The sequence below is a fragment of the Tenrec ecaudatus genome, chromosome 12 (assembly GCF_050624435.1).
Source record: "Tenrec ecaudatus isolate mTenEca1 chromosome 12, mTenEca1.hap1, whole genome shotgun sequence".
NCBI classification, from domain to species: Eukaryota; Metazoa; Chordata; class Mammalia; order Afrosoricida; family Tenrecidae; genus Tenrec; species Tenrec ecaudatus.
In genome coordinates, this window is record NC_134541.1 from 24,636,357 (window position 1) to 24,924,714 (window position 288,358).

The 288,358-nt window shown below is 50.3% G+C and overlaps 2 protein-coding genes across 2 annotated transcripts; both read right to left on the reverse strand.

The window, feature by feature from the left end:
* Window positions 1–336: 336 nt before the first annotated feature.
* VSTM2L (V-set and transmembrane domain containing 2 like) lies at window positions 337–29,116 on the reverse strand. The gene is made up of 4 exons (XM_075563990.1): window positions 28,996–29,116; window positions 12,590–12,759; window positions 10,471–10,521; window positions 337–609 (listed from the first exon to the last, which is right to left on the reverse strand). Exons 1-4 carry the CDS (start codon window positions 29,114–29,116, stop codon window positions 337–339), a joined length of 615 nt encoding a protein of 204 aa, XP_075420105.1.
* A 26,081-nt stretch (window positions 29,117–55,197) lies between these two features.
* CTNNBL1 (catenin beta like 1) lies at window positions 55,198–215,474 on the reverse strand. The gene is made up of 16 exons (XM_075528770.1): window positions 215,319–215,474; window positions 180,388–180,576; window positions 175,172–175,278; window positions 168,191–168,332; window positions 159,637–159,732; window positions 151,425–151,518; window positions 148,935–149,026; window positions 140,642–140,714; window positions 140,339–140,397; window positions 138,791–138,939; window positions 120,227–120,408; window positions 85,365–85,462; window positions 82,945–83,025; window positions 64,033–64,170; window positions 63,808–63,880; window positions 55,198–55,352 (listed from the first exon to the last, which is right to left on the reverse strand). The coding sequence occupies exons 1-16, from the start codon at window positions 215,346–215,348 to the stop codon at window positions 55,264–55,266; spliced, it is 1,692 nt and encodes a 563-aa protein (XP_075384885.1). The 5' UTR covers window positions 215,349–215,474; the 3' UTR covers window positions 55,198–55,263.
* Between the last annotated feature and the right edge of the window lie 72,884 nt (window positions 215,475–288,358).

Sequence of the window (288,358 nt, forward strand, 5' to 3'; positions counted from 1 at the left end):
GAGACAAACAAGCAAATTGAGAAACACTGAACTTCACTGAAGCTGGCGAGGGGCAGAATGGGCGGCCAGGGCTGTTGTGGTCCCCGCCCCAGCTCTCTGGGAGGTCACCCCCTTCGTGCCCAGGGCCATTTTCTTTGAGCCAGGTCACCGCAGGGGTCTGGAAAGGAAGGGTTGGGAGGCTTACATGCTGAGCCAGGGGACGGTGGGCAGAGGGCCGACGACATGGTGGCCTCGGGGATGGGGAGGCAGCGGGGCAGGCAGTCCCATCCCGGCGGGCGGTGCCGGCTCCTCATGCACTCTGTACAGCGGGGGTGGGGGTGGGGGCAGGGCATCAGTCTAGAGGCTGCAGGCCTCCTCGCCCACCGAGCGCTTCCGCAGCTCCTTGCCCGGCTTTGGGGGCGGCGGGGCGGGCGCTGCGGGCGGGGCTTCGGGCAGGTGCAGGACGGAGTTCTCGCCCGGCTGCACCCGCAGGTAGGCCTTGACCTTGTGGTGCCGGGCCTTGCCGTCGCTGAAGTCGATGACCCGGCACTCATAGGTGCCCTCGTCCGTGGGTTTCACCCGGGACAGGCGCAGTTTGTGGGAGATGTTGCTGCCCACCACCTTCACCACCTGCGGGGGACAGAGAGACTGTGACCTGTCCACCAGGTAACAACAGGAGAAAGAGGGGAGCCCTTGGGAAGGGCCCTTGGGCTGGGGTTCCCCTGGTACTCCTTCCCCCAGGGGCATGTGACAGTTCTGCCCCACAGCGAGGTGGAAGCAACACTGACATCCCCCAAGAGGATGGTCTATTCTTCCACCGGAGTACCACACGGCAGCTAAAAAGGATGCACTAGATCGACGCTCGCTAGACCGTCAGGCGCCAGGTTGCCGATCAAAAGGCTGGCGGTGCTAACCCACTCAGACCTCTTTGGGGGCATTTCTACCCTTCACGTGGGGGCACGATGAGACAAAATGACTCAGGGGCGCCCACACCAGGCAGAAAACATATCCATGGCGAAACCGTTCCGCTCCGCCGCGTGATGCCGTTTCTATAAGTCAGCACATGCGCACACGAACTTACATCCATCAGACTGGGAGCTTCCAGGTGTCTCACTGCCACTGAGTTGGTTCCAATTCATAAGGACCTCCCCACCCCCACCCCTGTGGGTTTCCAAGGTTGTAACTCTCTTTCTCTTCTTCCTCCTTTTCTTTTTGAGACTAAGTCTTTCCCGGAGTAGAAACCCTCATTGTTCTCCACTGAGTGGCTGGTGGTTTCAAACTGTTGGCCTTGAGATTAGCAGCCTAACTAGAAACCACTATGCCATCCGGGCTCCTGTGTGTGGACATTTTAAAAAAAGGCAGAAGGGGAGCACTGGCCTCATAGTTATCCCTGGGGAGTGGACCCCAGCTAGTCCACAAAGAAAGCTTTCCGCTAGGGCTGAAACGTCCATTCCAAACATGAAGGCTGTTCAGAAAGCCCGGTGAACCTGACATCACCTTAGCAGAATCCTGATTCTGCTTTAGCAGAATCCTGCCAGAGAAGGCAAACTCAGCGATGGCTTCCCTAGGAACCAGCGACAGGGAAGGTTTCCACGCTGTCTGCGGCAGAGCCTCCGGCTCCCCCAGGTCTCGCTGTAGCTCAGGATGCTGTCTTCCACCATCCCATCCAGCTGGAGAAGGCAGGGGCGTCGCTGCGTTGGTAGATGGAGCCACCCTAACCGATGTGTCAGTTGTTTTACGTCTTTGTGCTCCGTGAGGACTGCTTGGTTGTTTCATCTGATGATAATATGCACACCATGGGGCCCCCAGCCCCAGCCCGGCCTGAGCCTTGGCCATGCTCGGGAGGGTCGCCTCTGGTGGACCACCACCACCGGGTCCCACGCTAGTAGGGACCACTTCTAGCAGCACAGACAAGGAGCCCAGGGGGCTCAGTGGGGAACGCTCAGCTGGCAGGTCTCCAGCCAGGTGTGGCACCCTCTGACCTTGGAAACCCAGCCGCCTCTGCTTCCTCTGGGAGAGTCACTGCAAAGCAGAATAACTGCACAGCAGGGGGCAGGGTTTTGTTTGTTTGTTTGTTTGTTTGGGGGAGGGGTCTTTGCTTTGGGTACCACAGGTTAGGAGCCCTCCTGGCACAGAGGGGAAGCATTCTGCTGCTAACCTGGAGGTTTGCAATTCAATCCCAGCAGCTGCTCCACAGGAGATCTGCTCCTGTGGAGATGCCAGCCCGTGGGGGCAGCCCGACACTGTCATAGCGGGCCACTGAGTTAGAATTCAGTGGTTGGCACCTAATAGCGACAGCCGCTCCGATTGGTTCTGCCTAGGCTTGAGTTCTTTGTGCCTGACTGTTCTCACTCAGCAGAATGCCAATGAGACATCCACCCCCAACCTCGTGCCCACCCTGCGTTGGTACCCAGTGGCTTGGTGGGTTCCTATTGCTGTATGGTGCCCCATCGGGTGAAGATGCCATGCCTTGTCTATCTCAACCACCCGGAGACGAACATGTGAGCAGTTTCACAGATACACACGGTTATGCTCTTGGAAATAAATATGCTATGCACAAAAAGCTGGGTTTTTTCTTGCATCGGTTGAAAAAGGCTGTGGTTAAAACCCCAAACCAAAACCAAACCCAAATCCTTGCTGGACAGTTATAGAGATTATTGAGGGAAGTTGGGGAGAGGGTGAGAGGCGGCTATGGAAGTTCATGGAAATCCTGTGATTTTTCCATTCCGTTTCCTTCCTGTGAGTCAGTCTGGTCTGTAATTCCTCCCACATTGAAAGGGTTTTTGGTTTGTTTTTTTTAAGATGTTGGATATATGGAGAGCATGCCTGACTGGGGTTGCCTATCGCCCCGCAAACCCTGCACCCCATGCCACCGGTAAAATAGTGGAGATGAGAGATGGGTGCCCAGCTACCTTCCCAAACAGACTCGGCACCTGACCTGACAGGTCCTGGAGCAGGGAACCAGCCTTGGATGTTGAGGGGTCAGGAGAAGAGGGCAGGGTACCCCCTGGGGTTACACTCGCTCTGCAGACATCATCCTGGACACGTGACTATAACCACTGGCCAGAGGTCTCTGGCGTCTCCTGCTTCACACACACACACACCACGCCCCCCCCCCCCCCCGTGCCCAGCTCCTTCAGACTGCATGGCTCTGCAGTGGGGAACTCTGCCCCAACCTCCCTTTCCCTGACTGATTAGTCCTTCCCAAGCACCCCCTTCCATGTCTGCCAGGGTCCCCTGTCACAAGTCCCCGTATTCTCCTCCAAGAAGTTGTCTCAGTTTGACTCTTCAATGCATTTGCCTCCTGACTTGGTTTTTCATTTCTCTCCCTGGCTAAATGGCCCCTCCCTCCATAGGCACTGGGCCTGGCACTCAGCAAATAACAATCCTATTAATAAAATATTCACCAATGGATTCACTCTACTGCCTTCCTTATACCCCAATGTCACATTTCTAAACTTTAGGGCACACGCATAGGACAAGTACGCCCGCTCTACAAGGGGCAAACTGATGCTCCAGAAAAAGTGGCTTGTCTAGGGACACAGAGTCAGTGGGTGGCAGAGCTGGGGGCCTGGCCCCATGCACTCTAACCCGCCAGATGATGATGACAGGCCCACAGAGGGTCACCCAGAGCTTACAGACCCCACTGGCCCTGAAGACCTCAAGATGCTTACCCAGGCTTTAGATGGGAAGAAGCCATTCTAGGCTGGTCAACATCCCCCATGAAGTAGGCAGACACGGGCTTACAATACAGCAACAGAGACTGAGGCAAGACATAAGCAGAACTTCCCAGAAGCGGCGGAAGGAAGCTCTCCCAGGTGTCCTTCTTGGTGTGGGGTGAGAAGTAGGTGCCCCCTACTGCCAGGTGCTGGCCCAATGGGAGGCCCTTGTGCCCTTCCGACCGCCTCACCTCGGACCAAGGGCACAGTGAGGTCCCGCAGTCCTGTCGGGCTCCGGGGGCAGAGCGAGGAGATGCTCTTGCAAATGCACAGCAGGGAGCGAATTACCTCAACATCTGTTTCCCTCACGGATATTAATTATCCTTCATTTGTCAACCCTACAAGGCGCTAATGGAGTAATAATGCGAAGCGCTGGGAGCAGAGAGGCTCCCAGGGAGGGAGCACCAGGCTCAGCCCCCCTCCACCCACCCACCCCAGCCTGCTGGGGGAGGGGCAGAAGCAACATCCCCAGGGACAGCCGGCTCCATGCCCCAGCCTTGTCTCCACCCCTACCAGCAAGCCAGATGCCTCCGGAGAGGCACACGGAGAGCACATGGGGATGGGGTGTGCTTTGGGAGTCTGCGTTCTGACCTTGCAGAGCCCTGCCTTGGGTGTTTGGGGCTGGACCCTGCCATTACTGGACAGACACTTAATGTGCCACCCCCTGAGCTGGGTGCGGGGGTGCAGCTGTGAAGAGGGGACCCCAGGAATGCCCACAGGACACATGACCTCAGGGGAACCCAGACCCCAAGCCAGAAATTGGGTAACTCACTGTAAAGAGCATCTGGAGAAAGCAGGTGACAAGACAGCAGTCACAGCCGCACTGAGGGGGAGGGAGGTGTTTGCCAGCCTGGGCCCCTGCCATCCTGTGTACGGCCTCGCCCACCCCATCTACCCCTCACCCCACCCCAGAGCAGGGCCGGCAGACAGGCTCAGAGTGCTGTCAGAGACCAGGCTTCATCTTTGGGGAGCACCCCCCCATACAGGGTTAGTAAACTACAGCGCTACCTTCCCGCCCCTCCCCAGCCCCTTTCCTAGACCTCCAAACACCTATGTCTTAGGGGGTCTACACCTCCCCCTCAGCAGCCAGCTGGATTTCATCATTCACCCCTGAGGCCCGACCGCCTGCCCCCACCCATCTCTCAACTGCATAGGCCTGAGGAGAAGGGACCCTGGGCCTGAGGCACACTGTAAATCATAATCACCCTCGCAGCCATCGACAGGGCTGAGCAGTGCCATTAAGCACCTAATTATGCTGAAAGAGACAAGACCGGTCCATGCCAGACCAGGCTTGGCCCTCCCTGCTGGGCCCAGGGCCCAGGCCTTCCTGCTAAGGTGCACACCTCCGGCAGCTCAGGGTGGGTCTGCAGGGGTCCTCTCCTCCTGGCTGTGCCGGAAGAATACGGGCGCCCACTAGAGCCCAGAATGCCAGCCCTTTCCAGCATGCGGCCTCCGGGATGGGACCTGAGGGTCGGGCAGGGAGAGGGGTCACTCTGAGCCCCACCACACCCAAGCCTCCATCATCCCATCAGCTGCTTCCCCAACCCCTCAGTAGGTTCAAAAGCCACCGCAGGGTCCTCCCCTTCCAGCAAGAGGCCGTCAAGCCATCGGCCACCCTGCCTCTTCCTCACTCAGGCACAAGACATTCTCAACCCCACTGATTTCCCTTCCAAACATTGCTGCCCCGCGCCCCCAGCCCTTCTCCCCGGAGTCCAGACCCCCAGCACTGATGGAGAGCAGCCCCCATTTCTCATCTGCATTATTACTCTGTCTCCTTAGGGGTCTTCCCCAATCCCTCTGGCCCCTTCCAGTTTCTTCTCCCATCTACCAGACAGATCTTTAAAAATGTACCCCCTTTAAAGTCCTGCAGGGGCTCCCCAGTCCCAATGGCGGCAAGGTGGGAGGGGCCTACACCTTCAGGGGTCCAGCTGCCCCTCAGCCACACCAGTCTGCAGCAGTTTCTCCAAACGCATCTCAGTGACCTCCAGTGCTCGTTTCAATAGCACCTCCCGCTGAGATGCACAGGCAGGGGCCTCGGGTGCGCCCAGCCGCTTCTGCTGTACCCGACTTTGGGGGCTTGGCTGGAGGGAGGAGGGAGGAGGAGGCACACAAAGGTTAAGTGGGTTCAGTGGGACCAAGGCTGCCTCGGACTATTTGCTACTGAAAGAGGCGACAGGAATGGAACCTCCAACACAAAGAACTTCTTTCTGTTAGACAGCGGAGAGGGCTGGAACACTGAGTCCCCCAGGCAGAAGAGTCTTAACATTAGGTTGCTGGGGACTATCTCTACTTGCAAAACTGGTTGAGGGGCACGAAACCCAAACCAAACCAATGTGGACTCATAGCAACCTCCCTGTGGGTTTCTGAGACAGTAACTGCTTGTGGGAGTAGAACACCCCGACCTTCTCCCTCGGAGCCGTAGGTGGTTTTGAACTGCCGACCTTGTGGATTGCCATCCAATGCGTAACCACGACACCATTAGGGTTAAGGGGAAGTGAACCTAAATCCTAGCACCAAGGACTTCAGCTGCTGGAGCAAAAGAAAAACTTTCAGAACTTGAAGTGGTCGATCCCTGAGTCAGGGGACCTTAATGGCGGGCTTCTTGGCAGGTGCAGCAATCAGGAGTGGCTTGAGGCCAGGCAGTGGTCCTTTTCCAGGCCCCCAAACTCACTGCCATTGAGGCAATTTTGACTCATAACGACCTACAGGGTAGGGTAGAACTGTCCCCCATGGGTTTCCGAGACTGCAGCCCTTTATGGGAGTAGAAAGCCTCATCTTTCCCTCTTGAAGTGACTGGTGGTTTTGAACTACTAACCTCCTCGTTAGCAGCCCCACTCATAACCACTACATCACCAGGGCTGCTCCTCCAGGTCCCCAGCGGAGCTAATTCCTGTAAAGTACCCACCGTGGTTCTTGACATATGGTCGACGCTCCATAAATGTCAGCTGTTCTTATTACTATCATCACCATCATCATCATCATCTCTCCCACGCAGCGGCCTGCATATCCACTGCCCCTGTGAGATGCTGGCTCCCCTCCCCTGCCCTGCCCCAGCCCTGCCTCCTGGAAGGAGGATGGCCGTCAGCTCCCACGTTCCCACTAACCACCGTCCTTCACTCTCCAGGTCCACAGCCTATGTGTTTTGATACATGACGGTGGCCATGGCCACTGGTGGGATGGGAGGCCCAAGGAGGTGGCAAAGCTGATTCCAACCTCAGGCTCTTGGGACCTAATTGCTTACCCCACTGTGTCTTTATAGTCATTGGTGGTGAATCCCCATCCCCACTCCCATGAAGGCCCTCCAAGCTGCCAGCTGCCAGCTGCACTTCCTCTTCTGGAACCCGAGAGCCCATAGGCCCTGCCATTGCCCAGCCTAGGGACATGTGCCCTTTGGCTCACCTGGTGTCTTTTGAAAAGTCAAATTAGTCCCCACCAGTTAATAACCAGGAGATGCTCCATCAAAATTGGAATTTTTCAGAAGACATGAGAATCTAGATTCTGAATGCCTGCCTGGGTCAGTTGCCTCTGTGGATACAGACAGGGCTTGGCCTCCCCAGGTACCATGTGAGTGCCTCCCCCATTCACATCATCTGCACACACACATACACACACACGCATATCCAGTTGGCATGTGCACTGATTAAAATCTGCATGGGGGTGGATGCATGATGCAGCAGCCAGGACATATGTGTATGTGTGTGATATTCATGCAATCTGTATTTATTGGGCATCTACTATGGGCCAGGCTCTGTGCTGGGCCCTGAAGATATGATAATGACTGAGCCAGACATCGTTCTGGCCGGCCGCGGTTCCTTGGGGACACAGGCATGCAGCAAACACACGAATGCACAGTTACAGGCTGGAGCATGGCGTGGCTGCGGCAGGTGTCCCTGAGCCGAAGTCCCAAGGACGAGCGGGCAAGAGCGGGCAGCTGTCTGGTCCTGGAAAGTCAGAGTGCAGTGGAGTCGATGTCAGGTGGGGCAAGGGTGACACTGGCAGAGGGGTGGCATCCACTTCGATCATTTTGTGTGTGTGCAGTGTTTCAGCTGAAATTCACCATTTTAAAAATAAAAAACGTCCTGGAGTTAGTTATAGCTACACACACAATTTTCGCAAGCCCAGTGTACATGTGTCCATACACCTGCCAGACTACAGAGCTGCGTTCATCTATGTCTTGAAACTTCATCACTCACTCGCTTGCTCACTCGCTCGCTCGCACCGGCCAGGGCAGTCATCGTTGCCCCACGACAAGGACGCTCTGAATCACGTGAGTCCACCTGTGTGCACTGCCAGCGTGCAGCCTTGCTTTTGCTGCTGCTGGACTTTTCTGTAGAGGCCGATGGTGTCACACTTTCTGGGTGTGTGAATTATAATCATGCATTGAGTGGTATCGGCTACCTCACACCAGTAGTAGAATTAAGTTGGAATTAAAGAAAAAGGAGAAAGAAAAAAAAAAAAGCCCTCGGCTGAGTAATCAATAATGTAAGTCACATTGTAATTCAACGTCAAGTGATTCCACAACATGACTTTGCTTTTAGTATTCATATCATCTAAGAGATATTTTGTGTAAGAAATTGATGACAATCTTATCCCATATGAGTCTATGCCGAAATATCATGTTGTCACATGTATGGTGGACATGTCGTCAGGGGATACCAGTCCCTGTTGAAGGACATCATGCTTGGTAAAATGGAATGGGATGCAAAGAGGGAGACCCTTGACATGGTAGATTGATACAGTGGCTGCAACAACAGGCTCAAGCATAATGCATGTGAGGATGGGGCAGGACCAGGCAGTACTTTGTTCTGTTATACATCAGGTCACTGTGAGTCAGCACTGGCTCAATGGCACTTAACAACAACCATAAACATTGCTAAGGAGTCTGTGCTCTGGTATTGGAAGAGGTCCAAAGGTTGTGTGTGTGTGTGTCTGTGTGTGTGTGTCTGTGTGTACGTGTGTGTCTCTGTGTGTGTGCGCGTGCGTGTGTCTGTGCGTGTCTGTGTGTGCATGTGTGTGCGTGTGTGTGCGTGTGTGAGACACCGTGAGTGACAGAGCCGGCTGCCACCCACCATAGTCATGACACTGGGTGGATGCAGCCAAGCATGAGGGAAGCATAACCTGGCTGGGCCTCAGAAAGAAGTTTTCGCCTTCTAGCATGGGGGGAAATCAGGCCTGCCTGTGTTTACAGAAGCTGCATACTACGTGCCCGTGAGCTGATTCTGTGCACTGAGAGGGAGACCCTGTCTGCACGGGGGGGGGGGAGTGGGGGGCTGTGTGTGGGCTTCCTAAGAAGACCCCCGTTGTGGATTGAATTGTGCCCCACCCTCCACAGGACCATGTTATAAATCCTTAAGCCTTGGGATGCTCACCACGGGTCAGGTGTTCGAAACCACCAGGGGCTCCGTGGGTGAAAGATGAGGTTCCCTGCACCTGCAAAGTGTTCGTCTCGGAAATCCTCCTTGGCAGTTCCACCCTGTCCTAGAGGGTCATTGAGTCTGAACCCACCGGATTGGTAGCAAGTTTAAGGTGGTAGTGACAATCCCGCCTGGGCATGGGCCCTCTAATGAGCCAGCCTTACATAGGAGTATCTTGAGTCAATTGCTTCTGAGATATAAAAGAGATTACACATGCAAGCGGGGAGAGATGGGGGAAGAGAGAGGCTATGCCCCTTAGAGACTGACAAGAGACCAAGAAGCAGAAGTTAAAGAGACCCAGCCCTGCCTTCCCCAGGAGCCTGCAGAGAGGAAAGCCTCCCATAGAGCCAGCCCTCTGGATTCAGACTTCTAGCCCCCCAAACTGTGAGAAAGACATTTCCCTTTGTTAAAGCCGCCCGCCTGCATGTGGGACTTCCGGGATAGCAGCCCTAGAAAACTTAGTGGCCCCAGGGCCCAGCTGGTGCATGGACGGCAGAGGCCCAGCTGGGGCAGACCTGAGATCTTGCTGCCCACCATTAGTTTATTTAACTAATTAGCACCTCACATTTCCCTCACGTGGGATCCAGCAGCCTCAATTCTAATCCTCTAAGTCAATTAGCTTATTCTCTCCTTGCCTGACGTGCTCCTTAAACCCCAGAGGAATCATGGGAGACAGAGGCCTACAGAGCTCTCCACCTGGCCCGCTGCACTGTTGGGCAGCTGTGGATTTGGCAGAGGATGGGCTGGGGAGGGGGAGGGGGTGTGGGGGAGAAGGGGGTGGGCCAGCTGCCCACTCAGAGGAAGCGGCTGTATCCCCTTTACACACAAGCCCACATTACCCGGACCCCTGGGTCTCCTGCCTCACTGGCTCCAGTTCAGCCCAGGCTTAGCCCATCAGTCACTCTGAGTGACCCCCTCCAGCAGCACCCTCCCTGCTGGGCCTCAGCTGCTCATCGGGGAGACAATGACTTGATGCCCCTGAGTGACCAGGAGATGTGATACCAGACCAGTCAGGATGGGCCGGCTCAGCCTCCGTAGACCTGTTGGTTCCCCAATTAAAACACACACGCTGCTGAGACGGGCTCGGAGTACCAGGGGCTCTCCACGACCTTGGCCCCGACAGGAGAGAATGCATCTTCCCTCTTACTGTCATTTTTTTGTGTCTGCCATTCAGTGAACTTGAAAAATCCCTGGCTTTTACAAAACAGAGCAGAGCCATTTTTAACCCCCTTCTCTTTCCTCCTCCTCCATCTTCCTTCCCGAGCTCCCTGCTGAACCGGACCCAAAAAGAAAAAAAAAAAAAGTTACAGCTGTGTCCTCCATTAGAGGCCTTTCGAGAAGTCATTATCGAAACTCACACTTATTTTGGTCGCCTCCTTCCCCGCGTCTTCCTGCTGAGATGCTTTTAGCTGTTGGGAGCAGGAGGGGCGTGGGGAGAGAGCAGAGAAGGCATTAGTGGGGGTGGGGGATGCAGACAACAGATGCTATTCCAGCCACAGCAGATGGTGCTCTGGGGGCCACGGGGTGGGGTCCCTGGGCTCTCTGCGCACCCCCCGGGGATGGGGTCAGGGATGAAAAGCACCTGAGCAGGTGCTGTGCAAAACAACAAACCTGTTCCCATCAAGTTGCTTCCAGTAGAGACCCTGCAGGGCAGTCTAGCCCAGCGGTTCTCAACCTTCCTAATGCAGCCACCCTTTCACACAGGTCCTCAGGTGGTGGTGACTCCCCAACCATAAAATGATTTTCGTTACTACTTTAAAACTGTCATTTTGCGACTGTTATGAATCGGGTGACCCCTTTGAAAGGGTCTTAAGACCCCCCAAAGGGGTGGCCACCCACAGGTTGAGAACTGCTGGTCTAGAACAACCTAGCCGGCTTGTCGGACTGGGATCTGAAGCAGCCTGCCACATGGCTCTCCCTTGGCTGGCTGGTGGGTTCAAACTGTCAATCCTTTCATCAGCAGAGAAGCCCTCAGGACTCCTTGTTGTCTGCTGTTGAAGCGATTCCAGCTCACAGCGACCCCGTGTGGCAGAGTAAACACTGCCCCAGAGAAAAAGTACCTGTTCTTAAAAGAGCAGACTGCCAGGCCTTTCTCCCGCAGGGCTGCTGGGGTGGGGTTGAACCGCCAGCCTTGCAGTTAGCAGACGAGTGCTTAACTGTTGTGCCACCAGTGCTTCTGGGAGCTGTTAAAACTCCAACTCAGTGTCATCCAGTGGATCGATTCCGACCCAGAGTTTTCATACAGGACAGAGCAGAGCCACTCCTGTGGATGTCTGAGGTTGTAAATGTTAACAGGAACATAAAGCCTTGTCTTTCTCCGAAGTGTGCGCGCGCACGTGTGTGTGTGTGGGGGGGGTGGTCTGAACTGCTGACCCGGCAATTAGAGACAACTGAATGCACATGCAGGAATATGTGAGCATATACCTGTGTGTCTGTGGAGGTGCTTGTATGTATGTGTGAATGGGTGTGCAAATATGTGTATGCCTGGGTATAACACATGTGAGCAGTCAAGTCCTCAAATGACAGATTGCACTGGACAGATGTGCTGCACACAGCCTCTGTAAAGTGTTCAAAAGCAATGCTACCACTTAGAGGCCTTAGGTGCACCGACGCAAACCATGGTCAAACACCATGGCCTCGTAGGCATGGGAAAGCTGGCCCATGGGTAAGGAAGGACGACCGAAGACGGGCGTGTTGATGAGCTGGTGCAAATGACGGTGCTGGCAAGGAATATGGACTCGACTGTGGCCTACCAGAAGGAGTTTGTCCTGGACCACAGCCAGAACGTTCCTTCGACATGAGGATAGGGAGCCGTCATCACATGTACTTTGGATACCTCATCAGGAGGGACAAGAATGGTGGGAGACTGGGGGGGCATGTTCTGTTTTTGTGCAGAGGGGCGCTATGTGTCAGAATCAGCTTGATGGCATCTAACAAGGACCCACGGATAAGAACACATGGGTCTTAGCTTGGTTTTACCCAGAAGCGGACCGTGGGGCAAAGATCTCTGTGCAAGTCATTTATTTGGGAGGTGACCTCTGGGCACTTCGGAAGAGGAGGGGGTGAGCGGACACCAACAAGGAGAGGCACCAGGAAGGGGCCGGTAAACCATTACCACTGTGCGCATTCTGGGGGCCAGCACAGAGCGCCTGTGAGTGATCTCAGCTGAGGGGAGGAGAGCCGTGCTCTTAGACACCAAATGGCTTTCATAGACCTGGAGTCAGCACTCCCACTGTTCTTCCGGGGCCATTCTGGGTCTGGCAATGTTGGGTGCTCAGCCTCACTCCGCATGTGTGGCCCCCAAGGAAGCCTTTATTTAGGGGAAGGTGGTCTCAGTCACCCTATCCCTTAAATCCCCGACTCCTGGAGGTGGGTGGGAGGGCGGCATCAGCTAGGTGATGCAGAACAGAGTTGGAGCCTGGGTCCCTCCGAAGAGCTGAGGGAAATCCCACTTGCAGTCACATGTCCCGGCGTTACCTGGTTCGAGGCCCAAGCCTGCTTGTCGGTCCAGTCCCTGTGGCTGCGCACGTACCACCACTGGATCTCCAGCGAGTAGGAGGGGGAGCCACTGCCCCGGAAGGAGCAAGCCATCTCCACGTCCTCGCCCATCCTCGCCGTCATGTCGTGCGGCGACTCTGTGAACAGAGCTGGGCGAAGAGATGGGGGGTGTCCCAGGCTCAGGAGACAGCAGGGGACACACACACCCCCAATTTGAAAAGGACAGGGAGGTTGAGGAGAGTGGGAGGCAGCAGCGGTGGGGCTGCACGGTGAAAGTAGAAAGGGTAGTTCTGGCGGAGTGGTAAAGGCGGATGGCCTGGCTTGGGGGGTGGGAGGGGGCCCCTGGAGAAGCCCTGCCAGGCGGAAACAGAGGGCACAGGAGGTGTAGGTGCCGGCTTGGGTCCCAACGAGCTGGGCCTCTATTGTGGATCCCATGGGAGCTGAGGAGTGCGGGACAGAATGAGAGCCCAGGACCCCAGAGAGGAGGCTGGCCGCTCATCAATTGCCTGGCACCCTGGACAGTCGCTCTCCGGGATTAGCCCAACCCCAGTGTCCGGCGGCCAATGAGAGCTTTAGGAAAGCAAACCACGCCCCTGCTTGGACACACCCACTCCAGCCCCACTCGCAGGGGCTGGGACTATGGATAAAATCCAGAACCAGCCGCCCCATCCCCAGGCCCCTGGGCCTCCCCTGTTGTGTGGCTGGGGGGGGTGGCATTTCCCCCCGACCCCCAACCTCCTCGGATTTGGGGAACTGGACTCTCCCCTTTTGTCTTGGCCGTGCTCTCCTCTGGTCAGGTCTTCCCTTTGGCCCCTAGCTGCCCGCCCACTCCTTCACACACCGAGAGCAAGTCCACTCTGACTCACGGCACCCGCGCGCGCGTGTGACACCGTACAACGACTCAACGGGGCTCTCTTGGCTATAAGGTCTCCAGGCCTTTCTTCCACGGAGCCTCTGGGTGCCTTTGAACTTCCAATAAGAGTCAAGGGTAACCCTTTTAGGCCACCCAGGAATCTCAGCGCTCAGCTTCAACAAATCCCAACAGGGAGGGGCCCTCCTTGACCACCTGTACTCCCTGCCCTCCAGTACTCTACAATCATTTGCCCCCGTGCCAACGGTCTCCGCTCCGTCGTGTGTGTATATGTGCATGTGTATGTGCGTGTGTGCTGTGGGTGAGGCCCAGAGCTCCAGGCATACAGCAGGTGCTCCCTGTATGTGGAATGGCTGGAGGTCGGGGTGTGCAGGGACCCACACTTGCTTCCTGCTCCCAAACCCTGGGGAAGTTGAGAACGGCTGGGGGGCGGGGTGGCACTCCAGGAGGGATTCCCCTCTCCCTCCAGGGTCCCTGCTCCCGCCGGGCCACCTTCCACCACGCCTGCCAGGTAAAAGAAAGGACAAATCCACACTGAATAGGGAGGGCTCCAACGCCCCTCCCCACCAAACAAATATTATCCTGAGATGTAATTAGAATTCTTTCCTCTTCTTGGGAGAGATTATCTCGCCCTGCGAAGGCGCCAGCACAGCACCATGCAGGTCCTCAAGGAACGTTTCCGGGCTCTCAGCCCTGCCCGCAGCCCCCTGCCCTCTTGCTGAAGTTGGCCCAGGCACCCCAACCCGCCCAAAGATGCCTCTTCCAGCTCCGACCTCAGGGAGCTTCCGGGAGGAGGAGCGCTGGACTGGAGGAGGGATCCTGGATTAGACTCCTGCCCCTGCAGCGCTAACCCCCACCGCTATGATTCTGAGGACTTTGGGAGGATCAGAGATTGACCAGCTCCCCATCGTGCCTCCCACCCCGAGTCGAGTCGGGAAGCCTCTGCCCTTTCTGCGCCTGCACCAACTCTCAGTAAGGACCCCTGCAGAGCAGCAGCCTTCTGGACTAAGAGGAACCTGGGACAACCCTGAAGGCGGGGGGTGGGGGGTTGGGGGGGTTGGGGGGGTGGGGAGGGGGGCAAAAGCTGACCTCAGGTTGTCTGGGGGCTGGAAGGGACTGCAACACAACTGGGGAATCAGAATGAAGGTAGAGGGGGTGGGGAGCGCAGAGGAGTGGTCACCCAGCCTGAGTCAATCAGGGGAGGCTGCACAGAAGAGGTGTTCCTCCTGCCCCAGCTGCTGCCGGTCAAGTAGCCTTGTAGTGTAGCCTGCACATCCTTCTACCTGTGTATGGGTGGGACAGGGCTGGGAGAGAATCTGGCTTCCAAGGCTTCCTGGGAGTCAGGTGCGATTGTTGCAAGTGCAACTCCCAGTTCTCCCTGGGGTGAATGGGACAGCCGGTCCACAAGCAAGAAAGGCCTGGAGACCTGGTCTCCAGGCTTAGGCAGTTCACAGTGGGTCTGAGTCTCCTGGTCTACCTACAGAGACTCAGAGACCAGCTGGCCCTGTCTCAAGGAGCCTCAAGAGGGAGTAGTCAAGAGTATGCAGGCAAGCAGGCTGGTAGGCGGCGGGGTCGGGGTAGGGATGGTGGTACTGGCCTGGGCACCAGGGGACTTACTGAGCCTCTTTCTGCCCGCTTACATGCTATGAGACTATGGGAGACGCTTGTCCCCTCTCTGAACCTCAGTGTGCTCTTCTCCACTAAATCAGATAGCCTGACGGAGAACTGGATGGTCGTCATAAAGGCAGTGCCCCCAGAGGCTGAGAAGGGGAGGGGTTGTCTCTACTTGGGGGAGGAAGGGAATCCTGGAAGGCTTCAGGGACAGGGTGGGTGGGGGGGGGTGGGGTACATCAGCCTAGCCTTGAAGGATGGGGTGGATGTTGTAGGGAGAGGACAGGAGTGAGGCATGTATCGAGCAGACGGGTATTAGCACAGGCAGGAGGGAGAAATCTGGAAAGCTTATTAAAACACACAAACCCAGTTGGTTTATTGAGCATCTGTTCATACCTGGTACTTCACAGACACTATTGCTAATACACTCTAACCCATTAGACAGATGAGGGGCTGGAGATACAGAAAGCAACATGGTTGGCCCAGGATTTATACAGACCAGATCTGGAGCCCCGAGCTGACAACTGTGGTGGAGACAGCCCTGCTGAGGAGACACACTTCTGCATCCTTCCAGAAACAATCCTGGTCTCATTCCTCCCATTCCACTAAAGAAGAAAACCAAGCAAACAAACACTGCCATCAAGCTGATTCCAACTCATATGGACCCTACAAGGGTTTCTGAGATGATAAATTTTTAAGGAGTCAGACAGCCTCATTTTCCTCTTTTGGAGAAAGAAAGAAAGGCATACACACACCTGATTTGACCTGCTGACCTGGTGGTTGGTTAGCAGTCTAACAAGGTACCCACTATCCCTCCAGTGCTCCTCTGAAGACCAGACTCAAACTCCGCTGCCACTGGGTTGATTCTGACTGCTAGTGACCCTAGATATGACTCTCTACACTAAAGATAAAACCAAATTCACTGCCATCAAGTTGATTCTGACTCACAGTGACCCTGAAGGACAGAGTAGAACTGCCACTTGTGGGTTCCAAGGCAGCAAATCTTTAAGGGAGTACAAAGCCTCATCTGTTTCTCACGGCACTGCTGATGGCTTTGAACTGCTGACTGTGGCTGTACTTGGCAAGAACTTCTTCCTCTCTCTCTCCTGACCATGAGGGCCCTGACTGAGTACCAGAAATTGGAAAGTGAGTCCCATATTTGAAATCAAATTATGATAAAAATATAACAAAGAGAAACAGAGTGCCTGCTGTGAGTGAGTCCTTTACATACATTTTCTTATTCCCAAAGCACAGCTCTACAGGGAAGGTATAATCATTATTGGTCCCCCATTCTTTTCAGATCAGGAAGTTGAGGCTCAGAGAGGCTAAGTGAAGTGCTCAGTGCCATACAGCAAGTAAGTCGTTAAAATTGAAACCAGCTCTAGAGGCCATCTGTACATTCCTCCTGCAGCCCTTCTTCCTGCCTCCCTCGTCTTCCCTCCAGCCAACCAGACCCCCAATCTCTACATTCACCTCAAAAGCCATCTCTCCTCTCTGCCTTCCTCCCACCCCCAAGTCATCCCACTCCACTCAGGTAACATCTCACAGCAGTCCAGGGAGAGGCTGGTGCCATTATGGATTTCTGGGGAAGATGCAATTCTGTTCTCCAGCCCCAGGGGCCAAGCAGGGCTGGGCTTTCTGGGAAGACAATTAAAAGTGGTGTCCACAAATTAGGATTCTGCGGGAGAACGAGAAAGGACCTTGATTGAATACTGCATCTTCTTCCTTTCTGCTTTTAATTGGGGGAGCGTGCACTAATGAACCCCAGACTCAGGATCAGTGCGGCATTGCCGGAAGCAGCTCTGTGGTCCTGGCCCCGAGCCCTGGGGTTTGGCTTCTGGGAAAGGCAGGGGCTGACCTGAAAGACCTTGAAACTCCCCTCTACCCCGAGACACACACACACACACACACACACACACACACACACCCTTCAAGACCAGGGGCCTGGCTTCCTGTGCCTGCTACACACACACACACACCCTTCAAGACCAGGGGCCTGGCTTCCTGTGCCTGCTACACACACACACACACACACACACACACATCCTTCAAGACCAGGGGCCTGGCTTCCTGTGCCTGCTACACACACACACACACACACACACACACACACACACACACACACACACACACACACCCTTCAAGACCAGGGGCCTGGCTTCCTGTGCCTGCTCTAGCACTAACAGACTTTAGACTGGAGTTTGAATTCTGGCTCCCCTCCTCTCTAGCTGTGTGACCTGGGAAAGACCTTTACCTCTCTGAGCCTCAGTTTCTTTATCTGAGAAAGGGGGAGAATGAGAGAACCGAGGAGAGGATGAAACAAGGCAATATAGTAGATGCCCGATAGATGCCACCAACTTTTCTCATTGCCTAGCTCAGGGGTCGGCAAACTTTGGAGACAGAAGAGCTCATCCTGTCCTTCACAACAATTTAAAACTTATTCGAGAGCCGTAGACATGTTTTTACAAACAAATGAAATCACCATGATCTGAATAGTACCCTTGGAAATGTTTCTGTTTGACTTCACAGCCGCATAACTGCGCCAGAAGAGCTGCTTAGGGCTCAAGAGCCACAGTTTTCTGACCCCTGGTCTAGCTCCAGCATATTTCATCTCAGAAGGATGGTTGGAGACCCTGCCTTCTCGAGGCCCCAGATGGTTGTGTGGGCCCAGTATTGGACTTGTCTCAAGTCTGGGCCCTGTGGTCATCTCTGGTCCATCCGTCCTGTACTGTGACCTGGACAGCATGGGCTCAGGCAACCAGGAAGGTCCTGGGTCAGGAGGCAGCTGGCCAGCTGCCTCCCACTCCCCCACTTCCTTCTGGCCGTTCCATCCCCAGGCTAGCCACCGGTCTTCAGCCTGCTCAGGATGGGAAGCACCCCACCAGACCAGTGGGAAGGTTGAAGGCTCCCCTAAGATGGCCCACAAAGCCTTTTGGTGAATTCAGCCCGTAGTGAGACAGGAAGGGGGGCTCCTTCTGCAGCAGTGCTCCCCGCTCCCACCTGATGGTCAGGGACCAGTTCCAGCAGTCTGTGGGTGACCCTTCTGACTGGACCCCCATAGCACGATGGGAACTTGATGGCCCTGATCCCACAGACTCCTCAGGGTGGTTGAGACTTTGGTACAGATGGGGAAATTGAGGCTGGGAGCTGTGTGGCACAAGGCCAAAAGACAAGTCAGGGGCAGGAGCAGGGATTCGAACTCAGGCTTTTGGACTCTGTGGTCCAGCTCACCCCCATTCTCTACTGCCACCAAGCTGCCATAATGAAGACAGGGCATCGGGTGTCCAAGGGCCAGCAGCCCTGCTCCTGTGCCGTCCACATGGGAGGAACCAGAGCTCAGAGAACCTGGGGGCCCTCGGGGCCAGTCTCGTGCCAAAGGAAGGCATGATACACAGGGCCTCACTCCCTCCTCTCAAAGACTGCCTGACTGAGGGCCAGGTCCGGGCCTCACCTCCACTCACTGAGGGGGAGTGCCTGAGGTCACACAGTGGGAGGACCCAAGTCAGAATTCAGCCCCAGGCTTGCGTACAAAATTCCCAGGGCAAAGCCAAAGGCCTCTCTAAAAGCCCCTCCCCTTTCAGTTCTGAAATGAGTGATTCTGTGGGGACTCCGGGTGTGGCCCAGGAGGAGGCCTGCAGTTTGTTCTGCACCTCCTGGGCAAAGAAGCCTCCCCCACCTGCCAGTCGGCCTCACCTGCATTCTGGTAACTAGGTGTAAGACCTCTGCAAGGGGATGTCAGACAAAGGGTGTGGAAGAGGCCTGAGAAGGCAGACTGCATGGAGAAGGAAGCAGGCGGGAGCCGGAGGCTTCTAGTCCTGGGGTGGGCACTGCCCAGGGGAGGCACTGGGTGCTCTGCTTCCTCTGGGGCAGCCCGGGGACCCAGCTAAGCCGCCCTCGGCCAGAGGCGTAGAGGCGTGAGTCTGTGCAGAGTGTTACTTCCCAGAATGAGGTAGCAGGAGTCCAAAGCTCCCCCACTCACAGGAAGGAGCAGTCTGTAGAAAACTGGTCGGTGACTTCCAGGGGAGACCACAGGCCGGGCCTGCAGGGGGAGCTCTCTCCTGCCCTCACTGCCAACCGAATGAAAGAGAACAGGCTTCCCAAGATGCTTTGGATCAGCTCCAACCCCTAAGCCCGCAGGAGGGATAGCCACAAAGAGTTGTTGAAGATGTGCACTATTCACATGGCCAGACTGACCCCAGAGGTGGACAAGGCGCAGCCACATGCAGCGGCTCTGGACAGAAGAATGAGTGCCGGCAGACCCAGAGGAAAGGCAGGCCCAGCCTCCCCGGAGAGCCAGGGAGGGCTGCTCGAAGGAGCGGACAAATTTGGGCTTGAAGGCCCAGCAGGAGTTTGCCCTGTTGGCAGAGAATCAGAACAGGCTGGGGCATCCATTCAGGGACCACCTTCCCCATTTCTGCAGAGTCTCCATACCACCTGCACTATTATTTACTTAATATTTATTTCCAAAGCATCTTTCCCTTTTCACTTAAATAAATTCAGCTTTAAAAAGGAGACTTTTATTGCTGCCATAAACAGAAAACCGGCATTGCTCACCATAAATAGAGGGTAACTGAAAATAAACACCGAGGACGGAGCAGCCTGCATTAAACCCCAGCCAGGAGGGTCACCTGCTGAAGGGTCTGCTAGCATCTGGGCCTCCATGGTCTCTCGTCACCCAGGGAGACGGGAGCGCGCCTTGGGCGTCACAGCTGCAGCAGTACCCAGCTGACCCTGCCTTCTTGATCAGAAGGGGCTGGAGGTGCGGCTCCTCCCCCGGGAACTCTTCTGGGGGCCGTCTACCCGCCCTCCCCTACCGCCCACATTGGTTGGCTTCTGGTAGCCTTGCACACGATCCCACAATCCATCCTGGTGGGCCTTGGACCTTCTACTTGGAAATCTGCACTGGTCAGAACCCAGCCCTTGGACACCATCCTGTCTTTGTCTCCTTAGCACGCACAGGGGGGAGACCAGCTAGCCACCGTCAAGCCATTTCTAGCTCATGGCCACCCTCACGGGTGTCTGAGCACTTGCTCGGCTCCAGGGGATTTCCAAGGGCCAAGTTTCCAGAAAGAAACCTCCAGGCTTTTCTTCCGAATCGCCTCTAGGTGGGTTTGAAACTGTCCCCTCCAGGCCAGCAGCTCGGTGCTCACCACGCAGGGGCTAGTCCACTGAAGGGCTGGGAGCAGGACAGATGGGAGGGCCTGTATGCAGCCCCTGAGCCCGTGCCACTGGCGCCTCAAACCCGGGAGACAACTTCCCGGGGGGCAGGTTTGGCACCCCAAACAAGGAACATGATTTTTGTCTGAAAGCAAACATGCAGATACTGTGGTGTACGGCAGAGGCTTCATGAATTGTGAATAAATAGGAGACGTCAAAGAAATGTGGCCCTGACCCGGTAGCTCCCAGGCCCACTCTTCTCTGAGCGGTGCTGCCAGCAGCTGGGAGAGGGGCTGGAGCCGGGGAGCAGAGGGTGAAGGGGAGCCATAAATAAACACTTGCTGCTAATCACACCCCCGCCGGTGAGAAAGGAGGCTGTGGGCTTCTGTCAGGATGACAACCTTAGAAACCAGAGGGGCAGTTCCACTCTGTCCAATGGGTCTGAATCCATACAAAGGCCCTGGGCAATGGGTGTCATGGGTACAAGGCTCATGAGGGCTTGCTGTGTGGCTTTACGTGAGCGGCTGAAATGGTCTGATCTTTTGTCCAAATGTCCCTGCTTAAAGGCTTGTCTTCAAACAATAATAATTTATAATTTATCAAGGGGTCATGGGGTGGGCAGAGGGAGGGGAGAAAAGAGGAACCGATACCAAGGGCTCAAGGAGAAAGACAAGGTTTTGAAAAGGATGATGGCAACCTATGTACAAATGTGCTTGATACAATTGATGTATGGATTGTTATCAGAGCTGTAAGAGCCCCCAATAAAATGAGTTATTTTTTAAAGGCTTGCTTTGAGCATTAAACACATGAATATGCACACGGAGAGCCTGCTTCACCCCCAGTTCACCCAGGAAGGGACCCCAGTGAAATAGCTGACTCCATGGGAACTTTCTACGTGTCAAATGGCTGGGGACTGTACCGCAGAAACAGGAGAACCAGTAGCAGCTACCCCTAAGAGCTATTGTGAGGACTGAGGTGTGAGGGGATGGCCTGGCCCAGAGCACAGGGTAGACATTCTCACCAAATCCTCCAGAACCACCTGGGAAGTGGCCATGGTCAGGTTCCTCTCAGCTTGGGGATGAGGAAACTGGGACACTGAGAGAGTGGGTGTCGCAGGGCCCCTGACGCATAAAGGATACCAGAGATTTGTGGGGTGGGGGAGGAAGAGGGTAGGGTGGATCCAGGGAGGACCAGTGTCCTGAGGAGGGCATGCAGAGTGAGAGAGGGGTGGGAGGCATAGGACATAGGCTAAGATGTACAGGAGGGCAGGGATTAAGGCAGGCACCTGGGTGCTGCTGGGTGGGGGGAGGCGGGAGAGCCTGTGCAGGACAATTCAAGCTTGGGAAGTAGGTGAGTTCGGGAGCCAGGTGGACCTGAACCCTCACTGTTCTTACTCAGGTAGAACTTGGGGCAAATCTCGGCGCCTCGGTTTCTTCCTCTGTAGAGTGGGTATTGGGAGGATTCGGTGGGGTCCTGTGAACCTGTCCATGCCGGGCACATAGTGGGCTGCAGGGGGCAGTATTGAGACAAGGATGATGAGGCTGGGATTCAGGCAACCAGTCTCTCCCCCAGAGGAGCCCTGCTGGTGTAGTGGGTGACACGCTGGTGGGCTACAAATCCACCAGCTACTCTGTAGAAGCAAGATGAGACTTTCTACTCCCGCAAAGAGTTATGGTCCGGGAAACCCCCAGAGTGACTGAGTCAGAACGGACTGGGTGGCAGTAAGATCATGATTCTTAGCCTCTTACTGGGTGGTCTTGCTCCAGCCTCTCTCCAAGGATGCCATTCCACCCCTACCCCCCAGCACCCCCCACTCCCTAAAACCCCCCCACCCCGCTGTGAAGACTGGCCTTCAAAGTCAGAGGACTATCCTGGAACCAGTGAACCCCCTAAACTGCAGAGGTTTGGAGCCACCTCAGGGCTTTGGGGCCCGCAAGCTGCCCCCACTGTCTGGGACAGGGTTTCATCTCTAGAAGCCAGAGCAACAGACACAGGATAGGAGGGTGGGGTGGGAGAGCTCAGCAGGAGTTTGGGGGTTCGGTAAGGAAGCTCCAGCAGCTCACCCCCGCTGTCGGGAGACCATTAGTACGGCTTTGTTTGGAGCGCTATTTCCACTACCTTGCACTTCGACCACTGGGCCTCCATTAGGGACCCTTTCCCTGGCCGATGACAGGCGGCAAACAGCTCCCCAGTGAGCCCACTGTAATTGCTGCCGTCTCCAAGGCCGGAAATGATTTTTTTAAAACCTCACAAAGCGAAACAGACCCTGCTGCCTGCTCTTTATTTTCTCCAGCCCAGCCCTCAGTCCCAGTTCCAGCCTCAGCCCCAGCCCCAGCCCCAGCCCCAACCTCAGTCCCAGCCTCAGCCCCAGCCCCAGCCCCAGCCCCAACCCCAGCCCCAGCCCCAGCCCCAGCCCCAGCCCCAGCCCTAATCTTAGCCCTCAGCCCCAGCCCCAGCCTCAGCCCCAGTCCCAGCCTCAGTCTCAACCTCAGCCAGGAATCAGGCCTGAAGGTTCTGGGAAAGGGGGTTCAACTAAGACCAACCCCAGGCCCCAGCTGATATCCTAAAATGCCAGGATCAGGGGTAAACAAAGTTCAGATTCTGGCCCCTTGCTCTGGGCTGGGGCCGGGGCTGGGGAAGATGGAACCCTAAGCTGTGGGGCCCTAGGCTGTCAATGGCATTCAGTAAGCCTCAGTTTCCTGCTGTGCAAGATGGGCACATGGGTTGGCGTCCATGATGCCCTTGGGGTGACTGCCAGAGGCTGTGGCTGGCGATCAGGGGCCCGATTAGAGCATGAGGGAGCCCGGAACCAGGAGGGGTGTGCCTGGCAGGGGAGTCTTGCAGGAAAGGCCCGGAACAGGGCTGACATTTGGTGTGTTAAAGGTCAGAAGGGAGGCCAGCGGAGCAGGACAGGGGTCAGACAAGAGACAAGACCAGGGAGGCCAACTCTGTCCTCTGGTGCTGGGCCACAAGGTCCTCCTATGCTCATGTATGCACGCATGCCCAGTTCCCATCTTTCCGAGCCCACCTTCCCACCATCCTGAGACACTGGCCAGCCCTAGCATGCCCTGACTCACAAATTCGGCAAGGTCCAAACCGCACATGCAGTCAAAAAAACTCACTGCCATCAAGTTGGTTCTGATTCAGAGCGACCCTACATGACAGGGTAGAGCTGGCCCTGTGGGTTCTGGAGACTGTGATGCTTTCTGGGAGCAGAAAGCTTCATTCTTCCCACTGAGCAGCTGGTGGGTTTGAACTGTGAACCTTGGAGTCATGAGCCTGATGCAAAACTACTATCCCTTCAGAGCACCTCCTTGCAATGCAGCCTGCCCTATCCCCCTAGCAGCCCCTCCAGGCTTCAAGTCCTGCTGTGTCCCCGTTTCCCCCACTTCGCCAGCCAAGGCAACCACCTTGTGGGGCCCCTCACCTGTCTGTGCTGTTTCCAATGGCTCGGGTCTCAGTTTTACTGCCCTCTAATACCTCCCACCCACCCCACCCCGCTCCACTACATGCACAAGCCTGCCCTGCCCCCCACCCAGAGATGCTCATGAGGACCAGGTGGGTAAAGTAAACAGATGCGCCCCCAAGACCATTCAGCTCATGTGAAAGGATGGTGGGGGAGGGGAGCAACTTGGGGATCCTCGCCCTGGAGACCTGCTCGGGCCCCAGACCTACCCTTTTGGGGCTCCTTTCTGGGTCTAGATTTCCTCAGAGAGATAAAACCAGCATCCCTGGAAGGTGCAGCCAGCTATGAGCATGCTCGGCTGCTAATCGAAAGGCTGGTAGGGTGAGTCTACTCAGAGGCACCATCTACTGGCGTCCTGCTGGCTGGAGCATCGGCCCACAGATCCCTGCAGGCCACTGGGAGTTACTGGCCAAATGCTGGATAGGGCTTGAGGGCAGGTGGAGAAACTCTCAGGGCGAGCCCATCAGGGTTCAGAGAGGGAAACTGCACCCCAAGAGGAGGGCAAGGGGCCTGCTAGGCATAAGGCCAAGTCCACTGTCATCAAAGGATTCCCACTCACAGCAAGCCTGAGGGCAAAGCAGACTGCCCCTGTCAATCTTTACAGGAGCAGAAAGCCGCATCTTTCTCCTTCGGAGAGCTGGGTAGGTTTGAGCTGCTGACGGACACCAAGACTCCGTAAGGCAGTGTGAAGGTGGACAAAACTCCATGTGTGAGGCTGTTGTTGCAGCCTATGTACCAACCCATCTCGTGGCAGGCTTTCCGCTTTGCCGCTGCCCCTCTACTTTCCCAACCATGGCGTCCTTCTCCAGGGACTCGTCTCTCCTGACAACATCACCAAAGTACCCCAAAGCCAGGCACTCAGCCCCACAGGTAATTTTGGCCAAATGCTCCTTTTTCCATGGCCTTGGCCTTCCCAGAAGCTGCGAGTGGGGGCCTGAGGAAGCGGTCTAACCCACCTGTTTGCCACAGGCGACTCCACCACCACGCCTGCAGTGATGAGCTGAATTCCCCTACGTGCGCTGGCCGCCTGCAACTGCCCTTGTTTGGGGAAAAGGCCGAGGGAGCCGCTGACGGGCAAGGTGTCAAAAGCAATTGGTGTGAAGGACTTGGGGAAACTGGCTGGTGAGGGCCAATTCCCCACAGGGGGCCAGGAAACCCTCAGCCCAGGGCGGAGTGCTTATGGGCGTAATTGATAGAATAATCACCAAGGCCTGAGACAAAGGCAAACACATTCTTAACATCATAACCTTCGGAAGACAGGACTCAATTTTCTCCGTTTCCCGGCCATCACCCCAGCCGGCTTATTGATGGGAGCTACCTACAGCCTGGCAAGGGATGGGAGAAAGCCAGGGCAATTTTCCCATGCACAGACAGCTGGTCAAATGGCTGAGGTGGAGTGGGTGCTCCGCTTTCCCTGCCCCGCTGCTCCGTCTTGGTAACAGAGACCCTCGGGCGGGTGAACCACCCTGTGGATGAAGGCCAGCCCCATCTTTGTCTGCATTGGAATGTATTAATAATTGAAGGTGCTGGTGTAGGTGTGTGTGTGTGTGTGTGTGTGTGTGTGTGTGTGTGTGTGTGTGTGTGTGAATGAGAGAGAGAGAGCGAGAGAGAGAGAGAGTTGGGGTACGAGGATGGATGTTGGCTGCAGTGAGAGGCTTCCTCGTGTCCCTCTAAGGGTCTACATGCCTGGACACCACCCTGTCCCCAGTGCTCTGCAAAACCAAACTGAACTGGAGTTGAGCACCAGACACTCACTCATCTCCGCAGCTCCTGTCAGCATGGTCAGAGGCTCCACTGGAGCACCCGGCTGCATGAGGATCACTGGGGAGCTTATTACAATACAGGTCCCAGGGCCCCATCAACCAATATTCTGACTCAGTGGGCTTGGGTGGGGGCCTTGGCACCTGCATTTTAACTAACCTTCTGGGAGGTTCCAAGGCAGGGGCTCTGCAGCCCTCATCAGCTCAGACCCTGCAGACCTGGCTCTGGACAAGCTCGAGAATGAGCACTGGGTAAGGAGTCCAGTCCAGTTGCCTGTTTCTAACTGAGATGTGGCCTCGGGAAGATACTACCACATTTCTGAGTCGACTGAAGGAAGCTCGCTTGGAGCAGGGCTGAGCCGAAGAAGAGGTCTTGTCACAGGACTGGGCCCAGCCTGATCCAAAGCTGTTCCGGAGGCAGCAGGCCTGCACTGGTAGGCACACCTCCATTCTGACACAGCTCCCCAGCCCTCTTCCTCAGTGACCTTGGGCAAGTCATTGACCGGCCTTCTCTGAACCTCAATTTTCGCCTCTGTTTAACAAGAGCCTGGCATGAGTGTGCCAGCCTTTGTGGTTAACACTGGCAAAGGGGATGGCAACACCTAGTGCAGAGTAAGGGCTCATCAATGCCAGCTCCATTCTGCCCACTCTGCTGCCCAGGTGCTAATGGACTGGCCCTTTCTAGAAAGAAAATAAACAAAAACAGCGGCCATTCACTGAGATACCTCCTTGAAAGGCACGCCCCACTCTCTCCCCATTCACCCCTAGGGGCTTAAAAAAACCCTCTGAAAAGTGGGCTGAGTGGGGGTTGGAGGGAGATGAGCAGCAAGATGGACGGCCTTGCTGACCCAGCTGACCACAGGCTCTCCCTGTGACAAGCCCCAGGGCAGGCAGGTGGAAGGCACTGGTCCCACAGCCGCGCCAGGCTCAGGTAGAGCCGGAGAGGTAAGAGCCGCCAAGAGGTTGAGTCCAGTGGGGCCGTGCCCGCTCCTGCCCCCACCCGGGCACCTCAGACCCGGCCACATTCCCTGAATCAGCTGAGGACACGAGGAGCCCAGGAATAATGAAACGATCAGGCTCCAATCTGCTAAACAGCAATTTCTGGGCTTTTTCAGCGCACACAGCTTTTATCAAATTGGTATTCTCCTCCTGAACACAAATGGCTTATTAGACATGACCCACTTATTCGCCGCGTCTCACTATCATTAATAACAGTTTCTTTTTGTGATTAAGTGAGTGGCTCTGAACCCTTCCTGTGGTGGCGGGTGCTGGCCCGGCAGAGGGGCAGCTTGATGGGGTGGCGGGGGGTGGGGGTGGGGAGCCTCAGCAGCCGAGGCTTGGAGACTTTGAACCTGGCAGGGTTAAGGGAGGGAGACCTGGCCCCCACAGACCTAACCAACCTCCTCACTTCTTGAAAGACAGCGGGAGTCCCAGAGAGACACACTCCTTGCCCAGAGCCACTCAGAAGGATGGTGAGAGACGGCAGCGTCTCCAGCCCCTCCACTGGGCCTTAGGTGGACCTCTCTGGGGTATGTGTGTGTAGGGGGGATGCAACAGCTGGCAGGGCAGAGTGGTGCCCCTCAGCTCACCTGGCAGGAATGGGAGCCAGTGTGAACCCTGCTTCTAAAGGGGGGTCCCACTTGGGGCCCTGGCAATGAGAGATTGGCACTCAAGTTCCTGGGTCAGGTGCTCCAAAGATTGGTGGGGGGAGGGGCTGTCCACTGCACAGCCCTCTCAGGACCACAAACTCAGGGAAGCCCTTCTTTGGAAAACCCCACTGGTGAAAGTTCCAGCTTTGCCAAGGCACCGAGCTCAGCAGGGAGGGGCGGGGAGGGAGAGATTCCCAGTTTCCCTGGAATGGGAGGGAATCTGTCAGGAAGATGAATGTCCTGGAAAAAAGGAAGGCTCTGTCTTTGCCTGACAGCCTGGAGCCAGTCCTGGCGTGGCTACCCACTCCTTGTGTGACCTTGGGTAAGTCCCACCGCCTCGCCGAGCTTTGGTTTCCCGTCTCAGTGCGGACAATCAGATAACACATGCCCGTTCCCAGCCTGGATGGTAGCAATTAGACAAGGGATATGAAGGGGGTGTAAATGAACAGAGTGGTCACCAGCGAACGCACTGGAGGCTGGAGGGTGTTGGGAGTCATGCTCCCCCCAAATCAGACTCCCCAAGAATGGCTTTAGAGTCATTCCATCCATGCAGCATATGCCAGTGGCACCTTCCTGGACTGTCTGTGCCCACCCCCCACCTTCCCATCAGAACACATCCCGCCTTGTGCAAACCTCCCTCAGCACCCAGCCCCGGCACAGGGTGCCCAGTATTGGAGCCGAAGCCTCCTCCACCGGACCTGGGAGCCCCTGCAAGGAGAGGCGGGAGAGAAGAAGGGTCCTCCTTTATTTGTGACTTTGCCTGCCTTCCCCCCCCCCACCCCCAACACACACACTGAAGCCTAGCTCCTAGCATGCAGGGCTGCCCCCGAAGATGCCAGCCTCAGACAATCCAACTCTGGTGCCAATTCAGGTTCCTCCGAAGCTGGAAGGAGCGCCTGACACTCAGGCAGCCAGGGCCAGGGATGCTCCTTGCCCCAGCTCCCAGGGCCACTGGAGTTTGTATGGAGAATTCTCACATTCTGGCCCCCTAGCACCAAGGCTGGTGATGGAAGGGAGGGTACCTGTGGAAGGATGGCAAGGGTTTCCTGCCCAACCCAGAGGCAGACAAAAACACCTGGTGCCCCCGCTCTCTGAAGCCTGACATGCCTGGAAGCAGCAACCCCAACTCTCTGTGTCTTCCGGGGCTCCCACAGCCTGAGATGGCACCCTCCCTCCCTTCCACCAAGGAAGGCAGTGGTCAGAGCCTACAGGTGCCTCTGCCCCCAGGACCTTTCCCAGGGTCCTAAGGGACAGGCATGGAGTGAGTGGACAAGGGAAGCTGTGGGGGAACCCCACCAAAGGGAAGGCGAATGGGTAGTGAGGAGTGGGCCAGCAAAGGGTGCGTGTGTGTGTGTGTGTGTACACGCAACAGTGTATCTGCGGCCGGGTGGGCAAGAGTTGTGTGCGCCCTGGCGCCGGCAGGCAGGGTGGGAGCGCGTGTGCAGCGGGCTCTCCTGTGAGTGTGAGTGCGGAGTGTGTCTGGGAAGGAGTCTGGAGATGCGGGAGGCAGGAGTTCGCAGCGTGGAGCTGCTGGGTCCCTGCTGTGACCAGCCGTGTGGTTGCGGAGGTGTGGGTATCAGCTCGTGTGTGTGTGTGTGTGTGTGTGAGTGTGCGGGGGGGTGGGGGGTGCTCAGCGAGAGGGGCACGCGGGTGCTACTGGGCGTCCCGCTTTCCCACAGGGGGGGCCCAGGAAGCTGGGGCAGGTACTCGGCCTCGGCAGCCCGCCCCCCCCTGCCCCCGGGACGCCAGCCAAGGCCAGCGGGGGTTCGGCCCCTGAGGTGGCCAAGTTGGAGCGGCGCGGCCCCCGGGTGGGGTTCGCTAGGCAAGTCCGCGGGGGGTGGGGGGCGGCGGGGGACGGGAACGGGACTCACCGTGGCCGGAGACGTGGTTGTCCCAGGGCGCGTGGCCCGCGGGCCGCGTGGCGCCGCCGAGTTGCAGGAAAAGTGCCAGGTAGTGGAGGGCGCCTAGCGCCACGGCGAGCTGGGCCCCCATGGTGCGCGCTCGGGCCGGGGGCGCCGCCGCCTCACATCGGGGCTCGGAGCCCGCAGAGCCCGCGCCCGCCGCCCCCTGCCCCGGGCCGCCCGGCCGCCCGGCCCCGCCGCTGCCCACTCGCCCGCTGGCGCCCGCGCGGCCCCGGTCTAGCCCTCGGCGGCCCCGGCCCAGCCCCGGCTGCGGGCAGCGAGCGCACGCCCAGCCGGCCGCCTCCGACTGCGGGACTCTTCCCTTCCGCGGAAGGCCACTCCGCGCGCCGCCGCCGCCGCCGCACCCCCGCCCGCTCCCCCCGCCCGCCCGAGGAGGCGGCGGCGGAGGGATCTGCCACTTGATTTATCATCAAAGTTTTGCCCAGGCTGAGATTTTTAAAGCGGTACCCGCAACTTTCCCCGCCCGGGGCGGAGGAGGCCGCACTGGGGATCCGATCCGCTACAGACCCAGATACTCGGCCTCAGAGGCAGACATCATTTTCAGCGGGATAATGGGGGACAGCCACTTGGCCTGCAACCAGATCCGTGCCCCAGGGACTCTGGAACTTCTCTAGTGGAGGGTGGGGTGGGGGTGGGAGAGGCGCCAGGGCCCGGGGTGGGGGTGGGGGTCCTGGGGTCAGGGGCCCTGAAGAAGGAGTGGCAAAAGGGGCCTGGGCTGAGACCTAGGGGACCTAGTGCGGCTGCCGCCTTCCGTTCTTTGGGCGACTCTGTCTGGCGTCTCTCCCAGTCCGCGCCTCCACATCCTCCTCTGGGAAATGGGGAGAATAGCGCCGTCGCTGCCTCCAGGGTGTGTGGCGAGGCTTGGTGACATGGTGCGTGTGGAAGCTTAGCACAGTGCTGCCCACAGGGCAAGGACCTAATGGTGACCGTGTTTGGGGCCCTCTCACTGGGCTTCCGTTTTCGAGCCTGTATACATGGGAGTGATGCAGGCCCATTGTGGGGCTTCCTTTCAATTTAGAGATGGGGGTGATGGTGTCTTAGGTAGCTTAGTGGCGCAGCGTTAAACGAGTATCCGCTAACCCAAAGGTCTCCAGTTCGAACTCACCAGCTGCCTGGTTGGAGAAAGATGTGATCGTCTGATTCTCAAAACCCGTTGGAGGGCAATTCTGCTCTGCCTTGTAGGGTGACCAAGAGTGGGGAATCGTCCGGATGGTAATGAATGGATAGGGTCTCGAGGAGTCAGAATCGATTAGTTTGTCTCCTTCTGGACTGTCAGGCTCCCCTCCTTGGACCAATGGGTCCGGACGGAGTGTGCATGCGTCTGCGTGCGTGTGTGTGTGTGTGTGTGTGTGTGTGTGTGTGTGTCAGAGAGAGAGAGAGAGAGAGAGAGAGAGAGAGAGTCATGAAGTCGCTCCCATTCTCAAGAGCAGAAGTCCCACAGGATTTTCAGGTTCCTTCGCTGGCATTTTCTTGGCCTGTCGGGTCAGACCCTCAGCGCAGCCTGGAGTGCTGACCTATGACCCCATTAAAACATGAGCAAGCACAGCGAATTAGAAAGGTAGCTTCCCTGCTGCCCCACAGCGCGCCTAGAAGGGAAGGCCGCTGACTTCCGGAGACAGCCCTAGTCACTTCAATTCCCAGCCCTTCCCGGAGGCCTCCATGCCCAGTCTCTGCTGCTTCAGCACCATGTAGCAGGACAGCGCCGACACAGAGCACTCCGGCGCCGCCGCCCCGGCTTTTTGGCTGCCTCTGAGAGACGGGAAGGGTCAGCACCGCGGACAGCTCCATTGCTTTCCTGCAGGGCTGCCCCAGCTGAGGGTCGGCACCGCAAATGACCCGTTACCCACCCCAGGACCCAGGTGCATGCGGTCTGACCGAGAGCGCAAGTTTGAGGACGTGACCAGAGCCCAGGGGGCTGTCTCCCCTGGTGCCTTTGCTCCGTCCTCGCACCCTCCCTCCTTCCACTCGTATGGCGGACACACCATCTGGAACCCGCGGTCGTCAGCAATGCTCGCGCTGGGTTTCAGCACCACAGACAGCGTCCCGCTTTAGCACCACGGACAGACGCCCGCTTTCTTCCCGCTGTCCTGGACCACTCTGGAAGGAAAGGGGGCTTCCTGGTTAACTGCCCACTTCCACTGGCTTCCTCCCTGCCAAGAGGTGGAGTTTAGGCTAGCCGGGGAATGCCAGACGCCTTGGGCTTTACAAGCGCCTCATTCACGAATTTACCTGAGTGTCCGTGCCAACAAGGTGTGTATGATTGTTTCCATTATAAAGACAAGGACATAGAGTCTGGGGATCACATAGCAGCGCCAGGTCTGAAAGCCAGCCTGAGGCCCCGCCAGGAGAATGTGGTGGCAAAAGTGAGACTCAAACCCCAGGGCTTGCCTGTGTCATCCCACAGACTTGAGGGAAGGGGCACACACCAAGGGACACACGGAGAGAGGAGATTAGAAGAGAGAAGTAAATGAGGTGGCTGGGGGTTGCAGAGGGAGGAGGCCACGGAAGGTCATAAGCACAGAGGTTTTGTGCCCTGCTCGGCCACTGGCCCACTATCTGACCTTCAGGGATCCTTCCTCCTCAGCTACTTCCGTCTCGAACAGGGTTAAACCCAATAACCTCTAAGGTTTCACCAAGGACACACCTTCAGGGATTTGATGGCTTTGAGAAGGCTCGTGATGTAAAGCCTCTGTTCAAAACTCTCCAGTGGCCATGTAGATGAGGGGGGCCCTGATCGCTCCAGTTTTGCATTCAAGCTCGCAGCCTTATTCCTGCAACATCCTGTCCTCCAGCCCTCATGACCTGTCAGAGCATGCCCTCCCTTCATGCTTCTTTCACATCCTTCCCTCTGCTTCGTTCTTCCCAGGAATGTCTTCCCCTCTACCTGGTGGTGTCTCCCATTAGCCAAGGTCCGAGCTGGGTCCTCCTACAGGAAGAGATGCCTTCTCTTTCCCCCTTGGTTGGCTTCATACTGTGCTAGCAGTTTTACACGATCCCAGTTAATCCTTGGAACAACCAGGTCACAGAGGGGAGGGGAATTTAAAGTGTGGGCTCTGGAGCCATACCCTCTGAGTTTTCTTGTTGCGTGACCTTGGAAAAGTGATCTAACCTGTCTGTGTCTCGACTTTACTTATTTGTCCAATAACAACATAAGGGGACTCCAAACACGTCCTGGGAAATGTCCATGATCTTTCTGGACCATTTTCCCATGAACTTGTTGAACCCTCCTGGTACAGCCCTCGGGGGATTGTTGTGAGTTATTACATGGCAGGCACACGCTTCATAAACACATGATCCCTGTTGACTGTTCCTTATTACAGAAGGAAGCAGAGGCTCAGAGAGGTCGACTGCCTTGCTGGAAGTCACAGAGCAAATGCAGTGGTAGAGTCATGCTGCGGTTGGTCTCACACCTTGCTCTCAGGCATCATGCCGGGCCCTCCTCTTTGCAGCATAGAAAACTGAGGCCAGCAAGGGTATGAGACTTCTGGGTCACACAAGACAATGGCAGCAGGACTCGTCTCCCCAAACAGGCACAATGACTGCACCACAGCCCCCGCTGCTTTTCCACGCAGCACCTCACTGCACCTTTCCGTCTACCGATTACCCTCGTGTCCATGACGCTCCTCTCATTTTGCCCACCAACCTTTGAGGCCACTGTCATCACCGTCTTCTTTTTACAGCCACAGAAGCTGCAACTCAGAGAGTGCAGGAACGTGCACCAGAGGGCACAGTGAGTCAAGGAAGAGGGAGAATGGAATGGGCACTCCCACCCCCGCACCCCCACCCTACGCTTGATCCCTGTGTAAGTCGGCCTTTGGTCTGCTTCACTGGCCCAAGGGAAAATACAGGCTCTGCGGGAGTCAAGGACCACGCAGAGGTCAAAGGCAGCCGGTGACCAGTCTGGGCGATGCTCTAGGGATTCACTAGGGTGGGTGACTCTGTTTGTTCATTTCACTCTGGGAATGCCTCAGAAGAGAATGAGCCTCCCAACTTTGGAAGGCAATTAAACAAGCCCCTGGTGGTCACCTGGAGGGGATGCCCTGCAGCAACTCTCGCTGCTCATATGCAAATAGCACAGCGCATTATACAAATGAGGCGCAGAAGGTGAACATCATGTCAAGCCTGCCAGTTGGGTTAGAGACCCGTTTTGAAGTTCTGCCCAGGCAGGAGGTCCTGTACTACCTCTGACCTGGATTCCCTGAAAGACGTCCCCCTTCCCCTTAAGTAGGGAAGCCACCCTCCCTCCTTGCCTTCAGAGGTGTCACTTGAGCACCATGGCTCTGTCAGTGGTAACAGCCGTAAGATTTGTCCTTTTAATCCAGAATCAATAACAAATTTCATTTAAAAATAAATTAAACCAGGCATTGGAAATCATTCACCGTGTGGGCCAGGGCCCTATATAGCGCCGTCTAAATGGCTTCCTCTCGCTCATCTATCAATGCCAAGAGGGGGAAATACCTCGGCTGCCTGATTCATGGGGAAACTACTTAAATGTATCAGTCCTAACAATGAGCAATGCAAGCCGGGGGATGTACCTTTGAGCCACCAGGAGCACGTGGAGCGGGGCTCCACGGGAGCTTATCAGAGACCCCCACGGTCGCTGGCTTCGAGGGAACCCATTTGTAAGGGGGAACAATGGCTTTGGTTTGTAGTCGCCTAATTTCCAGAATGCATTACCGAGCTCGGAGGAGCAATGGAATTCTCTTACAGCCTTATCTGCCACGGGAGAGTGTGAAGCCGGCCGGGAGACCCAGACTTGACGCAGAGATGTCCTCAGAGCGCCAGGGCTGACCCTAGGAAGTGGCTGAGCACGTCCAGTGGAGGGGGCGGTGGGGGGGTGGTGGCTCTGGATATGTGAAAATATGTGTGTTCCTAGAGCTCCAGTTTCCAGCGATTACGTTTACATCAGCGAATAAAACTTGGCGATAAAACATCGGCGCTGCGTCTCCGACAGCCTTGCCTTTTACAACCTGGTGTATTTCACTCATTATAACAGGAGGCAGAGAGCTTGAGATGTCCCCGTGTCTCCCCCTTTAATTAAATTTCTTAAATTATGGCCCAAGATTTGGATAAAGAGGACAACTTAGGGCTTGGCTAATTGCCAGCTCGGCTCCTGCCCCATCACTGTAGTGGCCCTGGCAGTGCTGGGTCCTGGCGTTGTTAAAGTGAGAGACTGGGCTGCTGGCTCAGGCATGCAGAAGGAGTCACAGCCTCAGGAGAGAAACTGGGCCCAGGGTCACAAGTGAAGCCTGGGTTTCAGGACCAGTTTTGCCATCGCCTGCCTGTGCGAACTTGGGAAAATTGCTTACCTTTTCTGAACCTCAGAACTGTCCCTCTCCCTCCAGATGGTCATCTTCAGGCTCTTAGAGTTGATCCGGAATAGGGGCAGCTGTTGGATGTACACTGGGATCGCTTGGCGAAGCTTAAAAATATATGAATGTCCAGGCCACACCCCAGAGGTTCTTCATGGTTGGTGGGGACTGAGGACTGGGTGGCTGCCGTGTTAAGTCTCTAGCTGTCTTCGGGCACAGCCAAGATTGAACACCAGTAACTCTGCCTAGATAGACAGTTCTGCCTTGTCAGTGTGCCCTAGAGTCTCTGAGGAGGCTGGCTGTGCCCCCAGATGCCTGGACCCCACCTCTGGGGGTTTTCATCCAGGTAGGGACATCTGGGAGACTAGCCACTCACTATGACCCTCAGTGCATCAGAGGCAAAGGTCTAGTGACCACCAAGATTCTAACAGGGCTGGGGGCAGCAGACCCACCAACCAGCCTTCCAGGATGAAAGTGCTACCCCACCTTGGTTCTCATTAGGAAGGAAGGCCGGGGGGCAAGAAGTGATACCACACACACACTGCACCTAGGTCTGGGACCTTCCTCTCCTCTAATAACTGCTTTCCTTCGTTGTGTCCCTGCCAAGCTGGGCAGGCAGCTGGAGTGGCCATTGTGGTCAGACCACACACCCACCACAGGAGCCTCCCAGTTCTGGCCCTTCTGCCTATTGCCCTACCCTGGGAAGCCTCCGTCCAGGCACAGAGCCATGGCTGTCCATGAAAGGCTCCTTCTGCCTGGCAGTTGTCCATGGCAGGCCGAGCCACGTTCAGGAGACTGTCTCCCAAGGCTGTTCATTTTAATCTCCGCCTCAAATGAAAATGAAATGGCTACAGAGAGCGAAGACATCATCTGATGGGGCCCCAGCTTTTCACTGGGAAGGGTCATTTGCAGCAGACAGAGAAACCGAGGCCCGGTGAGGAGTGACGATAGGCCTAGTATCCCAACAGAGGCTGCGAGGTGGGGCAGCATCCGGTTGAGGAGCCAGGTTCCTGACTCTGGCCGAGGTCTTTCCTCACAGGCACTGCCTGCGGAGGGCAGCCAGGGTCCACGGTCAACAGGGCCTCTTTGAGCCACAGCGTCTGGTGAGGCGGGCCGGGCTGGGCTGCTGGTTTCCCTGTGTTACATCTTCAGGAGATGTTCTGGTGAAAAGCGAAGAGGGCCAAGGGCAGGGGGCTTGCCCGGCCTCTTGCTGGTCTTCCAAGAGGGAGCAGAGCCCCAGGGTGGAGGTGACAGCAGCACAGCGGTGGTGGACACAGGCACACACCCTTGTCCCACCAGCAGCAGCTGCACTGGCCTCTTCCGGAACTCTCTCAACCACGGGGAGTCTGTCCTCCTGGAGGCCCTTCCATTGCTGAAGGATCCAGCAGGCAGGGTGGCTCCAGACTCGGCCTCCAGACCCAGCTGGGCTGCTTACTCACCGTGTGGCTGACCTTAGGCAAGTCCCTGCTTCGCATGGCTTCCAAGTCACCCCCCAACCAACCCTTCTGAAGCTCTAACATGGGGATCAAAGAGCCAGTCTCAGGGGGCTGTGTGGGGCTCACTCAGACCTCGGCTGCGGATGTGTTGCTACTGTCTTGTGCCACTGTGGAGTCAAGTTCAACTTATGGCTACCCCAAAGAGAACCATGCTCCTATTGAAGCAGGTCTCCCGGCCCACTCTTCCACAGAGCTGCTAGGCTCAAACTGCTAACCATTTGCTTCCTGGCTGAGCACCCAGGGAGCTTTATGTGGCAGTGACTACCAATGCCATTATTCCTGTTACTGAACTGGAGTCCCTCCCGTTCAAGGTCATATCCCCATGTTGACCCTTGCTAGAACCTGGGGGCCCCAGGGCCGAGTCAGCTCCCATGTGCGTGGTCCTCCCCAGGACTGTCTCCAAGGCCTTGGCGGGTTTTTTTCTCCCTAGCTTCTTCTCAAGCAGGTCACGAGTGCCTACTGTGTGCTGTGTGCCTGAGCAGGAGCCCAGGAACCCTGAGGCAGAGGGAGGAAGCCCCAAGCTGGCTCCTGCCCCATTGATCTCCTTCAGAGGGCCCATCTCCAGCTCAGTCAAGGTGAGACTCAAGTGTTCACTGCACCTCATAGGACCAGCGCTCCTCACGCCTTTGGCCCCCATCACCCGGGCTCCTCCCTTGTACCCCTTCTCTGGCCTCTGCGGCCTCTGTGCTACCCTTCAGGTCCCAAAAGGCTCTGCCTTCAGACGTTTGCTGCTCACATCTTTCTACAACACGGTCCTGAGCAATGGCTCCCTTCTCCCCCTAAGAGGGCAGCCCCTCACCTTCTTCTGTGTCTCTGCTAAGTGTTATTCCACCCGCATGGGATGCACCGATTTCCTTACTTTTGGGCTCTCTCACTATGGTGAAAAGCCCGGATTCTGTCTGTCTGGTTGTTGGCTGTCTGCCTGGTTCCTTGTATGGGTCCTGGTGCATAGTGGGTGCTCAGTAACGATTGACTGAATACAGGAACGTGACTCTCAAGCTTGTTAGTGGTGCCCCCCTCAATGATGTGACAGTCCATGAGGGAGGGGCTGAGTCAGTTTTGCTCACCACTATAAGGTCTGGCCTATCGTAGGTTCCCCTACTCCTCGCCTCAGTCTTGGGAAGGACCATCATCCCGGCAGCAACATGACCAGCAGGCGTCATTTGCTGAGGGCGAGAACACAGCAGGCCAAGTGCCAAGGGCATCACATGCTGCCTTGCTCCAATCCTCACCATGTCAGAAGGTGGGCATTTTCAGTCCCTTTTACAGATGAGTAAACTAAGGCTCAGAGAGGTGTCCAAGGTCATCCAGATAGCCGGCAAGTGGCAGGCCCAGGATCCAGTACAGACTTTCCTGACTTCAGCATTACTAACTTAACCCCGGGGCCCTCAGGCTAGCCACGGAGCAGAGCCCTTTATAATCATTTCTCTTCCTGGTGCCTCAACGTGACCCAGCGAGGCTGTCCCACTGACAGCCTGATCACGAATGTGATCACAGTCCAGGGCTCCGAGGGGCGCAGAAGGTGACCCAGCCTGAGCTCTTAACCCCCACAAGCAGGCCCTTCGGTTACAGAGTGTCATCCGGAGCCAATCCTGGCTGTGTGGAGAGGACAGGACTCTTTCTGATGTTGGGATCCAGCCCCCTGCCTTGGATAGACCCCGGGAGTCAGGCACCTTGAGCCCTTTGGCCTTCTCCTCTGCGCTCCAGTCCCTCTGTCCAGCACCCCACTTTCAGATCTCAGTTGTCCTCATTCTACAATGGGAAGGAGTAACTTGAGTATCCCCCAAGGGTCCTTCAAACCAGTTCCATAGTGTGAAGGGCAAGAGGAGGTAGGGTGGGCCTGTGGCTTGGCCACGCCCAAGGTTTCCAATGCAGTTGTAAACAAAGGCTCCTCTGAAACCAGGGCTGGAGCCTTATGCCAAAGGAGTGATTTTTCTCATAGTGAAATTCAGGCAAGGTTGGAGAGACAAGGCTTGACCTATCTCATATGGTCCTCTGAGGGCATCTCTGCTGGTGTGGGGCATCAGCAGTACCCTGGGCCCCTGTGTTAATGTCTATTATCTATTGGCAGAATCTGGATGGAGGAGCCTGGTAATTATATTTAAATGACTGGAACCTGCTCCAGTCTCCCGTGCACTGGCCAAGGCCTGTAAATCATTCCCTGGCAGCTCAAGGAGAGATGAGTATCCCCTCCAGCTGTGCTCCTGAACGAAGGGCAACACCAGAGGCTTTCAGAGCCTGCCCATCCCGGAGAAGGCAGAGCAGGGCATGGAGACAGCAGCTGAGAAGCAGCCTGGGGCTCTCTAGAGGTGAAGTCCTGCTGCCCTGATGGAAAGCCAGGCTGAGAACTTCAGAGCTGCTTTGGAGAGGGGAGAATCCCTGCAACTGTTTTCATTTTGTCCATCTACTCATCTACCCATCCATTCATCTATCCATCCGTGGACTTACCCACGCACCCACCCATTCATCCACCCAGAGATCTATCCATTTCCCTATCCATCCATCCACCTACTTATCCATTCACCTATCTATCCATCTACCCATTCATCCATTGACCCATCCATCCATTCACACATCTACCTACCCACCCATACATTCATCCACTTACCCCTCCACTGATCCATCTATCTACTGATCCATCCATCCATCCATCCCCCATAAACCTATCTACTTATCTATTCATCCATCTACCCATCCATCCACCCACCCACCCACCTACCTATCTACTTACCTATCCATCCATGCACCTACCTACCCATCCACTGACCCATCCATCATCCATCCATCCATCATCATCATCATCATCATCATCCACCTATCCATTCATTTATCTATCTATCCACCCACCCACCCATCCATTGGCCCATCCATCCACTCACTTATCCACCTACCCACCCACCTATACATTCATCTACTCACTCATCCACTGATCCATCTATCTACTGTCTCATCCATCCATCTACCTATAAACCTGTCTACTTACCTATTCATCTATTTACCAACTCATCCATCCACCCACCCACCTATCTATTTACCTATCCATGCACCCACCCACCCATTCATCCATCTACCCACCCACCCACCCACCCATTCACCTACCCATCTCCTATGGGCATATTCACCTACCCATCCATCCAATAGTAATCATTCTCTGCCCTCTGCTGGGCTGGTGTGGTGTTGAGATCTCTCACTCGCCAGGCTTAGGTGCAAACATGGTGTGACCTTGGGCAAGCGTCTTCACCCTTGGAACCTCAGCTTCTTTGACTGAGAGATGTGTGCTTTGCTTCATCCTCAAGGAGCAGGTGAGCATCTCGGCACTCACTTAAAAAACAGGCACTGGGACGGATTCAAATCCACCACCTCACTCAGCCTGCTCTGGGAGGACTGCTCTCACCCGCCAAGAAGCCGGCCCTCGAGGGCCAGGGCCACACATCCACTAATTCTCACTCACTTCCACCTGACCCACGTTCCTCTATCCTTTAGACTCCCATCTGCTCACACCTCCTGGCAGGATGAGCTCTGATAGGGCACTAGTGAACATACCCACATGCACACACACGTATTCCAGGAAGCATCTCCATGGTGTGTGTGTGTGTGTGTGTGTGTGATGCACAGTCACAGACAACTTTGCAGTGGGCGTGGCTGGAAGAGCATGGGCCTCACTGGAAGCAGAAACTATGTGGACCTGAGCCCAGTCTCACCAGATCCCAGCTGTGTGATCCTGAGAAAGCCACTCAGCTGTTCCGCATCTTTCTGTCTCTGAAGTGGAGAGCAGGCTGCCTGCCCCGCTGGGCTCGGTGAGCATCTGATGAGATGGGAAGGCCTCTCAGCGCTTGGCACATGGTAGGAGCACCATAAATGTTGGCTGGTCGTTAGTGGGCCTAGAGTTGTGAAGGACTCCGATGTCATCTTTTGCACTGCCTCATTGACCACGTGGGACAAGGGAGGCCCGGGAGATGGCAGAACTGCAGAGGCCACAAAAGGACAGGCAGGGACAGGTTGAGACCCCAGGGCTCCACCCCTACCACAGTCCTCCACCTCACGCCCTCCCTAGTGGTCACTCAGAGGCTGAGGAGCTGGGTGTCCCAGGTCTGAGCAGGGAAGAGGTCAGAGGACCTATGTCCCCAAGGAATTCAAGTCTGGTCGAAAGTGTCCATATGGTTCCTGCCAGCTCAGCTCAGCCTCAATTTCAGAGACCCAGACGCCAATACCCTGTCCCCATCCCTGTGCTCCCTGGTCCCTGGGGCCAGAAGGCAGAACCAGCTGGGCCATTTCTGAGCGTTGCCCTTGCCTCCTGCTGTGCACCTGTCCCCTCAAATGGCCTGGCTATGCACCTGTCCCCTCAAATGGCCTGGCTGTGCTAAGGCCCACTGTCCTAGAGCCGAGGGTCCAAGTGATGCTCAAGGGACAGCAGGCAGACTGTCTGGAGCCCATGCTGTGCCTGGGTCTGAGTCCTGAGACTGCCTCTTGCCGTATATGTGGCTGTGGGACCTTTTCCCTCTCATGTGTCAAATGGGGATCATATCCGTGCGGATTGCAGAGGGGCAGTGTGGGAATTCACTAGCTACTTACTCTGGAGCCAGTGAGGCCAGGACCCAACTTCCTGCGCTAGGAGTGGGAGGCAGCAGACTTTCTCCAGGTGGGCTCCAGTCCTGGGCTTGCAAGGGTGTGAGGAGCAAGGGAAGCTGCCAGCCAGGCTGAGCCTCAAGGAAGGAGGTTTGGGCTCCACAGAAGGCGCCAGTGAGGAGACCACTGACCAAGGACAAGTGGGCACTGATAGTATCCATAGGAGCAGGTAGCCTGGAATGAAGGAGGGGGTTGTCTGCTCCCCGCCCCCCCCCCCAGCTTAGGTTTGCCTCTCCCCTCACAACAAGCGTTCCAGGGACACACAGACCACATGGCAGCTTCATGCCCATGGTCCAGCAAGGCACTAACTGCAACTCCAGGCCCTCACGAAGTGCTCCCCCAGGGTCTCAAGCCTACCCTTGACCTTGGAGACAAGGAGAAAGGGCAGCCATACTGGCCCTCGAACCCCCACCCACTCACCCTTGAGAATTCTGCCTCGGATCTCCCTCCTCCTTCCCCTCGGGCAGAAAGCCCCATCCTTTCCACGCCTCCCAATCACCACAGACTGCCTCATCAATCATGTTCTCTCTAATTAACTTCTAATTTACCTCTTTAGTCAAATCTGTTTACAATCAGAGACAAGAAAACACGCAGCTGAGCGAGGTGCAGACTCGGGGACCAGCTCTGAGGACCGTGGCGGATCAATGAGGTCCTGGGCACTGGCTGGGGCCCTGGGGCTCCGCTCCCTGCCCCCTGAGCCCCGGCCTGTGAAGGGCTGGGCAGGGACACCTTCCAAAGCTTGCACCCTGGTCCCCAGAGCCCTGGTCCCCAGCATCCTCGCATGCCCCCTGAGCCTGTTCCTGCCTCCACAATCCCTGGTTACTCCCCACTCCCCATCTGAGTGTTCTCACCTCAGTGGGTGGGAACCTCCTGAAGATTGCTGTCTGCCCCTGATCTGCTGGGCGCCCCTGAGGACAACTGGACAACTCCAAGCCCTGCTCTCCTAGTTGGCAAAGCAAAGAGCAGCCCTGTCCTCGGCCAAGCAGGGCACCTACCCTGCTCCCTCCACCCTCTGGCCAAACCCCACTGTCATCAAGGTCATTCTGACTCAGAGTGACCCTGTAGGGTCTGTGGGGGTTCTGAGACCATCTCTTGCCTGGGGGCAGCTGGTGGGTTTGAACTACCGGCCTTGTGATTGGCACCCCAGAGGGTAACCCTCTGAGCCATAAAACCCTGGCCCTGGCTTGTGGCTCACTGTGGGAGGGGCACATGGAGCCCTGGTGGTGCAGTGGGTCATGCTTGGGGCACTAACCACAAGGCTAGCAGTTCAAAACCACCAGCCTCTCTGCACGAGACAGATGCGGCTTTCTGCTTCCCATTAGGAGTCACAGTATTGAACACTCACAGGGGCAGTTCCACCCTGTCCTGCAGGGTCACTGTGAGTCAGCATCGACTCGATGGCAGCAGGGAGGAGCACCGGCGGCCCGAGGACCTGAGTTTTGCTTGATTTTGCACATAAATTCAGACATAAACTCAAACGTGCAGAAGCGGCGCGAGTACAGTATGGGATGGCCCCTGCATGTTCTCAGCCTGCAGAGCCGGGCGGGAGCGAAAGGAACTCCGTATTGAAAGCAACCAGAAGATAAATCCTCAGTCATGTGATTTGTACAAGGAAGCAAACTCCAGATGCCCCCTGAAAAAACTGGCCAAAACGACCAGAAGAGGCAAAGTCGTTGACCTTAATGTACAAGAACCCTGCTGGTGGCAGACGAGCTCTCGAGCTTCTTTGACGCAGAGGCCCCCCACTCCCCACACCACTCTGAGCTCTCCACCGGTAAGGTCAGCCGCCTATGACGTATTGCCTGTGACTGTGTATACCTTCAATTATATTCGAGTCCATTAGTGACAAGATTTGTTACCTCTTTGATGAATAAATGTGTCAATTCAGCATCATGAAATGTCTCTGGGCTTGGTCCCTTTGCGTGCACCAGACAGGGCCTGCCAGCCTCACGGCCTCATGCCAGCCCAGGCCTTGCTCCGAGCGCCACACCCCTTTCCCAGACCTGGCCTCCACCTCTGTACAGCGCCTGGACCAGGTGACCGTGCCTGGCGGGGGAGTGATACCACTGTCTGGATGCTAGACCATCCGGGCGATGGAGTCACTTGCCCCGGGAGAGACTGTGCGGAGATTCTGGAGAGGCAGGTTCTGACTCCACCCACAGGTAAGTAATGGCGCACCAATAATACTAACGATACAGAGAGAATAGTCACCTTAGAGGAGGCCCGCCAAGGGGGGATGGGTGGGGGAGGAGCCTGCAGGGCTGAGGCAGACAGGTTGATGAACATGACTGTCAGAGAGGGCTGGGACCTGTCAGGGAGAAGGTCCCTGCGGAGCAGAATAAGAGGACCATCCTGCTGTGCCTTGTTCCTGGACCTCACTGATCCTTTAGTTTTGCACCGTTAACCCCTCTGCCCGGATCGCTCACTCTTCCCGGCTCCTCTCTCAGATCAAACCGCACCTCCTCAGAGAACTGTCTAGACCATCTTTGCCCTGGGTCTCAGTCTCTGGGTCTGTGTCCTTTGCGTCATTCACTTCTCCTTGGAAAGCGCAGTTTCAGTTGTTGGTGTGTCCCCTTGCCCCGCCCCAGTGCCCCCACTAGGCTGTGCCTTGGCTGGACCTGCTCAGCTTTGTTCAGGGCTGTCTCCAAGCACCAGGCACCGTGCCTGACGCACACATGTAGCTCTTGCTGCTGTGAGTTGCTGCTGAGTCATGGCCATCTTCTGCTGCCCAGCCTCCCCACCACCTTCGTGATCGCTGGTGAATCTGCGTGATTGCAATGGCTCTTGTGCCAGCCCATCTCTCTGGGGGCTCCCTTGTCTCGGCTGATCCTCTAGTTTACCAAACACAGTGTTCGTTTCTAGCGATGGCTCTTTTCTAATGACATGTAGAGTAGGGTAGAGTAGAGTGAAATAGGGTAAAATAGGGTAGAGTAGAGTACAATAGGGTAGAGTCCGGTAGGGTAGAGTAGGGTAAAGTAGAGTTGAGTGGAATAGAGTAGGGTAGGGTAGAGTAGAGTAGGGTATTTAGGGTAGGGTAGATTAGAGTAGAATGTAGAGTAGAGTAGGGTAGGATAGGGTAGAGTAGAGTATTTAGGGTAGGGTAGGGTAGAGTAGATAGAGTAAGGTAAAATAGAGTAGAATGTAGAGTAGGGTAGAGTACAGTAAGGTAGGGTAGAGTAAGGTAGTATACGGTAGAGTAGGGCAGGGTAAGATAGGGTAGAGTAGGGTAGGATACAGTAGGGTAGAGTTTGGCAGGGTAGGGTAGAGTAGGGTAAAGTAGAGTAGGGTAGGATATGGTAGGGTAGAGTAGAGAGTAGGGTAGGATACACTAGGGTAGAGTAAGGTAGGGTAGGGTAGAGTAGGGTAAAGTAGAGTAGGGTAGGGTAGGGTAGAGTAGAATGCAGAGTAAGGTAGGGTAGAGTAGGGTATGATAGAGTAGGGTAGGGTAGAGTAGAATGTAGAATAGGGTAGGGTAAAGTAGGGTAGGGTAAAGTAGGGTAGGGTATGATAGAGTAGGGTAGGGTAGGGTAGAGTAGAATGTAGAATAGGGTAGGGTAAAGTAGGGTAGGGTAGAGTAGGGTAGGGTACAATAGAGTAGAGGGAAGTGGAAAAGAGGAAGGCTCTCAGTGAGATGGATCGACACGGTGGCTGCACAATGGACCCAGGCATCGGAACAGTGTAAGGATGGCATTGTTTTGTTCTGTTGTGTATCGATAGGGTCGCTGTGTGTCATAACTGACTCGGTGGCACCTAACAATAACAGCAACAATGACGCCACGCCTGAAGTAAGCAAGATGAAGTTTACCCTCCTTGCTCCTAAGGCACCCAGCAGATGGTCAGTAAATGCAGTGGCATAACTGAGTTCCCCATTCATCAGTGTCTGTCAGCATGGGGACCACTCCGCCTCACTTGCTCCTAGTTTTCCCCAAGCTGCTGTGAGATGCTCTTCACGGGCACAGGCAGTCATGCCCAGCTTGCCGCACAAAAGCCACCTACTGGACACGAGCCTGCTGGGACTGGCCAACTGTGGGCTGAGGAGTCAGGCAGTGTGGGCACATCCCGTTCTATTGCCCAAATGTGCCAAGAGGCGAATCTCACTGGGCTGCCACCTCTCTGTAAATTAACATGACGCTTGCTTTGCCCAGGGTTCTCTAGAAGGTTCTGGGCGGCAACATGCTGCTCCTGGGAATACCCAGGGGTTGGCGTGCACCTCTTGTTTTGGTCTCTCGGTGCCCTGGCTGGCTGCTGCCAGCTGGCGAGCCTGTCCCTGGGCAGTGGGGCATCTTATTCAAGGACAGGTAACACATCCTGTCTGGGAGGCCGCAGGGAGATGCCAGCTTCTGGCTGTGGGAGGCTCCTTCACGATCTCGTCCCCACTGGTGTTTGCTGATAATCCTCGCCCCAGGCTGTGTAATTAGGTGTCCAGGGGTGTCTCCGGTTCTGTTCTGATAGAATTTGCCTTGTTTAATTGCTAACAGGATGGCTGCCTCTGACAGATGTTCTTCCTGGGGACAAAATAAGACTGTTTGTGCAAAGGGCTTTTTCGGGAAGTTGATTAGCATGGTGAGGAGAGGGGTGGGTGAGTCCATAGGCAGGGCACCGAGGAAACAACTGCTTAGTGTTGACTGAGTGGTGACACCCTCTGTCTCCTCAAGTGCCCGTGCTGAGGCGATTGCGACCACACATTCTGCAGACGACAATACTGAGGCCCAGAGAGAAATTGGATCCAGGCCACCCCATGAGGGTCCCCTCCGACCATAGCAGTCCTTTCCTGGAGGTGCAAGCTTGTGGGGCTTGGGGTGTGCTTCCACAGGCAACCAGAGGGGAGTCCTTAGCAGGACTGGTGTTTGCTGGAGGCTCGCCTCGGGCCAGGAAGCCCCTATACCTCACTCATCCCCATAGGGACCACCAAGGTGGCATGGCAACCTCTGTTTCACAAGTCAGGCAACAGTGGCACAGAGGGCTCACAGGAGTTGCTCTGTCATGGTGACTGCCAACACCAGTCACTGGGGTCCTCCGTCCCCTGCCTGGGGCCCCTGCCACCCTCCCCCAACTGCGAGGGGGAAGACCAGGGAGCCTGGCCAAGAGGACAGTCCAGGCTGGCAGCCCGCCTAGGCCCTTGGTGATCAGTTCAGCTCATTAAGTGGCCATGGCAGAACATAGCCTGGGCCAGCTGCCTGCCTGCCCTGCCTCACGCTGTCCCTCCTGGGAGCCAGGTGCAGGACAGGCCTCTGCTTTTCGCAGCTGTGTGTGGAAGTCATGCAGTAATGGGGGAGATTAAAAGGTGCCTGGCTGAACGTGTCGGGCAGTGCTCAGTGGACCTGTCCACAGCTTGGCCTGCACCATTGTGGTCCCAGAGCACAGGACACAGGTGACCTGGGCCCCAAACCCAGCCTGCTGCTCCCCAGCTGAGTGACCTTGATTGGTTGAGGCTCTTCACCTCCCTGAGCCTCAGTGTACTCATCTACATAATGGGGACGCAGACCTGGAGGGCCGGCCTGCAAACAGCTGACACTCCTAAGGGCCTGGCCCATGGTGAAAGGATGAGTGAGGGTTGAGGCTGAGACCCATCTGGAAGAAACACCAGGGTTGGGGCCGGGGTTCCCCCATCCTTTCCATCCCTTCAAGTCCCCTCTCTGAAGGGCCCAGTCTCAGCCCGGCTCACAGTGGTCACAGCTGGACACAAAAGCAGCTGAGTGAGGTGGGAAGCACAGGTTGTGGGGACACCAGGACCTGGGAGGGCCCCTGACAGCATCATAGAGATGATTCTCAAGGCCCAGAGGAGCCCTGGAAGCTTCTGAACCGGAGCAGGGCAGGCAGATGTGCGAGTCTGAGCTCTCCTGATGGCTTCATGAATAATGGATGACAGATGGGAATGTAGGAAGGCTGGAAGAGCAAGCCGATGTCTTCCCAGGCAAGCCATGTTATCATGCTATTCCAGTGTTATCATAGACCAGGCTTGAGTTGAGAGCAGAAGTCAAATCCACTGCATTAGTTTTTGGTCAGCTTCCCCTTGCTGGGGACTAAAACCACTCATGAACTCATTTATTCATCTATCCATCCGTCTGTCCACCCATCCATCCACATCCATCCATCCCCATCCATCCGTCCGTCTGTCCATCTGTTCATCCGTCCGTCCATCCGTCCATCGGTTCTTCTACCTCTCTAACATTCATCAAACCACTTACCCATTCGTCCACCCACCCATCCCTTTCTTCTCTTTGCATCCAGCATTTACTATTCCCCTCTTTGGGCCAACCGCTCACTGATTTGGGGGTCAGAGACATGATCGGCCTGGTCCTTGGCCCCTGCTTGGTTCATGGTCCAGTGGGGAGACTATGGTGAAAAGAGGGCGTGTGTCAAGGGTAGGCTGGCAGTGGGGAGAGCAGGGGAGGGAGGGGGCTGAGCACAGCCCAGCTTCACTGGGGGAGGGTGAGTCTGCAATGTCACCGTCCCAGACAAAGGACAGTCCATTATTAGTGTTATTAATTATCATTAATCTAATTAAATGGCAATTACAATTAAGAACACAGCAATAAAAATGCCACCTTGGATCTAAATGCCTCTCTTCTCAGACCATCCGAGTCAGAGAGGTTCCACGCACTCAGCCCCATGTCGCCACTGCGGCGCTGGGCACACAGTCTGCGGCTGTTTCTTTTTCTTTCTTTCAATAATTTTATTGGGAGCTCATACAGCTCTTATCACAATCCATACATACTACATCCATCCATGTGTTGAGCACATTTGTCCGTATGTTGCAATCATCATTTTCAAAACATTTTTTTCTACTTGAGCCCTTGGTGTTAGCTCATCTTTCCCCCTTCCTCCCCCACGAATCCTTGATAATTTATAAATTATGATGATTTTTTTCATGTCTTACACTGATTGATGTCTCCCTTCACCCACTTTTCTGTTGCCCAGCCCTCTGGGAGGGGGTGTTATATGTAGATCATTGTGATTGGTTCCCCCTTTCTCCCCCCACCTTCCCCTTCCCCTCCTGGTATGGCTACTCTCAATATTGGTCCTGAATGGTTTATCTGTCCTGGATTCCCTGTATTTCCAGTTCTTATCTGTACCAATGTACATCCTCTGGTCTAGCCAGATTTGTAAGGTAGAACTGGGATCATGATAGTGTGTGTGGGGGGGAAGCATTAAAGAACTAGAGGAAAGTTGTATGTTTCATCGCTGCTATACTGCACCCTGACTGGCTTGTCATATCCTGGTGACCCTTGTGTAAGGGGATGTCCAACCGTCTACAGATGGGCTTTGGGTCCCCACTCTGCAGTACTCCTCATTCACAATGATATAATTTTTTGTTCTGGGTCTTAGATGTCTGATACCTGATCCCATCGACACCTCGTGATCACACAGGCTGGTGCGCTTCTTCCATGTGGGCTTTGTTGCTTCTCAACTAGATGGCCGCTTGTTTATCTTCAAGTCTTTAAGACCCCAGATGGCATATCTTTTGATAGCCGGGCACCATCAGATTTCTTCCCCACATTTGCTTATGCACCCATTTTGTCTTCAGCGATCGTGTCAGGAAGGTGAGCATCATGGAATGCCAGGTTAAGAGAACAAATTGTTCTTGTGTTGAGGGAGGACTTGAGTGGAGGCCCAATGCCCTGGACCAATCTTTTAAGTGCTTCTGTTTGACATCATGTATGTGTCTCGATCATGGTCCTGTTCCTGCTTCCATAGTCAGCTCCACCTGTCATTGCGATGCACAGATCTGCCACTAAGCATGCATTTATGAGTTTCCTTTGTTTCACATGCTTTATTTAAAAAACTAGGGTCCCCACTGCGGATCGTTGGATGCCATCATGAGTTTGTGCTAATGCCCCCCCCCCCACCAAGTCCCAATGATGTGTGCATGTCATGTCTGTCTTTTGAAGACTTACTAAATGTTTCTGTAAGTGATATTTGATATTGGGGTCTCTTTTGTACGCTAAAACAGCACCCTCGTATTTAGCTGGGAAGAATTGAAGGGTAGCGTCCTCGGTGGGCTATGAGTGGTTTGAACCCACCCAGAAGCAGCTGGGAAGGAAGGCATGGTCTTCCCTAGGTCACAGCCGTGAGGACCTGAGGGACACAGTTCCGCTCTCCTGACACCCGTGGGGTCAGCAGGGGTTGGAATCAACTTTACGGCAACTGGGTATGTTGTTGCTTAACTGTAGTGGTTATCACCATGGCAAGTTTTGTTTTTTGAAACAGCTTTATTGGCATATGCCTGACCTATCTTACAATTTAATTGTTCAATCATCTTAAGATGATTCGTGCAATCATCGCCACCATCAATTTCAGAACATTTTCTTCTTGGGCTTATTGTTAACGGCCCATTTCCTCCATCCTCCCCTGGCGTGCCCCGAGGCAATTATCAGTCCAGTTACTGTCCCGATGGAGCTACGTATCCTGGCTTTCCCATACAGAAAATCCTAGGAAACAAAACCAAGAAGCAAATGGACAAGCAAAACCCCGCTAACAACGATGACTGAGCAAAACAGAAAAACCTCAATCAAAAAAGAAAACGGGAAATGTTAAAAACGGAAGCAACTTTAAAATGGGCCCAAAGGATATGACAAAATAACGAGGTATAAATTACCAAGGGCATATGAGGGAGGGGGGAAAGGGGAGGGGGGGGGAAAGGGAGAGGACCTGATGCAAGGGGCTTAGGTGGAGAGCAAATGCCTTGAGAATGATTGGGGCAGGGAATGTATGGATGTGCTTTATACAATTGATGTATGTATATGTATGGATTGTGGTAGGAGTTGTTGGAGTCCCTATTAAAATGTAAAAGAAGAAAAGAGAAAAAAATGATTAGGGCAAAGACTGTACAGATGTGCTTTATACAATTGATGTATGTATATGTATGAACTGTGAAAAGAATTGTATCAGCCCCAATAAATTGTTAAAATAAAATAAAATAAAATAAAATGGGCCCAAAGGAAGATCAAATGATAAGGTGCTCCATTTTAACCTAACGACCTGGCAGTTTCTAAGGCTGGATCTGCTCCTGCTTCAGTATGACTTTGGGACCATCACCTGCCCCCTCGGGTTCCGGGCATGCTGTCCGCAGTGGCCCTAGAGACGTCCCTGAAACACCTCCATGATGCCTGCAGCCTGGCGAGCACGGGAGAGACCCACGCCCTGGCTCTCAGTGGCAAGCCATGCCTTCCTGCCCCTGCCCCTGCCCCTGGTGGGGCTGGGGTGTGGAAGGCCCTGACTCTCCTGGGCCAGGGGAGAGGGGCCTGGCCTGGTTCCCTAGGGGGAGGCGGGCAGCACAGGCCAGGCCTGAAGGTGGGAGGGTGGATTTATTGCTTCGGCTCCTCTCCCCCCTGCAGCGCCTGCTTCTAATGAAATTTTATGGTAGGTGGAAATGATCCGACTCCGCTGGTCCTAAAAGTACTTCTATTTATTCATTAAAGATATTTATATACTGACTTGTGCTCCCTGCCCGGCCCACCGCACTCCAGGTGCTCCTGGCCCTGCGGAAGGGGGAAGGCTGCCGGGCAGGTGACCGGCCTGCTCTCCCTCAGCACCGCCTATTTGTCTGCCACCCACGGCCTCCTCCTGGCCCCAAGCCCCAGGGTCTCTTGCTGCACAGGGGCACCTGCCTCTTTTAGGTCTCCTCCACAGAGAAGTGGAAGGAACCTTCCAGATGTTCGCTGGACCACACCCCTTCCCTGTTTACAAGGCCTCCAAGGCTTGCAGGCGCCTGCCAGCATCCCTCTGAAGCAGCCTACAGGAGCAGAGATGACTGGGGCCTGGGAGTAAGTCTGGGCAAACATCACCACCCAGCTCCAGCAGGTCTTGGCAGATCAGAGAGTTCTCTTTGCTTCTGCCATAGCCTACTGGCCGCGGTTCTCAACCTGTGGGTCGTGACCCCTTTGGGGGTGGGTGTGTCGCCTAATTCATAACAGAAGCAAAATGACAGTGATGAAGTAGCAACGACAATAATTTTATGGTTGGGGGGGTCACTGCAACATGAGGAACTGTATGAAAGGGTCACGGCCTTAGGAAGGTTAAGTACTGGCCTAGGGTCATGCGTCTCTGCCTGGCCTTCTTCAGGGGGTTGTGAAGGTCCCCATGTGGTCCCAGGTGCTGTGGTCTCTTTGCCCCCTGCAGGTCCCTCTGCCTGCAGTAGCTTTTCCCTCTTGTCTGTCAACAGTCAGGCCATCATCAAACCCCTGTGAAAAGTCACCCAAGATGTACCTCCAGTGCTGGCCTGTCCCTGCTGACCCCTCTGTCCCCAGCCTTTTTGCTAACCTCCATGGAAGTCCGTTACTTACTGAGACTCCCTATTGGACTACTAAAGAAGGTTCCCGTGGCGTCTTCAAGCCCTCGTGCCCCGCCTGACCCAGCCCAGGGGGTGCTCAGCACTACCTTCTGAAGGGGACAGTGGAGGCAGGGCAGCGCAGAGAGCCCAGAACTCCTGACTGGGCGCCAGCCTGGTGGGGGCACACCTTGTGACACACTTCCAGAACCCTTCCCATGGGAGAGTGGCCAGGGCCAGTCCCATCCAGGCAGAAGGTCCGGTCTCCAGTGACCCATGCAAGCGAGTCCTATGGCTGGCCAACCAGATGTGGTGTGAGGCCAGGATTGGGGCTGGGTCCCTCAGAGCCTGCAAGCTGGGTCCCCAAGGGTCCTCCCTTGGGTGCTTGGGAGAGGCTACTTCTCAGGGACTTCCTGCACAAGTCCTCAGGGGCGGGTGGGGGGCGGGGGCACAGGGGCGGCTTCTTCTTCAGTGCACTCTGCACTGACTGGTACTGACCAGTCTCACCCAAGCCCCCTCTGACCAGTTGAAAAGTGTGGCCTCGAGGTTAGGCTCTGGAGCCAGGTGACTTGTTCCATCCCCAGTTGTCACATTGGAAGGCCGCCTCCATCTGCTCTCCTCATCTTTGAAATGGGCTTGATGACCAGTCGCCACGCCTCACCGAGGAAAGGCCCGAGCTCACAGGAAGAGCTCAAGGTCAAGCTCCGTGACCCCAACCGAGAGAGAGATGGACAGCAGACAGAATGCTCTGCCCACGGGTCCGAGAGGCCAGGATCTCGGCCCAGCTGACAACGCCAGACTCTCGGGGGAGGAAGTCAATGAGACCATCTTGAACTGGGGCATGCCAGCTTCTCTCTGACTTAGCAATCCCACTTGGAACTTAAATTCACACAAGTGTGAAATGACGCTCTAGATAAGGCACCAGCCCAAGATTGGAAACACCCTAAACGCCTGTAGCGCCATTAACTAAATTAGGGTAGAGCCTTGAACGGAGCGCCCGCTATTAAGAGGGGTGGGAGCAACCCCGTGTGTTTGCCAGATGCACCGAGTGAAAGCTGGGGCAGGACAGAGACCAGGGATTGTCACCGTTTGGGCTAAAACACTATTTTCTGCCCCTGACAATACTGGAAAGGCTAAGTCGCAGCGGGTACTCGCAGGGGGACCGGGGGTGGTGGATGCCACGAGATGCCTGTGGCGGGGAGGTTTGGGCACGGTGTCCTTCTGCACCTTCTGCAGTGACATCAAGGGCATGTGCTACCTAATCAAGACAGGTGACTGCAAGGCGCTGTTTCCCCGCACTGCACCGAGAGGAGCCCCACCGCGGTGCCACCAGCCGCCGCGTGTGCACCCGAGAGCGAGCGCGACAGATTGAGAAATGGAGCTCTGCTCTTACCTCTACTGGTGGGTAAGGAAATCTAATCAAGAAGTTTCTGCCTTTAGGAAATCGAGTCTCGTCTCCCCGTTGACACTAAATTGAAGCTCTCGGTAATGGCAGAAGATGCCACCTGGGCACTGGTGTGACTGTGGGGGTGACGGAAGGAGGCCTTCAAGCTTTCTGGCACTGTGTTTCCCCCCAGGGAGGAGGGAACGCAGCCTGCATGCAAATCTCCCGAAATGAGCCACAGCCCAGCTTGCTGCTGCTTCGCTGGAGACCATCATGGGCTCAGGGGCGGCGGCAGCAGAGCTGAGCCAGGCCAGCGAGTCAGCGTGGCCGTATTCTGCCAGGCCCTCTCTCTCATCCCCCATGTTTGGATGTGGAGGGATGGGGTCACTCGGCTGTGGCCACCAGGAGACCACTCGGGGCTTTGTTGGACGGGGAGGGCTTGTGAGCAGGGGGACACAGAGGTGTCAGAAGCGTAGGTCAAGGGGGGTATTTATTGGGGGTTCGGTGCGTCTACGTTGAGGGCAGCTCCCTTAGCCCTGATGGAGCCGGGAGCAGACTAGGGAGTTGGGCTGAGGGTCTTAGCCTTGCTAGTTCAACACATTCTCCTTCACGGGTCTCCTCAGTCTCCCGATTCTGGAACGACCCACCCCTCTATCCTAACAGATCATACCTCATGTTCCCTCAACCCCCACCAGCTACAACTCCGATGGGAAAGGGGCACATTTCCTTGCTGGCAAGATGAAGGGGTGAGGTCAACCTGCTTTCAGTGGAGGAACTTTGAGGGCAATCCTTGTAGGCCCTCCATATGTGAACAGAGCCCAGAGGACTAGCAATGGTTGAAGGGGCGTTTGATGTGCTGGGGGGACCTCCGGGGCTTCTGTAGAATGCAGCTGGAAACCTGCTGATGGGTGGCAGAGGTGGCCACCGGGAGTGGAAGCTCGTCTGGGAGGGTGACTCCTGGTATATACCTTTACGACAAATTCAGAAACGCGACCCAGTGGGCGCAGTGGTTAAGCATTGGGCTGCTAGGTGGGCAGATCAAAATCACCAGTAGCCCTATGGGGGAAAGGCGAGGCTTCCTATTCCCATAAAGGGGTTACAGTCTCGAAAACCCACAGGGGCAGTGCTACCCTGTCCTACAAGGCTGCTGAGTCAGAATTGACTCGTTGGCCTTGAGTTTGAGTACCATGTCCAAGTATTACCTGGTTAAAAATATATTATTTTTTCATTTCTCAAAGAAAATAAAACTGGAGGGCTCAAGATCTTGAATGTCCCCACCTCAGCTCAGAATGCCTCCAATTCTGCAGGTTACCTGAGAGTGGGCCTCCTCTTTGTGAAGTCATTAGTCCCTGTATGGGTGGTGAGATGGGTCGAAAGTGAGGTCAGGGGGTGATATAAAGTTTATTGTGCCAACCTGGCTGTAAACACATATGGGGTTAATTGAAGGGCAGAGAGAAATGGCGTGATGAGCCTCGCCTTTCAGGTTCTCAGGTCTCTTGCTTTCTGATGGTCAGACCAGGGTGCAGCTGCCTTAGCCAGTTCCCTACTTCAGCTGGCAAGGCTCACTTTCTGCAAGACATCCCGAGAAGAAGCCACATGGACCTACCCCGATGTAGTACCCGTGTGGAGACCCCTGCCAGCGCTGAGATGCTTACACATTCACTGATTCGTCTTTCCTCCTGCAGTCGGTGTCAGTGTTTTGTGAGATGGAGGTTTGTGGATTGGTGTCAGACATATGGGCTAATGTTGGACTTGTGGGCTTGGGCAACACTGGGTTGGAATGTTTTCTTGATGTGCACTTACCCTTTATATAAAACTCTCTCTTATACATATAAGCTTCTGTGGATTTGTTTCTCTAATGTACCGACTAACACAGCAGATGAGCTGTGACTTAGAGGTGGCTCTTACGGGGGCAATGGGCTGCCCTGTGCAGACAGACCGACTGACTGGAACACAGGCTCGGCCCCTCATTGGCTATAGGGCCTTGTCCAAGCCCCTAGTCCTCTCCGGGACCTTGGTCTTGGCTGCAGACAGTCGGGGCTTTGTGCAGGTGAGACAGAATGGGTGTAAACCAAATAGCACATGGCAGGTGACTAACCTGCAGTGGCGGTGGCAGGTACAGGGAAGCAAAACTCAAATCCCGGGGTCCAACGGGTGAAGGCATAGCAAGTGGCCCTCCACTGGGAGCACTGCTATGCTGGAACCCTGAGGTGCTGCCTGTGCCCCCAGCCGGCGGGCAGGGTACCCTTACTGCCCTATGCTACCCTGGGGTCAGGCACCAAGTGGCCATCCTACACATACAGTGACACGGGTGACAGTCTGAGGTCATTCTCACCCACCTTTGCCAAGGTGAACACAAATGAGCTGCCCCAAGGGGCCCCACCCAACCCTAGGGGCTGCTCCCCTCAATGTGACTCCGTGAACCCCGTGCTTTCTCCTCTTTGATCTGGTTTCTTCTGTGGAGTCCTTGATCAAATGTTCGCAATCTTAACAGCTCCCCCGGATTCAGGGCCGCCTTGGTGGGTTGCCCGCTGCCCTGGGGAGCAGCAAGAGGCCGAGGAGCTGCTGCCTTCGCCGGGTGGGCCTTGCCCCGGCAGCTCACTTGCCGAAGGGGATGACACCCTGTGTTTTCAAGGCCCAGGACTGTGACTCGGGGCTGCAGTGAAGCCTTCCTCACGGCCCACACCAGAGCCACCCGAGTGTGTGGGGCAGGTACACTGCAGACGGTGAGCTGACAGCGTGTGTGACTGCGTGTGTGTGCGCGCGCGCGCGTGCGCACCACCTGGCAAAGGCCTGTTGATTCTAAAAGCAGCGGCTCTTGCCTCGTGCACGCATCACGATGCCAGGTGCCCCAGCCACCCTAGGCCCACCCCGTGCTTCTGGCTGGGACCCCAGAGCCCCTACCAGGGTAATCCACCCCCCCCCCACCACATACACAGCACCAGCTCCAGGGGCTGTGCCAGCCAGGTCGAGCTCGCAGAGCCTCTGTCTCCTCACGGACCCTCCACGATGGGCCCTGAGGCAGCCACAAAGCATGCTAACCCGGGAATAGGAAAACTAGCTTTAATTTGTCCAAGCGCCACACAGGTGGGGGGAGGGGAGGGGGGAGGGGAGATAAGGAGGGGGCGATCAGAAGTTCTCCAGCAGGCCCAGGATGCGCTTCTGCTCGTTCTCCTGGAACTCCGGGCTGCGGCTGTCCCCGATGTTCTCAGCGTACTCTGGGGAGACATGGGGTGGGGTGGGGGGTGGCATCGTTACTTGACACGGTTCTCTGTGTCCTGGGCCCTGGAGGTCAGGCTGCCTGCAGTCCCGAGCCAGCCAGCCTTGCTTTCCCATGCTCACAGGCTGTGCTGGCCACACCCCACACCCTCCGCCTGACTCCCACACGGGGCCCTGCTAGGGAGAAGAGCTGTCCTAGGGCCAGGTGCCCCCAGAGGGCGACTCCCTGGCCCAGAGCCGCACTGCAGGGAAGAGCCTGAAGGCAGGCCCAGTCACCCGTTTAAACAGTCCCTGTGAGATGATTCAGACGCCTGCAAGGGTCTGAGAACCAGAACTGAGGCCGGAGGGTCAGCGGTGAGCAGAACAGATGGAGTCGCTGGCTGAGAGGGGGCAGAGGCCACACAGGACAGAAGACACCTAGGGTGCCCTGGAAGGCCTCACCCGGAAGCAGGCACTTGCTTAAAACCCGGGAAAAATGAGCAGGTGAGAAGTGGTGTGAGCACGGAGGGGCAGTGGTGAGGGGCTGGGGGGGCAGTCTAAGGGTCAGCACCCAGAGCTGGGTGAGGATGCTGCGATGGACCACTTGGGCGGGCTGAGGGGTTGGAGTTTCTAGGTGGAGAGGGCAGCACGCCGTGCGGGAAGTGCCTGGAAGGAGGCCATGGCCCAGGCAAGCAGCTCCGATGTGGGGTACTGAAGAGTCCGTGGTTCCCAGTGCGGCCAGGGGGTTACCTGAGACTGCATACAGGGTGCAAGAGACACGTGAGCACCAGATGCCCAAGGAGCCCCACGGGGCAGGGTTGGACAGGGCTTGGATGGCGCACCAGCACTGACCAAAAGTCTACTCGCAGGTTCCTGGCCAGCAGCCACCCTGTGTAGCAGTCTACCAGGACACAGCGGTGGGGGGTTGTCACCGCACGTCTAGTCAGACCCCTCGAGGTGGTCTGGGTACCTCCCTCGGGGGCTGAGGTTGGGGCGTCTGCCGAGGAGAGATTCAAACAGGTGGGTGCTCTCAGGGAGGACGGAGGGGAGAGGGCAGTTGACCAGTGTCCCTGAGGGGCGCAGGAGACGTCTCCCGTCTCCTGTGGGCCGAGGGCTGCAGGGGACAGCAGGGTCCAATCAGCACAGAGAAACAGGCCACATGCAAAAGGAGGGCGAGGACATGGCAGGGGCCCTGAGGACACAGTATGTCAGGGAGCAGAGAGGGCTGCACAGCGGGCTCGCCTGCGAAAGTGATTCATGGCGCTCAATCCACCCAAGATCTGTGGCCGTCCCTGCGCTAGGAGAGGGTGGCAAAAAACGATGTTGAGAATGTAATGGGCGAGTCCAGGGTCCCAGGGATGAGGAGGGCTCCTGGGTGGTCCCACTGCCCACTGGCCTGACCGGCGCCAGCTCTTGTCCATACCAAACAGTGGCACAGCCTGGTGACTATTGGAGCCCTGTCTTCTACTCACACCAGTAAGTGACCAGGAGCTCTTCGTCTAAAAACATGTAAATGCCCAGCAGAGAGCAGCTGCCCAAGAAACCTTAGTCCCCACCCCGAGTACTGCTCGCCCTGGGCAGCAAGGCCATCCTAGATATCCTTTAGGGGCCACTGCAGGGCATGTGCTCCCACCCGACGGTGCCGTGCTCTCCTGCCTCTTCTCAGGCCTAACCTGTAGGCCATCCTCTCTCTGTCCGATTCCTCCAGCCACGGGAAGCGCCAGGACGGCGGGCTGGCTCTTACTCTGGCCTGGATTCCCGGCAGAGCTGGGCTCAGGGCCAACCCTGGGTGGATGCCCCAGGGAAGGTGCTCTCAGCAGGGGAGGACAACGGTCACTGGCATTTTTGCCCCCTGGGGGAGGGGGGCTGGAGACAGAAACACACACACACACACACACACACACACACGAGGGGGGGCTGGAGACAGAAACACACACACGAGGGGGGCTGGAGACAGAAACACACACAAACACACACACGGACAGGAGGAGTCTTTGCATTTGCATAATGAAACATTTGCTGATCTGCCAAAGACTAGGGAGAGGGGAGAAAGTGGAGGACACTGTGCGCCCCCCCCCCCACCACGCTGGTGAAGGGCTTTGCTTCTGCCTGCCACTTCTTCACTCCCCCCACAGCCCCCCAAGCCGTGGCTGAGAGTCTGTGTGGAAAGCGGGCTGCGGGGTTCAGACTGGCTCAGCTGTGTGGGCTTCCCCGGGACATCGCAAATGGCGTGATGCCCCAGGCCCCTTAAAGAGGGGCTGGGGTGGTGGCTGCAGACCACGGGCCATGTTGAAGTGGTATCTCGAATGCACATGTGACTGATGGAATCGCTGCCCTGGGAGAGAAATGACCACGGTGGCTTCTGGGGAAGCTGGTCTGAGGCGGCATGGAGGCCCTGTGCTCGGCACAGGCGCCCGGGGAGGGCAGTGTGTCTGCTGAGACAATGACTCTCCAGCAGTGGAGCCCCCTTCCCTGAGGGACCGGACTGCTCCCCAGGCTGGCCGAGTCTCCAAGGGAGTCAGGGGCTGGCCTAATCCCTTCATGGGGCTAGCTTGGCCTTTGAGAAAGCACACCCCGCCCAGGGACACAGAGCTGCCAGCCTATGGCCTCCGCCAGGAGGTGGGGGAGGGAGGGAAGAGAGGGAGGCAGCTGGCCCTCTGGGGTGGGAGTCAAAGCCCGTGCTCAGGGGGGCCCTCCGTGGAGCACTCCTGTGAGCTACAGGAGCAGGTCTGTCTACAGAGGAGGAAATTGAGGCTTCCTGGCTTGTCAGTGTCTACAATAACAGAGGAGCTGGTACCCACACCCTGAACCCGAGTGAGTCACGCAAAACGGCTGGAACTTGTCGCCAGGGTGGGCTGCTCCCGGGGGCATTCTCCGCCCCCAGGCCCACTCAAGTCTTCCTGGAAGGTAAGTGTGCAGAGAATGACCTTGGGACAGGGGCCTCAGAGGCTCCCCTGGGCCACCTTCTGCACACTAGGCCCCAAACCAGAGCTACAGGTTTTCCTGTAGCCCGAGGGGCAGGTGGGTAGCCTGGGGCCCATGGAGAACCAGGCCTGCAGCCACCTGATGGCCTCACGTCCATGCCCTGCAGCTGGCACCAGCTCAACACCTCCCCCTCGCCCTCCAATGGCGCCCCCAACTCAGCCTTTGTTTCCAGGATGGAATCCTATTTGGAGCGAAGAATGTCGGTGATGCCAGCTTCCTCTGGTTATTACAGCTGCTGCAGCAGTTGATAAATATGGAACAGATTCCTCCCAGAGGTCCTGGGAGAGTTCTCTTTGGGGGGGGGGGGTAGTAGTGGGGTGTGTGTGTGTGTCTGTAAGGGAGGACGGAGAGAATACAGGAAAGAGAAGGAAGAGCTGAGAGGTGGGGGGACAGGGGAAGGAAGGAGGGGGAGAGAGGAAGAGGGTGAGCTGGGCAGGGTCCCCCCCGAAAGATGGTGTACACGTCGACTCCCTTCCCGACTTCCCAGTGTTTTCAAATGCTCTTATAACAAAGGCTTAGATGAAGCTCCAAACCAGGCAGCAGTGCTGAACGCATAAATATTAAAGCAAACTTTAGACAGCAGGTTTCCTATGCAGACACGGAATACAAGCTGTTCTGTTGATGTCGAGGGAGGAGGACGGCTCGAGGCCCTGCTCGCTCACACTCTGGCCCCAGGCCCTGGCCCCTCCGGCCTGGACGCTCACCCTCCCCGGACTGCAGGAGAGCAGAGAGGGATGCCTGACTCTTTCCACTGAAAGCCCTGGGAGACAGACAACCACAAAACAGAAACCGAGAGAGGGAAGAAGTTTTGGGGTCTAAGCAGACTTCTTAGCACTGTATGAGGGGGTTCTGTGGGGGTCATTTTACCAGGGCGTTCAGAAGGACACCTCGCACCCCGAGGGCATTTTAGTTGTGTGGGAAAAGGCCCTGGCCTGGGTCCCTGCAGTTTCCCAGGAGGGCTGGTGCTGACTGCGGGTTGGTGTTTATAGTGGATGCCCCACAGCTGCCCCAGACACCCAGGTCTGCTCCCTGCTAAGTGGGCCCACTTGCACAGCAACCCCCACAGAACGGCGGCTACCATGAGTGACATGGGGGGTACTAGGGCCACGTGGCTGGACGTGAAGTTTGGCCGCCTCCTGGCTGACTCCACAGACCAATCCTTCCTCATCTAGAAGGTGGAGACACGGAGCACAGCTGGGGTGGGGGTAGGGGTGGGCGCTGACACCGGAAAAGCATCTCGGTGGCTGCTGGAGGGGCAGTGCTGGCCCTTGCTCCTCTGAGAGCCTCAGTGGACAACTGAGGCAAGGCTCAGGGCGGCCTGCTGACGCCCAGCGGGGCAGTTCACCAGACTGTCTGCTCCGCGAGGCAGCTGGCTGTTGGGGTCACACTTCCACATCACGCAGGGGGTGGGTCCCAGCAGCCACACGTACTGACAAGCCCTCAGAAGACAGGCCCTATCAGCTTCGAAAAGGCAGAGGGCAATGCTCAGGCCACTAAGAACTCCAAATCAATATGGGGTCACAGGTTCATGGGCTTCAAGCCATAAAGAACACAAGCAAACTGAAGGGCCAGGGCCCACTATCTGAACGGATTTTGATTTCTACGGTGCAGTCTCTTTGCCCACCAGTCGGTGATCCTCGGTGCTTCCCTCTGGACAACGGCCCTGACTCCCTCCCCAGCAGGCTTTGCAGCCACGTGTCCAGCAGAAGCCTGGCACAAGGATCACTACCAATGACTAGTCGCAGCTCACACTTCCTGAGGCACAGCCATGGCAGGAGGTGACTCCAGCATGTCCACCTCCACCGGTGGACAGAAGCCTTTCTGCCCCAGGGGCCTTGCCTCTGAGCTGCCTTCCTGGATGGTCACAGCCCACTGAGTCCCGGCAACTTCATTCCCACCTCTCTGCTCTGCAACCGTTAGTGACTTCATTTGAGGTGGAAGGGGGTGTCTCTTGGGGATAGGGCCTCCAGAGTGCCAGACAACTTGCAGAGAAGGCGATGGGTACCCCGCCCCACCAGCTTCCAACATGACTAATGGCTGGGATCATGCCACTTCACCTCAGCCAGACTCAGCCTCCTGAGCAGCAAATTGGAGATGGTTGGCACCCTGCTTTCCGGGGGTGGCTGTTGTGAGGCCCGAGAGCACACACAGGACAGGCTGGAGCAGGCGACCCCTTTGCCTCTCACATGAGCTTCACAAGGGCACCTTAGCGCCACACTGGCCCCACCCACTAGGCTTTACACCAGTCCCCAATGCCAGTCAAGGGTACCAGGCCACGGAGGGCAAAAGCCGTCCTGGGGAGCACCCAGCCTGATCCCCTGGGGCCTGTGGGTTCCCTTGCCCCTCGCCTGGGCTTGGGTGCTGCAGCTGGGGTAGAGGGGGGGGAGGGGAGGCTGGACTCTGGGAGTGCCGAGTAAGCAGTCTGCAGAAAGGAAGGCTATAATGAGCCATCAATTATTCCCCATGGCTCTCAACCCGACAGGAAAGGAGGGAGGCGGACCAGGGGAAGGGGACAGAAAAATAAAGGGGAAGCCCCTGCTGGGCCTGCCTCATCAGCGTTTCCCTGAGACCTCAGGGGACACATCAGCTGTCACCCTGCCAGCAAAACTTAGGAAATATGTAGGCCATAAAAATCAAAGAAAGAAGCCTGCATCTAATTAGTACGTTACAAAAAAAAAAAAAAGAAGAGGCAACTCAGACTGAAAAATAAAATTAAAATCAAGCGGACAGACTGATGAGTTTGCTTTCTTTATGAGGGTCTGTTTTTCACGGTATGTGATGGAAGGGGGGATGTATGGGGAGAAGCGGGGAAACCCAGATAGGCCTTAGAGGGAGCCTGCAAAGAGCCCCAGCTTGGCCCCTCCACTGCCACCACCAGAGAGTGTGTGTGTGTGTGTGGGGGGGACGGACCTGCAGGCTCTGCTGCACTGGGGCAGGCCACCTGCCAAGGGCAGATTCCCACTTCTACCCAGAGAGAAAGCTTGAAAATCCTCCTCAGTCATGTTGGGGACCTCCTCAGGCTAGGCAAGGTGGCTCAGCCTTAAATGTCGGCTCCCCACGAATGACCTCAGGTCCCACACTAGCTTCTCTCCAGATCTCTAACGAGAACGTCAGCTGTCGGCCTGCTGGATAGCCCCACAGAACTCAATGCCAACCACCCAGCATCCCATAGCCCTCTGAGGGGCTGAGCCATTACAAAGGCCCCTAGGCTCTGACCTGCCTCTGGGTCTCTGCTCCCTAGAGCTCTCCTGAGGACGCCGTTCCTTCTTCGCCGTTCCTTCTTTGGGAGGAAGAAGCCCCTCCCTCCCGAGACTCCCTGTGTGGTCTACTCTCCACTCCTGACCTCTCACCACACCTGCTCAGCAGGCTGTTCACGACTCTAATGTAACACGTTGCATGTTTTAACTGGTTGAGAGTCTCTCCCCCACTGCACAGCCAGCGAACACCTAAGGACAGGGCTCTCGCTGCTGCTGCGTCCAGTCCCGACTCCAAGCTGGGCACCATGCTGCACTGAGCGCACTCTCCTTTAGCTTCAAGTGTCGCTGGTCATGCAGGCACCTGCCCCAGTGGACTACAAACTCCATGAGGGTAGGTGCCAGGTGACACCTTTGGGGCACAGCACCTAGCGCCATGGCTAGCCCCGAGGAGTCTGGGTAGAAGGCTCCCAAATGAAGCTGTCACGAACGTGGGCTTCAATGCAGACTGGTTAGAATACTGATCTGGGCACCTGCTGCTGCCGCGTGCAGGGGAAACACGGGCACAAGGCAGACAACACTACACCACGGAGCTACGCCTTAATGCAGGAGGCCCACAGGAGTAACCCGACGCACAAACAGGACGGCCACGGGCTGCGAGGAGGGCTTGGAAGGCAAGCGGGGGCTCCGGGGGAGAAGATCGGCTGGGAATAAGTGGACGGCTTCAGCTCGAGTTCAAAGCTGAGCTGCAGGGTTGACCAGTGGCTGGCTGGGAAGCTGATGGGTGGAGTTGAAGGGCTGGACCCAGCTGGACAGATGGGCAGACAGGTAGAAGGGACTGGATGGATGGCCCCGAAGGAAAGACAGAAAGGTAGGCAGAAGAAGGGCAGCCCCTCTGCAGGGCATCTGCTTGCTCCTCACTGGCCTGCCTGCTCATTCAACACATCGTGTGTTTAGTTTAGCCGCTAGTGTCCACGTACGTGCTCAGCACCCTGACAGGCATGAAGGGATGGAACCAGGATCTGAGGAAGACCTCTGGAAACGACGGGGAATTTGGGGTAACCCAAAGGTGTGAGTGTTAAGAGTTTTTGCAAGAAAACCATCCACCTACTGCGTGTCAGTACCTGCTACGCACACTGGCTTTCTCACAGGATCACCGGGTCCATTTCAGGGACAGAAATCGCAGGGAAAAGCCTAAAAGTGCGAGCTCGGAGCCGCGAGGAGTAAGACGTGGGTGGTGACATCGGTGCCACTTAGAAGCTACAGTCTGGGGAGGAGGCGGGGTGACACTCGGAGCTCCAAGTCCCACCGTCTGAAGCTGAGAACGAGAGGGGAGCACCCAGGGAGGCGAGATGCCAGACCAGGTTCAAACTAGGCATCCCCTTCTCTGTGGGAGAAGCTGACAAAACCTCGCCCTCTGCGGACGGGCACGACGGCATGGCACCCTCTCCACCGCCGGGGAGCCTCTCGGCCTCCCTCCCTCACAGGGCTCCTTCTTCAGGTATGCCAGGACCCCGTCCATGCCAACGCCACCTTTCCCAGCCATCAGGAGCGCAGCAGTGACGGGGATGACGGCATTCTGGGACACCCCTCCCAATGAGCCCTGATTGAGGGCTGACTAAGGCTCAGCCATGCACACCCGCCACCTCCCTTGGTCCTCGTAAAAGACCTGCGCAGCCTGGCTGGGCGCTCTATCTTTGCACCTTCTCTCCCCAGGCCCAAGGCACCGACCTCTGACTGGACCCAGTTGAGAAGTGGGCATTTGAAGGTGGGAGTGGGAGAATGGTGTGTTGAAAGTTATGGGTCCAGCTTGACCAGACACAAAGCCAGCCCTGGCACTGCACCGCGCAGCACCAGGTGTGTGGGCCAGGGCTGCCCAGCCAGTTGGGTCCACGAGGCTCTAGGCCCGTTGGGACCCACTTTAGCTGGGCTGAGGTGGGGTGGGGGGTTGTGCCCGGGGTCGGAGAGAACTTCCCATTCCTGGGGGGGGGGGGGTCATGCCCTGAGCAGGACGCTGCTCGCAGAGGGAGGGAGGCAGGCAGGCAGGCAGGTGCATGCTCAGCTCCAGCCCACGGCCTCAGACTCGCTTTCCTCTGCCTGGCAGATGGGACACTAGTCTCCACCCCCTTCCCCCCAGCTTGAAATTAGAGTTCCCATTTGTTTTGCATCTCTTATCCTACCCATATTGTTTTTTAGCACTTCTTTGTTACATTAAAAAAAAATTGATCCTAGGTATTCTGAAGATAATGAGTGACATGCAGGGAAGACCCTGTGCCAGGGACCAGCCCCTGCTCACCTTTGATGATGTGCCGGATGATCTTGCCAGAGCTGCCGCGCATGTTCAGGATCTGGTGTACCCGCTGGCGGATCTGACAGGGTGGGGAGAGCAAAGCGATAGTGTCAGTCTGCGGGGAGGTCTTACCGGGAGCATTCAGCCCCCGTGCCGGGGGACGGCCCTGGCCCTCGTGGAGGGTGAGAGGGATTCTGGGAGCCGTGCACTGCCTGGGCAGAGCCCTCCTACCTGGGGGACGTTGGCATTGCAGATCTCCGCCATGATGTAGCAGATGTGCTGGAGGACGAAGAGGCCCGAGTCCAGGCGCCGCAGGTAGAACTCATTATCTGCGCTTTTGTCTAGGATCTCGCCACGCCGGACCGCGTCCTGGAAGTGAGCGGACATTCGGGAGTTAGTTACAGCTGGACATCGAGCGGAGGCGAGACCAGGCGACTGTCTGTCCGTACTGTACGGAGAACAACTACAACAACAGCCCACCGTGGCCTGTCTACTGTTTCCCACTACTCTACACTCGCGATCTCACGCTCCCAGAGACCCCAGGAGTCGAGCTCACACTCTCCCCACCCCATTCCTCCATGCACCACAGGGTGAGTCAGGGCCACAATGATTTCCGCCAGTCAGCCTGAAACATGAGCTCATGGGGGTACAAGCTAAGCAATCCACTTGCACTAATTCTTTCCTTTGGGACTCAGGCCTCTCTGCATGGCATACTTCACTGTACTCCTCACTTTCCAGCCGAGGAGGAGGGGCCCCTTCCCCGCAGGCGTCTGGGTACACAGGCGCCCAGCGGGTCCGCACTCCCCGGTGTGGCCTCAGCCTCTCCATTTCATTCTCAAGCCCCACCGTCCCCCAAGGCAAAGAAATGCCACCATCTCCTCGTCCCGGTTTGCCCATGACCTTTTTGAAGTCCCCTCATAGGCAGCGGGGCCCTTTGCAGATTGCTCAGTCATGGCACTCCAAGCTGCTCTTCTCTGGAGATTGCTCGGACACAGTCTTCATGGAGCCATCCTTCACACCCGCTAAGCACGCACCGGGCACTCGCCACCACAGCCAACTGCAGACCGCCTTCCTCACCCCACCAGGGAACCTCAGCCAGTGGAGTCTTCAGGCGGGTCTGCCAAGCTAGCTTTCCTCTCTCCCGCAGGGACCCGCCTGCCGCCCCTCCCAGGGAAGGGGCCTTCAGTCCCACTTTTTAAAAAACTACTTCTACCACAGAGGAGCCGTGGAGGTGGAGTGGTTATGTGCTGGGCTGTTAACTGCAAGGTCAGCAGTTCGAAACCATGGGAGACAGCTGTTCAGTGGGGAAAAGACGAGGCTTTCAACTCTCCTGCCGAGCTGCAGTCTCGGAAACCCAATTGACTAGGTCTACCATGTCCTGAAGGGTTTCTATGGCTTGGCATCGACCAGCCCAATCCATTGCCATCAATTGGATTTCAACTCACTGACCCGAGGCGGTGAGCTTGGGGCTCTTCCACCAAGCCTCTCCTTGTGATCTTAAGACGGCTCATTGGAGGGGGTAAGCCTGAGGGAAAGCGACTGTACTGCACAGCACGGCGCGACCCACTGTCCCAGCCACCAGCGATTCCCTCCGTCTCCCCAGGCTGGGTTTATGAAGGTGGACGGGAGCTGGCTGAAGGCAGGGACTGAATGCTGGGCCTGCACTCCCAGCTCAGCAAGCACTCCCACAGTGACCGAGGGACGCAAGACAGCTGGCTTGGGGCACTCTCAGGAGTGAGGTCTGGCAGGGGACTCGCTCTGAGAAGACAAGTGGCTTCTGCATGGCGCTTTTTAGAAAAGCTACTGTTTCTTCCTTCCATCAATCGTTGTGTGGCCATGGCTCTCTGACGACGCGGGCACCTGTCACTGACAAAGGCCCTTGGGACTGTGCCTTCCGCTCTCCCCAAACTCGGAGGACTTGCTGTTATGGTCATTTATCTCCCACGAGAGGCCTTCAGAGACTATTTAGACGGCGATAACGTGCTGCATTATTTGCCCCGGGGGCCAGCCTGTAGCAGAACAAGGCTCCTCTCTGCCTCCCTCCTGAGGGCTTCGGCCTAAGCAAGGCGGGGCTGCCTTCCGCCAGGCCCTGCGGGGCCAGGCCAGCTGCCGCCACGAGTCCCGAGCTTCATGGAGAAGCCATGGTGACTGGGTCACAGTGCCAGTATGCTCATGAGAGCCTGATGCCCAAGGTGTTTAAGAGCAGAGGGCCCTTCTGGCCTCTCATTCCATCCTCTTCACAATGTTCTGCTGCAGGATTCAGGCGAGTTCAGCAGCTGGGGAGAGAAGGGGGGCAGCGTGGAGCCTCACTCCGGGGGAGTCACGTCTGCCAAAAGCACTCAGGGTGCTGCGCTGTTGACAGAGGTTTCTCCCACCCCCAACAGGGGCCAGTACCTCCCTGGTCGAAGGGAGACTCCCCCGGGACAGGGATCTGCCCTGAATCACCTCTGACCTGGAAGACGGGCGGGGGGAGGGGGGGAAGAGAAAGAGAGAGACAGAGAGAGAGAGAGAGAGAGAGAGAGAGAGAGAGAGAGAGAGAGAGAGAGAGAGAGTGTGTCCATGCAAAGTGCTGAGCTCAGGGGAAAAAGAAGGACCGTGGAGCAGAGGGCCAGCCCTGGTAGTGGGCCGCCGTCTGAGGAAGAGTCCCAGACAGGGAAGGATATACCGGCACATCTTGCCCTTGAGAAAGATGTCGGGACACCTGAGCCGAGTAAGCAGGTGGGTGCGTGCTCACCGGTGTCCCCGCGGCACACTTTGGTAATGTGCACACGAGTGCACACCTTCTCGTCATGCTGTGGTGCCTTCCAGACCGCGGTGCAGTACACACCGATGAGCTCTACTGTGCACGTGGCAGCAGGGGCTTAAGGTGCCGGGCATCCTGGATGGACGGGGCTTTTGGTTTCAAGGCTCATGACGGGCAGAGGCAGCAGAGAGAACGCCTTAGAAGAGCGGCCAGTCCTTGTCCACAGCATGGTACTAACGCCGCTGCTGCGCCCTCGCTGCTAGCAGCCTGCACTCCTGCACACAGCGCAGCCTGCCCTCCCATCCCCACTCCTGCTCACAAGGTGGGTGCTCTCCCAGCCTCTGCCGTAAAGTCTAAAATGGGCTGCCGCATCTTACAAAACTTGGGGGGCTTATTTCAATCCTTAAAACCCCTAAGTCCTGGATTCGGACCATTTTTTTTTTATGGCAACACCATGTCCTGCCTTGGCATCGTTGAAAGCAGGAGCTGCATTTGACTGGTCTGGGCGCCCTCAGAAGCACCCTGCCGGGGCTGTTCACCCTGCAGATGCTCAGAGAGCACTTCTCAACCAGGCTGGGTGCAGACAGGAGTGGCTCGGAGCTGTGCGCGCTCGGACCTGGGTGGCTAAGGTTGCCGGGGAAACTCCAGGAGGTGGGCTGCAGCCTGTTGCTACCTGTGAGGGCGTGCCACCGGCAGTGTGAGGGACACACTAGCTGAAAAGATCAAGGCTCAGGTGTGGGGCCTGGTTGGGAGGCCACCGCAGCAGCCTGAGAAAAGTGACGAGAATGCTACAGACCAGGACTCTCAGTCCTGCCAGTCACCAGCTTTGGCCCGAGTCTCTTCTCCGCTGAAATGGCATGAACAATCCTGCCTCCCCATATTGTTCTACGAAGGAGAGGAATGAATGTAAGGCTGGAGGCTTGAGAGGCTGCATGCATGGGGACCTGGAGTGTAACATATGCATCCATCCAGCCACTAAGGCGCTCCTGGGCTCTGAGCCAGACACGGGGTGATGTGGGGTTGGGGTGGGGCAGAGATGAGTAAAATAGTCCGTATGACAGCAGTGCTCACATCTAATGAGGTGGACAAACATGAGCAAGTGATTTATTCTTAAATGTAATAATGGGTTTTATAATGGACTTCTCCAACTGTACAGAGGGTCGTGGGAGCCCAGAACTGTAAACCAAGTCTGTGCAAGACAATGAAGATTGTTCAGAGGAAATGGAGGATCGGAGGTGTGCCATTATGTGCTCATGCTAATGGCCTCCCTTCCCGGATGATGTGTCATGGCTTTGTCTCCTTTAAGACTTGATACACATTCTCCTGAAATTATACATCTATAGATTATGTAAAAGACATACACATACATGTGTGATTATATGAAGGGGTACCCCCCAAGACCGATGTGATGTGAGGAGATAGTGCATTTGGAATTTGTTCCACCAGGTCCGACTGTTATTTGAGCTTTCTATTTACAGGTTCTGAAAAGATTGCATAACAGTGTGCAATAAAAGGGCTTGATTTGTGGCAGGTGGGAGACTGGTTTTGCCACCATGACAACGCACCTGCTCATGCAGCCATCTCAGTATGCAGAATTTTGGCAAAAAACCAGCATGCTTCTCTTGCCCCGTGCACCTTACCTATCTGATCTTGCTCTGTGCTACTTCTTGCTACTGCTTCTTGTCTCCTCAAATGAAGAGGGGCATGAGAGGGCAGCGATTTGATGACGTAGAAGAGGTGAAGATAAAAATGAGGGAAGTGCTATCAGCCAGCCAAACATATGAGTTTGAAAAATGTCTCCATATATGGAATCACACCAAACCCAGGGACAAGGGAACAAAAAGAGATGCGAGGAGGGTGGAGAACGCCTGGTGGGGTTTGACCAAGTGCAATGTAGCTGAGGAATTACTGAGAGCCGAATGAAGGTCGAACATGATAGTGGGACAGGAGGAAAGTAAAAGGAAATAGAGGAAAGAACTAGGAGGCAAAAGACATTTAAAGAGGTATAAATATAGGCATGTACATATAAATATATTTATATATAACGATAGGGACATAAGTCTATGTATATTTATATTTTAAGTACCAAGGTAGCAGAGGGACATTGGGCCTCTACTCAAGGCCTCCCTCAATGCAAGAACACTTTGTTCTAGTAACCTGGCATTATGTGATGCTCACCTTCCTGACACGATCGCTGAAGACAAACTGGGTGCATAAGCAAATGTGGTGAAGAAAGCTGATGGTGCCCAGCTATTAGAAGCTATAGCATCTGGGGTCTTAAAGTTAAAGAAGTGGTCATCTAGCAGGGAAGCAACAAAGCCCACATGGAAGAAGCATACCAGCCTGTGTGATCACGAAATGTTTAAAGGATCAGGTATCAGAAGACCCAAAACAAAGAATCATATATATTTGAACAAGGGGGATGGGGGACCAGAGTAGAGCCCCATCTGTAGACAATTGGACATTCCCTCACAGAAGGGTCACAAGGAAGGGATGAGGCAGCCAGGATTCAGCACAGCATCGACAAAACACACAGGATTCCAACATTCCTCTAGTTCTTTAATACCTCCCCCACCCCTGCTCACCTATCATGAGCCCAGTTCTACCTTACAAATATGGGCAGACGGAACATGTACACTGGTACAGGTAAGAGCTCTGACACACAGAATCCAGGACAGATAAACCTCCTCAGGAACATGAATGGGAGTAGTGATACCATGAGGAGAGGGGGAAGGTGGGGGGAAAGGGGAACCGTTAGTAATGACTGCGATATAAACCTCCCCCCTCCACAGGGATGAACAACAGAAACATGGGTGAAGGGAGACAGCACATGGTGCAATAGATGAAAGTAATGATTTATCAAGGGCTCACCAGGGCGTGTGGGTGGGGAGAGAGGAGCTGACATCAAGGGCTTAAGTAGAAAGAAAAGATTTTTTAAATGATGGCAACATATATACAAATAAACTTGATACAATTGATGTATGGATTGTTATAAGAGCTGTAGGAAGTTGAACGCAAATATTTTGAGAATGATGATGGCAACAAATGTACACACGTACTTGACACAATGGATGGATGTATGGATTGTGAAATATCGTATGATCTCACTTAGACAACAAGTGGCAAACGTATAGAAATCAAAGTTCATTAGTGGTTACAGGGGCAGGAGTAAAGAGAGAAAAGGAGTGTTAACAAACTAAATAAACGTGATGGAAACAGAACCCAAAAACCACATTTCTCACGGGTAGGTGCTTATTTACTAAGGCCAGAGAAATAAGCGCGATGATGTGAACGGATAAAAGTACACTCACTGCGGCACGGAACCACCCGAACGCTCCCCACTGGGAGACTGGCCCAGACGCGCTGTGGGGTGCTGTAGAAAGTTTAAGAGTAACAGGAGTCTGGGAAACACTTCACCCCGCGGAGGAGCCTGGGGACATCATGCTGACTGGAACTGGCCTATTGCTCAAGGGCAAATACTGGGACTTTTGAGACCACTATTGTCAAGAGCCCTGAAAGGGTTTCCACAGGGAAGAAACATTCTTGGATGGCTAAGGGATGGAGGGGTAATTACTAGGCGGCAAGAGCGCAAATCCGGGTTAAGGTGGGAGAAGGGGCGGGTGATGTACGATGTACGAGAAGAGGGAGGTCAGGGACAAATGACAGAGGCAAGGGAGACGCTGAGAGGAATGCAAGGTACACGTGGTTACATCCACTCCTGCCATCCTGGTGACCTGGGAGCAGATGTGTGGACAGACGCGCAGGCGGAAGGGGTGTGGGAGAGAGAGCGGTAGTGCACCTGTGACGGGACCTCGGTGCCTCTGCTGCAAATGCATTCCGGAAACACAGAGCAGGCAGAGCGATAGAGACTTCTCAGACATAACGGAGCACCTTGAGGGAATGGGTCGCTGGGCCTGGGGGCTCAGGACTGTGGTCTCGAGGGGCACTAAGGTCAGTTGGCATAATGACATACAAGGGGGCTTCAAGAAGGGGACACTAAGGTCAGTTGGCATGATGACATACAAGGGGAGAAAGTAAATGAGAAGATAATAGAATTTGTCCACAAACTTCCCGACAGCCCTTCCTATAGGGTCAACAACAGGAAAACAAAGAAGGAGCCGAGTGAAATGAACTTCCTCTAACTAAATGATAACAAGGGTCCCTGGTGGTCTTTCCTTTTTGAGACTCTTCTCTACCATCTGATTTCCTCTCATCGGGCAGGGTGCGCTGCCCTACCCGCCTCCCACCCCCACGCCCGGTCCTCAGAACGTCAAGACTCTGACAACATTCAATTCACCATTTCATTGCTCGACATCCCGCCTCATGATCTGAAAGTGAAATTTCCAAATGCAGATCTGAGATACGATGTTAGCTCCTCTCCAAGACAGGCGCACACGATGAGGCGGAGATTGGTTTCTGAAGACCAAGTTTCTGCCGTGACAGTTCCAGACGCAGCACAGAAAGAAGCTAGCTCGCCGAGAAGCTGACTGCTGTCAGGATAGCACCTATCTGGTCCGGATGTCACTGCTGACTGGCTGTGGGACCGCCAAGCACAAATGTGAACTCCAAGTTGAAAGGCAAATGAAAGAAGCAGGAAGCTTAGGGACCATGCTGATGGAAAACGAGGAAGAGGGATGGTCTAGACACAGACCGTCTTCTAGGTACATTGTCTTTAAGCCTACAGAGGGAGGAAGGCAGGTGTCACCTTCATCCCTCACCCCCTGCCTGTCTTACTATGTATGTGGGGGGTCCACTGACTGGGAATGAGTGACTTTCTGGTTCCAAGATACCATATACAAAACTGCTCGAGGTCAAGGTTCCTTGGATGTCTGTGTCCGAAGAACTAGAGCTAGACATCTAAGGGACTTCAGGGGAATCAGAAATTCTAAAGTGACGTCAGTGCAATTCACTTATGATCCTCTGGCTGGGATGTGGCCTTGAAAGAAATACTGCATATACTCGAGTGTAAACCCAGGCACCTAATTTTACCACAAAAAACTGGGGGGCTTTTTCAGCATTAAAAAAATGTGCTGACACACCAGCCTGTGTGATCACGAGGTGTCGAAGGGATCAGGTAGCAGACAGCAATGAACAAAAAAATCCTATCATTGTGAAGGAGGGGGAGTGCAGAGTGGGGACCCAAAGCCCAGCTGCAGGCAGCTGAACATCTCCTTACGGAAGGGTCGCGGGGAGGAGACGAGCCAGTCAGGGTGCAGTATAGTACCGAAGAAACATACAACTTTTCTCGAGTTCTTTAATGCTTGCTTCTTCCCATCCCACTATCATGATTCCAATTCTACCTTACAAATCTGGCTAGACCAGAGGATGTACACTGGTACGGACAGGAACTGGAAAAACGGGGAATCCAGGACAGATGAACCCTTCAGGACCAGTGGTGAGAGTGGTGATACTGGCAGGGTGGAGGGAAGGTGGGGTAGAGAGGTGAAACCAATTACAAGGATCTACATGTGACCTCCTCCCTGGGGGATGGACAACAGAAAAGTGGGTGAAGGGAGACGTCAGACAGTGTAAGCCATGACAAAATAATAATAATTTATAAATTATCAAGGGTTCTTGGGGCGGGGGAGGGAGGGGGAAAATGAGGAGCTGATACCGAGGGCTCAAGTAGAAAGCAGATGTTTTGAGAATGATGATGGTAACAAATGTACAAATGTGCTTGACACAATGGATGGATGTATGGTGATAAAAGCTGTACGAGCCCCCATTGAAATGATTTTTAAAAAGGGGGAAAATGTGCTGAAAAAACTTGGCTTATACTCGAGTATATACAGTAATAGAAAATTAATATAAAAGTTCTAGGAAGTGAAGACAAACAAACAAAAAAACAAATATCAAGAATCTCCCCTTGTCCCCAAACCCACTCTTTCTGACCTAAAAAGGATCCAAAAGAAGACAAGACATCTGATCTAGATCATCCCTGAATACTGGGCACGAGTAATCCATCTGCCAGTGGATCTGCAATCTGCCGTGGTAGGATGAACTGGATTATACCCCACTGACCAGCGAGCTCCATTGCAAAATGACTACACAAGAGAGGAGAATGGAGTTACCCAGTCCACACTGAGGTGCACCCTGCAGCCCCATCTCCTCAGGACACAGAGACCCGATCTAGAGAAGACACTCAGCTCCCGTTAACCAGATAACGGGGACACTCTCAGACAGGAAGTTTAAGTTCTACAAACACGTTCGTCTGCCAAGGTTGGATCAGAACACTTAGCCAATGAAGTCAGATCCAAGCTCTAATACCAACTTATGAGTGCCTTCAGGCAAGCCGTCTGACTTCTTGATTCTCTCCTTGTGTGAGAATGTAAGCGCGAGTGAGACCAGGGAAGGCACGCAGGGCTCATCTTGAGTGCCCGCTCTAGCCGCTGCAGCGGCTGCAGAGCACTTGGTGGGAAACGGTGGGAGAGCCCTGAAGTCAGTCAGCAGTGACAGGGTGCCCCACATTCGTCTTCCCCGCTCTGGGGCTCACGGAGGTTCCTTCCAGCAGGTCCGCTCTGGCAAATGACCTCTGCAGCCAGAGGCAATGGAGTTCTGCAATGGACGGATACAGGCTGGATCCAGAGAACCACAAGAGCCACCGGGAGAGAAGCCCGTGCTGAAGACAGGGCTCCATCTCAAGGTGGCCAGTGATGGCAATTAGCTCAGCCTCCCCGTGACAAAGAGACCACCCCAAAAATGGCTGCTAAACGAGAAAGTCCGTTTTAAAATAACGTGGGCATGTAAGTGAGGGTTCATGCCAATCAGATAGTGAAGAGAAACCCCAAGAATCCCATCACTTCCTCAACGTGGCGGTGTACGCACCACACAACGGGAGCCTCTAGACACACCCAACTGTGTTTGCAACAAGACAGGGTGTAAAGATCTAGCACAAGTCTCCCACCGATTAATTCACTCTCCTCGCGCCACGGAGAAGAGCGAAGGAAGGCAGTGACAACTCTAACCCACACTCGGCACTTCCCCTCCCTCTCCTGAGCCGGGCGCCCGCCCTCCTGTGTGCCCTCAGTGTCCGTCTGCCCAGTGCCTACCACCGGACACGTCTACGCCTTTCCTGCCTGCTCCTTTGCCTGGCAAGAGATGGCCGGAACAACGGACAAACGACACAAGCAACATTGGCCAGTCCTCACCGCGAGGGGGCTTCACAACGCTTGGGGAGAATCCTGTTCTCTGAGTCCCCTTCCTTCCTCCACACACCTTCTGCAGCCCCCGGGACCCTGTGCTCAGCGCTTGCTCCCTCAACAAGGTCCCTCTGGAGGTCAGGGGGGTTATCGTTCTCACTCTCAGGTGGGGAAACTGAGGCTTGACTCTTTCTAAGGCCAGAGATCATGTGGTGGAGTAAGAGTGGGGACAGGCTAAGACACCTACACAAGTTCGGATCCATGGCTGTGCCTGTTTTGCTAGTTCGCAGAAGGGGCAAGTCTCTGCTTTACAGACCCCTCCTGCTACCTGCCGAGGAGCACAGAGATGGGCAGTCCTTTCTGCCAGAGCTGGGGCCCAGGCCAAGCAGTCACACTTGGCTATGGCCACCTTCCTCCCTGGCCCGTCTCTTGCTTGCAAACAAAAGAAACTTACAAAGGAAGGGAACCACAAAACCCAAACCAATACCAATACCACCACCAAAAGCCCCATCATTGCACCAAGAAATTCCACACACAATTTGGGGGAGTTAAACAAAAAAGAAAAGATTAAAAGGAGAGAGACTCCCGGGCTATGTTTTGTCCATTCCATAAGAGGAGGCTAGAAGAACTTGGTGGTAATTCTGTGAATGGTACATTAAGTCGAGCAGATTGCAATTCACAGCAGCGGCCGCCGCCTGTTTGGGCGCTGCTAAAACAAACAGATTCATCTCCAAGCAGAGGACCGACCGGGAGGGCCAAGGTGCCATTCCTGCAGGCTGGGGTGTGGGGGTGGGGTGCGTGTCTGCCCTCCCGCAGTCACATCGCGCTTTCAATGGTAATCTGTCTCGGCGGCAGCCTGGCAGCAGCAGCACCAACCACCTCTCCGGGGTGGCAAGGCCCCAGGAGGCATTTCTCACCTGCCCTGCCAGTAGGGAGCTGCCCTCGCTGAAGGAAGGAGCCTTTCCTAGAGAGGCTGCAGTGAAGCGAAGGGAATCCTTCTTGGGGCCCAGACATGAAGTCCCACCCACCCTCCTGCTCCGACAGGGGACTGTCTGGAGTCCCCCACCAGGCAGAAAATACCAGCCTTGAAATCAAGTCTGCCTCCAAAAGGTGTCCACAAGGCAGGCTGGTAGCTTCCCTTGATTAGAGGCTTCTGTGTTCAATTGCAGCTGGGGACAGTTGAGGCTGGAGAAGTAGCAATAGGGACTTTTTTTTGGGGGGGGGGACGGGACACGGCACTAAGGGAACCTGGGGATCTCAGGCCAAGCCTTTGTTTGCAAGGGAGCCGAGACTCATTTCCACTGTCCGGGTACAGGAGCCCAAAATGGAGGGCTCAAGGGGCCAAGCCTTCCTTGGGGAACACTGTGCTCGTGGCAGAGTGGTACTCTAACCCACGCTCATTCTCTGTCACCGTGACATTTCCATTACAGGTGTGCAAGTGGCTCAACTTACTTAAAAAAGTCCATAATTAGGATCTGAACTTGGCCAACAGAGAAGCCAGCCTTGAGAGAACCAGGACCTCTATGACAGCAGCCAGCGGAACACAAGGCCAGCAAACCGCGGTCCCTGTGGGGACACAGCGGACCGTGAAGAGCTGGATCCCTTTGGAGGGGCAAACAGAGAACATGTGCAGGCGGGGCGACTCACGGGAGCCGCCACAGATGGCGGTCTTCCTTGTGACAGGAACTGTTCTTAGCAATTCGTCTGTATTAATTATTTTAACCATCTCTGAAACGCTACCTGCTAGGTACAATTCTCCACCTTTTCCTAACAAGGAGACAGAAGCACAGTGAGTTAAGTACCCTGCTAACGACCACCCTGTTAGTAAGAGACAGACATAGGGCTTGACCCGATGCAGGCTGGCTCTGGGGCCCATGGTCTTAAAAAAGGCTGTGTCATATAGGGCACAATGGGGGTGTGTGGGGGGGTGGGGGGTGTCCCTGAGAGGGGCCATGGGCACACGCTCCTGCAGGAGCTGCTGTGTCACACAAAGAGCCTGCCCACTGGCTGGCTGGTGGGCTTAGCCCGTGGGAGGAGAGGAAGGCACGAGGCAGGGAGCTGCAGCCCACAGGCCTTAGGGAAGCACAATGGGGGCATCACACCCCCAGGACCAGGGGTGGTGAGGGAGGCAGTGAGTGGCAGGCGGGAGTCTGGGCATCTGCTGGGAAGGCACAGGCACGCGCATTGTGTTTAAGAGGGGTGCGGCATTATTGAAGGGGACAAACCCAGAAACAGGGAGACTGCTCAGAGGAGGGAGAGAGAGAGAGATGGGAACAGCCGAGTGTAAGTGAGGCCGATAACAACAGGGGAGAGAGCCACCATACCTGCCGGGAGGATGTGTGGTAGCAGGGGGAGCGAGGGGCCAAAAGGTGATGGCCAGGTTTATGGTCTGGTCAGAGGAGACTGGGGGGTGGGGTGGAGAGAGGGGGAAGAGATGACAGAGGCCTGGTTTGGGACCAGCTAAGCCAGCAACCCCTGCGGGGCCACATCCAATAGCTCTATGGGAGTCAGATTTGGGAGGACCCATCTTACCAGGCCTGTGAGGGCAGCAGGGTGGAGCCATGCAGGCCACTGAAAGCGGATCAGAAACGGAGTTCAGGGACCAGACTCAGGTCCTCTGGCATCTCACTCACTGGGGGAAGGGATGTGTAGGGCGGGGGGAGTGGGTAGCAAGGAGGGCTGAAGAGAAAGCCCCAGGAGGCCCCGGCACGGCCCATCACTAGCTTCCACGGGCTGTCAGCTGCAGCCTGGCGCATCCCCAGGCTGGGGGAGCTCGGGAAGCACTGCTTTAGAGGAGAGCTGAGAGGAGCTCTCAGCAGGATTCCCTTTCCCAAGCTTGCTTCAGAGGCTGCTTGCACCTTGAGCAGAAAAATCAATGGCAGCCCCACCCTTTCACTGTCCACTGCCTCCCTTGGGGCTCCAGGACCATGCAGCCCACCCATGCCCGCCTGCACACCACCCCCTCTCATTTCCATCAAGCCTGGGGAAGGCGTCTCCAATGCTAAGAGTGCACCTTTGCTTAAGACGGCAAGTCCTGTGGATACTGGTTCATTACAAGGAGTCCATCTTTCTCTCTCCAGGAATAAGGCCTGGGATGATTTAGCTGTGGCAAAATTAGCATGCAATTTGTAAGTCATTATAGTGCAAAGTACGTGGTGAGAACACATTTTATTGAATCAACCTGCTGAGTATAATTTCCTCAGGAACTAAGAAAGGGAAAGCCGGGCTCCCAGAAATCCCTGTGCGCGAGGAGTGCCTGGGGCCTTAAACGTGCACGCGCTCAAGAGGCCATCGGAGCCAGGAGCTCAGGGCAGACACAAGTCTACTAGAGCCACGATCTCATCTACGAGGAGACTGGGAGAACTGGCTGATGCCTGTTCTGACCAGCCACCCAATAAGAGGAGCCTGGCAGAATGGGAGGAAAACAGGGAGCAGAATTCCAATTCTTATTTTAAAAAGTAAGAAATCCAGACAAAGTGGTACAGTAGAGAAGAGAGGACTCCCTGAGCCTCTCATCCTGAGAGCCTCTTTCACCCCAGAACTGAGCCTGCCCCCCGAGACCACCTTCTAGCAACACAGCGAATGGCACACAATGAAGGATGCCGCCTGTGAGGTCAGCATTTTTACTTACTTAAAAGTCCTGAGGATCAGACCAAAAAGGACAAAGTCAACAATGACTCAAAAGTCACCAAGAAGGTGGTGAGAAGACAGGAGTAAGGAACTGTAGGAGTAGGAAGGGTGTGACCTGGACACATGAAGGAGAATGCTGAGACCCAGTGACCAGATCAACCCCACTCACTGCCACTAAGCGGGCTCAGCGCCACCCTAGAGGCAGATCGGAACAGCCCCTGTGCGGTTTTTGCGATGAACTCTTTCGAAAGTAGAAAGCCCCATGTTTCTCTCTTGGAGTGGCTGGTTTCAAACTGCTGACCTTGTGGTTAGCAGTCTAACTTGTAGCCACTATGTAGCCATCAGGGCTCTGAGACATTGTGGCACATGCAACTTACGTCACTGAACCATTTGTGTGTAGAAATCGTCCAACGAGAACCTAATTTTCTGTGCAAATTTTCACCCAAATCTCAATGAGATTTTATTTAAAAGGAAAAAGAGAAGATTCCCTGCCAGCGCCTATATAATTAACGTCTAGCTGACAGTCAGAGGCCAGGCATGCTCTGTACACTTGACCTGCACACACTCTACACAGAAGCCAGGAAGAGCCCATGAGAGGCCAGGATGTCTCCCAACAACCGGCTGTGCTGTTTGGGAGTTGGGCGAAATTTGCTGAGACAAGCATCCTGGGTATTTACCGATCGCGGAGAACGGCTGCTTACCAGAAGAGTCTTCAGATTACATGCCCTTTAAAAGATCAGGTCAAAGCTTGTTAACTGGCAGCCCTTAGGGTATGTCCAAGCACTTTGTCCTTGAAACCTCACAGATATTGAATATCACATGAAAGCAGGGAGCTGCTGCCCAGACTTGGAGGGCTCTGCTAGTCACAGATTCCCGCCCGACGTGTGTCAAATCATCATCAGTTTGTCCCCAGATGTTGCCAGGGAGGAGTATTCTGCCTTACTGAACACTGCCGCAGTTAGGCCACAGAACTGGTATCACTGAACTTAGAGACAACAAAGAGCGAGGGATGCTCACGGCCACTAGCTTTCAGAGAGATGCAAATCAAAAATAGAAGCAGTATCCCTCCATCAGGATGGCAACCGACCAACCCAGGACATGTCAAATACTGATGAGCGTATGGGGAAATTCGGACCCTTAGCCTCTGCTGCTGAGGATCACATGGTCCAGCCGCCGTGGAAAAGCGTGGCGGCTCCTTGACGAACAGAACACACTCTCGCCCAGCCCAGCCACCCCACTGCTATGTAGAAATACCCCGCACCCCCAGATCTCAAAGTGGAGGCTCAAAACAAGGCCCGCAGACCAATGTTCACTGCAGCTATTCACAATGAGGTGAAAGCCGCGTCAACCCATCACCAATCAAGCTACCGTGCAGCCCAGTACCATGATGGCGGTGAACCAAGCGGTACACCTCTGGAAAGTCGAGTGAGCAAAGGCGGGTCAGTCAGTGTGACAGACGACAACCATAACACCAACGGAAGAGCAGCTGTTGAGGCTGCTTCTGCACAACCAAAGATCTTTTAGGGTTTGATTCCTTGGTTCGGAGGCTGCGCGCCACGGATTCACGTCTCAGTTCACGGGCTGAATAATGTGTCTAGTGCTACTTCCTAGTCTGCTGCAAAGGGTCTGGGGTCTTGAAGGCTGACGTGCAGCCACCCACGGCACAATCGTCTCTATTGGCATGGGTGAGGGAGGAAGGAGAATCAGGAAGAGGAGGCTACAGGATGCACCACTAATTGCCTCTATGAACAGCTGCCAGATCTGCCCGGGACATGTGCTTGAGTAACTAGTGGGGACAGGCTAAAAACTTAAAACTCAACAAGAGCTTCACCTCACTACTAAAATACGGCTTCCCTGAGCGCGATGGCACTCTCTAGCAGGAAACTAACACAGGAGGGGTTGTACAGTTTGCAAAAACAGCAGCACGGAACACGGAATGCTCTTTTAAGAATGAGCTATGTGGGATCACGTGGACAAGAGCAATGCCCAGGCTGCTGGAAACGGTGGTGGGAATGGGGGCACCACCGGAGGAACAGAATCAAGGTCACGGCTGTACATGCAGACACGGCTGAAGTGGTGCATGCTGTGCGGTGTGTCCTCTCAATAACAACAAGATACATACAATTCTTTTAAAGAGAGAGCGTGAAGGAATAATGCGGAAAGCCCAGGGTGACTCTATCTTCCTTAGCCTGGACAAATGTTCCTTTCATGTACCAAGCACTGGCCCTGCATGTACAGAGTGTCAGGCCCTAAGAATATGATGAACAAGAGCGATTACAGTCCCCACAGACAGAGGGTAAACAGACACATAAAATACTGACATGTCACACAGCTGCATGGGGGAGGGGCTCCTTCCCACGCTGCAGTGACGGCTAGCCTCTCTGAGGAGGACACCAAGCTGAGACCGGGAGAGAGCAGCAGATGTGGAGGGAGGGGCGCTCGCGAGTGGGGAGGAGCCAGATCACGCACTCTTGCCATGGGGGAGAATGGAGACTGAGACACGAGCAAGTACATATCCTTGCAGAGAGAGAAAACAACAGGGTCTCTGACCATCCCCGCTGTACCAGGTGCCCTGCGAGACGCACTCACAGGCCACCAAATGTCGCAAAGTGCACCTATTGAGGTGTGTGAGTGTGAAAAACGTAACAGAATACTAGCGAGGAAGCAGACAGGGTGTCAGTCAGTGCGTCCAGCCCCTGCTCTGGAATCTAACTTGCTATGAACGCTGGCCTCCCTTGGCTCCCTGGCGCCGCCCCACTGTGCACCTGCTCCTCCCGAGAATGGAGATGGGAAGCACCCCATCTCATCGGCCCGGCTTGACTCGAGGTGCCTCGGGCTGAGTCAACGTCTCCCTGGCTTCCCTCTGCCCTGGCCAGTAGCACCATGCTGGGCTTTGTCTCCCTTGCATGTCTACCCGTACGCCAGGCCAGGGCCTGGCGTAGTGCCTAGCAAAGAGCAGACACTGGTCAATATCGGCCAAATGACCGAGTTCTCGCCAGTGAATCTCAGCCAGCGGCAAACCACAGGGCCCTCACACTGTGCCCAGGAAGTCTGAAGTTCACGGGGGAGAGGTGGCTTGGAGCCGCTCATATTGTCAACACCTGACCCCAGTCTCACGGTCACTGCCCAAGGGCTATCCCTGCTGCACACCCGGTAGTGGGGGGGACACTTACTCAGGGCTGGTTGGACAGGTGATGACATTCATCGAAATGCCTGAGAAGCCAGTGCTCCATCCAAGTCAAAACCCAATTGGCTCATCGGTTCCCTGGGGGCGGAAGACCCCAGGTTTCAGACGGGTGGGGTGAGAAGATACACTGGCTTTGGACTGCTCGAAGGGGAGGTGGGGACGGAAGACCGGTTTGTCCTGAGTCACTTTCCACCTGTGAGGCGGCTTCATCTGTCAGGAAGCAGCCGTAAGTGCTGGCAGCAAACAGCGCTCACAAATGCATCCCCGCCCCCAGCCCCCGCGCTCTGAGCAACACTGATGCTGCTGAGCACTAATGGCCTCGGAGCGCTTGCCAGGGCCCAGCAAAATGGCCTTGGCATGCAGGAGACAGATGCTTGTCGGGCATGGCAGGGGCACTGGCGCCGGGGGCACACTGAGGCCCCGAGATGCTCACAGTGGTGCTGCGCCTCCTCTCTCTCTGTCAATCTCACACCCTCTTCAATAATCCTGCGGGAAGCAGGCCAGGCTTCCCAGACGCTAGCAGCGGACCCAGTCCCGTTCTCCAACTGGAGTCCATCCAGCTGTGCCACAAACAAAGTGTCGGGCAGTGCCAACAAGGGAGTCGTTTAGAGGGGCGCCTTCTGGGAGCACGCGCTGGGGAGAGGTCTCCTTAAAAGTGAGACAGAGTTCCAGTGGGAGCCAGAATGACCCCGCAGCAGCAGCAGCTTCTGCTTGACACACATCACACTCAATCTCCATTAACCTTCCCAACAAGGGATGGGTCCCTAGTCCCATTTCACAGATGAGAAAACCAAGGCTTAGGAAGGTTACCCCATTGTCCAAGGTCTGGTGGAGCTGGAACTCAAACCCAGGGCTAGCTGGGCCCTCCCCTCACGCACAGCCTTTCTACCAGGTTGCTCCTTCCTTTTCTAGAAGACAATTCGACCCCCCAGCAACCTCTCCTTCCATCTGCTCGACTGTCCCCAAATGGCAGGTGTGCCACAGGCTGTTCGGCTGGAACTACGGGAAGGAATTAAGCGGTGGGGGCCTTGGAGCTCAGTTGCTGGAAGTAATACCAGTTGTAGCGACGAAACCGAGGTGACTTGAGGCCAAGTGCCAAGCCTCGGCTGGCAGTGGTTTCGTGGTGGGGCCCACACTAAAATCCATCTGACCTCTGGCTCATGTCGGATGCCCTCCTAGCCTTCCAAATCTTCAGCAGACAACAGTGTGTGTGTGTGTGTGTGTGTGTGTGTGTGTGTGTAGGGAGGGCAGAGAGGGGGCGCCAATCAGTTCTAATGAGTTTTCCCTGATAAAAGTAGAGGGACATTTCAATTTGTTTCTAATTATCATTCAGACAAAGAGAAAGAATATATTACGCTGGCACTCGGACAGTCATTAAGTGTCCATCACACCCATGCTGCTGTAGAGGGGAGAAATGATGGAGAAGGCACTTCTACTCAAAGAACAAAGCCAAGAGGGTCGGGCACATGGAATGAAAGAAGTCGGGCCTCAGGATTCACAGCCTCTGCCTTTTATCTGCCAGCAGAATCCCTGTAGGAAAGAAGGCAGGCCCAGCCAGCCAATCCAATCAACCGACAAGCCCCTGAGGACTTACAAGGCTGAGGGATCCTAGGAAAACCACAAGGACGAGCGACACGGTTGTCCAAAGTGGGAACGAGGCACACAGCTACCAGCCCATCAGAGTTCGTTTTAATGGAAGGCATATTTTGAGCAAGGGGGTTGGTGATGGTGGTGGTGGAGGGTGAGAAGAGACAGGACACAGACCCCTGAGTCACTCTCTCCCCACAAACGCCAGGCTCTCGCCCTGGCTGGAGGCAGCGCTTGAGGGCACCTGCTAGTATGACTCCCAAGGCACAGGGCTCCGCCCATAGCTGGTGGCCTGAGCATATCGTTCTGAGCCAGGGGGCACGTTTTGCTGCAGCATCTGAGCCCCCCACAAATGAGGGAACCTTTCAGTTCCCTCCTTCCTCTGAGTGCCCCCATTTGGGGAGTCCTTAGTCAGACGTACATCGATCCCGCACAGCTTCTTGCCCAAGGGCAGCTACGGCTCTTGCATGCCGTCACCTGCTGTGCTCTGGCACAGCGGAGCAGAGGCCTGTCCTGTGGGGCGAGGAGCGAGCCTGGGACCCAGCAGTGGGCACAAGGGCGGCAAGAGATGACTTCCAGAAGCCACCTCTAGACAAACAAGAACACCGGGAAGAGAGCGCTTCTTCCACCCGCCACTGCACGAGGCCAACAGGGCGACATGTGGTCCAAACCCAAGGTAAGGAGGCCAGGAGGGGGAGAGCGCTGACACGGGGAGGGGGCCGCAGCCAGGCCATAGAACAAGGGTGTGTGAGCTACGGACCGGCAAACGGACTTGCCACCCAAGTGCTTACCTGAAGCACCATCACAGGCTAAACACAAGCAAACAACAAAACACGCAGCAAGGAAAAGATACATACGTGCTTTTCCCCTTCAATCTTCTTGTCAGCCACCTGCATTGCATCCAGGTATTTAAAATGCAACTCCATCAGCCTGTCAACCTGAAAGAGGGGGTTGGAAGGGAACCGTGGCACTTCTCGTCGTCTCCCCGCCGCTCCCTGCAACGGGAGGCCCCAGAGCACTCTGACAGCAGGCCAGCTTTGCTCAGGGCAACCCCCCCCCCCCCCCCGCAGGAGCACCTCAAAGAGCCGGGCCCGGCACCAAGCAGCCTCTCAGGGCGGAGGAGGCAGCCTGCACGCCGGCTTGGCCCCCAAAGACATCCGAGCACCCCAGTCCTCTGAGGCCCCCTGGGGACTCCGCTTGTTAAAAACAAAAATAAATAAATAAAAAACCCGCAAGTCCCTTCTCCCCAGGGACAAGGGGCTTGAAGCCATACACTCCACAGTCACTTCAGAACGCTACAGACGTCCCTTTTCTCAACCCGAAACCTTTCATGTTCAGAATCTGCCTCAGAGCAGACTGTACTTCATTTTGTAAAGTCTGAGTGAAATCTCTTTGGTTGCTTTTGAGTCAGAAGAGAGTACATGAAAATTCCTTCAGCAAAAAAAAAAAAAAAAGAAGAGAGAAAGCCAACCACAGCAACAACAAGAATATCTACTACTTTTGCTCAGCAATAACTTAAAAATCAGTTTTAAACTTGGCAAGAGTCCTGCTCTGACACAGCCGGGGGAGCACTCTGTGGCTTGGAGGGCTTCCATTTCCCCAAGACTTGTAAGAGACTGAAGAAGCAGCGTGAAGCCAGCCCAGATTTCTGACCTATCTTTTTTTATTAGGCTGGCACCAGTGTGGCTCTTGGCAACGCTGATATTTACCCAGGAGCTGATACTGGTTAATAACTGATGCTGCTTCCACGCGACAGCAGACAGTCCAGGAAGACTGCCCAAGCGCTCTAAAAATGGCGACTGTAAACCTGATCTATGTTTCAATTTTCAAAGTATTTTCACATCCATTATTGCCTTACCCTAAAAAAAAAAAAAAAAAAACACCAAAAACCAAACCCCTCAAATAACGACTAGACAATCCTGAACTAATGCCCTCAAAGCAAAAATATTCCCTGAACTCTTAAACCCGAACCCTGTTGTTCTTGTTGGGTGCAGCGAGTCCGTGCTACTCACAGTAGGCTGTGTAGGAAAGGCAGAAGGGAGAAGCTCCCGGGTAACCCCCTCAATTGCTGCTGCCCTTGAGCCGGGTGTTATAGCCACGGTCCAGGTCCAGCTCACTGAGGGCCTTCCTCTTCCACTGATCCAAATTTGAATCATATCTACCCAGGGACAAATCAATAGGACCCCCAAATAAGAGGCACCTATGACTACCAATCCATAGCAGTCACTCAAAAAATGGCAGCGCTTCTGGCCCTGAAAGCCTTGTGGCTTAGCATGCTAGACAATACCAACTCCTCATGTAGTCTCGCTTCTGCCATCATTCCCAGCTGTCTTGGTTTGACCAGGGCTGGCTTTACCATTTTATGACCAGCATTTTTATTTCCACCAGCACCACCCAGCAAGAGCTCCATTAGATCCTCATCTCACTGACTCCTCAAACGCAAACCCACAGCCATGGAAGTCACGCATCCAAGCCCCAAACCAAATTCACTGCCATCGAGTCAATTCTGATTCACAGTTGACCCTGCAGGCAGGGCTGGACTGCCCTCGGTGGGTTTCTGAGGCTGTGGCTCTTCACAGGCATAGAAAGCCTGTCCTGAAGAGGAGCTGGTGGTTTCCAAATGGGCTGGTTAGCAGCCCAACAAGTAACCCCCCATGAGGTCGGGGACAGTGAGGCTGAGAGTGGCACTTAGCTCCAACGGAAGAGCCACACAATCCAGTGTTACCTGTTAAATGATGTCTGTGGGTAAGGTACAAGGGAGAGTGTTCTTTCTGTTGTACTATAAGCCTAAATACTATCTGCATTAAGGCTATTGTTTGACGTTTACATTTTCTGTTGCTACATGTAAAGTGCTTTTAATCCTGTCTTCTTTGTTAAATTTCCACTTCATTTGTACCATGAAATAAAAATGTATTCTGTAATGACAAAAAACAAGTAGCAAGAGGGGTTCAAGCCCCGCTGTGTGAATCCCAGGGCCAAGCTCCTAACAGAAGTTTTGTCTTGTGGGCGCCATTCTCTCCCCTGACAGAGTTAGACTAGGTCACCCCCCACCTGAAGGGGATAGGTGAGACCACCTTAAAGCACTATCCCTCCCAAGGGAATGCATTTTGAGAGGAGAGGGAGAATACTTGGGAGACGCAAAGCAATGGGCTCAGATGATGGAGGAGAAATTGGAGGGCAGGACATGCCTCCAGCACCATTCAAACTACATCAGGCAAGAAGAGCCCTCGGTCCCTGCCAGCCCCGGTCCCGCTCTTACAGCCAGACAAGCGCTCACCTTTTCGCTGTCATTTTCGGTGAATTTATTCAGCAGCCGGGTCCGCTGCTGCCCTCTCAGATTCCGCAGGAGGGAGGCCAGGATCGAACAGACATGCTCTGGGTTGGGAAGGAGAAGAGAGGACACGCTGAGATCAGAGCAGTACTTACCTCTCTTTAAGCCGAGGCGGCCTCTCTCGGAGGAGTAAGTGGGCCTTCTCTGAGTGTTGTTATTGATTAATCAGACAAGAACCCAGATTGTGTTGTTGGAAAACTGAACTGATCTGCACACGCTGCACCAGAAACATATTCAAAAGGGACAATTTCCTCAAGGACAACTTGAGCAAGTGAATTAGAACTAAGTAAGAATTTCTATTATCCCCAGAATTAATTGATTTGTGTGTGTGTGTGTGTGTGTGTGTCTACAGTGGAATCTCAAACAAATCCCCCATTTACAGAAATAGCCTCTGAATGGAATATAAATATCAGCCACGAGATGGGCAAAATAATGAACAAATAAGACTTGTTCTGCCAAATCCTTAAACTACCTTCTAACGTCCCCAGGCAAATACCGAAGAATCCCATCAGAGCTATGGCAGGGGCCCAGTGCTATCACTTGCATTCTGGGGCAGCCAACACCCCCACTGCACGTTTAAAGGCCTAATAACAGTGCTTTCTGAGCTCACAACGGCTCAGGGCTTTTATTATGAAGTCTATTCCCCTACCTGGGAAGAAGAAGGTAATTGAAGGGTGTGTTATAGGCTTCAGTTTTAAAGAGATTCTTTTCTTAAGGAATAATGACCTTGACATGGAGGTGGCAGAAGTCTATTTATAGAGACATGGCAGAGTAAAGTTTATTCTGAAATAACCTGCTTTAAGAGCAAGGCAACAAACAGTCCTTTTGAAAACTGTTTGAAAAACATCTTCACAGATATACCTATTGTCTCATGCTATCTCGTGCTGCTGTAACAGAAATACCATCGTGGGTAGATTTCATACACGGAAATGGATCTTCTCAGAGATGAAGAGGCTAGGAGCCCACATTCAGAGCGCTGGCTCTGGGGGAAGGTCTCTGCTTGGTGGCTCTTTGCCTATCTTCATGTGGTGTGGCCTCTATCTCCCCTCTCTGCCTGCTCGCTGGCCTTTTCCATTTCTTTTCTATCTCAAACGAGATGGACTCATGACACACTCTACACCGATCCTGCCTCGAGAACACAACAGAGAAATTGACTCCCACAGGTATTATAACCATAGGCACATAGGTTAGGATCGACAATGCAGGTTTTTCAGGGGCACAAAGTGGTTAGGATTTGCAACAAAGATTTTTTTGGGAGGCAAAATTCCAACCCTAATTCCCACTTATATAAAAATATATCTAAATCCCAAAGTCAGTTGACTATTAAGGAAAGCCATAATCAATACCCTTTTTCTACTGTGAACCCAGATACAGTTTTGGATGCTTGTTTCATTTTTTCCCCCATTTGTATCTCCCACCTCTTCATTTTCTAGATCTCCTAATGCTGGAATGATTCAGTTCTAGAACTTTCCACTCTCCTGATGATCCCACCCAGCCCCATGGCTGTGTTGCTGTCTACCTGCTCTCTCCACTCTCTTGTCTGACAGGCACTTTAAACTAAAGAGTCCCCCAGACCACGATCCCTCTATTCTCCCCCACACCTACTTGTGGCCACAAGGTTCTAGAAGCAGACATCTGATTCCTGTCCTCACCGGCTTTGTTGCCGACCGATATCCAGAGTCAAATCTCTTTCGACTACTACCTCACTGACAGACATTACTCTGGTTCAGACCACCACCATCTCTTGCTGGGAAAAAGAATCCAGCTTACTGTGGGCCTTATCTCTGCCCCTCTGATCTCCATGGAGAAGCTCGAATGATCCTTGAAGTGAGAACCTCAAGTCAAATCCTGGCATTCCTCTGCCCATAACCTCCCAATACATCCCTTGAGACGAGACCAAACCAAACTAAACTTCCTGCCATCCAGTGGACCCTACAGACCAGGGTCGAACTGTCCTTGGGGGTTTCTGAGACTGTAACTCTTTACCGGGGTGAGGGGTGGGGGTAGAAAGCCTAGTCTTTTGCCCGAGGAGTGGATGGTATAGTACCACCTCTGAACTCACTGCCATCGAATCAATGCTGACTCACAGTGACCCCTGTGGGTTTCTGAAACTAACTGTTCATAGTAGAAAACCTACTAGTCTTTCTCCAGAGTAGCTGCTGGTGGTTTTGAACTGCCGACCACGTGGATTGCAGCCCAGTACCACTACACTGCATGACCAGTGCGCCAGCAGAGCTCCTAGCTCAGGTCAACTAACTGTCGACTGTCTGTGATGCTCCCACCTCAGGGCCCCCGTACTTGCTGTTCCCTCTCTACCTGCATGGCTCACCCTGCCAGCCCACCTTGGTTCCTCGTGCTCGCTGCACCGCTCCAACACTGCCTCCCCATCAAAGAACCACCTTTGCTTGTGCGTTAGGTGAGGGTTTACAGAGCAGCTCATCAGGTTTACATTCAACAACTGATACACATTTCTTTCTGTTCATCCATTCAATCCTCTCCACAGACCACCCTTGAGCCCACTTCGCCACCGTGTTCTCCATGTCCTCCCTCCTCCTTTCCGAACCCCGTGTCCTTGGCTAAGCACTGCCTTTTGGATCTGAAACAGTGGATTACGCTTACTCCCTCTCATCTGGCTTGTTTTTCTCTTTAGCATGTATCCCTCCCTGAAATATGTTATCATTTGCGTCTTTATTTTGTTCCCTGTCTCCCTTTAATTAGAATATAGGCTCCACATAGGCAGGGATTTCAGCCTGTTTTAGTCACTGCTATCCCTGTTGATTAAAGACTACACCTGTCATAAGACAGGTGTGAGTGCATACTCACTGAATGAACGGGAGGAAAGCAGGTCCTGAACCCAACCTTCAGTGGTGGTGGCAGTGGTGAGACAAGCTAACCACTCTCTCAGGACATCTTTCAAATGCCATCTGACACACTCACCCCTTTGCATATTGTGGTGACCCCAAGTTGTTTGAACTGCAAGAAGTGCAAAGTTTTTCTTAAAGAGGTGTTTTATTTGAATGCAGCCCACGCCTTCTCAAGAGCCAGGCTCACAGCTCATGACTTTTGTTCAGCTTTGTGCAGTGTTGGAGTTGAGGTGCTCTACTTCCCAGACAGGACTAAAGAAGGGGGCATGGAGCGGGGCGAGGTGACAGTGAGGAGTTGGGAATGGAGAGCAGGCAGTAAAGCCCCAAACACGAGCAGGGCTACTTCATGAGCGAAGCAAGACAGCTACAGTCCGGGCAGTTCAAAGGGAAAGCAGTAAAACAAAAGGAGTATCTTTGAAAACACAAGCCAGACAAAGTCCTCGGACCTTTGTGCCTGTCACGCAGGGAAGCCAGGGACAGGAAGGGTGGAGCTACAGCAAAGTTCTGCAATCTTGGGATGAACAGATGCGGGACAGGCCATAACAATCAAAGTGAATTCTCACAATCTCCATCTTCAAACTTTGACAGCTGGTAACAACGTCTAGGTGGCGTGCGTGTCAACCATAAAGGAAGAAAACCCCACACGTCGTCAATCACCTGAGCCCCCGAGAGAAGCGACTTATCCACACAACTAAACGATGGGGGGCACGGAACTCCAGCTTCAGATCCCTCACGCCTGAGTCCGCGCATTACCTGGGCAGGTGTCCTGTGCCCGGGTGCTGCTGCTGGCTGAGCACAAGGCAGGATCCCAACCGGAAGGAGCGACGTCTCTCGCAGGGAAAGAGGGCAACAATCAGTGTGGTGTGCAAAGTGCTGAGACTGACGCACAGCAGGCCTGTGACCTAGAAAGATCGACGGTGGAGGAAACCACTACCAGCCAGCGTCAGAAACCAAACATCCAAAGGGATCGCTGACAACTAGGCAAGAAGCGAAGAGAGTCCGGGCAGAAAGGCTATCCTAGGCAAGGGCTGGCTCGTCTACGAGGGGCAGGGGAGGGCGGTCAGGTAGGCCAAGGCAGGGTTCTCGGAAGAAAGTTACAGGACCCACTCACGAGGTGCAAGACAGGGAGAGACAAGATCAGATCCGAGTTGAAACCAATCTCCCGGGCAGTTCTGGTCCTTGTCGAGATCAAGATCACGAAAACACTTCTTCCTAAGGACGACACCTGGCTTTCTTCACCTTGGCTGTTTGGCAGCTCCAAAATGCGTATGCTTGACCTCTGGGAGAAATCCTCTCGGTTCCTCTTTTGTGGGTTTCCCTGCCCCCTCTCACGGTAAAAGCAATGAGGGGCAGACAAGCTGGGCTACAAAGTAAACAACGTGCTCCATCATATTTATCGAGCATTTGTAATTCATTTCTTTCCCTGTACTTCCATTACGCAAATCCTCTTTCCAACCACATCCACCTATTTTTTGGTGGCTGTTATACATTTTGGGGGCCAGAAAGAAGGGGATACACAGTTACTCTAAAATATTTATGCATCAGCACACTTCATTTAATAGCCAAGACACCCCAATTCACTGCCATTGAGTTGATTCTGATGTACAGCAACCCTAAAGGGCAGAACAGAACTGCCTCTGTGGGTGTCTGCAGGCTGGAACGCTTTATGGGGGCAGAGAGCCTCATCTTTTTTCTGTGGAGAGACTAGTGGGTTTGAACCGCTGACCTTGCGGTCAGCAGCCTGATTTGTAACCTAATAGACCACCCGAGCTCCTTTTTAAAAAGCATAGCTTTCTAGAACTCGATTGTATGTATTTACCAAACTTTGGTTAGTGCCCTAGTAGGGTGCTTGGGTCTTGTCTGTTGGCCATTAGAAACTACAGCCACCAGGAACATACGTGTGGCACAGAGTCTGGTACACTATTGTGTACTTTTTCTAACATTAAATTCCCAGTAGTGGAATTGCTGGGTCCAAGGGTATTTACATATAAAATGCTGAAAGGAGGAGCAAACTGTCCTCTGAAAAGGTTGTGTCGATCACACGCCCAAGAGCCCCTGTGCGTATCATCCCTGCCTGTTTCCCCAACCCTCATGGGGTTGAAGAACGAGGACAACCTGATAGGTGAAAGCTGAGCTCACCTTTTGGTTAGGATGCTGTCGATCTTGTTATAGACATGGCTACATATCTTTTCCTGTATTTATTGGCCACTTGCATACCTTTCTCCTACGCACGGTCTGGCCTAATTTTCCCCCAACTTTGATTTCTATGCGTTCTTTGTAAGTTATGGATGCGAATTACCCTCTTGTCATTTATGCGGCAAACGTTTTCCTGAGTTTGGCATTCGCCTTTTGACAAATGCTTGTTCAAAGCTAAGATCTAGCACTATGACGCTGTTTTGCGATCAGCTGCCTTAGGTTCCTACTCACAAGTGGGTGGGGTCTGCTAATAGCGGTCACCGTGGCCACCGTGTGCCTGCGACACGAGGCTTACTTGAGTCTGCACAACTGGCGCTTTTCTTTCAACGAATCGTCACAACTATGCTCTGAGAGGCACTGCTCTCGTCTCCACTGTAGAAACGTGGAATTCGAGGCTCCGAGGGGTTAACTAAATACGTGAGGGCACATCCTTGAGCAGTAAGTGGTGCGAGCTTAGAGTCGAACCCACGCTGCCTGACTCCAGAGTGCACATTCTGCCCACTATGGTATATACTTCCCACTTACGAAAGGACAAAGAACTAGGCTTCCTCTTTAAAGTCAGATACTAACAAAACAGTCATCCAAGCTGTTAAAGAAGGGAGAGACCAGAAGGGAAACCATGCCAACCCCCCAAATGTGCTTCGTATGAGGCTCACTGTGCCCCAAAGACAGGCACTATGTAAATGTGAATTCAACAACAACACCAACAACAAAAACTCGAACCGTTTTAACGAGAGTAAAATGAAGCAAAAAGCCATATGGAGTAAGACATGAATAACAACCCTTCTCTCTCACGAAATGCCCTTTCTAGAAGCATCCCGATACAGCAGAGACTTCGGATTTCAGGCAGATCCCAAACACAGGCTCAGAGCTACCCGAAAAGTCACCCCTTTCCCCTCACTGAGAAGCTCCAGAAGGGCTGCAGAGAATGTTCCAGACGGGGAGTGCTGGTGGCACACAGAGAAGGCATTTAGCAAGCATTTCCACGGCAGGGACAGCTTGGTCAACTGCAGTGGCCCCTAGGACCACAACGACCTTTTGCATTTGCTTGGGTTTTCCAGTAGAGGTTAGGTGGGCAGATTTAGGAGATGCGAAGCTGCCTCGTCAGTCCACCTCTGACTAATGCGGTGGCCTGTCAAGGGTCACCGGGGCCGGCCAGCCAGGACACACGTCAGCCTCCCAAGTTTCATGCACACACCTGCGCGTGCACACACTGTTTCATTAGCTACTAATAAATGTAGGTTCCCTAGGAACAGATTTCAGCCCAAGGTGGTGTCGATTTTTCACACACCAAAGGGATGGGGAGAGCTGCTGGCACGGTGAGTAGGGAGATAACAGGTTTATCTGGCGGCCACCCCTGCTGGGCGGCTCTGTCATCCCGACAGGATCAAGTGGAGGTGACGGATGGCTACGACGCTGTCCCTGAAGAGGCAGACAGCCCGCCCCGACGACACAGAGCCCGGGGAGCAGCAAACACACACGGGCCCGCACACGGACCAAGGGTTTCCAAAGTGCCTGGGGGAAATGCGTTGATCTTTTCCTCCCATTTCCCCACAAACTTTTTGAATGAAGCACCCTCACACAGAGAGACAGAGGGGAGACACACACACACACAGCCAAACAAACCCACATTGTCCAATCACTGGATAGGCAGGTAAATGTCTTGGGTGTGTGTTGGAGTCAGTATTGAAATTGTGCCAGTGTGAGCCCCCGCCTGCTGGGTGTCCTCCTCAAGAGCCAGACAATTGGGTGCTCTGACCCACCTGCCCTCCAGCTTTGGCCACTATGGGGCTTATACTCCTGAGTGGATAAGCAAGGGAGTTAGACAATTCTCCAGAGACAGTTTCCCTAACCCAAACCTCCAAACTCTGTCATCCAGTCAATTCCGACTCATAGTGACCCTCGGGGGCAGGGTGGAACTGCCCCTGTGGGCTTCCTAGACGGAAACTCTTGATGGGAGTAGAAAGCCTCCGCTTTCTCAAAAGGGCTAGTGGTTTCAAACTGCTGACCTTGCGGTTAGCAGCCCAACGCAGAACCCGCTATGCCACCCAGGGCTCTGGTGGGGCAGTTGGTGGTGCGCAATTTTCCAGGCTGGAAGGAGGTTTAGCCATCCTGCTGGGTGGAGGAACAGGAGCACTCTGAAGCGAAAGGACTGCTGGACTAGGGATCAGCAGTTCCTTTTCCTCTTCTACCTTTGAGAATTTAACGAGCCTTTCTGCATTCTATCCCTTCATCCATCTATCCATCCACCCATGAACATATCTCTCCCATGGATTTCAGATGACACTCCAAGGGTTGGCTTCTTAGCTAAGGACCTTTGATCTAGGGCACCCAGGCCAGAGATCTTTCCAGAACAGCACAAGCCGACTGTTCAGTCACCCCTCTAGTCTCTTACAGTGTGCACCATTTTGGTCAAGAATGAGATGGCTTAGCATTTCTCATTCCAAATTCCAACTCGTCACTGGCTACTTATGGGCAGGGCTGTCTACAACTAGGCCTACCACTGTCCCACTGCTGGGCAGGCCACTCGGGTACACTGATGTGACTGACCTGGGAGATCTGCTCCAGAGATGGGTGGGGCTTCTGGATGAACAATTTCTTCTGCTCTGGCCACCACCAGTGATGAAATCATGGGCATGTTGCATGAACTCTAGGTCTCCAGTCTTCTACTTTGTAAAATGGAGCTGTTCCTTCCACTTAGTAAGTGTGCTATGATGTCAGTGACATTCCTGTGTGCACACTGGCCGACCACTGACACGAGTGAGAGGTCTACTGCACTGCACTGAGACGGACCGTCCAGGAGACCGACCCTCTCCTCCATGCTCTGGCCATCCTGGTACTATTCACAAGACCACCCGCCTCGAATGCTACCTCCTTCTGCACTGCACCCCAATCACAAGCCGGCCTGGGCCACCCTAACTAGCCTTTGTTGAAAAAAATAGGGGTACCTAGCTTGCTGGGCAATCTCGGCTGGGAGGGCTATTTTCTACCTTTAGAGATTTGTTCTAATCCTAAAACGTAGCAAGGCCAGCTTCACAGAGACACTTTAAGCTCACAGTAAATGAAAACAAAGACTGTGTGTGGCTGCCCATACAGCATAGGATTCTGGGAGGCCTGCAGACAGCCCTGAGGCGGGGAGTGGCTATGGAACAGGAAGCTGAAGGACACAGCATGGCTGAGCAGAGACGGTCCTATTGTTTTCTTTTTTTAAAGTACTTGGTCAAAGTAATCGTTTGGTTTTCTGATCTTGCTGCAACCTCTGGAACATATCATGTGATCTGTAGGGACAATGAAAAACCCCTTCCCCTCCCTGAAGATAATCACAGGGCATGAAAGGGCACATGTGCCAGCCAAGCCAGTCCTTCACTCAGACTTCAAGTGCCAACGATGTGCCAGCCAACGATGGTGTGCCTGGAACTGAGAATGTAGAGGAGAAAGCAGATAGTCCAGTTTACCCTAGAGATGCCCATTCCTATCCTGGGAGCCAAGCTAAGATAGAAACCACCACAACAGGATACGTCACTACATGGTACGCGAGGGCCGTGTGCAGTCCTTAACACGAAGGACCCCTAAGTTCAGCTGTGGGAGAAAACAGGAGATATGGGTGGCTATAAGGTTAGGAGTGGGTGGAGGGTCAGAGTGAGACAAAAGGCAAATGGTTTCCTCTAGGATTTCTGGGAGGGAGGTAAAGGTGGGTGGGTTGCACTGGGAAGCCAGCGGCTTTGAACTTAAAGGCTCCCGTTTTTTTTCCTGTGGTAAACCTGGTAGGCAGAAGGTAGGGCTTCTGCTGCTTTCGGCATTTCATTCCTAAAGAATAGGTCGTATTCTTGAAGTTACAGAAATGGGACACTATACAAGGAGGCTTCATTAATTTCATGGAAACATTCCATTATCTTTTAATTCCAGTTTGCCGCGCACGCTGTTTGAAAGGCCCGCCTATCAATGAGTCTCCTGGTGTATGTGTGTGGGGTGGGGTGGGTGGAGGGAGCAGGGAAGGAAGATGCTAAGTTCCCGGCAGCAATCACCCACCTAACTTCATCTGCCCCCTGGTCCCAGGGCCATCCGACAGGAAGAGGAGGCCAAGGGGTCCCAGCAGGGGTCTTTAGAACGGGAGTAAACACAATAGCTATACAAACCCTACAGTGTGCAGCACACAGGCTGGGGACACAGAGAACGGGCACTGACCTTGCCCTCTGGGTGCCTGTGACTCAAGACAGCAAGGAACAGGGAGCAAACTACAGACCCGTGCAAAGGTCCTCCCAGCCAGGGGGGCAGGCAGGTGGGGGCGGGCTGGGAAGGGAATTGGTGGGAAAGGTTGGTATCTGAATGGAGCTGTGAAAGCCAGGCAGAGGGGCAGGGGTGATGGGAGGGGAGCGGGAGGCGGGGGTGTGTGTGGGATTCCAAGCAGATGGACCAGCATGAAACACATTAAGTTGGAATACGCAGGGTATGGACAAAGACCTGGAGTGAGATCAGTGTGGCAGGAGGGGAGGGAAGATAAAGGGTAATGAGGCTGGATGAGCTTAGCAGATCACAGATTATTATTATGAATGCTGGCCTACGAAGCGTGGGCCCTGATGGCCTGGCCAGCCTCGTCGGGTGGAGGATGCCCTCCTGGCTGCTCTGCCCACCCAGCAGAGCCTGCACTGCCTTCCAGCAGCCCACTGGGGCCAGCCAGAGTTCTGGTCGTCGTGGGGTGGAAATGGTCTCCGCAGCTCAACCAGCAGGGCTGTATCTCAGCAAGATCACTTGGCGACCCCTTTAAAATTCCGGACCACGCTGCTGCGCTGCCTTTGTTTCCACAGAACACCCAAGGCCATCAGTGGTTTTGTTTTAAGGCAAACATGCAGCAGTGTTCTCTCGCTTCTAAAATTAAAACCATCTCTGCTTTACTGCCGAATCTCACAGCCTGCCTCTCACCCAGTTTGCCCAGATGGACAGACATCCTGGTTGCTGGTAAGACTGGAGATGCAAAATGGATGTTAAAAAAGACCCTAATTAGATCGATCTCGACTTCGGCACTGGTGTGTTGGCATACAGATGAATCTGTCCCGTGCTTGGCATTGGCAGCTGAAATAGCAGGAGGCCCTGTCAAATCGAGCCATAACATTACACTCCTCTGCCTTTATTATTTTTTTCTCCCCTTTTTACATTTCATTATAACGGACATCTGCCTAGCAGGGGAGGTGGCAACTCAAGAAGAGTCGCGCGCGTGCTCAGCCACTCCAGCTGAACATTGATGCAAGTCAAATCAAACCTTCTCTCAAGACAGATGGATTGCTGTGTGCAACTATATATAGCCCCGTTTTCACACGTACACAAAATACATACATTCTTATTCTTCACAAACATTTACTGAATACTGAGTAGGTGGCAGACACCGAGCTAGAGACTGGGGACTCAGAGAGGCAGCATTTCTTGCAAACTGACACTACACCCATAGTAGTGGGCATTACACACATGGTCTCAACCAATTCTCTCAACCACCCCGGGAAGATGGATTTTCCAGAAAAGAGACTTAGAAGCACAGAAAAAGAAACAGATTTTACCTCCCCAGGGTCTGACAACTAGAAAGCGGCCTAGTTAGCTCTACTATAGAAAATGGGATCATGTTCTTCAAGAGTTAAAAATACCCAAGAAAGAAGGGTATGAAAAAAAAAGTTGAATCTCACCAGTAATGCAAAATGAAATGAGATCATTTGCTTTAATAGTGCTTGGGAAATACTTATTGTCTGGAAGGCCGTGGGGTGGTGAGCGCTCCGGCAGGGCTGCACACGAGGCGCCTACCACGCTAGGCAGAAGCTCCCGCTGCCCCACGGGAACCTCACCAAGAGAAGGCAAGCCCTTCAAAGGCAAGGCTCATCACGGATTCACCGCTGCACTTCAGCAACGAGTCCAGGGCTGGGAGTTCAGCCAATGCTCTCTCTGAAACCATGGGAGTCGGTAACTCTACGTTGTTTATACATACAAACGTGTTTTATCTTTCCAAATATAGATGGAATACACAGTCGCTGTACCAAAGAACAGGTAGACAGAGGTTCGACTATTTAAGGTGGTGGTGTCTGATCAAGAGCTGATGGCACCGAAGCCATTGGAGACAAACAAGGCTCCTGGGATATCTATTGAGATGTTTCCACAAACAGACGCAGTGCTAGCACCCCCCGCTTGTCTATGCGAGGAAATTTGGAAGAGATCCAATATATATGCCACTCCAACGAAAGGTGACCCCACGGAATGCAGACATCCCTGAAGATCATTAAGGCCACATACACATAAAATGTTTCTGAAAATAAATTTTAAAATGGTTGTAGCAGTCCACTGACTTGGAGCTGCCCGAAGTCCCAGCCAGAGGCAGAGGATGGTGAGTGAGAGACGCCATTGCTGATGCTGGATGGATCTTGGTTGAGACTGTATGTGATGTAAGATGCCAAGGCATTTGAAAGTATGGAATACATTGTATCCTTTTATTAGACTCAAGCTGTGTAGTGGACAAATATCTGATAAGCTGGACTATATTAAGAGGTACACTCATTAACCACCTGCAATATGAAGATGACACAACTGTGCTGAAATGGAAGAGGACTTGCAGCCCTTACTAAGGAAAACTGAAGCTACGTGGAAACAAGCAGTCCGGTGGACGAGGGGCCAAATGAACGCATTTCCACAATCCTTAGATCAGAGGAAATAGATTGGGGCCTACTACAACCAACTGTTCTAAAAGGTATCACGCTAGAAGGTCTTAGATACATTGGGAGGAAAAAAAAGGTGGAACAAACTTCAAAATCACCAGAAGCCCTGGCTTCCTGGGCAGGTAGAGTGACAGTAACCCTTCGTCACCCTCCAGGTCTGGAACGGGATTCACACCCTCGATTCAAGTTTCAGCCCAACAACGGGCAGGTCTAGAAAGGGCACGGTGACCCTGGAGCGTTTCATACACCTTAGAATCATCAACCATTTGAGATGAAAAGGGCAACGTTTACCTAGGACAAAGTTCAGAAGGGTAGGAAAGAAGAGAGAAAGGAGATAGCAAATAGGGAAGGAAGACTGGGATAACTGATGTGACATTGCAGGGATGCAACCAAGGAGACGAAACAAAACAAACTGCTGGACACTGATGGTCTGCTCTGTACACCGTCACCCAACTCACCACCACCACCCACCTACCCTCCCCCCCAAACACACACACACTCTCTCTCAATATGGCTATACATCAGCATAAAGAAGACAAAAACCCTGACAAGTGGGCCCATCCGCAACATCATGAAAAATGGAGAAAGGACTGAATTGAAGCTGCCAGGGATTTCCTTTTACTTGGACCCACACCAAGGTCCATGGAGTAGCAGTCAACCAACCCAAGACTCCCTGGATTAGGCGCATCTCTTACAGAAGACCGCGCTGAAAGTGCTGAAAAGCCAAGACAAGATGTCACTTTGGAGACTAACAGTGTGCCTGACACAAGCCATGGTATTGTCAACTGCCTCCGACACACGTGGAAGAAGACAAATGAATAAAGAAGACCGAAGAATTGATGCATGTGAATTACAGCATTGGAGAATATTTTAAATACCAAGGACAAACAGATCTGTCCTGGAAGAGGTACAGGGAGAATGCTTCGTTGTACACAAGAGTCGCTATGAGTCAGAAGTGACAGGATGGCACCTCACGAGAAGGCGCATTCATGCCTTTGAAGTATGGCCTTGTTGAAGACTAGTCAATGTGCCACGAACTCCGAGAAGAACAAACACATCTATTGTAGAAGTACAGACGGAATGCTCCTTAGAAGTGAGGACAGGATATGGCATGGAACATGAGAGGAGAAAAGGCCAGACAAGAGCCTTGCACACTAGGCCTGAGTCGAGGCCTTTTCTTAGAAGAACTACAGATAGGTGATGGAGAAGCAGCAGCATGATTAGATGTGTGTTCCAGAAAAGACTGTCCTGGAAGATGTACAAGGACTGACTACACTGGAACAGAAGCAGGGCTAGATTAGATCATTATAGAAACACATGGTGGTGGTGGTGGTGGGGGGGGGGCTGAAACCAACCAACCAACCAACCAACCAACCAACCAACCAACCAACCAACCAACCCAGAATTCTGTAATTAATTCTTCTAAGCAAAACCCGCCACAGCAGTGAGCTCCCAGGAAGAAGCCTGCTCCTCCCTTCTTCTTGGGGAAATGTGGGCAGGGGTGTAAAGAGCACTAGGCTACAACGTTTGGAGGCATGGCTTTCTAGAGCAGACTTTGTGACTCTGAATCTCTTTATTTTATAAAGAGAGAAATGGCCTGGATGATTAGTCCTCCCACAATACAGGCAACAGGTACTAGATATTAAAACAAAGATGCGACCACTCCCAATGATCCAGCACTTAGGCATGCACTGAAGAGATGATGAAGACAGGACCACAGAAAGACTTGTGCAAGAATGTTCGCTGCAGCTGTCTCCATACTGGCCGAACACTTGCTGTGGTCTGTCAGTAGGAGGAAGGGAGAAATAACCGGTCATGCCCAAACGACAGAATATACTCACCAACAAAAGGAACCAGCCACAGATATACACAACATGGATGGAGCTCACAAATGGGGTGCATATGAGTCCAAAACTCTCTTCTCGGACTAAGATGACCTGGGGTGAATCAAATCAGAATAGCGGGGACCTTTAGGAGGAGGGGTTAGAGATCTAACTAGGAAAGGGTCCAAAGAAACTTTTGCAGGTGATGGTAATGTTCTGTGCTTCCACAGAGGATGTTTTTGTTACAATTCATCAAGTGGTACTCAAGATCTGTGCATTTCACCTTCTAAAAAATAGACCAAACCTATTTTGAACTCTGGGTTAATTGGTAAGCACACAGAAGTGTGATACAGCCTGGTGAAGAGGGGCAGACCTGCTCAGACCACACAGGAGCAAACTGGGAGGGAGGAGAGAGAGAGAACAGCATCCTGGTCTACCCAGCCCCGAGGATGACAACCGTGCTCGGAGAAGCCAATGCACAGAAAGGACCATGGGGCCGGCCCCACCACAAGACACATGTCCCCTCACCAGCCCATAGTGCTAGGGGGTACAGCACTGGAGACACAGTGCGGGAATTGTACTCTGTCTGACGTCCCCCCCCCCCAAAATTGGGTGAAACATGAAGGGAGTGAAACAGCATCAAGGGGAGCAAAGCAATAAGTCCCTGAGGAATCCCCAAAATGTACTTCAGACTCGGAGGGCAGGGCCTGGCACCTCATCAGATTTGATCAGAAAACATTCATAAGGGTCAACAGACCTGGAACTATTTGTGGGCTTTTTTTTCCCCTTCTATGTGTATCTACATAAGATAGGCAGGATAAACAATCCTGAGGAGAAAATGGGACCAAGGGTTCCAGGGGGACATGGGAGAGGAGGAGGTGCGGGAAAGGAAGAGGGGTGCCAACAAACCCAGGGACAAGGGAACAACAAGTGATCTGAAATCGATGGCGAGGAGGGCGTAGACTGCCTGCTGGTGCTTGAACAAGTGCAATGTAGCCAGAAGAATTATTGAGAACCGAATGAAGGTCGAACATGATAGTAGGACAGGAGGAAAGTAACATATATACTCATGCATAAGCCAAGTTTTCCAGCACATCTTCAATGCAGTTTTTGTGGTAAAATTAGGTGTCTCAGCTGATATTTGGATCAGCTTATACTCAAGCATATACGGTAAAAGGAAATAGAGGAAAGAACTAGTAGGCAAAAGACATTTACAGCTGTATAAATATAGGTATGATCATATGTAAATTTAGATATATATATAAAACGATAGGGAAATAGGCATATACATATATTTATATGCTTAGTATTAAGGTAGCAGATGGGCATTGGGCCTAGGCCTCTACTTAAGGCATCCCTCAATGCAAGAACACTTTGTTCTAATAACCTGGCATTCTGTGATGCTCACCTTCCTGACATGATCATGAAGACAAAATGGGTGCATAAGCAAATGTGGTGAAGAAAGCTGATGGTGCCTGGCTATCAAAAGCTATAGCATCTAGGGTATTAAAGGCTTTAAGATAAACAAGCGACCATCTAGCTGGGAAGCAACAAAGCCCACATGGAAGAAGCACACCAGCCTGTGTGATCATGAGGTGCCAAACAGGACCAGGTATCAGCATCAGAAGACCCAAAACAATCATACCAATGTGAACAAAGGGGGAAGGGGGGGGAGTGGAGACCCAAAGCCCATCTGTAAACAATTGGACACCCCCTTACAGAAGGGTGCAAGGACGGGATGAACCAGGCAGAGTACAATATTATACCGACAAAACATACAACATTCCTCTAGTTCCTTAATGCTCCCTCCACTATCAGGACCCCAGTTCTACCTTACAAATCCAACTAGACCAGAGCCTGCACACTAGGACAGGTAAGAGCCCTCAACATGCAGAATCCAGGATAGAAAATAATAATAATTTATATTTTATCAAGGGTTCATGAGGGCGGGAGGGTGGGGGAAGGAGGGAAAAAGAGAAGCTGATACCAAGAGCTCAAATAGAAAGTAAATGCTTAGAAAATGATGATGGCAACATATGCACAGATATGCTTTATACAACTGATGTGTTGTAGAGCCCCCAATAAAATGCTCTTAAAAAAAGGAAGTATCTTAGATCATGCATCAGCAAGTGACATGCGGGAACAGTGAGAACAGAGATGGGCAGACACGAGGCGGCAAACATACACTCAGCTCACTGCCACGGAATCCATGAGACTCACATAGAGACCGTGGAGGGCAGAGTAGAAATGCCCCAGCTGCTTTCTGAGACGGTAATTCTTTACAGGAACAGTAAGACTCATCTTTCTCCCAAAGCACACATAGCAAAGATTAACTATAATCTAGGTGGTGGGCTTGAGTATTCACTGTATATTTTTCTGTATATTTTAAAATTTCCTTTTTGAGGGGAAGGAGACAAGAAAAAGAGGGAGAGGTGAACATGGAATATAAATGATGAGAGTCCCAAAGGCCATTTTTCCAAAAAGTAGTTTTTTATATGTCTGTTGTTTGGAATTTTGAATGCGTTTTCCATTGAAATAGGCCCACTGAAACCCATTTAGCTTGAAATATAGCCCAAATTAACTCATTATTCTCAGTTTTCAGTGGCAAGGAGATACCACAGGCATTGTCTAAGCACCTACTGAGTGCAAACAGTATGATTAGGTGTTGCCTTTGGCTGGTTCACTTATTTCCATGGTCCCCGTGGGATTCCCTGCCCGCCTCGCAGGATGTTCCAGCAGCACTATGGACTTAAAAAGTGTCTAAGTGGAACCTTAACTAATTTACAGCCCCATCTCTCTAAGAGAGTATGCCTTGCAGTGGGAAGGGGAGATGTATGCTCAAGGAAGGCTTCTTCCTGAGACACCACGGCTCTCCAAGGTCTGAGTGAAATGAACAGAAGGGTGTAGCAGCTCCAGGCTTGGGCTGAAGCATGAACGTTCTTAGGCCAAGTGTCCACATATCAGGAACGGACTCAGATGGGCTGAAGGAAAGTCTTAAGGGCCTGTTACATGCCCACACCACTATCTTCTGTGGTCAATGACTCTCACCAGCAGCATTTTGTGTTGTTTTTTAAAATATATATCATTCTTGTTTTCTATGATTCCTACACTGTGTGTCAGGTGAGACCAACCCCATCACTCTAGTCTAGTGGCAGCCGCTTGGCCTAGGGAACGATGTTGGTTTTAGGGAGCACAGTGGATGGAGAATGAACAGGGCACCAGTGGCCGGAGGGCCTCTGAAAAGGCCTGGCCATGTTTGTCCAAGAGAGATGTTACATATACAAAGCACTAGCCACCACCTGACCGTGGCGGAGATTGCCAAAAGCCCTTCTTCTTTTCTTAGTACTACTGCTGTGGGTTCAAATAAATGACAGTCACTATAATGTCTTGACATTGTATTTGGCGAGGTGGTGTACTCAACTCAAAAAAAAACCCCTACAGCTTCCTGGATGAGTGGGTACGATCATGTGACCGAATTTAGGTCTGTGACAGGTATGTCCACCTGATGGAATTCAGGTCAGAGATTTAAGTGTTAGTTTGTGTGATTTCCAAGGAGCCCTGGTGGTGCTATTATGTAAGTGTTGGGTTGCTAACCTAGAGGCTGTCGGCTCAAACCCACTAGATGATCCTCAGGAAAGAGATGAGTCTGTGGCTCACGGAAAGATTTATAATACCAGAAACCAGAAACAGGGTAAATGTGAGTCAGAATCAACTTGATGGCAGTGTTTGGATTTCTGATTTCTAGAGGACATACCCCTTCTCTTTTGCTTCTTGCTGCTTAGAAGCAGCCTGGTGCCTCAGCTACTAAGACTAGTTTATTACTAGTAGCGGAGACTAGGAAGAGCAGGATGTGCAGAGGGGCCTTTATTTTGCCCACAGAAACCAAAGGCCCGGCAGTCGTACAGGACGGGGTGGACAGTGACGGGTGCACCACGTGCACAGGTTCTCAGGGGGCACATCAACAAGTGGACAAACATCCGTGTGATATGGAAGGTGGGAGAGTGACGGGAGGAGTCTGGACTCTTGACACCTGAAACGGTCAATGCCCTTCTCGGCAGCCCGGGATCAGCGTGGACCCCAAGCAGAGCCACGGACACAGTCCCGTTCGCGATTGGAACCAGGCCACATCTGGGTGGGGCAAGGCCAGGAGCTGTTAGCAAAAGGGCACTGTCTTCTTTTCGCCTCACGTCTCAACGCGGCTCCTGAGGGCAGAACCCAACGGGAAGGAGCGAGGCAGGACCGGCTCAGTTTGTCTGATTCACCTGTGTCCCCGGACTGGCAGGAATGTCTGCATTGCAGCCCCTTGGCTTGCCTCTGCGGTCCCACAAATCTTTCCCCCCAGCCCCGACCACATGGTGAAGACCAATACCCAGATTCAGGGGTTTTGACTTACATCCTCCAGAGATGATGCTCCCCTCAAAGGGGGCAAAAGCACAGCAGAACCCTGCCCCAGGATGATACACCGCCACCCTGGGGTGCCCCAGCAGGCCGCCCTGCTGCCCGCATTCTGACACACCCTGGGTCAAGCGTAAACACTCAGAGCCTCCCACACCCTCCCCTGCATGGGCAATTCCCTCGCTATTCCAACGCCCACTTTGCCAGCACTCCGTGGATCGTCACAGCCCTACAGCCAAGGGGGTATTCCACTGTGCTTCAGAAGGCCCGTCTCTGGGTGCTTGCTTTGGATCCGACATTCAGCTTGAAAAACGCCAAAGAACCTGTTTCCAGGGTCTACAAGGAATGACCTAAACCTATCTCTTCCCGGCTTTCCTGACTCCCCAGCCCTGTCTGCGCACGCCTCACTCCTGCTCGTCCCACATCAAGCGGCAAAGCATCCTTTACGTGTCCCACGGACCATGGAGGCCCGCACAGCTGTTCTCTGGGCTCCAGGGCTCTGCTGACCCCACAGAAACCAGAACAGAAACCAGACCCCAGGTGGCATTACACTCCCTGGAAATCTTAACCCTTCCTTCTCCCATGGGCTGGTCAGTGGAGAGGGGAAGGGAGAGAAGGGGAGAAGGGAGGGGAGGGGAGGGGAGGGGAGAGGAGGGGAAAAGAGAGAAAGGAAGGGGAGGGGAGAGGAGGGGAGGGAAATGAAGGGGAAGGGAGAGAAGGGGAGAAGGAAGGGGAGGGGAGGGGAGGGGAGAGAAAGGAAGGGGAGGGGAGAGGAAGGGAGGGAAGGGAAGAGGAGAGGAGAACTGCAGGGCCAGCTCCACAGGGAGGGCCCTTTCATTCCAGCCTGAGACTCACAGAAGCAGCCAGGCGCTTCCTCGTACACAACTAAGGGAAACGCTCCGGGACCTTTTAGCAGACATGGGCCTTGTCTCAGGGAGGAGATAGGAGGACCTGGTTTCATGCTTAGGAAATACTGCCTCTGATCCTACGTGCAGTGTCAGTACGCAGGACATAATCAACAGTGGGCAAATCCAGGAAGCACTTTATCGTCATCAGCTTCTCCAGACACCAGTGCAACCATTTTCTGGTTGTCCAAACAAAGAACTGAGAGCCTGAGAAATGTGCATGCCTTTCTCTGACTTGGGAGTTACGGATTATTTCCCCCATTTTATAGATGAGGGTAACTCAGGACCAGAGAGGTGATGTGCCCACGTTCTCAGCCCTAGCAAGAGCCCAAGACTATCTATCCTGCTTTCTGCTGCCCCAAATGTCATCGAGTGGATTCTGAACCGTCCTTTGTAGTGACGGATTACATGGACTAGCTCCCAAATTTCTGCGGGCATTGCTTCATGAACTGAGTGGTGAGAAATAAGCAGAAAGCCCATTTTGAACAAAGCTATAAACGGAACTGCCAGTGTCCCTTTGCTTTATACAAAACAGATGGTGTCTGGCAAAAACTGACTTCGGAGTAATTTCTGTGAAACAAATCTTACTCGTCTGCTACTGTGGAGCTCAAGATGCATTCCCAAGGAAAGAACCCCCAGCCTGCTTCGCCACTAATACTTGGCAAAGGGGCTGATGTGCCAACTCGGCAGACCCTGGCAGGGTTGCCAAAGCTGCAGCAGTGTGTCCTTGCTGGTAGGGGTCAGTGTGCCAGCTCCCCTCGGGGGGACCATGTGCTATACCCCCACCAGGGCCAGGGGCGCTCTTCCTCCTGAGAAGCCTGTCACAAGCCTGGTCGCCCCTAAACTTGGCACAGGAGTGTGGGGCACACACACAGCTTATTCTCCAGCATGCTACGAAACACGGTGATAGCCAGAAAGGTCCTCTGCCTGCCTGGACTCAATTTCCCCAGCTGTCTATTGAAAATCCGTCCTTTTCTATGTCAATGGTTCTTAGGGCGGGGAGCTGTCTTGCCCAACCTGAAGACATGGAGTAATATCTGGAGACACTTCTGTTTGTTATTGGGAGCAAACGGGAAAAGGACTACGTGCTTGAAGAAGTGGCGGGCCAGCGACCCTTCATGAGGTGGCTGACACGGTGGCCGCAAGAACGGACCCAAGCCGAACAACTGTGAGGATGGTGCAGAAGCTGGCAGCGCCTTGACCTGCTGAATGAGGCAGGGAAGACTGGCAGGCACCTAACAACCACAACCATGGGTCGTGGCCACGGCCACTGCTAGACAGCCCGTAACACAAGAAAGAACTATCTGGTCCAAAGCGGCATTCGTGTCGAGAAGCCCTGACCTATGGCATTTCTGAAACCTGATGGCGTGAGGGTGACTAGCTCTCTGTTTGCACGTTGTGTTCTGGCTGGAAAAATGCTATGTCACGACATAAATTTAAAACTTCACGAGGGTAAGTAAAAAGAGCACTGCTACAAAATCGGGTACCTTTAGTATACACAAATAATAAACACACGAAGGGCCTGTTCTTGATGCGGCCTCCAGCTGGGTCTAGACATTTTGTCCGGGGGTGGCTCCACCTAGAGATCCCTTCCCGAGGAATTCGGGGCTCGCCCAATAGCAGCTCAGCAGAAGGGCGGCTCTGCCACCCTGAGGGACAAAAGGCAAGTGCCCGGCCCAGGGCCGCTGAGTCTGGGGCACGAAGAGCAGTCTGCAGGGGCGAGATCAGAGCTGCTGGGCGATGGGGAGAGGTTTCCCGGAGAAATGCTCATCGGACGTCCCTGTTACCGTCAGTGAATGCGCAGGCACACACTGTAGTAGGGAACTCGGTGTCTGGTCGTAGTGTTTCCTGGTTCTCTTTGCATGGGTCTCTTGCTCCGCTGGCTATCTTTATTCCTCAATATGTACTCTTTGGGTGCAAGTGACATTGTTTTCCTGGTTTCCTTGTCAGAGCTCTTGCTTAACAAGAAAGAATCCAATGGGTGTTTCGGTGTGTTAACCTTATAGCCTGACACCCTGCTGACTCTTTCAGGCAGTTCCAACAATTTTAATGCTGAATCGTCGGGACGGTCCACGTACAGGATGGTGTCATCTACAAACAGAGCCTCACTTTGTGGGTGTGCCGACTCAGATGCCTTTAATTTCCCTTTCTTGCCTGATAGCTGTAAGTCTTCAAACACAGTATGAAAAGGCATGGTGATAAAAAACACCCTCTGTCTGGCTCCTGTTCAATTCCCTTTTTCCCCCATGAATTTCTCAAGGCCTCTCTTATGTGCTGGGTTGGGTAGTGGTTGGGCGTGGCGCTGAATAACTCAACTCACTGCCACGGGGGCAAGGACAACTCACAGCAACCCCATAGGGCAGGGTAGAACTGCCCCTGTGAGTTTCGGGGACTGGACAGGAGTAGAGAGGCCCGTCTTTCTCCTTGGAGCAGCGGGTGGTTTCGAACTGCAGACCTTGTGGATCAAAGCCCAACTTGTAACCACAATGTCACCAGGGCTCCTTAAAGTCCTAGAGAATGAAAAGAGCCTGGGCTGGCCTCTATAAACGTGGACTTGTGCTTTGGCCAAATGACTTGAACTCTCTGAACCTCCCCGTCTTTACCTCTAACACGGACAAAGACAACACTTTGCAGGGACTTCCGATTGGACAATGTATACATAAAGTGGTTTTATACTAGAATACTATGCAGACGTAAGATACAGGGGTGTGTGTGCGTGTGTGTGTGTGTCAGAGAGAGAAGAGAAAAAAATCCAGTCTCCCCCCTTTGTAGCACCCCCCACCCCATTTTAACCTACTCCAGAGTAGAAAGAAAATGATGGTTAATTTGCTCCCTATTTGCTTCAGGGTTACCATAAAATAAATTAAGCGTATCATTTTGATAATCACTAAAAAAATGCCTGCAACTTTCTTAAAAGTATTGATTACTAATAAATCATGTCTCTGTTAAGTATGCCTGCCGGCTAGCAAACTTCTGGGACCACACTGTTTGCGAGTCTACTCAACAGGCTGCGTTTTCTGATGGTGTGCCAGCCAGCCTGAGATGGCGACGGTGTTGGGGGGGTGGTGGTGATAATGGGGTGATGGTGGTGGTGGTGAGGGTGCCCAGCATTCACTGAATACTGGCCGAGTTCCAGTCTATACACAATGTCATTATCCCCAGTATTAGCGCTGGGGGTGGGGTATCACGAGCCTGTCTTGTTCCTGAGGAAATAGCCTCCGAAAAGTTAAGTACTTTCTCACGGAGCTTAAATGAATGTCTGCTAGAACCTACAGCCCATGTTCTTGACACAGGGAGATAGCCGAGAACAGAGTTGGGTGACTTTCAATCACCAAAGCTACAATCTAGTAGCGATAGCTATTTCTAGAAATAAAACAGGAAAAAATATACTACTGACAGGGCAGGAGAGCTCTAAGACCAGGTTTCTTCTCCTCCCTGCCCCCGCCCATTTGGTAATGTGGGATTTGACATATTTCTTGAGAGAATGAACCATGCTGTAGCAAAAGCTCTAAAAATACCTAGGGCGATGTAATTTTTGAGGCGCTCTGGGGGCATGACGGACCTGAGGACCGGCTCTATGCATGTCACGTCTAGGAAACTGTGGGGCAGCGATGCTCCGTCCTGCGTGCTCACTGGGGTCAGAGCCACCTCAAGGGCACCCCACCCCCGACGCTGTGTCTGCCCAAGCAGCACGGCGGCCACGGAGCCCAACAGCAGTGTGGTGAGAGCCACACACAGAGCTCACCCTGGCAGCGAGCAGCCTGGTGGTGGACAGGGTTACATCTTAGCTAACTAACCACATGTCAGCAGTTCAAACCCACCAGCTGCTCCTTGGGAAACAAGCAAACAAATGAGGCTTTCTGCTCCCATATTGATATACAGCTTTGGAACCCCAAAGGGGTCATTCTACTCTGTCTTACAGGGTTGCTATGAGTTAAAACCAACTGGATGGCAGCGAGGGTTTTTTTTTGGTGGGGGTTGGCGGTTATGGTAGTGAATAACCTGGGGATCTTGTTCCAACGCAGATCCTCATTCAGTCGGCCTAGGATGGGCCCTAAAACAACCTTTCTAGCCAGCTCCCAGGGGAGGCCAATCCTCCCCTCCTTGCCCCTCCTCTTTGAGCAGCAAGGATCTGTGACAGGGATATCTGCCTCACAAACTCGCCGTGGTCTAGCGCAGGTGTTGATCAGCGGTGAGTCTGCTTTATAACACACCGGGAAACAGATGCCCACATCCGGATGCCGTCTGAAGTTCAGCTCGGGGAGTTGTCCAGACCTAGGAGTAACCTTGGGAGTCTCCGGAGAAAGCCTTTGTCTCTGACAGGCCCCGAGGTAACCTAACCTGAGGACCAGCAGTACACAGCACCCACTGTTACTACCAGCTGCTCTCAAAAGGATCCGATTAGAAGGTCTGGACAGAGTGGGAGAAAAAATCTGGAACAGAACTCAAAATCGTAAAGGAGACCGGACTTAGTGGTTGGAGAGAGACCCCCACCCCCACCCCCAAAGACTGTGGCCCTTAGTCACTCTTCAGGCCTGGAATGGAACTCACTTTGTGCTGCTTCACCACTGAGATCAAAAGGGCAGCGTCTGCTCAAGGACAAAGCTGAGGGCTAGGAAAGAGGAGGACCGGAAGCAGGAAACAGGCAGGAAGCGAGGGGACACGGGAGGGGATTGCACTGGATGTGCCAAAGCAGCAATGCGGAATGTATACCTGGTGATCCACTCTGTCAACCTTCACAACCAAAGGAACAGAAAGGCAGTGGAGTTTCCCCCCAACGTTTTGAAGCCCTTCCTACACATGCTTTGGTAGACCTGCATCTCAGCCTAAGAAGGGTGGCTTCTAAGGAGCTGGAAACAATTTCGGGGTGGGGATCCTCTGTTTGGCTACCCGAAAAGGACGGGCAGCTTCTCCCCAACCTCCTGAAGCTAATTCTAGCTCATTAGCACATGACACCCACAAGCACAATCAATCCGACTATAAAAGCAAGCCAATTTCTCACCACTAAAAACAACAACAAACAAGTGAACTCAAACAAACAAGTGAGATCGCAACAGGATTGCGCACACAGCATTTCCCCAGCAACCTGCAGGCTGCTGCATGTAAAAATCACATCCAATATCGCAAGCGCCCAGGAAGGTGGACACTAACAGACATCTCACACCTGTAATGTGATTCTTTACGAGCCGTGAGATGGCGAAGAGTTGCTTTTCAGCGTCTCTCTTTTCACATTATGGCCACAGTTAGACACCATCTTGTCTCACACACTCAAATATCCAGAGTGAAAACAAACAACCGTTTGCAGAGCACCCGCCTCTCCTTCTGAGGCTAGCGCTCAGTGAACTCAGGCGTGTTGGCCTCGGGGCCACTCCCTTCTTTACATCCTTCAGTCCCACCGACTCACCAGACCCAGGGAAGCCGGCAAAACGATCCAGGCACAGCTCCCCTCCCCAAAGTGCCATCACCCCAAAATGGAATCACGCGCTTTCCACACCTATCCTGCCTAAAATAATCTAGCTTCCGGATTATATGAAAAGATCCACCCCTGCCAAAGATGCCCACCCCATGGTGAATAAAAACGGCAGCTTACAAGAGCATGTACATCAGATTCCGTGTGTACAAAATTACATGCGCAGCTCTACTGGCCTCTTGCCCAACACAATTTGGTGACCTACACCATATTCTTAGCAAAAGGCGCTGTGTGGTGGGATTGGGGGCAGTGTGTACTTCTCCATCTTTCCTCACAGCACTTGAATTATTTTAGGTTATTTAATTTGTACTAAGGAAGAGCAACGCGGCTATTTTAAACAAGGTTCCTCCGAAGGCCCGCGCTGCGAAGAAGTCTCTCTTGGCATAGGGACAAAGAGAAAGGGTGCTAGTCAAGACGCGTGCTCTAAGCACTCTGGCTGGCGGTTCTCTGCACCAGCGGAGCCGTAGAACCTGGAGCTTTCCACACAGAGGCTGGGAGTCCCACTCTGGGTCCCTGGAGGCAGGCCCAGGGACATGCATTTGGTCCAAGCTCTTCAAGTGATACAGCTAGCCAGGGCTGAAAAGTACAGACTCAGCTCTCATTCTCGAGCGGAACAGAGACCACAAAGGGAGAAAAGGGGCCCGGGTGCTGTGCAAAGTATCTAACGGTGGCTGGCAGACAGGAATACTGACGAAGAGAAACCGGAGGCTGAAGCGGTGCTGAGCTTCAGAGCTCAGGAGAAGCGCCGAGAGGAGAGGCGGCAGCCAGTGGCAGGTACATACACCCTAGAGTTTGAAGCCAAGTTGAAGAGCTTGTGCGGATTCTGGCTGGGGACAGAGGTCAATTTGCAGATCGACGCAGAGGCATGATGCCTGGTCACGTGAAGAGAGTGAATAGGGAAAGATGCCAAGTAGTTTTCATGAGGTTCACGATCGGTGAGTAAGCTTGATTTAGGATCTCAAAAACCCGCGAGGAAGGTGATTGTGTTTAGATATCATGGAAAAAGCCTACCTCCATGTCTAATAAAGGCACACACTACTTACATGACCTTGGGAAAGTGACTGGCCTGTAAAACGTTGATCCTAACACACGGTTCGGACAGTGATGGTGAAAAGTAGGGGAGACAGGCTAAGTAACTAGCAGAGTGAGCCCCAAAGGGTAACATTAGGAAGCACGTCCCAGTCAGAACTGTGTGCTGAGTTTTTGAAACCAGGTTCTACAGTTAGTAATTGTCCAGCCTCTAAGTCGGTTCCTACTTAAAAGCATTAGAAAGAGAAGCGACGAAAGATCTATTTCTCTGCAGTTGCTTTTATTATCCCAGTATTCGTTTTATTCCTATAAAAGATAGGCTGCACACCAAACTATTTCTATAAAATTGAATCATGATTATAAATGAAAACAAGCAGTCATATGGACAAAATCATAAACGCATCAGTGGAGAGAGCTCTACGCCCAAAATACGAATGCAGCTACTGTCACCACGGAAGCGCTCAGTTTCGACCTGGCAGAAGGAAACGTGCAAAAGCAGAGCAGGGGTGATGTCATCACCCCGGGGTACAGTCTCCAAGTCGGACTTGGATGGAATGAGCTGAAGCTATCAAAATCGCTAGAGTTTAGCCTGAACCTGTGGCATGTAAAACTGGGAGGAGTCCTTTTGTGGTCTGACGTCACAGAGAACCATGGTAACAGCAACAGCTGCAAACACCCATGACCATGTACTAGATGCCAGACACTATCCAAGTGCGAACACACGGGAACTCGGCCGTCCTTGCAACAGCTCGGCAGGGCTCCTGGGGGGCAGGGGTGGGGTGGGGTGGTGGTGTCTGGCTTCTGCCTAACTACTTCATCTCAGGTTGTCCTACTCCCCAAGAACTGGTGCAGGGATTGGTCTCAGAAGGTACTCTCGGTAATTCTTCACAGAGTCAGCCACTTTCTGGAGACCAGTGGAACAAGAATCTCCGCGAGCAAGTCGGTGAAAACTACATTGGAAACAAGAACCGGTTGACGCTCCTGCCAGACAGCCAGGTTTACAGCTCCGCAGCCTGCGGTTCCCTTCTGCCCTCCACCTGACAAACCTGAGCCAGGCCTCGGTCCCGAGTCATACTCCTGTGGTGCCGCATGTCCGCTAGGTCTCTCGCACCCCAGCTGAAGCGGAAGCCTCTCCACGGTGTGCCCTTGCGACCTGGTACTCCCCTTGTAAATCTCTGCTGTGAAGTAGAAGCTGCTCCCTCAGTCTTCCTCCTGAACCGAGCTGAGCCAGGAGCTCTTCCACCTGCCATCTCCAGCCAGAGCCCGGACAATGCAGGAGCTAGGGGCCTAACAAGAATGCAGGAAGCACCACCTACCTCTGATGTCTACGAATAAGGGGGGGCTCGGTGATAAAATGACAGAAGCAGAGGCACTCACAGGGAGGTTTGTCAACGTGACAGGCAGCCGAGGGGCAAGCACGGTTACGTGGCCAGTCCTGCCATCCGTGTGATTCAGGAGGCGGTACGAGGCTAGCCACAGGCATGGGGGGCGGGAGGGTATCCACAGATATGTACAGGCTTGACAGAGGATACTTACACATGTGTAAATACACATCTATCCATGTCAATCTATCCATGAATGCGGTGAGACAGACAAGGTGCAAAACTGTGAAAACTCCTTAGACATTACCAAACACCCCAAGGGAATGAGCTGCTGGGCCTGAGGACTCAGGACCCTAATCTCAGGGGTCCCCCAGGTCTACTGGGATGACAGTTCACAAAACCAGCGCTCTGCATCCTCCTGCAAAGCTGTGAGCAGTCCTCCAAGGTGCAAACAGCGTCTCTCCTGGTCTGGAGGAAAAGACGGTGATGAAAGTCCAGACAATTAGTCACACCTAGAAATTACCAACCCAAAGGATGAATGGGCCACGCCACCACCAGTCTCCACAACACTGAGACGGGAAGAATTAGACGGTGCCGGGCTACCACCACCAACTGCGCTGAAAAGGTGACAGTAGAAGGTCCCGGGTAGAGTGGGAGACAAATGTGGAACAAAACTCGAAATCATAAGAGACCAAGCTTACTGGTGGGACAAAGACTGGTGGAAACCCTAAGACGATGCCCGTTAGTCACCCTTCATGTCTAGAACTAGACTTGGCCCTCGCCTAGAGCTTAAGTTTAAATCAAACAAGACAGGTGTATAAGGGAACAATAGTATGAGAAGGTACACACAAGCTAGACCATCCAGCCGTTTGGGATCCAGAGGACAAGGATGACGTTCCGAAGGGTTAGGGAACACAGAGAAACAGGGAGGAAGTGGGGTAAGTGACGGGACGCTGTGGAGGCGGCAAACACCGACGTGAAACAAAACGTGCACACGCCATAAACAGAATGCAGCACTGACAGTCTGCGCTATGCCAGTGTACCCCACTCACAGGAAAAGGGAAGAAACCAGGAACGTCAAGCCGAAACAGGAGGGCCCACTGCAAATCATTCAAGCAGTGACGATGGATTTTATCAGGGCTTGCTTAACCTGTATCATGAATGAAGGTCCCAGTCTGTCCCCGTGTGGAATCCAGGACCACAAGGAGGTCGCCTCCTGGATGTAAACGCAAGCACTGGGAGAGGAAGGGAGGCTGACTTCTGGAAGGATGTGCAGCAACCATCCTACCATTTGCTGAATGTTCACCTGCGAGAGACCTATTCTTCACATAACTTGATGAGGAAGGCTTTCTCAGGACCAGCACAGGGAGAATCAACGCCACCAGCTAGTCAGGGAGTAGGAGCCAGGTCTGTCTGTCTCCACACACAACCTTCCTCTAAGGTGCCATGCGGCCTCTGGGGTGCCAAGTAGAAGGCCCATGGAGCCGAGAGGGTGTTGAAGCAGCTTTGGAAGCTGACCTAGGCTCAAATGTTGCTTCTGCCCTTCCCTTGCTAATGAGTAACTGACAGACTGTGAGACTCCCCCGTGGAAAGAAGTTAGCACGCCTATCTGTAAAAGCCAAACTGGCTGCCACCACATCGAGGTGACTCACAACGACCCTGACTGGATTATAGAAGCCCAGTGACAGCGCTGGCTCTGATCAGCCTGTTCCCCCCTCCTTAAAGAGCAGCTGCCTGAAGCATAACTAATAGAGCCCCTTCCTCACGAGCAAACAGCTACACTCCGGGTAAATCCTTAACATGACTCAAACCACTCAGGGGAACATATGTGCAATGCTCAGAACCATCCTGCCAAACCTGAGCAGAGGAACCCCAAATCCAAATCCACTGCTGATTTTCAGCACCCCTGATTTTCCCAATCTCTGGAGGTCAGGAAGGAGACAAGCAGCTGGAGGAAGGAAAAAGGACCCGATGTGGAAACTGTTCAATTACGAGGTTTTCAAATAGCAACAACAACAAAAAGAAAAAAAAACAACAGCAAGACATTTCCCCCCTTGTTTAACATAAAGTGCCTGTGAGTACACCGCTCAATGTCATTGTTAACATTAAATACCATTCACTCTTCACGTTGCTCATGGTTGTAAACAAACACCCAACTCTGGGATTTTCAAGCCTGGGGCAAATGAAAATGCAGAAGAACATCTTTGACTTCTCTGTTGACAGGCAATAATGGAGGAGAGGGGACTTGGGGTTCTTGGCATGTCCTCCCCTGGGAAGGCTTTTGTCTCTTAAGAGTCTGGGCAGGCCTAGCGCCATTAGGATCTACCTCAATGAGCAGCAGATTCTGGGAAGGACCGTTTTTCTTCATGTGGGAGCTTCTCACAGCATCAAGGGAGCAGGAGGAAGAAGGCAAATGGCAGGCTCAGCCTTCCCTCCCAGCCATGGATGCTAATGAAGCGGGTGTCTCAAACACCTGACTGGTATCATTTCATTCAAGCCACCCCTAGGAGCCTCATAAGGGAGACTCTACGTTGATCCAATTTTACAACGGGAGAAAGAAAGGTTCTGCGCAGGGACGTTCCTAAAGTCTCATAGCTGCAAAGGGACAGAACGAGGACCCAGGCCTAAATCTCATCTTAATTCGAAGCTTATGCTTGTTAGCGCGCACGTGCATGTGATTGCGGTGAAGGTTTATGGAGCAGATTGTTAGCTTTACATTCAACAATCCGGACACATTTTGTTTCGACTCACCCATTCAATCCTCTCCCTGTACTATCCCTTACAGCATTTCCTCCCAGTGGTTCCTGTTTCCAGCCCCGCCCCCACCTCCTTTCCTAGCCTTCTGCCTTTGGTTAAATGCTGCGCTTAGGATCTTACATGGGTCTAACATGGGGTGGGGGTTCAGTTCTAGACTTAAAGGGTGACTCTAGGGGCCATAGTCTTGGGGTTGTCTCGGTTTACAATTGCACTTCTTTCGGAGCAGCTGCGAGTAGCGGTCAGACCCCCATAGCGGTCTTCTGGGCTCTGGCTTGATATCTGCATGGCCCATTAGTCCATTGGGCTAATTGTTTCCACGTGTCTTTAGATTTTAATTAATCTTCTTCCCTCTGGATGGGGGGTGCCTCAGATAGCTGCACATAAGATTTTAAGACCCCCATCATGACTCAGCACGGTAGGATGTAGAACACTGTCTTTGCGAACTGCCAATTGAGCTTGGTGCAACCACACTGTGTTCCCTCCCGCTCCCCTCATTGGTATAAGATTACCTTTCAAAGAACATTCAAATGCTATCTCCTTTCTTAAACTTTCTTGCATCCCAAGGCATTTACAATCATTAGGATAACATCTAATGACATCTAATAATGTCTGAGTCCTCAGCCCAAGCAGGGCAAAGAGGCCTTGTGGCTGAGGACTCCGCACAACTGAGAAGAGGTGTCCTGACTGAAGAACTGTATCCTGAGCATTTCTGATCCTGAACTGTAATCCAGTTAACTTCCCTAATACACCCCCGGTTTGTGACACGAGCATTGCAACAAAGTGTCAAACCCAGGAGCAGCGAGAGTGCTGTGGGAGGCATCTGATCTCTTCCTCATAGGTATTGACTTTGTCTGCTGAGTGTGATTCTCCTTTCCCTCTGTACAGTCAGAGGAGGGCAGGCCCTGCCTCCTAGTCTTTATTCCTGATCGCTGAAGGAGCAAATGTGCACTTTGTTTTGTTTCCCTGGGCCTGTCACATAGTAGGTCTCTGTAGGGTTGGCCTGACTGTCCCGGCATTCGCACAGCCCCACATAGAGATGTTAATGCTTCTGCTTCTCTCAGCTAAACCTCTCCTTTCTGTCCTGACTGCAGGTAGGGGCTTGCCATTCTCCTCCAGCTCCCCTGAAAGGTAGCGCGGGAGCTTCGGGCCCCTCCCCTGTCAGGAGACCAAGACGCACAGGGCAATGCCCAACCTCGGCAAAGGAGGGGCATCCCAGCTTCACTTAGGGCTCTTCAGATGACATGACACTAGTCTTTAAAGTAGTGACCTGCTATCAACTTCTGTCACTGCTGATGAGGTCACAAACGTGTGCGAAAGTCAGGCCTACCTTGTGCTAAGTCACCCCCTGAAAGCTCTTAACAGCCTCCGGGGGAACCATGTTAAAACAGCGCAATTAACGGGAACTGCTACAAACTCAATAACTCACCTACCTAATGAAGCAATACAAGGAAAATTGGACCTCTTTTAATAAGAATTTTATAAAGAGACAAGAAGTAAAGGTCAAATGCCATTCCTGGATCCCAGCGCTGTTCTTCTCTCCACTTCAGAAGCAGTTAACACCAGGGAGACAATGAATTCTGGTGGCGTTCCTTACACAATCAAGGAGGCGGCCAATCGCAAGATTGCACCCAAGGGCAAATGATTTCTTTCCAACCCATCCCCCAAGCTAAGCGCCTCCCCTGATCTATTTCAGCAGGTTTTATTATGCAAACCTGAATGGATTTCAATTACAATCATTCTTCTCTTTCTCTTGCTAACTCACAAAAGAAGAACTAAATTATAAGCAATTCTAGGCTATAATAAGGGCTGGTTTTGCTTTTCCCTCCCCTCCCTCGGGGCCACCCTCGGCTAGAATTTCCCCTCTCGCACCCCCCTTAGCAGGTTTTGGGAACGCAGCTGCTTTGGTCCTGGCTCACTGCTGAGCTGATCATGGCTCCCGACCTTCCCACGAAGCACGGTGGTGCTTCATTTTCAAGGAACACTTACACACCAACCCCGGCACGGGCCGCCTCTCCGCCCGGCCTTCCCAAGAACCTGCTAGAAGGATGCGCTGACTAAGGGCAGGGTGGACAGGACTGGAGAGAGGTTTGGCAGAGAAGAGTCTGGGGACTTCTGGGGTCTGTGCTAAGCATTCGAATCTCACCTGACTCTCACAACCACCCTGTGTGGTCAATTCTGGCTTTACTCATTCTGCAGCCAGGCAGCAAAGGCTGAGTTTCGGGACTCGCCCAAGAGCACACAGTGTATAAGGAGCAGCACCTCCGTCTGTAACTCCCTAGGTTACACTGCTACATCAGGGGCCTGCGGCAAGCCCTGAGTTGGGATGGGTTGAGATGAGGCCAGAGGGAACGCCAAGAGGCGGCCTCAGTGGAGCGTCCTTCATTAACAGGGCATATGAATCAGGAGGCAAAAAGACCTGACAGCGGCAAGAGGAGTGGGTAGTGAGATCCACGGGTCTATGGGCCCAACTCTAAGGGGGTGCTCCTGCTACAATCTCTAAGTCAAAGTCACAGAGACTTATGGCTAGCAACCTACTTGCTTCTGCTTGCAAACAAACCAGCCTGAGATCACTTACTCCAGGCACACGACTCACATCCATGAATCCAAACCGGGAAGGGTAGGGCTTTCAGGGCTGGGGGAGAGCCCCAAACCAATGTCTGTCTTCAACAAAGCCAGTACACACTTACTGTGCACCTACCGGATGCCAGGCATCGTGGTGGGTGCTGGCACCACAGGTGACTAGCCATTGGTTCCTGCTCTCAGGGAATTCATTCTCCTAGGAATGCCAGACATTGAAAAGCCGACCACACAAATAGCCATTTACATACTGTGATTTTAAAGGCTACAAAGGCAAAGCCCTGGAACCAAGAGTCCTGAAATAGGAGGTTCTAAGAGTCTGAAGCAGCCGTGATGGCACAGTAGATTAAGTGGCCAGGCTGCTATCAAGGCCAGCAGTTCAAATCCACCTGCTGCTCTCTGAGGGAAAGACAGGGGCGTTTGATTTCGGCTTGGTAGCCCTCTGGTGCAGTTCCTACTTTGTCCTGTAGGGGTTGCTAAGAGCCGGAATGGCCTCAAAGGCAGTGGGTGTCCTGGTGTGCCCTCACTGTGTGCTTCCCCAGGATGCAGTAAAGGGAAGCGTGAGGTAAAAGCGGGGCAGGAATGGCTGGGCAGGTTTGTATCCAGTCCGGGTGGTTGTCAGGCTCTACGCCCTCTAGTGTAACACATGAACCAAGTCCTTCCAGGTCAGAAGGTCCAGCACCTGGAGGGCAAGAGAGAATACCAGGTTCCCCTACATATCAAGACCAGACAAAGAAAGCTTGCACAATGTGCCCTTGGCCTGCTCCGCCTCATTCTTTCTCACCCTGCCATTCCAGGCCAAAGGGCCAGCTTGCCAGGAGCGAAGGGCCGGCAGGGATGGGAGAGGCCCAGGGCTGGGCTGTCCCTGGGGACTTCATTCGCGCTCTGGAGGCTGAGCATTCAAGATGCAGCGCTCATCTTCGCCAGACATTCCAGCCCAAACGCACCTTCTAGGAACTGCCTTACCAAGCCATTGCCCTCACTGATCTAATGTTATCAAATGCCTAATGCGGGTACTCCAAAGCAAATGTACTGTTACCAGCACGCCGCCGGGCACATCTCTCAGAAGCAAAACGGCTGCTCGCTGAATCTGTCACTTCTTCTCCGCACCATGCAGGGGGCAAGAGCCTGCTAAGGGTCACTTTCTTTTACTTTTTCTCCAAGCATGCTTAAGAGGCAGAATGGAGTCTCCCTGTGGGACCCAGCAGGTCAGCCCCAGCATAGTCTTGGAGGAGTTTCCGGGATTAGAGGGCACAGCACTGACGACGGGGGCCTGGATCTCAGAACGGAAAGGGACAGCTATCAGCCTTCCAGTTACTCGCCCACTTGCCTCGTTTTCCCAGCCAGGCAGGAAGCCACGCAGCTACACTGAAGGTCCACAGCTAGTCCGTTGCAGAGCAACGGCTTGGCCCCTTTCTTGGCGGAGACCCTCACCTAAAAGAACAAGGTTACCACTGCCACCGCCTGCAGAGGGGGCGGCACCTGCAGAAGATGGCACACAAGGCAGCTGGGCAGCGGATGTGGCCGGTTCTCATCGAACAGTGACTGTCCCCCAAACGTATCTCCTGATCTCCAAGAATGCTCCATTCCCTCCCACAGCACCTGATCCAGCCCCGATTTCCCCCTGGTCCAGAAACCTGAGCAGCAGTGGGTTGCCGTGACATGGCTGCTGTCCAGTCAGGATCTGATCTGAGGCGGCCAGGACTCTGTTTACCCGTAGATCGCTAGTCAATAGTCCTGTTCAGGGCCAGCTCCTCCTTTGCCTGGGGGCCAGGCTTTCTGCTGTCCCCGGGGAGTGGGCCGATCAGAGACAATTATCACAGGAGGACAGGTTAGACCCCCTTCTCTGGGACTAGGAGTTGGAAGCGACTCAGCAATCCAAATGTGTTTGAGAAGAGACACATGGGAGCTCTCCAAGTGTGATCTAGGAGGGCTAAAGATCCCACAGAGACCCCCTCAGTCCATTCTCCCAATCACCACCCAAACCGCAGGACAAATGCTTCTCCGCGGAGAGGACCCAATCTGCCAGCCCATCAGCTAGGTTCCCCCCTCATGGTCCCTCCCCCAGACTCCAAGAAACCACCCAACCATGTCAATTCCCTGGTGCCCGTGGCTCTGGGCCTCTGCGTCCGTCCGGCAGACCTGTCAGGGCCCATAAATTGCTGGCTGCCCAGATGTGCGGCAGGGTGGCTGTGTTGGGGGTGGGACGCAGCAGGCCGCTAGACACCAGCAGGGAGAGACTGGCCTCGCGGTAATGACCCTGGCAACAGCATTGCAATTCATGGGCGTGTTTTGCAGGGAGTGTGCGCCATCAGGGAGGAGACCCATAAAAGGGGGAACCTGGGCTGTAAATAGTTTATCCCGGCAGTTCCTGATGTTGGCTGAATCATACTTTAATACAGAAATACATGAAAGTGCTGCTCCGGAGGTGACAGGTGCTGCCACCTCATTACTCTTTTCAAAAGGGTCTTCCATCAGAGAGACACCTCACTACAAATTACAGCAGAGAAAACAAAACCCTCACACACACCAGGCTTATTAACGGGCCAGAGGGAAATGACACCACCAAGATTCAAGGGGGTGGACAGCCAGCAGGACAGCGGTCCTCAGTGCCCTGGGGGTTCTGGGCTGAAAACCAGGAGAGAGGAAGGCGCTCTTCCTCCCAGGGTTCCCCCTCGGCAAATGCACCCCCAAACTGTTCTGTTTTGTTCCAAATGGCTCTCCTTTCCGCCATCTGGCCCCCTGTGCCTCCCCCCAGCGGCCTCCCCTCGGGGACTTTACCTTCATGCTCCTTCTCAGTGGCCCCCACTTTCTTGATCTTCCGGGGAGACTTCATGAACAGGGGAAAGATGGTGCGCAAGCCAAGGATATCCACAAACTTGTGGCAATTGTCCGTGCCCTCGGGGCCAATCATGGCGTGGTCCAGCACTTTCAGGGCACTGCTCCTGGAAATCTTCTTTTCCCTGGGGACACAGAGGGCTCATCTGAGGTGTCTCACTGGGACAAGTGCAGTTACAGGGAGTTCCCCTCAGACAAGCGGGCTAAGGGGTGCCCTCCCTGACAAAGACCTCTTTAGAAATTAGATAGCAACCAGGTAGAAAAGTGAAAACAATAGCAACAGAAAACAACAACAAAACCCCAATACTATTTTTAAAAAGAGTATTCCTTAGGCGGCTACAAAATAAAAAACGCTATTATTAAGACAGGGTGAAAGTCATGCCTCTTGCAATGCTGAAAGATAAGCTGATCTACATTTTCTTAAATTCAAACATTTGTATTAGGAACTTAAAAAAATATCATGGCCATGTGACCCCATTCCACCCTGCAGATTTCTTATCATAAACGAAAACCAACCAACCAAATAAATAATAAAAGAATTTCACGTTTGTACTCAATCAAATAAAAGGTGGAGGGGTGGGGGGTGGAAAAGAACAAACAACCCAACTTAAATGTCCAACTACAGGAAGGATTCCAAACTATCACGGCCGCCGCCCTAGGTCCTCCCTGACTCACAGCACCCCTACAGGACAAGGTGGAACTGCCCCATAGGGTCTCTAAGGCTGTAACAATCTTTACAAGCGCAGAGTGCCTCGGCGCCACTGAGTCCGTCCATCCAATTCATAGCAAGCCCACCCAGGGCTCCCAGGCTGTGACTGGGACCCACACTCAAACCCAAACCACTGCCATCGAGCCCATTCCTCTCACAGCGAGCGACCCTGCGGAGGGCTGCTGGGCTCTCTAGCTTTAGGGAGATGGCTGAGGACGACAGTGCTCTGAAAACGGTGTCTATGGAAAACATCGGAGATCTTCAATATCAGCTGCTGGGGAAAACAAAGTTTCTGATTCAGCAGGAAAGAGGTGGTGGGTTTTTTTGGTTATTGTTGTTTTGCATTGAGATGAAATTCAAACCTGGAAGCTGGACCAAAAACATCTATTTGTTTTCACGGCAGCTGGAGGTTTGCCTCCTGCTTTACAAGCCTGGCTACCCAAAGGTTATGTGTCGGGCAGGCGGTCAGGTGGGAGGAACGATTTCCTCAATCGTTCAGTCACGCAGGAAAGGCCTTCCTGAAAGGGGTGGCAGTCATCACAAGCAGCACCTTCAGTTGCCACTCAGCACGCATTCAAGCCATTTCACAGATAACACAGAACTGCCCGCAATACGAGAGGCACTGCCTTAGCCATCTCTCTCTCTCTCTCTCTCTCTCTCCCTTCCTAAGCAAATTCAACAAACAAAAGAGTTTAGAAGCACAACCCTTCTTCGGATAGGCAGCAGGAGACCCATTTAAAGGGGGGCTGTAATTGCGTATTGATCACCATTTAGGCAAGCTGCATGGAGGTGAACTTTGGAATATTCATTGGGCTTAGGTTCAAGCTTTCCACAATCAATAGCTGCTTGGCCTGGCTTTCTTGGGTTGACTTTATTTGAAATATTTATTCTACTGGAGGACAAGTAGTTTATCTTAGTCTTGTCTGGGTTCATCAGGCTGTCGATCATGTCAGGACCAGTGTGAATGCTAGCCTCAATAAAGTGGGGTGGGGCGGCCGGTGGGGGGTGGGGGGCATGGATGACTGAGAGTCAGACAGTTAGAGCTCCCCAGTCGGCTAAACTGAGCACTCTCAAGTAGGGGAAGGTTTCTCTGCTATAGTTTTTATTTGCTCAGTGTTATACAAAAAAGCACTTTGGCCATGGACATAGGTCCCAAGCAGGTTTTTCTTGGTTCATTTGCTCTCTCATCCAGTATTTATGGGGTACCTAACAGGACCTAGATATAATGCTAACCATAGAGGGACAAGACATAGGGGAGGCGTTTGAGCAACTTGGCCCAGTGGCAAGAAAGACGCGCAAATGATGGACACACTGAGAAAGGCTAACTACTGCAGCGGTGGTGAGGTGCGCCCAGTGTAGGATGCGAACACAGGGAGTAAGGCTGCAGTGCAAGGCATTATTGCATGTGGCTTCCCTACCACAGCCTTTACTCCTCCCACCAAATCATAGTTTCTGAAGGGTCTTGTAAGAAGGTGGGGGAAGACACTGATTGGGTCATATGATTGATTGCTCAAACAGGTTGTGTGGCTGCCAACCTGCAACCTCAAAGCACTGGTGAATTTCAGCCGCCACTCTCACGCCAGGGCTCCTAACGGACAGCACACATCATCAGAAAATGACCCGGAGGAGCTCACAACATAGCACAAGTGTTATCAAAGTGAGGCATGCATAGAATCACCAATCAACAGGAGCAGAATATATCTTCTTTTCAAGTGCATGCAGAATATTTTCACAAAACAAGACTGTCTTCTAGGCCCAAACCAAATCTCAGTCCATTGGGAAGGATTGAAAACACAGAAAGCACATTCTTGAAACACAATGGCATTAAAGTAGAAATCAATCATGTATTGGAAAATGCCTAAATATTTGGAAACACGTTTTAAAGTAACTCGTGGGTCAAAGATGAACTCAAAAGAGAAATTAGAAACTATTTTGAACTGACTGAAAGTGAAAACTCCAAACCAGTCTCACTGCCTTTGCGCTGATTCAGACCCTGTGGGTTAAGAGTGAAACTGTGTCTGTGCGTCCCAGACAGCCTATCAGAATGTGTGGGACGTCCTTAATACAGTCATTAGAGGGGACTTTCGGTATTAAATGGAGGCCTGGGGGCCTCGTGGGTACTGAGCTAACAGGCCCAGCAGTTTGACTCCCCCTGCCCTCCCATAAAGATCAGTCTCAGAACCCCAGCACAGTCCCACCCTGCCCTGTAGGTGGCTATGAGCTAGAGTTCCGTCGATGGCAGTTGTTGTTTGTTTTTAGTAATATTAACCATGTATCAGAAATTAAGATCTCAAATCAATGGTCTTAATTTTCCCATCTCTAGAAACCAAAAAAACAGCAAATAAAACAAAGTAGTCAGAAGGAATGAAATGAGGATCCGATAAAAAGCGCCGAGACAAGTAATACTAACATAAAACCCAAACAGAAAAATAGTTGAGAAAAATGAGTGAAAACAAAAACTAGTTCTTTGAGAAAAATCAACGCAATTGATAAACCTCTAACAATGGAGGGGGGAGGGACACACGAATTAACATGAGGAATAAAAGAGAACATCTCCCTACTTTAACACATATTAAAAGGATAATAAGGGAATATTCATAAATAACTTCAAGCCTATAAATCTGACAACACAAGTGAAATAGACAAATTGGCCATGTTCACTCAAACAGAAAAGGATAATTGGAAAAAATAAATTGATAAAACATATGTGGGGCAATAGATTACATCTATAATATATAAAGAACTCTCTAGTCAATTAAAAAATAGGCCAAAATGAAAAAACAAAAACCTCTGACCAGCTATTTTTCTAAAAAAGATATGTGAATGGCAAGTAAGCAAATAAAGAGATGCTCAACATAATTAGTCACCAGGGAAATACAAACTAAAACCAGAATGAGGTCCCATTACATGCTTGCTCCAACCAAAAACTGCCCTCACTGCCATTGAGTCGATTCTGACTCACAGGACCCGATAGGACAAGGTATCACTGCCCCTTTGGGTTGCTAAGGCTGAAACTGCTTACCAGGATAGAAAGCCTCCTCTTTCTCCTATGGAGCAGCTGGTAGTTTTGAACTACTGACCTTGGAGTTAGCAGTCCAATATGCAACCCACTACACCACCAGAGCTCCTACATGCTGGCTAGAGTGGCTTCAATAAAAAAAGACTGGCCACATCAAGTGTTTGGGAGGCTATGCAGTAACTAGAACACAGCTGGTGGGGATGGAACAACGATTGTGGGAAATAGGCAGCACCTTAAAAATGCTAACTGCACACCAGTGTTTCCCAAAGAGGGTGATCCCGCCCCCCACTCCTGCCCCCAGAAATACAGGATCGATCTGGGGTGGGGGCTCCCAAAACAGATACCTATACGTTATTCTGACTTATGGGCTATAGTACAAACATTTTTAATTGCTGAGGGGGGAGGGGGCGTTTTTTTCTGAAAACATGTGATAAGTCTTTTAAGTTTGGGAACCTATGCCATTCACGAAGCAGATAACCTAGCCATCAACTCTTACGTATTTGCCTAAGAGAAGTAAAAGATGTATCCACCCAAAGATTTCCACATGATTATGCATAGCAGCTGTTAATATCTAGAAGGCCAAATGTCCAACCATCAATGACTAGACAACTGTGATGGAGCCAGTCAAGAGAATAGTACTCACCAATGAAACAGGAACAAACTGTAATTGTGGGTGCAGACCCATCAAAACTCCTTAGGTGGTATATACTTTAAACATGCGCAATTTAAGTACATGAGAGGATGAAAAGCGGCCCAGTCTGGTGGAAGGGCTCAGGCAGGTCTCCCATCACCTTCCTGCTAGGTAATCTTGATTCAGTGAAGCTGCCTTCTCAGCCAAGCACTTCCCCATTTATGAAGAGGTGGCATCAGCCTGGAGGGCTGTTGGCAGGATTACACTGTGCTTCTGAAATGTGTTTCTGGTTCCTAGAGAACATGTGCAAACTACTATTATCCATCTAAGAGAGAACAGCAATATTCAGCTTGGAGGGAAAGGGAACGTTTGTTGTTGGACAAGCAGCAAGCACGGTGTGTGTGCAGAGCCTGGAGCAGACACTGTGCATGGCCCCCAAAGATCTGCATGATTGAGTTCCAGGAAACGGAAGGCCGGGAGAGAAGACTCTAGCTGTTACAGATCAACCCCCAAACTGTAACGAGCCACAAAAATAAAAATGAGGCCTGGTTCGGGCCTTCAAATGATCATTAGGAACAAACCAAGGGACAACAAAGCAGGAATCAAGGAAATACAAACCTACGATTTAAAAAGAAGAAATTTCTCAAGCTGTCACAAGCTCACATCCCAGAACTGGGCCAGCAAAAGTCTGCCTGTAGGCATTTAACATCCCATTGTCATTTTAATTTTTCTTTGTCTGAAGATTAGGGAGAATCTTCCTGTAGACCAGTAGTTCTCCACCCTCCTAATGCCTAGACTCTTTAATACAGTGCCTCATGTGGTGGTGACCCCCAACCATAGCATTATTTTCGTTGCTACTTCATAACTGTCATTTTGCTACTGTGATGAATCGGGCGACCTCTGTGACAGGGTAGTTTGACCCCCACAGGGGTCGATACCCATAGGCTGAGAACCTGCTGTAAACCTGTAAACCTTCCGTTTTAAAGGGGAGTTGGGGGGTGGTGTGTGCTTCCCGGAATGGATCTGTCTGTGGCCCAGTCTTTCTTTTTTCCTGCCTGCCTTTACAGTTCACAATCGGGAAGGGTTCACTGTATTTCTGCCACAAACCCAAAGTTGCATTTGCACACATCCCTTGGGATCACGGTCGTCTCGTTTCCTTTCTAACTGGAACAGGGTTTTACAACTGAAGTAATAAGCTCCGTGTCAATATTTTCAAGGAAACTGACAATGTAATTCTTCTGCAGCCTCCTGCCTTTGTGGCTTCTTAGAGAACACTGCGTCTACTTTGATACGAGGACACACCGTTAAAAAGAACTCGGTGGTGGCAAGAAGCAAGTGATTTAGAGTACAGGCTCTCATTAAACCTGATCCATTGGAATCTTGCTTCTGTAGCAACCGTCCTACCAAAGGAGACACATCTGTAGCCAAGAACCTGGGGACTGCCACCTGGGCTCCCTCCAGGTACAACGTGGCTGTCATTACAGCTCTGTCCTCCTTTCCGGCGAATTCTCAAAAATGGCGACCTCCTTGTACGGAGGATCGCAACATGTTTCTGAGTTAGAGCCTCTGAACTGTCATTAAAAAAATGTACAAAAGGCATTACTTCCTTGAGTTTCATTTTTTAAAAACTACGCCTGAATTAAAAAAAAAACATACCCCTTGATTCTCCACAGTCAGTCTTGGCTCTGCTGCTGGCAGCCGAAGCCCGTGGCAGCCCTGCTGACGTGACAGCAGGAGGGGAGCTGCCTGAGCCGTTTTCCACATCACCAGGCTCTCGCTAGCTTTCAGGCCAGTGTGTGCTGCTGCCTAAGAGGCTCTCTGCCTTCCGCCCCCTTCATGACTCTTGCTTCCTTTCTCAAGCACTCAAACGATCAAGTAAGGAATTCCTTTGTTGTGGTCCGTGTTCTAGGCTAGGAACCCCTCCCCGTCAGTGTTCCCCTGTAGAGGCTGGCCTGTTTTTGTGATGCTGGAAGCTGTGCCCCCCCACCAATGTTTCACATGCCAACGGGGTGAATCCTGGTGAACCGGTTTCAGTGGGGCTTCCAGACTAATAACAGTAGGGTGCTGAGGGAGGACTGGCTGGTGAGAGAAAGATGGAGGGAATCAGGTGGAGCTGGATTCTCCTCCCTTGCGTGGCCAGAGGAGGTTAGATATTTATGCCATTTACACCAGGCTGAATTCAAGGCACTGGCAAAAACAAGGCTCCGGCCGGGTTGACAGGATACAAATTGAGATGTTTCAACAACGTATGCAACGCTGGAAACGCTCCCTTGTCCATTTCGGGATGTTTAGGCCACAGCTCCTAGGCTAACTGACTGACAAAGACTCCCATCTGTGCTCATTTCAAAGAAAGGTGATTCGACAGAATTCTTGAACAATATCATATGCAAGTAAAATTCTGCCGGAGATCGGATAAAAGTGGCAGGACACATGGCAGGGACGATATATCCAGGGCGCAGCATGGCACCTATGAAACACATGATTATCCTCTAGTTCTTTAATATTTCCTCCCGCTACTATTATGGTCTTGGTTTTACCTCATTAACCTTGCTAGACCTGCGGATGCTCATTTGTATAATGATTGTTTGACAGATAAACCCTTCAGAAACAGTAATGGGAGTAACGATTCCGTGAGGGTATGGGAAGAGAGGGGGAAGGAATAGCAGAATTGTAGGTGAATGGATACATTGGCTAGTGTAGGATGCGGCAATAAAATTAGATCTCATATAATAACAAGGGCTCATGAGGGTAGGATGGGGGAGGGAGGGGATGAAGGGGAGCTGATAATAAAGAGTTCAAGAGGAAAGAAAATGTTCTGAAGCTGATGGTGGCAGAAGTTGTACAATTACGCTTGATCTTGAATTATGGATTGTTATACTATCTGTAAGAGCCCCCGATAAAATGATTGAAAAAAGAAAAGCAAGGGGTCATATAAGTTAAAAAGAAATCAATAAACATTGCCAGTTTTCAACAAAAAAGTGACAGGAGCAATACAACAACAGGGAGCTGGCAGAAACTGGGCGCAGATTCAGAATACATGGAACGAGGGTTATCACTGACGGCATCAGGTGGGTCTTGGTGAACGCAGACTTACGTTTTATTGACTATACAAAAGCATTTGATTGTGTGGCTCATAACAAGCTATGGATGATATTGCCAAGAATGGGGATTTGAGAACACTTATTGGTGCTCATGTGGAACCTGTACACCGACCAAGAAGCAGTCATTCAAACAGGTCAGAGATGCTGCCTGATGGTGTTGCAGTCTTCCACTATTCTCACTCAGTGCTTACGCCGAGCAAATAATGTGAAACAGAATGCAGCATCCAGACTAGAAGCCAGCTTAGTAACAACGCCCAACATGCAGATGACACACCCCTGCTTGATGAAAGCCAGGAGGATTTGAAGCACTCACTGTGGAAGAGCAAAGCCTACATAGATGGATCACACCTCAACAGAATGAAAACAAACACCTCGGAAACTTGCCCAATAAGCAGCATTATAAGCCCAAAAAGATCGAAGTTGCTAAGGATTTCAATTTACGCGGATCCACAATCAAGATGGCTGGAAGTAACAGTCAGGAAATCAAATGACATATCTCACTGGGCTACTCTGTAATGACTTCTTTATCATTAAAGAGGAACGGTATCACTTTGAGGACTACACTCTGCCTGACCTGAGCCAGGATATGGATACAGACATATAAAATCATTTTATCAGGGGCTCTTACAGCTCCAACAATCCATACATGCATTATGTCACGCACATTTTACATACTGAGCTAGTTAGTTTGTTGTGCCAACCTGGCCGATAAACACATGTGGCGTTAATTAGAAGGAGAAGGGATAAATGGCTAAGTGGGCCTCACCTTTCCAGTTCTCTGGTCTCTTGCTTTGTGATGGTCGAACCAGGGTGCAGTTGCCTTAGCCAGTCCCCTGATTCAACTAACAAGGCTCACTTCCTACAAGACATCCCCAAGGAGAAGTCGCATGGACCTACCCCGATGCAGCCCTGGGTGCTGGAGCAGCCGTGTAGAAACCCCTGCCAGCGCTGAGATGCTTACACACTCACTGATTCGGGTTTCCTCCTGCAGTTGGCATCATTGTGTGTGTTTTGTGAGATGGAGGAAGACTTTGTGGATTGGTGTCGGACATATGGGTTGGACTTGTGAGCTTGGGCAGCACTGAGTTGGGATGTTTTCTCGATGTGCACTTAACCTTTACATAAAACTCTCTCATACATGAGTTTCTGCGGATTTGTTTCTCTGAAGTACCCAGACTAACACACATATGCTGCCATCATCCTTTTCAAAACATTTTCTTTCTACTTGAGCCCTTGGTATCAGCTCTTTTTTCCTTCTCCTTCCTGCACCCTCCCATCTTTGATAAATTATAAATGATTATTTTCATATCTCACACCAGTCGCTGTCTCTCTTCATCTATGTTTCTGTTGTTCGTCACGTTGGATGTGTGTGTGTGGGGAGGGGAGTGTGCACAGTTAAAACATCGGTCATTGTGATAGCTTCCCTCTTCGCCCCCCACCTTCTCCCTATCCTCATGGCATCACTACTCCCATTATTGCTCCTGAGGGGTTTGTCTGTCCTGGATCCCGTGTGCTGAGAGCTCTTATGTGTGCCAGTGTACATGCTCCGGCCTAGCCAGAGTTGTAAGGTAGAACTGAGGTCATGATATTGGGGAGTTGGTAAGAAGCATTAAAGAATCAGAGGAATGCGGCATGTTTCATTGGTGCTATTGTGCACCCAGGCCAGGGTATTTTCAGTCACCTTGCATGCATGCAAAAGCCATGCCATGAGTAAGACACCTTTAAACGTTGCATCTGGCGACGCATACTGAATACAACATAGACTGTAGAAGGACACACAGATCTTTGTTGGATGAGCTCGTTAGAAGCAAGGATGGCCGGACTTCATCTCACACACTTGAACATGTCATCCATCCCCGGAGAGGGGCACCACGCTTAGTAAAATACAGGGTCAGCATAGAGGAAAAAGACCCTTGGGGAGATCGAGTGCTATGCTGGCTGCAACAGGGGGGACAGCAATGAAGGTGGGCTAGTCCACGGCTGTGTCTTGTGGTGCTGCACATGGGTCCTTGTGAATCAGACCCAACAAGAAGAGACTAGGAGAGCGACCTGCACGTTTTCCGTTATAAAATATCAGCTCAACAAACTCTTCTTTTCCAGGATGTCTTCATCTGTCCTTCAGCAGAGGGAGAGGGGGAAAAACAGCAGCGGACTAGCTTTCCTCTTATTGATTCTGTCAAGCACTGTGAAATCCAGACACTCAACTCAGGACTGGAAAAAACAAGATGTTTCACCTGACAATGCAACTCACATCTGAACCAATGGGCAGTCGAGAGACCAAGCCTGTGAGGGAGGCGCAAGGACAAGCCACCAGTCAGACCTCCAGTAGCAGTTCGGAGAAACAGGAGCGGGGGCCAATCTGCATAAAGGCCTCCTTTGAACTTTGCACAGCAAACTTCCAAGAAACCAGTCGCTATGCTGTGCCCCCGAAATAGCCAGGGGTCGGATGGAAGAATAGGGTTGAGAACCTCAAGTGCCCCAAAGGTGAATAAACTGAAGTACTGACACTTGTGCCGGCTCAGCTCTGAAGCCCAGCGTGTCCGTGGGCCAAACTGAGCTGCCAAGGGCAACATGCCCAGGACCAGAGCCGACTCGGATTCCGGCCTCCCTCGAGTCCTTTTCTGCTCCTCGTCTCATGCGCTAAACTCTCTGACAGAAAAACAGGCCTACCTATCCTCAGGCAGGAGATGCAGCTCTTAGCAATGTGGGTGCTAATACGCCACTCTCTTTCTATCCGAGCAATTCGCCTTCTGACGACCCGTTTCTCAGATTCTCTCATTCACTGAGCAAACCTTTACAGTGCAGCTTGAGAGCTGAGCCAGTGAGTCACCACGATGGAAGACAAGCGCTGATACAGGCAGATGCCACAGCAGCAGAGGCCATCAGTCCCCAGCACATGGGGGGGGGGGGGGAAGGGGGAAGGGGAAGAGCTGGGACAGCTTTCTAGGAAGTGACAAAACTGCAGAGAGCTTGCCTCCAGAAGTTTCAACGTGAACACCAAGGGCCAGTCACTCGGAGAAAATAATGTCAGGCGTTCAGGAATCCAAGATACTTGGGTTCGGAGAACAGAACGTCAATATGTGGGAAGGGGGGATGGCACCAGGAGAATGGCGCAGCTGCGGCTCCTAGAGGAACTTGCTACTATGTGGCATGCACACAGAAAACTAAAGTTCCCTGTCTGCAGCAACCTCCGCCCTGCAGGAATCTGCCAGAGATGAACACAGGGAAAGAGGGGCGGCCCCTGCGTCAGGTTCTCCAGGCTTCGTCAAAACCAGACGACATGTCCCTTTGGCCACATCCAGGCAAATCATCACGGTCTTCCCGTGGACGGAAAGGGAGGGGCGCTGTTCAAAGAGATAAGTCCTACGAAGGTGGAAGGTCACCATGGCACAGCTGGGAGAGGCCATGGTGTGAGCCAGCTCACGGGGGCACTGCTGTGAATAAACAAGCTACAGGTGAGATTCTTGCCACGAGGATTAATGAGCACAAGGAAGACATTGAGCACGTTGAGAGCTCAAATGGATTCCTGGAGCGCGTGCAAGAGAACGATCAGAAAGGTGCGTCAACTCCCTGATGCGCCAGCTCGCTACATCTGGACAGACACAGGTGGGGAGAGCCCACTACATCTGGACAGGCACAGGTGGGGAGAGCCCACTACATCTGGACAGGCACAGGTGGGGAGAGCCCGCTACATCTGGACAGGCACAGGTGGGGAGAGCCCGCTACATCTGGACAGGCACAGGTGGGGAGAGCCCGCTACATCTGGACAGGCACAGGTGGGGAGAGCCCGCTACATCTGGACAGGCACAGGTGGGGAGAGCCAGTGGAAAGGTCACTGACTTGCTAGAATCTGCTCTTTACACATTCATGGCACAAGAGGTGCAAAATAGAGATGTCAGCAATTTGGTCATTGATTGTTGTTGTATAGAAGTACGGTGGAGGGTGTAGGAGGCCTGGTAGGGCATGATCAAGGGCAATATAACAGAGGAATTACTGAAACACAATGAAAGCTGAGCATGATGGTGGGACAAAAGGAAAGTAAAAGGAAATAGAGGAAAGAACTAGGAGGCAAAGGGCATTTACAGAGGTCTAAATACAGACCTGTACATATGTAAATATATTTTTGTATGATGATGGGGAAATAAATCTATGTGCATATATTTATAGGTATATTATTAAGGTAGCAGATGGACATTGGGCCTCCACTCAAGTACTCCCTCAATGCATGAATACTTTGTTCTATTAAACTGGCATTCCATGATGCTCACCATCCTAACACATTTGCTGAAGACAAAGTGGGTACATAAGCAAATGTGGTGAAGAAAGCTAATGGTGCCGCGCTATCAAAAGATACAGCATCTGGGGTCTTAAAGGCTTAAAAGTAAACAAGTGGTCATCTAGCTCAGAAGCAACGAAATCCACATGAAGGAAGCACACCAGGCTGTGTGATCACAAGGTGTCAATGGGATCAGGTATCAGGCATCAAAGAACAAAAAATCATATCATTGTTAATGAGAGGGAATGCGGAGTGGAGACCCAAAGCTCATCTGTAGACAATGGACATTCTCGTACAGAAGGGTCACAGGGAGGAGACGAGCCAGTCAGGGTGCAGTGTAGTACTGATGAAACATACAACTTTCCTCTAGTTCTTTCAATGCTCCCCCCTCCCCACTATCATGATCCCAATTCTACCATACAAATCCAGCTAAACCAGAGGATGTATGTACCCTGGTACAGATCAGAGCTGGAAACACAGGGAATCTAGGAAAGATAAACCCCTCAAGACCAATGAGAGTAGTGACACCAGGAGGGTAAGGGTAAAGAGGGATGGAAAGGGGGAACCGATTACAAGGATCTACATTTAACTCCCTCCCTAGGGGACAGACAACAGAAAAGTGGATGAAGGGAGACATCGGACAGTTTAAGACATGACAAAAGAAGAATAATTTATAAATTATCAAGGGTTCATGAGAGGGGGAGGGCAGGATGGTAGGGGAAAACTGAGGAGCTGATACCAAGGGCTCAAGTATAGAGAAAATGTTTTGAGAATGATGATGTCAACAAATGTACTCGACACAATGGATGGATATATGGATTGTGGTAAGAGTTGTACGAGCCCCCGATTAAAATGATTTTCAAAAAGACAAAATTTTATTTTAATTAGAAATTAATTTCACAATATATATAAAATTAAAAAAAATAAGTATGGTGTCCTCACCCCAAAAGATGTAGTATTTAATGCATACTTTTGTTTCCTCATTTTTGCGAAAGAATAAATGTTTTTTGTTATTAAAATTTAGTGCTTGCTGGAAAAGTTTCCGTTTTTAGAAGGGTGACCACTAGGAGGGGAAAAGACCCACAACAAACCAAACCCCACTGCCACCCAGTCAGTCCCAACTCACACATCCCAACACATTATTTCAATCATGAAGGGAAAAACAGCCTCATCTCTCTGCCAGAAAAGATACAGGAAGAATAATTTTCAAATCTCCACAGAAGAAAAAACATGGTGAATGAGTCTCTAAACACATGAAAACCAGCAAAGCAAGCCGTCAACCAAACTATCGGGACACAACAAACAAACAAACAGGAAAAGGGGCAGAAATCCTCGTCTTTACAATATAAGCAAAGAGGAAATCCAGCTTCCCAGGAACACCAACTGGCTGGCTGCTGTGCTAAAGAGGCAACTGCAAATTCAGCTCCGTACAGACAAACTCACACACTAGACTCTGAAGTTCCATCTCCTTAACAAGCCCCACGTAAGAACAACAAAGACATGGAGCGCCAAGGATAAAGTGATGAGGCGGACACACGACATACACACAGCTATTAAAGAATCCAAAACGAGCCTGCTGCGTGCAAGAATGTTGGCAAGTTTATTCTGGCAAGGTGACCCAAGATTCCGATCAAAGTAATTCATGTACTTGCTGAACAGCAGTTCGAAGATAACAAGTACAGAAAGTCAAGGATGAGGAGAGACACACCACAAAAATTCCCACCCAAAAATTCCATAGAAAATGCGCATTATGAAAAAAAGTCACCGTGCATTTCAAGACTGTTTACCACCCAAAACAAGCTCACGTTGGCTTGTTACAACAAGGCCAAACAGGATCTAGATTGAGGCAGGAAGACAGGTAAGGCATACATTTCAAGAGTCCCTGGTTATCAAAGCATCATAAATTCTGCTCAAATGGAGGCACGAGTAAAATATCACATTTATGGTGAAACCAGGTGTGAGAATGGGGATATTATCGATACTTTACAGAAGTCTATGGGATCACTGCCCCAGCGAGAATAGACACAAAGCATGTTTTTTTCATTTAAAACATTTTATTGGGGGCTCATACAACTCTTATCACAATCCATCCATCCATCCATCCATCCATCCATCCATCCATCCATCCATCCATCCATCCATCATCCATCCATCCATCCATCCATCCATCCAGTCAAGCACATTTGTTGCCATCATCATTCTTAAAACATTTGCTCTCCACTTGAGCCCTTGGCATCAGCTCCTCATTTTCCCCTTCCTCGCCGTTCTCAAATGCATCACTCGTTTTATTTAAGCACGGATTCGGCAGTGTTAAAGATGAAGCCCATCAGGCAGAGCATGCACATCAAACACTAAGGACATAATCTAGTTCATGTCCCTAATGGAAGAGGACTGACGACAGCAGAAACAGGAGGCAACACCACAGACATCGCAATGGGTTCAGCTGACAAATTCTGACTTAAAAAGGACAAAAGCGACCTGAAGTTAGAGGGGAGGGTAGAGACAAAGGCACACAAAGCAAACACCAAATAGAAGTCTAAAATCAAGAGCCAGATCTTGTGGGAAAGAAATGGCCTTGCAACAAAACAAAAGACAACAACAATCCCTTCTAAAGAGTTAGACTGAGGGAGAAAGTTGACAAAGTTGAATAAGTAACATTAGGAATTCTTAAAAAGGGGCATTACGTACAGGAAAGAAAAAATGCATATTTTATATTCTGGAAAGCTGTATAAAATTGAAAAGTTTCTAGGAAGAAATATACAAAGAGGTTGCAAATTGTTCATGAAAAAGTTCCATTAACGTTCCCTTACTGCTCTTGGATTAGAAAATTCACTTCGGGGGAAATATCTATTCTCTCAAAATGGTCAGAGACTCAATGTCATGCTAGCCAAAGCCTCGGCAGAGTTTGGCCTTCTGACACCGATGGCTTGATTCTAAAAGTTACATAAAAAGACACATGGATACACCGACTTGCAACAGTTTTAAAAATAAGAATTACCGTGTATATACCTGAGTAAAAGCCGGCCCGAATATCGGCTGAGGCACCTAATTTTACCACAGAAACTGCATTAAAAATGTGCTGGAAAACTTGGCTTATACACAAGAATATATGGTAAGTTGGAGGACTCACATCCCTGACCTGAGTCTTACTATAAAGTAATAATAGTAAAGTTAGTGCCGTCTTGGCAAAAACAGACCTGAGGATCATCAGAACTCTCTGAGGTGATAGAAACACTCTGTGTGTATTTCCATACAGCTGCCTGGAGCCACGTGTGAAGTATGGCTAGTTCAAGTGAAGAACTAAGCTAAAAAACCTTTTAATTTTAAGAAGTATTTTAAAATAAGTAACTAACAAAAAGGTTTTCAATTTGGTTATTGGAAAATAATTTGAGTATAGGAATTTACTTTTTCAATTGTAAATTTTATGTGCAGGTGAACATATACCATTTGAACAGAAATGTAACTGTAAAATACACATTGGATTTTGAAGACTGGGGGTGAAAAATAATGTCAAATGGCTCAGCAACAATGTCAATATGAATCACATGTTAAATGATCTTTTTCTCCACTCCCCCTCCCCCCGCCAGATATTTGGCTAAGTAAACTATGCAGGCGCTTCTGGAAAGCTTTAGTTTCGGAAAAAAATCCATTACCTTTTCATTCCATTTTTTTCACACCCTTTCAAAGTCCCTTCATTTATTATTAAAACCGACTTCATCTGTTTCTTTTAACTCTTTAAAATGTGGCTGCTACAAAATTTGAAGTGACCTGTTGTGCTCACCTTGTATTTCTACTGGACAATGCTGGTCTGTCTCTTGACTGGGATGGAGGAAGTCAAGTCACATGTATCTGTCAAAAGCACAACTGCACACAGAAAATGGGTATGCTTAGTGCATGCCACCTTATGCCCCCATAAAGTTGAAAAAAGATACTGAATTGGGGGTTGTAAGCATGTGTGCACATCTATGCGTAAGTGCGAAGATGTTGTGTGTTTATAACTATTTTATTTGTGACCCCCTTGATAAAAACAAGGGGGGGTGCACAGATGTCAACATACAAAGGTAAAAGTTCCTCAAATCTGTGTTCTAGGATTCCAGTAGGCACTTCCCTTTTAAGTTACTAAATTAACTAGTACTACAGTAATTTAGTTTTTGCCTCCTCTACTAGCCTTTGAGCCTTTGTTATTTGTCCCCGTGGAAATGTAGCACCTAACACAATACCATAACAGTGTTTCAATAGCAACATGCTTATGATGTGGAAGGAACTGTCTCAGTTACTTTACAGGTGGTGTTAAGTCCCGTAACATCCCTACAAATCTGGCATTATTTCTCCCCATTGGTCTGATGCAGAAACATGGTGGTAAGAATAAGAGCTACACCCCCAAAGTCACATCACTTCAGCCTCGAAGCTTATCATTCCATCCCTCTCTGCTGAGAGGGACTTTTATAGTTTGATGCATGACCGATTGAAGTAAAGATTCATATTGGGTGTTACAGCTCCCACCTCTCCCAGGGCCTTTCTCTTGGCAGTCAGAAGATCGGAGGGGGCGGGGGGAGAGAGAGAATAATAGTCCCTTCCAATTAAAATTTCCACTTGGGAGTCGGAAGAAGAAAAATAAGAGAGAACAAAAAGCATGGGAAAGACAAAAAAGAAAGTGCTGAATCTGCTAATATGGCTAATTAATGCAAGAGAATTAATCTAACAGCAACTTCTGCATTAAAAAAAAAAAGCTAGGAGGTCGTAGAGAGGTAGGGTTTCCCAGTCGTTTGGAGATCCTCTCTTAAATTCCCCATTTCTGGCTATTTATTCAGTGCCCCAAACTGCACGTCACCAAGCCTTACACTACGAGAACACATAACTTCAGATCTGCGCGCAGCCATCGGAAGGCACCGGCAGCTCCGGCCTGGAGAAGGCAAGTCCCCGCGCAGTGCAGCTTTATGGTTGGAAGGCCCAAGAAGTCAAGTGCGCTTCCTTCCCATGCTGTTTGCTTGGGTGGAGGTGGGTCATTCCAACAGAAGGACAGGCGATTAAAACGTTACAGCAGACAAACAAAAGGCCCAAGAGAGGACAGCTAGCAAAACTCAGCTACACACTGAAGGCCTCGGAGTAATTTCCCTGCTCCTCTCTGCAATCCCTCAAAGGAAGACTTTCAATCAATCTAAGGCCTGATGTCCACGGTAGAAATGAAAACACACACTGCATCGTTAGGCCCATGCGAGCCGTTACAGAGAACAGCTTTTCAACACGCATGCCTCCACAATCTGCAGTGCAGAACGAGTTTAAAAGGCAACGGTGGTCATTGTAGAATTTCTCATAATAGCAAAATGTTGAAACTAACCTCAGTATGAACAACAGAAGACTCCTAAGCGAGCTAAGTACATTCCCTTTAGCCATTGGGCAGCGAGTGGTAACTCTGCTGGAGAGTACGCCGCGGCGTGGGAAACCTTTACTCACTCAATGTGTGGACAGCAATGGCAACTTTAAAAGCAACCCATGACACGTGGGACAGGCCTAAAAACAAACAATTATAGAAAAAGAACAGAAGAAAGCCAACCCAGAAAGAAGGGCTGTGTCTTGGTACCTGAGTTTGCACGCAGCTTCTTGCCTTCCCTGTGAGCCCAGCACTTTCCCAGGCCCCGAGGGACGTGTTCACAGCAGGTTTGCATGTTTCTATTCTCAATTACAGAAAGAAGTATACGTCCACATATCGTTTTAAATTCTTCAAATAGATACCTTACTCTGACAGCATTTTCAATGCATGTAAGTTTCAAAACCGCAAACTCGGGCTCAATTTCCTGCAGGATCGTTCCACAATGATTTAAGTCTTCCAATCATGCAAACAAAACAAAACACACTGGTGCCTCTCCAGAACTTACCCGACACTCTGGTTACTCCGTGCCCTCTTGGCCCACTCCAATTGCTTTCCTACCCACATTTCTCAAAAAAGGAAGAAAGCCAGGGAGGGCGGGAAGGGAGGGGCTGCCGCTCTTGCTTCCAACTTTAGGACTGTGACTATACTGAGATGCCGCCCTCTTAAGTCTTTGCCGGAATTGAGAATTGACAATTAAATAACAAAGAAAGTACTATGGAGAAAGCTTGGGTCGCCTGGACACATTCCATAGCTCCTGTGCTAGGCGTACCACACACAATCCGTCGTTGAATTAATAAAGGGGGAAGGGGAGACAGTGATATTCTGCTGTGTATGACAAAAATACGGGATCAATAAATGGGTGTGACATACAAAAGTGTGGGCTAAGGTAAGACAGTAACACGGGATAAGCTCGGACGTTAACCACTAGATTCCCCCAAATCAATGCACTCCGGGAAGGGCAAGCCAGGTGACAGCTCCCTGCAGTGGGTAGTCAGATTAGCAGTTGACCCCAGAGGGAAATCAACGTTGTATCCACCCTGCATCACCTTAGGCAAGGAGCTGTGGGGGCGCAGTGCTTCAGCACCTGGCTACTGTCCAAAAGGTCGCTGGGAGAAAAGGCTTGGCAACCGTTCCCAGGAAGATGACAGTCCGGGAAATCCTCCTCTGGGACAGCTCTACTCTGTCATGCACCCTCACTCCGACTGGAGTCGACTCGGCAGCACCATCAAGAGCAGTGGCAGCAGCCTCACCTCACGTAGAAGTGACGCACGTACACACAACTGAAGATCTTACTGCCCTACGTAGCTGGGACACGCACCACGGGCACTTGTTCTTGACTCCAGCTGACCAGTGAGGAGCCAGGCAAATGGAGACGGAGAGCAGGGAGATGAGAAACTCACCTGAGCATGAGGTTCATCAGCTGAAGGCCTTCACCCTTCAGAAAGCGTTCCCGATTGGAACTGAGCATCAGGCAGGAGCAGAGCGCGTCAAACAGATTCTCCATCATCTCCTGCTCCTCAGCTGTGCTAGGATTGTGTCTTTTAAACACCTGTCAAGCAGAAGACAGCAGACAGCAGAGAGCCATGAGGGAATGTCTGTAACGGCCATCATCCAGCACGTCACAAAGCCGGCCGGCCACAAGGACCCCATGCGTGAAGACGTGGAACCACATCAAGACCCTTCGCATCCACTTCCACTAGTCTTTGACTCCCAGGCATTCAGTCAGTGTAAACGAAACACACACACAAACACATCAAAACACTCAGCTGACCATTGGCTTTATGAGTAATCGATAGTTTCTGGAAGAGATTAAAAACAGAACCCCAAACACTTTTATTTCAACTGTAAAATATAACATGACCTGCAAACGCACAACAGACACAGGCCACCATGCGAACACAGGGAGCAGCCTTGCAGGGGGTGGGACCCAGGTGAAGAAACAACCCTGCCAGGCCCCGCCCACTGCCTGACCCAGCCACTGCCCTTTCCTACCACAGCCCAGCATGGGGTAAGTCTTGGCTCAACAGAAGGGAGTGTTTCCTCGTCACACGAAGGATTGAAAGCAAAAGTGTGTGTTTGCCACAGATGTGCCGCACGGTGATGGTGGTGGTGGTAGTGAGGACCGTTTAAAACAGTATATGCACACCCAGACAATCGAATACAAAATGATCAACCATCTATCTGGCAGGAGCAAGACTAAGCACCTTCCCAGACCTGGAAGCGGATTCACATGGAAAAATTCTGCTGGGGGTGGAAGCCAAGCACTTGGGCTGTTTGCTTGAGAGCAGACGGTGTATGCAAACTGAGATCTCAGACACTCCAACACTCTCAAGTTCTCATCCAAATGTTCTATTCTCAGCCTGGTTTCTGGAGAAGCGCAGATGAGGTTTGTTAGGAAAAATCTTCACACCCTTTCCAGCATGCCAGCCGAAAGACATTCCAACTGGATCTACATCTTTCATGGCACGCAAGCGGCAATTTCCCATTTCTCCTCTCAGGCTCTGGTACCACCTCTCAGGCTCTGGTACCATACGCCCTTCCCAAGCCTGGCTGGTGCTCGGGAACATGGGCTTCTCTGGACCGTAAATGAACTGACTGCATCTCAGTGGCAGATTGAAAGGAATGGAGCAGAGGACTTTGGGAGTGGGTTGACTCTGTACGTAATTGGGTATTTTGGATCCAAGAACATACAATTAGACTGACAAAAAAAGTGCACACCAGAAAAAGTGCACACCAGAGAGACACAATGACATCCAGTGGCAAAAAGCAAGGGACTAAGAATAGGAGACAGGCCATGTCCCTCCAATGGAACGTCATCCTACCAGCAGACTTCCTACCACGTTGGTCTCATCAGGCAGCTGGTTCCTGCCCACCAGTTCCAGCTCCACCCCCCATTTAGGGCAGCCCCCCCATCCTCATGGCAGATAGGAAGCAGAAGAATTACTCACTGATAACTGCTGAAGAAGCACATCGATTCCATCCAGCTCCCCGAGCAATTCCCTGTTTTCTAAAAGGGGCGGAAAAATAGAGGAAGGGGGAAAAAAAATGAAGCTAACTGTCAGATTTTACAGCCGTCTAACACTGATACATCAGCAAACAAAATCAATACAGCTTGACAGAGTACAAAAGCTGCACAGAGAGCATGAGGGGGAGCAAGGCGATGCCAAAGGCAAGAGAGCTTGCTGTCATGATCTGAGATACGCCTGGCTCCGTCCCAACAGAACATCAATACCGAGAGGAGCCTCACTCACCGTCGCTGTTCTGCAGCAATATGGCCAGCACTTCGCTACAATACAGCTTGTTGCCATCGAAAGGCATCTTTGCCTGTGGGGAGAGAGGAGAAAGGAGAGAAAAGGTTAGGGGACTTGCTTCCTTCCCCAGGGCAGACTTTTCACCAGGACGGGATCTGAGTTAGCGAGGAGGAGAAAAAGGTATGTGAGGGGGTGCTCTCCAGCGCCGAGGCTCACGTCTCAGAGTCAAGCCCTGGGGGGAGGGCAGGTACACACGAGGACGCCCGCACACCGCAGGCCCAGACACGCAAGGCCCTCTGTGACGTCTGCCTAGGTTCCCTCTTTGGGTACTTCAGAGACCTTGAGGTGCTCAAGATGCGGACCAGTTGAGTGCCTGCAAGGTATGAAGTTTTAAGGCAATCTGTCCCCCACCCCCTGCAGCCTCCTTTCACAGGTTACGATCATCAAAGTAGACCCCAAATTAACTGGTACGCAACCAGAGAAAAGAGAGTCGTCTCTTGTTTGGAGGAACCAAATGTATTTATCACTAAGTAGTTCTTCCCTTTTTAACAATGTTTAAATATTAATTTGAAATAAACCTACTGTTCCTAGGCCATAAGCTGCCTACTATTTAAAAAGGAAACCACATTAAATATGCAAAAATGTGTTAATATTTTAACACCCAAATTGCTACCCACAATTCTTCCCCGGCTGCCTGTTCTGCTACTTGGGAGCTTCAAAGGGGACACATCAACTGCAGGGACCGTCTCTCCCGGCCGTCCACAGGGCTGCTGAGTCTCACCATTCACAGTTCATCGTGGATAAAGGGGCACAGAGAGGAGCAGACCCCGGGACATGCTTTACTTCCGGGACCTGCAATCCTTACAGCTTGCAGGCACATAGACAACAGCTGTCGATCTGCAGCAGCCTTGCCACCTAACCCGTGCTTTGAAATGACAAATCATCCTGTGCCTGGGAAGGACGGGGCAGTGTTTATCTTGCAGTGACCACTTCCATCACCTCAGCGCCATTCACAGGTCTGCTCGGACATTGATTTTGTACTTAAGAAGGGAGAGAGGCCCCTAATGAAGCAAGAGCGGCCTCTTTCCCGTTCTCTGCTCATGTCTTCCTCGTCACGTCCAAGTGCACCCCACAGGGTTTCAGGAGGCTGAGCAGGCATGACCCACCTTAGAGGAAAGATCTATAAAGGCGCGGTCTTACGTGCGCTGACTGCACGGGATTGTGGCTCCCTAGGTAAGCCGGGGGGCTGGTGCCAAGACGCGCAGTGGGACAGCCTCGGCCTAAATGCGATCTGTGATGTGTTTCACTTTCAGAAAAGCTGTTTTACAAAAATCAAAGCACAAAGGTGAGGAGCCCAGGAGCGATCCCCCATCTGAACCAAGGCGCTGCTAACCCAATTACTGACTCAAGTCAGGCGAGTTTCAAGTATTGCTGCTATTAATTTCAAGGATAACTCTACCACCAACGTCCAGGCCGCTTGTCAAAGGCCTAGGCTTTTGTTTGAAGCAACACATTTATTGATCTGTTACATTTGTATGTGTGTGTTAAAGTTCACAGAACAGATCATCAGCTGTACCTTCAATACATAATGTTTCACCTTAATCCCTCCAGTATAGCCGGCCCACTGCACCCCTCCCTGCGCTTCCTGTCTCCATCTCTCCTATTCACAGTCCTTTACTCTGCTGCCCCCTCAGTCCCTACTGGCCAACTGTTGTGAGGTGTGCACCCATCGATGGGGCCATTATTCCCCTTACAGACCTGTCGATTGCTTGGCTGAAAATCAGACCCAAGGGTGAGTTCAACTCCAGATCCCAAGGGCTATATTCTTGGGGATTCCACAGATCTCTAACTGACCCGCAAGCCTAATACCCCTTCATGATTGTAAGTTTTGTTCCACATCTTTCTCCCATTCCACCAGGAGATTCCCATGTGCTCCTTTCCCAAGCAATTGGCAGTATTAGCTGGGCCACATCGAGTTTTTCTGGTCTCGGGGTTGTGGTGGTTACATGGTCTATTAGTCCATTGAAGTAACTGTTTCTGTAGGTCTTCAATTGTCATTACTTTAATTTCTTCTAAACAGAGAGAGACCAATGTCTGCATCTTAGATGGACATTCATGAGCTCTTCAGATCTCAGTGGCAATTCACCTAAGTAGGATGAGGACTTTGTGGACCAGAAATATGACACATTTAAATGAAAGAAACCAAAAAGCATCAGGCAGTGACAATAATGGTCTTTCTGTGATTCCAGTGCCTCTTTGTCTTTTAGCTGATTTTATAAACTCTTGTCCCCGGAGTGTGCGTGACCTTTCTTTCTTTCGATCTACATTTGTTGGGCACATACCGGATACCAGGCACAGAATTAGGCACTCCAGGAAACAGGTAAATTATACATGAACTTTGTCCTTTCATTGTCAATAGCATTTAAATTTTTTATAATGAATTAAAATTTGATTCAATTACACAATCAGATACACCTGCACTCGAGACATGAGCATCCCACTGCCATGTGCGTTACCCGAAGCCAGCGGTTCTCCAACTGTGGGCCCTGGTCCTTGGGCATCATGACAAATTGACGAACGCACTGCAAGGGACTGGACATTTTTGAGAAAATCATGGCGCACATGTTATCTGCTGAACAAGAATTACCGACTGACTTGAGGTGCCCGTGACGCTGGGCGTGGAGGCTGCTGGGAGAAAAGAACTGTGTGCAGATCAGTGTGGAACAGGAACAGGGGTACTTGGTGTTCGGAGGTCTGAGAAGGTGGGGAGTGCCCACAAGTCACTCACATATGTTAGTAAGTAGATGCTTTCCAATTTATACATATATTGGGGTTTTTTTAATGGCAAACAAATTACTAGGACATAAATACTTGTTACGCTGGGGCCTACCTCTTTGGTACATTGGTCTGTTGGGGATGTCTAGACATAGGGGTGCTATGAAAACGGAATTACTGAGGCACTCAGAACACCATGAATGGAGATTGCTTGGGAATTCCCAACTGTAAAGTGGAAGTAATCTGGTCTTTGAGGAGTTACTGTGAGAATTACGTAAGATGAGAGACCCTAGTGCACAACAGGAACTGAGCATTTTTGGGAAGACTGGAATCAGAGGAACCTGGACTAGAAAGCTCAGCTTTGACAGTTACTAGCTATGTGTCCCTGGCAAAATCACCCTGCCTAACCAGATCCCTCTTACGCCAAAGAGACCGAGTTAACCCTTTCTCCTGAGGGCATGTGTCAAGTGACCATTTACACCCAACAGCTGAGTTCTCCTCTCTTGAGCATTTCAGTTTCCCCTGGGAATTCTCCAGCTTTTGCCATGTGACCCTTTTATAGCCAAAGCAGATTTCCTGAAATAAAAAACATCATCTCCTCTATTAAGAAAGCAACAGCAAAACAAATGCCATGAGGCGGGAATCGACTCAGGACATGGTATGACTTGGCTCCAGGATTCCCAGACCCGGAATCTTGCACTGGGAGGGCTGGGATGCTGGAGGGGAGGAGGTACCCAGGGTCTCCAAGGATCTCCCACATCCTTCCCAGGGGGTTCTGGGAATCTTCCCTCATTTTCACCTGGGGATAGCATCATCCACTTCACATCCTTGTTAGCGAGGATGACACATAGTACATGGAAGGCACAGAAGGCTCTGGGCATCATGAGAGTTCACACATGACACTCAGCAGAGGAGTCAGCCACAAGGACAGACACCACCGCACGTCTGAAGCCCGTGGAGAAGAAAGAACAGACACCAGGCCAGGTGGGGCTAGAAAAGTGCTCTCTTATGTCTCACTAAAGCCCGAGGTCACCAAGGAAATGGCATTTCTGTTTAAACCTCAGCCAGAGATGACCACTACCAAGCGTGTGCGTGAAATACCAAGTGGGCAGGTGACAAAGGCATTCAGTCACAAGCAGGAAAGGGGATTTGCTAGCAGAGCAGCCCCTTTGAGTCTGCACATTGAACTGCCGCGGCTTGGTGCTCGTGGGGCTCTCTTCTATCCATGAGCCTGTCGATCCCAAGTCTTTTCAGTTGGCAGAGCAATTACAGAGCCAAGCATAGGTGTTTACTCAGCATGTCCTAGCCTTCCATAAAATTACACTTCACCTTTTGGGGACAGCTGCTTTTTAAAAAAAAGAATGCCTAAGACAAGGATGTTACCACCCGTGGTCAGAAACTACATGTGATTTCTGCAGTCCCCCTCGGGTACCCGCACGGGCAGGGGCAGGGGCAGACCCCGAGCCCGGCACAGCAGGATGGGCTCGCCAACCTCCCACATCTGGTCACAAGGGGCTGAGAACTTGCAACCAGTTAGACACGTAGACCTGTCCTGCCAGTTCTCACTTCATTAAGGCACAGGCAGAACACCCCCAATGTTCCTGAAGCATCAGTTTAACTGGGGGAAATGGGCGTGTGCGCGCGAGTGATTGTAACTGTTTGGGGGTTATTTTCCATAGAACACAACACCCGAATCAGTTGATATTTCCCCCAAACGGAACAGAGATGTGGTGCCTCTCACACTACTGATACGTGCTTGCCTGCTAATGCATTCAATGCAATCATCAGCTAAGGGCTTCTTCTCCACGAGGACCAATCTGCTCTGCTTGCTGGATGAAGAGAGCCACGCGTCTGTCTGTAAGAGCCAGACCCCAGTGAAAACAAGGAGGAGGCCAAGGCTGACATGCCTGCCATCAGTGGGCCACACACTTAATGACCCAAGGGTTACTGAATACCTCTATGACAGGAGTCACTGTGGCAGCGCTCTACGACAGTGGTCTCCAGTCTTTGCCGTGCATCAGAAGCACCTGGAGGCTTGTCGAGACACACACTGTTGGCTTCACCCCCACTCTGTGCAGCTGGAAGGCCCAAGGGGGTCTAACAAGTTCTAGCAAGTTCCTAGGAGCTATTGATGCTGCGTGACAGCAGACCACCTTTTCAAAACCGCCAAAAGGACATGCAAATATGACTGAGACATAGTTTTTGCTCTCAGGTAAATTAAGAATAGTAAAGGCACACCCAATGGAGTGAATGTCTCCCTTACCACTGCCATCGAGTCAATTCTGACTCGTGCTAACTCTACCAGGCAGTGAGGAACTGCCCCCGTGGACTTCGGAACTGACAACTCTTTCCGGTGGCAGAAAGTCTCATCTCCCTCCCGAGGAAAGGCTGGCGGCTCCAAACTGCTAGCCATGTGGTTAGCAGCTCTCCACGTGACCACGACCACCGGGCTCCCTGAACGCCTTCCAGGTGACGGTACTCCCTCCACCGTTCAGCTGAAGAAACAATGCACCTGTGGTGCCATAACCACAAGAAGGGCCTCCAAAAAACATCCCCGTTATTTTTCAAGTCCATTTCCCCACGAGCCTTTTGAAGCCCCCTCGTGTATTTGGATCCACATCTAACTTTCACAAGAGAGCAAGTGGTAATAAATGAAGAGGGATCAGTGCAGGCTGAGGGCAGAGAGTGCTGTTTAAAGGGGACATGAGAAAATTTCCAGAAAATTGGAGCATGGCTCTGTAGCTAACCATCAGTATGGGTTGGGGCGTGGCACTTAATCCAGACCTCAATGTGTAGTGTTCTATCTATGACGAAAGGTGTTATTTCCCTTAAAGTTCTAAACGTCAAATGATGTTAGGGCCATGGCAGAGTAGGGGTTAAAGCTGCCATCAAGTCAATTCTGGCTCACAGCACCCCTAGAGGACAGGGCAGGACTGCCCACTGGGTTTCTAAGGTTGTGCATCTTGACTCGGGTAGAAAGCCTCGCCTTCCTGTGAGCACCCAGAGGTTTTGAACTGCTGATCTTGAAGTTTTGAGCCCAAGGCAAGAACACCACACCACCAAGCTCTTTAACGCTGTGTGTAATTCAGAAACAAAAAAATAAAGGTCATTCCGGTGGGGAAAGTAGCACAGCGCCGACGAAGATAGACGGTCAAAATAACTGTGACCGTGGCGGGGCAGGGGGGAGCTCAGATACCTCATCCATCGCCTGTCAAGCTGATTCTGACCCACGGCAACCACTCCTCCCCGCAGGGTTTCCAGGGCTGAAAGCTGTACAGAAGTAGGCGGCCATGGCTTTCTCTTATGGAGAGGCCGGTGGATGGGAACCATCCTTTCAGTTAGCAGTGGAGTACTTTAACCACTGTGATACCAGGGGGCCTTGGACTAGGTTAAGGGGCTTCAGGAAAAATAGGCAGAGAGAGGGGGGTGGGTGGGATAGGCAGGCTATGCTGGAGAAGGCCTTCAGTACCATCGTAGGTAACATCAGGTTCCTGAACAGACACTGGCAGACTGAAAATGGAATTTTAAATCAATCTGTGGGACTCACCTGTGGGACTTTTCTAAAATAGACCAACATCAGGGACTGGGACAATGGGTCTGGGAATCAGTATTTTTCTGAGTCCTGCAGGCAATCCTGATAACGAACCCCCAACTGAAACTCATTGTAAAATAGACTTTACAACTGAAAAGCGTCATCACATCTGAACCTCAAGAAACCCTGTGAGACTAGAAAGGCAGGAAACACAATCCCAGACAAGTGAAGGGACCAACTGCCTCCAGTCACACAGCTAGTAGGGAGAAAGTCTGATCTGGGTGCAGCCTTCTCGCTGCTGTGCTGCGATGTTGATGTTGACGATGGCAGAGGTGGCGGCGAGCGCTTCCCTGGATCAAGAGGACTCAGAGCAAGGCACTGATTCGGAAGTCATGCCTCCTTGCTGGCCTCACCCGGTGGGGCTTGCTGTCATTCATGCTCCGGCAGCACGTTTCTAAGGGCACTCACTCACTTCCTAGTAAAATAACCAAATAGCATTTTAATGTTTAAATACCCTGGAACCTTAAAAAATCATTTTAGAGACGGCACACCCTATGCCTAAGAGGCAATCACTGGTCTACCAACGGACCCGCTTTATTACAATCATCGGCGCAACAGAACCTGAGCCAAACACCCAAAGGTGTCAATTTTCTTCCTTTTCTGTGCAATTTCAAAAGGCAAGTTAGATTCTGAAAACTGGAACATTACCACACCTTTCAAAAAGCAGAAGAGGTTTAACATTCTGGTCTGATGAAGGATCCTTGAGGAATCCTTGAATCTATATCAAGATTCTCAAGAAACTGAAAAAAAACAAACAAACCCATTTTTAAAAAATTGGTCCCGATTTCACAGAATCAAAATTCTTTTGTATGGTTAAGGTTTGCTTCTCTAAAGTACCCAGACTAACACATTCTAATTCTGGTATATTCCAGTGGCCAGTAAGTGTCAATGCAACTTAATTGGACATTTGATCAATTTCAGAATGAATAAGCTGGTAGAATTTCCTCAATTTCTTAATCACTGACTTGAGTGGTTGAGGGGCAAATTTGAATGAGAGTTGTATTATCTGATCTTCTTATAGGGACAGAAAATATTATCTAGAAGGAAACTCTCACTGCCATGAGCCGGCACTGACTCCTAACCACCCTGTCAGGCAGGGGAGAGCTGCCCCTGCGGGTTGTCGAGATTGTACTTCTTCACAGGAGTAGAAAGCCAGGGTTTTCCCCCATGGAGCAGCAGCTGGTTTCAAACTCCTGACCTTGTGCTTACCAGCCCAATGAATAACCAGTAAGCTATGAGGGCTCCATAAAAAGAAACAGACACTCTCGAGTCAGCCGTTTGGGGACAATCAATTTTCCAATATTACAATAGCTATATACATATACTCTGACTTATCAACTCCACTTCTAGGAATTTATCCTGGAAATAAATTCAACAAGTGTGCAAGCAAAAATAGTCTAGGTTTACAAGGATATGCACTGCATCGTGGTTTCTAACAGTAAAAAAACCATTGCACAATGAGAAATGGTTACGAGTCTGGTACACCCATCCACTGATGTATGAAGCAGCCATTAGTTCAGCAAAACAAACAAACAAACAAACAAACACACAAATGGAGTTGCAACAAAACACTGCATCATTCAGTTCCTGAGACCCTTTGTGCTGCCTGCATGGGAAACTTCCGAACGGAAAAGACAGAACTTCACAGTGGCTCCCTAGGAAGCTGGCCTGGAAGGGATCAGAAGAGGGACTCTGTATCTTTCCTTGTCACATCTTCCACAGCAAAATAATTTGCTTTGACAACATGTTTAAATTATGTTCTGAAATATTAAAGGTTGTCTGTAAAGTCCCTTCCTTGGAAATAAAAAGAACTAGCAAAGAAAGAGGTTAAGAGGTACCGGAACCTTCCCAAACAGAACCATATGGCCCGGGACCATATGCGCTCAGCGCAGAGGTTGGTGCGGCGGCCCTCAAAGCCAGACTTACCTTCAGCCTCTTCAGCAGCCACTGCAGCAGGCCCTGCTGGGCTGCCTCTGTACACATCTCGGGCCGGAACTCAGACATATTTTCCACAATAGCTGAAGGGAAATAAATAATTGATTATTTAGCAGGGCAACTTGGTTTCCAATGGACCAGCTTCCTTCCCCAGATATAACTTGGATGCCTCTCCCCATATCCAAGCTTCCCTCCCAGCCAGATGCTCGGCTGTCATTTTTACATTAACCAGGGAGTTGCTATGGTTTTGGTTTTTGTCTGTTTTTCTTCTTTCTTCAAGGTGTGTTATACTTTACACGGAAAACTCCTGATGGGAATGATCGAAATCATCTAAGCATCTCTGGTGACTCTCTGCTAATCGGGAGCAGCTCACTGAGCAGGGATCCCAGCCCTGTAGCTACAGAGGCAGACCTCAGGGAAAAGTCAAAAACAAAACCAGCAGATAGAAACCCGCTGCTGCCCAGGTGAGCTCTTCTTTCCTGAATCGTCCACTTTCGGTTCTCCTTTTCAGATTCTTTTTTTCATCTGCCAGCCAGGACACTGCACAGGGGGCAAGCATGGTCTTTTGCAATTTAATAAAATGACAGAGTCCAGGCTGGCTGAGGTGCCTACCAGGTGGTTAGAGGCAAATGGGGGTCTGGCTAACTCCCAGAGCAGCCAAAGTGCTGTTTACTGTAAACATTTAAAATAGGAGGCAAGAAACAGCAAGACAAGAAAGGTAATTCCATGAGAGCCTCGAATAAGAAATTCCCTCTGGTCTCACCTTTCATTTCCTCAAGGCTCCTTCTGTTCCAGAACCTAGGGGAGATCCTACACATTACAAGGAAGCTTCGGTTCTGTGTTCTCTGAACACATCACGTCTGCGCCATGAAGGAGGAAGGAAGGGCTGAAGAAATGACCACACTTCCGATCTTCTTCCTCACGCCCTCTCCATGTCAGCCTTGCAATGGCATGGCAAAGAAGGCCTGGGCAGGGGTGCAGCAGAGACCCCTGACAGAGGAGAATCATCCCAACACCCTTAATTAGAAAAGAAAGGTGTGGGGGGGAGAATCAGCAACTCGTCGACTCTGATCTCCTGTGCCTTTATCTTTTCTTCCTCTTCTGCGTACACTTCAGATGGCTTCCTGTTGGCCCCCAAGAATAAACCACCAACTTCTTGTCTTCCATGATCTGGATGAATGTAGTCCTCCCGCCTCCCCGCAGCCAAAGCTCATTTCTAAGCCTGCCTCAAAGCTCATTCCCGTGCATGGCTCCCAGACTTTGCAGCTGCCGCTCCCCTGCCCAAGGCCCCTCCTCACACTTCTGCACTTGTCAACAGCACCTGTCTCCATCATATTCGGTCCCAGTCCGCTACCTGCTCCTAGCCAGCAATTTAGAGAGCCCCCTCTTTATTCCACAGGGCCTTTCCTTCGCCCGTGAAGCCTTTCGTCACTGTGCACTGTCCTTCCTTTCTGTCTGAGGCATCTGCAATCTGCCCGGCGCCTAGCACAGTGTCTGGCCAACGCAGCCGCTCAATGGGGGCAGAGGGGACTTAGTCTCCTGAGTGGTTGGCAGATGGCCGAGATGCAACGACACGAGATCTGGGCACACTGCGAGTCCACGGCTTTCTCCACGACAGCAGGCAACCCCCTTTTTATTAACAGTCAGTTAAGACTTTGATAAGCTTGCTGCCAGCACAATCCAGCTAACATATGGTTAGCTCTAGCCAGCCAGTGCCGACTCCCAAATGATGGCTTGCTGGGCTCTCTCTTCTCTTAGCTCCGCGGCACTACATCTCGCCCTTCTTTAGGATAATCCTAAGTGAGGAGAGGCCGGACTACAAGAGGAATCTGTGGTAAACACAAAGGAGCGGGGCGAAAATCTAATCTCATCAACATTTCTGCTTCCACCGGGCCTCATCCATTTCTCGCGCTCTGCTTACAGATATGTCACCGCTAGTTTTATAAGACAGCGACAGGCGATAAAGAGGACTACCGAAAGGCACGGTTTTAAAGAGGCCATTGGCTCGGCAACTTCGCAACGGTTGGGGCTAGGGAAACTGGAGGAGGGAGAGGAGACCGCTAGAGAGGAAGCTGCTGGAACGAGCAGACGCTGAAAGGCGGGCAAGATGTCAGCTCACAGTTGAACCCGCCAGTGGCACCCACGAGAGGGAACCGGTCTCTTTTCCAAATAAAGCCTCTGACAAAACTACACAGTGACAGTGCAGGAAAAGCCCACACGGAGGGAGACCTTTAAAACTACAATATTCCTTTACCCAAAGCAAAAATGGAAAAAAAAAATGCACACTGCAAAGACCTGCTAAAGAGACACCTGTGATTTGTGCCTGAGGGTAAACAAAGCCGAGGCTCCATGCGCAGTGTAGGTGCGGAGGAAAGGCCCCGCCCTGCTGCCAGCTGTCATGATGGAGGAACCTAGGTGGCCACCTAGGCGCCCAAAACAAGCGCTGAGGGCCCCAGGGATTATCGGGTCCCCTCTGCTCACCCAGAGTATTGTGGACCCCATCTGCTTCTTCTTTCACAGACTCATCCAGGCGCTCCAAATTCTGCACCAGCAGCGCGACTACCTGCCCGTCCACCTTCAAGAGCAGAAGCAAAGGCAAAAGGAGAGAGGGCACAGCATCACAAAACAGCCCGCCATGTCCCCACCCCTCACACCGACTTCTCCACTACTCTTCTCTTTCTGTCTCTCAGATTGGCTTTCCATGCACATATTGATTCCTGACACTGATTGTAATCCCCTCCGATGTACAGCACTTTCCCCACTCGCCCCCATGTTTGCTGATCCCAGTCCTTCGTTCCTTCGTGGGTTCACACCTGGACAAATGACGCCCTTTGGATATCCTTTGGTGTGCCTGATGGTTCTACCGAATGCATTCCTCCCTGGTGCTAGAAAGCCATGGCTTTCTAGGCCCTGGGAGTTCATTTCTAGGGTGACTAAGGGCCCAAGTCTCAAGGACTCTGCCGGTCTCTGATCAGACCAGTGAGCCTAATCTTGTCTCTGATCAGACCAGTGAGCCTAATCTTGTCTCTGATCAGACCAGTGAGCCTAATCTTTCGTCTGGTTGGGTTTTGTTTTCCCCCCAGTCAGCAGAGGTAGCCGGACCCCAGTGAGTTCACCGGGCTTCAGGGTCGCAGAGGCTGCCTGCACATGACCCAGGAGGGCTCTGGACTACCTGCTTCCTTGCTGCTTGGGTTTTCTTCACTCCTCTTTGCTCCAACCTGTCCCTTACCCAGCTACTTGCCAGCCTTCGAGACCCAGGTGCTCCCCCACAAAGGAGGATACAGAATTTTGTGAGCTGTGATGGCAGTTGACGGGGTGTCCCGAGCCCGGGCCATGGCCCAGCAACTCATCCCTTCCAGGGGTGTGGCTGTGGCTACTGCACTCTGTGCGCGGCTACACTCGTGGAGGTATGTACGACATGTGTCAAGGCGAGGGCAAGTCAAAACACATTGCTACTGGGGCTCCGCTTCACACGCGTGCAGGTTCATGCTAAGCCAAGCGTGTTTAGGCACGTCTCTGTGATCAGCGGGCAGCTGCGGACAAGTTCTCGCATCAACAGGCTTGTCTCTGTCTCACTATCCAACCATCCCAGTGCCAGCAAGTGGATTTGGACTTAGGCTGCAAAGCCCTACGGGAGCAGTTAGCCTGCCTCATCCTTTCTCCCTCACAGAGCGAGTGGGTGTTCTTGAACCACCAACCTCACGGTTAACATCCAACGCTGTGCTAAAACCCCAAACTCACTGCCTAAAGTGCTTTTAAAAAGGAAAAAAAAGGTGCTGTGTGAAGACGAGCTAGCCCAGTGGAAGCCCAGGCCAACTGCTGGGGTGCGTTGTTTTTAAACAGGTGCCGTGAGTCAGAACGAGGGTGAGGCCTAGCACACTTTCTGTTTCATCTTTATAACGCCATCCCATTTTGGAAGTGTGAAGCGAAAGAGCACCCTGATTATGCAGGTTTTGTTAGGCTAAAAGCTAAAAGTAAAACCAGGCTTCCAGCCTCTAAGATGAAATCATGCTTCTACGAATTCCTGCTCCCTTCGGTGCACGATTTGGGTTCTTAGAGATGCTGCTCGCAGGGAACCATGGGCCCACAAAGGCACACCTTCCTCTGTTATCCAGGAAGTGCATCTCCCTGGTGGACTTCTAGGTAGGAAGCCAATAAGGAAACTGGTGTCTGAACAGAAACGAATCTGCTGCATATCCCGGTGTATCCGGAGGTTCTCCCTTAAGAATCGGGACTGCATTGCACAGGTGAGATGGAATGTGTGCTCTGCCTCACCCTGGTTCTGACGCACAACCAAAACCCCGGGCGGCGACTCGTTGGGAACCGTTCTTCAAAGTCTAATGCAATGCTACCCAGAGCAGACACTCAGAGAAGGTGCTGGATGTAAACCACCAGGACACTTAGGTGGGCGTTATAACTGCGTCTTCCCGTGCATCACTCCACTTGCCCCCGTGCCGTCCTCACAGCTCTTACAGGTGAGACAACACAGGTTCAGAGGCGCTAATTAACCCGGCTAAAGTCACAAAGCAGGTGGCAGGGCTGACCAACTCCCAGACTCTATGTGTCCCCATTAGGGTCGACCACCTCAGTATCAGAAGGGGCGAGAAAAGGATGTGCTCTCACCTAACGGACGCTTCGTGAGCATCTGTGTGCAAGGCCATCCACCAGGCCAGCTTGACACACTTCAAACCAGCCTGAGGGTGGAGGGCGATGGCCAGGAGGGGCGCTCTAGAAACAAGGCCTCTCGTCTTTCTGGGCGAGACTCAAGGGAAGTATCAGGACAAAGCGAAAATGACTAGCTAGTTTGTGATACCTTTACAGCCAGGGGTGAGTTAGACCGGAAGATGGTCTCTTGGGGGACGTGGGGGGCGGGAGGAGACACGACCCTGGTCCCAGAGAAGAGCCCACAGACATACGTGGGAGTGGCTGTCCCCTTACACAAGGAGGTAGACGATCTCGCCCTCACATCTTGCAGCCACGAGAGCTTCACCAAAGAAACCCAACTGCAATGCTGCCCTTCACTAATTGGACGATTTGTGTGTTGAGAGAAAACGGCAAATCATCCAGGGAAAATATGAACTATGTCACAGTCTGTTTGCCTCCAATTCACCCCGATCGACTTGGAAGCTCCCTCCATGCACACGCAGCGGACTCTGCAGTCCACCGGGCCTCCCAAGGCCTCCGGGTCTGCAAGCTGCTTCACAGGTTTCGATTGCTTAGTGCCGCTCCATCTGCACGACTTTATTTACTTTCACTTTCCTCCTGCTTGAGCCTGAGTTACGTTTCTCCCCTCTGCGGTCTGGACAGTGGCAGGGACAGTGGCAGTGAGCCACGCGCTCAAACCCCGGAGCTGAATGGCTGTGGGTAGATAATGGGTGTCAGGCTAGAGGGGAAGCAGCTTGCTCGCTCTGGAAATCAAACTTCTTACAGGCAGCCTCTTGAAGCTTGCAGAGTGTGAAACTTTACATTTAGCTGGGTTAAATGCAAGTTTATCTGATTGCAGGAAGGCCAAAAGCAGTCAAATTATATTTAGCTCAGAAAGCCCTTGGAAAAACAGTTCCATTATGCAAAGCTCTGGCTATTGCCTAAGAAGAAGCACAAATTAGCATTCTATCCCGTTTGCTCTAACCCCTAGGCTGGGCCTTCATGCCTACTTTGGAGGTGGGGGGGCGGGGCTTGTGACTCTGTTTCAGACTAGAAACAAGTCCTGCTCAGGGATTAAAGCACCAGGCAGAAAAAGCAACCCTGTCCTTGAAAGTTAGGACCATGTCACCTTTGACGGTTTCTGAGAAGACAGTAGTTACTTCTGCTTGTGAGTGGGGTTCCTAGGCAACATTCAGCCAGATGTTGTTGAGGCAAAGTTCAAGGGCAGCAGACAGAGCCTTTTCCACTGGACCAAAAGGATGGACACAAGGCAGGAGGGTGGGTGGTGTTGGTGGAGGGTGTTGGAAGGAATGCTGTTTTTTCTGTCTGCTCCAATCTACCTATTAAGTTTTCTCAAGATTTAGTTTGTCCATTTACCAGAGCTCCAGAAACTTCATATTAAAGCAAAAGCTACCACCTTGAATCTTAATCAAGCAATATTTTTTGAGGATGCATATGATAGTATCCAACCAAACTAAACAAGCCCAGTGTCAAGTCGATTCTGACTCACAGAGGGACCTCACATAAAAGTTTCCAAGGGCATGGATCTCTACGGTAGCAGAGAGCCTCATCTTTCTCCCAGAGGAGTAGCAGGTGGGTTTGAACAACTAATCCTTTGCTTAGCAGTCCAATGCTTACCTGACAAGTGTCACCAGGGCTCGGTTGTGGTTGTACGATCATCATGTAAAAGGTAGAGACTTGTTTACAACCTGCCTAATCATATTTTATCATTTAGAGGGCAATTTTGGAAGTTGACATCTCTACTGGATTTAACAAGAATCAAAAACTTAATATGATGGCCCACATCTCATCATTCATCCAGTTGTCTGAGCTACAACCAAAAGTCTTGATTCTTCTCTTCTTGACCTCTCTATTCAAAGACAGCTCAAATCCCCCTCCTCAGCCCACTTCCACTCTCTGGTCCATGCCACCACACCCTCAACTTGGATATAAAATCCTAATTTGCCCCCCTGCTTCTACTCTTGCTCCTCTGATCCGTTATCCACACAGCTGCCAGACCACATCACAGCTCCCTTACAATCATCTAATTACTCCCTTCACACTGGGCATTTCATACCAACTTCTTATCAAAGTCTACATAAGCTTTCTACATTTTATTATTTTTTTAAAGCCTCATCTTTATTCCATGAAGCAGCTGATAGTTTCAAACTGCTGACCTTGTGGTTACTAGCCCAATGTGCAACCCACTACAGCACCAGGGCTCCTACCTTACATTTCAAACTCCTACACTTGTCCTTTCAACAACTTCATTGCTCTTTTCCATAGAAGCTAGTACCTTTTATGTTGTGTATTAAGGTAACATTTTATTTCCTTACAACATCATTGATATTATTATTTTGGGGGTGTGTGTGTCTTATGTCTCCTTTTACGGACCAGAAGTCTTCCCGTAAATCTTGCCTGATATACGCACAGGGACCTCCGGACTCCACTGAGTCCAGGTGTGACAGTGAAGGCCTGTGGTGGTGGCTGCTCCTCCCTCTGCTGGCTTCAAGACCCAGCCAGACTCCTCACATCCACTGACGTCTCCCCCAGAGGCCATTGTCAACATGAGCACCTTGCACTCCTTGCTTTTTCTCTCTCATGGGTGATGGCTCCGTTCTCATTCCCACAGAAGCTTGCGTCTCTTACAGACATTCTCAATACGTTACCTTGTGTTATCAATTCTTATTGCATCCTTTTAAAATTAAAAAAACAAAACAAGCCCCCCCCCCCAATTTCCTATCTTTGCATATTCCATTTAGGCCTGCAACTTCTGGTGGTGTCGGTTAAGCACTGGGCTTGTTGGGGAAGCACTGAACTGCGACACACAGGGTCGGTGGTTTAAACCCCCAGTCACTCTGCAGGAGAAAGACGAGGGTGTCTGCCCCCATAAAGATTGACAGCCTCAAAACAAACAAACAGACAGACAAATAAAAAAGGTTGACAGCCTCAGAAACCTTATAGTAGAGTCACTATGAGTCTGAATCAGCTCATGGTGGAGCGTTTTTCTGGGTTTGCCACCCTGTGAAGTAGCTGTCTCGTGCTCTGTACACAGCTGTCGTTCAGAAACATCTCACTGTGTGGAAGATGACACCTGTAAGCTTACCCTGAAATGTCTAAGGTGCTTCTGGAGTCCAGGCATAATACCTTTATAACAAAAATAGCCAACATTCCTTGGGTGTTTCATTCTGAGTCAGGTACAGTTCTAAAGACTTACTTAAAATTGTCTTACTTTAGCTTTGCTCTGTATGTTAGAGACTATCGTTGGCCCCATGTTACATAGGAAAAAAAATTGAGCACAAAATGCATAGGTAAGTGATAGAGCCACAACTTAGACCATGCCTCTGGCGGGAATCACACTCAGCAAAAATGAGCTTATCCACAGGTGTCTATAACCCACCTACAGGCTCAAGTTAGGCTTGAAAGAGGGAGTGCGAGGATTCCAGGAAGCCAATATAAACATGTCATGCCAACCCAGAGGCAGAGTGGCATGGAGCAGTCAAGCACATGACGAATTATGGGGACCATCCTATAGAAAAATGACTCCAATTAGATCCGTATCCCCAAGGACTCCAAGCCTTTTTCAGACAATCACTGACAGAGCACCGCCGGGACCCCGCTCACTCTCGGCTTCCCAGGTCCCCCCGTCAGTGTGTTGCAGGGCCCAAATACACGCTGCTTTGCCTACGTGACAGCAGTGGCTATCACCTAAAATGTAAAACTTACAGCTCCCGGAGAAGGCCAGGACAGCTCTGCTTCCCCACAAATGCGCTGCTCTATTGCTTAGCACGTCCAACTGGGAAACAGACCCTGGCAGTCACTGCAAAGTGCACCCTGCATCAATTCTGCTCCGCGCCCGCTAGCCTCTGCTCGGCAGTCCCAGGCCTCGCTCGGATACTGGCCCCAAATTAAAACCACGAGGACAATTCAAGCCTTGTCAGATTGAGAATACTTATCGGATTTCTTCCTGAATGTAGCGCGAGGCAGTAAAAAATGGAAGACCACCCACTTGCGCTGACCTTTAATCTGCACTGACGTAGTCTGACTGGCTGCAGACGAATAAGTACGACACTGGAGTTCAGAAATGCTCGACTGTTTGTGATTCACACCAGACCTGGCAGCATAAAGCTATGAGTCGAAATCTTAAAATAGTAATATTAATAATAAAACACTCTGCACGACAACCAGCAAACCCTGTACAGCAGCTACTTAATGGCTCCCCAGGCTGAGGACAAATTGTTGTTGTTTTTTTCCGTACAAACAATAAAATCTCTAAGATCCAGCTTTTGTCGGTGGGCTTGGCAACATGGAAAACACAAAGGGGACTTTGTGAGCACCTCTGTCTCCGGGCCGTGTTGCAAGCAGCAGCCAGGCTGGCTGTTCCCGGCTCTCTGCCTCCTCTATTCACACAAGCAAAGGATGGTAATTAAAATCAGCCCGGGGACCTGGCGGGAAGCTTCGTCAGGGCCACTGTAATTAACCTCTGGAAGGTAAGACTGCACAGATGACACTGCGGGGACATAGGGAGGGAGCAGGGGCCACAGCCTGCCTTCAGATGCTCCTCAAACCACAAGGACACCCCCAACATCACCCTTTTCTCTCGGCACAGTTGTTCAGAGGAAATAAAGGCCTAGAATTCTATACAAGTGGCAGCCCTCTCCAGGAAAGGGCTTGAAAGGAAAACGGCCATAGAAATGTTCATCAAGCTCAGTCACAGATGGCCCTGCTGGGTTCCGGCTGCACACGCCGTACGAGCCAGTTCTTCATATCCAGTGGGTTCGTGACCCCGTCATTCACAGCAAATGCCAGCAGTGGGCATGGCACATGGGGCTCTCTCGGGTCGAGAACCTTTAGCAAGAAAGGGCGAAGGGGTTCTCATGCTTCTGAAGGCCTCGGCGTCATTTGGGGCACCACAGTCCCACCGATTCTGACGCGGAAGGTCTTGGGGGGGGGAGGGGGAACCAGGAAAGCAACCTAATGAGCAGCTCAGGTGCTTCCAATGCAAGTAGAATCTCTGATACTCTGCAAAACGCACCAACACCGGCGCTCACTAACGCACTTACCTGATGGTAGAGACCAGGTGAGGTGGAGGGGATGGGGAGAGAATCATTGGGGTCTTGAGGAGGGTGACAGCTTGGTGGGTGGACAGAACACCAAATGATGTGTCAGAGACCAGATCCCCTCTGCCACTGGCCAGGGCGGGGCCCTTCACGGCTCTCAGATAGCCGTGTGAGAGGGGCTCTGGTGTGGTAGGGACAGGCGTGGCGGGGACCGGCTGGGTGGCCAAGGCGAGGCTTCCTATTCATTTCTGCATGAGCATATCCTCACCCATCAGCCTCCATTAGACTCGATGGGGCCTGGTGGGGCAGGCGCTGGCTCGCACACTGCCTCCTTCCTATTGGCTGCTCCCTGGGACAACAGTCGGGGAGGATTTCAGGGCCTGGCTCAGCCCCCACAGAAGGCGTCAGCTGGGCCTGCCTGCTACAGGCAGGGACTGCGGCTCTGGCCTGGCTGAGCGGTCTAGTGAATGCTCCCGTGAATGTCCTGATTCCTCTCTGCCTGCGAATCTGTAGGTAAATCATAACGTCCGTCTCTCCACCCTGCCCCCTTGGGATCAGGAACCCTGGAAGAGAAAGCAAGTGCCTGGGAAAGTGCTTTGTGAGAAGGTGAAGAGCAACACATGGTGGAGGGGGGAGCACAGGCACCTGGAGGCCAAGGGCACCCAGGCTCAAGTGCCCGCTGTGCCAGGGCCATACCATGTTGCCTCTCTGAGCTTCAGCTCCGAGGCTGTGCATGGAAATGGCCTCGGTGATACCCGTCTGAGCTGCTCTTGGTGAAGGATGAGAAAGGGCTTGCCGACAGCAGGTGTCTATTCTAGGCCTCGACAACCCCTCACCCAACAGAACCCCAAGTGGAGTGCCTCACTTAGGGGTACAAATCTTACTCTCAGCATCCCGGGCTGCTCACAGACCGCTCCCCAGGTGGCGGTACCCAGTGCCACCGCCCTTGCTGGCTAAGCCTGACGCAAACCCACAGCGCCCCGACTTACCAGAGCGTCGATGAGGACCTCCGCCCCCTCTTCACTCTCATGGAGGGTGTCAATGTCTGTGAACTCCTGAAGCAAATCCACCACTGCTATGGACACATGTGGACACTGTTAAGGAAAGCGCATGCGGACCGTCGCCCCACCTACATTGGGTGGGAGTCTCTGGGTCCTTTCTTTCTCCTTGTCCATCGCTCCGTCGCCGTTCATCTGTGAGTAAGCGCCAGGTTTACGAGCACCTCTTCTGCAGGGCCCTTGCCCCCGTGGGTGCTCGATACGGGTGGGTCACAGACCCACTTTCTTTCTGCTGCCTTCCCGGCGACTTACTCCTGGGGTTCGCTGCCCTTTCCAGCATTTTCAGAACTTTGGATAGCTCACTCAGGTCTCCTTTCCCGTGATATATAGGCCAGCACCCTTAACCTTGCCTTGTAATTTAAATTCATAAAGCGCTAGCTACTCTCAACTACCTAGCACAGTCTGGCTTCAGAGGCAGTGATGACGCCCGAGAGGAGAAGGCTGGCGTTGGCAAGGGGGGCTTCAGAGCCCAGGGCCTGATAAAACGGGTTTAGAATGTCGAGGAGAGGGTTTACCCTGGACAAGCCCTAGGCCCACCAACCCTTTCCTAAAATACCGCAAGACTGAGGACACAAATGGACAACAATTGAGAATGAAGCACTAGGCAAAAACAAACACTTGCACAAACAAAAACAAAAACGGGGAGAAATAAAGTTAAAGAGCAAGGAAAAGCGCAGGCGAGAGAAGCAGCAGCCGTTTGGAAACTGGAAGCGGAGCTCTATTTGTAAGGATCTTTCCTTCCACCCAGCCCCCCTACCCCCACTCCCCACACACAGACTGGACTGGATGGCGATGAGCTGGGGTTTGTACTGTGAGGGTGACAAGGGAATGCTGAGCCTCAGCGTCTTTGTGAACAAAATGAGCACATTAGACACAAAACACACACCACAGGCAACAACCAGGTGTGACAAAGGAGGGGTGCAGAGAGCAGGAACAACAGACACCTGGGAAGCGAGCAATAAAACCAGGCGGGAAATCAGGGTGACGGGATTGAGGGTTGGTCAGAAAAGCTGGGGGCAGGTATGCTAGGAAGTCAGACCACAGGAACAAAACCGGAGAGATGGCAAGGTCCACATGGAGGGGGAGGGAAGGGGAGGGGCAGGACTCCAATTATGTGAAGAAAAGAACCATTTGGAGAAGGGGAGGGTTGGGAGGGCGGGTTAGTACACTTCACAATAGTTACCAGCCACCTTTGGGGTGTGTGTGTTTCATCAGAATGACCCTTTTTAAGGATGCAAAGGAAGGGGCTGACAGGGTGGGACATGTCTGAAAGAGCCATAGTCAAAGAGCGGCAGCCGGCTGGGGCTCAGGGGCCTTGTCATATACATGGTGAGCCTTTTCTGCCCCAGAAGTAGCCCACAACTAGCCATGCAATCTTGTGCAGACCCCTCACTCCCTCGCAGCCCAGTCTCCTCATCTGTAGCATGGTCTCTGTCCAGCCTCTCTCAGAGGACCTACAGGGGAGAAATGAGGCCGTGTGTGTCCAAAAGCCACACAGATCAAAACCCTCGGCCACAGGGAAGCAGAGGAGTAAAGGGTCTCAGTCAAGTCTTCCCACCGAGTGGCCCAAACCTTTACCATTGCTTTTGTCTCCCGGAAAGCCTCTAAAATATAAGCCTACAGCGGCGTGGTCCTATCGTTCTGGGTCAAATTTTGTCTTTCAGAGATGCTGCAGCCATGCAGATTGATCAAGACTTTTGCTGTTGTTTTTTATTGAGTCTTTAAGGTCTTGTGGGCCAGGTGTAAGATGTGTCTGATTCGACCTATACCATACTCAAAAACCTGTCACAGGAACATTTTTTAAAGGGGGGTGAGGGTGGGGGAGGAGGTCTACAATGGTGGTGACTGTATATAGGAATAGGAGAAATGTCCAAGATTTACTAAGAAAAGCATTTTCTTAGACTGTTACAGGGGATTTCCTTACCTACTTTTCTGTCTCAGTTGAAAAGACAAAAAAGAAATCAGCTATTGACTGGGTGTGATATGCATCTCATCAACCATAGCTGATTTTATATAAATTCCATCTTACACACACACACACACACACACACACACACACAAAGAAAAATACCCAAGACAATCCCCCTACCGCCGCCCCCGCCCCCCCCCCCCCGCAGCATTTCAGCAAGTCAATAATGAGTCCAGAATTGTAATAATCAACTCTGGACTAATGTGATGTGACCCAGAAGACAGAGGCTGTTTGAGGACCAGGAAGAGGAGTGAGAGCCGGAACTAAAGATGGACAGACACATCCTCATTCCTGATGAGAACATTCAGCCTGGGCTGCCTCCCATCCTGTATTTCTTGCCTAGCAGCTGATGGGCATGGGTGATAGGTTTTTCCACTGTAGTTACAATTTCATTTCACCAAGTAAAAGGCTCTTCCGTCCAAGTCTAATAGGAAAACAGAGAGCCTGTCTCTCCGTGAATTACTAAAACACAGTTTTTGATAGCCTATTTCGTCATGTCGAGTGGAAAGGCCTCCCACCTCACTCCCCCTGCACCTGTCCACCACTGGGGTCATAGCTAGTACCCTAACAGGTAAAGGAGAGAAGGTCAGCTGGGCACAAATGGTTCCTGACACACAGAGGCCAGGTAAAGGAGGGGTATCTTCCTGTTGGGTTGGGGTCCACACATGTGTTTCCTGGTCTGATCCCACACTCCAGAGCCTTGCTGGAGAAACGGAATGCTAACCTCATGAGTCTCCAATGGGATGCGCCCATAAGGAACAAAGTTAAATATATTACTGTGGGGGAAAGGAGAAAGGTACATTAAGCCAACGCTTTTAAAAAAATAATTTCAAGAAGGCTTCCTTAAGATTAAACGAATCTGTGTGCAGATCGAAAGTATGTCAACAATTTAATGAAACAAATGTGGGGACTTAAAAAAAAAACCTGTTTTCTTTTATCCCTGTCACGGCTGTTAGGTGCCTACAAGGGAGCGCTGACGCATAGTGACCCGAAGCCCAACAGAGCAAAACCCTGCCTGACCCCAGGGCACGAGCCTCACAATCGCTGCTGTGCCGGAGCCCCTGTTGCAGGCACCACGTCCGTCCACCGCTCATTGAGGTCTTCCTCTTTTTCACTGACGCAGCTTTCCCAGCATGCTGTCCTTCCCTGGGCCTGACACTATGTGCTAGGTACAGGAGACAAGGTCTTGCCATGCTCATTCCTAAGGAGCCTCTTATAGCCCCAGATTAGGGCAATGATTGAATATCTCTCCGTTAGTAGAGAGGAATGCCAAAACGCCCAAAAAAGGTAGACAGCAGGCACAAAGCTACTAAGAATGAACCTGGGTTCTCCAGTCCTCGGTCAAACTGAGGAAGAAAATACGCTCCCTTGGCATTTCTACAGGACCTCCTAAATGCATTTGGCACCATTCGCTACAGGGGCAATGTCCATAGCAGCCCCCCTCCCCCCCCCCCCGATCTCTGGGGAAGACAAGATCCAAAGCTACATCACGGGGTTCATTCTTGAATCTGGATCTCATCTTTCTTTCTTTGGAGCACATTTGACTTGGCTCAGTAACAGGGGCTGCTTTCCAAAACATATGATGAGGGAAGTTACACCAGAGAGGAGGACAAGCAGAAGTAGAGTCTTTCAGATGTAGTTTTGACCCCGGGAGGATCAAGTTGAGAAGCGCTCCCTGCAAAAGAACAGCTAGAGATCCGCAGCTCTCCTTGGGCAGTGCTCAGTGCCTCAGGAAAGCGCTGGAACCGTAACCAGCTCCCTCCCAGCCCAATTAGAGGAATGTCCCTCAGGAGGCTCAGACCCTTCCCAGACCTATTCTTGCTCATCAGCACTGGGGATGCAACACCAGGCTGCCCGGCTACTGTCTGGTCCCTTGGGGGCTGTCTGTCTGTGTCTCGGGCTGTTTGTTCCCCTTTAGCATCCTCAGCCCCCAACTGCTCAAGTTCAGTGGATCCTACTGGCCTAAAAAATTCTCAGATTGCTCCTTGTTTTCCAAGTTCCCACAGCAATCTTTTACAAACTCCAGACGCCACGGCAAGTCCTCCTGGCTTTCTAGTCTGAGAACACCAAGACTAATTTGGAAGACAGTAGGGCTGGCAACCACTCCTAAGAAATGATTCCAGATCAAAATGAGCTGGCCCAGCAGCCCTCGATGATCTCCTGCATATTAGCATGCAACTCACTGCACAGGTGCCGTCAGTTAGCATTACAAGGAGACCTTGCTTTTCTCAATCACCAAGGGTGGAGAGAAGGCCGACTTTGAATAAATTGAGTTTAGATTACAATTTTTTTTATTAGAGAATAAGTCACTTAGCTAAGAAGCTAATAAAGACACGTTCCTGCTCCCCTCCTAACTGTGTTGTGACTAAATGAGCAGCCACCAAGAGCATGTCCGCTTCCCACATCTGGGGTGGGGGGGTGGCAATTCACGCCGCCACCATGAAAACAGAAACCCCAAACTCACGGCCACCTTAGAGGACAGGGCAGCACCGCCCCAGCAGGTTCCCAAGGCTGCAGCTCTCGACAGGAGTAGAAAGCCTCATCTTTCACCAGTAGAGCGGCTGCTGGTTTCAAACTGCTCACCTCTTGGTTTACCAACGCAACCCATAATGACTATGCCACTAGGGCATCTCGTGATCATGAAAAGACAGCTGAAATCCCCTCACCTCCAGGTCTCAGAAGCTTACTCTTCTGCAAATGCCCCGCCCCTGATCACTCTCAGGCCAGAGATGAGGGACAGCGCCGTCTCCAGTGCATTTCCTGAGCAGGACGCTGGGATCCCAGGGCACTGACCACACAGGCACCGGGGCTGGCAATGCAATTTGACCCTTCTTGCTCTCAAATGGAGGTCCAAGTCCTGGTTTCGCTAATAACAGCCACAGCTTACCACACACAGTAAATGGTGGTGAGCTACAAAAATGAGTTTTCAAAAGGACCCTACTGACAACGCTGACATTGATGCACATTCATTACAAACAGCAAACGCCGGGTTGGATGGATTTGGGACTGCGGAAGGCTGCCCTCTGGGGTTTTACCATCCCCTGCTGCCATGCCTCCTATCCCTTATGCAGACTGAGTAGGTTTGACTTAAGCCAGCCTCCACCCCGCCCAAATCGCTCGTTTGGCAAAATCGTGTGAGGATGTGTTTATGTGGACTTTCGATTTTTTTGCAAACACACTAAAGAGCACTCACTGAAAAAAAAGCTCTGAACATGTTTACAAGATGGACTTGGAAGGAAAAATTGTTTTAAAAAGTACTATTTCTTTCAAGGCAGCAGCGGTTAGATGCTACCTTATGGCTCCTCCTGATGTGTTTAGACAAAGTCTCCGACAGTGTGAGGGGTGGCCCTCCCTCCCGCCTCCCCGCCCCAGAGGTGCTCTGCACAGACCAGAATTCTGCTCGGCTCTGCAGCCAACCGATGGCAGGGCTCCAGCCTCTCCAGGGGGAGAGGAGGGGCAGAAGCGCTGACAAGCCCTCACCAGCAGCAGTGATGCAGAGCGCCAGAATAAACTCCGAAGCAGCTTCTCACGGTTGAAAGGACGAGGCACAAGCTGTTTTCTCCCATCCTCCGCCTCTTAAGGTTACGACAGGCCAGCCTCAGATCCAATTAAAACACCGAGAGTTTATGTTTTCGCAGAGGAGGACAGCGCAGAGATGACCTGTGCTTGCTAGGAACACAGCCGACCACGAATGGCCTTGGCTGACAACTGAAGAGCTAAAAAAGATTAAAAATGTAAGTCATTTGTACGAGCCCCCAATAAAATGATTTTTTTTAAATGTAAGCTGTGACCACCAGGACATTGCTTATTCATGGTAAGGTGTTTGGGGCAGTGGTGGCTGAATAGCAGCAAACTGTGTTCAGCAGCCACTTTGGGAAGAAAACTTTCCATGACAGATGGAGGGAAGAGCAGCTGGGAGCAACCTCCCGGGGACAGTGTGCGCCCAACACGCCGGCAGCTAGTCACGAGGGCCTGCCCTTTCCTGGAGCCACTTTCCAGAAAAAGGATACTTTGAGAAGGGTGACATTTGCTCTAATTGCTGCATCTAATTAAAATTAAGGCAATTAAAAACTTCTTTTTCCTCAAATGCACGCTGTATTTGAAGGAGGGTAGACTTGAGCGTCAGATTTTGAAAAACAGCATTAGGGCGGTGGGGTGAAGGTTCAGCTGTCAGCAAATGGGAGGAAAAGACACCGCCATCGGTGTTCACAGGGGAACTTGGCACTTCCTTTTCTTTTTAAAGACCAGAACTGAACAACTTTGAACATCTGGGCCCTGCCTTGTCGAAGATGCTTTCCTGTGTCAGTCTCTGCCCCAGCAGGAACTGGGCTGGTGACAGCAAAGTGCCCGTCACGTCAGAAAGCTGATACCATGATGTTAAGTTAGCAGCAGTGGAAAAAAGAATGAGCGCCCTGTTTCCAGAAACAGATAAGGTAATTTCTATACTGATAATTGGGAAACAGGCGCCTATGGAATTCTGTCAGGGACACAGTAAATTCCAAAGGGAAAACGGACTCTTTGGTGCTCAAAAGGCCTACGAGAGAACACCTGGCTGGAAGTCAGAAGACTGGAGGACTAGCCTTGGCCTTGTCATCCAGTAGCAATCCAGCACCAGACTCATCAACCAATCAGCAAGGCTCTGTGCTAAGTCATCTCTACAGTCTACTCTGTTCTGAAACACTTCCATCCACTGCCACTGAGTCCAAGCCCTAGCGGCCCCACAGGACAGAGCAGAACGCCCCCAGAGGGTCTCCAAGACTGTGTTCTTGATGGGAGCAGCCTGCAAAGTGGCAGGGAGGGCTCCAACCACGAACACGTTAAACATTCTGTAAGTGAACTGCAATGTGCAGACATAACCATGACTTTCAGCGATGAAACTCCGTGGCCAGTGTGTTGAATAGCGCCGGTCACTGGGTAGAAAACCCAACAGATGCTCCCCGATGGATTCAGATACTGGCCTTTGGTTCCTCTGGGCCTAGCACAGTGTCAAGCACGCTAGAAACACTCAAAAAAATATCTACGGGATGAACGCATGCCAGCTTAGAGCAAACATAAGCGGAGATAGGCTTGGGTTCCCGTACAAACCAGAACCCCCACCCAGTGACGCCCGGGGAACCCAGCCCTCAGTCTGGGGACTTCCGAGTAAGCCTTAATAATGTCTGACTTACAGAAAGTATCCGCAACATCTGAAGAGCACTCTTCAAGAGAGCCTACATTAAAATTACTCACTGATTTACTTCTATGAGAATTATCAGGGCAGGAGAGAACCTAGTCAGACATGCTCTCAGGAGAGAGCTTACCAGAAAGAAGAAAATAACACGAAGCGGAAGCACAGCGGCAGCACATTCCCCATGAATATCACTCATGCAGACTAACTCCATTTGTCTCTTACCTTTAGAAATCCCAACTCAAACAAAAAGCGGTTGGAAGAGAATTTGGTGTAATGAACATAACCAAGGCCACAGGCACATCAAAGAACCTGTGCAGCACCCAGAGCTGCCGCACATCAGGCGGAAGCGGCCCAGTACCAGATGCTTCTGGAAGTCAGGACTCAGGCTCAGCGACCTTTACCATGTACTAAGTGCCTACTGGGTATCAGGGACTTTGCTCACAACTGAGACGGTTTCCTGCAGCCTTCTGGATGATACTGAAAGGCGCTGGTTACTCTGGCTGCAAGTACCAGAGGCACCAAATTCCACACACAAGGCAGCTGAGAATCAACATAGATCCTCTGCGTATGTCCAATGCTTCTTCAATAAACACCACATGCTCCCAGGCACTCTGGCTACCTGTTGCCATTGAGTCAACTCCATCCCATAGCGACCCCATAGGACAGAGGACAGCTACCTGACAAGTTGTGATAGGTAGGTTTATTTTGTCCTGGTTTTGTTTCTCTAGAGAACCCTGTCTAACACACAGGGCTTCCATGGCTGGAAACCGGTACAGAACCCAAGTCCCTCCTCTTTCTCCCATGGAGCAGTTGGTGGGTTTGAACCACTGACCTTTTGGGTGACAGCCAAGTGCTTAGCCACTATGCCACCAGAGCTCCTGCTGGAAACACAGCAGAGGACAGGACATAGAAAGAGTCCTGTCTTCCTGGTCATACTACTGTGAAGTCCTCAATGGTTCACTGCTTCCTTGACTCTCACTGCCACTGGACCACTGGTAAGCAGCAGGATCTCCACATCAAAAGACCCAAGCCCCCATGTGGCCGGCGCTCTCCAATGAGTCCCCAAATCCAGAGGCTGAAAATGAATGCAGCTACCGTGTGAGCACATTCATCAGGATGTATGCTAGTACTAATAAGAGCAAATAGGACAATTAAGGATTGCCCGAGATTTATTAATAGATTAAGCCAGGTTTTCAAATGCGTAAAGAGCAGCATGTGTTTCAGGATGGGAGATAATTAGAATGGAAATGGAACCAGGACGTGAGCACACACATCGGCAGAGGTCGACAGAAGCGAGGAGTAAACAGCGCTGTCAGCCTTCCTGCCCAGGGCAGGTCTGAAAGGATATCTGTATTATCATGTCCAAGCAGCCCGAGAAGAGACTGCACGGCATTCAGCTCGACCAGCAGGTGGTACAGGTCTGGCATGGTGGCCACCACGTGCATCTCCTGGATGATGTCATTGAGGTCGAGCTCGGATTCCATGAACCTAGGAGGGTAAACAAGACAGCATCACTAAAAGAAGCAGGCAGCCATGACAGCCGAATCTGGACCCACAGACCATCTGTCACTGTGTCTACATCGGACCAACCAAGAAGTACGCTCATCCAAACATCATACTGTCACACAATTTCCTCAGGAAATCGATTTCCTCATTACAAAAATCAATCGTGGATTCAGATCTCATTACAGGGCGCCTTTCCTCTCACGGATACAAGCTGCCTTTCTGGGGATCCCGAAGCCTTTCCCAACAGCAATGATCTGCCCACCAGCCTGGTGAATTCGTTGCCCTTGCCCCTTGGTAAGGCCATTCATTCTGTTGTCTTGGATATAGCTATCCTACCAATCTCAAATGGATTCCTCTGAAAGCAGACCAGGGGTCAATTACTCTGCTCCTGTCATTTCAAAATGCCCTCTCCTCGGCCGTGCGATGAGGTAAAGGCAGGCCCCAACGCACAGAAGCCCAGCTTCTAGCTTCCCCATACCCTCCGTAGCTTACACAGCCTGACACGCTGCTCACCAGCCCACGCGGGAACCTGCCAGCAAACCTACACTCAGACACTGAGAAAGGAACTGCTTTGCATTCACCCCTGTGCACCCTCCTCCGACCAACAGTGTTTGACATATAAGAAATGTCAACGCAGCTTTGATGAACAAGACAGGAAGGCTGCTCTGAAAGGAAACTAGCTAATTCATGTAAAGCAAAGAAACCAGTATCTGATTGTGAGGGATGGAGGGCAAGTAGCGGTGACACAGACTCTGGAGCCCAAGGCCTGGGCCTGGGCCTGATCCTGACTTAACCACATACTTCACCTCTCCATGCTTCAGTTTCCTCATCTGTGAAGGAGGTTAATAATGCTCTCTCTCCTACAGGTAAAGAGGAAATGAGTAGATAGGCATAAGGCAACTGAGAACAATGCCGAGCACATTAAAAAAGACAACCCAAGTGTGCTCTTATTGTCACTGCTGTTAGTGTTGTTGTTAGTCTATGAGACATGAAAGGGCTTCCAAGTGACATTGAACTATACTGGGTTTTTTTTTTCCTATGGCGCCCTAGTAATATATTACATGTCTATCATCTCGTTGGAATCTAAGTTTAAGGACAGCACCCCTGTCGACCGTATCTTGGTCTCGATAGGTTGCTGCTTCATTGAACCGAGACACTGAAGAACAGGAACAGGGGCAAGGAGTCAGGGGGCTTCCAGATGCCAAGGGGCTTGCCAGAAAGTGCCTTTCTCCAGAGGCTGGCTTCTGTGAAGGACAGAACCTGGAGCTACGAAAGCACGCCCTACTTTAGAAAATCTGTCGACTGTTTTTCCCAATAGTTATTTTTAATCAGAATAATTCGGGGGTTTTTTCTTGACTAAACAAATACTTTTTGGAGACAACTTGAGACATATAAAGGCAGTTTCTAAAAAGAAGAGCAAAGAAAAGAAAGAGAAGCCACCCATATTCCTCTGAACCGGCCATAAGGCTGATAGCGAACGTTCTGGCATGCTGAAGTCATTTGGTCGACTTTTTCTATCACACCACTCGCTGCTCTTCAGCAGGGCTGAATCCTTCCCCTGAGCAAACAGTCTTCCGCATCAGGAACCCTCGGTGCTGGCCGGCCTCCCCCTGCTCTCCTGACAGCCCCTCTCGGAGCACAACCGGGTGCAGAGCTCTGCTCTGCCGAGCCAGACGCAGCCCCAGCGTCCTCTCAGTGTATCAGGAAGAGACAGTCAGTCGGTCCCCAGGGGATTCCGCCCAGTGGCTCGGAGTGCCTGTTCTAGTTCGTGCATTCTAAACAGGCACATAGTATGCCCTTGTGGGGAGGGACCGGACTTTATTGAACGGAATCTCTTTGGTCTGCACTTCTCCCCTGTAACAAATGACAGGAAAACGTATGTACCTATGATCGCTGTGTGAGGACGCGGTCCCAGGAAGGATGGTGCCAAGTCCAAGAGCAGACACATCTGAGCAGATTTGGATCTGTTTTGCCAGAAAGGTACCACGGAATATAAAGTGCTTGCTTCTTCTCACCTTTCTTCTCAGCTGGCATTTCTTAAAGGCTCCGCTAGTTTCAGATGGGAACTACAGCTTATTTTTTATTTCAGATCCTTGGCTGGTTAAGCTATATTGAATGTCTCTGTCTACTCACTATGTGTGCTTCCTTTTGTCCAGTTTTCTATCACGTTGCTCAACTTACTTACTAATTTATGCAAACTCCAGATATGAAGGAAATTAACCTCTGTCATACGTTGCATAGATTAGCCTGAGAAAAGGATTGGTCCCGTAATTTGAACGTGGTACTTTTTGAAATACAGGTTCTTAAAAAGCTGAAGTAGCCAAATCTTTTGAACAAAAGGGTCTTCCACTGTGCTTGCCTTCCATGTTGTCTTACAAACAACTGGTTTCACAAGGAAACAAACAAAGAAACGTGAAAAAAGATGTTTGATTCCTGGAGAGTGACTTGGCAAAAGATGTCCCCTGGCAGAATTGGCAGGCAACCGCCGTGAACAAATCCACGCTCACCATAAGGATTAGATGCGGGTGCATCTGCAGAGAAGCCTCTGGTGGGCTCCCACAGGCTTACTGGGAACACTCCCATCCTTGGGTGTTATTTTCATCAGCGGGGTGGGGGGAGAGCTACAGAGGGCCACCCTGACTGATGTCACAGAACACAAAGCTGCAGGAGTTAGAAGTGAGCATCAGTGGGCAGAATCAATTCAAAAGTCTCCTGACAGGCAATCGTGATGGGAACCAACAGAGGAGAATTACCTGGGAGCCACATGAAAAGAGAAACAGGACTGGACTGAAAACCCGCGGGCAGAAGTGAGGGTCGGGAGAGAGAGTTTAGCTGGAACACGTGTGCTCACAAGATGTGAAGGTTTCAGTCAGCCATAACGGCAATACAACTGAGAACCGTGCGCTCACTCTGCCAGGGCAGGGCTAGTTCTTATTCACTGGAGAATGCCTAGCGCTGGCACAGTCCCTGGTCCACGACAGAAATGTGCCCGATGCCTGCCAAAAATACCTACCGAGGGCAGTACTGCCAAAAGAAAATGCTTTCAGGCTGCTGAAAAGAAGTATAATATGGAGTGATCAAGTGGTCCAAGCTGATGAGATGACCTTAAAAGCTTATGATTTGTTGTGGGAGCTAAACCTTAGGAGGGACATGGAGACGAATTCAGGAAAGCTACCGAGAGTACAGGAGTCAGGATTTCCTCTTATACGAGAACTGGTGGAAAACTCTTTCTCATCCGAGTTGAAATCTTCTAAGCAGAGCTGCCAAATGATGGGCTAGGTTTTCTTTGGAAGTTAAGATTCTTGTCACTGGAGAGAGTTGATAAATGGCGATATAAAAAGAACTCAGGGATTAGATGGGCAAACAGACTCTCCACCTTCAGGTTCCTTCCAAGCCTGAGATTGTCCTTCCAAATATATGATCTTAACCCAATTATTTTAAAATTCATAAAATTATCACAACAAAACAGAGTCAGATGGGGGAGCAGCAGCAACAACAAAAATCATAAAAATACCAGTGGGGTCACCTGGTTCACGCTCCGAACCACACTATCCTGACTGGGTGGCCCTGGCAGTATGTCAGGAAATAAGAATTGGGTACCCACTAGGTGCTCATCACAACGGATGTAACAGATAACAAATAATCCCCGGTGCTGGCCCCCCGGAGTGCCCGGGTTACAGACCCAGAAACCAGCTCTGGCAACCAATTCATTGTAAGGCCAGTGATGCCCATGCAAATGCCATGGGAACACAGAGCGCCGATGGGTCAAAGGAGTGCTAAGCCTGAGCTCACTTCTCCACTGGTTGAGTAAGAGGAGGAGTCAGAGATGACGCACGTGATGCACCAGACAGCCTGGCCTAGAGCAGGTGCTCAGCGCGCGCTCCGAAGGCCTTTTCCTCTTTATGCAGATAAGGATGGGGGGTTTTCAAAAAGTTCATGGAAAACTAGGATTAACAGCTAATAGAATTCTTCCACCATTGCTTGACATCCCCTCCCTCGTGTCCACTTACACTAGGCCCGCATGACTCTGTGAAGGGCCATCTTCAGAGATTAGGCCTCCCCTCCCCTCCCCTCGGCTCGCAGCTGGGAGAAGAACAAGTGACCGAGCACCATGAAAGCAATAGAGCCACATATTAAAAGAGCAACCCGGGCTGAGATGGGGCCATCGATTCGCTCTGGCAGGATGGAGAATATTCTGCTGGCCTGCTCATGTCCATTAGCTTCAAACCAGCAGAATGCCCCCCTTCCACCACAGAAGGAATTAGTAAGTGACCAGAAGGCTCAATGGTGGCAGGAAAACGACAGGAGCTGATGGAATCTAATAGCAACCACTCAACTAGCAACCACACCAGGTCTCCAGGTTGACAAGGAGACTAACGTGGCTCTCTAATCCAACTCAATCAGCAACGCTCAAACCAGAGCCTTGTGAGGTGGCTCAAAATCCTTACGGAGGCCGGCAGGATCAAAGCTAGCTTTGCAAAACTACCAAGACATGATTTGCTTCTGCCACTCCTGTCTTCTCTGGAGTCCACGGTGGGGCTTTCAGAGCCCCACGGCATGGGGTAGAGTGCTCTCTCAGTGTAGAGCCTCTGCTAACAAGTCTCCTTTCCTCCCCAGACAAGCTGCAACACCTCGCCACTTTAACAAGATCCCAAGGGGGTTGTAACAGACCCTCCCGTTGACAATGTAGGTCCTGAGGCCGTATAGTGTATCTGCCCGTTCCTAGCAAGGGCCACCTTGAATGAACCTATTCAAAGCCGGAGATGACACCATTATCCTGATGGCTAATGGAATAGGTATCGATGTGCCTCTGCATTTTCTAGAATGTTTTAAGATATGCACTTTGGGGGACTCAATACAGGAGGGAAAAGGGGTCCTGAGACCAAAGAGCTTGAGAACTCCTAAACCGGATGTGATGAATTGAACTGTCCCCCCTCCCAAATGTCACCTTGCCTAGGCCATGATTATGTAATCATTCTCCACCCTGTGGCCTGCCAGAGGTGCTGTAAGTTCTAACCTCTATGCTAATGAGGCAGGATCAAAGGCCAAAACCTTGCTGCCAAGGAGTCAATGTTGACTTAGAATGAGCTTCCAGGGCAGAGTAAAACACAGTGCCCCTCTGGGGTTCCGAGGCTGTAAATCTGTATGGGAGCATGAAGCCCCGTCTTTCCCCCACACAGAGCCCTGGGTGGATTCTAACTGCTGGCCCATGGTCAGCAGGCCGACACATCACCCACTGCACCACCAGGGGGTTAATGAAGCAGGATCCAATCTACAGAATTAGCTTTCATTTTGAGTCCATCTCTTTTGAGATATAAGAGAGATGAAACAACTGAGAAGAGAGAGACCGCAAGACTGCCAAGGTATTACGAGGCAGGAGTGGAGCTTATTCTGTGGATCCAGGGCCCCACACACACAGAGAACCAGCTAGACCCAGGGTAAGATTGACGCCAATGAGCACTGGGCCCCTATCGGGGGCTTCAAAAAGTTCATGGAAAAATAGAATCAGAAGACAATGGACAAGAACCTTCTTCCAGAGTCGAGAGAGAAAGCTTTTCCCTAGAGCCAGTGCCCTAACTTTGGACTTCCAGACTCCTGGCCTGTGAGAGTAAACTTCTGTTTGTTAAAGTCATCCACTTGAGTTTCTGCTGTAGCAGCAGCACTAGACAACTAAGACACTCGAGTATTCGGTCTCTGCAGAATAGAACTACTAAAGGGTTTACCGGGGAAATAACGCATTCCACTCAGCAAGATGTTCGGAGGGAACGTCATACCGTGCCAAGTAGATGGAGCCTGCCTAAGGAGAATTGTCAATTAAAGCTGAGACGCAGCCAAATGAAGAGAGGCATTCTGGGTATGTGATCAAGATGACAACTGCATATAAAGGGAAATAAATGAGAATGTTTCTGCTCGCAACTGGAAAGTTGCATTCAACTCTGCTTTAGCAATTTTCATCTTAATTGCGCCTCAGTGGTCTAGAATTATGAGAAACTGCGTCAGTAAGAGTTCAAGGTTAAAACACAATGTACTTTCCTAGGAGCCTTCTGTCAGGAAAGGAGGGGGTGAGGGCGAGGGAACTCTTTATGTACGATTTCAAATGTTCAGATATGTAAACACTAAAATTGTATGAAAACTCTATCTGGATACAAATCACTGCTGATTACTCTAGATTGACAAAGTGTACTGACCAAGTGGACAAAGGCAATGTTGTCCATTGGATTTCTACCACCCACTTCCTGTGCTATCAACCTCCAGGATAAGTAACTTCAAAATACACAAGGCATCCCTGGTTGGGGGGCGGGGGGGGGGCAGGATTATGACAGGCATACAATAAAGGTGACATTCACTATACATGCGCTCTTGTATTTACTGAGCACCAATGCGTAGAGGTAGGGAAACACAAGTTAATGCAGAGATAACAAAGCAAATATCAAGAGTACTAAGGACCAATAAGGTCCATTGTGCGCCAGAATGCAGCAGAGGGTGGCGGGGTATTAAAAGGATATTGTCAGAAATTTGGCAGTAGCCACCCAAGTTTAAAACGTGCATACCCTTCACTATGGGAATTCAACATTTATGCATCAGTTCTACAGACAGGTACACTGAAGACAAGTGTACAAGAAGGCTTCTTGCAGCACTGTGTGTCAATACCAGTATTTAAAACAACCAAACGGCCACCAATAGAAAAACGGTTAAATAAATAACGATGTCTCCAAATCACGACATGCGATGCACCCGTCAGAAAGAACGCGGTGGGTATGAAGTACGAGGGGCTCCAGAGCATGCACGGAAAAAGGCAGTGAAGAGGTGAGGGGCCTTACTTCTCAGGATTGTCTGGAAACTTAATCCGCAGCTCTTGGTTTTTGTACGATCTCTTTTCAAAGGTGAGGATCATTTTCTTCACGGAGCTCTCATCCAGTGGTTCCTCCTGGGGGAAGGAGCAGACGCAGCCACGTCAGTCCCCGGGTCTTCCCGTCCCCCCCCCACCTCCTCTCTGCCGGGTCCTCGAAGTCCTGCCCACGCTGCCAGCTGCCTCGCTGGGCTAACCCCACAGTCGACACCTTGTCTCGCCACCTAGAAAGAGGGCCTTGGCTGTTTTACGTTTGTCGGGGTGGCTCTCACAATGCTCGTAGCTGTAGCACAAGAGACTCAGCTTGTGGCGTTAGGAAGACTCATTAATTCAACAAATATTTCATGAGCAATATTACCGAATATTGATGAATTCTGATCGTGTCCTCCTTTGATGTCCATGCAAGACATGCTCAGGTAAAGAATTTGTTCAAGGTCAAACCTGGAGCCAGTCATAGAGCGTCTTCATCTTGCCCCCACACCTGGGGGGGGGGGCACAGGCTAAATGTGGCCCACTCCCCAGTGCTGGGCAGCCTGTGTGCTGGGCTCGCTGGACTGCATTTCTTACCGCGACTGTGTCTAGGCCTCACTGGCTGCTGAGAAGAGCAGACACGTGTGTGGAATCCGGCCACAATGCCCAGGCACGTGTTATTCTCCCCCAAAGAAGCAAACACAAACATGACCATGCACCGTCTCCTTACTTCCTAGAGTAGCATCATCATCTCTGCGAAGGTAGACACAGTGACTTTTTGAAAATGGAACCACCCCCTGCCCCCAGCTCCACATACTTCAGAAACGCTTTCTCTTGGGTTTACTTTCCTGCTTAAATTAGCGTGCTGCAATGCGCTCAGCTTCTTTTAACCCGCTCCCCATTCCCGCCTTCGTCTCTCTGTAGCCAGTGACCGTAACCCGCACCTAAATGCAATGAAGAAACTGATAGCATGCGAACCTGAACGAGATCCTTTTGGACCACATGGAATCATCCCATAATTTTGTTCAGCATTCAAAGACATGAGCTATTAGTTTAATAGTCGATAAATGCGGATTTCTCACATACCGGGTTTTAAGTGGGAGATGCCTATAAACTTGTTTTGGACATGGCCTGTTTTCCACATTATGTCGATGACTACTGGGCCCTGAAGTACTCTGGTGGACTTGTACCCCTCCCCGGGGTCTGCGGCTTAAAGCAAAGCCCCCAGACATGGTGAGAACCTGAAGGCAGAACCGCGCTGCATCACCTACAGGCTACGCAGCAATGGCTAAGAGTCCACAAACCCTCCAAGCCAATGGATGGTACCTCCACAGGCGCCTTTCTCTCAGCCCAGCCCCGCGCCACTCAGCTCAAAACTGCAAGTCCCTCCCCTGGCAGGAAGAGCCTGGGGAATCGTGCCAAGATAACATTGGCCGACACACACTTCGGTGCCTCAAATGTCAGGCTTTTGGATATATCTGACCTGCTGATTCAAAAAATGGCCCCCATTTTCTTCCATCAGCTCTAGATTTTGAAATACAGGACAGACGCCATATACCGCTCTTCCCTCTGTTCACCCATAAAAAGCCAAGGCACTTTAACGCTGCATTCGCTAGCCCGATACAGGAAGTGCACGGTGGCTTCAACTCAAGTAGTCTGTGTTGTACTAAATGTTTAGATCGAGTTACACTGCACATGGTGTTCTTTGATGCAAAGATGTATTTGAATAGGGAATTTCCCCCAACGATCACTTCACCTTTATTAGGAACTGAATGGCAAGCAGTTCCAATTTGTTATCTTAAAAGGGGTGCCCCATAAAGAAGAGCAACTGTACAAGAAATAAGGAGTCCTGATGGTGTACTGAGTTATGTGTCTGACTGCAAACTACAGGGTCAGCTAGCGGAGCCCACAGACTGCTCTGCCTGAGGGAAATGAAACTTTCTGCTCCCATAGAGACTGACGGCCTCAGAACCCCACCGACCTTCTCTGTCCTCCAAGGTCTCCACAGCGAACGGGTGGTAAGCTCGTTCGATAAACAGAGATCAACTGTTTTGAGACCCAAAAGGAGTTTGTCAGAGTTCAACTTCTTTATTAACATTCAAGTGCTTTAGTCTTGCTACAAGACGGCACTTCTCCCCCTGTGCACAGAAACACTTCAAAGAGAAGTTAAAACTGTTCCTACAAAGAAGCTTAGGGTTAACCTCACCCCTGAAACAGTGATCATAAATTATCTCTTGACTTCTATATATCAAACTGTGTTCTGAAATGCATACTGCATAATTTGAAAAAAAAAGTTAGCCCTTCAAAGTACTTATGGAAACTATGCTATTTTTAGATTTCTGACACGCTAAACCGCCCTCACATCTTCTATATATGGACCTTTTCTATTTTCTTTTCCCCTCTTCCCAAGCTGGGTCTGGCTGTGCAGTATGCAACTTGCAGTCTCTGTGCACGTTACACAACGTCCCATACCAAGAAGAAAACCACCCTGCCATCTACTCTATTCTAACTCCTAGTGACTCTGCAGGGCAGGGAAGGACTGCCCCTTTGGGTTTCCAAGCCTTTAAATCTTTTAAAGGCTGCCGAGTGAATGGGGGTTCAACCCACTGACCTTATGATTATCAGCTCAATGTGTAAACAACTAGCCACCAGGGGTCCATGGACAGATTCCCTTGGAAGTTAATACCTAAATCTTTGTCAAATGTTTTTTTTTCTTTTGTCTTACCCTATAATTTATGAACCTGAATTCTTCTCGTACTTAGTGGAATAAAATCATATCTAAGAAACTAATACTGATGTGGTCTATCCTTCGCAATTTTCCAAATCAGTGCCCCAGATAACCCTAGGAACCCAGAGACCATGAAAACAACCTCTGTTCTTAGGCTGTGTAACTTCTCCAACTCCACACTGGGACATGTGTACCCTGTGGATGGTGCGTATCTATCTGTTCAGGGCTGGCACAGAGCAGGCACCCAGTGGAAACTGGCGGGAGAGGAATGGGAGGGAGAAAGATGTTATCTTCCAAGGTCAAAGTGATAACCCAAAGAAACGATTTACACTACATTGTTTTACGAACCATAGGATCTGCACGTAAGCTGCTGCTGTCACTATTCAAAACAGGCACAATGCTCCCTGACATCACCGGGTTTTAATTAAAATCTAAATTTCTAGGAATGGGGTAAATCACTTTCAAGTGACCTCATATCCACCACTTTTATTTCCCTTAGCCAATATTGTGCCTGCCCCATAGAAAAACCCTATAGAGAGTTAAAACAGCTCTCAGGGGATGGCCAAAGTCCTCCCCTCTCCAGGGTTTGGCCTTCCCTCCCTTCATTTCTCCCCAGCACTCACTGAGGGAAAGGGACTTATCAGGCTCAGTTGTCAGCCACTGCACTATCTCCAAGAACTCAATGTCAGAACCAGAGGGAGGTTTCGGGAAGATGGAAGTTGGTGATGTAGCACAAAAAGGACAATAATATTTTACAGACGCCCGTGACGCCACAGGGGCACCCAGTGCTTGTTTTCATCCAGTGGGACTTTGGTAGCTCTGAGAAAATAACTCCTGGACTTCCATGGATCATTTTTACAAAGCGATCTCTTTGTCCCTGTCCCTTAACAGAAGGGCTGGTCCCACCTGGCATTTCTGTCTCCCAGGCTAAGAACCATTTACCCATGACAGCTACTATCCAAATCCTCCGGTACCAGCCTTGCTCTACATGGGAAGTATACCTGCCAATTAACTGCTGCTGCAGGGCTAACAGATTGAGCAGGAGCTGGCGGAGAGGGGAGGAAGGTGGGTGTGCTCCACATACAGCCGTGGGAGGGCCGGGGTGGGGGGAGGGCTGCCCTTAGAGGGAACATTCACCACAGATTTTCCGAGTGTCGCCATCCTTTACAGGCAGACCTCTAAATTAGCACCAGGACAAAGCCTAATGAGGACAGGGGAATGTCATAACACCGGAGAGACCTTTTTGGAATATGAATCTCTTCTTCCTCTCAGATTCACACTCCAGCTTTTAAATCCAAACTTAGCATCGTGTCTTGGAGAGAACCAAAAAACAGCTGGCTCTTAAGAATCTATTTCCATAATTCATATTGAACAAAATGCCAGAGTGCGATAACATACAAGTTAACGCTTTAGGATTTAGAAAGACACAAAGGTAAGGTCATTTTATTTTTAATCACTGGTATTTTACCTCTAATCTTTTCTGTCTCATCCATTTATTCATTCAATAAATATTTATTAAGAGTCTACCTAAGAGCGAGGCACTATTCTGAGTGCTGGAGATACAGCTGTTAACAAGGCAGCCAGTCCCTGTGCCCACAAAACTTACATTTTACCAGGAGCCCTGGTAGCACAGTGGGTGAGGCACTGGACTGCTAACCACAAGGTTAGCACTTCGAGCCCACCAGCCACTCAGCAGGAGAAAGATGAGGCTGTCTGCTTCCGGGCAGATGTACAGCCCCAGAAGCCCCCAGGGGCAGTCCTACTGTGTCCACAGAGTAACCTCGAGCCAGAGCTGACTCAATGGCAGTGAGTGGATATAGGAGCCAAATAAGTAAACCATTTCCAATGAGAAGTGCTATGACCACAGTCTACAGAAAGATGTGAGACGAGAGCGAGAGGGGAGGACGGGCCAGACGACCTCACAGATAGGCAAGACCTCGCTGGGAAGGACACTGTGCAACTAGGCCAGGCCAAGAGGACAAAGTTCTAGAGGCAGCAATGAGTGCACAGACCCTACGGCATCTCCTTCTCTCAACGGTGATTTTTTTCCAGCCACACCAACTGACCTTCAGCACGGTTGTTGCTTTGCCAGTGCCATTCCCTCTGTACCATGTGCCCTGCTTCCGGTTTCCTGACTGATGCTATTCACTAAGCCAAACAGCTGTGGGGCTACATGCCCTTGGCCTGGTGGAGGAAGCCTTCCCCGACCTTCCCTGCATCAGCACCACTGTCCCATCCTCGCTGTTCCCAACAGCTGGTGCGTGGACACCATTCAACCGCCGCCCAGAATCATTTGCAAATGGAACCTGTAATGTGTTCTTGGTACTTCACCAAGTGCTTTCCCAACTCCATTACCCTCCTTCCCCAGCCCAGCAACACCGAGATCTAGGGATTCTCAGCTCTGTCTTTACAGACCCAGAGGGGAAGCTTGGTGGGTGCAGTGCACAGCTCCTGTGTGAGAGCAGAGGCGGCCCCTCGGCCCACATTACCTCTTCCTCTTCCTCCTCGCCCTCTCTGTCAATAATCTGCAGCAGCCGTTTTTTGTCGTCATCTGCTTCTTCCGCTACAGCCAATTCCTCTTCCCGGTGGCGGCTTCGTTCTCGGGGGGCGGCTTGTCGCCGGCGTGTTTTCAGCTCTTCTTCTTCATCATCCCGGGGACGTTTGGTGCCCCTGTTGGGCTGAGAAAGAGAGAGAAGGCAGGAGTTTAGAGCGGGAAACCTCTGAGAGGGCCCAGACACTCGGAAAGCCTTCCAGGATCCCCTGACAACTGACAGGCACCGCAGCACACAGTTTCTCCCACAAAATGCAGTAAAACGCTGGGAGTATTTTCCCCGTAACGCTTCTATTACTAGACCACTAACAGCAGCAATAAGTTAGTTAAAATTTCAAAAGAGAATTGTTTGGGGACATGCATGCACACTCTCCTCGCGTCAAGCGTTTCTGTATCTTCAGAAACGGCAAGCAAACAGAGCCCTCTGAGATCAGCACACTGGGGTGGGACACCACTGGTTTTAATCCATGCCAAAAAGTTGCTATTTCCCATTACAATTAGGGTAAAGTAGGGCCATCGTTGCTAAGGAGAACCGGCCTGGCCCCACACTGCTAAGGACTCAACACCATCTTCAGCTTGACTTACTATTTAGATCAGGGGTCCTCAACCTTCCTAACGAACGCCACGACCCTTTCATACAGTTTCTCATGGGGTGGGGACCCCCAACCATAACATTATTTTCGTTGCTACTTCATACCTATAATTTTGCTGTTATGAATCGTCATGTAAATATCTGATCGGCAGAATGTGTTTTCATTGTTACAATAATCGAACATCATTAAAGCGTAGTGATTAATCACAAAAACAATAGGTAATTCTACGTGGTGAAGTATTTATTTCTAATGACAAATAAATGAAATTTTGTCTTGAAGCCTGGTGTCACATGTATAGTCTTCACACTGCATACTCTTAGGTGGGCGTGCCTGCATGTGGGCAGATCCAACTGGAGAAGGATAGAGGAGTCAGTCTCGGTTCCTAAGACCATGGGAAACATGTGTTTTCCGGTCTTAGGCAACCCTGTGAAAGGGTCGTCCCCCAAAGGGGTCGGGACCCACAGGTTGAGAACCGCTGATTCCTACCACGTAACTGCGCTTCGTGTGCTTGTGGAGCTTGGGAACTTCAGAGTACTGCCTCTGAAGTGAAAGAACAATGTGAGATATGAAAATAAGAATCGATAACTTCTCGAGGGCTCCTGAAGGAGGGGGAGAGGGGAGGGAGGGGGGAAATGAGGAGCTGGTACCAAGGGCTCAAGTAGAAAGGAAATGCTTTGAGAAGGGTGATGACAACATAGGTACAAATGTGCTGGACACAATGGATGGATGTATGGGCTGTGATGTTAGAGCCCCAATAAAAGTATTTAATAATAATAAAAAAACCCAGTAAGTACACTCAGGAAATACAGAATTTAAAACGAGGCCCGGTGAGCCCGGTGAGCGCTGCGTGGCTCCTCGTGGCGCGGCTATTTATCTGTTATAATGAGCGTGCCCACCAACAGTGCGCAGACACCGTCAGTCAGTCCCTATAGCCCCTGCAGCCCGCTGCAGCTGTTTGCTGGAAACTTGAAACCTAACTCACCGCCCTGCAGTTGAGTTGAGTTGCGTTACCCACCTCACCTGGTGACTTCCTGAGTCCGCTCCCCCACCCTCACCCCCTCTATATTCCCGCATCCCGCCCGCTCCGCGGGCCAGGTGCTTCGGGAAATCTCAGCATCTGACATTGCTGAGAAAAGTCCCATTAGACAATTTGGTTTGTAGGGCGCCACCTGCTATTTTGCACTCTGTTCTCAGCTTCCCTGGGATAGAGTATAATGTCATATGATCAACTCTATTTCCATAAATTAAAAAAATTAGAAAAATCTATTACCAGCATTACTGGTGTACTTGAAAAAGGAAAGAAAGGGAAAAGCCAATAACCTCAGACTACAAGGGGGGGGGGGGGAGAGGAAGGTAGCTTGATGCCGAGGAGGACAGCGCCAACCCAGAAACCAGGAGCTCCCCAGCAGGTATGGAACCTCAGCCCCTTGGGCGCACTAATTCTCGCCGGCTCATAAACCAAGCCCTGCTGTGATTCTGATTAGCGGGAGCCTGCTGCAGCAGCCAAGTCAAGACATGAACTCTATAGGTCTCTGTGGAAAGGAGATTTCTGGGTTGCTCATCTCTGAGGGCAGAGGGAAAAGGCAGTGGACCACGATTGGGAGAATGCTAACTACGGGCACTGTTCAGAAATGCAAAATGGAAACAAACACTAGCAAAGTCTCTTCTGAAGACAACTTCAAACACACTTCTTTGAAACCCATTTCAGAGGTCAGGGGAGGAGTTTCACTTTGACCTCTGACAAGATCCTCTGAAATGGCCCTGCCCTTCTCTGGAATTTAAAGGCCCTCCTTTAGCCTGTACCACCTCCTATGTGTGTGAACGTTGGACACTGACAAAGGAAGACAGGGAAGATATGATGCATTTGCATGGGGTGCTGGAGAAGAAGGCTGGAAGTACCGTGGGCTGCCAAAAGAACACACAGGTCCGTCCTGGGTGAAGGAAGGCCACAGAGCTCCTTAGAGGCAAGCATGGCAGGGCTTCATCACACACACTTTGGACATGTTGGCAGGAGAGACCAGTCCCTGGAGAAGGACATCGTGTCGGGTAAAGTGGAGGGGAACGAAAAAGAGCAAGGCCCTTGGGGAGCTGGACTGACTGTGCTGCAACAACGGCCTCAAGCCCCGGCCCAATTCTGAGGATGGGGCAAGACTGGGCAGCCTTTTGTTCTGTTGGGAGCATTTATGTAGAGAATCTCTAACCATCCTACCTTTGCGGGTATGAATCATAAATGCTCCCAAAGGTAACACTCAAAAACCAGAACTCACCGATTCTGATTCACAGTGATACAGGGCAAAAGCACCCCGGTGTGTTTCTCAGAGCCTAACTCTACAAGACTAGAAGGCACTCTCTTCCTCCTGAGCAGTGGCTGGTGGTTTCAAACTGCTGGCCCAGTAACCCAACACATAACCCACGATGCTCCTTCACAAACGTGGAACCTGATTTCTGGGAAGCTTGCTATCTGCCAGGATGGCACAAATCCAACTGTGTCAGAGCTGAGAGGCTTTCAAGCCAGAACACATACCCAGAAGCCTAACTCAGCCATTCATTCAACAAATAAATTATTAAAGATGTATGTATGGATTGTGATAAGAGCTGTAAGAGTCCCCATTACAATGATTAAAAAAATGATTTTTTTAAAAGCCCATGACCTGAAAGGCCTTTATAGTCATCAGCTGACCCAAGTGCAGCTCCACGCTTGGAAGGGGGTGTGTGAGTAGGGACAGACAGAACCAGGGTGGATTCTAGAAACAAGAATGGTTTTGTCAGCTGTCACCAACACTCTAAGCACAACATTCCTAAGAGTGCCCTGGGGATCCCTCTAGATTCACCAACTGTTTGCTCTTCCCCCTCACAAGGAGACCTTATGGTGTCATGGCAACACCAAATCAGCAGTTCAAAACCAGCAGCTGCTCCTTGGGAGAAAGTCCAGGCTTTCTACTCCTGTAAAGAGTCTCCGAAACCCACAGGGGCAATTCTACCCAGTCCTTCAGGGTCAGTATGAGTCAGAACCAACTCAATTCTTTCTTTCTTCTTTTCGGCCCCCACACAGCCTCGGTCAGCATCAGCCCCTCTTGTGCCAACCCTGTGCGGAGCCCTGGTGGTGCACTGGCTGCGATCTACACGGTGGCAGTTTGAAACCACTATAAGACGGGGCTTTCTATTCCCATAAACAGAGTGGGTTTCCACTCTCGGACACCCACAGGGGTCCCAGAAGTGAGCACTGGCCTGATGGCAGTGAGTTTGGCTCCCGTAGGACAACCCCGTGACCAAGCACAACAGAGCCCATCATGAAGCTCTGCCACCAGCATAGCGGTGGCTCCTGTGTCCCTTTCCATCAGGTGGGTAAGCCATCCTGAGGCTGTGCTCAGAATTTCATGTCAGCATTTTTCTCTTCCGGGGTAAAAGCTTCAGAACTTCTGCTGGTCTGTCATCTCAAGCCTCAATGGTCTCTCGTTCAAATGGAAACATTCCACATAGAAAAGTTTCTACTTAGCTCTGACAGGTGACCATTTGGAACAATTAAGGTAAGAGAACTTATTTCTTCAACAAATGGTCTATTAAATGTCAGCTACATATAAGCCAAGGAACTCTGGTGGCACCGTGGTTACGGGCTTGGTAAGCAGTCTGAACCCAGGAGGCAGGTATGAAGCCCCTGTCTGCAGCGATCTACAATCTCAAAGAGACTGTGTGGGGCACTTCTACTGTCCTCTGGGGTCGCCGTGAGTCGGAATCGACTCAGCAACGGTGGGTTTGGGTTTCTCCGTGTAAGGGACTGCATTGTGTGAATAAGACAGATAGGGACTCGAACAGAGTTGTCAAATTGAAACAGACCGCAAGTCTGAGGCAATTTTAAATTTTATACTAGCTACATTTTAAAATAACAAAAGGAGAAATTCTTTTCAGTGCTTTACTTAAACCAATACATCCAGAACGTTACTGTTTCATCGTGTAATCAATATAAAAATTACCAATGTGGCATTGTGCATCTTCTCATCCCAAGTCTTCGACATCTGGGCTCCGTGTTACACTTCCGGTACATCTTCATACAGACTAGTCACACTCCCAGGTTCACCAACCACAGTAACTAAGTGGCTACACTGGCTAGCTGAGGCCTCCAGGATAGCTACCTGAGGGATTCCTGCTCGCTGATAAAGCCGAAATGAAACTGTCTTTCCCGCAACACGGAATGAAATATTGAGTCATATAACGCTGAAGTCCCGACTGTTTGTAAGGAGTCCACACTAAAAATTTCCATGACGCTAAGGCAATACACTGACCCAGAAATAAACTTCTGCACCGTAGCTACCAAATGGCCACCCGAGAGAGCAGTCAGATACATAAAATAAAGCAGGAATATGTGAGTGGAGAAGCAGCTCAAAACTGTCAAACAGATTTCACTGTAAAAGGGCCAAAGGGCTCTTGACCCAGAAAGAGAGCAGAGAGTTGTCGCCTGTCAAGAGGCCAGCAGCTCAGCCCTGCTTGTTCCCAGCCCCTCACACAGCCAATCCCAAGTGGCTTAAGCCATTCGTATGGGTCATCTTTGGAGATTTATTTGTTTTGGTCCCTGAAAGGTGTTTGGAATCCCTCAAGGTGAAGGAATGACAAAAGAAAGTCCTTGAGAGAGTCATTTCTCTGCTGCTGCTGCTTTCTGCCACAGGACCAGAAAAGGGGTGTGGGGTGGAGTTGGGGGGGGGGGGGGGGAGATGGAACGGAACATCAGTCTTCAAGGATTTTTACAACCTTCTACATTCCTTACTTGACTCCAAATAGGTGGTGAGTAGGATCTATGTTCACTAAGCATCCGAGCACAGGTTGGCAGCCTTCCTCGGCTTACTGGAAGCTCACAGTAGGCTTCAAGAGTCTACGATGAAGCCTTGACTTTGTAATAATCTGGGGGCCTACCGACTGACTACTGGCTGTGCATGTGTGTGCTGGAGAGAAGAAGCACCAGGCTACTGGAAGCAGAAATCAAGACATCTTCCTTGAAAGCTTGGAAAGAGTTAAAAAAATTAAATAAGCAATCTGCCTAGGCTATTCCCTGCGTACCCAGACAATATCTCACCTCGGCTTTAGGTTTCATTTTCCCTTTCTTTCTCTCTCCCTCTTTCTTTTTTTAATTACAAAGCAGTGAGGAGCTGTAGCTGTAATGAGGGGCTTGGGGAACACGCAGTTATATTGGGCTCAGAGTAATGTACCATAGGAAGAGACTGCGCCAAGCGAACGAGTCCTCAATTACAACTCCACGAGGAAGCAACTCCATTTCCTCTGAGCATGCAGCCGGTATGACCACATTTAGGGTCTGTCTCAACCTCAATTAGACTGCGGGGCGGGGGGAGAAGGGGGGCCTCCATAATAAGCAATAATGGTATCATGATGACAAATTATGAAAACAGAGTGCAATCACTAATGTGAAAAACACATTTGTACCAGTAAATGTATGTGGAGGGCGGGGTGTGAAATATAGTTCAACATTCCAAATTTCCTGGCTAAAAGTGAAGTAATTCATGAAAGGTCCATTAATGGAAGAAAAAAAGTTCAGTTCTATTAAATGGAAAGAGTTAAAGGAAACCTGTAAGCCAGGAATTCTTCACCTGGCACTGCAGAGATCAGACAACTTCAAACACGGCCCTTCCAAGTAGAGCACGAAGTGTTGTTTCCTAAAGCTTTCGCAACGGAAAAGATTAGATACTGAAACCAGAAGACTACTCTATCCTCTCATTTATAGAAATAGGCAAGTGTGAGTTCGGTAGGTTTAAGCAACTTGCTTATGCTCACACCGTTAGAACTATAGATTCAGCAAGATATACGGCTCTTATTCCCCGTTCCAGTTCTGCTTCCCAACCTTAACTCAAGGTTGGTTGGAAAGAAAAGAATAAGAGGATGTTAAAGAAACAAGTAAATCTCTCTCTCCAACCATCCGTCAAGCTGAGTTCTGATTTTCCTAAACTCAAATCCAGGCCCCTTTAATCAACAGCCTTGAAAGAAAGATTTTTTGCGTCTATGCATGTATGCGTGTGAAACGTGAGGTTTCTAAAGAAGACAGCACAGTTTCCTCCTTGGCAAATGTGCTTCCGGATGAAACATCTCCCGGGTGGAAAGGGTCTTCAGCATCATGATGCTCTAGAACGAGGGCCCTCTTAAGTGGGGGAGATGGTAGCAGGACCCTCCCCCCTCCGGCTGCATCCTTCATGTTTTCCTTTCAATGACTGAGAAGAGCCACAGAGGCAACAAATGAATTCTATTGTATACTTGGTAATATTATTCACGAAATTTGTTTCAGTCGGTCATTTTATGTATGTATGTATTCACGCTATACAAAGTGCCCGCATACATTCCGAATCATAACCTCTTGCAATAATTCTGAGAGGCTAAGGGTCAGCGGTCCAGATTAGAACCCGTGGCCTGAATGCCCCTGGATACAGCTCGGCCATGCCCGGCCTGGAGCTTCCCTACGCCTCTGATGGCCATCACTTAGACTCCAGGGAAAGGAAGAGGGAAATATTCGGGGAGAGAAGGAGGTGGTTAAATTACACAGAAGCCTTTCTATTTGCAATCTCCATCCCTGGTCACTCATCTTTCTCTTTGAAGCCACGTCAAACAGTGTGATCTCCCCAACACATTAAAAAAAAAATGTTTGGCCCTTTTTAGGTTATTTTAAGACAGTAATCTTACTTCTTCCAAGCCGCTGCTTTTCTTCTTCTTCTTCATAATAAAGACTTTCGATGTTGGGGGAAGGAGAGTGCGACACATAGGAGAAAGGAGACGGGGGCCTAATGAACTCCCGTGCTGCCTTCAGTCTGGAATTTCATCATTTTGAAGCTTGGCTACCTCTAGATAATTAAGCATATGGAACGTCATAACCCAAGCTTGAGAACTGATGGGTCTCACCCATCCAAAATGTCCAGAGCTCATCTGCTGTGAACCTCGCCTGATTGTCTTTTGTCAGGATGAAAGGGAGTGTTCAAACATTCCTTTTTGCCAGATGGGAGTGAGCGGCCTGACCCAGAAGTTACAGATGAGTTGCAGTGATGAGTTTTCCCCTGCCTTCACTGGCTACAGTCACTGGTGACATTTCGCAGCGAGGACTTCTGGCTCAATCAATACTTGCAGGCATGAAACCTGCCACACTTACCATCAGGGCGCCCTTGCAAATCTGCTTACGGCACCAGGACTGGAAAAGCTCACAGGCTGCCATTAGCCAAGGGTCACAATTAGGGGTCAAAGTACTCAGACAACCCAAATTCCACCCACCTCCAAAGGGTGGCTGTGAGGATTTAAAAGAGACCCCTCACAAAGGAGCGCTATGGTTAAAAAGCACTACCCCAACACAAGGACCCATCATCATAGTTTGAGGTAATATACACAATTATGCTTCCCCAATAATAATTATTATTGCAAGAGTAAAGCTTCAGGAAGAAGAATCAATAAATTACAGAACTCTACTACTGTTGGTTTTTTCCCCGTGGAATAAAAAGGGTGGGTGCGGGGGTAGCAAGAGTGCCTCAAACTCCCGAAGCAGATAAACCAGAAGCCCCACTTACTTAATCCCCTGCCCCCGATGCTGGGCACTGAGACCAAGTAGCACTGAAGAAAGTGGGTTTTTTTTTTCAATGCCATGATGGGTGCGTAGGTGTCAATAATCAAAATTATCAACAGCCTCACTTATGATCTGTAATCTGATTGGATGACAAGTTAAAGTGGATAAAGATTTATGATTTAAGTGACTAATCATGAAACCTCTACCTCATCCATTTTTCCTACTACCCCCTCAAAAAAAATTTTTTTTCTTACTCCTTATTAAAAGCAGACTATATATATTCCTCTCGGCTCCGAAGGGTATGCGAGTTTCTTTTCAGAAGCACAAACTCTACTTTTACGGATATGATTTACTTTGACATCTCCTCTGATTAATTCTGCAGCTACATCAGAATGCTGAATGTTGATCCCATTTCTTTACTCATCAAAGTGAACAGAGGTAGATACTTGTAAAAATCACTGGAAAGGAAACTCTCTCCATTTTAGCAGACTTATTATGAATATATATTTTTTGTCAGCTCACTAAAATCACCATCATCAGACATTCACTCAAGACGTTTTTACTGAGCTAATACAACCTGAACATCACTCCACTAGGTGCAGAAGGGAAAATGAGACATCAATCCAACAACAACAACAACAGGACGGCCCTGATCTGAAATAACGTAATACCATGCAAAGAGCACTGAGCCAATCAATCACCAGAAAATCTGAGTCCTTTGCTTTAACAGGGTCGCATTCATGCAGGTGCTGTGCCTCAGCCCCCCTACTCCACAGGGTAGTCTTTCAGAAGACAGAGGGTCAGTGTGACTAAAGAAAACATGCAGCCCTTTGAAAAGAAAACAGAATTCAATTTTTCTTAATGGTTACAAAGTCCTATACACAGAACAAATTTCCATTCTTATGCAAAACTAACTTTGGACCAAAGACAATAAAGCGGATGACCACAGAGATTAACCCATAAGCATATAAAAAGGGGCTTAACTTCATTAGAAATTAGGGCAATGCACATTTAAACCACAAGACACCATCAAATGTGTCTTGTAAAGAATGAACAAAAATAGGGGCAGACAAAAAACTCACAACACCAAGTGTTGATGACGGTGTGAAGAAACAGGAATTGTTGAGACTTTCTGGGAGAGTGCAAATGAATACAGTGCTATTTGAAGATGCATATAATCTAGGATAATCCCAGTAATTCCAATCCTGGAATACACAGTGTGGTAGTTATATAATCTAGTGTCAATGTGAGACTTGATTAAGAGTGAAGGGGGGGAGCCTAGTCTGTCAGTCGGATCATAGCCAATGAGGTCCCTGTGTGTGCATGGCCTTCTCCTGAGGGTTCTGGGAATTCCTGAATTTCCTCCTTGGAGGTGGGAGAGACTGCTCACTCCCTGAGATGACGCTCTACTGACAAGACACATGGAACTACGCTGACAGACCTCGTGCCCTGGGAACTCGAGAAGCCACGTGGAGACCTCTGCCAGTGCTGAGATGCTTACGCCACTGGATCCAAAGACTTTCCACCCACTGGCCTGTGATCCCATGTGTTCTGTGAGTATCAGGAGGACTTTGTAGATTGGTATCAGACCTATGGGCTAATGTTGGACTTATGGGCTTGGATAGGCCTGGACTGGGTTGGGATGCTTTCTCTTTCTTTTTTTTTAAATCATTTTATTAGGGGCTGCTATAGTTTATTGTGCCAGCCTGGCCGATAAACACAAGTAGGATTAACTGAAGGGCAGAGGGATAAATGGCTTGCTTGTTCTGTGCCTCAGTTTAAAGGGGTACACTACCTGTGGGATGCCTAGCATGTGGACTGTGTCGCTGTAAGTTGAGGTCCCTTTAAGCCCACACGATTGGAATGTTCATGTCTGGAGCTGGGGAGGGATTGACAGGACTTTCCCTTCAATCCTGATGCCATGTTCTTCTTCAGATTGTGCAGCTGGTCAAACTCTTTGCTACGCATACAGATCAAATCAATTTGGATAAAGGGATACATTGCCAATGCATGCCTTTCCTGATGTGAAAGCACACAGCACTGCCTTGTTCTATTCTAACAAGGAAGTGTTCTGGACTCTCCCTTCTTTGCAACGGCATCCACAATTCACACAGTTGAATGCAATACACAGGTGATTCGACTTTGCTTGCTGGAAGTGAAGGGGATTTGAAGATCAAGGACTATATATAGCCTTTAGTGTGGAATGTACCAGAGCATCCAAAACAGCAAAATGCTCCCCAAATGGACCTACAAGAAACATTACAATAAATGCCAAGAATCCCATCTGACTTGGATCCACAACCAATGTCCTTGTTTCATTGGGCAAATCTGCCACAAAAGATCTCTTTAAATAGAGGTAAGAACTAGGAGGCAAAAGACATTTATAGAGGCATAAATTTAGGCATGCACATATGTAAACACATTAATGTATAATGATAGGGATATAGGTCTATGCACATATATTTAAATGTTAGGTATTAAGGTAGAAGATGGGCATTGGGTCTCTACTCAAGTACTTCCTCAATGCAAGAAAACGTTTTTCTAATAACCAGGCATTCTGTGATGCTCACCTTCCTGACACAATAGCTGAAGTTAAAATGGGTGCATAAGCAAAGGTGGTGGAGAAAGCTGATGGTGCTTGGCTATCAAAAGATACAGCATCTGGGGTCTTAAAGGCTTGAAGCTAAGTGGTTATCTAGCAGGGAAGCAACAAAGCCCACGTGGAAGAAGCACAACAGCCTGTGTTATCACAAGGTATCAATGGGATAAGGTTTGGGGTCATCAGAAGACCCCAAACAAATATATTGATGCAAATGATGGGGGTTGGAATGGAGACTCAAAGCCCATCTGTAGATAATTGGACATTCCCTCACAGAAGGGTCACAAGGAAGAGATGAGGCAGCCAGGGTGCAGCACAGCACCAACAGAACACACATTTCTCAAGTGCTTCAATGCTTCCTCCCCGCCCACTATCGTGACCCCAGTTCTGCCTTACAAATATGGCTAGACTGGAGCATGTACACTGGTGCAGATAAGAGCTCTGGGCACATGGAATCCAGGACAGATAAACCCCCCAGGAACAGCAATGGGAGTAGTGATACCATGAGGGTAGGGGGAAGGTGGAGGGAGAAGGGGAGAAACAGGGAACTGACTACAATAATGCACAATTCCCACCCCCTTCCCAGGGGATGAACAACAATAACATGGATGAAGGGAGACAGCAGGTGCTGTAAGATATGAAGATAATAATTTATAATTTATCAGGGTTACATGAGGGTGAGAGGGTGAGGGGGCGGGGTGGGAGGAAGGAGGAGCTGATACCAAGGGCTCAAAGAGAAAGAAAATACTTAGAAAATGATGACGGGAACATATGTACAAATGTGCTGCTACAACTGATGTATGGATTGTTATAAGAGCTGTAGGAGCCCCCAATAAAATGATTTATTTATTTATAATACAAGTCGTCTCGTGGACTTTTGGCTATGTCATCAGGAGGGCCAGTTCCTAGAGATGGACATCATGCTTGGTGAAACTGAGGGTCAGGGAAGGAGGAAGCCCCTCCAGGAGAAAGCCTGACAGGGTGGCTGCCTCGATGGGCTCCGGCCGGGAAGGACTGGGCACCGTTTGTTCTGTCGCACCCAGGGCCACTGGTGGCTTTCTTGTGCACGGTGCCTCTGAGGTCACTGCTGAAGCACAACGCCATTCCTCTGTTGAACAGAGGCGAGTTGGGGCAGATAGCAAAGAAAACAAAGGCACGCTGTTTTAAGAAAACTGAGAAGGGGAAATGGTGAATGAGTGAGACCCGGAAATCAGCTCATTCACCTGCCAGAGCTGTCTTTCACAGTCGCTCATTACTTCATTAAGGGTTCTAGGCTGGTCTTGGTCCCAGAAGCCCAGGACCTTAGAGCTCGTTCCACTCTTTCTTGTACAGGTGAAGCGGGTGCACGGACGTCGGTTACGTAATAGCTGCCACGCTCATCTCAAGCAAGACAACGCACAGGGAACTGCACCCTGAGAATTCTGTTAAGAAGAATATTTGTCAACCTTACAGGGAATACTTGAGAATCGGAAAACGTAGCCCCCTACATCATATACTTCCCAGTTCTTGGGTGCCGATTTTACCTCTCGCGCGGCTCAAATGAAGTATTGGGTGCTATGCCACAATGCACGCCTGTTGATGAGGCCGTCAGAGACAATGAGAAGAGATGGCTTTGTGTCTGCCTTTCTCTAAGATGCACTTTATTCTCCTCAACAGGCTTTACTGCTTCTAGAAGCTTTAGAAACCACTAAAGTCAGCAAAAGATGCCCGCTGGTGCAGTGGCTACAATGTGTGGCTGTTAGTCACCAGTTCAAACTCCGCAGCTGCTCTTCAGCAAGTAGCTCCACAGATAGATGTGGATTTGCAGCAGGGCTCCTCAGACTCTTTAAACAGGGGCCGTTCACTGGCCCTCAGACCCGTTGGAGGGTCGGACTATAGTTTTTAAAAAACTATGAACAGATTCCTATGCATGCTGGACATATCTTATTTTGAAGTAAAAAAACAAGGGCAAAAAACACCTGGCGGGCCGGATAAATGTCCTCGGCGGGCCACATGTGGCCCGAGGGCCATAGTTTGAGGACTCCTGATTTACAGCCTTAGAAACCCTTCCTACCTGGGCCTATCGGGCTCCTACGAGTTGGCATTGACTAGGCTAGGGGGCATGATGTTGGGCTACCGTTATCAAAACACTTTCATTGCCAATAAAGACGAGGATGGTGAAGGACTTATTTTCAGATGCCACCTGAGAAGCACAGGGAAAGCCCTGACCTCTTGGCCACGGGGAGATCATCAAAAGGAATTCCCTGGTGGGGTCCATTGTCCCTGCCAGCCCCAGCCCCCACCACTGCACTCTCTCGGGGAGGCTTTGGCATCACTTCCAAAATGACCTTAGACTACGAGCTGTTCATATCAGGAACTAAGACATTGTAGAGTAATTTCTTAGCGGGAGTATCAGGTACACCAATAAGGCAAAGCATATACCTTGTTGGGCAAAAACAAGCTCTAACAGGAGTCAGCTACATAAATGTCACACACAGAAAAACAAACATAACTAGTAAAAGAAACATAATTGTTCTGGACCACTAGTACCGCCATCACCCATCCGTTTAAAAAAAGGTTTCTTTTAAAGAAGCTTGGCAGGCTTTGGAAATAAAAATAACAATCACTTGGGGATTAATTGGCTTCACTGCCTTAAAGAGGCGTTTAAAGACAGGGTAACGGCAGCCGGTTTCTGCATGCTGCAAGCATCGCATTCTGATCAAGGAAAGGAAAGCGCATTCTCCTAAGCAACTCTCCTCTGCGCTTCAACCTCTCGTCAGTCACCACCCAGTCAGAGAGCACGCACCCAGCAGCTGGCAATTCCGACTGACTTCAGAAGCCAGCCCCGCGCTCCACCCACCGATATCCTCTCAACAACCTCTTAATCTTGTTTATAACACCTGTGTTAAAGCAGGCTGACATCAATCCTGCTCACTTGTCTCAGATTGAAATTACTTAGAAACTGGAGAGCCCTGGGAAACAGACCCAAAAAACACAGCAGATATCAACAAAAACACAGGAGACCCACTGGCTGAGAAACTCCACACAACGGAATCCAAGCACCTCTGTTAAACAAAAATACATATGTGAAACAGCAGGGCAAATTCAGACATAAACCTCGTGGACAGCACCGAGAGTCTTACGAGGCAGTAAGGTCACAGAGTCTCAGGGTTTAAAGAATCCATTTTAAGAATTCTCCAAGCTATAGAATACCCACACAATGCCACGGTGGCATTTTGGGTTACACACTTGCTGCTAACTGCAAGGTCGGTGGTTCAAGCTCATCAGTTGCTCTGGGGGAGGGAAATACAAGGTGGTCTGCTCCCATAAAGATTTAAGATCTTCAAAATTCAATGGGACAGTTCTGCTCTGCCCTGGAAGGTTGCTGCGCTTCGGATTCATAGTGATCCCACGTCAGGTTTTCCAAGACTGTAAATCTATACGAGAACAAGCTGCCTCATCTTTTTCTCCCATGGAGCACCTGGGGGCTTGGAACCTTCTGCCTGACCCACAGCACTGCTAGGGCGCCTTCGCGTGAAGAAAGGCCTAGTATGTGGCAGGAATTCAATATTGTCGTTTTAATCCCCACACAGCTCTTTTTTGTCTGTTGTCCTGGTGACCCCGCATGTGCAGAGTGGGATGCTGGCATAGGGTTTTTTAAGCGCACCTGAGGCACCTGTGGCGGTAGGGGCAGGGGAACTGCTAACCTTCCATGCAGCAGCTTGAGTGCACAGCCCAGGAACCACACAAACCTGTCAGGTCAGGAAAGTCAGGCCCGGTTTTAGTGAGGCATCTGTGGCTCAGCTGGCTTGCTTGGTAAACTGCTTATGGTGACAGAGTGAGAAGTTAGGGAGACAGGGGTCAAACCCTGCCCGTCAGTTGATGCCCAAAGCGCCCACTCTCTCCTTGATCACACGCTGCCCTAGGTGACTGGGAAACCCTCCTGCTTTAACTGGCTTCTGTACTTTCCGGGGCGCTTTAATCCCAGCGACTATTCCTTTCTGCATTAGAAATTCACAGCACTATGCAGCCAGGGGCCTAGAAATTCAAATCAAAAAACTACTAGGAAATGGATGTGAACTGGGCCCGTGAATAAGAACGTGCGGTATGGGGGAAAGAGACGGGACTTGAGAGCCAGTCATTGAGCCTGTGTTCCCCGGGGCCAATCACTCCCATCCGCTCTGCCTTGTTAGCCTCACCCCTCACTGTGCTGGAAGTGCCTAACCCACCAAAAAATTGCTAAAAAACAAATGGAAATGGCCATGCCTGATGCAACCAACACAGAATGGCAAGAAATCTCGCTGCTCTGTAGTAGCGCGGATTTTTTGCATATCTGAAAAACTCACCATCACCGAGTTAATTCTGACTCGTAGTGACCCTACTATAAGATAGAACTGAACTTCTCCTGAGGGCAGTGATTCTCAACCAGTGGGTCTTGACCCCTTTGGGGGTCGAAACCCTTTCCCAGGGGTCGCCCAATTCATAACAGCAGCAAAATGACAGTGATGAAATAGCAACAAAATAAGTTTATGGCTGGGGGTCACCACGACATGAGGAACTGTATTAAGGGGTCACAGCAGTAGGAAGGTTGAGAACCACTGCCTTAGGGTTTCCAATGTTGTAAATCTTTAGAGAAGTAGGTAGCCTCTTCTACCATCCACGGAGTGGCTAGTAGCTTTGAACTGCTGACCTTGCCCATTATCCACTAGACTACCAGGACTCCTTGTTTTTGTTTTGCATAAAAGGCAGAGTAAAATTAAAACAGCAATTATGGTTCACGGTAGACTTTCAATAAATCTCTGGAATAAAAGAACAAACTCAACTCTTGCTTGGGAGCAGAGACGACCCTAGTCTGTGACCTAGGGCCACAACAACTAACTGTCAAGTGACTACCAGTAATAGAAATAGACTTTTATTAAGATTTTATGGGTTGATATTTTGCTTGTTTTTTTATTTTAACTTGATTTTATGTTATTTGAGGCAAGTTTCACCCAGCCCAGTATTTCTTAAGGCCAGCTCCTCAGCTTTATGTATACCTCACCCCACCACCAAGAAAGCCACTCAGGAGATGGCCCAGCATCAGCATCAGCACAGACAGACATCCACAGCATCAATGGCAAAAGAGATCAGAAGATATGCAGTAAACATCTGTTGGATGAATTTTTTTTTTTTAAAGGCATCTGGACCAGACCCAAATTCATCCACCCACTCATCTATCCATTGATGGCAAGCAGTGATCTGGCCACTGGCCAGACACTCGCCATCCTAGGGAAGAAAAGGTATGCAGCCAAGGCATTCTAAGCAAGCGTACCCTGTCCAGTCCATGGGTTCTCCAACTCCTTTGGCCTACCATACCCCTTTCTGAAAAATAAATAAAATTACTCAGTGTGTCCCACCCCCACCCCACCCTGGCAATTAAAAACCTTAGTACGACAGCCCATAACCCAGGATAGTGTGTCTGCCTTTGCAGCCCCCTGATTGGTCCAGCCTCTCCCCTCCCCCAGCCACAGGGAGCGGTGTGGCCATTTGGGGAAATATTGGTCTCGTGGTACATGGTACATGTTGCTGCATGCCACTCGCGAGGGTCCCCTCCTTCACTGTCCAGCTGGGAGCGTACCGACAAGTCAGTTTCGGCTCACAGTGACCCTGTGCCTTCCTGGAAGCAGGCCACCATGTCTTTCTCCTGTGGGGCACAGCGTGGGTTCGAGCCCTAAGCTTTCCGTTAGCCTCCGAGCATTAACTATGACACTGGGGCCCCTTCGTGCTCCACTGTCTGTGGACTGTCTTTGGGCGCATTCCTGAACCGCTGTGAGCTTCCTCCCCGGCAAGAATAGCGACTTCAGCTCCTTGCCTTTGCAGAAGAACATCTGTGACACAAGTAGCACAGGGCCTTGGCCTCCGTGGGTGTCACCACCTGCTAGTTTGGGTTTTGCTCTTCCGCCTGGGCAGCACAGGGAGAAGGGAATACACACATTCCTCTATTTCATTAAAAGTCTGACAGTTTCCACAAGCCCACATTACGTGAGCGGCTTTGCACGCACTTCAAGTATGGCACAGACCATCCCTACGAGGGCCCCTCTTCTGCAAACACAGGCCAGCCTGTCAGCTGACGTGGGGTCCGCGTCTCAAGGGCTGCACAGCCACCTACCTCCCTGCGCCGGCCTGGCAACCAGCAAGGTCACATGGTCTAAAGGGCCTCTGCCACATACAAGGTGCACCACGGCTAAAAATTGCTTTTTTAATTAAAAATAAGCCTCCCTGACCCTCCTGCTGACAATCACAATGAGAACGTGGAGCCCAAGATCAGGCTGGCAACCAGTCTCCACCCTGCTCGAATGGTGGCTTTCAGCACTCAGAGAAGGGCAGGGGGAAAATTACCAATTTAAACAAAATGTTTAATCTTCTAATTATGGGACAGGCTCCAAGAGAATGCAAAGTGATTTGCCATCTTCATTATGAAATCCCCCCTCCCCGCGAGACCACTGGCACAAGCCACGTCAGCCAGAAGGCAGACTCCAACGCTCTCCTCCTGGGGAGCCGTCTGTGTCCTTGCGGGTGCTGTGCGGAGGGAGGGCAACAGTCCGACTGGCCCAGAAAAAGGAGCTAGAAGAATCGGGCTGTCTCCCCAAGTTCTGGATGCTGAGTGGGGAGGTGTAGGGATGGCAGGCTCTTCAGAGACTTTCTGCAGGCAGGCTGGCTCCCTGTGGAACTCTCAAGTCCTGTAGAAACTGCCTAGCTCAGGTGGCGCCTAAGCCACGCACCCATTATTTGCTCCCGGTCTGGTCATCGGTGGTAAGGGGGTGGCGCCCACCAATGGCACCTCCGGTCAGCAGGAGATCTGTTCCGCTGCAGATACGCTTGTACTGTGGCTAATTTGCGTTATCTCTGCCTGTTCAGATCTCCATGTGCTAACTCAGGAGAAAAAGTCCCTGCCAGGCAACTCTGACAAGTCTGACGGCAGAGCTCCCACTGGAGACTCAGCAGAGACAGCAAAGGCAGGCAATTACTCCCTTTCATTAGGGACACGGTCTTTTTAAGTTTGTTTTCAATCCCTGAAAAGGGTGTCTGGGGGGGGGGGAAGGGGGGCAGTGGCCACTCACAGCCACTGCTCACTGCAGTCACACCACTGGCAGAGGCTAGAATTGACCCCCTAAGCCAACTGGGGGAGGTGGGGAGGAGAAGTGTTGGAAGTAACGGGCAGTGGCTGTGCCCCTTTAATTACCCAGCGCCCTGGAAAGCCAGACACAGAGAGGATGGCCACAGCCATTCTGGGCAAAGCGGCAGTGATATTGAATCATCGGTGCAGACCATCTGCAACTGTTTTGCAGAAGCACATGAAAGTCTATGGATTCCACGGCCCCCTGCAAGTTACCAGGTGCTGGGGGCCACTTGCATTGCCCTCGGGTCCGCCCGGGGCTGCTCCCTTCATTCCCTCCAGGCCAGGGTGCCCAGCATAAGGCACTGTGCCCACATGCTCCATGCCAAGCCTGGCACTCCGAGAATGCTGCTTCTTGATTAAGCCAGGACACAGATGAAATGCTTAGAACCGGGAATCTGAAAACAACCTAGGCGGGAAAGCAATTATTCCAGGGAGGGCAGAACCGCTTCTGCTGCAGCCCTCGGCGGCGCAGACGTCAGCTCTGCCCCTGCTCAACACTGGAGCTGGCCAAATTGCTCCCGTGACCAAGACACCGCTCCACACACCTGGTGAGCTTGTAAAAACACATACCTGAGTGTGTCACCCCACCGCGTAAAACTTCTAACGGCTTCCCACTGTACTCTGAATACAATCTTAAAGTTTTAGGGTGCACTCACCCCCACAGGTGACCTCTCTCTCATCTCAACTGCCCCTTCCCTGTGCACTGGCCACGCCACTGCAGGCGATGAGACAAGACTGCCTCCGACTAAGGGCTTTGTAGAGGTTTCTCCTTAGCCAACACTGCTGTTTCCACAGTGCTTTGTGTGACTAGCTAGATCTTTCCCCAGTCATTCATACCTCAACTCCAATGCCATCCTCCTCAGCCAGGCCTTCTAGAACCGTCTGAAGTCAATAGCCACATGCCTGTGGCATCGCTGTCTGAAATCGGTCCCGCTTTTCTCCTTGTGCTTACCCCACTGTAAATTACCTGGCTTTGGCTTACCTGGGATTGGCTTGCTTGTCTGGCTTGCTTATGTCTGTGTGCTTTCCTCACTTGTTACCTGTCCTGCCTCCCTAGAAGTGGACGCCATCAAGACAGCACTGGGGCCACCCAGCGCCACTCTGCTCTCAGTCTACATGTAGTACACACTGACGACGGACAGGTTCCACAGGGCCTAGGGCTGCGAGTCACCGGCTTTCCTATGGTCTTTCTAGCCACAGACTTGTAACGCCCACAGAATGGCTGGGTGAGACTATGTAAGTAAAGTGCTTGTGCCCACCCATGGGAATTGGGCAGCTTTGCTGCTGCAAACCAGGTGCAAAGAACCCTTACAGAAGACCGGTCCACTCTGCCATTTTCATTCGACTTAAACCGACATGGCACAGTGGCTGAAGCACTTGGCTGCAAACTGAAAGGTTGGCGGTTTGAACGTACCAGCTGTTCATTGGAGAGAGAAGTCTGCTTTGGCACTGGTACAGACTTGCAGCCTTGAGAACCCTGGGTGACAATGCTAGTCTGTCCTACAGGGTGGCTATGAGGTGGGATCACTCAATGTCAGTACCATTGGGAGCTGGTTAGGCTAAAAGGAATTCAATTCCCCACGGGAGGTTGGAGGGAGAACTCACTACCAAGAAGTGCCAGAAGCAGAGCTTGACTTCTGGACTGAGGGTCCCAGTCCAGAGAACTTCCTAGAATCGGGAGACAGACAGCAGTCACACGGAGATGGCATGAGACCGGGGAGGAGTGGCCACAAGCAGGAGAGAGTGCAGGGACTGAGAAATGGTAGCTACAGAGCGAGGCTGCCACAGCACGTGTGCTGGCCCACAGGCAAAGCTGAGCCCCTTTGGGCAGGAGGCTTGCTGGCAAAGTGGGGTGGCCCCATGCATTTATTGATGGAGCTAACGAGCTTTGTAACACTTGCCTCAATAATGCAGAGATCAGGCCGAGAACCACAGCCAAATCCAATAGAGGCCCACCTGTAAACACCGCTAAGAAGGGGCCCTGATCAAAGAACTATACTCTTGCGTGGTTCTTGTTACTTTCTGCTCCTAAACAGGAACTGTCATCTGCAGATTCCCTAATAACTGCACAGTCACTGGGGATGGCCTGTCCATTCTCTGTGGCCACTGCAACAAGTTGTCAAGCGCAAAATAGAAGGAGTGAGTGCTATGGAAGGAGCTGGCAACAAGGTTAGAGAACAGCGGTATGCCTGAGTACCACCTGCTAGGAATCGCCAGGCTTGGGTGGACGCTGATCTTGATTCTCTCCTCTCCCGCAATGTTATAGACAAGGTCTGACACCACAACACTACAGCAATCACTGATCCTGTTTAAATGCACTAACGCCTACACACACACACACACACACACACACACACATAAAATACCTACAGCGGCACACAGCCCAACTATGAAATACCCTAGAATCGATGGGAAGCAAGATCCGCGTGCCTCACCAAGCCCCAGTGAAGGACCATGAAACGCTGGCACAGGGCGTCGAGGGTGAGCTCGTAGGTGTCCAAAGTGGCAGGACTGAAGTCTGCAAGCTTCTCAGGTAGAACCCTTTCCCAAGAGGACCCGAAGGGTCCATCTGGTGATCAGCAGTGGGCTGGGTACAAAGGCTGAACGTTGAAAGTCTGGCTAAGGCAGGTATATAAATAGAAGGAAGGACAGACTATATGAAGTAGCTCCAGTCCCTGCCAGTCACAGGCCTTAATGGTAAGCCAGCAGTTGGCGGCAGAGAAGATGTATATACCAACCCTCAAAGAAGCTGGTGAGTGTTTGTGTGTGTGTGGGGGGGGGGGATAGTGTGTGTATGGTGTTGTGTCTGTGTGGCATGTGTGTATTAGAAGAGGAAGAAAAGAAACAGGAGGATGGGAAATGGGAACTGGCGATAAGACCAGGTACCAGGTGGAGGCTGAACAGCAGGAACAGGTCAGGAACAAGCAGACAACATTCTCGGTCTGGACCGTGGTGTAGGCCAGGGCTGGCAGAGGTGTGCGTCTGGACGGCACAGGGCTAGAGCAGCCAGACAGGTCAAAGGGCTTTCACCCTGTCACAAAGGTCAACAGCCATGAGAGGGACACTCCATGGAGAGTCAGGTGAAGCCCCTCGTTGTGAGTGCCAGTTTCCCGAGGCCCAGTGTTTCTAGACAGTAGCAACTGTTCAAATGTAATCCAGTCTCCACAAGAACAGTGGTGGGCAAAGGACCATGCTAGATGGGGGAAGAAGTGACCCTACTATGACTCGTACGATCTCAGAGACTTTGGGATCCGGAGTTCAAAGATGGGGCGGGGGATTCTACTGCCGCAGTCCTCCAAGAACTGCAACTCCTAAACGTCATCAAATGAAAACCAAAAAGACCTCAGAGATAAAAAAAGAAAAAAGGGAATGTACTTAGAAGAAAAGCCCTCACACTTGTATTACTCAAACTGAATTCTATCAAACAAATCCTAACACTGAGTGGCAGCTGCCACCACAAAAAAAGAAAAAAATGCTAAAACAAAAAACCAGCAGGCACAAGAAATCCAAAGCCCTAACAGTCCAAAGTATTCTCATGCGGAATTAACGCCTCCTCAGCCGCAGGAGAAAGCCAAGAATGTGCTCAGGTCTTAGAAGAGCTCCATACAACAGGACCAGAAAGAAAAGCCACACACACACACCCAACGGAGATGGGCCCTTGGGAAATGCCAGCGCTGCAGCAGGCAGCGGGATTGGGGTCTGAGGACAAGGAGAGGGTGTAGCAGTTCCACTCGGAGCGCTTTCCGCCACCAGCAGCTCATCGAGCTAACGAAAAACCAAGCCCACTGCCATCGAGCTAGGCTAGTCTAACTCACAGAGACCTTGTCTAGGGTTTTCGTGGCTGGAAATCTTTATGGAAACAGGCAGCCTCACCTTGCACCCTCACAGTGGTTGCTGGGTTTGAACTGTCACCTTGAGGTTAGCGGCCCAAGGCCTACCCCACAATGCTACCAGGGCTCCTGCACACTCACTTATAAGCGTTGATTATCTGAAAAATCTGCTTATGTGGAACACCACATTTTCTAAAGTCACCAGATAAATGAGGAGTAAGTACAATTCGATACAACCTGCATCACCTTTTTAAAAAGGAACCTCATTATGGATTTTTTCTCAGCTACAACCGCCAATTAATCAATGGTAATGTCTTTTTCTTCTCTTTTACTGCTGAGTTTCAGTATTCTCTTGCTTTCTTGGCATCCCAAACGGCCCCTAACCAGCAGAGTTACAGACGTACTCCAGCCTAGAGTCATTTCAGTGGTCGCTGTAAGTAAATATGTAACCCTGAAATGCTCAAGTTTCTTCATCATTATTGTTACATGGTGCAAACAAATGTAGCTTAATTATTGTCTTTTTGTCCCAAGTTGCAAAAAAAAAAAAAGCATTCTATGGATACATTGGATGGTTGGATGGTGTATGACATGGATATATATATATATATATATATATATATATATATATATATATATATATATATATATATATATATATATATATATATAAATGGGTCCTGGGGCAGGGTATGGGAGGTAAGGGAAAGGAAATGTTTTGAAACTGATGGTAGTAGCAACTGTAAAGGTATGCTAGATCGAACTGAATTATAGATTGTTACACTATCTGTAGGAGCTCCCAATGAAATGATTAATTTAAAAAATAGAAAAATGAGAAGCTGTTACCAGAGGCTTAAGTGGAAAGCAAATGTTTTGAGAATGAGGGTAACGAATGTACAAATGTGTTTTACATACACAATTGACGTTATGTATGGATTGTGATAAGAGTTGTATGAGCCCCCAATAAAATGATTAAAAATAAAAATAAAAGATCTGTAAGAACCCCCCCTGAAAATGATTAATAACACACACATATATATAAACTATAAGGTAAACACATGAAAAGCGTCAGGCAAACCAGCAATCAGAGAAGCATCCGGTTCTCTGTGCTGGGTCCCCAATCCTCTCCAGCGCAGCCACGGATTTTGGAGACAGTGAGTGTTGAAGGGAAGGCCAAGGAGCCAGGTTAGGCGGACTGTTGGGAAGCAACTGACCGTCTCAGATCAGGAGATGAGAAAGCACCGCAGTAATTTTCACTCCATCTTTCCCTGAACTAAGGATAAGTATCCAGTTTCCATTTACCCACCGGCAGTAGGCTGAGGTCCTAAAGTTTAGGACGACACATTTTCCAGTCATTTCTGGAATGTACGGGGAAGAAAACCATTTCGAACGACCCAGCTACGATCCTAAAGAGACAAATGTCTGACCTCAAGGACACTTATTCCCAACTCTACCCACGCCAACCATCCCCTTACAGCAGGGGCTCTCAACCTTCCTAATACCACGACCCTGTCATACAGTTCTCATGTGCTGGGGACCCCAACCATTGTCGTTCGACTTCATAACTCTAACTTTGCTACTGTGATGAATCGGGCGACCCCAGCGAAAGGGTCCTTCGACCCCCAAAGGGGTTGTGACCCACAGGTGAAGAACCGCAGTCTTACAGTCTTTAGGAAGTTTACCAAACACCCACTGCCATCACGTTGCTTCCTATATAGGGTTCCCAAGAGTACAAATCCTTATGGGAGCAGACAGCCTCATCTTTCTCCTGTGAAGCAGCTGGTAGGTTTGAACCACCAATCTTGCAGTTAGCAGCCCAACGGCCCAATATCCAACGCACAGCACCACCAGGGTTCCTTAAGAAAGCTGGTGGTCAAGGTAGAAAGGGGAGACATAATTTGTCCATGAGCTTCCTGGCCCAAGAAAAGAGGAATGCTATGAGCTTCTGGCCATATGAAACGGTTTCCTGGCCGGGGAAGCACTGCTGTGAGAAAAATCAGCAGCTTACATTTATTTACTGGGGACTTACTATGTGCCAAGGAGCCCTGTACCTACAAAGTCGGCAGTTTGAATCCATAGGAGAAGGCGCGGGTTGATGGCTATGCGTTTACTATGTGCCAGGCACTATACTACTTAGCACAACTTATATTATCTCTATCTTATAAAAGGGTACACAGAGGTGTGTGTGTGTGTGTGTGTGTGTACGTATTAGTGGTGGAAACAACGACCCAATCAGCAAATTAGGCAGAGGCTATGGACAGTCAACAAATCTATTGCCATTAGGAAAGATGCAGACCAAAACTAAAATGCGCTTGTACCTCACCCCTATTATAATGTCAATGATTAATAATAATAAAAATAAACTGGCAAAGATGTAAGGAGATTGGATCCCACTACCACCAGGAATGTAAAATTATACAACTCTATGGAAAACAGGCTGGAGAGCCCTCCAAAAATGAAAACTGAAACTACCATATGACCCAGCAATTCCAGACCTATATTATTTCTATAGGGGGCACCAATAATTTCACAGAAAGTTGAACTAAAAATAACTAATAGCTAAAAGTAACTCCCATTTTCCACGACCTTGCTATTCACAATAGTAAAAGTAAATATAAGTACCCATCAACATCGGAATGTAGACAAAATATGGTTCAACAAAACATGCAACAATGGAACCAATACCACACTCGCCATGAACTGAAATTATCTCCTGACATTATCTACAAATTAAACAATCTAGGGCAGAGCAGAAGGCATCTCAATGATATACACATGCAAAGATACTGAAATCAGTAGACGTGGATGAAGTCTTTGACCAGAAAGGTGTGTCCTCTGCTGGTCTGCAGAGGAAATAAACCCACACTCACCAGGCCAACCTGAGGCCAACAAAGAGAAAAGGTCCGAGTGCTTGCTGGACAAAGATGGTGACGGCTGAGAGAGGAGGGAGGGGGTGGGGGGAAGCTCCCCTTGAGGGAGCAGCGACACCTCTGTAGTCTTTCCTGATTTCCCCACAGCAGAGCTGCCCCTGCCGGGGCGGGGCCACCCCTGGCTCTCACCTCTGTAGCTATGACGACACTGGACTGAATTGTCAGCTTTCAAATCAGTGGGCTAGACCCACTCGACCACAAGAACTATGACCATGCATCTTCCTATCTTAACACCTTCTTGATGCCTTCCAGAGGAGCTGGCTCCTGCTCATGAATTTATACAATCCAGGAGAAAGAGGACCTTGTCTTGTAGCTCTGAGCCTCCAACAGTTACTGAAAAATACCTCCAAGACTTCTTTCAAGTGTGCTGAACTGCGACATCATGGGGGAAAGTGTGCTAAGGGGGAGGGAGGGAGGGAGGCAGAGAACATCAAGATGCCCGCACGTCCAGCGGATGCCTGCCTCCTCCAGGAGACCAGGCTTGCAGAGCGAGCTACAAGTGACCTACGAGAAGGAGAGTAGAGATGAGCGCTGAGAGGATGATGGATGGGGTGACAGAGTCCAGGATGATGCGGCCCCGGGGAATCTCTGGCAACCTTCTCAACAATGTAGATATTGGACATTCGGGGAGAGAGCTGACGGGAGCGCTTCAGAAATGCTGAGAGCATGAGAGACCAGGAGCGATGGCTGACACGTGACAGGACAGATTAGAGACCACTAAGGCAGGATGGCAATTAAAACGGGTAGGCTCCTGAGACAGAAAAGGGGTCTTGATGAAAACGCTGGCGACACGTGAATAAAATGGACGATTTAGTTCTCAGAAGTGAATGTGTGGTTAATCCTGGCCGTGATCACTGTAAACCTGTGGCATCATTTGCTCGGCCTCACAGATCCGATAGGGCGGAATGGAACTGACCCACGGGGCCAACAACAGGCTGTCGCGGCTTCCTCCTGCGATGTGGCGGGGGATTCAAGGGACCCTTTGCTTAGCGGTCTGCTCTTCACCGCCCGGTGCTCATGGGGTTCCTGTGAACTGCACTACGTTATGGAAGACACGAACGTTAGGAGAAGCTCGGGGAGGGTGCATGGAAACTTTCAGCTATTTTTGCATTTTCTAAGTCCAAAATCAGTTCAAATTTTAAAGTGAAATAAAAAGACTATTTCCCAACAGGAGTCGTGAGACGCGATGAGGAGAAGCGTGGCTGGAAACTGCAAGTACGGGTTTGAGGTCTGCCACGGGGGCAGTGACAAGCACACGAGGCTGTTGAGTAAAAGCGTGCTCCCCAAAGGGAAAACCACCGTGCCTCTGCGAAGGCATGTGCTGGCTCATGCACGTCATCACGAGGCAACCATGGATCGGGTATCGGCCACGTTCTCCTCTGACTCTCAGTTGAGCGCGTGGTACGGAAGAAGTGTGCCAATGCACAGAAACACGGGTGTTTCAGGAACGGGAGGAAATGAACTTATGAACAGAAGCTGCTCAGGGGAGGAAACAGCGAACGACCTGCGATGGGAGTACCAATGAGAACAGCAGTTCTCTGTTATTTCTCCTCCCACTGCTAACAAAAAGTAACTCTGAAAAGCCTCGTCCAAACTAGCATGCAGGAGTTCCAGTTCGCAGGCTCTAGAGTGGCATCATGACACGGGCTAACATTCTAACATTCTCAGGGATATAGGTGAGGTGAGGTCACCACAGAATGAAAAGACATTTGAACACAGGAGTTGTGGCCGCCAGCAGTGTTTCTTACAACCCCACAGCCATGACACAATAACAGAAAAGCTCAATTACACACGGCTGCCACTGCTTTAAAAGAAGCAGATCATAAGAAATACAGATGATAAGCATACAACTGAGGGGAGAAAAAAATAAGAGAAATGCTTATTAAGGCAAACCTTGAGCCCACATTTCATACCTACAAAATGAAAGGGATTAAATTATGACACCGGTCCTGTTGAGAGTGCAGAATAGAGCACTCACTGCTGGCAGCACGAGGCGAGGGAGGACGAACCCCATGTGAGCACTCTAGTGCTACACATATCTGCAGCAGCAGGCCCCCAGCTCCATCCACTCCTCGCCATTTGAGGGGGGCTTTAACAGTTCACACCCCTGGGCTTGCTCTTCCTAATCGGAGGCAAGAAGAATTCTCTCTAGCCCTCTTCCCCACCCACAACAGCTTCCTGTTTAGTCACCAGGGCTGGCATTCCAATGTCACCTCCCTTTGCTTCACTGACCAAACCAAATCTGTCCCCACGACCCCCCTACCTGACCCTGTGGCATATCCAATTATTCCCTTCACTGGACTACCCTCATCCTTTGTCGACACTGCTGTTTAAAGGTTGGTCTCGCTCCTTAAAGTAAGTATTCATTCTTTAAGGGCCAGGCCCGTGTCTTCCTAATTTCACTGCGTGCAGTACTGAAGAGCCCGGGCGCTGGTACCTGGTCATTACCAGTGACAGGTGAGAGGGGAAATATGCCACATGAACAAAGATGCTCAATGCAGTAGCGTCTCCAGGAACAAGAACACTGGAAGCCACCTAAATACTCGATTACAGAGGAACAATTTCGGGGAGAATAGCCTATCAAGTGAGTAAATAGTAGGCCAGACACTCAAAAAGAAAAGAAAACAAAAAACCCCACTACAATTATGTAAGGACATAGAAAATAGTTTGGGCGATGCGGAATTAAAGCGTGGACCACAAGACAGGAAGCACACTTGTATATAGTCAGGCAAAATGCAGGAGGGCTGCGTGGATAAAAAGAGGCATCGGGTTAGGGGCAACAGCTGTTCTTTAATATACTTAGCTTGGTCCCCGACTTGTGAGTGGAGCCTGCACGGGCGACTCCACGGTAAGCCGACTGTCATTTTACTGCCTTTCACTGTCTGTCTTTAAAATGCTACCTCTGCACAGCTCTGAGTGAAAGACAGCACTGGGAAATTCTGAGCTGCAACCCTGTACACGGTCCGTAATACTAATGACAAGATGCACCAGAAAACCAAACACATCCGCACAGAGGGTCATTAAGCGAGGTGGTTTATTGGAACTCCACAACAGTGTAAGTCAGGGATTACTTGTGCGGGCCCTGCCAGTGTACTGTCATTAAAAATTCTACTTCAAGGGAAAAAAGTAATAAGACTGGAGGGGGAGGAGCAAGAATAGAGATCCGTAAAACCCTGCAATCCAAGGACAGACTGTGAAATTACTGAGAGGGGACAAGGGGAGTGGGCGGCTGCAATATTGCCAAACCACAGGTCCCTGACCCCAATCTGCCTCAGAGAGAACACCTCTCCTGTCACCCAGCAAGTCATTCCCACCGTGCCCAGCTGCACAGAATGTGAATTCTTTATTGCAAAACTTCGGAGCACAGAACTTCTTCCAGACATCCATGGAATTAGTATTAATGAGAGTGCCCGGAGTTCAGAGCCATGTCTAGGCAGCAGAGACTCCTCAGCCTGGGAACTGCTGGGCACACTTCCTGATGAGATGCCTAAGCCTGAAGGCATCAAAAAGGAGTACATTTCCATATTTGGAACATAACTGGTTTCCTCTTTAAGACTTTTTCCTGCCACCTCCTGTCCACATGGTAATTCTCCTGTCTTCTCAAATGAATAGCGAACATATGTCAAAGATATAAGGCATTCCACAGACTTCCCTGCCTAAGTCTATTACTAGGAGAACCAATCTCAGCAGAAAATTGGAATTTTCTCTCTAAGTTGCCCCCAAATGCAATTTAGTCAGCACCAAAAAAAAAAACCCTTAAATACTTTTAATAAACTTTCTTGAAACTGGATACTCTTTTCCCTTGTACACTTTCTACTCTGAATTTTAACAATGGAAAGAGCCAGAAGAACCAGACTGCCCAATCTCAGTCTACAAGCGATAAAAAATGATGTCCTAAACATGGGAGACGGGAGGCAGGGAAAAGAAAGTGGGTGTTAATAAACCCAGGGAGAAGGGAACAACAAGTGATCTAAACTCAATGGCAAAGATGGTATAGGAGGCCTGATAGGGCGTGATCAAGGGCAATGTAACTGAAAGGGATTACTGAAATCCAAATGAAGGCAGAACATGATAGTGGGACAAGAGGAAAGCAAAAGGAAATAGAAGAAAGAACTAGGAGGCAAAGGGCATTTATAGAGGACTAAATACAGGCATGTACATATGTAAATATATTTATATATGATGAAGGAGGAATAGATCTATGTACATAGATTTATAGGTTTAGTATCAACCTAGAAGATGGACACTGGGTCTCTACTCAAGTACTCCCTCAGTACAAGAAAATTTTTTCTTTTAACCTGGCATCCTATGATGCTCACCCTTCTGACATGATCGCTGAAGAAAGAGCAGGTGCATAAGCAAATACGGTGAAGAAAGCTGATGGTTCCCGGCTATCAAAAGATATAGTGCCTGGGGTCTTAAAGGCTGTAGGATCAACGAGCAGCCATCCAGCTGAGAAGCAACAAAGTCCACATGGAAGAAGCACACCAGCCTGTGTGATCATGAGGTGTCAATAGGATCAGGTATATCATTGTGAATGAGAGGGGCATACAGAGACCCAAAGCCCATCTATAGGCCACTGGACATCCCCTTACAGAAGGGTCTTGGGGAGGAGACGAGCCAGTCAGGGTGCAGTATAGCACTGATGAAACACACAACTCTCCTCAAGTTCTTTAATGCTTCCTCCCACCCCACCCCACCCACGATCATGATCCCAATTCTACCTTATAAATCTGGCTAGACCAGAGCATGTACACTGGTACAGAAAAGAGCTGGAAACACAGGGACTCCTGGGCAGAAAAACCCCTCAGGACCAATATTGAGCAGGAGGGTAAGGGGACGGTAGGTGGAGATAATGGGAACCGATCACAATAATCTACATATAACCCCCTCCCAGGGGGATGAGCAACAGAAAAGTGGGTGAAGGGAGACTTCGGTCAGTGTAAGACCTGAAATATATATATATATATATATATATATATATATATATATATATACACACACATATATAATCAAGGGTTCATGAGGAATGGAGGGTGGGAAAGGGAGGAGAAAAAAATGAGAAGCTGATACCAAGGGCTCAAGTAGAAAGAAAATGTTTTGAAAAGGATGATGGCAACAAATGTACAAATGTGCTTGACATAATGGATGGATGGTGATAATCATTGTATGAGCCCCCAATAAAATGATATTTTTAAATGATGCCCCTAAAGGGGAGGGGCTTGTCCTGAGTCACCCAGAGAAGTAATGGTAAAGGTGGGATTAAATCTAAGGCTCACAGATCTTCGGCCCTGAATCACTTTGCTCCATTTAAGCTGTTTTATCCCCTGGAATATCTGGAGTCCTTGGACCTAAATAATTAGTATCACAAAATTTTAAAGCTAGAAGAGGCCTTGGAGAGAGACTTCTCTAATCCCCTCATTAGGCATCTGAGGAAACTGAGGGCCAGGAAGATTAAATGATTTGCTCACAATATCTTGGGTGGCAGGGTAAAATATGTAATTTAAGCTCCAAAATCTATAAACCATTGGCCATGGGAAGTGAGAGGGTGTCATTCGGCTGGGGGAAATCTGGAAAGGAATGTAAGCCATTCTAATCCAACACTTCTCCAAGTGTTGCACCTGGACCTAGGGCTTCAGCACATCACCTGGGATGTGAGAAATGCACATTTTCCGGTCCCACCAGCAACATCCTGGATCCCCACAGGGCTGGGACCCAGCAATCTGCCTTTTCACAATCCGTAGATCATGTAACTGGTGTCTGGGTGAAGCCGGTGGTTTGCTAAACGAAAGGTTGGTTTGTGCCTGCCAGTGGCTCCACGGAAGAAAGGCCTCGCAAATCATTCCTGTTAAGATAGATCACGGCCAAGAAAACCTACAGAGCAGCCCTAAGTAGGGAGCAGCAGACCACTCAGAACCCAAATTCCTACCACTGGCTCCATAATCTTCTAGTCACTATCTGTGAGCGGAAAGTGGCCGGTCTCAACCAAACAAGAAAAGGGGGGGAATAAGACTCCACTGCCACTCTGAAACCTGCTCAAAAAAATAAGTAAATTCATTGCCATGGAGTCAATTCAGTGACCCTGTAAGGTAGGACAGACCTGCCCCTGTGGGCTTTGTGGGCTTCCAAGACTGTAACTCTGTACAGGAGCAGAAAGCCTCATCTTTCCTCTGTGGAGTTGGCTGGTGGTTATGAACTGTTGACCTTTTGGTTAGCAACCCAACTCATAAGCACTGCATCATCAGGGCCACTAAACAAGCCCAAATTGTTGCAGTGACTTGCCCGTTCGCACCTGCAGAGAAGAGAGGCAGCCAAGGGAAGGTTGGGGGTCAGGCTGAAGACATCTGGTTGATGGTGGGATGGAAGGAGCAGAGCAGGAAGACCACCACTACTGGGGAAGGAGTGGAAGGCAGCAGCCACATGTCGTGAACACCTTCTACCCAGCAGACACCTGCTGGGCCCCATGTCACCATCTTTTCCTTAATCCCACCTGGGCAGAGGTAGAAGGGGTAGGGATGTTCAATTCTGACAACCCGGCTCCTTCATGGCACCAAGAAATACACATACACTTTGGCGATGACACCGAGTCTACATCGGAAAGGTATTCCTCTGTATGTGTACCTGACATCCATTTTTAAAGTTTAGTTAAAGCAAAAATCAAAACGGAAAACTGAATTTGGGGTTCAGTCGGTTTCCATTTTGGCTCTGCCCACTGGCTGGGTGTTCAACTTTGGGTCAAGACATCTGTCTGGCTTGGGTTTCCTTTTCCATCCGACAGACTTGCTACCTGCCTCAGCCGGCCATACTGAGGAATGTGAACACGGATCTGGAGGCACTTAGTGGTTGGCGAGTGGTGAGAGCTCGGGCTCAGGGCTCAGACTGTCTAAGTACCCCAGCCTTGCTGCTATCTAGCTAGTGCCTTAATGGAGATACTTGAGGGGAGGTGCAGGGGGAGGGGGCTGGCTCAGTTTCATCAGTATAAAGGGGATTTTTTTAAGTACCTTCCTCATAGGATGTTGCAAAGATTTAGAGATGACACAAGTAAAACAATGCCATCTTTTTCATGTCTGTAAAATATGTAGAGTTTTTGCCTCCATAGACTCACCCGAGTCCCGTGACTTTTCCACGTGGGGCCTTCGATTGGTTCTTTCTAGATTCTAGACGGCACCATCTTTGAAGATGGGTATAGTGGCCACTAATAGGACATAAGTCCATGTGCGAAATGATGAAAAATAAGGCCAACCGCATTCTAGTCTCAACTCCGCCCTATTTGATTTTCCTTCATAAAACATATCACAAAGTGAATGTCTGTTCACTTGTTTATTACCTTGTGACTTCCCCCACTGGACTCTGTGGCACGAAAGAACCTGAGGTCACTGAAGATATGGGTGCTATAGCAAAGTGTGGTGAAGAGACTGGATGGTGCCTGCCCATCAGAAAGAATTGCCTGAAGTCTTACAGGTTTGATTTTAAAACCAGCAGCCATTTAAGAGAGTCAATGTGGGAGAAGCACCCCAGCCAGTGTGACACAAGGACTATAGATAATAAAACTCCAAATCCAAAGGAGGGAATGGCAGCAAAGCTTATATGGTGAACACCTGGTTTGCAGAAGGCTATGGATGACAGTGAAACCCCCAAATCCATTTGCAGGCTCCCCACATGGAGAAGGTTGAAGGGCAGCCTCACGATCAGACGGAGCACTGAAAAGCCGACTATGGCAGGTGCAGTCACGTTAACAAACCCCTCAGGAACAATGGGAGTAGTGATACCATGAGGGTAAGGAGACGGTGGGGGGAAGAAGGGGGCACCGATCACAATGATCAACATATAACCCCCCCAAGGGGGACGGATAACAGAAAAGTGGGTGAAGGGACACAGCGGTCATTTTAAGATATGAAAATAATAAATTATAAATGACCAAGGGTTCATGAGGGAGGGAGAGTGGAGGAGGGAGGAAAAAATGAGGAGCTGACGCCAAGGGCTCAAGTAGAAAGAAAATGTTTTGAGAATGACGATGGCAACAAATGTACAAATGTGCTTGACACAATGGATGGAAGGATGGATGGCTTATTATAAGAGCTGTAAAAGCCCCCAATAAAATGATTTTTTTATGTTGCCATCATTTTTTAAAATCATTTTGAGGGCTCATTCAACTCTTATCACAATCCATACATGCATCCATTGGGTCAAAGCACTTTTGTACATTTATTGCCCTCATCATTATCAAAACATTTTCTTTCTACTTGAACCCTTGGTATCAACTCCTCAAAATAATTTTTTAATGTAATTAGGTCACTTGAGCTCCCTTGTCACCCATTTTAAAGTTGTTTCAGTTCTTAATCGTTTCTGCTTTTTTTATTGATTTTTTTTCTGCTTTGCCTCATCACTGCCTTTTTATTGGTTTGCTTCCAGTTTGTGTTTCGTATGAAATCCAGGGTGGGCGGGTATATCTACAGAGACAGTAACTGCGTAACTGTCTAGGGGCATGGCAGGAGCGAATGGGGGGAAATGGGAAGCTGAGTATGAGATGAAATTGTTCTGAAATTGATTGTGGTGAGGCTTGCACAAATCTTAATATGTGATTGGACAATTAAATCCTACATGTGAAAGGCGATATACTCACCGGACACAGTGCCTTGCACACAGTAGGTGCTCATCAAGTATTTGAGCAAATGAATGATGGATCTTTTCCACCATTAATATTCTACAAGTTAATGGACTAGCCTCGCCATAGCTCCCAAACAAGGATAACCCCCTCACTCAACAGCCCTAGTGCCCTTTTCCTTACACACTCAACTACTGCTGTAAGAAACGAAAACAACTCATTCAATGACATACCTCCCTCCCCTTTACAAATTCCTTCCCATTGTGCCTGGAGGCTTCAGCTTGGGGAATGTGGGATAAAGAAAGTGACGCAAACACAGCTTATACTGACTGAACATTTACTGAACAGGTGTCAACAGAGCTTTCGGACTAAAATGGACTAGGAAAAATGGCCCAGTGTTCTGGTTCCAAAACCAGCCGGGGAAAACCCTAGGGAGGATCATCATGAGCTGATCACAACCAATCTTCACACAGTATTCCCATCAGTTGAGCCTGGTGTCTGACTCCAGGACTAGGAGACGGTGATTAAGCCATCTGAATGTTTACTCTTTGACAAGGATGTGTCTAAGTCATTAATGTTTCACAAGGGTCCCATCGCTGTTCCATTCAGAGAAGAGAAACGCCAGGCATAAGGAGATTTACGTATATTGTTCCAAGTTCCAACAGGCAGGAAGTAGCAAGTCTAACACAACAAGCCACCTGGGGCTCCAAACTCATGACTCTTGGGCTCAGAATCGCTTGGTCTGCATTGCAGAAATGTTGAGTAGCATTGTATCGTCGGAGCCACATTAAATGCAAGTCAACAAAAATGGCTGAAGTCCTATTTCACCCAGTGTATGACAAATCAGATCATTCAGCCAATGCCCCAGCCCCAAATGTTTTTACATTCTGTTCTCAAAATCCAGTGTGATTTTACATTTAAAAGAGTAGCCGAGTTACAAGTGGGCAATAGGCACGTGTGGCTAATGAAAGACTACATTTTGGATTGGCCACCAGGAGATCTGAGCTCTTTACTAGCCCCAGGCCTTTCTAGTTGAGTGACTTTGGATAAGTGCGCCACTGGGAGGGTATCCCCAGTAGTGCTCTGAGCAAGGAAGGCTCTGCCTTCCCCGAGGTTCAATGCCACGCTTGAGTTCCAAACATCTCCAAAACACAGCCGTTAACATGGGTCCAGCTTCCTAAACGTTACACTCCATTCGACAATAGAGTCCTCCAACAACTCTCCTAAGTGGCTAAAGCGGTCTCTGGGAAAGCTGAGGCTCCCAGAGGAAGAAATGACTTATCCAAAGCCACACAGTCAGCCAGCAGAAGTTCCGGAGCTCCAAGTCAAGAAAGGCCAGCGCTCTTCCCAATGGCTGGACGATTGTGGAGGGTGGCTGCGAAGGTACAGCAACCTGGGGCCTTCAGAGAAGTTTGGGGGAGTCCGACTGCAGGGAGGGGTGACCGGGGCTCAGATTGGACTGAGAAGGGGGTTGCGGCCTTGACTATGCACTAAATGAAAGGGCCCACGGGGGTTCCCGGGGTAATGGAGGGAATGAGAGGCTCTAATCCGGGGTGGCATGCAGAGCGGGGAGCCGGCCTGACCCCCGAAGGAGATGCAGTGACGGGCGAAACCCTGGTCCTGTCCACCTCTCTTACCTGGTAGCTGAGAAGTTCTCCCACGTCCATGGCTTCTGGCCCAGCAAACACGGGCTCCGCGGATTCCCTCCACTCACGCTGGAAACGCTTGCAGTGCGCAACTGCGCCAGCCACACTGCCGTAAAGCGTTGTGAACCGGCTCGGAGCTAGCCGGGGAAAGAATGTACACGACGAGCAAGCCTGCCACACTGAGGTAAAAGGCGAAGCCGTAAAGCGCGCCGAGCTTTTGACGGTAACTGTTTCCGCCCGACGCCGGGGCCGGGCGGGGCGGGGAGGTGAGGTGAGGGGCGGGGCCCGGGGAGGGGGCGGGACCAGAGGGGGTAGGAGAGCTGGGCTGAGACCTGGTGCTGGGCAGAACGCGAGGTATTTCACCAGTATTAAAATGCTTCTCAGACAACTTTATCCTGGGGGAGGGGGGGAGGGGGGGAGTGGGGGGGGAAGTAGCCGAAGGAGCCTTGGTAGCGTGGTGGGTTACCCTTGGGTTACACCTAGCCGCAGGACAGCAGTTCGAAACCACCAGCTACCTCTTGGGAGAAAACCCATACTTTCTACTCTGAAACCCTGTCCTGTAGAGCCGCCATGATTCGGAATCACCTTGATGGCAGTGAATTTTTTATTTAAAAATGTAAGTAATGGTAATTGAGCTCAACTACTAAAGAATAGAAGAGTCCTAGAATGGAAGGAGTCCTAGTGGTGTAGTGGTTACTTACGTTTGGGGTTGTTACCTGCAAGGTCAGTGGTTCGAAACCAGCCGATTCACAGGAGGAAGATTGGGCTGTCTGCCCAATCTTTGATTTCCAGCCTCAGAATCTAAGGGGACAACTCTACTCACTCCTATAGGGTCCCTGCAAATAGGGATTGACTCGGTGACTAGAAGAGAAAGAGAAACTCCATCCACAGCACTACTGAAGGAAGACCCAGAAATCAACTTCTGAAAAATCTGTCACTAAATACCCTGTGACATGCAAAGCCACGCCCACATGGGGGCCACCATCATTCAGAATCGACCTGACAGCCACTGGTTTTAAAGAGTTGCTGATAGTGGACAGGTCTGAGGGGCTGGCCCCAGTCCTAACTACGTGGACACCTGCCCCTCCCCCCACAATAATTTATTTCAGAGGACAGCACTGAATCTGCAGCTCAGGGAGAGGGACGTGCCTGATCAGAGCACACGGGAGCAAATGAAGGGGGAGGAAGTACATCCTGTCCCACCAAGCCTTGACGAAGAAATTCCCGCCCAAAGCAGCCAATCCACAGAGAAGACCATATGACATCCCTCACTGACCCATACATAGCCTTACAGGGGACAACACTGGAGACACAGTGTGGGAATTCCACCCGATCTGATGCCACCACACAGAACAGAAAGGGGAACAGAGCAACAAAGTCTCCAGGGAATACCAAAAATAGACTTTGGGGCCAGGGAGTGGCACCCCATCAGACTCAACTGGAAAACACTACTAAAGGCCAACAAACAGTCCTTAAACTAACTACAAGCTTTTCTTTCTTGTTGTGTTTTGTTTGCTTTTTTGTCATTGGCTTGTTTTATTTTCTTTTGTTGCTTAGTTTTTCTGTCTTGTTTTTGTGCATGTTATTATCTCCGCAGGTCTGTCTAAATAAGATAGACTGGATGAACAATCTGGAGGAGAAACCAACAGGACTGACCGTTCCGGGGGGACATGGGAGAGGAGGAGGTGTGGAGAAAGGCAGTGGTGTTACAAACCCAGGGACAAGAGAACAAGTGATCCAAATCGGTGGTGAGGAGGGTGTAGGAGACCTGGTAGGGCGTGACCAAGGGTACTGTAACCATGAGGAATTACTGAAACCCAAATGAAAGCTGAACATGACAGTGGGACAAGAGGAAGGTAAAAGGAAGTAGATGAAAGAGCTAGGAGGCAAAGGGCATATATAGAGGTTTAAATAAAGGCATGTACATATGTAAATATATTTATATATGAGGATGGGGAAATAAATCTATGTGCATACATGTGTAGGTTTAGTATTAAGGTAGCAGATGGACATTGGGCCTCCACTCAAGTACTCCCTCAATGCAAAAATACTTTGTTCTATTAAACTGGCATTCCATGATGCTCACCTTCCCGACAAAATTGCTGCAGGCAAATGTGTACATCAGCAAAGGTGGGGAAGAAAGTTGATGGTGCCCGGCTATCAAAAGATACAGTGTCTGGGGTCTTAAAGGTTTGACGGTAAACAAGCAGCCATCTAGCTCAGAAGCAAAAAAGCCCACATGGGAAAAAAAGCACACCAGTCCGTTTGATGATAAGGTGTTGAAGGGATGAGGTATCAGGCATCATCAGAACAAAAAATCAAATCATTGTGAATGAGGGAGAGTGCTGAGTGGAGACCCAAAACCCACCTGTAGGCAATTGGATATCCCCTTAAGGAAGGGTCATGGGGAGGAAGTGAGCCAGTCAGGGTGCAGTAAACAACAATGAAACATACAACTTTCCTCTAGTTCCTAAATGCTTCCTCCTCCCACCCCCACCCCCACTATCATGATCCCAATTCTACCTTACAGATCTGGCTAGACCAGAGGATGTACACTGGTACAGATAGGAACTGGAAACAGGGAATCCAGGGTGGATGATCCCTTTAGGACCAGTGGTGATGGTGGCAATGCCCGGAGGGTGGGGTGGAAAGGGGGAACAGATTACAAAGATCTACATATAACCTCCTCCCTGGGGGGAAGACAACAGAAAAGTGGGTGAAGGGAGATTTTGGACAGTGTAAGATATGACAAAATAATAATGTATAAATTATCAAGGGTTCATGAGGGAGGAGGGAGCGGGAAGGGAGAGAGGAAAATAAGGGCCTGATGCCAGGAGCTTAAGTGAAGCGCATATGTTTTGAGAATGATGAGGGCAATGAATGTGCACATGTGCTTGACACGATTGATGTGTGTACGGATTGTGATGAGTTGTATGTGCCCCTAATGAAATTTTTTTAAAGAACTGTAAGAGCCCCCAATAAACGATCTATATAAAAAAAGAAAAAAAGAGTTGCTGATAAATAAACAATCTATTAATGGATTCATTCATTCTTGGCCATAATACTATTAAAAATGGGAGTTTGTTGGCAAGTATTGTTATCTATATGTCAGTTTATACACGTGAAAAGTATGAATTTCAGAAAATTGGAAATGGTCAAAAATGAAATGGAATGCATAAAGATCAATATCAGGCATTTGTAAGCTGAAATGGACTGGTATTGGCCATTTTGAATCCAAAAATCATATGATTTACTATACTGGAAATAGCACAATCAAGAAGGATGGTGTGGCATTCATTGTCAGAAAGGATCATGCTAACTCCATCCTGAAATATAGTGCTGTCTGTGATAGCATTCTATCTATCTGCCTTCAAGGAAATCCAATCAATACAATTATTATTCGAATTTATGTACCAACCACCAAAGTTAGTGATGAAGAAATGGAAGGATTCTACCAACTACTTCAGTCAGAAATTGTTCAAACATGCAATCAAGATGCATCAATAATTATTGGTGAATATGCAAAAGTTGGGGGGAAAGAGGGAGGAACAGTAGTTGAAAAATATGGATTTGAGAATACTTCACTGTGTTCATGAAGAACTTGTACAAGGATCAAGGGGCAGTGTGCAAACAGGGCAAGAGCTTACGACATGATTTAAAATCAGGAAAGGTTTAAGACAGGGCTGTATCCTCTCACCACACTTGTTCAGTCTGTATACTAAACAAATCATCAGAGAAGCTGACTTATATGTAGAAGAATATGGGATCAAGATTGGAGGAAGGCTTATTAACCACCTGTGATGTCCAGATGACAGATAAAACCTTGCTTGCTAAAAATTAGGAGTTGAAGCACTTGCTGATGAAGATCAATGATTACAGCCTTCAGTATGGATTACGACTCAATGTAAAGAAGGCCAAAATCCTCACAACCAGACCAATAAATAACATCATGATAAATGGAGAAAAAGATTGAAGTTGTCAAGGATTTTGTCTTGCTTGGACCAAAATCAATACTCATTGGAAGCAACAGTCAAGAGATCAAAAGGCATTGCATCAGGTAAATCTGCTGCACAGACCTCTTTAGAATATTGAAGCGCAAGAATATTCCTTTGACGACAAAGGTTCACCTGACCCAAGCCATGGTATTCTCCATTGCCCCATATGCATGTGAAAGTTGGACATTGTGTGGGATACAGAAAGATTTCTCCCAAGTTGTCTCCCCCAAATATATGCCAAACCTAGCTGCTTGCTACACATGGCAAACGACTATACACTTGGAGGTCAATGAAAGCAGGTCAGAGGTTATGCTCCCTAAGGGTTATCAGCCATCTAGAGCAATCAGACTGTATAGTCTGTCCAACAAGAAGTAGGGCCCAATCCCTTCTAAGAAGGAAGCAGTGGGTTGTTTCCCTGAAGGAGAGCCCAGGGAGGTCAAGCCCACTCAAGGGGAACCAAGGTTAGGCTTCCATATTGAGTCTAGGGTCCGCCCATCTTGTTATATGTCTACCCCTAGTCCCTCCCCTTCCTATTACATGTACACCCCTAGAGCATCCCCTCCTGTGATGTGTATGCCTATTGTACAGCCCCTTCCTGTGACAAGTGTGGTTACCTGGAATCACGCCCTGTGTTAGAAAGGGTTCTCTAGAGACAAAACCAGATTGCTGATAATTTTAAATAGATAGATAGATAGATAGATAGATAGATAGATAGATAGATAGATAGATAGATAGATAGATAGATAGATAGATAGATAGATAGATAGATAATACAAGAAATGAACAGTTAAAAAGCAGTACAAATGGCTCAGTGCAACTCACTCCCGGGACACAGTTGTGAGACACTGGCAGTCCTTCAAGTCTCATGGGCCGCCAGGTAGTTCGCTGTAGAGAGATTTAGGCTATCCCGGCACAGGCAGCAAACAGCAAGGCAGGTCACCAACCGTCAGCCAGGTCACCAAAAGTCAGTCCCCAACTCCATTGATGTACATTCCAATTCTCTGGCGAGACAGGTCTTTTAGGGACCTCAAATTACAGCGACACAGTCCACAGGTTAGGTGTCCCACAGGTAGTGTAGCTTGTAAATTGAGGCACAGACCAAGCAAGGCAAGGCAGCCGCATACTGGTCTGATGATCAAAGAGCGAGAGACAAGAAAGGCGAGGCTCGCCAAGCAATTTCTCTCTCCGCCCTTCAATTAATCCCACGTGTTTATCGGCCAGGCTGGCACAATAAACTATCTAGCTTACACCCCTATGTATATATGGCCTTGGCCAGAAATAGACTCCCTGTCTTCCAGGCCGCACTGTGCGTAGACCTGGCTGGTGAGATCATGGCCACTCAGGAAGTGAGCATGCTACCATGAAATGTGTCTGACGCCTTCATTTCACTCGCTCCTGTCTCCCTTATTCTCTATGACTTTACTAGAATCTTTATATATTTTAACCATACAATTGTACTTACCGAACCCGCGATTGTTGTGGGGGACTGGTTTCCCCACAACATTGCATAAGGAAGACCGAAGAAAAATAGGTGCATTTGAATTACAGTACTGGTGAAGCATACTGACAGTGCCATGAACTGCTGAAAGGACAAACAGATCTGTGGCGGAAGCAGTAAGGACAGAGGGCTCCTCAGAGGCAAAGGTAGCAAGACTCTATCTCACACACTTTGGACATGTTGTCAGGAGAAACCAGTCCCTGGAGAAGCACATCCTGTTGGTAAAGCAGCGGGGTAGGCCCTCAATGAGCTGGCTGCATCGCTGAGCTCAGGCATGAGAACAATAATAAGGCTGACACAGGACTGTGACGTGTTTCCCACAGGCTTGTGATGTGTGCCTAGATAGGGTCCCTATGCAGAGCGTCAGAGCTGACTCAATAGCACCTAATAACAACACATACTTCCATTTTTAACAATTTCATGAAAACTTCAAATCAGTACCACAAATCCTAACAACGTAGCTACCCCAATTGTACAGGCGATGAAATGGGGACTCAGAAGAGTGTTGCGCACCAGCCAGACACTTGGGACACACGCGATGATTTCAGAGTGACATCCGCGAGGAAGATGGGTGGCCGGACACCGCCCAAGGGGCCTGCTGCTGGCCTGTACGCTTTGCAAAGGGTGCTGCGATCTGCTGCCGTATCACCTTGCTGTGCGCCCCGAGCTCGTATAAAATGCAATGTGGGAGAACACTCCTTCGGGGAGGTTTTAGATTGCCGTGAGCTGCCCGATGCCTTAGACTTCCCGTTTCAGGTGCTCCAGGATGCAATCAGAGTTGCCTTCCTCATCTTTCATTGCGGCAGTAAATTATTTATTGGAACAGCCTTTAAGGAAATATCCTCAAAAAAACAGTCATAAAGGATATTTATTACCAATATTGCACTCCTACCAAATCTTGGGCTGATCTGGAACATATGGACACCGACATAGGAGAGATTTCTCACCTCTGCGCTCAGGCGCTGGATGGGAGGGAAGCGATACAGAAGGGACAAGCGGGGGGGGGGGGGTGGCTATGCTTTCAGCAGGGGCATGGGGAGGTGCAGAATGCAATTTCAGGACCTCAGGAGAAGTTCCTGTTTCCTCTGCCCCTCACTCCCAAAATCCAGGCCTGGGTTAGTACATCTCCGTCATTGCTGCGTGGTCACGGCCTACCCAGCATGATGCCTCACAGTCAGTTGGTGCTCAAATACTTGTGCATGGAATAAATGCATGAGTGAATGAATGAGTGATCTTTTGTTCCCCTAAAGCTAGCATTGCTCCCCGCTCAAAACAAAAACCAAACAAAAAAATTCCCACTCATAGCAACCTGAGCTCTTGTCAAAGAGAACACTTAGTTCAAAAACTATTTTCATGCCCAAAGAGGCTTTTAAAAGGTCACATTTAGAACAACAGCTTGAGAACGTTAAACATACAATTACCATTTAAAACACCAAACGAAAAAAATTCCGTTTGACCTAGCAATTCCACTCACAGGTATTTACCAACCCTCCCCGGACAAAAAAAAAATAGAAAATATTGATTGCATTCAACCCAAACTTGTGAGTGAATGCTCAAAGCAGGGAATTCACAACAGCCAAAAGGTGAAATGAACTAATGACTGGCTAGACACAAGGTTGCATATTCAGACAATGGGATATTATTGAATTAGAAAAAGGCAGGAGTAGCGATACATGCTGCAAGGTGGTGAACCTGGAAACATTATACTGAGTGACATTAAACGTCCCAGCTGTATAGTTTTCATTCGCTGGAAATATCAGAGTAGGTAAATCCATGGAGACAACAGGAAACCGGGTTAGCGGTTACCAGGATTCCTTTTGGAGCATGGAGCCTGTTTGAGAATTAGGAAGACGGTGGCACAGCATCGGGAATGCACTGAATACCACTAACCTGAGCACTTTAAAACAGTTACTTTTGAGTTTTTTTATTTTATTTTTGTTGTGGAGAATACACCCAGAAGAAAATAGACAAAACAAAAAACCCAGCAATGTCTATACACACAATTCAGTGACTTCGATGGCGTTCTCTGAGTTGTGCACACATTCTCAGCCCCCTTATCTGTGTTCTCCCCCCTGCCCCCCAAATCCCCCAAAGTTTCCTGTCGAATCTTTCCAGTTGTTGTTGTCTAATCCATGTCTTAGGTCCTAAAAGAGCACCAAGCTCAAGGCAGACATTCTTGTATTGTGTATTAGATTGGGGGAGGGGGAGTTATATTACATGATCATCTTTGTATTGGATAATTTAACAGCTTATCAACCTTTGCAAGAGCATCCCGATCCCCTCCCCCGCATCCCCTCCCCACCCATCTTTCTTCTTTTCCCTTCTCTTTCACCAAATTCACACCCGTCTATCCTCCACCCTATAACGTCCATTTCCCTTTCACCCCTGGTAACCACCAAGGTCTGTTTCTTTGGGGCGCGACAACCTTTATCTTAATTTTTCTGTAATAGTGCTTGCGTTCGATAGTCGTTCTCTTGTGATTGACTAACTTCACCACTTGTCTGCCAGCTGGTCATACTGTGGTGGCTTGTGTCTCGCTCAAACGCAGGAAGCTATGTCACAAATATTTCCAACACCAGCAGGGTCACTCAAAAGGGAACAAGTTTCAGTGGGAGCTTCCGGGCTAAGACCCAAGGACAACGCGGAAACCGCTGTCCACGGGGAGGAAGTGGCTGCTGAAAACCTGCGTACCGCAAAGCATTGTCACATACTGAAGGCCGAATGAACATGACACGAAGTGCAGTTGACCATGATGACCCAAATGAAGTCAAGCCTGTGGGAGTCAGTCCTGGGGGGTCTTCATTGGTGGGGGGGTGCGACTCAAAATGAGAAGGCACAGTGGCAACCCTCAGTTAATAGTGAAACTTGGAATGCACGAAGCATGAGTCTCGGAACATCGGTAGTTGTCAAAAATTGAAATGGGAAGCATGAAGATCCATCGTCTGGGTGTCAGGGAGCTGAAATGGACTGGTATTGGCCACTTGGAATCGGAAAATCATATGGTTTACGATGCTGGGAATAACCCCATCAAGAGGAAGGGAGATGCATTCCTAGTCAAAAAGGACATTTCAAGATCTCGAAGCCCAAGGTGGTCTGTGATAGGATTCCATCTGTCTGCATTCCAGGCGACCCTATCAATATAACTATTATTCAGCCGTATGCAACAACCACGAAAGCTAGTGCTGTGCACATTCGCTAACGTCTTCTGTTGGAAATTGATCAAACGTGCAACAAAGATGCGTCGGCATTTATTGGTGATTGGAATGCAAACGTTGGAAAGAAAAGAATATTAGTTGGAAGACATGGTCTTGGGGATAGAAACAAAGCTGGACAGTGAATGTTATAATTTTATAAGACTGGCGACTTCCTCATGGCAAAATTTTTTTTCAATAATGCAAATGGCAACAGGTGGGACACAGAGAAGTAAAACTGATCACATCTGTGAGAAGAGATGACAGAGCTCAATGTAAACAGCTAAAACCAGGCCAGAGGCTTGGGACAGACCACCGGTGTGCCAAGCTGAAAAAACTAAGTCCATGAGAGATAAGACACAAACATGAATCTATCCCACCTGATTTTCAAGAACATCTCATGAACAAATCTAATGCATTGAATACTGATAACAGAAGACCTGACAAGATTGGGAGGACATCAAGAACACCAAGCTTCAACCTAAACTTGCATATTAGCCATTGGTGGCTCATTGTGTTAGTTAGGTTTTATGTCAACTTGGGTAGGCCAGGATTCTCTCGTAATATAACCTAACATAATGTGGTTAAGTCCATGATGGGATCTTCAGCAAAGCATCAGCTTCAGCTTCTTTTTTCTATCCTGGATTTCATATACAGAAAAAAAAACTATATATATATAATATAATATATGAATAACCATGTAAAAGAGATAAAAACCTCAATCAAGAAGAAAGCAGAAAAAAACCAAACACTAGAGCAAATTTAAATGGATCTCAAGGGAGATCAAATGATAGGGTGCTACACCCCACCCAACTGCATCTGCAACAATCCACCCCCCAATGCACTCTGCACGTTAGCCAGGCTATTCACATTCCTGGTCCATGGCCAGAGGGGATCTACCAGGGACTCCATCCATGTGTTTCCTCTTCACTTCTTTTTTGAAAAACAGAAACAGCTTAGAAATGGGTCAAAAGGGAGATTGTGTTAGGCAAGATTCTCTAGGAAAAAAAAACCCCAGGACACTTATGAATACACACACACACACACACACACACACACACACACACAGAGAAGGAATAGATCAGCTAATTAGTCCACACAGCAATACAGAGGGTTCAGTTCAACTCACTTCTGAGGAACAGTTAACATACCAGAAGTCCTTCAACTCACGTGGGCTGCAGGGTCCAAGGTCAAGGAAGCAGATGGTAGAGTCCTCACTAGGGCCAGGCAAGCAGAGTCTATCCACAGGCAGCAATCAGCAAGGTGGGTCACCAACAGACAGTATCTCGGGAGCTTAGGGAAGCAGGCCTACATGGGATATCAAAAGCAAGCAATGCAAGGCGACAGGAACCATCAGCCTCAAGCTCAAGTGATGTACGCACAAGCAGCTTGGCGGAGCAGGTCTCGAAGGAGCCTCAAGCTCTCGCTACATGCTCCACAGGTTGGCCTGGATCACAGGTAATGCAGCTCACAGGCAGAGAACTAGCCAAAGCAGCAGCACCCACGTTCTAGCACACAGTGATCGCCAGAGAGCAAGAGAGAGCGGGGCAGACTTTGCGGAGCCATTTATCTATTTGCCCTCCAATCAACAGTGACTTGATTAATCCCATATGTTTGTGTTAGCCAAGTTGGCACAATAAACCTACTATCACAGAGACCAAATGATAAGCTATTACATTTTGACCCAAATATGTCTGCCAAATCGACTTCACGTTGCTCTGTGTCTGATAACAGGGCTACTCACATCCCTCAACCATGATCCCAGGGGATTAACCAGAGGCTTAATCCATGTTTGAACCTTGCAAACGCATCCTGGATTTTCACAGCAACCCATGACCCTCTGCCAACTGAGTATACACAATTTAAGCTCGGACACATTCCCTCGTATTAGATTTGGATTATATTAGCTACAATCCTTGAATCTCACAGGCCAGGGTACCCCTCCACTGGGACTTAGCTGACACGCCTTTAAGATGGCAGACACTATGCCCTCTGGGAGCTGGGCACCATCCAGTCTCTTCACCACATTCTGCTGTAGCACTCCATTCACCCCCAGTAACCTCTTCGTGATTTTGAACACCAAGCAAGGCCATGTCGTAAGAATTAACTGTTCTCAGATTGGGGCTAGAATTTAGTAGAGGCCCCAAATCCATTCATGCATCTATGGTTTCTATGTGTCTGTGGTTCCCCTTAGAGACATCATTGTCATTTTATGCTAGAGAACATGGTCAAGGCATAGGTCAGATGTGCCGCCACGCTCCATCCTTATAAACCCAATTCTGACACCAACTGCTCCTCCGGGGCTCTGCTTCTCTGCCAGGTTCAATACTCCATCTCAATGGCCACACAGAACCCACAGACAGTCCTCGCGATGATGAGGGTTTATTAGGGAAGTTTACAGGTTCACAGCGGTGCCTCTTCATAACCAGTAGCAAAGTGTCTTTCTCTGGTCGTTGGCTTCTCGTTCACATGGTCCCTTGGCCTCTGCCTCCATAGGCCAAGAAGTCCACCTGTCACTCTGCTTCAAGGCCACCAGATCTCAGTAGCACGGCTTCCTGGCTCCAGTCCCTGGTCTCGGCACGGCATGGCACGGCCACTTTAGGCAAGGGTCTTGGGGTATATTCAACTGGTGATTCTTCTTTTGTGATGGCGCTGGGAACTCTCCCTGCTCCTGCTTCTGAGATGGAGCTCTTATTACATATCCCGAGGAATGGCAAACGGACTGGTCCCCAAGTTAGAGTCCTCTCCGTCTTATTTATTGGTGTTCAGTGCCGTGGAGTAGGTTCTGACTCATAGCCGCCCTGGTACAACCGTGGTTCTTTGGTTGGAGCCCACTGCTTCAGCCACTGTCAGTCCATCTCATTGAGAGCCTTCCTCTTCTTACCAAGCGTGACGTCCACATGTCCAAAGTATGCGAGACAAAGTCTCGCCCTCCTTGCCGCCAAGGAGTACTTTGGCCGTACCTCTTTGGCAGTCCGTGGTACTGTCAATATTCTTTTCCAGGACCATCGTGCAAACGCATCTACCCTTCTTTGGTCTCCCGTATTCAAGGTCCAACATGCACACTTTATCTGCATGGTCCCATTCGTGAGTGCTGGGAGTTATGGAGAAATGGATTTAGACTCGCGGCCATTTAATTGGTTCCGACTCATAGTGACCTTACAGCACAGAACACGTGGTTTCTACTGCTAATCTTGTGGTGAGCTGAGCCTAAGTCATAACCTGCGACGCTACCAGGGCTCCTTAGTGAAATGGACAGAACAGCCAGAAGCCATTCGTTTCCCTTCCCCAAAGATGCCCAGCACAGAATCTCCCAGGTCTTTTCCTTTCTCCGCCCTCTCCTTCTTCCCCTCCTCTCCTCTCCCCTCTCTCGTCATGTCCATCGCCCTGTGGGAGGGGGCTGCATTCGCCCATCAGATTCTGAGTTCTAGGTCAGGATCTGCCGGGACCTTCCCCACTCCCAATCCTGCGTGAAGACAGTGCAGACGCTCTGCCTCCGCGTGCCAATGGTGGTGAGCCACTAGGAGGGGGCCACTGGTCGCTTTCGGTGTCTTTGTTTTGCTTATTTGTGTTTCTTCATTTTCCACCTTGTGCAAATACTGCAGATGTAACTAATTTTGAAAAGGAAAGAGTGTGTGTGTTATCTTCAGGACATTTCTTTATTTGTGATGCTCACGTCTTGGGGCTCTGTAGGTTACATGTATCTGTCCCCTTCAGAGGCACAATCCCCACCCGATACATTGCCAGGCGTCCTATTTCTCTTCACAATAAACAGCCACTGCTGGTATTTTAGGAATAGATTTTTTATGGTGCTTACTGCATTTGATATTTATACCTATGTTATATCTTTTTATTTATACCATCTTATTTCAGAAAGGAGTTAGGATGGCTTACACAGCTACATAAAACACAGAGAGGCCGTGTAAATTAAAAGAAGGTGTGAGGAAAAAAAAGGGGGTGGGCGGGTGGAGAAGGGCTTAAAACCGAGGTAGAAATGAAGAAAATATAGCACTTCCCATGGAGTCCTGCGGCTTGCTATGAGACCCCTGACTGATTTCTAGCTGCTAAGTAGCACATGTGGAAACAGGAACTTGTCCCTTAATGAGCTGGCTCCTTCAACTCCGTCCATCGTATCCAGTGTTTTCCAATTTATGGTTCTAGGGAATACTTCCAAGTAGTGCTGGTAGCAAAGTGGGTAACAAGTTGGGCTGCTAACTGCAAGGTCTGTAGTTTGAAACCACCAGGTGCTCCCATGGGGGAAAGATGAGGCTTTCTGCTCCTGTGAAGATTGACAGCCTTGCAAACCCAAAGAGGCAGTTCCACCTTGTCCTAAAAGTGGCTCTGAGTCAGAAGTGACCTGATAGCAGTGAGCTTGGTTTGGGCGTGGGATACTTCCATGAACTAGACCCAGCTGGTCTACCACTAAGTGCAGCAGGAGAGGACAGGTGGTCTTAGGGAAATTCCTGTGAAGAAAGAGTTAAGAGGTAGACTCACGTTCATATGTAATTATCCCCAGTGCACTTCCCCCAACGTTGGCACCTGCCTGCATTTATTATAGTAGCGGCCTGTACAAGGGGGTATTTTGATTTTGTATAAAACCATATAGTCATTAAAAAATAAGATTGTTTCCATTTCATGGTGTTCTACAAGAAGGCCAATGATGTCAAAGATAAATTGCAGTAGGTAAATCTGCTGCACAAGACCTCTCAGAGCAGTGGATCTCAACCTTCCTAACGCTGGACCCCTTTAATAGTTACTCATGTTGTGACCCCCAAACCATAAAATTACTTTCGTTGCTACTTCATCACTATAATTTTGTTACTGTTATGAATAGGTTGATCCCTGGGAAAGGGTTGTTTGACACCCTCCCCCAAGGGGGTCGCGACCCACAGGTTGAGAACCACTGTCTTAGCATGTTGAAAAACAAGGATATTACTTTGAGGACTAAGATGCACCTGACCAAAGCCATGGTATTTTCAATGGCCTCACATGCCTGTGAAAGCTGGACACTGATTGAGGAAGAACGAAGAAGAATCGGTGCATTTGAATCAGGGTGCTGGAGAAGAATATTGAAAGTACCCTGGGCTGGTTAAAGGACAATCCCTCCTGTCTTAGAAGAAGTACAGCCAGAGGGCTCCTTAGAGGCATGGATGGTGAGACATCACCTGACAGACTTCGGACAGCTGATCAGGAAAGACCAGTCCCTGGAGAAGGACGTCATGCTTGGTAAAGGAGAGGGGTGATGACAAGGGGCAGGCCCTCAAGGAGCTGGCCTGACACCGTGGCTGCAGCAATGGACTGAAGCCTAGGAACAGTTATGGGGCAGTGTTTCCTTCTGTGGTACAAAGGGTCGCTACGGGTCAGAACCGACTCAGTGGGTGTCCAACAGCAACAGGGAACCATACCCCTTCTGGAAAGGTACCATCCATCAGGCAAGACCAATATCCTTTGTGATATATTTATATATAGTTTGGTCACTCAGTTGATTTTTTAACGCCTTTTTCCCTAAATACTTAAAATAAATTAAGACCATCGAGAGTCACTATTAATTGCATACATTGGACTCGCATGCATGACAGGCCTCTCAAGTGGACAACAGCCTCAGGGATGCTTTGTCGATGTCCTTGGGCAGGGTCCCAGCTCCGTCAGGCTCCCGCTGTGCAACCCTGGGAAAATCCCTGCATCTCTCTGATCTCCTTCTTCCACGATCTAGAAATGTGGATCAAAGCGCTGCCCTGGTCAGAGTAATGGAACTACTGTCCTTAGCAGTGAAGTGTCTGGCTGTTTCTTGCTCACACCACAGTCCAGGGGGATGTTTGGCACGTGGCCTTCTCCATACTGACTCCAGGCTCCAGGCTCCTTCAACGCGATGACTTTGCCAAAGGGGACTCACGGGACCTGGCTGGGTCGGCCTACAGGAAAAGCAGGGATACAAACCGGTTCCAGTGCCTGCTGAGAATCGACATTTCCACCCCAGATATCCGGAACTGAATCTTCAGTCTCTAATCACCTCCCCAGCAGATTCTTAGAGACTCCCGCGTGATTCGCACAGACACATAAAATACATATGGATCTGGTTAAAATGAAGATTTGGACTCTGCCTAGTTGGGGTGGGAAATGCACATTTCTGCGGGAGTCAAACCACCAGGAACTGGTTCGGAGCAGCTGAGAGATGAGAGCATGGAAGATCCAGGAGAGGTCTCAGAGGGCCTATCTTGGAAGTGGGCATTCACTTCTGCCCTCATGTCATCCAAGAGTCAAAGTGGAGAATGGCTAGGAATGGTAGCCTGCATGGGCCATGTAGAAGATTGGGGGGGGGGCGGGATCCGTAAACACAGAATAGTCTGTCTCAACTCCCTCCCAGCGTTGCCAGAAGGTTCAGTTGGAACAACCCCGCCTGGCACAGGGGAGGGGCCAGATGCTGGTACAGGAGGTTCATGTGCTCTGTGTGGACAGGAAGCACATCCGTTGTAAGGCAGCCACTCCACGGGCCAGGCACTGGACATCAGGCATGCTGAGGAGTGGTGTTGGAATCAGCAGGTCCAAAAGATTCAAGTACTAGCGGGGGCAGTGAGGGGGAAGGGGGGAGAGAGAGGACAGTGTCATGGCTGCCTCCTGGGCTTTTGTTCTTCCTAGAAGGGAGGCCACGGGAAGGTCAGGATACATATGTTAATGTTTTCATGCGGGTCACAGAACAGCTTGTAACCAGCAGTTTCTCTGGAACTCTCTCTCCTGTCTTCTCACCCTTCCTCGTCTCATCAGACTCTAGAACAGCCTGGCTGCCCCCATCCAGGGAAGCCTGCATTTTCTTTTCTCCTGCAGGGCAGGATCCAATAACAATGTTCTCATCCAATAAAGGCAGCCGGTGCACAGGGACAAAATATTGAATTAAAAACAATACCAGAGCCGCCGAGCTTGTGCCACCCCTGAACTGCCTGTGTGTGCCTTTGCTCTGCAAATTGGTAACGGGAGCCCCAGGGAAATACTGTCTAGGAGAAGCGGGGTGAGCTAAGAGGAGTAAAATCAACATCCAGCCACTGTTGGCGGAACTAGTGCTGAGGAACAAGGATTCAGCCGCCAGGAACCCAGCCCCAGACTCTGGGCCCTGGGCTTGATCTGGACTCCAGGGAGGTAGGAGAGTGTCGTGGTTAGGCACAGGGGCTCTGTCTGAAGTCAGGCACTACTGTGATCCTACTAAGTGACTCCGTGACCTTGAGTAAGTCCCTATGTAGGCTGCATCTCCATTGTCCCTTTTTTAAGGATTAGCCTATGGCAGTACCCAAACTCACCACTATCAATTTGATTCTAAGTCACAGGATGGGACAGAGCTGCCCCTGTGGGTTTCTGACGCTGCAAACCTTATACAAACAGAAAGCCTCATCTTTCTCCCACGGAGCGCCTCGTGGCTTTGAACCACCAATCTGTACAGTTAGCAGTCCAGTGCATAACCCACTACCTTACCAGGGCTCCTCATACTGAGCTTAGTGTTGGTTTAATGTTTCCAACGACGCCATTCCCATTTGACAGACGACGGGTTCATGCTCAGAGGAGTTAGGCACTTGGCCAAGGCCATCAAGCCAGGTGTAACCAGATTTCAGTGGAGGCAGTGGGACCCCTCAGCACGTGCTCATAATCACTGCATGCTACTCTCATTCAGGAAAGAAAGCCCCGTCTCCAGTGTGTTGGGGGGTTGCCATGCCACTTACGAGTTCTCGGTCCTTCAGCTCTGCCTCAGACAATGAGCAGCCTCATGGTTCTGTCTCCCAGCTTTTCCCTCTGAACTCTCCACTTCTCTCCTCGGTGGCTGTCCTCGTCCTCATCCGGGGAAGCTCAGCCCCAAGTTCACCCCGGGCTGCCACCAGCTTGACACTGAATAAAGGAAACGAGCATAAGCAGCGGCCAGCTTTCAGTCCATGTCTGTTCTTCCGGGTGGACTACAAAAACAAATTCATAAACACACATAGGTGTATAAGAAAGAGGTTCACATACAAGAGCAATTGAATACTGAGAAAACATCCCATCCCAGTCCAGACCAAGTCCATAACTGCAGTATTAGCCCATAGGTTCATACCAATCTATGAAGTCCTCTTCAGACTCACGAAACACATGCAAAGACGCCAAATGCAGGAAGATCACAGGCCAGTGGGTTGGAAGTGTTGTGGATCCAGTGGCGTTGTAAGCATCTCAGTGCTGGCAGGGGTCTCTGCATGGCTTCTCCAGCTCCAGAGATCTGGTTGAATCATGGTAGGTCCACGTGGCTTCTCCAGCTCCCAGGGTGGATTCACATATGAGTCTCTATGAATTTGTTTCTCTAGTCAACCTGGACTAACACAATTGTATTGGACAAATCTTCTAAAAATATCTCTTTAAAGTGTCAAAGAGCAAAGATGTCAGTTTGAGCACTGTGTTAGTCTGGGTTGACTAGAGAAACGCACTCATAGTTATTCATATGTGTATAAAGAGAGCTTTATATAGAGCAATTGTATATTGAGAAAACATCCCAACCCAGTCCAAATACAGTCCAATATTAGCCCATATGTTTGATACCAGTCTGTAAATTCCTCTTCAGGCTCACATGCAATGATACAGAATGCAGGAAGAACACAGGCCAGAGGGTGGAAAGTCTTGTGGATCCAGTGGTGGTGGAAGCATCTCAGTGATGGCGTGGGTCTCCATGAGGCTCCTCCAGCTCCAGGGCTCTGGCTCTATAAGCATAGTTCCATGTGGCTTGTCAATAGGAATCTCTCACAGGGAGACAAGCAGAGAGAGTCTGTGTTGGTCTGGCCTCTAGTGAGCTATTCATCTCCGTAACACCTCCAAATGAGGTCATCAAGCTACGACATGATTGACACGCTAAATTCTACCTCTTCACTCTTAATAGTCTCAAGTTGACACCAGATTATGTAACTACCACAAGGACTAAGGTGCACCTGACCCAAGGCGTGGTAACCTTAATCGCCTCGTTTGCAATATGAAAGCTGGATAACGAATAAAGAAGACCAAAAAATAATTGATCTATTTGAATTATGGTGTTGGCCAAGAAATCAAATTTACCATGGGCTGTCAGAAGAACGGTCAAATCTGCCTCGGAAGAAGTACATCTAGAAAGCTCCTGAGAAGTGACAATGGTCAGAGTCTCTCTCATGTACTTCGCCTGTCATCAGGAGGGACCAGTCCTCGGAAAAGAACATCATGCTAGGTAAGGCAGAGAGTCGGTAAAAGAGGAGGAGACCCTCAAGGATATGGACCGATACAGTTGCTACAACAATGGGACCAAACAGGGCAACAATCGAGAGTCTGGTGCAGGACTGGGAACCGCTCCTTCCGGGTGTACATAAGGTGACTATGAGTTGGGACCCGCTCAACAACACCTAACGACAAATGACAAGACTCCTCTCTTTGCTTTTCCCACTCGCCATACCCTGCTTATCCTAAGAGTTATCACTTTGTTTACCAATGAACAATGTCTTAACCCTTCAAGCACCAGCTCAAATAACATCTCTTCGGGATGATCTTTCCTGGTTTTCTCCCATCAAGGTAATTGCACTCATCACTGAGTTTCTATAGAAACGCAGCACAGGTGAATCCTGTGGCCTTGGTCACATCTTTGTGGAGAGGAGCCAAGGGGTGGAGTCATTGGTCACATGCTCCTATCCCAGGCCTGCCACTTCCTTCACGTGAAACTTTGGAAAAGAACACAATTCTCTTTGAGGCATTTTGCGGACTATGGCAGATGACATCTGGGATTTTTATCAGTAGTCTCATTGGAAGGAAGGAAGGAAGAAAATAAGGGAGGGAGAAAGAGAAGAAAGTATTAAGCTGGACTAAGTAAAACTCAACTCTTAGCAAGAAAAACAAAAGTCATTCCAAGGTGCCGGCCACTCAGCCCCCTCCCCCTGTGGTTTCCCCTCCCCCCCCGTTTTTCCTGGAAAGCCATTTTTTATCCCCCAAGTCATTTGGTTCAGAGAGAGGGGGGAGACGCTGCAGCAGGGTCTGTATTGTGCTTACCCTGTCGTCATCCATCACCCGGCCGACAGGAGCTCACCTCCCACAAATAAAGTTATGACAAGCGTCCCCAGCCCATTCTTTCAGCCGTCGCCTCCCTGTTTCCATCATCCCTGACATTATAAGCCATCAGCCAGGCCACTTGTCATGCCTCTGACAGGGTCTTGGCAATGCGGGCAGGAGGGCCGTGCTAAGGTATGGCTGGACTCAAGGATGGGGGTTTCACCTCGCACCTCCCATTAGTGACCTTGAGCTACTTCACCAAGCGCTCAACGAGGGTTGCTCCTCCTTGGGGCCGAGGTCCAGAGAAGGGGCAGAACAGGAGGGGAAGTGTGCATCCGTGCATGCGGGACACAGCATGTGTGAGTGTCCCCAGAACTTCTGTAGCCATAGAGAGGGATCAACCCAGCAGGCCTAGTCCAGCAGGAGAACAGAGAACCAGCCCCGTCAGTAGTCAGGGACAGGACACCTCCACCAAGGCCGTCCAGGGCACTGTGGGAGCACAGAAGGGGGGGAGGGAGCTCAGGGAAGGCTTCCTAGAGGAGGTAGCGTTGAGTTGAGACATACAGAACAGGACGGAAAGATGGGCAGCAGTGTGAGTGATTTGTTGAAAGGTTGCTTCTCTGTGCAAGTTGGTCTACTCAAAACCCCAAAGGGTTGGACGAAGTGGAGGTTTGGAGAAGGAAAGAGGTCCCAGATAAAGGGATCGCGTGTGATGAGAGCAATTACCTTGATAAAGACCAGGAACGATCACGACAATGGACGTGGGTGGATGCCATACCCAGGTACCAGTGACTAGCTCAGCGTGGCTGTTGGAATATTGAGACGGGTCCCAGTTCAGATCTCATCTCTGCCACTATTGAGTCAGAGGACGTGGTCCACGTCCTTCAACCTCTCTGAGCCCTAGTTTTCTCACTTGAGTGGAAAATTGCTGTCGCGACCTCTTGGATGCCTGGAGGGTGAAATGCAGTCATTCCATGAAGGGTCATTCTTTCAATGAGAGTAGATTAGTTTTAGTCTTCTGGTTGCAAGAAGCAGACACCAGTCCAAACCGGCCTATACATAAAGGGAATGGATTAGCTCAGGAGGATAAAACCCCAGGGTTAGAACTGCTTTTCTTAAAGTCATTGGTCTGAATGCATGTTTGTTTCATGCAAGGGCTCTGATGGATTCATAGTCACAGGTGTCTTTCTTGGACCCTCAAAATCTGCCCTCTACCCTTGTCCAGCCTGCGCTCTAGCTTGGAGACTGGCCTTCATGGATCATGCCAACAAACTCCCTTGTCTTCTGGTTTTCAGGGGTCAGTCAATGGGAAGCCTCCACAGGCCATCAGAGGCAGTGAGGAAGAAGAGTGATGGTAGGTTCTCTCTAAGAGCCCTGGTAGCATAGTAGTTATGTACAGGGCTCTTAACCCCAGAGTCAGTAGTTCAAAACCACTAGCTACTCCTCCAGAAATAGATAACGCTTTTTTACCCCAGTAAAGAATTTACAGTCTCAGAAACCCATGGGGGCATTTCTGCCCTGTCCTATAGGGCTGGTAGGTCACTGAGTTGGAATTGACTTGAAGGCAGTGAGTTTGGTTTCAGTTTTTAAGGTTCCCTGCATCTAATCCTGGTGGGTTGGCCCTGCCCCACTGCCAAAGACCACAGCTCCCAGGAGGCAGCTGTCTCCTACAGCCACAGCTAACCCTCTCTGGGTTCTGGGGCCACTTCTTGCCCATGCCCTAGACGCATGAAAGCCTCCCCACTATTACTTACCCACAAGGATAACATCCATTGTTGCTTTTCCTAAGCATCTGTTGATACCTTTCAAAGCAGTCCGTTCTTCACGTTGTTGTTATTTGCTATCTAATTCACCCCAACTCTTGTGACTCCAGGCCTGGTCTTGCGCCATCTTCACCATGGTCACTACACCCAAGTTCATTGTTGTGGCCGCCGCATATGAGGGTACTTATAAAAGCTTATACAGGCGGAACGAGTGGAAGGAGAAGATAATGAAACATTTGGAAGCCCCCTCATATTTCAAGTGCCTGCCAACTTAGAGGCTCCTCTTGCAGTTCACGGAGGTGTGGCTGTGATCCTCCAAGCTGCGCACTGGGAATTTGAAATGCCCACAGGGTCCCCCAACGTGAGCAGGTTCAGCAGAGCTTCCAGACTGAGAACAGACTACAAGCCAGGCAGAGGCTGTCCACAGCAGAGGACGTAGCCGCCGAAAACCTTATGGATAGCATCGGGACATGGGCACATCCTGAAAGCCTCTCGCTTAGCAGCAGACAATTGTCAGAGAAAATGCCTGAAGAGGGGGCCCTCAGGGTGGAAGGCACTCAAAATATGACTGAGGAAGAGCTGCCTTCTCAAAGTAGAGTTGGCCATACTAGACATTCCTTTGCTGAGAATGCACAATTCAAGATGAGAAGAAACACCTGCAAATAGCTATTAATAGTTGGGATTTTGGATGAATAAAATACGAGTCTAGGAAAATAGAAAGTCATGAAATAAATTGTAATGCATAAAGATCATTATCATATGCTAGTGAGCTGCAATAGACTGATATTGGCCATTTTGCATCAGAAAATCATGGTCTACTATGCTGGAAATAACAGGTTCAAGAAGAATGGAGCTGCTTCATTATCAAAAAGACACTTCAAGATCTATCTTGGAAACTGGTTGGGGTGATGATTGTCCAACTCTTCTTGATGTCACTGAACTATTGGATTGTACAATAAGTGAGCCAATAAAAAATGAGCAAGCCAATAAAATTGTTTTCATTTTAAGTTAAAAAAATCTACAAAGCCCACATGGAAGAACACACCAGCCTAGTGTGATCGAGTGGTCCCGAAGGGATCAGTTATCAGACATCAAAGAACAAAGAATCATATCATTGGCTGCACACCTTCATGATAGGATCTCTGAAGACAAATGGGTGCATAAGCAAATGTGGCAAAGAAAGCTGATAGTGCCTGGCTATCAAAAGAGATAGTGTCTGGGGTCTTAAAGGCTTGAAGGTGAACAAGCGGCCATCTAGCTCAGAAGCAAAAAAGCCCACATGGAAGAAGCACACCAGCCAGTGCGATCACGAGGTGCCAAAGGGACCAGGTATAAGGCATCATGCAAAAATATATATATATATATGTATGTATATATGTGTGTATGTATATATGTGTATATATATACCATATTGAATGAAGGGGAAAGTGCAGAGTGGAGACCCAAGGCCCAAGTGTCGGCCACTGGAGATCCCCTCATAGAGGGGTTTAGGAGAGGAGATGGGTCAGTCAGGGTGCGAGGTAGTACTGATGAAGAACACAGCTTTCCTCCAGATCCTGGATGCTTCCTCCCCAAACTACCATGATCCGAATTCTACCTTGCAGGACTGGATAGGGCAGAGGTTGTACACTGGTGCATATGGGGGCTGGAGGCATAGGGAATCCAGGGTGGATGATACCTTCAGGACCAAGGGTGTGAGGGGCGATGCTGGGAGAGTGGAGGGTGAGTGGGTTGGAAAGGGGGAACTGATTACAAGGATCCACATGTGACCTCCTCCCTGGGAGATGGACAGCAGAGAAGAGGGGGAAGGGAGACTCCGGATAGGGCAAGATATGACAAAATAACAGTGTATAAATTACCAAGGGCACATGAGGGAGCGGGGAGTGGGGAGGGAAGGGAAAAAAAAGAGGACCTGATGCAAAGGGCTTAAGTGGAGAGCAAGTGCTATAAGAATGATTGGGGCAGGGAATGTGCTTTATACAATTGATATATGTATAGGTATGGATTGTGTTAAGAGTTGTATGAGCCCCTAATAAAATGTAAAAAAAAAGTCACCTCGCCCTGCTAAGCAGCCATTGCAGGATACCCATCTTCCCGACATGATCACTGAAGACAGCCGTGTGTGTAAGCAAATGTGGTGAAGAAAGCTGATGGTGTCCGGCTATCAAAAAAAGATATAGCGTCTGGGGTCTTAAAGGCTTGAAGGCAAATAAGCGGCCATCTAGCTCAGAAGCAACAAAGCCCACAGAGAAGAAGCACACAGCCTAAGCGAACACAAGGTGTTGAATGGACCATGTAGCAGATACAAAGGAACAAAAACAATCATTGTGTGATCACCTTCCTCACATAATGGCTGAAGACGAAAGTGTGCATAAGCAAGTGTGGTGAAGAAGGCGGATGGTGCCCGGCTACTGAGAGATATAGCGTCTGGGGACTTAAAGGCTTGAAGGCAAACAAGCGGCCATCTAGCCCAGAAGCAACCGAGCCCACACGGAAGCAGCACACCAACATAGGTGACCATGAAGGACAGAGGAGACCAGGTCTCCAACATCAAAGGTGGGGTGGTGGTGAGAATCACATCACCGTGAAAGAGGGGGAGTGCATGATGGGGACCCAATGCCCACCTGTAGAGAGCTGAACACCCCTTCCAAAGGGGTAGTGAGGAGGAGATGGGCCACACAGGGTTCAGTGTAACAACAATGAAACTCAAAACCTTCCTCTAGTTCTTGAACGCTTCCTTCCCTCCCAATCATCATGACCCCAATCCTACCTTGCCTTGCGGACCTGGTTGTACCAGAGGATGTACAGCGGTGCAGTGGGGATCTGGAGGCACAGGGAATCTAGGACAGACGAACCCTTCAACACCAGCGGTGGGAGTGGCGACACCAGGAGGGAAGGGCATGTAGAAAGGGAGAACCGATCTCGGAGATCTATGTGTAACCTCCTCTCTGGGAGATCGTCAAGGGGGAGGCGGGTGAGGGGAGACGCCGGGGAGTGTAAGATAAGATATAATAATTATTTATAAACTATCAAGGGACCAGGGGTGGGATCGGGGAGGGAGGGGGATGGGGGGAAAAAAGGGAAACCGAGCTGATTCCAGGAACCCAAGTGGAAGGTGAATTATGAGAGTGACGAGTGCAACGAATGTATAAGGGTGCTTTGCTCATTTGATGTATGTACAGATTGTGATAAGAGCCTTATGAGCCCCAATAAAAAGATTAAAAAAAAAAGAAAATGATTAGGGCAAAGAATGTACGGATGTGCTTTATACAATTGATGTATGTATATGTATATGTATGGATTGTGATAAGAGTTGTATGAGCCCCTAATAAAATGTAAAAAAAAATTTTTTTTAAATGTAAAAAAAGAAAATGATTAGGGCAAAGAGTGTACAGATGTACTTTATACAATTGATGTATGTATATGTATGGATTGTGATAAGAGTTGTATGAGCCACTAATAAAATGTTTTTTAAAAATCTACATATCTTGAAGTATAATACTATCTGTAATAGGGTAATATCTATCTGCATACAAGGAAATTCAGTTAATACAACTATTAATGACATTGATGCACCAACCAGTAAAGTTTGTGATGCAGAAATGGAAGAAGTTTACTAATGTTTTTAGTCTAAAATTGATCAAACATGCAATCAGGATGCATTGATAATTGTTGGTATTTGGAATGCAAAGGTTGGAAATAAAGAGAAGAAACAGTTGTTGGAAAATATTACCGTGGTGACAGAAATAAAGCTGGAGAGGGCAAGACAGAATTTTGCAAGACAAATGACTTCTTCACCACACATACCCCTTGTCAACCATATAAAGGCAACTATGCACATGGACTTCTCCAGATGGAATACACTGTCATCAGTGGACTACATCTGCGGGAAGACATGGTGAAGAAGCTTGATATCAGCAGCTAAATAGGCCCAGGGCCGACTGTGGAACAGACCATCAATTGCTCGTATATAAGTTTGGGTTGAAGCTGAAGAAAATTAAAGCAAGTCAAAATATGACCATAAGTATAACCCCCCTGAATTTTGAAAACATCTTAGAAACAGATTTGACATGTGGAGCATTAATGACAGAAAACCTGATGAGTCGTGAGATGGCCACTAGAACATCAAACACAGAAAGCAAAAGTCATTGAAAAGATGGGAAAGACAGAAACTATCAAAGTGGATGTCAGAAAACACTCTGAAACTCGCTCTTAGTTGTAGAGTTAGCTAAGGCAAGCGGAAGAAATGACGAAGCAAAAGAGCTGGACAGAAAATATCAAAGGGCAGCTCAAGAAAACTAAAGTATTGCACCTGATCTGATCCCGCCACACCGAGGCAAAACACTAAGGGGGTGCAACAGAACAGCAAGGGAACGGAGCGGTGAGGTACACAGGGAATGTGAAGGTGGACTTTGGGGCCAGGGCATGGTGCCCCAACAGACTGGACTGGAAAGCACTCCTAAAGGCCAACAAACAATCCCTGAACTAACTACAAGCTTTTCTTGTTGTGCTTTGTTTTTTTTGTCATTGGTTTGTTGTTGTTTTGTTGTATATTGTTACTTGGTTTTTCTCTGTCTTGCTTTTGTGCATGTTATTATTTCCGCAGGTCTGTCTAAATAAGATAGGCTGGATGAAAAATCTGAAGGGGGAAAAACAACGGGACCGACAGTTCCGGGGGGACATGGGAGAGGGAGCGGGAAGGAAATGATGTTAACAAACCCAGGTACAAGGGAACAACAAGTGATCCAAATTGGTGGTGAGGAGGGTGTGGGAGGCCAGGTAGGGCATGATCAAGAGTAATGTAACTGAGAGGAATTGCTGAGACCCTGGTGGGGACTGAGCATTATTGTGGGACAGGAGGAAAGTCAAGGGAAATAGAGAAAAGAGCTGGGAGGCAAAGGGAATTTATAGAGGTCTAGATAAAGACATGTACATATGTAAATATATTTATGTATGAGAATGGAGATATAGATCTATGTGAATATATTTATAGGTTTAGTATTAAGATAGCAGAAGGACATTGGGCGTCCACTCAAGTACTCCCTCAATGCAAGAATACTTTCTTCTATTAAATTGCCATTCTGTGATGCTCACCTTCCTGACACACCGCTGAAGACAAAGCGGGTGAATAAGCCAATGTGGTGAAGAAAGCTGATGGTGCCACAAACACCCTGTAGCCTTGGAACAAGGGGGTCACCAGTGAAAGCACCCCAGGGTGTTCAGGTTGGGCTGGACCAGGTTGAGTCTTTGTTTAAACGGTTCTCTTTTCCAAACTCAAGGTGCAGAGCCCAGTCATCTGGCCTGAGTGCAAGGTCCCCATTTCTCTGGGCAAGAGCTCATGCCCTATGAGAGAGGAGAACTTCAACAGAAAGGAGAGAGAGGTAGCCAGAGCCCAGGTGCCACAGGTGACTGCTGCTCCGGTTAGGCAGATCTGCTGCACAAAACCTCTGCCAAGTGCTGAGGAACAGGATGTCCCTTAAAGACTACAGTGCATGGGACCCAAGGTGTGGTATTTTCAGTGGCCTTATCTGCATGTGAAAGTTGGACATCGACTAAGGAAGAAGAAATGATGTAATTGAATGACGGTGTTGGCAGAGACTATTGAAAGTCCTTTGGACGCTGAAGAAGGAACACATCTGTCTTGGAAGAAGTGCAGCCAGAATGCTGCTTAAAAGGGTGGCTGGCAAGACTTCTTCTCACGTACGTTGGACGTGCGAGCAGGAGAGAGCAGCCCCTGGAAACGCACATCTTGCCTGGCAAGTAGACTGTCAGTGAAAAAGAGGAAGGCCCTAGACAAGATGCATAGACATCGCAGCTGCCGCAGTGGACTCGAACCTAACACGGACCATGAGGATGGCTGAGGAACGAACATGGTTCCACTCTGTCGTGATGCTCATGAAGGGACCTAACCGGGCTGGGGGCTCTGAGGCTTGGGAAGATGAATGTGAAGGCAGGGGTCCCCCTGAGGATTCTGCAGTGGTTCAGCCATCTGCAGTCCCCTGAGCTCCTCCACCATTTATGCTTGGGCTGAACAACCGCCTGCCTCTCATCTGTTAGCTCCCCTTTCTTCTCCATCACCCCACCTCTGCTGGAACTAGGGCTCAGGACACGCTATCCCCTGTGTCGCTCTGGCTTGCAAGATTCGGGGGGCAGGAGCTGAGAGTTAAGATTGCTTTGCTACTCCTGAGTTCATGCCCACACTGAAGCCCCTCTCAGCAGGACCTATGAGCTGGGTTGAAACAGTGGGACTGCCCAGTGGGGATCCAGAACTGCATGACTTAGAAAGAGTTCGATTTTTCCTGTCAACCAGGAGCTCCTGGCAGGAGGGAGCTGCATAGCCCTTACCTCGCTGTCCTTGCTCAGAGCCTAGGCCTGGGCCTGGTGCCTCATAGGGACTAATACGTCCTCATTGAGTAAGTAGACAGATGACGGAATAGTTCATATGTTCATGCCGTTTCACTGCCTGTACTCCTACTCTCCATGCTGCTAATTAACCAAAATCTAGATGCACGGCCATCAAATCAATCCTGACTCGTAGTGACCCTACAGGGCTGAGTAGAACAATCTTTGTTGTTGTTGTTGTTAGGGGAGATCCAGTCCATTGTGATAATGACAGCCGAGTGAAACAATGCATGGTCCTGTGCCATCCTCGCAATCGTTCCTATGTTGAGCCCATAGTTGCAGCCACTGCGACAATACGTCTCTTTGAGGCCCTTCCATTCCTTTGTTGCCCCTCTATTTTATCAAGCATGATGTCTTTTTCTAAGGACTGGTCTCTCCTGACAACATAGCCAAAGTATGCAAGACAAAGGCTTGCCATTCTTGCCTTTCTTGGGCCGACACAGATCGGTTTGTCCTTTTAGCTGTCCGTGGTATTCCCAATGTTCTTCTCCAGTGCCACGATTCAAATGCACAGATTCTTAATTGGTATTTTTTATTTTATGTTCAGCTTCCACCTGCATATGAGGCAATTGAAAATAGCATGGCTTGGCTCAGACGCGCCTTGGTCCTCACGGTAATATCCTTGCTTTTCAATACTTCACAGAGGGCTTATGCAGCAGATTTGCTAACGCAACTCCTCTTTGGAGCTCTTGACTGCTGCTTGCATGAGCATTGATTGTGGATCCACGTAAGACAAAATCCTTGACAACTTCAATCCATTTATTGGGACATAACTGATTGCTCCAGTTGTGAGGACTTGGGTTTTCTTTGCATTGAGTTGTCATCCAGAGTGAAGGCTGCAATCTTTGTTCTTCATCAGCAAGTGCTTCAAGGCCTCCTTGCTTTCAGCAAGCAAGGTGTGTCACCTGCATATCGAAGGCGTGTTAATAAGCCTTCCTCCGATCCTGATACCACATAAGCCAGCTGCTCTGATTATTTACTCAGCATTCAGATTGGATAAGTACAGTGGGAGGATATAACCCTGTCTCACACCTCTTCTGTATTTCAACCATGCAATATTTCCTTGTTCCATTCACATAACTGCCCTTTGATCCATGTGTCAGTTCCAAATGAGCACTCCAAACGAAGTGTTCTGGAATTCCCATTCTTCTCAAGTTACCCACAATTTGTTCTGCTCCACATAGCTGAATGCCTTGGTATAAACAAGAAAACATCTTCCTGGTATTCTCTGCTTTAACCAAGATCTATCTGACATGAGTAATGATGTCGTTTGTTCCATGTCCTCTTCTGAATTTGGCCTGAACCTCTGGCGGCTCCCTGTCAATATATTGCTGCAGCCACTGTTGGATGATCTTCAGCAAAATTTTACTTGCATGTGATGTTAATGATATTGTTTTATAATTTGAGGATTCTGTCTGGTCATCTTTCTTTGGGATGGGTACAACTATGGATCTCTTCCAGTCAGTTGGCCAAGTAGCTGTCTTCCACATTTCCCGGTGGAGAAGCAGGAGTGCTTCCAGTGCTTCTTCGGCTTATTGCAACATTTCATTAGGGATCCCATCACTTCCTGGAGCCTGGTTTTGGCCTCGGGCTGTCAGGGCAGCGTGCACTTCTTCCTTCAGCACCATTGGTTCTTGCTCTTATGCCACCTCTTGAAAGGGTGAGATGTTGATGAGCTCTTTGGGGCACAGTGTCTGTGTTCTTTTTATCTTCTTTAGATGTTTCCTGTATCATTCTATATTTTCCCCATAGAATCTTTCAATATTGTAGCCCGAGACTTGAACTTTTACTTGAGTTCTTTCCGTTTAAGATATGCTGAGTGTGTTCTTCATTTTCTCTTTTTTTTTTTTTTTAACAATTTATTGGGGCTCATACAATTCTTTTCACAGTTCATACATATACATACATCAATTGTATAAAGCACATCTGTACAGTCTTTGCCCTAATCATTTTTTTCTCTTTTCTTCTTTTACATTTTATTAGGGACTCAAACAACTCTTACCACAATCCATACATATACATACATCAATTGTATAAAGCACATCCATACATTCCCTGCCCCAATCATTCTCAAGGGATTTGCTCTCCACTTAAGCCCCTTGTCTTCATTTTCTCTTTGCACATTTCATTATAATAGTTGGCTTTGTCTTCTCAAACTGTCCCTTGAAATTTTCCATTCAGGTGCCCTATGATTAACAGCAAGTTTCAGAGTGTCTTCTGACATCCATTTTGAACTTTTCTTTCCTTCCTGTATTTTAATGACCTTTTACTTTCTTCATGAATGATGTTCTTGATGTCCTCCCACAGCTCATCAGGTTTTCTGTCCTTAGTGTTCAATGCATCAAACCTGTTCTAGAGGTGTTCATGAAATTCGAGTGGATAGACTCAAGGTCATATTTTGGCTCTCTTGGAGTTGATTCAATTTTCTTCAACTGTATCCTGAGCTTACATATGAGCAATTGATGGTCTGCTCCATAGTTAGCCCCTAGCCTGGTTTTAACGATGGATATCGAGCGTCTCCAGCGTATCTTCCCACAGATGTAGTCAATTTGATTTGTGTGTATTCATTTGTGTGTTGTTAGAAAAGGATATTTTTGATGAAGAAGTCATTGGTCTTGCAAAATTCTATCATGTGATCTCCAACTTTATTTCTGTCACCAAGTCCCTATTTTCCAAATACTGTTCCTTCCTCTTTGTTTCCAACTTTTGCATTCCAGTTCCCAATAATTATCAAAAAAGTTTGATCTCATGCTTGACCAATTTTTGACCAAAGAATTTGGTAGAATTCCTCATATTTTTCATCACCAGCTTTTCTGGTTGGCTCATAAATTGGAATAATAGTTATCTTATCCAAATCTATTAGCTCCTTGAAGGCAGATGGATATAATCCCATCACACACAGCATTGTACTTCATGGTATATTTAGCAAGACCCTTCATGACAGTGAATGCCACACCATTCCTCTTGGTGTTATTCCCAGCATGGTAAATCATATGATTTTTTTAATTCAAGTGGCCCAAACCAGTCCATTCCAGCTCACTAATGCCCAGGATATCGATCTTTATGTGTTCCATTTCATTTCTGACCACTTCTGATTTTCCTAGATTCATACTTTGCACATTCCGAGTTCCAATCATCAGCAGTTTTTGGAGCTGCTTCTCCGTACCGTGATTTGTGCCCCATCAGCAAATGAAGCTCCCAAAGGCTCTCCTCCCACAGGTTTTACCCCACTCATGTCTCCATGGTTGAGTCCATTCTGAGAAATCAGGTCCTCCTCCGTCACATTTTGGGTGCCTTCCAATCCAAGGGACCCATCCTCTGGTACTCTTTCTGACAATGTTTTGCTTCCATTCATTTGGGCCCTCGGTAACTAACAATGTCTTGAAGCTAAACATAAGATTTTCAGAGGCGCCTTCCTCCGAGTGGGAAGCTGGGTCCTTCTTCGCTGTCTGTTCAGTCTGGAAGCTCTGCTGAAACCTGTTCACTTTGGGTGGCCCTGCTGCCATTTAAAATACCAGTGACATAGCTTCCAGCACCACAGTACAACAAAATGACAGACAATTGATAACCGTATGATGTAGTGGCTATCAGAAATCTTTACCGGAGCAGAAACCATCATCTTCTCCTGAAGAGCAGCTGGTGGGTTGGACTGCTGAACTTGGCTGTTAGCAGCCCAATATATAGCCCAGTATTCCACCAGGACCCCAGTCAAGGCAAGAGGCCTTTTTATTAAGCCTCTGGGTCCGCTTCCATGCTAAACTGCACAAAAGAACTCACAGGATCCTCCACAACAACGCAATAGGTGAGTGCTGCTATTATCCCCATTTTACAGAGGAGGAAATTGAGGCTAACCCACGGAGGTCATCTAAGAGTTAGGAGGCAAAACCAGGACTGAGGTTCAACCCTACTAGCTCTGTGGACTTGGAGAAAACATTCCAAGATTCTGGGAGCTCCTCGCTCCTTTCTCTGTGCCCCGCCACAGTCGGAAACGACGACGGCAGTGCTAGCAGCTCCTGTGATTGAGTGTTCTGTGCATTTCACATGCACAGGGCTCAACACCCGGCACTCTTCACACCGCTGAGTCTGCGGCGACTGTCAGGTTTGCATCCTCGTCTTCCTTGTACAGAGGAGGAAACGGCCTTGGGACTCTGTCAGTCAGTCCAAGAATCAACATTTATCTGAGGAGCATCTCCTCTGCTCTCAGAGCTGCTAGATGCCCCCTGTGTCTTTGGGGACACAGCAATGACCAGGACAGCCATGGGCACCTCCCTTCCTGGAGTTGGCAGTCTATTGGGAGAGAGGAATGATTGTGTGGACACCCGCACACGAGCAAGGTGCCGTAAAGGCCTTGCTGTCAGGTAGTTAGCTGTTACCTGTCATCTATCTCAATCTCATGGGGTCAATGCTGATTCGTAGGGATCCCATGGAACTGCCCCATGAGTTTCTGAACCTGTCACTCTTTATAGGAATCTTTCTCTCACATTGTGAGGCATGGCTTTGAACTGCTGACCTTGCATATCACAGCCCACTGAGTAGCCACTAAGCCACCAGGGCTCCTTCTAACTCAGTGGTTCTCAGTCTTCCTAATGGGCCAACTCTCTAGGAGTTCCCGTGAGACAAGATGGACTGATGGATGCAGGGATCGAGAGAGAACCTAGCCTAGTTTGTGGGTGAGGGTAGTAAAGAAGACTTCCTGGAGGAGCTGACAGGTAAGCTGAGAGTGGATGATGAGCCAACGTTCCTTACACAACTCTCTGCTCTACAGGGACTTAGATACTCTGCAGGCTCAGGTCCCCCTGGTATTACACCCTCTTGGTGGAGCATGGGCACCTCGCCACAACTGTGCCTGGCAGCCGCTGGCGGGAGACCCTGCCAGAGACAGTGCACCTGTACCACATCAGCCTCCAGCACCCTTGGGCTGTGTCCTGGGGCACCCTGCCCCTACCCCCGTGAGTGGCTGGTCCCCTTGCCCCGTTGGCCACCCACGCCTTGGCAGCCAGTCAAAAAGGGGAGGACAACGAGAATTCGATTTCCATTTTGCTCCAGGTTCCCCGTTTCCAGTCCAGATGCCTCCGGATCTAATTCCGAATAAATAATTGTACTGAGTAACCCGGCTCCCTTGGTGATTAAGTAAACACGCCGAGGCGGGTGGAAATTGAATTAGTGCGATGTGCTCAGCCATTATTGCCCACCCCTTCTCATGAATATTAATGAGGGGTTATTAAGAAATGTAAATGCTGCCTCAGGGGGTGGAGAAGGAAGCTGGGGGTGGGGGTGTCCGGGGAGAGGGCGTAGGTCCAGTAGGCCAAGTGATGGAAGGCGGTGGGGGAAAAAATGATGCCAGAACGTTTCGCTTCCGGCCGCTTTGTTTTTATTAAAACGAGGGTAAGGGAACTGATTTTAATTTGAGGCTAAAAATTAGCATTTTCCAGGCAGCCTTGGCGGCAGCGAGGACCTACTTTGCCAGAAAATGGACCTGCAGGGCGGGGCGGCGCGGGGCTGATGGACGATTCGTTCTCTCGGTTCATCTCCGGGCGAGGGGAGTAAACAAATTCATCTCCCGCCGCGAAGATGATGGACGCCTGCGACCCAGCGGTGTCTCTCCCAGGAAGCCAGGAGACGGCCACCCAGGCTGGGGGTCCCCGTCTGGCTGGTTCAGAGAGGTTCCACCACTGGGCATGGTCCCCCGACGATGGTGGCAGAGGGCTGGTTCAGAATGAGGACACGCTTAGCTGGGGTCCCGCGGGAGGGGCCGGGGCAGGGGAGGTGACCGCGGCGGTGGGGAGCAGGGCTTCAGGCTGGCTCGGCTGGGTCAGCTTTGGACAGCTGCACGGGCCACTCTGGGTAGCTCCTCTCTCTGGCTCAGCTGCTGCCTTCAGGACACCTCTCCAGTCTCCGTGGTCACGTTCACCTGGCCCCCACGCCCACCACACCCATATCTGCGCCTCGATCGCAGTGGCCCACTCTGGCCAACACGGACTCTGTCCAGGATCGGACCACAGTCCACCTCTCCGGAGTTTGCTCCCGCTGCTCTCGGGACCCCGGCTGACACAACCTCACGTGTGAGGACCCGACGGCACAGTACTTGGCGTCGGTGGTCCGTGCAGGGCGCTGTGAATCAGAACTGATGGACTGACAGAACCTAACAGCAGACACCACCCAAAAGATCCATGTCCCGGTTCCCAGCTGCAAGCAGGTACTTTTAGGCAGGTGAGAAGGAGGGAAGGAAGGAAGGAAGTTAGAGAGAGGTGGGGGAGGGAGAGACAGACATGGAGAGGGTGGAAGAAACAGGGAGAGAGAAAGAGGAAACGAACATTCACCACCCACATGACTCCAGACTGTCTGTTTTATAGAATGATATGACAATGATATGACGGTATCTATGGGGCACCCACTCCGTGCCATTGCCAGGGCTCAAAACGACTTGATCTACACATTGCCCGAGTAAGGTACCTCTCTCATCTCCATTTCACAGAAGAGGAAATTGAGGTTCCTCGAGATAAAATGGGCCAGCCTAATGCCCAATCTTACATATACGGCAAGTGTCACAACCTGCCTGGTGTCCAAATCTGAGCTCTTCACTAATGTGCTTCTCACCTCTGTGGGAAGTTACTCTTAGCCTCATTTTACAGATGGGGACATGGGTCTCAGCGAGACTGATTCCTTCTACAAGGCCCCCAAAACAAACACGCCAAGCAGAAACACCAGCCTGGTTCCTTCTTTGTAAGCCCCTTGCCTGGAAATTGCAGTTCAGACTCACTGAGCAGTCTAGTCCGTGCTTCCTGCCATCGATGGTGACAGGCGCCCAAAGGAAACTCACAGCACCTAGGAGACCCAGCAGACTTGTGCCGCCTTCCTCCATGGGCACAGTCCACTTCCCCAGCAGCTGCAGATGGGTGCCACCTTCCCCCCAGTCTCCAGCATCCTTCCCCCCAGTCTCCTTGTCCCAGGCCTGCTAGGTGAAGTCCAGATGTGGGGTCCAGGGACTCGGTCCCTTACGCTTTGGACAGGAAAGGGTGAATATGATCAGACTCATGCATTTGAACGACTTCTTCAACACGCCTCGCTCCACCCGCTCCCAGGAATAAAGGCTGACAGGTGCAGCCGAGTTAATCAGAGTGGATAATAAAGGGAAAGACAGGAATCGCTGGCCAAATTGCAGTAGAGAAAAATGGGGCAGAATCATGAGATGCAAGTCAAAAGTGTCCAATTAAAGCGTGATGGCGTTTAAAGGGCAATAACCACATTCTCAGCCACCAGCAACTTCCAATGCACAGGCGGGGGCGGGGGGCACCTGGACCAGTGGTATGAAAGCTCCTTTCTGGCGGTACATGGAAGAACATTTTTTTTATTTTAATAGGTATGCTTGTATTTTAATACATATTAGAAAGGAACCCCACTAGTACATAAGACCCGTGGTTTGATGTATAGCACGGCTTAGAATTAGTCTAAATTTCACCCAAAAAGGCAATTGACTTGCTAGTCAATGAAAAGAAAATAAATATTTCAAGATAGTATAGTTGGGAAGGAATGCGACCAAACAAAAGATGTGAAATTGGAGCTTACATCAGGAAGCTTAAGAAACAAGATTCTAGTTTTTTTGTTATCAAAATGGGGGTCTATGAACCAGCAGGATCCGCATCACCTCAGAGCTTGTGAGAAATGCAGAATCTCAGGGCTCCTTCCTAGGCATTCGGAATCAGAATCTCATGAGATTCCCTGGGGATTCACACACACCTTCATAAAGCAATGGGGTCAAGGATGACCCTTTCAGACTTCGTTCCAATGGAAGAGCATTGCCCCGGGAGTCCATTCCAGTCCTAAGACTCCACGACTCCGCAGAGCTTGCAGACGTGTAGTTACAGAAGAAGAAACTGAGGAAGACCAAAGAAGAGCTGGTGCATTTGAATGATAGTGTTAGCAAAGAATCGTGACTACACAGCGGACTGTCAGAAGAACAAGCGAATCTGTCTTAGAAGAAGCCAGAATGCTCCTTCGAAGTAAGGAATGTGAAATCTCGTTGCACGTACTTTGGACACCTCATCAGGAGGGACAAAGCCTAGAAGAACTTTATGCTTGGTCAACCTGAAGGTCAGTAATAAAGAGGAAGCCCTTCCGGGTGACAAACTGACTGGGCGTCTGCCATGATGGGTTCAGGCACAGTAACTGTGGGATTTTGAGGATGGTGCAGGCAGTGTCTGGGTCTGTCTTCCTCACTCTGAAACACCTAACCAAAACCACCTGAGGTCCCGAGGAGGATGTTTAAGGCAATGCAATACGATCGTGTCAACATTGGGACTAGTCTAGGTCACCCAACATCTAGCACAGGGCAGGAGGGAATTGTTCACAGCAAACTCAGTCGGAAAATAGTGAGATGTGGCTTAAAAAATTAATTTTTAAAATTCAAATCATTTTATTGGGGGCTTATACAACTCTATCGCAATCCATATGTACATCTATTGTGTCAAGCACATTTATACACTTGTTGCCATCGTCATTCTCAAACATTTGCTTTCCACTTGAGCCCTTGGTATCAGCTCCTCCTTTTTTTCCCTCCCTCCCTGCTCCCCCACCCCTGGCACCAAAATTAATTGTTGAAGACATCACAGGAAAACAAAACTGCAAACTAACAGATGTTATGAATGTAGACGCTAAATCCTCAACAAAATGCCAGCAAACCAAATCCAGCAACATTTAAGACAGATTGTACACCATGACCAAGGGGGAATTATTCCAGACATGTAAGATTGGTTTTGTACCTGGAAATCAATTAACGTAATTCACCAGATCAATAGAAGAAAGGACAAAACCACATGATCGTCCCAATAATTACACGAAAAGAATTTGTCTATCATTTTCTCCTCTCAGGAGGAAAAAAAAATCCACAAACAAGAAACAGAAAAGTATCCCCTCAAGCTGATGAAGGTCACCTACAAAACCCACAGATGGGATGGCGACTGGTCGCTCTCTCCCGCCAAATCCCCCCCCCCTCAAAGCAGGGCCAGAACACTTGCTCGCACCCCTTCTCTTTAACACTGCCTTGGAGGCTCTGGCAAGTAAAAGAAATAGAAGGCACCCAGATTGTAAACGGGGAGATGAAACCAACTATGTTCACGTGATGTGATAATACACACAGAAAATCTTAAGAAATGTGTTTTTTTAAAGCATTGGAACAAATAAATTACAAAATACAGAGAAGCCAGAAGAAAAAAGCAACATAGAAATGATCACTTAACATTTAAGAAATTATTTTATTGGGGGTTCATACAACTTTTATCACAATCCATATATACATCCATTGTGTCAATCATATCTGTACATTTGTTGCCATCACCATTCTCAAAACATTTGCTTTCTACTTGAGCCCTCGGTATGAGCTCCTCATTGTTCCCCCTCCCTCTCCGCTCCCCCCTCCTTCATGAACCATTGATAACTCGTAAATTGTTATTTTGTCATATCTTACACTGTCTGACGTCTCCCTTCACCCACTTTTCTGTTGTCCATCTCTCCAGTGAGGAGGTTATACGTAGATCCTTGTCATCAGTTTCCCCTTTCTACCCCACCTTCCCTCCACCCTCCCGGTATTGCCACTCTCAGCACTGGTCCTGAAGGGATCATCCATCCTGGATTCCCTGTGTTTCCAACATTCTGCTGCAAAGTTATCAGCGTTTCTAGCCAAGCTACTGCTCCAGGAAGGTAGCAAGCTTGTCTGTCATTTTGTTTTGTTCCCAGTACCAAAATCAAACCCAAGCTCGCTGCCACCCAGTTGATTCTGATTCATAGCGACTTTATAGGACTGAAGCCCCCTCTTTGTTCCACAGAGCTGCTGATGGGTTTTAACTATTGACGTTGTGATTGGCAGCCCAGCACGTAGCCCATGACACCAGAATAGATATCCTGGAATGACTATATAAATACACCACACCTCAGGACAACCTGTACAAAAACAGGGTCCAACTATCATTAGAGAGCACTGGTGGCACAGTGGGTTAAGTGTTGGATTGCTAACCCGAAGGTCGGCAGTTCGAATCCACCAGCTGCTCTGTGGGAAAAAGAGTAAGCAGTTCTGCTCTGTCACACAGGAGCCCCCCAAGTCAAAATGTACTCAATAGCAGCACATGTGAATCTGAACGTATCGCTTTTTATAATTTTCTTTCCTCCTTACCAATATATTATGAGCTTCTTTCCAGTTCAATAACTATACATTCTCATCAGGAACATAATAGATACTGTCAGACTGCAAATAGAATTCAGGGGTTTGGGAACTTGAATGCAGGCGGGGGAGGGGGGGGGGAGAGGGAAGAATTATATTCTTATCTCCGCTAACCTCTAACTGAAAATTTGCATCGCCTTCAACTGGAATGCAGGCAACCAACCGTAATCGGATTAGCGGGGGCTGTGGCTGTGGTGCCAACGGTGATCGCAGGCGTCTCCATATTACAGTGCCATCGCTGCAGGCATCTGGAAATACTCTTTACGGAGCGATGGTGGTTATTCGATCTGATGCTAGATCTTGTTCGTGGATAGGTTAATAAGGAAGCATGTGTAGTCCCATCTCGGAAATTGTTTTAAAAAATATTTGGGGAGCTGTATCCAAATATAATTGTTCGACATGGAATCTTCAACATTTTAGTTTATGCTTTAAAAACACAAGGCTCAAATAAAGCAGAAAATAACAAAACAAAAAAACAACAACAACAAAAACAAACACACAAGGCTCACCTAAAAAAGTTCATGGTCCAACCAAGGCTAAGAAGCTGTGACCTACATTCTTGTCTTCAAAAAAACCCCAAACCCCACAAGTGCTTTTTTAGTTTAAAAAGTACAAAGAGTTCCCATCTACTCTCTTTTTTTAAAAAAAATAATTTTATTGGGGGCTCTTTGAGCTCTTATCACAATCCATCCATCTATTGTGTCAAGCTCAAGTGTACATTTGTTGCCATCCTCATGTTCAAAGCATTTTCTTTCTACCTGCACCCTTGGTACCAGCTTCTCATTTTCCCCTCCCTCCGTCACGAACCCTGGATAGTTTATAAATTACTATTAGTTTGTCGTGTCTGACACTGACCAATGTCTCCCTTCATGCGCTTTTTCTGAACCCCAAGCCTCACTGCCCTCGAAGGCATTTGACTCCTGGGGCTCCGACAGGACGGAATAGACAGGCTCCCGTGGGATTTAGAGGCTGTAATGCTTTACAGGAACAGCCTCATCTTCCTCCTGCCCCGCCCGCTGCCCCCAGAAGTGGCTGGTGGGTTTGAACAGCTAACCTGGACCGTGGGGCCACCAGGGCTCCTTCTTCCTGCCCCCTTCCCCCGATTGTTAACATCCCCTGCAGCCCCAGCACGAGGATCCAGACCAGGAAATTGCCGCGTGTTTGCTGTTATCCGGGACGTCACCTATTCTTTGTTAAGCCCGAATCCCCCAGTTTGGTGTTTTGTGTTTTTTTCCCTCACTCATTTCATTTTTTGTTCCAGGATCCCACAGGAGATCTAGTTGCCATTTCTCCCGATCTCCTCCCATTTGAAATGATTCCTCCGGCTTTCCTGGACTTTAGGAAACCTGACCCTTAAAAACAAACTCTGCTTGGTTGGGCTGTTGGTTTCAGCGCCTGCTCTTCTTTCCTGAGAGACGGGGGGGGGGGGGGGGGGGGGGGGGGCGGGGGGCGCTGGGTGGACCCTTGAGGGTAAAACTGCCGGGCGTGTGATGCTGGGCCCTTCTCAAGACGTCCTGTCGGGGGCACACGATGTCGGTGTGCCTGATTCCGATGTGTCAGGTACATGGAACCGGACGTGGCTGGGTTTAGCTATGTGGTCCCCCTTCCAAAGGACTTCTACTGCACTGTGCCTCTCACTGATTCCAGCAATGCTGCCAGGCGCAGAGCGGTAGGCCTGAGTGGCAGCGCGGGCTGCTTGGGGACACAGGCTGCAGCCAGCAGTGGTGCGGAGTGTCCCGTCCCTGGAGGCATGCAACAGCAGAGTGGCACCAGGTGTGGCCCTGTTTCCCCACTCCAGCACTCTGACAAAATGCACAAGCTGCCCCCCAGCCTCGGGGGCTCCCCACCCAGACCGCTCATCTGCAAGGCCAGTGGGCCTCAGGCCCGGTAGAGGGTGGGGAAAGCGTCCCAGAAGAGGCTGGGCCTGGTTAGTATTCGGAGCTCCCCGCTCCACTGCCGGCTAATTGCCCCTAAGAGCTGAGATCATTGGAGGGGAAAATGCAAGGCGGCCTAACCTTTGCAGGGCTCAGCCGAGCCAGCAGCCTCTCAGCAGAAAGGTCTGTAACTGCTCCTCTGGGCTCAACACCCACTCTCTGCTTGATTGCTAATGGAGCAGAGCTGTGTGGGGCCCTAGCGCCCGTCATAGGAGTGGCGGGGACTCACTCCCATCTCAGGAAGAGTCTGCACGGAGCCTGCTGGCTGCTGGGGTCCTGAGCTGCAGGAGGTGCAAGCCGACCGGAAAACTGGTGAGCAGTGTCTGGTTCAGCGGTACATTTCTCACCTTCCACTCCGGAGACCCAGGTTGGATTCCTGGTCAGAGCACTTGATGTACACGCATCACAGTGAACCGATGGAGGCTTGAAGGTCGCCCTGAGGCTGAGCCGGAATCCAAGGGACTTCCTAACTCAGATAGACTGGGAGAAAGACCTGGTAATCTCTTTCCCTGGAGCCAATGGGAGCCACATGGATCACAGTGGTCTGAGCCACAACTGATCATGGGGGCCCCACAGTGACTGGGATCCCAGGTGAAGGGACAGTGCCCGGGGCTGGGCACTGGTTTGCCCAGAGCCAGGCTCAGCCAAGGTCCAGACTAAAAATGCAGGGTTGTGACGGAGGCGACAGGGGTGGATCATATTACCGCTTTAAAAGACAATCATGGAAGAAGAAGGAACGAAGAAGATTGCCCGGCGACGTGACAGTGTAGACAATTGGCAGCTACGCGTCAAGTATTAATGCATTTGAAGCAAGCCATTTCTTTGCTCCCTGCTTCACCCGCCCCCTTCCCCCCCCCCCCGTCCCCGTCCCCGTCCCCTGGCAAGTGTTCAAATTAAAGTACTGCGGTCTTCCTCTCTGAGTAGGTCTGGCAGGGCTTGAGGCTGTGGCCAGAATATCGTCTGGAGCCCACAAACTAGTGCTCTCGTGCCGTCCCAAGCCCCAGAAAGACCCGGACCCTTGTCCACTGGGAATTAGCTCCCCCATCTTGAGCCAAGCCCGACCCCCACAGGGCCACCAGGGAAACGGAGGTTAATGAGATTTTGATGAACTTGCAGTTTCCATTTTTCGAGGGAAAAGACTCCGGGCCCTGCTAATTAAAGGGAACTGGCCTGTAAAATGAGGCCTGGGATGGATGGCAGGCCAAGAAGGAAGAGGGGAGAAGAGAGGGGGCCTCAGGAGCCTTGTCGATGTGTCCTGCTCAGATGGGGAGAGCAGGCTGAGACCCAGAGACGGGAGCAATGTGGCCAAGGACACACAGCACATCAGACTAGAACTAGGACCTTAGAGTGCTGTGGGGACAAAGGGGAGAAGACCTGAGAAGCAGAGAAGCGGCCTAAGAGACGGATGGGGAGCAGCAGAGAGAATGCGATTGACCACCTGTGCAATAGCCCTATGGAGCACTCAGGGAGGGCCGGTTCCGTGCTGTGTGCTAAAGACCCGTCACCCCATTATCTCACGGCCCCAGGAGGTCGAGGTCCCATCCCCATTTTACCTCTGGGTAGTTGAGGCTCAGGGGAGTTCAATGACTTGCCCAAAGTCATCCAGCTGGCCAGACCCAGGGACCCAGTCAAGGGCCAAGTGCTGTGTGGCTCTGTGATCTCGTTAGCACCACCTGCCTTCAGGGTCCAGCCCATAGCATGTGCTGAGCAGTCACCTCACAGAATCAAGGTAGTGGAGGACAGTGGTGATGGACTTGAGTCTTGGATTCAGCCCTATCTGAGCTCTACCCCAGCTGTGTGTTCTTGGATTGGTCACTTCACCCCTCTGGGTCTCAGTTTGCTCAGTTGTCCAATTGGGATAAGCAGAGCTGCCTCCTGGCACTGTGGGGATGACGAGGAAAGAGGGGGTAATCCAGGTTCAACACATGTGCTCTAATTCTGTGGAAGACATGGGGCTGGAACCCGTGTCCCTTTACTGTACCTGTTGGGCCTCAAAGGGCTATGTTGTGTACCCTGAGCTTTCTTCCTTGGAGTCCCTGCCTCATGCAAGAAATTCCTGTTGGTTTGGCTTGTTTAGCTGAAACTCATGTACCCAGCCCTACATGATAACATACTACATACATTAACCCATTGAATCCCCACAGTGACCTTATGCATACAAATGAGGACACTGAGGCACAGAGAGACGAGTTACACTTGCCCCAAACGTCATAGCTGGTTAGTGACAGAGCTGGGATTTGAACCAGTGCATTCTAAACTTTTCTTTTACAGGGCTTCCCTCTGTGTCCTAATGGTGTGGTCTCACTCTCCTCACTGGCCCCACCCTGCCTTGGCCTGCGTAACTCCTACCTTCCTTTAAAAAAAAAAAAAAAAGAATGTCTCTGATGAAATCTCACTTCCTCCAGGAAGCCCTCCCTGACTGCCCTGCTTAAATCCCATTTCCCAGCCTTCCCCATGGAATTCTCACCCACCCTACTCTTCACTTCTCCCTTGAGAACTGGGTTCAGTTTGATCTCCTGCATTTATTTGAGACTCTGTCTTGCCTCTTGCCAGACTTCCAGACCCCCACCCAGCTTCTGGAGTGGTGTCGGGTTCAAGATAGGTGGTCAATTTACTTGAGCTGAAGGAAGGAGTGAAAGAGAAGCATAACAGGAGAGGAGGAACTAGAAGCACCTTGAGGACAGGAGTGGGATCTGATGTCACCCTACTGTCCCAGGACCGTGTCTAAGGGACGTCTGCCTCAGCACTGTTGACCGACTTCATCTGCGCCCAAGAGGCCCACCCCCTATGGCCCTGGGGCTGGGGATGCCCAGATGGGGTAGGGCTGGGGTCCAATCAGTGCCAGACTCAGAGCCCTCCTCGGCCCCCAGCCTGTCCTCTCTGGCTACCCCCGCCCTCTCCCCTCCATCCCGCCCCTTCTCCCCTCTTCCTTTCCTTTCTGTGATGAAACCATGAAATGATTTTTCTACTTGAGCAGTTTTCAATTTAGATTAAGAAAAATGCAGCCTGCAGTCACTCGGCAAGGGCCCCCGGCAACTCTGTCCCTTCAGGGACTGAGGGTTTCTCAGCCGTTGACAGAGCAGAGCTGGTCTGGCGTGGGGGTAGGGTAGGGGGATTGAGGGGGACATCCTGCCCCCACCCTGTGGCCTGGCCCTTTCCTCCCACCCTGGTAGAGGAGGTTCAGATCTGGAGCTGGCAAGCCTGGGACAACCCAGGCGCCATCTCATGTAAATGGAGTGTGACTTGCCCCTCTTGGAACTTTCTCGTCTCATCCGTCACATGGGTGGGGGTGGGGGTGGTCATGGTGAACCCCGTATCTTGGTCCTTGCACCTATCCAGATCAAAGGGCCTCTTCCCATGGATGACACGGTGGGAGAAGGAAGCGTAGGGAGACCACACGGGCAGATAGCTGGGCTGTGACAGGTCAGGGAGAGTCTGGGCAGAAAGATGGAGAGGGGGGCTGAGACAGACAGGGGCGGGACAGCAGGAGAGCAAAGGGAAGTTCCAGGGAGCAAGTAGGGGCTGAGGACAGGGCATCTGCGTGTGTGTGTCCGGGACAGAAGAGAGAGGCAGAGCCCTAGCACGCCGTGCTCCTTGATCGCGCAGCGGAAGCCTTTAGACCAGTGGTTCTCCACCTTCCTAATGCGCGGCCCTTTCATACCGTTCCTCATGGGGTGGGGACCCCCAACCATAACATTACTTTTGTTGCTACTGCATCACTGTCATTTTGCTATTGGTATGAATCGAGTGAAAGGGTCGTTTGACCCCTCAAAGAGGTCACAACCCACAGGTTGAGAACCGCTGCTTTAAACCCAGGATGGATTTCATGTTCTTTGCTAAGATTGCTCTTCCAAATGGAGATCACTTTGGTTTGTGTGGGTGACCAAGGGCAGGTGTTAACTGTGGGTACAAGCACTCATTCTGGCCGTGGCTTTGGGCCGAATTTCTTGCTTCTCCTCTGAGCAGCTCTGTGAGTTTGGGAAGGTCACTTAATCTCTCTGAGCTTCCGCAAGACAGATGACTCATTTTGCATTCTGCTCTGGTTTGCTTTGCAAATCACCTCGTTGAGATTTCATGTACATCACACAACACGCACCCATTTTAAGTTTGCTTTGGTGTGAGTTTTGGCAAATCCACGCATGCACGTAATCACCATCAAGACTGGGCAAACGCCCTTTTTAATTTCTTCAAAAGCTCTCATTACCATTTCCCATTCACTCTACCAACAATAGTAGCTTCTTCAGCACCCAGGACAGTAACTCTCCATATCAAATAAGTATTCCAGGTAGGTGGGCAGGGTTTATCCTTTGACTTTGCCTAACTTGTGCCCCCTGACCCCCCAAGACACACCTGTACTGTCAGGTACATCAGACTGTCCAGGAGGTTTCCTGCACCTCGTTGCCCATCGTGAACCACAAGGTGGCCAATCTCTCCCAGGACAGACACCATGTCCCCAGAGTACTGCAGCGACCTGGCGTATAGTAAGTGATTGATAACTCAACATAGACTGAATACAAGAGCAGGGGGGTCTAGCCCTAGGTGCCTCTAATGGAGTATCAGGAACATTACACACTTTATCCAAGGGTGTCCTAACTGTCCATCAGTCAAGCCCCCTTCCAACAATAGGAATCACTATTTAATAGTTTGTAATTGTAGTCTCTATTTGTTTCACACTAAGGCAACCAGATCCACGATATCATGGAATAGAGCTGCATCTATAGAGACATTGGGATTTGAACTTTTAATTTGATAGCATTACTTATTGTTGTTGTTATTGTTAGGAATATATACAGCAGCGTCTACATGAAATCAATTTCTACACGAACAGTTCAGGGTCAGTGTCACTCTCCTTTCCTGAAACATTCCTCTCCCACTACCATAAACTCACTGCCGTCTAAGTTTCCGATCGGTTGTCAATTTGACCCCATAGAAAGAGATTTTCCAACACTTGAGTCCGTTTGTCCACCTGTGATGCCTGGTGTATTGCTGTGATGCTGAAAGTTGTATCATCAGTATTTCAAAGACCAGCAGGATCACCTCTGCTGGACAGGTTTCAGCAGAACTCTCCAATTAAGACTATGAAGAAGAAATTGACCTTAAGGATTTAAGAATCTTCCTTTGCTGAGGTGGCACAACTCAAAAGGAAAAGAGACAGCTGCTACCACGCATTCATATTTGAAACACAGAACACCCAAAGTCTGACTCTAGGAAAACTGGAAGTCATCAAAAATGACACAGACTGCAAAAAGATCACTACCCGAGGCAGGAGTGAGCTGAAGTGACTTTGTAGTGGCCATTTTAAAATCATGTGGTCTCATGTTGGAAATGACCAATCAAATAGGAATGAATCAGATATATTTATTAAGAGGACATTTCAAGATCTATCCTGAAGTACAATGTTGTCAGAAATAGAATAATATTCATATACTTACAAAGGAGACTAGCTATTAAAAATTTTAAACTTTGATTAAAATTTACCCACCAATCTTTAATGCCAACAAAGAGATCAAAGATTTTAATCAACTTCTGTAGTCTCAAATCAATCTAACGTGCAATCAGGATGCACTGATGATGACGGGTGTCTGCCAGGAAAAAGTTAGAGTCAAAGAAATATTGGTAGTTTAAAAATATAGCCTTGCAAAGGGCATTTATACCAGTCTAAATAAAGCCATGTACATAGTAAACATATTTATGCATTAGGATGGGGAAATAGATCTATGTGCATATATTTATAGGTTTAGTATGAAGGTAGCAGAAGGACATTGGGCCTTCACTCAAGCACTCCCTCAATGCAAGAATACTTTCTTCTATTAAATTAGCATTCTATGATGCTCACCTTCCCGACACAATTGCTGAAGACAAAGCGGGTGAATAAACAAATGTGGTGAAGAAAGCTAATGGTGCCCGACTATCCAAAGATATAGCATCTGGGGTCTTAAAGGCTTGTAGGTAAATAAGTGGCCATCTAGCTCAGAAGCAACAAAGCCCACATGGAAGAAGCACACCAGCCGGCGTGATAACAATGTGCTGAAGGGATCAATTATCAGGCATCAAAGAAAAAAAAATCTTATCACTGTGTGCTCACCTCCCTGATATGTTTGCTGAAGACAAATGGGTGCATAAGCAAATGTGGAGAAGAAAGCTGATGGTGCCTGGCTATCAAAAATATAGCATCTGGGGTCTTAAAAGCTTGAAGGTAAACAAGCGGACATCTAGCTCAGAAGCAATAAAGCCCACATAGAAGAAGCACACCAGCCTGTGCAATCACGAGGTGTCGAAGGGATCAGGTATCAGGCATCATCAGAACAAAAAGTCATATCATTGTGAATGAGGAGGGGAGTGAGGAGTGGAGACTCAAAGCCTATTCTTAGGCCACTGGAGATCCCCTGGCAAAGGGGTCTTGGGGAGGAGACGAGTTAGTTATGGTGCGATGTAGCAAGGATTAAAAATACAACTTTCCTCTAGTTCCTAAATGCTTCCTCTCCTCCCACTATCATGATCCCAATTCCACCTTGTAAATCTGGCTAGACCAGAGGATGTACACTGGTATAGATAGGAACTGGAAACACAAGGAATCCAGAGTAGATGATCCCTTCAGGACCAGTGGTGTGAATGGTATTGCTGGGAGGGCAGAGGGAGGGTGGGTTGGAAAGGGGAAACCCATTACAAGGAGCTACATGTGACCTCCTCCCTGGAGGACGGACAACAGAAAAGTGGGTGAAGGGAGACATTGGAAAGGGCAAGATATGACAAAATAATAATTTATAAATTATCAAGGGTTCATGAGGGAGGGGGGAGCAGGGAGGGAGGATAAAAAATGAGGACCTGATGCCAGGGGCTTAAGTGGAGAACAAATGTTTTGAGAATGATGAGAGTAATGCATGTACAAATGTGCTTTATACAACTGATGTATGTATGGATTGTGATAAGAGTTGTATGAGCCCCTAATAAAACAATTTAAAAAGGAGAAAAAAGGATATCATATATGAAGAAAGTAAAAGATCCTTAAAAAGACAGGAAAGACCAAAATGGGTATCCCAAGTGACTCAGAGACGTGCTCCTAAGACGCGGAAGAAATGATGAAGTCCAAAAGGTGAACAGAAGGCTTAAAATGGCAGCCGGAGAAGACAAAGTAAAGTATCATCATGAAAAGTGCAAAGGCTTCATGTTAGAAATCCCAAAGGGAAAAACACAGCTGGCATTTCTTACACTGAAACAGCTGACAAAAGGAATTCAAGCCCTGAGTTGCAGTGTTGAAGTTTTCTATGAACAGGCCAAGAAGCGTCACAAGAAGATGGAACGAATTAACGGAGTCACTGTACCCAAACACTGGTGACATCCAACCATTTCAGGAGCTAGCACAAAACCAGATTATATTGAAGGAAGAAGTCTACGCTGCTCTGAAGGCCTTGATGGGGGAAAATAAATGTCCAGGCTACACTGAAGGTGTTGATGGGGGGCAGGGGGGGGAGCCAAAAAAGTCAAACCAAGCCCATTGTCATCACATCGATTCTCACAGTGACCCCATACAGTGTTCCTGAGGCTTTGTAAATCTGTACGAGAGCAGACGACCTCATCTTTCTCCTTCTGGCAACTGGTGAGTTTGAACTGCCAACCTTCCAATTAGTTGCCCATCACTTACTAAGCAGCACCACCAAGGATCCTGGAATGGACTGAGTACAAATCAAGATATTTCAACAAATGGATGCAATGCTGGAAACACTCACTGGCCTATGCCTAGAAGTTTGGAAGACAGCGGCTTGGCCAATCAATCCATTTTCACATCCATTCCAAAGAAAGATAGTCCAACAGAATGTGGAAATGATGGGACAATCGCATTAATATCACATGCAAATAAAATGTTGCTGAAAATAATTCAAAAAACCAGTTAATGCATTACATCAACAGGGAGCTGTAGAAATTCAAGCTGGATTCAGAAGATGACGTGGAACAAAAATTATAATTGCTGGTATCAGTTGGATCTTGGCTGGAAATAGAGAACACCAGAAAGATGTTTACTTGTGTTTTACTGACTGTGTAAAGGCGTTCGACTGTGAATCACAACAAACCACGGGTAGCATAGCTAAGAACGGGCATTTCAGAACAGCTCCGTGTCCTCATGTGGAACCTTTACATGGACAGGCCATTGGAAGAGAACAGGGTGTCTAAAATCAGGACAGGTGTGCATCAAGCTTGCATCCTTTCACCACACTTATTCAATCTATGAGCTGAGCAAATAATTCAAGGAGCGGGACTGTGTGGAGAAGAACATGAAGATTGATTAGGAACAACATGTCATATGCCGATGATACAACCCTGCTCGCTGAAAGCAGAGGGTTTGAATCACTTAGTGATGAAGATCAACTGTTCCAGTCTTTGGTATGGCTTACACTTCAACATACAGAAAAGAAAAATTCTCACCGCTGACCCAATAGGTAACATTAGGATTAGCAGAGAAGAGATCAGAAGTGTTCAGGGTTTCATTTCACATGGACCCATAGTCAATGCTCATGGCAGCAACCATGGAGAAATGAAATGACAGGTTTTGTTGCATCGAGCAAATCTGCTGCAAAACACCTCTGTAAGGGTTAAAAAAAACAAAGACTTTGAGGATGAAGTGTATGTAACTACCAAGGGTCTTTAAAGAGTCTGTGTAAAAATGGAATTAAAGATAATGGAATTTTCCATGAACATTTGAAGCCTCCTCGCATTTAAGCAATAGGAGCCTCAGTCTCCTTTTCTATTAAACTGGACTACTAAACCCGTCTAAATTTTTATTTTAATTGTGAATTAAGTGACGTCAACAGAGAAGATGATCAGTTTTGCATTCAAGGATTCACTTATCTCAGCGTATACCTGGCAATCCCCTCCATGTACCCTCACGCATCCGTCTTCTCCCTATGTTTCCTGCTCCCATTCCTCTGCCTCTGGACACGCTGAACTTCAGCCTCGGGTGAACGCTGCCCTTTGGCTGTCGCATGGTTGATTAGTCTCGCGCCCGTGGGAGGTGAGTTGGGGTCCAGATCTAAAGGTTGACTATGGGCCGTAGTCTTGGGATCCATCAGTCTCTTCTTCCTTTTAAAAAAAGGAACAGTTATTAAGTCTCAAATGGGGCAAGGACAGGATAGCTTTAAAGACATCATCCAGATGAGGGAGACCATTAGCACCAAGTCACAATGATATTCAAGGGTTTGCTGCGATCCATAGCTTTGAAAGGGCCATGGGAGGTCAGAGAAAACTGTCACATAAACATGACTGGTGGCAGATCAATACAACATACTTACCAGTGGGATTCCCTGAGTGGGATCCAGGGCATGATTGGGGTGTGTGCATTATGTACTGCAGAGGCGTTTAGAGTATTGGTCCAGGGGCTTCCCCGAGGTGGCCAGGGCATACCTATGATAATTTCCATGGAAGAAATACTCAGGTAAGCTCCTAAAGGAACCTGTCCTGTGCTGGGCTCATCAGGGGTGGGGGTGGGAGAGGTTATCCACCTTGCATTGCACTCTCTCTGAGGACAAGACCATTCCCATCCCTGGTCAGTTCAAGCAGACCTTCTGAGGGCACCGTGAAGATATAATGGGATAATGCCACGACGCTTCAGTTTGCTGTGCACTTGTCGTTGGCCCATAGGGTTGGTGTTCATTTCCATAGTGGCGCATGACTATGGCTCAGCTTAAATGGAAGTATGCTACACTAGCAAATGCTCATCCTCAACTCTCAGTGGGGTTTATTGTTGCCCACATGATTTGGCGATGGCTCCATGCTGTCATCGTTCTGCTGAAAACCATGCTGAAGCCCCCGTCTGCAGTGTGCCATTTGCAAAGCAGAAAAAAAGAAAATGGGGGGCGGGGGTGGAGAGGGAGGAAAAAAGAGAGAGAGAGCGAGAATGGGAGAACCATGTGGTTGTTAAGGTTTCCCCGCAGACAGAGCATAGGCATAGGGCGGAGCCTGAGAGCAAGGGGGCAGGCAGAGTACTTTGCAAACAGATGCTCAGTAAGATGGATGGGAGTCAGTGACTAGTTTTGAATAGTAATACGACCTAGTGGGGTGTTTATTTATTTATTTTTATTTTGAGGGTACACTTTTTTTAATGGAAAAAGATTGACATACTAGTAATCCCAAACCAACCCCAACCCCACTGCCATTGAGTTGGTTTCCATTCACTGTTGGTTCCGACTCACAGCGAACCTACAGATGACAGAGGGAAACACTGCTCAGCTCCGCGCCATCCTCATGGCTGTTCTTAGGGTCTGAGCCCTTTGTTGCCACCACTGGGTAACTCATCTTGTCAAGGGCCTTCCACTTTCTGTTTCCCCTCTGTTTTGGACAATATGTCCAAAGGACTTGGACTGGTTTGGACAATACGTCCAAAGCACTTGTGAGAAGTTGTGTCAACCTTGCCTCTAAGGAGCATTCTGGCTGTACTCCTTCAATGACTGATGTGTTTGCTCTTTGGGCAGTCCATGGTACTCTCCAAATTCTTCACCAGCCTCACGAGTCAAGTGTATCCATTCTTCTTCAGTCTTCCTTATTCAATGTCCACCTCTCACATGCATATGAGACAGTGGACAATGTCATGGCTTGGATCAGGTACACCTTAGTCCTCAAAGTAGCATCCTTGCTTTCAACACTTAAAGAAGTCTTGTGCAGCAGATTTACTTAATACAATGTGATGTTTGATCTGGACTACTGCTTCCTTGAGCATCGATGGTGGATCCGAGCAAGATGAAATCCTTGACAACTTGGATCTTTTCTTCATTTACCATGATGCTACCTATTGGTCCAGCTGCAAGGCTTCTTTACATTGAGTTATAATCTACCCTGAAGGCTGCAATCCTGGATCTTCTTCAACAAGTGCACAAAAGTCCTCCTCACTTTCAGCAAGCAAGGCTGTGTCACCCGCATATCACAGGTTGTTAATAAGCCTTCCTCCAATCCTCATGCTTCTTTATATAATCCAGCTTCTCTGATGGCTTGTTCAGCATACAAATTGAATAAGTGTAGTGAGGGATACAACCCTGATATACACCTTTCCTGATTTTAAACCAAGCACAATTCCCTTGTTGTATTTGCACAACTGTATGTACAAGTTCCTCATGTGCACAGTGCAGTGTTCTGGAATTCTCATTCTTCTCCACGTCATCGTTTGTTGTGATCCACACACTCAATTGCCTTTGCACAGTCAATAAAACACCAGTAAGCATCTTTCTGGTATCTTCCGCTTTGATCCAAGATCCATCTGACATCAGCAACGATATCCCTTGTTCCAAGTCCTCTTCTGAATCCAGAACTTCGGGCAGCTCCCTGTCAATGATCGGCTGCAACTGTTGTTGGATGAACTTCAGCAACATTTTACTTACACGCGATATTAATGATACTGTTCTATAACCTGAGCATTCTCCTGCGTCACTTTTCTTTGGTTCAGCTATGGATCTCTTCCTATCAGGTGGCCACGTTGCTGTCTTCCAAATCGTTGGCACAGACACGTGAGCACCCCTGGTGCCTCATCAGCTGGTTGAACCATTTCAGTTGGTGTTCCGTCAATTCCTGGAGACGTGCTTTTGGCCAATGCTTTTAGTGCAGTTGGCACTTCTTTGAGTGCCACCGGTTCTTGCTCATGTGCTACCTCTTGAAATGGTGGAATGTTGACTAGTTCTTTTGGTACAACGACTGTACATTCTTTACACCTTCTTGTGATGCATTGTTCAATATTTTGTCTATTGAATGGTTCAATATTGCAACTTGAGGCTTGGATCTTAACTTTATTTCTTTCAGAACATGCTGAGCATCTTCTTCCTTTTGAGCTGTCTAACTCTAGGACTTTTCACATTTCATTATAATATTTTATTTTATTTTCTCAAGCGGCTCTTTGAAAATTTCCGTTCAGCTCTTTGGCTTCATCCTGTCCTCCATTTGCCTCAGCTACTCCGCAATTAGGAGCAACTTCTAGAATCTCTTTTGACATCCATTTTTAACTTTTCTTTCTTTCCTGTCTCTTCGATGACCTTTTGCATTCTTCATGGATAACGTTTTTGATGGCATCCCACAGCTCATCATGATTTTTGTCATTAGTGTTCAATGAGTCAGATCTATTCTTAAGATGTTCTTGAAATTTAGGTCAAATATACTCAAGGTCATATTTTGGTTTTCATGGATTTGTTTTAATTTTTTGCAGGATGTATTTTCTTTCTTTCTTTTTAAAATAATTTTATTGGGGGCTTGTACAACTCTTATCACAATCCAGCCATCCATCCATTGTGTCAAGCACATTTGAAAATTTGTTGTCTTCATCATTTTCAAAACATTTTGTGATTGATTCCCATTTTCTTTCCCCACCTTCCCCTTCCCCTCCTGGTATTGCTACTCTCATTATTGGTCCTGAGATGTTTACCTGTCCTGGATTCCCTGTGTTTCCAGCTATCATCTGTACCAGTGTGCAATCTCTGGTCTAGCGGATTTGTAAGGTAGAATTTGGATCATGATAGTGAGGGGAAGGAAGCATTAAAGAACTAGAGGAAAGTTATATGTTTCATTGTTGCTACCCTGCACCCTGACTGACTCATCCCCTCTGCACAACCCTTCTGTAAAGGGATATCCAGTTGCCTACAGATGGGTTTTGGGTCTCTACTCTGCACTTCCCCTCATTCACAGTAATATGATTTTTTATTCTGGGTGTTTGATGCCTGATACCTGATCCCTTCTACACCTCATGATCACACAGGCTGGTGTGCTTCTTCTATGTGGGCTTTATTGCTTCTCAGCTAGAAGACCACTTGTTTATCTTCAAGCCTTTAAGATCCCAGATGCTATATCTTTTGATAGCCGGGCACCATCAGCTTTCTTCACCACATTTTCTTATACATTCATGTTTTAATTGTTTTAAGCTTAAACCTGAACCTACATATGAGCAGTTAAGGGTCTGTTCCACAGGCATTGCCTGGCCTTGAGTTAGCTGCTTCTTCACCATCTCTTCCCACAGATGTAATCAATTTGATTTCTGTGTATTCCATCTGGAGAAGTCCATGCGCCTAGTTGCCTTTCATGTTATTAAAAAAGGCATTTACTATGAACAAGTAATGGGTCTTGAAAAATTCTATCATAAGATATCCATTTCATTTCTATCATGAAGGCCATATTTTCCAACTATTTTTCCTTCCTCTTTGTTTCCAAGTTTTGTATTCCAGTCACCAATAATTAACAGTGCATTTGATTGCATGTTTGATCAATTTCAGACTAAAGACATTGGTAGAATTCTTCCATTTCTGCATCACTAGCCTTAGCAGTTGGTGTGTAAATTTGAATAATAATTGTATTGATTGGATTTCCTGGAATGCAGATAGATGTAATCCCATCACAGATAGCACTGTACTTAAAGACAAATTTTGAAATGTTCTTTTGGATGACGAATGCAACCCCATTCCTCTAGAACCGGTCATTCTTGGTATAGTAAACCGTATGATTTTTGATTCAGCATGGCCAATACCAGTCCTTTCAGGTCACCCACACCTAGAATACAGAGTTTTACACGTTCCATTTCGTTTTTTACACGTTTTCTAGAGTCATACTTCACACAGGCCAAGTTCCAGCTATTAATTGCGGTTTCTGCTCATGGTGAGTCATGCTCCATCAGCAAAGGAGGGCCCGGAAGGCAGCTCCTCCTCCCCTGAGCTGCTGCCCGTCTGGCCGGAGCTCTGACAGTGATCTCTTCCTACTCATGAGCTTTTCCCTATCTGGCATGCTGATGCTCCCCATAAGGCTGCCTCCTTGAACGGACAGCATATTCCTTTTTCAGTCGTCTTTTCTTGGTCTAGAAGCTCTGCCGAAACCTGCCGATGGGGGGCGACTGTGGGTATTTGAAACACCAGTGACATGGTTTCCAGCATCACAGCAACACACAAGCAGCCACAGGATAATGAAACGGCTCACACTTGGAGTGATCCTATGTGCAGTTTCTGAGGCTGGTAATATTTGTGGCCGCTAACAGCCTCATCTGTCTCCCGAGGAACGGCTCGTGGGTTTGAACCACCGACCTTGAGGTTAGCAGTGCAACACATTACCAACAGTGTCACCAGGGCTCCTTATAAAAGTAACATTACAGATGTGTGTGTGTGTGGCCTGTCTTTGTTGACACAGGTATAGTTTGTCATATTTGCTCTCATATTGCTGTAACATTTTACAATATGAAGGGCTTCAAAAAGTCCAGGGAAAAAACGACATTTCGTGATCATGGAATTTCTCCACGGACCTTTTGGAGCCCCCTCGTATATTTTTCAGCCAGCTTCGTATCATTGACATTCTTCCATGTTGCTACATTGCCGTCTTATCATTTTATCATGTAGCTCTCCCTAAGCACATCGTGTTGTTGGATGCTGTTGTAAATAGTTTATTTTTGCTCTTTCCCTGGAAGGTGTTTTGCCCAGCTGCCTGGAGCTTCTTCTCTGTGTGGGCATGGACTCAAGGAGGTCCCCATGCAGATGATTGGAGCTCTTTCTCTGTGTGTGTATGTTCCTTGCCCCGAGTGCTCTATAGAGTACCTACTTTAATATTTTGTATTGGACACACATATAGAACAATATACATGTATAGTTATATATACACAACTGTTGCTGCTGTTGGGTGCCTTCGAGTCGGTTCAGACTCATCGTGACTCCTTGTCCCTTGTCCTGGGCCGGCACAATTGTTGTTGGAGCCCCTCATTGCAGTCCCTCTGTCCATCCATCTTCTTTTTCGTGGACCTTCTACTTTACCAAACAGGATGTCCCTTTCCAGAGACTGGCCTCTCCTGAGAACATGGTCCTAGTTAGCAGGACAGAGTTGGCCGTTCCCATTTCTCAGGAGTATCCTGGCTGTTCTTTTCCCAAGACTAATTTCTTTGTTCTTCTGCAGTCCACGGTATTTTTCATGTTCTTCGTCGCCATCATGATTTAAATGCACCAATTCTTCTTCAGTCTTCCTTAAATGGATAGTCATATGCAACGACATACGTGTAATTGTACCCACACAGCTGTCCACACGTACACCAATAGCTTTTGAAAGGCCTCTTTGCCCAGCAGAGAGGTAGGTGGCTTTGTCAGCTAGTTTGGGAAGGGCGTCTCCTCTGGACAAGCTGCTGCTCTCCTTTCAGAGCCTTCTTCTCTCCCGTGGAGCTCAGAGAGCCCCAGGAGTCGCTCCTGAACAGATTCCTGAGGGGGCTGCTCTCAGCTCACTTCCAGATGACTCCCGTTAAGGAGTGAGCTGCTAACTAAAGGTGTTAACTGCTAATGAAAGTGCCAGCACTAACCAAGGTATTAACTAATAAGGATTAACACCTCTCACGGTGTTGGCATATTAATAAGCAGCCTCCGGAACCCCCCTAGGATTTGGAGAGTCAGAGGAAAGGCTCAAAAGGCAGCAAGATAATCCAGTTCCGCAATTCTTTGCGCACTCGTTGTGAATTGGGCTCTGAGCTAAGACGTGCAGGTATTGGGTTGCGTATGCACAGGGTTTTGCAGCTTACACAGCACTCAACGTTGCACAGAGCACCTTCTCACCCAACAGCGCCCCTTGCTAGTCACATCTGCCCAGTGAGGAAGCTGTGCCAGACCCAACTTCCCCAAGAGGGAAGCCGAGGCTCAGAGAAGAGGAGGGAGTCATCGACGGAGGCTCAGCGCGTGCTCCCAAAGGCTGTCAGAGCCCCAGCCCGGTGCTCTTCCCATGACCCCTAGTCTCCCAAGTCGAGCAGCAGCTAAGGGGAACTGGAGCACTTCAGCTCACATTGGCCTTCCTTCTGGGCCTGAAGTCAACCCTGACTCCCAGGGGTCAGGGCCCAAACCGAGCATCACCTCCTCCTGGATGCCGTGCCACACGGTCACAGGGAGACTCCTTCTCTGCCAGTCCCACAGAGCACATTTGAATAGGCCAGAGAGACCACGGTGTCCCCACTGAATTGCAGGCAGCCCAGGAAGGAGCGAGCAATCGTGTATGCTTGCTCAGTGAATGAGTGAGTGAATGAATCCGTGGCTGGTGGGGAGGACTCACGAAACAGCTCTATTACCACCCTCCCCAGATAAGACTCGCACAGAGCGCAGTCACCTCAGAGGAAAACAGGAGAGAGCTGTTCTCATCTGCTAAGAGCCCCACTGATCTTTCAGCATCGAGCCGAAGTAATTGACATTTGTGTCTTTGTGTGTATGTTTGTGCTCACAGAGCTGAGATCTACCCATCTAGCATCTCCGAAACATCTCCTGAGCACCAAAGAGTGTTGCAGCGCGTGCACAACAGCGGGGAGCAGGCGTGGGGTGGGGGTGGGGGCGGGGGTGGGGAGGTGGAAGGCATACGGGTTTTACAGGGGTCTCTGACTGGAAGGAGCCCTGGTGACATAAGTGTTCCGTGCTTGGCTGCCGAATGCAAAGTCAGTCGTTCAGACCCACCAGTCCATTCACGGTAGCAAGATGTCGGCTTTCATAACGAGTCCAACCCTGAGGCCCCCGTGAGGTGGTTCTCCTCTGCCCTGTACGGTTGTCACGAGCCGCAGTCGACTCGATGGCTATGGGCTTGGGTTCCATCGCAGGACTTGTCAGAGCCTGTAAGGTAGCATTTATTGAGCAGTTACTAGACACTGGGGGCTGTGCTGTATTCGTTACACGGTTCATATTCCAGCCGACCCATTGGCTTATGTCCCATTAGAACGCAAGCTCTCTGAGGACAGGCTTTATGCCCGTTGTGTTCACCGATGGATCCGGCACACCCCATGCACGCCATTGATGAATGCCTGGTGAATGATCCTGTACAGTAGGTCCTCTTCTCATGCCCCTCTGTCTGGTAAGGATGCTGAGTCTGACTGCTAGATCCTGGGGGCCCAGTCACCATGCTTCTGCTTGTCTCTAATGTGACAACATGCCGGCAGATCGACACGAGGGCTTGCACACCGCATTTCTGCACTTGATTTACCTAGGAACCCTTCCCCCCTCCTCTCAGAAATGTACACTGTAGGGCGGTATCTTGAGGACCATACCCTGTCACATGACTTCTGGCCTCTGTGAACTGCAAGGTCAGGGTGGCTCTTCCTGGATTTGCTTCCCAGTTCCGAGCACACAGAGATCAGGGGACAGGAGGAAGAGACTTGTAAGGCAGGGGCTGTTTGCTGCTCTCTCCCTCTCTCTGCTTAGAACAGCATCTCCAGTAGCTGCATCTTCTCCACGCTTCCTGAGCTGCAAAACGTTCTCGCCTTCTGGGGTGGCAGCTCCCTCCAGGCCCCTCCACGAGGGCCACACTACGTCCTCCCTTGGTCCTTCCAGTCCTGGTGGTTGCAGTAGCTTCCTGCCATCAAGCTGGCCGCTTCTGTGTAGGAATGCTCTCCATGGAGCTGCTTTGGCCAATGCGGTCTCCTAGAGTGGTAAGTAAAAACCTATGAAGCCTGGCGTAGTTCATGTCATCCTGTGACACTCCTATGAGGTGGGGCCTTGAATGACCATCTGCGTCCTAGGAATGAGCAAACCGTAGCTCAGGGAGGTGAGATAACCTGTTCTAGGTCATCAAGTCATACCTGCAATATGCAGAGAACACAGCCTGGCTTGCTGAAAGTGACAGAGACTTGAGGCACTTGCCGATGAAGGCCAAGGATTGCAGCCTTCAGTATGGATGACAACTCAGTGTCAAAAGGTCCAAATTCCCACAATTTGACTAATGGGTAACATCATGCGAAATGGAGAAAAGATTGAAGCTGTCGAGGATTCCATCTTGCTTGGATCCACAGCCAGTGCTATGGAAGCAGCACTAGGTGAGTCTGCTACTTAAGACCTCTCTAGAGTACTGAAGAGCAAGGATGTGGCTTGGAGGACTGAGGTGCGCCGGCTCCAAGCCATGATATTCTCAACTGTTTCATATGCATGTGAAAGTTAAACATCGAAGAAAAAGGAAGACTGAAGCAGAATCAACGGATTTGACTCATGGGGCTGATGAAGAACATTGAGGGTACCATGGACTGCCCAAAGAGCAAACACATCAGTCATTGAAGGAGTACAGCCAGAATGCTCCTTAGAGGCAAGGTTGGCACAACTTCTCTCAAGTCCTTTGGACGTATTGTCCAAAACAGAGGGGAAACGGAAAGTGGAAGGCCCTTGACAAGATGAGTTACACAGTGGTGGCACCAATGGGCTCAGACCTAAGAACAGCCATGAGGATGGCGCGGAGCTGAGCAGTGTTTCCCTCTGTCATCTATAGGTTCGCTGTGAGTCGGAAGCAACAGTGGATGGAAATCAACTCAATGGCAGTGGGGTTGGGGTTGGCTTGGGATTACTAGTATGTATGGGCAACAGTCTGGAAGGAAGGCTTGATGCAATATTTGGAGAGCCCGTTAATAAAGATTGAGATACTATCAACAGACCAAGTGAATGAATGGGGTGCGAGAGTTCTAGAGAATAAAAGACCCACTAGGCCCCTCCCACTGCAGGTGTAACTGCCATCATCTAAAATAGAGATTCTAAGAATCTGTATACCTAAGAAAAGTCAAAGGCTTTAGGGCCCCGGGTCTTAAAGATGTAGAATTTAAGAGTCTGTGCCTCTGAGAGAGAGAGGCCTGGTTGTGCACTGGTCGCAGATGCGCGGTTAAGTGCAAGCTCACTCGTTTGGAAGGACCATCTCTTCTGTGGGAGAAAGACGGGACTTTCTACTCCTGTACAGAGGTACCGTCATGGAGACTCACAGGGGCAGTTCTACCCTGTCCTAGAGGGGCGCCATGAACAGCTGTCTTACTTTGGCCGATGAATCGTGTGCTGGGCACCCTTCTAAGCAATTTTCAAAAATGAGCTCATTTCATCCCCACACCCACCTGCGCTGTCGACACTGTTACTATCCTCATCGTGAGGCACAGAGATGGCAAGTCACTTGCCTGGGATCACTCAGCTCATAAGTGGTGGGACTGGCACCTGAACCCTGGCAGATGAGGTAGATGCTGCCATGCGCACACAGATGGTGCTTCAAGGAATCGAGGATTCTGTATGCTGAAGTGCTGAAGACTGGGAGTTCAAGACTTGAAGAGTCTGTAGCTCCGCGACTGGCAAGGCTCCTGGAGAAGGCTGACAGGAGCGCTTAGAGGTTGGGGAGAGGAGTGGGGGAAGGGGGGTTTGTCTGGCTGGCTCCTGCAAGCACCGGCCCTGCTGATCTCAGGCGCCTGGCCGTCACTCTTCCCGTTAACCTTGGGGGAAAACCACATTGTGGCAGATAACAGGCACCAGGGTGTGCCCGCCCTCCACCCGCTCCCGGGCCTGATGGATGGGCTACACAGGCCCCCCCGACCTGTGTGTGTACCGTTATCTGCTCGGCCAAGGGAGGTTGTTCATCATGCCGACAGCTCAGAAGGCACACCTGGTGGGCCTGCGTCAGCTAGAGCCGCCAGCATCCTGGGAGAACAGAGGGAGGCCATGGAAGGGGCTGGCCAGAGGAGACACACAACGAGGGTCCAGGAGCCCATGCAGCAGTGTCTCTGGATCTAGGCTTGGTGGAGAGGGTGGGACTGAACACTGGGCACGACACCTGGAGTCTGTTCCTAGAGCTGTCCCCGATGGGCTGTGTGTCGGCCAGCTAGTCACTTAACTTCTCTGAGCCATGCCATGAGATTCAGCTTCTCTCCTTTTCCTCCTGCTCCGCGCCCAATCACCAAGTTCAGCCAGTGTCACCACCGACTTCTCCTGACGGTGTCCACGTCTCAGTGTCTCCACTGGCCCAGGGCGCCATCGTTTCCTCCTCACCAGAGGGCATTCTCTGCAGGGCAGCCAGAGGTTCTTTACCACAAAATCAGTCCGCACTCCCCCATTCAATCCCTCTTCTAGCTCCCTGTCACACTGAGAAATGAACCAAAGCACCTTGCCAGGACTTGGAAAAACCCGGCCTCCCGTTACTTGTTCAACCTCATGCCGGTATCTGTGCACGGCCCCTTGCTAACCAAGTTGCAGCCACACGGTCAAGCCCTTGCCCACCCTGGGTCTGTGCACATGCTCTTCCCTCCCACAGGAACGTTCTTCCCCTTCTCTGGGCACGACTGATGCTCTCCTCCTCAGACGTAGGGTCTCAGCTCAATGGCCACCCACTCAGGGAGGCCTTACCAACCTGGCATCCCCTGACAGCCTCCACTCTCTACCGCAGCTTTCTAGTTAGTCTCTGCTCAGCACTCACTACATATCCCGAATGATGCTGTTTCTTTATTATGTGTCTCTTCCCCCAGGATGTAAGCGTCACCAGGGCACGGCTTACCCAGCCCTCTATCCCAGAGTATCTCCTCAGTGCTAGGGAAGAGAGTCTCCTCACCTCGCCACTTTGACGACCGATAGGCCACAACAGCACCTTTCAATCTACGTGTTCTTCATAAAAGATGAGTTTGTGTGCTCACTTCCCTGGTACTATTGCTGAAGACAAATGGGTGCATAAGCAAATGTGATGAAGAAAGTTGATGGTGCCCGGCTATCAAAAGATACAGTATCTGGGGTCTTAAAGGCTTGAAGGTAAACAAGTGGCCATCTAGCTCAGAAGCAACAAAGCCCACATAGAAGAAGCACACCAGCCTGTGTGATCACGAGGTGTCGATGAGATCAGGTATCAGGCATCATCAGAACAAAAAAATCTTACCATAGTGAATGAGCGGGGGAGTGCAGAGTGGAGACCCAAAGCCCATTTGTAGGCCACTGGAAATCCCCTTGCAGAGGAGTCTCAGGGAGGAGATAAGCCAGTCAGGGTGTGATGTAGCAATGATGAAAAATACAACTTTCCTCTAGTTCCTAAATACTTACTCACCCACCATTATCATGATCCAAATTCTACCTCGCAAGTCTGGCTAGACCAGAGGATGCACACTGGTACAGATAGGAACTGGAAACACAGGAAATTCAGAGCCAATGATCCCCTGAGAACCAGTGGTGTGAGTGGCGATACTGGGAGGGAAGTGGGAGGGTGGGTTGGAAAGGGGGAACAGATTACAAGGATCTACATGTGACCTCCTCCCTGGGGGACGGACAACAGAAGAGTGAGTGAAGGGAGATGTCGGACAGGGCAAGATGTGACAAAATTCTAATTTATAACTTATCAAGGGTTCATGAGGGAGTGGGGAGGGGGAGTAGAAAGGGAGGGGAAAAATGAGGAGCTGATGCCAGGGGCTTAAGTGGAGAGCAAATGTTTTGTGAATAATAAGGGAAATGAATGTACAAATGTGTTTTACACAATTGATGTATGTATGGATTGTGATAAGAGTTGTATGAGCCCCTAAGAAAACTATTTTAAAATAATTTACATATACAGCAAAAAAAGAAAGAAAAATAAGTTGTTCTATTAAGGAGAGGATTTTTATTTGTCAAGCAAAGTGGAGGGGGGGAAGACCTATAAGGACTGAAATATATATATATATACTTTAAAATCATAGTTTTATTGACATAAAATTTATATGTACTATACTTCAAATGTTAGGTCATATCATAAAGAGGTCATATCATAATTAGGTCATATCATATCACAATCATCATCACAGTCAGTTCCAGAATATTTTCTTCCTTCCTGCACCCACTGCTTCCAGCTCCCTATAGACCCACCTATAGTGGATTTCACTTACCGGAGAGCATACCCGAAATAAAACCGCAAACAAAACACAAAACAAATATTAAAAGAAACCAGAGAAAACCCGGATAGAAAAAGCAAGCAGAACATAGAAAAACCCCCAGAGCAGATGTAAAATGGGTCAAAAGGGAAATAAAATGAGAAGGTATTCAATGTTTAACCTAATTGGTTCTGCAGCAGTCCACCTTTTCCTGCCCTCTGAACACTGGCGAGGTTTTTCATACCCCAGGTTCATGGCCAGCGGGGACTCACAGGGGGCTCAATCCATGTGCATTGGCCCTCCACATTAAAAAAAATGAAACAACTTTAAAATGCGTCAGAAGGGAGATCAAATGATAAGGTGTTACACTTTAACCTAACTACCTTTGCCATAATCACGTTTGCAACAGCTCTGTGAATTTGCTTCACCGCCTTTCCTGAGGAAAGGGAAGCTTAGAGAGGTTAGAACACTCCCCCAAGGTCACCATGTGCCCCTGTAAGTGGCAGTCAGGATTGGAACCCAGATCTGTCACTAGAGCTCCTTCCAGCACGCCAGGCTGCCTCGCCCAGCGCTGAGGGAGCCGTGAGGTCACCCCCGAGTGGGGACTCGGGGAAGGCTCTGCGGAGAAGGCCTGGCCTAGGTTTGCGGTGGGAGAGGGCCTCCCCGAGTTTGCTGCTGTGTGGTTGCTAGGCGGCCATGATGCTGGAAGCTATGCCAGTGGTATCTCAACTTCCCTGCTTTCAGCGAGGCGAGGAAGAAAGTCCAGGTAATCAGTGTCTGTTTCTGAAACCAACGAGAACTTGGGACTAGTGCTGGAAGGCGTTCTAAATACCCAACGATGCACGAGCGGGTTCAAGCGAACCCGGGACTGTGAGGACAGCACAGGGCTGAGCAACACTGTGTCCTGTCATACGTGGGGTCACTCTATGCCAGAGCCCGCTGGGCAGCAACCGACACCACGAGGGAGGGGTCTTGAAAGAAGTAGCGCGGTTTCCACCACTGGGCAGGGAGACCCTCCCAGGCAGCGTGGGGAGTGTCTGGACTTGGGAGAGACAGGTGATCCCGGTGGCCCTGGAGGGGAGGTGGGCAAGTGGAAACATTCGGACAGGTGGACTGTGGTGGGTTCCAGCATCCAGGGCCAGGAGGGGACCCAGCTGTGCCTGCCCCTCGGTGCCTCTGCAGCCCCCAGTCACCTTCCCCATCGCCCCCCACCCCCGCCTCAGCCCGAGCAAGGACTGGAAAATAAATGAGTCTGTTTATGAAGCCCATCATGTTGCCAGCAAAATAAGGCACTCAGCAGAGCAGCTCGGCGCCTCTAATGGGATATTATTTATGTCGTTTTCCTCCCGGCGCTGGGGCCATTACCGTCCGGGATGGCGCTCCGTCACCCTCCACTCCCCAGCGATGTTCCAATGTCACGCTGAAGGATGTGCACTGCGGTCCTCGCGGCCAGCACTGGACTGCCAGCCCTTGGACCTTGGTGGCAGAGCTGAGGAGAGCTGCCTTCCTGCCACCTCCAACGCCCTGCTCATTGGAGGTCACTGGGCCACCCCTGCCGGTGGGGCCCAGCCTTTCCTGAGTCTCTGCGTGGTGATGCGCTGACGGGGGTTAAGAATTCTCCCAGGGCTCCCCAATCACCCTGCAGATTGAGCCCCCACGTCCCTCACCAGCCTACTGGCCTTTGGACTTGGGCTCCAGCCTCAGGTCTGGCAACTTGTGCACGAGGCCCAGAATCAGATAGCCTGGCTCAGCTGATTCAGCTGCCTCCTCTTCCGAGGTCCATGCCATCCCTCTGTCCCATCGTGCTTCATGTGCGTCGTGTCCCATCGTGCCTCATCTTCTAACCTGGCTGCCTCAGTCTACCCAGCTGGGGACCAGCCTTCAGCATGATCTTCAGGAAGCCGGCCATGTTGTAACAGTTGTCCATTGGGTCTAACCGAAGGGGACAGATCAGGGGCGGTAGGGAGACTCTGGCTTCTTCTGCCACTTTCACCTTCAGACAAAGCGCCACACAGAGGCTGCCTGGAGGGACCGAATGACAGCATCCGGGGCAGCAGATCGGGACCCCTGGCCGGCATGAGATGGCAAGGTGCCACCCATAAAGGGACAGGTTCAAAGAATGGCCCTTTTGCATGGATTATCTATATGACATCCCACACCATCTGCGCTAGCTCCTAAAGCTGGGCCAGCCCCTGCATACGTCACCCTGCCTCGCCCCCCTGCTCCCACTCCCTCCCCCCCCCCGCCAGTCTTGCCGCCCCATGTCTGCACTTCCCCATAAAGCCAGTCAGCAGCCTTGGGAAACAGGCCCTGACACCTGGGCTCAATCCTAATGTCATCATTTGTTCACTGGAGGATCTGGGGCAAATCAGGCTACCTCTCTGCATCTCCGTTTCCTCAGCTAGCTCAGGGGAACGATAATGGCGTGAAGCCCCCAGGATGGTTGTAAAAGCTCAGTCCACTCAGCTGACTTACAGCGACCCCCTGTGGGCTTCTGAGACGATGACTTCCCTGAAGAACTGCTGGTGGTTTGGAACCGGGCCGCCACCCAACTCCTAACCACCTCCCTGCAGGGCTCCCTAGATACCAGGGATGCTCCTCCCAGCTCCAGCGTGGCGGTTTCTTTTGTTTCCGCACGGCACGTGCTGTTTCTGTGGCCAGGAGCACCCTTTTCCTTTCTTGTCGTTGAACGTCTCCTCGTGCAAGTTCATTTCCCAGCTGATGATCTGTACCCGTCGTGTTTTGTGACATTAGCTGCAATCCCTTCGGCACTCTTCCCACGTCCCCTGCTTTCTGTCTCCCAACCACCCTGTCCCTTCCTGCCTTCTGAACTTTGCTTGGTGCAAAAATAGCCTTCACTCTTCTTTGCTCCAGATGGGGAGAGATCAATAGTTGCATCTAAGACTATAAGTTTGTAAAAACCCTAGTAGCTATATCCTACCTGGCATGTAGAGCATTCTTTGTGAGCTAATTTAGGCCAATTGATCTAGATTCCCCTGAGACTATGGTCTGAGCCTCCAAGCCCAGTGATGTAGTTCCTCAAGGTGTTTGGTGGTGGCTAAGAAGTTTTCAAAACATGACCGCCTGGTTGCTCTACTATACACATGGATAGATGTGTGGCACATATATGCAAATACGTAGCACTGACCCCTGCCAAATCTACATGTACTCCTGGACATGCTCCCACTTACCATCCACGCGTGTTGAGCTTGCATCTGCTTGTGGCTAATTGTTTGTTACTACGGTTATTGCAGGACTGTGTATGTAGTAGTGCTTACCCTTGTTCCCTTTGATTATTGGCGACCTTCCAGAGTATGCCCTCGCCTTGGCCAGGCTGTGCTGACCTCCTCCTCATTGTACTTCACCTTTCCCAAGTCAATACATGTCTGCTCTCTCGTTGGTGACTTTCCTTCCCTCCCTGGTGACCATGAAAGACTGTTCCTTTCTGTGTGCAAAGTTTTTCTTGCACACCCTACTTGTCCTTCAGTGGTTGATGCATTTCATGCCACATAATGTCCTTCAGGCTCATTCACGTGATGACGCGTTTTATAGATTCATGACCATTCTCGAATGTTGTGTAGCATTCCGTTGTGTGTGTGTACAATTATTTGTTTAGCCACTCATCTGCTGGTGGGCACGTAAACATTGTTTCCAGATTTTGGCTCTTGGAAAAAGTACTGCGATGAATATGAGTGTGCACATATTGTTCACGGCTTGGCTCTGATATATTCCTAGTAGCAGGATTGTCAGATTGTACGGCATCTAGATTTCTAGCTTCTGAAGGACGTGACGTAGCACTTTCCATAGTGATTGGACAATGAATTGTACAGTCCCAGCAACAGTTTATTTAGCGTTCCAATCTCGTTATAACCTTGCCACCCATTGTTTTTCTCAGGTAGTTTTTTTTATTAGTATTGTTACTGTCAGAGGGGGATGTTATCTCCTTGTAGTTTTGATTTGCATTTCTCTAATGGTTAAAGTTCATCAGCATTTCTTCATGTGGTTGTTAGCCAGTGGATTGTCTGTTCATGTCCTCTGCCCGCATTTTTATTGAGTTTTTGTCTCTTTGCTGTTGAGGTGTTGAAATTTTCTATAAATTTTAGATAACAGTCCCTTGTCAGGTAGATTGTTGTCAAAATATAGTTCCTAGTCTCCAGGTTCTCTTTTGGGGAGGACTTTTGATGTGCATACGTGTTTAATTATTGAGAGGTCTCAATCACCTCGCTTGCCCTCTACTCTTGTGCAATTTTAGTGACACTTGAGAGTCTGTTTATGCCATAAATCAGGGGCCCTAAGTTTTCCCAAGTTGATGTGGAACAAGAGATATCATTGCTGATGTCAGATGGATCTTGGCTAAAAGCAGAAAATATCAGAAAGATGTGTACTTGTGTTTATTGATGAAGCAAAGGCATTCAACTACATGGATGATAACAAGAATGAAAGTTCCAGAACACTAATTGTGCTCACGTGGAACCTGTACATGGATCTAGAAACAGTTGTTTGAACAGAACAAATAAATATTTCATGGCTTAAAATCAAGCAAGTGTGGGGCAGGGTTGTATCCTCTCACCGTACTTATGCAATCTGTATGCTGAGCAAATCATCAGAGAAGCTGGATTATATGAGGTAGAATGCAGCCTCAGGTTTGAAAGAAAGCTTAACAACATGCAATGTGCAGGTGACATAACCTTGCTTGTTGGAAATGGAGAGGATTTGAAGCACTTGCTAATGAATATTAAAGATCACAAGCTCCAATATGGATTACAACTTTTAATGTAAAGAAAACCAAAATCCTCACACTGGACCAACAGGTAGCATCATGATAAACTGAAAAAAGAATGAAGCTGTCAAAGATTTTGTCATGCTTGGGACCACAATGAATGCTCGTAGAATCACAGGCAAGAGATCAGAGGATGTGTTACATTGGGTAAATCTTCTGCCTAAGACCTCTTGAGAGTATTGAAAAGCAAGAATGTTAGTTTGAGGCCTAAGATGTGCCTGACTTAAGCCATGGCATTTTCAATGGCCTCATATGCATGTGAAAGTCGTACATTGAATAAGGAAGACCAAAGAAGAACTGATGCATTTGAATTGTGTGCTAAAGAAGACTATTGACAGACAGTACCATGGACTGCCAAAAGAACAAACTAATCTGTCCTGGGAGAAGGGCAGCCAATGTTCTTTAGAAGCAAGCAAGGCAAGACGTCATCTCACATCCTTTGGACATATTATTAGGAGAGACAGGCACTGGAAAGGACAACATGATTGGAAAAGTAGAGGATCCGCTAAAATGAGGAAGACCTTCGACAAGACGGGCTGACCCAATGGCTACAACAATGGGCTAAAACACACAGACAACTGTGAGGAAGATGCAGGATGGGGCAGTGCTTGGTTTGGTTGTGCGTTGGGTTGCTATGAGTCAGAACCAACTCGATGCCACCTAACAACAAGTTTGCCTCTATTTTTCCTTTGATGACCTCTAGGTTTACATTTACGTCTTTGTCCATCTTGAGTTGGTTCTTGTATATGGTGTGAAATATGCATCCCGTTTCATTCTTATGCAAATAGAGATCCAGTTTTCCCAGCACCAAATGGCACTAAATGTTAAAGAGACTCTCTCTTCCCCCATTTAATGCGCTCAGCCCTTTGTCAAAGATCAGCTGTTCAACGGTAGGCGGGTTCACCTTCAACATGGATTCCAACAATGCAAAGAAACCAAAAGCCCTCTCAACTGGACCAGTACATTCTCAACTCTGTTCCATCGGTGTGTCTGTCTGCTAATGTACCAGTACCAGGCGGTTTGGACTACGATGGATGCATAGATTTTGAAATTGGAAAGTGTGTGGCCTTCTACTTGTTGTTGTTGTTCTTCAGAAGCACGTTTCATATGTGGAGTCTCTTTTTCCTTTCCACCTAGTTAGGATTAGAATTTCTACGTCTTTAAAGAATATTGATGAACTGTGGACTAAGGATGGCAGTATATCTATATATTGCTTTGGGCAGTATTGAAAGTTTTCACAATGTTAAGTCATCCTATCCATGAGCACGAAAGGCTTTTCTATTTGGGGAGGTTTCTTGTCTTAGGGCTTTGTAGTTTTCTTTGGATAGATATTTTGTATCTCTGGTTAGGTTTGTTTTTGTTGCTGCTGTGGGGTGTCCTTGAGTCAGTTCCAAGTCATAGCAGCCCTGTGTACAACAGCATAAGACACTACCCGGTCCTCGCCATCCTCACCTTGTTCCCTTGTTTGAACTCATTGTTGCTATGATGCTGTCATTCCATCTTGCTGAGAGTCTTCTTTTTTTTACTGACCTCAACAAGCATGCTCGAGCCTTCTCAGGATCTGGTCCCTCCTACTGCACGTCCAAAGTACACGAGACAAAGTCTCAGCATCCTCACTTCTAAAGAGCATTCTAATTGTACGTCTTCCAAATCCAGATTTTTTAACGGACACAAGATCAGGAGGGACCAGTTCCTGAGAAGGTTATTGGTCTAGGCTGCATTGTCTATAGAAACAATACCAGCGGCACTCATCCAGGTATAAGAAAGAACTTTATATCAAGAACACATCCCAGCACAGACCAACTCAAGTCCAGGGATCTGATGCCAGCCAGAGACCTCTCTAGACTTATGGAGCTGTGGGCTAATGAAGCAGAAAGGGGAACTGAGGTTCTGGGAGATGATAAATAGGCTGGTGAGTACAGAATCACATGGATTCAAGGTCACTGGAAGCATGGCATGGTGCCAACAGCTCTCCGGGTTGGCAGCCCACATGGTGCTACTGCTAGAGACAGACACAGAGACCCAGAAAGCAGGAAGGTGAAGGGGCCGAAGGAGGATCAAAGTTCTCTCTGTCTCTCTTACCAAAAGGCCCCACCTCCAAGGAGGCATTGTGAGGCTGTGACCTGACTGACAGGTTGGACTCTACCCCTGCACGTTCACACAGGTGCAAGTTGACATAAAATCTAACCACTACAGATAGCATCTGTAAATAGGGATAGTTTTATTTCTTCCTGATAAATTTGGATGTCTTTATTTCTGATTCTTGTCTTTTCCTTCTGGATAGGACTTCCGATTTGATACTGCAGAGGCATGGTGGTGACGGAGGGCATCTTTGTTGTCTGGTTCCCATGCGCAAGGGAGATGTTCTCAGTCTCTCCAGTGAGAATAATATTGACTGTTGGCTTTGTGTACATACTCTTAAACATGGTCAGGAATTCCCCTATTTTTCTGAGAGTTTAATCAGGAATGGGAGTTGGGCTTCATCAAAGGCCTTTTATGCACAATTAATTGGATTAAGTGGGTCTTTTCCTTTGTTTTAGTTATATGGTTTACATTGATTGCTTTTTCTAATGTCAAACCATCCTTACACATCTTGTATGAACCCCACTTGCTCATATGTTATTTTTTGTTTAATTTTAAAAATTTATGATGTTTAATTTTACTGGCTAGTATTTTGTTGAAAACTTGTACAACTCTGTTCATAAGGGGTAGAGGCATATACTTTTCTTCTTTAGTGGTATCTTGCTTGGCTGGGGTATCGCGGTAATCTGGCTTTATAGGATGAATTTGGGAGTATTGTCAGGAATACTCTTATAACAATCCCTTGCAGCCTTCATGTTTAATTGAGAGCTCATCTCCTCCAAGCCCATCTCCTCCAAGAGGTCTTCTCCTCTGAGGATGAGCTAGTGACCCACCTCTGGTGGCCCACAGCCCCATCTATTACTCCTGATTTCACTGAACATTATGCTGCTTCTGCCTGTTTATCTGCCTCCTCCCTTCCCCCCAAGATCAGAAACTCCATGAGGGCAGGCAAGGCTGTGTGTTTTCTTACCACGATACTCCTAGTACTTAGCAAAGATGGAGTCCCTGGATGGTGTAAAGGACTCAATACTGATCCACTAGTCAAACGACTGTAGATTTGACCCACTCAGAGGTGCCGCAGAAGAAAATTTTGGCAATCTTCTTTCAAAGGGTCACGGCTTAGGACCACCTATGGGGTGCAGTTCTGTTCTGACACACATGAGATCACCGTGAGTGACAACAGGCTCACCTTTCACTCAGCACAGCACCTGGGAAATAGTATATGCTGGTAACATAGCATTTAATTCATGCCACAACTATGCTCCAGAGAGATCATTTCTTCCACTTTACTTTTTAATTGTTGAAAGTATACACAGCAAACCATACACCCATTCAATAGCTTCCACATTGATACATCAGTGAGATTGATTACATTCTTCCGCTGTGCACCCTTCCCATCCATTTAATTTTCTGGCTCATCAATTTCTGCTTTCAGCTGTTTAAATTTCTCTTATTTTCTTTGGATTTATTTTGTTATATTTCTAGTATCTTACACTGAAATTTTCATTAATGTTTTTTTCTTTCGATCTTGCTAACAAACACACGTGAGGCTGCAAATTGCCCTCTGAAGACTGTGCTGTCTGCCTGCTACTGGGTTGGATACGGCATCCTCTTGCTGCCATTCAACTCTAAATGGCTCTAATTCACCTCCATTTTACAAATAGGGAAGTTGAGAACCAAAGGGGTGAAGTGACTTGCCCAAGGTCACAAAGTGATTCGAGCCCAGATCTCTAGGATCCATGTTTCTCTTTCTCTCTTTTAAATGAGCCTTTTATTTTTTACATTATTGTAGATTTACACATACTTGTAATAAATACTACAGAGAGATCCCATGCACCTGTACCCAGTTTCTCCCCATGGTAACGTTGTACAAACCTACATGGCACAATAATCCAAGCAGGATATTGACACAGACAAAACACATCGGCCTAATTTGGCTTTTCCCAGTTTTACTTGCATGCACATATGAGTGTGTGTATGTGTGTGTGTGTGTGTGTGTGTGTGTACAATTTGACCATATGGAGCCATGCCTTTTGCATTGTATAATCCTAATCTCTCAGGGTCCTGAACATCACCTCTGCCCATCTAGGGTCTCACATTCCATTCCCAGAAACAAGCCACTGCTTTTACCCCATTCTGTGAACTGTGTCCTTGATTTTCTTCCTGATCCTGAGCCCAGGTTGAACTCCCCTTCCCCTGGGGCCCAAGGCATCTAGGGTTGACTATCCTTGGAACCCAGCCTGGGCTTGGGACTCTCGGTTGACAATTGTGTTAGTCCGGGTTGATGAAAGAAACACACACACAAACACACGCACACACACACACATACACACAAGAGCTTTATATAAAAGAGCAATTGTATATTGAGAAAACATCCTAGCCAAGTCCAGATCAAGTCCATAAATCTGACAGTAGCCCATATGTCTGATACCAGTCTATAAATTCCTCTTCATAGTCATGCAACACATGCAATGATGTCGAGTGCAGGAAGATCACAGGCCAGCAGGTGGAAAGTCTTGTGGATCCAGTGGCAGCATGGCACCTCAGTGCTGGCATGGTCTTCGTGTGGCTCCTCCAGTTCCAGGGTTTTGGCTCCATCAGCATGGCTCCGTGTGTCTTGTCAGCAGGAAGACAAAGTAGAGAGTCTGTTCCACCTCCAAGGAGAAAGACGAGTTCCTGGGATCCTCAGGAGAAGGTCATGCCCCCACAGAGGCCTCATTGGCTATGGCCTGATTGACAGGCTAGACTCCACCCCTTCACTCAAGTTGACAGGAGATCATGTAACTGCCACAACAATCAACCTCTCCAGAATCCTTATCTTTCTCCCTGACCCGCTCTGTTGTCAGGTTGCTGGCCTGTGCAGGAGTGACACTGAGAGCCTGACCAATGTGATGTGAAGACACCTGATCAGCTGCACAGGGACCCCTGCTTGTATAGGACAGCAGTTCAAAACCATGAGCCACTCCGTGGGAGAAAGACGAAGCTTTCTGCTCCCATGGAAAGTTAGAGTCTTGGAAACCCAGAGAGCACTTCTACTCTGTCCTGCCGGGTCACCGTGCATCGGAAATCAACTCAGTGACAGTGCGTTTAGTGTTGGATTTTGCATCTGCGGCACCGACCTCAGAACTTCTCAGGCTGCTGAGGACTGGATTGTATCCTGTCTTAAGTGCTTCTCCAGGAGCACTGGTGGCATAGTGTTTATGTGTTGGGCTGTGGCCTGCAAGGTCAGCGGTTTGAAACAACTAGCAGCTCTTCCAAAGAAAGTCGAGGCTTTGGTCTCTGTAAGGATGTCTTGGAAACTCACAGGGCCAGGTCTACCCTGTTCTGTAGGGCGAATAGTAGGTGGAGCTACGTTTCCTGAGCAACGACTATGTGCCAGGCCCTCTGGTGCTCGTTACGGTCTGAATTCTCGTTATCTGCAGAAATGAGCAATTCATGGGTGAGGAAGCTGAGGCTGAGAGATGTGGCCGACACCACAAAACCAGCACACGATGATGCCGGGATCAGCCCACAGATTGGCTCCCCTCCCCAGGCTGCCGGGTCCAGGGCATTTCTGATTCCAGAGCCGGAATGCCTGGTTCCATCATTCCAATTCCCTTCCCCGGGCCTCGGTTTCTCAATCTGTAAAATAGGGGTAATAATACCTTCACCAGGACTCAGCTCAGATAACAGCTGACAGGACGTGAGGGCTTGGAGAGGTACAGCGACTTTTCCAAAAGCCCTCAGGAAGAAGGTGAGATTTGAAATCCAGTCGGCCCAAATCAAGTGCTGTGACCTTTCCCCCTTGACATTGCAAGGGGTCACCAGAGCCAGCCCTGCAGCTTGGGGAGCTTTGGGACAAGACTATAAAACCACACAGGATCTGGGCCCCCAGCAGGCCTGGATCCACATGGGGATTCCCCCCCAAGGCCCACTCCAGGGCTCCTGCTGCGTCTCTGATCTTCCCGGCGGACCCTCAGCACCCGGCTTCTCCCTCCACCGCAGTCAGTGCCCCTCAAGTGCAGTCCCTTCTCCTCTATTTGTGGAGGCTTTTGCGTGACTATGACGCTGAGCAGGTTTCCGTGGGACTCCCAGACTAAGACAGACTGGGAAGAAAGGCTTGCAAACTGACTTCCAGAAACCAGTCGACCCAAACCCCACTGATGACAGTGGCTGAATCCCACTGTGCATGGGGCCATCACGAGCCAGGAGCCAGCCCCACAGAGGCTGGTGACGATGACAACTATGCTGCTAGGCCCTGTTCTAGGAAGACTGGGGAGAAACCAGCAAGCAGCGAAGACAAACCGCCTGCCCTCAGGGAGTCCGGTGGAGGGTGATTGGGTGGAAACGAAAGATGAAAAAGAAGTAAGTACTGACTCTGTCTATGGACAGGAAGATGCCGGGAAGTGGCCCGGATGGAAGCCAGGGTAGGGGGGAGGACAAAAGCTGTTTCTGAGTCAGAAGATGCAGGGCCCTCTTCGGGAGGCAGGCGTTTCAGTGAAGGAGAGCAGTGAGGCATAGGGTCAGGGAACAGCTCTGCATTGGAGAGGGGGAGGTCCTCACGCCCTCCTGTCCCCTCCCTGGCCTCCCTGCCAGCGTGCCTGGCATCTAACAGGCTCAGAACAAACAGCTCACGGGAGGAGCCTCAGCCTCCCCCTGCAGCCAGTGACAGTGGAGCACTAAAAGTAACAGCGTGACGGGAAATGGCCAGCGCGAGTGGCCGGAATTACAGCCTCCTCCTCATTGGCCTTATTTATGGTCCTCGCTGTCTTCACTCCTGCCTTCCAGCCCAGGGCCTGGGGGAGGGCGGGAGGGGAGGACCTGGCTCTGTCTGCCTGGTGGACCATGACCTTGGAGATCGAGTCCCCAAGGGATCTCAGGGAACCAGTGGGCTTTGAGGCCTGGGCCACTGCTTCTCATGTGGCAGGCGGTACGGAGGTCCTGGGGGCAGCCTCAGATTTCTCCGGCTTACCCAAGGTGGGGAGGGGCTCAACTGAGACCCTGTGCCAGGCCTGGCATACACACCATCTCCGCCAACCCTCACCATCATCCTGCTGCAGCAGTGTTTTAGACATGAGGGACCAGAGACTCAGAGGGGCGAGCCTAAGATCACATGGTAAGCAAAGCGCAGACGAGGATCTTAAGTCACCTTTAATCTCTTTCAAAGCTCCGAGTGGTCAGTGGCTTGGCCTGCGGGGTTAGATAAGTCATAAGTGCTGGTTCTGATTCTGCCCTCGCTCTAAGGCCGTCAGCACATTTTGTTTTTTCTCTCTGGGTCCTCAGCTTGCTCATCTGTCAAATGAGCATAATCGCATCCTCCTCCCCGAGGGCCTGTCTCGAAGGGTGGATGAGTGGCCCCGGGCAGGAAAGTGCTTGGGAGAAAGGTACTGCTTGCTGAAGGTGCGACGGTGGGAGGGCCGGAGTCCAGGAGAGGGTTAAGGAGAAAGGAGTTTTTATTGTTCCCGCAGCAGTGGAGGCAGCATCTTTGCAGCAAACTTCACCTGTTTACAGTCCATTAGGAGCCATTATTGCTGTGTCTGGGGCAGACGCACGACCCTGACCTTGACGCGTGTCTGACAGCCCCAGGCAGCAATCTAGGGAGCGGGAGTCACTTTGGCAGTGCT

Excerpts from the sequence above, each read along its gene's own strand:
- CTNNBL1 (XM_075528770.1), bottom strand. The coding sequence starts at position 215,348 with ATGGACGTGGGAGAACTTCTCAGCTACCAG. Across the intron at positions 168,333-175,171 it reads TTTCCAGACAATCCTGAGAA|GTTCATGGAATCCGAGCTCG; the intron begins GTAAGGCCCCTC and ends TTACCCTCCTAG. Across the intron at positions 120,409-138,790 it reads CTGATGAACCTCATGCTCAG|GGAAAAGAAGATTTCCAGGA; the intron begins GTGAGTTTCTCA and ends CTGTGTCCCCAG.
- VSTM2L (XM_075563990.1), bottom strand. The coding sequence starts at position 29,116 with ATGGGGGCCCAGCTCGCCGTGGCGCTAGGCGCCCTCCACTACCTGGCA. Across the intron at positions 12,760-28,995 it reads CAACCACGTCTCCGGCCACG|CTCTGTTCACAGAGTCGCCG; the intron begins GTGAGTCCCGTT and ends CTCTTCGCCCAG. Across the intron at positions 10,522-12,589 it reads AGGCTTGGGCCTCGAACCAG|CTAAAAGCATCTCAGCAGGA; the intron begins GTAACGCCGGGA and ends TGCTCCCAACAG.